At 43.2% G+C, this 243793-nt stretch overlaps 2 protein-coding genes across 2 annotated transcripts in view; one reads left to right on the plus strand and one right to left on the minus strand.

Annotated features, from left to right (window-relative positions):
• Positions 1-100542, plus strand: part of brsk2a (BR serine/threonine kinase 2a) — a 454159-nt gene extending 353617 nt beyond the window's left edge. Inside the window, exons 8-19 of the mRNA XM_039017967.1 lie at positions 534-680; positions 16713-16744; positions 44969-45133; positions 48752-48849; positions 49210-49360; positions 65192-65252; positions 75909-76116; positions 76707-76755; positions 83129-83252; positions 85669-85849; positions 86611-86700; positions 100340-100542. Of these exons, the coding sequence (XP_038873895.1) occupies positions 534-680; positions 16713-16744; positions 44969-45133; positions 48752-48849; positions 49210-49360; positions 65192-65252; positions 75909-76116; positions 76707-76755; positions 83129-83252; positions 85669-85849; positions 86611-86700; positions 100340-100542 (1509 nt within the window). The remainder of the gene's footprint in view (positions 1-533; positions 681-16712; positions 16745-44968; positions 45134-48751; positions 48850-49209; positions 49361-65191; positions 65253-75908; positions 76117-76706; positions 76756-83128; positions 83253-85668; positions 85850-86610; positions 86701-100339) is intronic.
• Positions 100543-108968: 8426 nt separating this feature from the next.
• abtb2b (ankyrin repeat and BTB (POZ) domain containing 2b) lies at positions 108969-241937 on the minus strand. Its single transcript, XM_039017057.1, has 17 exons — positions 240539-241937; positions 169759-169926; positions 147589-147799; positions 128994-129146; positions 122621-122786; positions 122178-122267; positions 121306-121407; positions 120480-120576; positions 117109-117244; positions 115934-116190; positions 113552-113730; positions 113056-113161; positions 112522-112624; positions 112152-112233; positions 111721-111789; positions 111178-111291; positions 108969-110391 (listed from the first exon to the last, which is right to left on the minus strand). Exons 1-17 carry the CDS (start codon positions 241431-241433, stop codon positions 110152-110154), a joined length of 3168 nt encoding a protein of 1055 aa, XP_038872985.1. The 5' UTR covers positions 241434-241937; the 3' UTR covers positions 108969-110151.
• Between the last annotated feature and the right edge of the window lie 1856 nt (positions 241938-243793).

The raw sequence follows: 243793 nt of genomic DNA on the forward strand, positions 1-243793 counted from the left end.
CATTTGTTGGATTGGATGAGACACTCTCATTCCCCTGCTGCAGTTAGGCTCTATTCAGATATTGTGTTACACAAGTCTTCCCCATCTCTGTCTTTCTCTCTCTCCGTCCTTCCTTCTCTCGCTCGTATTCTTGATGTTCCTGTTGTTTATCAAACAACCACATCTGCAGGGTGTCGGTCCGTCTTGATAAACGACTGTGAGTGTTAAAGTAGGGAGGAGGAAAGAGAGAGAAGGCAGAGTCATTATTAACACTGCAGCCCTCTTCTCTGTTTATTATTTATTTAGCATCACGTTGGAGGGCAAATCTCACTAATTGGAGTGTTGCTGCATCGTGTCAGAAACTCAAGTTGTTTTTGTTTTGGGGAGTCTTGTTATTTTATTGCCTTGCAATCGCTTGATCTTTTTGATGAACTCTCAGCCGTTGTGTTCGAAGTTAACACGTGTTTGGTCTGATGGCAACTTTGCCTCCCTCTACTTCTCTCTTCCCCCTGTCTCTCCCCCTACCCCCTTTCTGGTCCCTTCCACCCTTCCAGGGTGCCCTTCCATTTGATGATGACAATCTGAGGAACCTGCTGGAGAAGGTGAAGCTGGGAGTGTTCCACATGCCCCACTTCATACCCCCAGACTGTCAGAACCTCCTCCGGGGCATGATCGAGGTAGACGCCACCAAACGGCTAACGGTCAGTTAAATGCTTGGTTGTTTAGACACGCGCTGAGAGAGATTTTTTTGCTTTGGCCTAATGATTTTTCTGTCACAATAGATCAGCAACCTTACACAACGAACATGGGATTAGCACAGCATCAGCTGCAGAGCAATTTCAGGGGTTATAGGCATTACTAACCAAGGTCTTCATCTCAAGGCCCCCACACCGGCCCATTTTTCTCCCTTAAAACCCCCACTATTAAATAATGGCCATTCTGGGCCAAAAAAGCGAACAAACTATTATAACAGCCCACTTGGCTAAAGAGGGACCATCCCATCTGGCATTTGCCAGAACTAACCTTTGGCCAGTTTGTACCTGAGGGGTTAGCTGCCTTGATTAAGGGCACAGTGACATTGAATGGTACCTGGGAACAGGGACCAGTAGCCCTCTGGTTGTCAGTTCAGTTCCCGCTGTTTTTCACTCAGCCCAGGGCTTGAAGCAGCAATCCCCCCCGGCTATTGTTCCACCTCTCTAACCTAAAGGCTACCCTACCACCCCACGCTTGGCTCGGAGGGAAACATGATGCCAGTAGTCGTTCACTAAATTTGGTAATACAACCTTCATTCTGCCAAGCACACCTTCTTTATATAATTCTACAGGTTAAAAAAAAAACTGGTTATTTTGGGGGGAAAAGGATTTGTATGGAAATCCAAGTTGAAGCCAACATGAGATGTTGTAGTCTTCATAATAACCACCCATGGTTTTACCGCAACAGAGTAGCTCAAGACTGAATTGAAGCGGTGGAAAACAACATCTATCACAAAAACAGATATAAAATGAAATCACAGATAATTAAAAGGTAGCAAGGGAACTTGTAAATTGGCTACAATAATTTAATATAAGGACTTTTCAAGCACCAAATTGAGGAAATGTCTGATTTTCAAGGTAGGCCTATTCCAGTGCTTGAATTTCTGAGCTCCAAATTCAAGTTTAATTAGGCTACTTGAAGCCCCTGGTATTGTTTACAATTGCTGCTGTAACATGGAAAACAAAATGCATTTGTCATGTTATTTCATTGCCAGGTCATATTTTAAATAAGTCCACTGCGCTATGTCATTTGTTGTCATTGTATGCAGAATAATTTATAGGAATAGCGTTGAGTGTTGCACAATAGTCTACCCTACACAATTGTACACAGTAGACTCGATGTCCAATCCCAGGCACAAAAACATATGAAAACATGAACCCATTACCTTGTAGCTTTATCTGTTAAATCTAACTAGACCCTGCTGTAAATCAAGCAGACGCCAACAGATGATCAACATCAATTCACACTGAGTGTACAAAACATTAAGGATACCTTCCTACTATTGAGTTGCCCCCCCACCCCTTTCCCTCAGAACAGCCTCAATTCGTTGGGGCATGGACTCTACAAGGTGTTGAAAGTGTTCCATAGGAATGCTGGCCAGTGTTGACTCTAGTGCTTCCCACAGTTGTGTCAAGTTGGCTGGATGTCCTTTGGGTGGTGAACCATTCTTGATACACAAGAGAAACTATTGAGTGTGAAAAACCCACTAGCATAGCAGTTCTTGACACAAACTGGTGTGCCTGGCACCTGCTACTGTCATTGCACAAGGCGAGACCCAAATGCAGACACAGGAGGCAGATGGTTGGAGTCTTACAATGATTATTAATCCAAAGGGGTAGGCAAGAGAATGGTCGTGGACAGGCAAAAGGTCAAAACCAGATCAGAGTCCAGGAGGTACAGAGTGGCAGACAGGCTCGTGGTCAAGGCAGGCAGAATGGTCAGGCAGGCGGGAACAAAGTCCAGAAACAGGCAAGCGTCAAAACCGGGAGGACTAGAAAAAGGAGAATGCAAAAAGTAGGAGAACGGGAAAACGTCTGGTTGACTTGGAAACACACAAGATGAACTGGGACAGAAAGACAGGACACACAGATCCCTGTGTGTCCTGTTTTTCTGTCCCAGAATGACACCAGGGAAAATAAGCGACACCTGGAGGGGTGGAGACAATCACAAGGACAGCTGTAACAGATCAGGGCGTGGCAGCTACCACACCCCGTTCAAAGGCAGTTAAATATTTTATGTTGCCCATTCACCCTCTGAATGGCACACATACACAGTCATTATCTCAATTGTCTCAAGGCTTAAAAATCATTCCTTAACCTGTCTTTTAGCCTTCGTCTACTCTGATTGAAGTGGATTTAACAATTGACATCATTAAGGGATCGTAGCTTTCACCTGGATTCACCTGGTCAGTCTATGTAATGGAAAGAGCTGGTGTCCTTAAGGTTTTGTACACTCAGTGCAGGTTTTGAATCTCCCCTTATATCTTAATATAATGACATTACATTTTTTGGGAGATTACTATCAATAACTCATCAACAGCTGTAACAAGTTGTCCAGCGTAGGAAATCCTCACTGGCACCCTAGTTTATATAAGACCCATGAGCCCTTTTTTCTCACCCTTGGTTGTCACGTTCAGCCTGCTCACAGAGATGCAGATGACGCCAAGAAAGAGTCACCCGGCTCCCAGTGTTTTAGTGTGAGGATTGGGGAGGTGTGTATGTGCGTGCACGTGTGTGTTTGTATGTACAGTGCGTTCGGAAAGTATTCAGACCCTTTGACTTTTTCCACATTTTGTAACTTTACAGCCTTATTCTAAAACTTTTTTTTATTTTTTATTATCTCATCAATCTATACACTATACAATCTATACACAAAGCAAAAACAGGTTTTTATAAATGTTTGCTAATATACAGTACCAGTCAAATATTTTTTACTATTTTCTACATTGTAGAATATTAGTGAAGACATCAAAACAATGAAATAACACATGGAATCATGGTGGAATCACCAAAAAAGTGTCAAACAAATACAAATATATTTGATATTCTTCAAAGTTGCCACCCTTTGCCTAAAAGACTTTAGGGGCCTGTTTGGCAAACTCCAAGCGGTCTGTCATGTGCCTTTTACTGAGGAGTGTCTTCCATCTGGCCCGCTCTACCATAAAGGCCTGATTGGTGGAATGCTGCAGAGATGGTTGTCCTTCTGGAAGGTTCTCCCATCTCCACAGAGGAACTCTAGAGCTCTGTCAGAGTGATAACATACACTGTCAACTGCACTGTCCAATCAATTGAATTTACCACAGGTGGACTCCAATCAAGTTATAGAAACATCTCAAGGATGATCAATGGAAACAGGAAACCTGAGCTCATTTTCGAATCTTATAGCAAGGGTCTGAATACTTATGTAAATAAGGTGGGGGGGGGGGGGTGGCTAAAATTTCTACAAACCTGTTTTCGCTTTGTCATTATGGGGTATTGTGTATAGATTGCTGAGGATTTTTCTTTATTCAATGCATTTTAGAATAAGGCTGTAAAGTAACAAAATGTGGAAAAAGTCAAGGGGGCTGAATTCTTTCTGAAGGGACTGTACATACGGTATGCCACAATAGAAACCACAAGAAAATAGAAATGAAGGCAATGCGAGCACCAGCCAGAAAATGTGCCATGGGGAAAAATATCTGCATACTTGATCTAAGGAAACACTGCTGAAGTGTTTGGGCTCTCATCAAAGTGAGAATTTTGTCCTGCTCAGTAAAGCCTCAAACATAAATTGTCCTCAACAGTAAAATGGGCTACTTCTATGTCAATTAATGAGGCGGAACACACCTCAAGTCAAACTGTTGTTAGAAAATAAAAGACATTGTAGAACTTGTTAGAGAAAAAATGTGTTGAAACATAGCCCATAGACATTTAGCAGGCAGTGTGTCTTGGTTTGAGGGTGGATCGGGTTAACTGTCCTGTTGCGTAAAAATCACATTTTGGAACAGTGAGTGCAATCTGTCATCACGCGCATAACAAAACGTGCACTGGGAGCGACAGTTAGAGATACTTGGAACTCACACGTGAACAAGTTAAATATACAAAAGAATGCAAATAATATACTTCAAATATGACTCTTCTAGTATGTCTTAAGTATACTATAAATATACTATCATTACACTTCAACACACTTATTAAAACTGTACTTTATATGAATTATTTTTTCTTTTAGTATACTATAAATATTCTATCATCAGCCTTCAATACACTTATTTACAGTCTTTTAGTAGTATAGTCATTGATTGAAGCTCCGTGTTAAATTCAAATCCCCCTATCATCATATCTAGGTCAATATGACACCAATCTCTAGGTAAATTCTTAAATCATCTTGATTGGAGGTACACAACACACTCCCCTCCCTTCTTGAGCAGTCTGGCTGTTACCGAGAACCACATACCGGATTTTTGAACAGGGTTGTTAGCAATTGATTTTTAAGAGTATTTCTTGCTTATTTCTACCTACCTTATTTCTACCTAGCTCAATTCTAGACATTGGATTAAAACTAGTTCATAAAGTGACCGTTGCCGGATTGACTACATTTATAGGTGCAACAGTTTTTATTAAATGTATAATTTATCGCTCCCACATGCACATTCCTGTCAGTTAAGAAACAACAATGTGCTACCTTTTGGTTGCAGTTATGACAATGCTAACATATTTTTTTCAGCATAATCTCAGAGTTCTAATCCCAGGTTGGTTGCTCAGCAACAACACAGCTGCTTGCACCATGCTGCCAGTCATAAGAAGTTGTAACAGGTTGTTCTCCTCCTCTTCAACCGAAAAGGAGGAGTAGTGATGGAACCAAGGCGCAGCGGGTTGTGAACACATAATTTATTTAAAGACAAGACGAAAAAACACGAACTTCACTATAACTAACAAAACAACAAACGGAGTAGACAGACCTGGACGACGAACTTACATTAAACACGAAGAACGCACGAACAGGGAAAAATAGACTACACAAAATGACGATGTACAAAACAAACCGAACAGTCCCGTATGGTGCGACAAACACTGACACAGGAGACAACCACCCACAACGAACACTGTGAAACAACCTACCTAAATATGACTCTCAATTAGAGGAAACGCCAAACACCTGCCTCTAATTGAGAGCCATACCAGGCAACCCTTAAACCAACATAGAAACAGAAAACATAGAATGCCCACCCAAACTCACGTCCTGACCAACTAACACATACAACAAACTAACAGAAATAGGTCAGGAACGTGACATAACCCCCCCCTTAAGGTGCGAACTCCGGGCGCACCAGCACAAAGTTTAGGGGAGGGTCTGGGTGGGCATCTGACCACGGTGGTGGCTCAGGCTCAGGACGAGGTCCCCACCCCACCATAGTCAATCCCAATTTGCTAATCCCCCTCAGAATGACCACCCCTCTCTTCCACCCACCTAATATAGGCAACACAAAATAAAGGGACAGCTCCGGGACAAGGTAGCTCAGGACATAGAGGTAGGTGAGAATAGAGAGGTAGATAGAGAGGTAGCTCAGGATAGAGAGGTAGCTCAGGATAGAGGGGCAACTCCGGACTGAAAGGCAGCTCCGGACAGAGAGACAGCTCTGGACTGAGGGGCAGTTCTGGATTAATGGCCGCTCTGGGCTGAGGGGCAGCTCATGACTGGCTGACGGCTCTGGACGCTCATGGCTGGCTGACGGCTCTGGACGCTCATGGCTGGCTGACGGCTCTGGACGCTCATGGCTGGCTGGCGGCTCTGGCAGATCCTGTCTGGTTGGCGGCTCTGGCAGATCCTGTCTGGTTGGCGGCTCTGGCAGATCCTGTCTGGTTGGCGGCTCTGGCAGATCCTGACTGACGAATGGCTCTAGCGGCTCCTGACTGACTAACGGCTCTGACGGCTCGGGACAGACGGGCGGCTCTAATGGCTCGGGACAGACGGATGGCTCAGACGGCGCTGGGGAGACGGATGGCTCAGACGGCGCTGGGGAGACGGATGGCTCAGATGGCGCTGAGGAGACGGATGGCTCAGACTGATCCTGTCTAGCGGAAGGCTTTGGCTGCTCCTGTCTGGTGGAAGGCTCTAGCGGCTCCTGTCTGGCGGAAGGCTCTAGCGGCTCCAGTCTGGCGGAAGGCTCTGTAGGCTCATGGCAGACGGGCGGCTTTGCAGGCTCATGGCAGACGGGCGGCTTTGAAGGCTCAATACAGACGAGCAGTTCATGCGGCGCTTGGCAGACGGACAGTTCAGGCGCCGTTGGGCAGACGGCAGACTCTGGCCGGCTGAGACGCACTGTAGGCCTGGTGCGTGGTGCCGGAACTGGAGGCACCGGACTGGAGACACGCACTTCAAGCCTAGTGCGGGGAGCAGGGACAGGGCACACTGGACTCTCAAAGCGTACTATTTGCCTGGTGCGTGGTACCGGCACTGGTGGCACCGGGCTGAGTGCACGCACATCAGGACGAGTACGGGGAGAAGGAACAGTGTGTACAGGGCTCTGGAGACGCACAGGTGGCTTAGTGCGTGGTGCCGGAACTGGAGGCACTGGGCTGGAGACACGCACCATAGAGAGAGTGCGTGGAGGAGGAACAGGGCTCTGGAAACGCACTGGAAGCCTGGTGCGTGGTGTAGGCACTGGTGGTACTGGGCTGGGGCGGGGAGGTAGTGCCGGAAATACCGGACCGTGCAAGCGTACTGGCTCCCTTGAGCATTGAGCCTGCCCAACCTTACCTGGTTGAATGCTCCCCGTCGCCCGTCGCCCGACCAGTGCGGGGAGGTGGAATAACCCGCACCGGGCTATGTAGGCGAACCGGGGACACCATGCGTAAGGCTGGTGCCATGTAAGCCGGCCCGAGGAGACGTACTGGTGGCCAGATATGAAGGGCCGGCTTCATGACATTTGGCTCAATGCCCAATCTAGCCCTACCAGTGCGGGGAGGTGGAATAACCCGCACTGGGCTATGCACACGTACAGGAGACACCGTGCGCTCTACTGCGTAACACGGTGTCTGCCCGTACTCCCGCTCTCCACGGTTAGCCTGGGAAGTGGGCGCAGGTCTCCTACCTGCCCTTGGCCCACTACCTCTTAGCCCCCCCCCAAGAAATTTTTGGGTAGTACTCACGGGCTTTTCGGGCTTCCGTGCCAGACGCGTCCCCTCATAATGCCGGTTCCTCTCTCCCGTTTCCTCCGCTCTCCGAGCTGCCTCCAGCTGTTCCCATGGGCGGCGATTCACCTCCACTTTAGCCCATGGTCCTTTTCCTTCCATGATCTCCTCCCAAGACCATAAATCCTGCTTCGTGCGCTGTCCGTTCCTCCCGTTACACCGCTGCTTGGTTCTGGTTATTTGGTGGGTGGTTCTGTAACGGTATTCCTCCTCCTCTTCAACCGAAGAGGAGGAGTAGTGATTGAACCAAGGCGCAGCGGGTTGTGAACACATAATTTATTTAAAGACAAGACGAAAAAACACGAACTTCACTATAACTAACAAAACAACAAACGGAGTAGACAGACCTGGACGACGAACTTACATTAAACACGAAGAACACACGAACAGGGAAAAATAGACTACACAAAATGACGATGTACAAAACAAACCGAACAGTCCCGTATGGTGCGACAAACACTGACACAGGAGACAACCACCCACAACGAACACTGTGAAACAACCTACCTAAATATGACTCTCAATTAGAGGAAACGCCAAACACCTGCCTCTAATTGAGAGCCATACCAGGCAACCCTTAAACCAACATAGAAACAGAAAACATAGAATGCCCACCCAAACTCACGTCCTGACCAACTAACACATACAACAAACTAACAGAAATAGGTCAGGAACGTGACAGAAGTTAATCAATAAATGGAAACAAATATTTTGATTAGCTAAGTAGCTAACTAGCTAACATTACATAGCTAACATTAGCTTGCTTCTACAGGCCATCAGGCGGAAGTCATCATGTGTAAACTGTTGATCTAAACACTTGCGTGTAATCGGAGCACAAACAAGTTTTCACAAATAAACTATCAATCGTCCTTGGCTGCTATGATAACCAATTAACTTTAGCTAGCTAAGTAATCTTAGCCAAAGTATGATTCTAATGTTAGCTAACATGTACTGTATGGCAAGTTGATGTGCCACAAAAGAGCATACATTCTTACACACAACGTATCTAGTTAGTTATGTTAGGTTAAAACAACCTAACTTTGGGAAACTTCCATGCTACTCATGTTCATTTGTATTCCCCCTGCCAAGCTACGGTAAGATGAGGTAGTTAGAAATCAGACAGTTAGGATAAACACTGCGCTACATTTCCTCAAAGAACAACCAAGACCACATAAACCATAGCAGAGAAAACCAATTGTTTTGGTAAATGGTTGAATCCCAAACACACATGTAAACAGAACTACAGTTGTGCATGCTAGCTAGCATCAATTTACCAGACTCGACTGACAGGATAAAAACTTTTTTTTTTTAAATCACCTTTATTTAACCAGGTAAGCTAGTTGAGAACAAGTTCTCATTTACCACTGCAACCTGGCCAAGATAAAGCAAAGCAGTGCGACAGAAACAACAACACAGAGTTACACATGGAATAAACAAGCGTACAGCCAATAACACAATAGAAAAAAAGAAAGTCTATATACTGTGTGTGCAAATGGCAGGAGGAGGTAAGGCAGTAAATAGGCCATAGTAGCAAAGTAATTACAATTTAGCAGATCAACACTGGAGTGATAGATGAGCAGATGATGATGAGCAGATGTTGGTGTGTAAGTAGTGATACTGGTGTGCAAAAGAGCAGCAAAGTAAATAAAAACAATATGGGGATGAGGTAGGTAGATTGGGTGGGCTATTTACATATGGACTATGTACAGCTGCAGCGATTGGTTAGCTGCTCTGATAATTGATGTTTAAAGTTAGTGAGGGAAATGTAAGTCACCAGCTTCAGTGATTTTTACAATTTGTTCCAGTCACTAGTAGCAGAGAACTGGAAGGAAAGGCGGCCAAAAGAGGTGTTGGCTTTGGGGATGACCAGTGAGATATACCTGCTGGAGCGCGCGCTATGGGTGGATGTTGTTATCGTGACCAGTGAGCTGAGATAAGGCAGAGCTTTACCTAGCATAGACTTATAGATGACCTGGAGCCAGTGGGTCTTGCGATGAATATGTCAGCCGACTAGAGCATACAGGTCGCAGTGGTGGGTGGTATAAGGCGCTTTGGTAACTTAACGGATGGCACTGTGATAGACTACATCCAATTTGCTGAGTAGAGTATTGGAAGCTATTTTGTAGATGACATTGCCGAAGTCGAGGATCGGTAGGATAGTCAGTTTTACTAGGGTAAGTTTGGCGGCGTGAGTGAAGGAGGCTTTGCTGCGAAATAGAAAGCCGATTCTCGATTACATTTTGGATTAGAGATGTTTATATGAGTCTGGAAGGAGAGTTTACAGTCTAGCTAGACACCTAGGTATTTGTAGTTGTATTTTAAGTCAGAACCGTCCAGAGTAGTGATGCTAGTCGGGCGGGCGGGCGAGTGCGGGCAGCGAACGGTTGAAAAGCATGCATTTGGTTTTGCTAGCGTTTAAGAGCAGTTGGAGGCCACAGAAGGAGTGTTGTATGGCATTGAACCTCGTTTGGAGGTTAGTTAACACAGTGTCCAAAGAAGGGCCAGAAGTATACAGAATGGTGTCGTCTGCGTAGAGGTTGCTCAGGTAATCACCCGCAGCAAGAGCGACATCGTTGATATATACAGAGAAAAGAGTCGGCACGAGAATTGAACCCTGTGGTACCCCCAGAGACTGTCAGAGGTCCGGACAACAGGCCCTCCGATTTTACACACTGAACTCTGTCTACGAAGTAGTTGGTGAACCAGGCGAGGCAGTCATTTGAGAAAGCAAGGCTATTGAGTCTGCCGATAAGAATACGGTGATTGACAGAGTCAAAAGCCTTGGCCAGGTCGATGAAGACAGCTGCACAGTACTGTATTTTATCAATGGCGGTTATGATATCGTTTAGTACCTTGAGCGTGGTTGAGGTGCACCCGTGACCAGCTCGGAAACCGGATTGCACAGTGGAGAAGGTACGGTGGGATTCGAAATGGTCAGTGATCTGTTTATTAACTTGGCTTTCAAAGACTTTAGAAAGGCAGGGCAGGATGGATATAGGTCTGTAACAGTTTGGGTCCAGAGTGTCACCCCCTTTGAAGAGGGGGATGACCGCGGCAGCTTTCCCATCTTAAGGGTTCTCGGACGACACGAAAGAGAGGTTGAACAGACTGGTAATAGGGGTTGCAACAGTGGCGACGGAAAATTTAAAAAAGAGCGATCAAACGTGTGGAATAGATTCCAGCTCCAGCAAAAACTCTTTCTCTCCTGTCTTGTCATTTTTATAATCCAATGTTGTGCTGACTGATCAACACATTGTCAAGTTATGTTCATTGTGTTCACAGAGTCGCCATGCAAAAGTGAAAAGTATTCAGGGGGCTGCACATGGTACAACAACAATTTCACTCAGAACCACTGCTTGCAAGACATTCTGTGTGCCAGTCAGGTCTCATAGACTCGACGTAACATTGTAAACATAAAGCTGGGACACTGATTTTAGTATAATATGTTAGGTTTGGTATGGTATGTTTACAGTAAGACAAAAGGTTACTTAAAACACCTTCCTGCAGTCAAGTGACCAAATCACCCTCTAGTGTCCTCAAGACAATAATCCAAAACACACAATCACGTCTACATGAAAATGTCTAAAAAGCAACAAATTTGAAGTTTTGGAATGACTAGTCAAAGTCCAGACCTAATCCCAATTGAGATGTTGTGGCAGGACTTGAAATGAGCAGCTCATGCTTGAAAACCCACAAATGTCGCTGAGTTAAAGCAGTTATGCATGCAAGAGTGGGCCAGAATTCCTCCACAGCGATGTGACAGACTGATCAACAACTACAAGAAGCATTTGGTTGCAGTCATTGCAGCTAAAGGTGGCACAACCAGTTATTGGGTATAACGGGGAAATTACTGTAATTTTTCACACAGGGAATTGGGTGTTGCATAACTTTCTTAATTACATAAATAAAATATGTATCAATTTCTTTTGTTATTTGTAAACGCAGGTTCCCTTTATCTATTATTATGTTTTGGTTGAAGAGCCGATAACATTCAAATATATGCAAAAATAGAGAATATCAGGGGGCAAATACATTTTCACAGCACTGTATGTCAAGGTATGCATGAAGGGCTGTAGGAAGCCAGGTGCAGGAGAGCAGATATTTGGTACAAAACTGGAGCCTTTTATTTGGCGAACCAAAAGCTCACGGCACAAACGAACACAAAATACAAATACGGATGTTCAATCCGTATTTGTATTTTGTGTTTGTTTGTGCCGTGAGCTTTTGGTTTGCAGCCAGCCTAACGTGCGCATACATGAAAACAGATAAACAATACCACACACAGACATGGGGGAAACAGAGGGTTAAATACACAACACATAATGAGGGAAATGAGAACCAGGTGTGTGGGAAAACGAGACAAAACAAATGGAAAATGAAAAATGGATCGGCGATGGCGAGAAGAACGTTGACGTCGACCGCCGAACACCGCCCAAACAAGGAGAGGCATCGACTTCGGTAGAAGTCGTGACACTGTATATAATTTGACTGTATATATTTTTTAGATACAGGCCTATTGTAAATGTGTATTATTGTTGCGTTGCCATCTTTATTTCAAAAATAACATACAAGTGCTAAGATTACTTTAATCTACATACTATTTTGACCGAGGCAATGAACTGTCCAATCATATTTGAGCTTAATTCAAAATTATACAGGTAAGCTAACAGTTACAGAAATCAGGGATGCAGACAGGCTCTCTCTATCTGAGCTACTGTGTCCAACACACCACCACCAATTTTTATGCTGGGCACCTTCTTACCAAAAAAGGATGTTATTATGATATAGTTTTTTCTATTAAATACTTTGCTAAAATAAAGGTTTAAGGAAATACGGGCATGCACCACATTACTACAAGACAAACCAGCAAAACTTGTGTTCATTTCATTTCAAAAAGCATGAATAGGTAGCATAATGGGATAATGTCTTATTATGGAGTGTGAAGCGTATATGCGGTACAAATCACGTTATTGTGGAAGCACCTCCTCTAAGAGTATGAACTAGGCTGTTTGAGAAGGTTTGAATCCTAAGCAAACTGCTTACACATCGTTTGAAGTACAATACCAACATAGCTCCTGTAGTAGGTCAAGCTGTGTGCTGGAAAACCTTGGTAGAGCATTGGTAGAATAAGCATTGCGGTGCTCATGTGAATTTCCTTTATTTTTCGGCATCAGACCAATGCCTATTCTCACTTAAAACATAGTTTTTAAAACTATATACTATCATCAACCTTCAATATACTTATTACAAGTGTACTTCAAATTCATTGTTTTTCAGTGTTTAAGTATACGATATGTTCACTATCATTAAACTTAAACACACTCATTAAAAATGTACTTCAATTTAAAACACTTTACTTGTAATTTTGTATATTCATTCGAGATACACCTGGAGTTGTTTTTAAGTTGACACATTGATTTCTCTTCATAAAACTCTGCTTGTGAGTGATCAATTACACTATAAGTATACAGTGCCTTGCAAAAGTATTCATACCCCTTGTATTTCTTCAAATGTTACTGTGTTACAAAGTGGGATAACTTTATTTAATTGTCATTTGTTGTCAACAATGAACTCGAAATACTTTAATGTCAAAGTGAAAAAAATATATAATAATAGTAATGATTATGATTAATACAATTTGATAATTAAAATGCAGTCGTTGCATAAGTATTCAGCCCCTTTGTTTAGGCAAGCCTAAATTAGTTCAGGAGTAAAATCTGGCTTAACAAATCACATAATATGTTACATGGACTCTGAGTGAAATAATAAGGGTTGACATGATTTTTGAAATAATAAGGGTTGACATGATTTTTCCTCTGTCCCCCATACGTAAAACATCTGTAAGGGAGCCTTTTGAAAGCTATATAAAGAAGGGCAGTGATTGGTAGATGGGCAACAATATCAAATCAGACATTGAATATATCTTTAAGCATGTCTAGTTAATAATTATGCTGTGGATTATGTATTAAACCACCAAGACACATCACAGACACAGTCATCCTTCTGAACTGAGCTGCAGGACAGGAATGAAACTGCTCAGGGAGGTCACCATGAGGCCATTGGTGATTTTAAAACAGCTACAGAGTTCAATGGCTGTGATGGGAGAAAACTGAGGATGAATCAACAACATTGTAGTGACTACACAATAAGGACTTAAATGACAGAGTGGAACGAAAAATTGAAATATACAAAACATGCATCTTGTATGCAACAAGGCACTCCCGAGTGGCGCAGCAGTCTAAGGCACTGCATTTCCGTGCTAGAGGCATCACTACAGACCCTGGTTTGATTCCAGGCTGTATCACAACCGGCCGTGATTGGGAGTCCATTAGGGCGGCGCACATTTTGACTTGCCTAGTTTAATAAAGGTTAAATTAAAAAAATCAACAAAATGAAGTAATACTGCAACAAAAAAAACATGGCAAAGGAATATACCTTGTGGCCTAAATGCAAAGCCTTATGTTTGGGGCAAATCCAACACAACACATCACTGAGTAACTGCCGCCTTATTTTCAAGCATGGTGGTGGCTGCATCATGGTATGGGTATGCTTGACATTGGCAAATACTGGGGAGTTTTTCAGGATAGATATAAATGGGATGGAGCTAATCACAGGCAAAATCCTAGTGGAAAACCTGCTTCAGTCTGCTTTACAATAGACACTGGGAGAGGAATTCACCTTTCAGCAAGACATTAACCTACATCTCAAATCTCCACTAGAGTTTGCTTACCAAGAAGACAATGAATGTTCCTAAATGGCCAAGTTACAGTTTTGACTTAAGTCTTTAAATTGGCTTGAAAATCTATGGCAAGACTTCAAAATGGCTGTCTAACCATGATCCCCAACATCTTGACAGTGCTTGAAGAATTATGAAAATAATAAATGGCTAATATTGCACAATCCAGGTGTGTACAGCTCTTAAAGACTTACCCAAGAAGACTCATTGCTGTAATTGCTGCCAAAGGTGTTTCTACCATTTATTGAATCAGGGAGCTGAATACTTATTTAACAATTTTATTTTTTTAATTGAATTTAAATCAATCTTTCATATTTTTTATTTTATTGGATTGTTGCCAAGAACATTGTAACAATACAAGGGGTATGAATACTTTGCCAGGTACTGTACTTTCTGTGCCAATAATGTGTTTTGAAGTTCAGAGAAAGTTGACATTGATAACTCTTGTTTAGTCCTTACTGCTAACAGCCCATACAACTGCATTGAGTAACGTATTCACTACATGGAACAACAGATAGTCCATCCCCAAAATCTAAAGGAAGTTTGTTCTGAAGTGTCTGTCCTATATCTAAGACATACAGTACTTAAATATATACAAAATATACGAATGAAGTTCGATTTAAGTATATTTAAAATGATCTAAATTGGCCCTGAAGCAAACATCCTAGCGTCTCTACCAATCATCTCATCCTGTCCGTCTGTACACCCAAATTAAGTGTGTGTGTATGACTTCCAGACTTATTAGACTATCATATCATAGAGTGGTTCATCATGGGTGGAATAATACCCTCATCAAGACGACAGGAGAATTAGCAGACACACACACACACAATATCTCCCCGATTTTACAATATTTCAGTTTGAAATGCAGGGTCAAATCAATCCTTTAACCCAATGAACCCAGGTGCTCTTAGTCAATCACGTACTCAACGTACAGTATGTGTATGTTCATGTGTATGTTGGTCTGTCACCTCCAGCCCTTTAATAACCCAGTGAGAGAGAGAGTTGTCTTAACAGCAACCGGTCAGTCAGTCAGTCAGTTAGAGTGCCTGTGTCAATAATATTCGTGGGAAGCTATCACCTCTCTCTCTCTGAAGAAGCTGTGATACTTACTGACTTTCTCTGTGTCCCACTGTCCCTATTTATGTTTCAACATTCAATTCGATTCATTTCAATTCAATTCAAGAAGACTACACTTCCAGAGGGGCAATACAAAAGGACGTGTCAAATTCAACTCTCCGGGGATTGTCTTTGTGCTTCAACATTGAGACTCTCTCTCGTTCGCTCTCACACACGCACGCACACACACAAATCTTGGATTCGATCACTTTGTGAGGGAAAGCGACACGTTCCCTGAGAGATTACTTCATAGGTTCCTTGATCTGAAACGTTAGAATAGCAAGTTGCTAAATTGAACTATGTCCTCTTTAATAAAGTCTATGGCAGCAGCAGTTGCTGTAAGGGTACAGAGAATCAGACGAAAAAGCAATTCATATCGACAATGACATTCATAGTCCACTGCCCCGGTCACACCTTGGGTTCGTTCTATGGGTTGTCTTCTTTTCTTTTCATTGTTTTCTTCTGTGTTTATCTCTTTCTCGTGGTCCTCTCAGACAATGAGCTGGAGTCTTTCTGCCCACGGGGTACTGGGCAGAGGCCAACTCACGGCACTGCTCACCAGCGCAGAGAGAGAGAGAAATAGAGAGAGAAATAGAGACCACCTTTGAGCCAGAGGACTTGGCAGGGTTAGAGCAGTGTGTATGACTATGTATAATGCTCTCTCTCTCTCTCTCTCTCTCTCTCTCTCTCTGACTATTGTCCTATCGAGTTCTTATGTACTGGAGGAAGCAATTTAATATCGATTTAATATTCATATTGTATTGTCTTTGAAAATCAATAATTTTGCAATAATTTTGTGTTATTGATTATGACTCAAGAAATGGGTAGTGTTTTTTAGGCAACACCAGTGCAATAACTACAAAGTAGGAAAACTGAAGAAGTGTAATATTCTAAACTTGTATATTATTTCTAAAATATTGTAGACTGAATATTCACAGTTAAAATGAAGACTTGTTCCATTTTAAAAATGTGTTAAGCTTTTTATTTTCCATTTTCAGAAACAGGGTCCAATAAGAAATGCACATTTTAGTTTTCCATTGCAAAACTTTTTAAAGCATTTTGCTACCGGGTGCCCTAATCAAAATGACCAGACTTGTGTATGTGTAAATGGCTTGAAGCAGGTGTTTTTGTGTCTTGTGTGTTTACATTTCTCCTTTCTTTCTCTCCTACAGTTAGAACAGATTCAGAGGCACAACTGGTACATGTGAGTGTACTTTTCTTTTCTCTCTTTTCATCCTAATGTTCTCTCTGTGATTCGGTATTTCAAAGGGACAAAGGAAGAGTTAGGATAAATTGGATGAAAGTAGTCAAAGGTGGGGAGACAAGGGTGATGGGAGGGAGGGATGTCTCAGTTGGTCTGGGTTAAGAGGAGGAGGCAAGGGAGCGGGAAGCGCGCATTAGAGAAAAGTTTGTTTTTGTGTGAGTGCGCGTGCGTCTTTTCTGATGAATGGCCTCACCATATCAGCAGCAAGGACAGAGATCCAACACATCTTCTGGCTTGAGAGAGAGAGAGAGAGAGAGAGATCCGTCCAGTATGACATAGCACTGTGTTACAGTCGCTCTCACTACTGTCACGCCCTGGCCATAGAGAGGCTTTTATTCTCTATTTTGGTTAGGCCAGGGTGTGACTAGGGTGGGCATTCTAGTTTTTGTATTTCTATGTTTTGGCCGGGTATGGTTCTCAATCAGGGACAGCTGTCTATCGTTGTCTCTGATTGGGAATCATACTTATGCAGCCTTTTTTCCTTTGGTGTTTGTGGGGAATTATCTTTGTTAGTGGCACTATAGCCCTGTTAAGCGTCTTATTTGTTTCTTGTTTTGTTGGCGACATTGACAATAATAAAAGAAAAATGAACGCTAACCACGCTGCACCTTCCGACGACGGCCGTGACAACATTTACATTTTACATTTAAGTCATTTAGCAGACGCTCTTATCCAGAGCGACTTACAAATTGGTGCATTCACCTTATGATATCCAGTGGAACAACCACTTTACAATAGTGCATCTAAATCTTTTAAGGGGGGTGGTTAGAAGGATTACTTTATCCTATCCTAGGTATTCCTTAAAGAGGTGGGGTTTCAGGTGTCTCCGGAAGGTGGTGATTGACTCCGCTGACCTGGCGTCGTGAGGGAGTTTGTTCTACCATTGGGGTGCCAGAGCAGCGAACAGTTTTGACTGGGCTGAGCGGGAACTGTACTTCCTCAGAGGTAGGGAGGCGAGCAGGCCAGAGGTGGATGAACGCAGTGCCCTTGTTTGGGTGTAGGGCCTGATCAGAGCCTGAAGGTACGGAGGTGCCGTTCCCCTCACAGCTCCGTAGGCAAGCACCATGGTCTTGTAGCGGATGCGAGCTTCAACTGGAAGCCAGTGGAGAGAGCGGAGGAGCTGGGTGACGTGAGAGAACTTGGGAAGGTTGAACACCAGACGGGCTGCGGCGTTCTGGATGAGTTGTAGGGGTTTAATGGCACAGGCAGGGAGCCCAGCCAACAGCGAGTTGCAGTAATCCAGACGGGAGATGACAAGTGCCTGGATTAGGACCTGCGCCGCTTCCTGTGTGAGGCAGGGTCGTACTCTGCGAATGTTGTAGAGCATGAACCTACAGGAACGGGTCACCGCCTTGATGTTAGTTGAGAACGACAGGGTGTTGTCCAGGATCACGCCAAGGTTCTTAGCACTCTGGGAGGAGGACACAATGGAGTTGTCAACCGTGATGGCGAGATCATGGAACGGGCAGTCATTCCCCGGGAGGAAGAGCAGCTCCGTCTTGCCGAGGTTCAGCTTGAGGTGGTGATCCGTCATCCACACTGATATGTCTGCCAGACATGCAGAGATGCGATTCGCCACCTGGTTATCAGAAGGGGGAAAGGAGAAGATTAATTGTGTGTCGTCTGCATAGCAATGATAGGAGAGACCATGTGAGGATATGACAGAGCCAAGTGACTTGGTGTATAGCGAGAATAGGAGAGGGCCTAGAACAGAGCCCTGGGGGACACCAGTGGTGAGAGCACGTGGTGCGGAGACAGATTCTCGCCACGCCACCTGGTAGGAGCGACCTGTCAGGTAGGACGCAATCCAAGCGTGGGCCGCGCCGGAGATGCCCAACTCGGAGAGGGTGGAGAGGAGGATCTGATGGTTCACAGTATCAAAGGCAGCCGATAGGTCTAGAAGGATGAGAGCAGAGGAGAGAGAGTTAGCTTTAGCAGTGCGGAGCACCTCCGTGACACAGAGAAGAGCAGTCTCAGTTGAATGACTAGTCTTGAAACCTGACTGATTTGGATCAAGAAGGTCATTCTGAGAGAGATAGCAGGAGAGCTGGTCAAGGACGGCACGTTCAAGAGTTTTGGAGAGAAAAGAAAGAAGGGATACTGGTCTGTAGTTGTTGACATCGGAGGGATCGAGTGTAGGTTTTTTCAGAAGGGGTGCAACTCTCGCTCTCTTGAAGACGGAAGGGACGTAGCCTGCGGTCAAGGATGAGTTGATGAGCGAGGTGAGGTAAGGGAGAAGGTCTCCGGAAATGGTCTGGAGAAGAGAGGAGGGGATAGGGTCAAGCGGGCAGGTTGTTGGGCGGCCGGCCGTCACAAGACGCGAGATTTCATCTGGAGAGAGAGGGGAGAAAGAGGTCAAAGCACAGGGTAGGGCAGTGTGAGCAGAACCAGCGGTGTCGTTTGACTTAGCAAACGAGGATCGGATGTCGTCAACCTTCTTTTCAAAATGGTTGACGAAGTCATCCGCAGAGAGGGAGGAGGGGGAGGAGGATTCAGGAGGGAGGAGAAGGTGGCAAAGAGCTTCCTAGGGTTAGAGGCAGATGCTTGGAATTTAGAGTGGTAGAAAGTGGCTTTAGCAGCAGAGACAGAAGAGGAAAATGTAGAGAGGAGGGAGTGAAAGGATGCCAGGTCCGCAGGGAGGCGAGTTTTCCTCCATTTCCGCTCGGCTGCCCGGAGCCCTGTTCTGTGAGCTCGCAATGAGTCGTCGAGCCACGGAGCAGGAGGGGAGGACCGAGCCGGCCTGGAGGATAGGGCACATAGAGAGTCAAAGCATGCAGAAAGGGAGGAGAGGAGGGTTGAGGAGGCAGAATCAGGAGATAGGTTGGAGAAGGTTTGAGCAGAGGGAAGAAATGATAGGATGGAAGAGGAGAGAGTAGCGGGGGAGAGAGAGCGAAGGTTGGGACAGCGTGATACCATCCGAGTAGGGGCAGAGTGGGAAGTGTTGGATGAGAGCGAGAGGGAAAAGGATACAAGGTAGTGGTCGGAGACTTGGAGGGGAGTTGCAATGAGATTAGTGGAAGAACAGCATCTAGTAAAGATGAGGTCAAGCGTATTGCCTGCCTTGTGAGTAGGGGGGGAAGGTGAGAGGGTGAGGTCAAAAGAGGAGAGGAGTGGAAAGAAGGAGGCAGAGAGGAATGAGTCAAAGGTAGACGTGGGGAGGTTAAAGTCACCCAGAACTGTGAGAGGTGAGCCATCCTCAGGAAAGGAACTTATCAAGGCGTCAAGCTCATTGATGAACTCTCCAAGGGAACCTGGAGGGCGATAAATGATAAGGATGTTAAGCTTGAAAGGGCTGGTAACTGTGACAGCATGGAATTCAAAGGAGGCGATAGACAGATGGGTCAGGGGAGAAAGAGAGAATGTCCACTTGGGAGAGATGAGGATCCCAGTGCCACCACCTCGCTGACCAGAAGCTCTCGGGGTGTGCGAGAACACGTGGGCAGACGAGGAGAGAGCAGTAGGAGTAGCAGTGTTATCTGTGGTAATCCATGTTTCCGTCAGTGCCAAGAAGTCGAGGGACTGGAGGGAAGCATAGGCTGAGATGAACTCTGTCTTGTTGGCCGCAGATCGGCAGTTCCAGAGGCTGCCGGAGACCTGGAACTCCACGTGGGTCGTGTGCGCTGGGACCACCAGGTTAGAGTGGCAGCGGCCACGCGGTGTGAAGCGTTTGTATGGTCTGTGCAGAGAGGAGAGAACAGGGATAGACAGACACATAGTTGACAGGCTACAGAAGAGGCTACGCTAATGCAAAGGAGATTGGAATGACAAGTGGATTACACGTCTCGAATGTTCAGAAAGTTAAGCTTACGTTGCAAAAATCTTATTGACTAAAATGATTAAAATGATACAGTACTGCTGGCTGGTGAAGTAGGCTAGCTAGCAGTGGCTGCGTTGTTGACTTTGTTTGAAAGTGTAGCTGGCTAGGTAACCTCGATAACTGGCTAGGTAACCTCGATAACCTCGATAATTACTCTAAACTACACAATTATCTTAGATACAAAGACAGCAAAGACAACTATGTATCTAGCTAACACTACACTAATCAAATCGTTCCGTTGTAATGTATTATTAGTTTCTACAGTGCTGCTAGTCGGTAGAAGTTGACTAGCTAGCTAGCAGTTGTTGACTAGGTAGGAGAACGGTGGCGCGGCGACGAAAATAGCTGGCTAGCTAACCTCGATAATTACTCTAAACTACACAATTATCTTAGATACAAAGACAGCAAAGACAACTATGTAGCTAGCTAACACTACACTAATCAAATCGTTCCGTTGTAATGTATTATTAGTTTCTACAGTGCTGCTAGTCGGTAGAAGTTGACTAGCTGGCTAGCAGTTGTTGACTTAGTAGGAGAACGGTGGCGCGGCGCGGCGGGCGAAAATAGCTGGCTAGCTAACCTCGATAATTACTCTAAACTACACAATTATCTTAGATACAAAGACAGCAAAGACAACTATGTAGCTAGCTAACACTACACTAATCAAATCGTTCCGTTGTAATGTATTAGTTTCTACAGTGCTGCTAGTCGGTAGAAGTTGACTAGCTAGCTAGCAGTTGTTGACTAGGTAGGAGAACGGTGGCGCGGCGCGGTGAACGAAAATAGCTGGCTAGCTAACCTCGATAATTACTCTAAACTACACAATTATCTTAGATACAAAGACAGCAAAGACAACTATGTAGCTAGCTAACACTACACTAATCAAGTCGTTCCGTTGTAATGTAATAGTTTCTACAGTGCTGCTATTCGGTAGAAGTTGGCTAGCTGGCTAGCTAGCAGTGTTGACTACGTTAGAAGGACGAAAATAGCTGGCTAGCTAACCTCGATAATTACTCTAAACTACACAATTATCTTTGATACAAAGACGGCTATGTAGCTACCTAAGAAAAATTGCTCAGATCAAACAAATCAAACCGTTGTACTGTAATGAAATGTAATATTACCTGTGGAGCGAAGCGAAGTGCGACTAGTAACAGCAGGTGGAGAACTACACTGGAAGTTAATAGGATTATGACTTTTAGATAGCGAAAATGTCTATCATACATGTCAGATTTCAATACCGGCATATGCCGTAACGGGAGAATGTTTTTTTTCTTCGAATGAGCCATGGATCATATTTTTGCAATATTCCTACCTCGAGAAATGTGTCATTTAACGGAGAGTCTAGCACATTTTTCCTATTTGTCTGCCTCTTCAGTCCAGGGTGCATTGCATGGTGCAGTTGCCAGAGATGTTATGCCAAGGAGATAGGAATCCACTGAATGAAGGAACGTATAACCACCCAGCAGACTGTCGACCAATAGCGTTAACGTTGTCATGCTGCGTCACGCGGTTGCTCAAATAAAATAAAATGTTATTGGTCACATACACACGGTTAGCAGAGGTTATTGCGAGTGTAGTGAAATGCTTGTGCTTCTAGTTCCGACAGTGCAGCAATATCTAAAAAGTAATATCTAACAATTCCACAACAAATACCTAATACACACAGATCTAAGTAAAGGAATGGAATATGGATGAGCAATGACAGAGCGGCGTAGGCTAAGATGCAATAGATATTAGTGAATAGAGTATATACATATCAGATGAGTAATGCAAGATATGTAAACATTATTAAAGTGGCATTATTAAAGTGACTAGTGTTCCAATTATTAAAGTGGCCAATGATTTCAAGTATGTATGTAGGCAGCAGCCTCTCTGTGCTAGTGATGGCTATTCAACAGTCTGATGGCCTTGAGATAGAAGCTGTTTTTCAGTCTCTCGGTCCCTGCTTTGATGCACCTGTACTGACCTCACCTTCTGGATGGTAGCGGGGTTAACAGGCAGTGACTCGGGTGGTTGTTGTCCTTGATTATCTTTTTGGCCTTCCTGTGACATCGGGTACTGTAGGTGTCCTGGAGGGCAGGTAGTTTGCCCCCGGTGATGCGTTGTGTAGACCGCACCACCCTCTGGAGAGCCCTGCGGTTGTGGGTTGTACAGTTGCCGTGCCAGGCGGTAATACAGCCCGACAGGTTGCTCTCAATTGTGCATCTGTAAAAATTTCTTTCTTCAGCCTCCTGAGGTTTAAGAGGCGCTGTTGTGCCTTCGTCACCACACTGTCTGTGTGGGTGGACCATTTCAGTTTGTCAGTGATGTGTACGCCGAGGAACTTAAAACGTTCCACCTTCTCCACTGCTGTCCCGTCGACTTGGATAGGGGGCTGCTCCCTCTGCTGTTTCCTGAAGTCCATGATCATTGAGTGAGAGGTTATTTTCCTGACACCAACTCCGAGAGCCCTCACCTGTCTCGTCATTGTTGGTAATCAAGTTTAATACTGTTGTGTCGTCTGCAAACTTGATTGAGTTGGAGGCGTGCATGGCCACACAGTCATGGGTGAACAGGGAGTACGGGAGGGGGCTGAGCACGCAACATTGTGGGGCCCCAATTTTGAGGATCAGCGAAGTGGAGATGTTGTTTCCTACCTTCACCACCTGGGGGCGGCACGTCAGGAAGTCCAGGACCCAATTGCGCAGGAGACCCAGGGCCTCAAGTTTAATGATGAGCTTCGAGGGTACTATGATGTTGAATGCTGAGCTATAGTCAATGAACAGCATTCTTGCATAGGAATTCTTCTTGTCCAGATGGGATAGGGCAGTGTGATGGCGATTGCGTCATCTGTGGACCTATTGGGGCAGTAAGCAGGTGGAGGTGATATGATCCTTGACTTGTCTCTGAATGTTCTTCATGATGACAGAAGTTCAGTTACCTTTGCATTCTTGGGTACAGGAACAATGGTGGCCATCTTGAAGCATGTGGGGACAGCAGGCTGGGATAGGGAGAGTTTGAATATATCCATAAACACACCAGCCAGCTGGTCTGCACATGCTCTGAGGATGCGGCTAGGGATGGCGTTTGGGCCGGCAGCCTTGCGAGGGTTAACACATTTACATGTCTTACTCACTTCGGCCATGGAGGAGAGCCCACAGTCCTTTTTAGCGGGTCGTGTCGGTGGCACTGTATTATCCTCAAAGTTTGTCTGGAAGCAAGACGTCGGTGTCCTTGGCTGGTTTTTCTTTTGTAGTCCGTGATTGTCTGTAGATCCTGCCACATATGTCTCGTGTCTGAGCCGTTGAATTGCGAATCCACTTTGTCTCTATACTGGCATTTCACTTGTTTGATTGCCTTGCGGAGAGAATAACTACACTGTTTGTATTCGGCCATATTCCTAGTCACCTTTCCATGGTTAAATTCACTGGTTTGCACTTTCAGTTTTGCGCGAATGCCGCCATCTGTCCACGATTTCTGGTTAGGGTTTTAATAGTCACAGTGGGTACAACATCTCCTATACACTTCCTTATAAACTCACTCACCTAATCAGAGGAAACATCGATATTATTCTCTGAGGCTACCCGGAACATTTCCCAGTCTGCGTGATCAAAACAATCTTGAAGTGTGGATTCCGATTGGTCAGACCAGAATAGTCCTTAGCACAGGTACTTCCTATTTGAGTTTCTGCCTATAGGAAGGGAGGAGCAAAATGGAGTAATGGTCAGATTTGCAGAAAGAAGGGCGGGGGAGGGCCTTATATGCGTTGCGGAAGTTAGAGTAACAGTGGTCCAGTGTTTCTCCAGAGCGAGTGTTACAGTCGATGTGCTGATAGAATTAAGGTAGCCTTGTTCTCAAATTTGCTTTGTTAAAATCCCCAGCTACAATAAATGCAGCCTCAGGATATATGGTTTCCAGTTTGCAAAATGTCCAGTGAAGTTCCTTGAGGGCCGACGTGGTATCGGCTTGAGGGGGATATACACGGCTGTGACAATAAGCGAAGAGAATTCTCTTGGGAGATAATATGGTCGGCATTTGATTGTGAGGAATTCTAGGTAAGGTGAACAAAAATACTTGAGTTCCTGTATGTTGTTACAATTACACCATGAGCGTTTAATCATGAAACATACACCCTTCTTGTCACGTTCCTGACCTGTTTTCTGTTGTTTTGTATGTGTTTAGTTGGTCAGGACGTGAGCTGGGTGGGAATTCTATGTTGTGTGTCTAGTTTGTCTGTTTCTATGTAAGCCTGGTGTGGGTTCTCAATCAGAGACAGATGGTAATCGTTGTCTCTGATTGAGACTCATATATAGGAGGCTTGTTTTGTGTTGGGATTTTGTGGGTGTTTGTTACCTGTCTATGTGTTTGTGTTCTGCACCAGATAGGTCTGTATCGGTTTTGCACATTTGTTATTTTGTATGTTGTTTGTAGTGTTTCACTTGTTCTTGTATTAAACATGTTGAACACTAGCCGCGCTGCACTTTGGTCCTCTCCTTCACCCCTGGAAGAGAACCTTTACAGAAACACCCACCAATCCCGGACCAAGCAGCGTGGCAACGGGCAGCAGCAACAGCAGCAGCGGTGCCAGGAGGAATGGTCATGGGAGGAAATCATAAACGGAAAAGGACCCTGGGCAAAGGTGGGAGAGAATCGCCACTCTTGGGAGGAGAAGGAGGCAGCCACAGCCCAGGAGCGCTGGATTGAGGAGGCAGCACGAAAGAGAGGCTGGAAGCCCGAGAGGCTCACCCAAAAATTTCTTGGGGGGGGGCTAAAGGGGCGTTTGGCGAAGCCGGGTTGGATACCTGAGCCAACTCCCCGGGCTTACCGTGGAGTGAGAGGGCGTCGTACTGGTCAGACACCGTGTTATGCGGTAAAGCGCACGGTGTCCCCAGTACGCGTGCTTAGCCAAGTGCGGGCTATTCCACCTTGCCGCACTGGGAGGGCTAGGTTGGGCATCGAGCCGGATGTCATGAAGCCGGCCCAACATATCTGGCCTCCAGTACGTCTCCTCGGGCCGGCGTACATGGCACCAGCCTTACAGGTGGTGTCCCCGGTTCGCCTGCATAGCCCAGTGCGGGTTGTTCCACCTCGCCGCACTGGCAGGGCTATGGGGACCATTCAACCTGGTAAGGTTGGAGAGGCTCGGTGCTCAAGAGCGCGTGTCCTCCTTCACGGTCCGGTATATCCGGCGCCACCTTCCCGCCCCAGCCCAGTACCACCAGTGCCTACACCACGCACCAGGCTTCCAGTGCATCGCCAGAGCCCTGTTCCTCCTCCCCGCACTCGCCCTGAGGTGCGTGCCCTCAGCCCGGTACCTCCAGTTCCGGCACCACGCATCAGGCCTATAGTGCGTCTCAGCCGGCCAGAGTCTGCCGTCTGCCCAGCGGTGCCTGAACTGCCCGTCTGCCCAGCGGCGCCTGAACTGTCCGTCTGCCCAACGCCGTCTGAACTGTCCGTCTGCCCAACGCCGTCTGAACTGTCCGTCTGCCCAGCGCCGTCTGAGCCGTCCGTCTGCCCAGCGCCGTCTGAGCCATCCGTCTGCCCAGCGCCGTCTGAGCCATCCGTCTGCCCAGCGCCATCTGAGCCATCCGTCTGCCCAGCGCCGTCTGAGCCATCTGTCTGCCCAGCGCCATCTGAGTCATCCGTCTGCCACGAGCCATTAGAGCCGCCCGTCTGTCCCGAGCCATTAGAGCCGTCCGTCAGTCAGGAGCTGCCAGAGCCGCCAGCCAGTCAGGAGCTGCCAGAGACGCCAGCCAGTCAGGAGCTGCCAGAGACGCCAGCCAGTCAGGAGCTGCCAGAGACGCCAGCCAGTCAGGAGCTGCCAGAGACGCCAGCCAGTCAGGAGCTGCCAGAGACGCCAGCCAGTCAGGAGCTGCCAGAGACGCCAGCCAGTCAGGAGCTGCCAGAGCTGCCCTCCAGTCATGAGCTGCCCTCCAGTCATGAGCTGCCCTCCAGTCATGAGCTGCCCTCCAGTCATGAGCTGCCCTCCAGTCATGAGCTGCCCTTCAGTCATGAGCTGCCCTTCAGTCATGAGCTGTCCTTCAGTCATGAGCTGCCCTTCAGTCATGAGCTGCCCTCCAGTCATGAGCTGCCCTCCAGTCATGAGCTGCCCTCCAGTCATGAGCTGCCCTCCAGTCATGAGCTGCCCTCCAGTCATGAGCTGCCACTCAGTCCGGAGCTGCCACTCAGTCCGGAGCTGCCACTAGTCCGGAGTTGTCCCTCTGGCCTGAGCTACCTCTCTGTCCTGGGCTACCTCTCTGTCCTGAGCTACCTCTTTGTCCTGAACTACCTCTCTGTCCTGAGTTGTCTCCTCTATTGTAGAGGGGAGTTGGTGAAGGTTCCTGGACCATGGTCGGGGGCGAGGGTCGCCACTCAAGGGACGCTAAGGAGGTGGACAAAGACAATGGTGGAGTGGTGCCCTCGTCCACCGCCGGAGCCGCCACCGCGGACAGATGCCCACCCAGACCCTCCCCTTGAGTTTTAGGGGTGCGCCCGGAGTTCGCACCTTGAGGGGGGGGTTCTGTCACGTTCCTGACCTGTTTTCTGTTGTTTTGTATGTGTTTAGTTGGTCAGGACGTGAGCTGGGTGGGAATTCTATGTTGTGTGTCTAGTTTGTCTGTTTCTATGTAAGCCTGGTGTGGGTTCTCAATCAGAGACAGATGGTAGTCGTTGTCTCTGATTGAGACTCATATATAGGAGGCTTGTTTTGTGTTGGGATTTTGTGGGTGTTTGTTACCTGTCTATGTGTTTGTGTTCTGCACCAGATAGGTCTGTATCGGTTTTGCACATTTGTTATTTTGTATGTTGTTTGTAGTGTTTCACTTGTTCTTGTATTAAACATGTTGAACACTAGCCGCGCTGCACTTTGGTCCTCTCCTTCACCTATGGAAGAAAGCCGTTACACTTCTTCTTCTCGGAGAGATGCTTATTCCTGTCGGTGCGACGCACTGAGAATCCAGGTGGCTGTACCGACTCCGACAGCATATCAAATAAAATAAAATCAAAATCAAATCAAATTTTATTTGTCACATACACATGGTTAGCAGATGTTAATGCGAGTGTAGCGAAATGCTTGTGCTTCTAGTTCCGACAATGCAGTAATAACCAACAAGTAATCTAACCTAACAATTCCACAACTACTACCTTATACACACAAGTGTAAAGGGATAAAGAATATGTACATAAAGATATATGAATGAGTGATGGTACAGAACGGCATAGGCAAGATGCAGTAGATGGTATAGAGTACAGTATATACATATGAGATGAGTAATGTAGGGTATGTAAACATAAAGTGGCATAGTTTAAAGTGGCTAGTGATACATGTATTACATAAAGATGGCAAGATGCAGTAGATGATATAGAGTACAGTATATACATATACATATGAGATGAGTAATGTAGGGTATGTAAACATTATATTAAGTGGCATTGTTTAAAGTGGCTAGTGGTACATTTTTACATAATTTCCATCAATTCCCATTATTAAAGTGGCTGGAGTTGAGTCAGTATGTTGGCAGCGGCCGCTAAATGTTAGTGGTGCCTGTTTAACAGTCTGATGGCCTTGAGATAGAAGCTGTTTTTCAGTCTCTCGGTCTCTGCTTTGATGCACCTGTACTGACCTCGCCTTCTTGATGATAGCGGGGTGAACAGGCAGTGGCTTGGGTGGTTGTTGTCCTTGATGATCTTTATGGCCTTCCTGTGACATCGGGTGGTGCAGGTGTCCTGGAGGGCAGGTAGTTTGCCCCCGGTGATGCGTTGTGCAGACCTCACTACCCTCTGGAGAGCCTTACGGTTGTGGGCGGAGCAGTTGCCGTACCAGGCGGTGATACAGCCCGACAGGATGCTCTCGATTGTGCATCTGTAGAAGTTTGTGAGTGCTTTTGGTAACAAGCCGAATTTCTTCAGCCTCCTGAGGTTGAAGAGGCGCTGCTGCGCCTTCTTCACAACGCTGTCTGTGTGGACCAATTCAGTTTGTCCGTGATGTGTACACCGAGGAACTTAAAACTTTCCACCTTCTCCACTACTGACCCGTCGATGTGGATAGGGGGGTGCTCCCTCTGCTGTTTCCTGAAGTCCACAATCATCTCCTTTGTTTTGTTGACGTTGAGTGTGAGGTTATTTTCCTGACACCACACTCCGAGGGCCCTCACCTCCTCCCTGTAGGCCGTCTCGTCGTTGTTGGTAATCAAGCCTACCACTGTAGTGTCATCCGCAAACTTGATGAATGAGTTGGAGGCGTGCATGGCCACGCAGTCGTGGGTGAACAGGGAGTACAGGAGAGGGCTCAGAACGCACCCTTGTGGGGCCCCAGTGTTGAGGATCAGCGGGGTGGAGATGTTGTTACCTACCCTCACCACCTGGGGGCGGCCCGTCAGGAAGTCCAGGACCCAGTTGCACAGGGTGGGGTCGAGACCCAGGGTCTCGAGCTTGATGACGAGTTTGGAGGGTACTATGGTGTTAAATGCTGAGCTGTAGTCGATGAACAGCATTCTCACATAGGTATTCCTCTTGTCCAGATGGGTTAGGGCAGTGTGCAGTGTGGTTGCGATTGCGTCGTCTGTGGACCTATTGGGTCGGTAAGCAAATTGGAGTGGGTCTAGGGTGTCCGGTAGGGTGGAGGTGATATGGTCCTTGACTAGTCTCTCAAAGCACTTCATGACCTCCCGGGTGGCGCAGTGGTCTAGGGCACTGCATCGCAGTGCTAGCTGCGCCACCAGAGTCTCTGGGTTCGCGCCCAGGCTGGGCTGGGTTTGCGCCCAGGCTCTGTCGCAGCCGGCCGCAACCGGGAGGTCCGTGGGGCGACGCACAATTGGCATAGCGTCGTCCGGGTTAGGGAGGGTTTGGCCGGTAGGGATATCCTTGTCTCAGTATGTAAAAATTTAATAAAATGTATGCACTCTACTGTAAGTCGCTCTGGATAAGAGCGTCTGCTAAATGACTAAAATGTAAATGTAAATGATGACGGAAGTGAGTGCTACGGGGCGGTAGTCGTTTAGCTCAGTTACCTTAGCTTTCTTGGGAACAGGAACAATGGTTGCCCTCTTGAAGCATGTGGGAACAGCAGACTGGGATAAGGATTGATTGAATATGTCCGTAAACACACCAGCCAGCTGGTCTGCGCATGCTCTGAGGACGCGGCTGGGAATGCCGTCTGGGCCTGCAGCCTTGCGAGGGTTAACACGTTTAAATGTTTTACTCACCTCGGCTGCAGTGAAGGAGAGCCCGCAGGTTTTGGTAGCGGGCCGTGTCAGTGGCACTGTATTGTCCTCAAAGCGAGCAAAAAAGTTATTACGCCTGTCTGGGAACAAGACATCCTGGTCCGCGACGGGGCTGGTTTTCTTTTTGTAATCCGTGATTGACTGTAGACCCTGCCACATACCTCTTGTGTCTGAGCTGTTGAATTGCGACTCAATTTTGTCTCTGTACTGGGACTTAGCTAGTTTGATTGCCTTGCGGAGAGAATAGCTACACTGTTTGTATTCGGTCATGTTTCCGGTCACCTTGCTCTGGTTAAAAGCAGTGGTTCGCGCTTTCAGTTTTACGCGAATGCTGCCGTCAATCCACGGTTTCTGGTTTGGGAATGTTTTAATCGTTGCTGTGGGTACGACATCGTCAATGCACTTTCTAATGAACTCGCTCACCGAATCAGCATATTCGTCAATGTTGTTGTTGGACGCAATGCGGAACATATTCCAATCCGCGTGATCGAAGCAGTCTTGAAGCGTGGAATCAGATTGGTCGGACCAGCGTTGAACAGACCTGAGCGAGGGAGCTTGTTGTTTTAGTTTCTGATTGTAGGCTGGAAGCAACAAAATGGAGTCGTGGTCAGCTTTTCCGAAAGGAGGGCGGGGGAGGGCCTTATATGCGTCGCGGAAATTAGTGTAACAATGATCCAAGGTTTTACCAGCCCTGGTAGCACAATCGATATGCTGATAGAATTTAGGGAGTTTTGTTTTCAGATTGGCCTTGTTAAAATCCCCAGCTACGATGAATGCAGCCTCAGGGTGTGTGGTTTCCAGTTTACAAAGAGTCAGATAAAGTTCGTTCAGGGCCATCGTTGTGTCTGCTTGGGGGGAATATATACGGCTGTGATTATAATCGAAGAGAATTCCCTTGGTAGATAATGCGGTCGACATTTGATTGTGAGGAGTTCTAGATCAGGTGAACAGAATGATCCCATATCCCGAGAGAGCCATGTTTCCGTGAAACAGAGTATGTTACAATCCCTGATGTCTCTATGGAAAGCAACCCTTGCCCTAATTTCGTCTACCTTGTTGTCTAGAGACTGGACATTAGCGAGTAATATACTCGGAAGCGGTGGGTGGTGTGCGCGCCTACAAAGTCTGACCAGAAGATCGTTCTGTCTCCCTCTTCTATGGCGGTGTTGTTTTTGGTAGGCCACTGGAATCAGTTCAAATGCCCTGGGTGGTGCGGCCAAAAACCCGCTTCGGGAAAGTTGTAGTGCTTGTAAGTTGACATCGCTCTGATATCCAATAGTTCTTCCAGGCTGTATGTAATAACACTTAAGATTTTCTGGGCTAACAATGTAAGAAATAATACATAAAAAACGAAATACTGCAAAGTTTCCTCAGGACTAGAAGCGAGACAGCCCTCTCTGTCGGCACCATCTTTAAGGGGAAAATAGGCATGTTTCCCAACATATACACTGACTATGAGAAGAGATTGCGTGACTATTAGCTTAGCAGCCCTATCCCCCAGATAGATCTTCTCATAGTCAGTGTATATGTTGTGAAACATGCCTATTTTCCTTGGAAGTACATACTGTCACTTTTCCAAAGCTATACAATATTACAGATAGCAAGTTAATTATGTCAGATCTCTGAAAAGATTTGTAATGTTGTACTTCTTGTTGATGAAATCTGTGCTAATGTTGGGTTTTTGAGCTAGCACCCAATAAATTACCATTCACTCCTTGAAGAAGAGCTCTCCTTGTCCCAGAATCACTCAGTATGCACAGTGCGGCCCATTGGCGTAGCATGGGCAACGTTTCCCATCTCCTCAAAAGTATATCTGCCGATGCGAATATCAGACTCCACTCTGTGAGGCACATCAATCTGTCAATTGAACATGGTGAGATTGTTTAGGCGATTTTACAGTCAACTAGCTACTTTACATGCTGATATTGTCTTTGGTATTATTGTGTGTAGCTACGTTTGCTTGCTAGCTAGCTAGCCAGCCAGTCCGTAGAAAGAGCATTGCATTGTGGATTTTGTGGTCGTCTTGAGCTGCAACAGATTTCCACAACAATTTTTCATATTGCTACCAACCTTATTGTAATGCTAAAATGAAATATTTGTTCACAAACAATATTTTTCTCACATATTAGTGTTACTTGGCACTGTAAATTAAAGGAATGAGTGGTTTTGGGTGGATTTGTCCTTTAAGCATGCCCTGCTAGACATCGATCACATGTTTGCACAACTTCAAAAAATTCACCAGGATTAGCAGAGCCCAGACGCGATTCTTTGGAGCTTTACTCTCAATAGGGGCAGCGGTAGGGACACTACTCTTTTTAGGTACCACTGCCGTCAACACAGTCAGTCTGGCCACTGTCAAAAAGAATGTTAGAGAACTAACAGATGAGCTGGCCCTAATCCAACAACAGATGAAGGCCCAGGCACTTGGGTTGCAACATGTGGGAAAGAATTTCCAAGACACTATTCTTAAACCCTTAGCCAGTGATGAGCGCTGCCGTGCAAGACTGACAACCAGGGATGATGTGACCACCATGCAGGTGGAAATGGTAAGGACATGTGGCTTGTTAACACACCATGCACCTCCCCACATAAGGTTGTTTGCTCCTTAACTGGGGAGTACGGGCTCGTGGTAATGGCTGGACTGGAATAGGTGGAAGGGTATCAAATACATGGTCTCCATCTGTTTGATGCCATTCCATTTGTTCCGTTCCAGGCATTATAATGAGCCCTCCTCTCCTCAGTAGCCTTCACTGCACCTCCACTACCATGACCTTCTGTAGGACCGTCATGACTCAATCAACCAACATGCCATTTCAAACCAGACAGTCTTTGTTAATGAGCCAGAGGCACTAATTGTCCACATATAATAATGTATATTAATGCCTGAAGGCCAGGCACAACAGGCTGAAATGACATTTTTGCATCTACCTATCAATTTTGAGATTTGTTGGTGTTTTGGTCCATTATTTTCAAAAATTCTATTTTCTTTATTTTATCACACTACTGTCATCAACATTTTTATGAATTTTAACCACTTTAAAATGGACATTCATCAATCATTTTAAAGCTCACTGCATTCAATTACACATAATTTAAAAGCCCATTTCATAGAGAGTGTTACAAACTGAACTATATTTAGTAATTTACTTTAAAGAGATGGTGATTGGGTCTAATTAGGCGTTTGGCACTATGAATTCAGTGTACTTGTCTTTAATTGTCATTTCCCAACAGTCAGACTCTTCCCACACTGTAATGGTCCTGTGTGTGTAGCTGGTGTAGCGAGTCAGGCGCAGGCCAGCAGAATTGAGTAATCAACATATTTTACTCAAAATACAAAAAATACACAGCAACATAACGAGCCCACAAAAAGGACCGATGTACAAAGAACAATCACTCACAAACCAAACATGGGGAACAGAGGGTTAAATAATAAACAAGTAATTGGTTGAGTGAAGCCAGGTGTGAAAGACAAAGCCAGAACAAATGGAAAATTAAAAATGGATCGGCGGTAGCTAGAAAGCCGGTGACGTCGACCGCCGAATGCCGCCCAAACAAGGAGAGGGACCGACTTCGGCGGATTTCTCTCAGCCTCAGAAGCATCTGCATTCAACAAATATTGTGTGGTTATCCTTAGATACATTTATGTTATAATTTTTTATTCTAGATAACATTTTATTTGAAAAAATGCTCAAACAATGCATTTTACGTACATGTCTTTAGTATTTAACAGATAGAAATATATTTTTTTAAGTATTAATCCACAATCTGCGCTGGACAAGTCCGGTCCTGGAGTGTCTTCATTGAAACTCAAAAATTTAGGCTGATTTCATCCAGTTGCCAGAAAAATATATTTGCACGATATGCAAATATGCACATATTTAATGGAATAGTGGCTCGTTTGCATATTTTAATACAATATTTCAGAAAAGTTGTAATACAAACAAGTATTATATTTGAGTTTACGTTCAACTGGTAAAAGTTGTTTGTGATATGAATAACGGAAAAAATGTACCTTATGAGAGTGTGGTGCCTGGATTTAAGCAACACACCATTGAAGTAGGATCGCCCTAGAAACATTAGACAAATGTCCTAATAGAGTCCTTTAGCCAAATGTATGGATGATGTAAAAATGAATGAGACAAATGAGACAAAACAATATGAGAATATTGTCCCTACTGGAAGACGAGGAAAAGGAGACCTTTCCCAGCTACGTGATCAAGCTGATATCGGAGGAGCTTAGCATGGATGTATCACTTGAGGATCTGGAGCAACGCCATCGGGCCGGTGTGAAACAGAAGAACACTAAGTACTGTATCCTCGCATGGTAGTCTTTAAGCTGTGGAACTATCAGACCAAAGTCAATATTCTGAAGGCACTGTGGGAAAGGAGATTCAAATCCATGGCCAGGCCATTCAAGTTGTCCAGGGTCTGTCTGCTAAACTGAGGAAAAAACGTAAGAGTTTAATTCTGATCAGGCAGTCACTTGAGGTCTCAACTCCGATTCCCTGCAGTGCTATGGGTATGGAAGGGAACACAGAGGATGGAGTTCACAAGCGCTGATGAAGCCCTGAACAATGCCCTCAGGAGAGGAAGAAGCGGAAGAAAGTGATAAGCACACAAGGCTACATACAGTTGAGACAATATTCTTTCCCCCTTCTCCCAATACAATCTAGATTCTATTGTCCCCAAATACACTGAAAAAAATATATATACGCAACATGCAACAATTTCAAAGATCTGACTGACTTACAGTTCACAGAAGGAAATCAGTCATTTGTAAGAAATTCATTAGGCCCTAATCTATGGATTTCACATGACTGGGAATACGGATATGCATCTGTTAGTCACAGATACCTTTAAAAAATGCATGGATCAGAAAACCAGTCAGTATCTGGTGTGACCACCATTTGCCTCAGGCAACGCGACACATCTCCTTCACATAGTTGATCAGTCTTTTGACTGTGGCTGTGCGAAGTTGCTGGATATTAGCGGGAACTGGAAAACGCTGTCGTACACGTCAATCCAGAGCATCCCAAACATGCTCAATGGGTGACATGTCTGGTGAGTATGCAGGCCATGGAAGAACTGGGACATTTTCAGCTTCCAGGAATTGTGTACAGATCCTTGTGACATGGGCCGTGCATTGAAACACAAGGTGATGGCGGAGGATGAATGGCACGACAATGGGCCTCAGGATCTCGTCACAGTATCGCTGTGCATTCAAATTGCTATCTATGAAATGCAGTTGTGTTCGTTGTCCATAGCTTATGCCTTCCCATACCATAAAACCCCGCAACCATGGGACACTCTGTTCACAACGTTGACATCAGCGAACCGCTCGCCCACGCGACGCCATGCGCTGTCGGCCATCTGCCTGGTACAGTTGAAACCGGGATTCATCCGTGAAGAGCACACAAATATGTAGTCTATCACCTTCTATGCCAGTGGCCATAGAAGGAGAGCATTTGCCCACTGAAGTCAGTTACAATGCCAAACTGCAGTCAGGACAAGACCCTGTTGAGGACGACGAGCACACAGATGAGCGTGCCAGACTGACCGTTTCTTTATTTTTTTTGTGATCAACATTTTATTTTATTTCATATTACACAAAATATACAAGGCAGGATTACATTACAAGTATTAGCTGACATGACAACACTAATATACAATACAACTATTTACATAATGTCAGGAGTCCATTAAGTGAGTACACATATGACAGGAAGGAAGTAGGGTTTACAAAAAAAAATATTCTATATTATTCTCAGAAAAGAAAATGTCATCCCCCAGTCCCTTACCATGTACTGTAGGTCCATAGATATCAACAACTCTTGACCAAGATAGATAGAGATTTAGATTATTATACATCCCCATGCATCAACTGTATTTGCCCAAGCTCTGTTTATCACGGCCACTGATCTCTCTATACGAACAATACAATATCTTGAAAATATGATAAACATGTTTGAGGCAAGAGGATTGGAGGGGTAATCCAAGCACTAATCATAACCTTTTTAACCACGCATAAATTATTTTTTTCTGAACCAGTTGCAGTACAAAATGAAGAGTCATCATTCACCAAAAATAAAGGTGCATCTTTGTTCACAGGGAAACCCATCATTTTTGTAAGGAACTCTGGAACATGTTACCAGAACTGGGACACCACAGGACATTCCCAAAACATGTGCATTAGTGTTCCAACTGTCACGTTCTGACCATAGTTCTTGTGTGTTTTACTTGTTTTAGTGTTGGTCAGGACGTGAGCTGGGTGGGCATTCTATGTTGTGTGTCTAGTTTGTCCATTTCTATGTATGCCTGATATGGTTCTCAATCAGAGGCAGGTGTTTGTCATTGTCTCTGATTGGGAACCATATTTAGGTGGCTTGTTTTGTGTTGGGGTTTGTGGGTGGTTGTTTGCTGTCTTTGTGTTCTGCACCAGATAGGACTGTTTTCGGTTTTCACATTTATTGTTTTGTAGTTTGTTGTGTTCACGTTACTCTCTTTATTAAACATGTTGAACACTAGCCGCGCTGCGTTTTGGTCCTCTCCTTCATCCCAGGAAGAAAGCCGTTACACCAACGGCATTCATACGGCATCTATCATGTAACTTCTATGTATAAGCTTATAATGTATAAGCTGGTGTGCTGGGTTTTCAGAGGTAACAAATACATTTTCCCAAATGATATCTCAGATATCCCAATCCCTGCATTTCGCAGTTCCATACTAGAGTGACACCCAATGTAGAGCATTTAACAGACAGCAGGCAATCATAAGTGGCAGAGACCATTTTAGACGTTAATGAAGGGTCTATCCATGTAAGCATTATGTGGGATTTTTTAACCTCCCTGGTACCAGTGGGACGGTAGCGTCCCACCTCGACAACAGCCAGTGAAAACAACAGAAATCCCATAATTTAAATTCCTCAAACATACAAGTATTATACACCATTTTAAAGATAATCTTCTTGTAAATCCGACCACAGTGTCCGATTTCAAAAAGGCTTTACGGCAAAAGCACACCATGTGATTATTTTAGGTCAGCCCCTAGTCACAGAAAACCATACAGCCATTTTCCAGCCAAGGAGAGGGCTCACAAAAGTCAGAAATATCGATTAAATTAATCACTAATCTCTGATGATCTTCATCAAATGGCACTCACAGGACTTCATGTTACACAATAAATGTGTGTTTTGTTCGATAAAGTGAATCTTTGTCCAAAAACCTCAGTTGAAATTGGCGTGTTATGTTATGTACAGTAATCATTGTCTCAAACAAACATCCGGTGAAATTTCAGAGAGCCACATCAAATTACAGAAATACTCATCATAAACATTGATGAAAAATACAAGTTTTATACATAGGATTAAAGATAAACGTCTTGTTAATCCAGCCGTTGTGTCAGATTTCAAAAAGGCTTTACCGCGAAAGTACACCATGCAATTATTTTAGGTCAGCGCCTAGCCACAGAAAACCAAACAGACATTTTCCAACCAAGGAGAGGTGTCACAAAAGTCAGAAATAGCGTTAAAATTAATCACTAACCTTTGATGATCTTCATCTGGTGGCACTCCCAGGTCTCCATGTTAGACAATAAACGTTTGTTTTGTTCGATAATGTCCCTCTTTATGTTCAAAAACCTCAGTTTTGTTGGTGCGTTTAGTTCAGTAATCCAAAGGGACAAAGCGCGCTCTCAACATCCAGACGAAAAGTCAAAAAAGTACAATAAAAGTTCGTAGAAACATGTCAAACGATGTTTAAAATCAATTCTCAGGTTGTTTTTGTCATAAATAATCAATAATATTTCAACTGTACAAAAGCTTCGTCAATCTAAAAGGAGAAACAAGAAATGCACGCTCCCAATCACGCGCTGGACTCATGTCCACTCATTGAAAGTGTTGTATCTCCCTAATTTGTCAGAGTAAATGCCTGAAACAATGCCTAAAGACTGGCCACATGTAGAAGAAGCCATAGAGATCATGAACTGGGTCCTAAGTCTTTGTATGGTGTATGGATGGATAGGCTTTCAATGGAAAAACAGCCTTTCAAAATAATAGTACTTCCTGGATGGATTTTCCTCAGGTTTTCGCCTGCCATATCAGTTCTGTTATACTCACAGGCATTATGTTAACAGTTTTGGAAATTTTAGAGTGTTTTCTATCCAAATCTACCAATTATATGCATATCCTAGCTTCTGGGCCTGTGTAGCAGGCAGTTTAATTTGGGCACGCTTTTCATCCAAAATTCCGAATGCTGCCCCCTACCCTAGTGAAGTTAACAAAACTATAATCATTTAGGTGTTTTGGTCTCTATGGAATTCTCCATGTTTTAATGCATGATTGATAGAACCAAGAATTAGTGGCCCCACAATATCCCATATTTCAAGAAACAGCTCAAGAGGGAAACCATCAAGTCATGGTGATTGGCCTCTTTTCTTAGATGTTGATACACTCTTGAGTTCTTCAAGAGGAAGTGGGGAGTCAAGGAATCCAGATTTCTCTCTGTAGAGTTTGGGAAGGTCCAATGATGATAAGAAGTGTGTCATCTTACTATGTTCAGGGTCCGCCTCTGACCTATATATTTGGGAATAAAAATGCCTAAACGTATCATTAATTTCTGCCTGGTCATGTGATATTAATGTTTGTCTATGCTCATTTTCAACAAGCGCAATCGGTTTTTCCAGGTCTAGTACTTTTATACTGTGAGTTGAATTAAGATGTGAGGCAAACGAGGTACAGTTTCCCCTCAAAAAACATTTTGACACCTCCCAAAGTGACTGAGGGGATGTGGCTGTATCTGTATTTTAAACAATAAAAATTATTTCAACTTTGCTGAAAGTTGTGGCAAAAAATAGGGATATGTATGTTATCCTGTTATTATTTAGTTACCTAGTAAATCAATTTGTGTTGTACTGAGTCATGAGTAAGGCTGGGGTTTTTGCAAGGGATGAGGTTATGACTGTTCAGAATGATGATATGATAAGAAGTAATGATTAATAAGATGACTGTTTAGCGATGAAATAGATATGCCTTATAGAGTTTAATTCGGGAGATGGTAGCTCTTTAAACAACCTCTTCCGTGGTGCCACAAATCATAATAAGTTAATTGTTACATGATTAATTTAATCGGGTAACAATTAAACGTAGTTAGTTGATTAAATAAATAACAGTCATCAGATTAATGAAAGTCACGACACACATCTTAGAGTGATTTATAACCATAGTTACAAATACAAAACGTCCTGCATCATCATTATCAGAAGCCACAACCTGAACACATAGTTTTCTATCAAATAATATTAAAACACCATTAGTTTTGTTAGTGGCTAAGGAGTGAGCAACACATTTAAAGTATCTGTTTTGGATTCTATAGACATCAGAATGTTTTAGGTGGGTTTCTTGTATTAGGGCGATATCAACGTTTTTACGTCTGATGTATTCTAAGCATTTGGTACGCTTGATAGCGGAATTTAAACCATGGGAATTTAACAACATTAAGATGAGCTCACGGTTCATTAAAAACCTTTGTCATATACAATGTATGGATAAGTGTATGGCAAAAACAAACAAGAAATTAAATTAAAAAACACCTACTTCAATATAAACAGGAGAAAATATTTGTGCACCGTTATACATATTTGTGAACAAACTCTGACAGCTGGGGTTTAACAATAAAATTAACAAAAAGAGTAACCACCCACAAGACAGGAAGTCTATAGCTTCAACCGCTTGCTTTGGCTGGTAGGAACTCAAATTCTCAAAAATCAGGAGGATCCAAAACAGCGATGCATGTCCCAAGTCCTGTCCCATTATGTCAGCCTCTTGTTTTTATCCAACATGACATGAATATGTGGCAAAATTACTTTTCACAGAACACGTTCGTACCAAGCTGAGCACTCTGTATGTTAATCCCCATAAAGTTTACCCTACGCCAGGACTGCTTTACTGACGGGTAAATATTTTAGCCAGGTAACGTCTGTAGCCTGAACCAAATAATTATCCAGCCAGCTAACCTAGCCAGCTAGCCAACTCAGCTAGCGAGCCACATGCCAGCAAGCTTGTGCATATAACCAGACTGCTAGCAGCCATGTTTACAAATCCACCAGGCCCCTCATACCAAATTAACTAAATTATGTCGCTGTAACGTCTACTTCCCCTCCCCCTCTCTGGCGCTCATTTTGGCCAGTTTACTTATTATTACGTACACCTGCCACCATCGTTACGCACACCTGCGCCTCATGAGCCTCACCTGGACTCCATCACTTCTATGATTACCTCCCCTATATCTGTCACTCCCTTTGGTTCTTTCCCCAGGCAGTATTAGTTATGTTTCTCATGTCCAGACGCTACTCTTGTTTTGTATTGTTCTATTTAGTATTAGATTCACCCCCTGTACTTACTTCCTGACTCCCAGCGTCTGCGTTACAGTCGCTGAATAACAAATAAACATTAGCTAGTTAGCTTAGCATTTGTTGTATCCATCTTACGAGTTAAATTGGGCCTTCATGCGAAAGAGGTATCCAAGTAAAGAGGGGGGCTGTAGTTGTCGGTTTCTTCCGTCTACAGTGGGGAGAATCTGGAGTAATGACTGGGCTCCTTCTCTTGTAGTTGTCCTCAGCTGCAAGGCATGCCTCTGCTTCTTCCACAGTATGGAATTCTTGGAGTGTTCCATTTTTCCTGATCTTCAGGATGGCTGGATATATCAGGAACCGGTGAAGTCCTCTTGCTGTAATCTATCGTTTGATGTGGTTGAAGGACTTCCTCTTCAGTGTGGTTTCGTTGCTGTAGTCTGGGTAGAATGCCAGATTGGATCTCCCATGTCTTGGTGGGTTCTCGAGGGCTCTGGTTCCCCGCAGAATATCCTCGGTCCTCAGGGATGGCTACTGTTATTGCCATTTTAGATTCGGTGAGCCCGTTGAATTTCAATCTTCCTCCCTTTTAGCAATGGTATCCATTTTTGCAGATTCACCTGAAGAAAACATTTTCGGTCAGAACCCTCTGCGGTTTCTTCCAGGCCCACCAGACGTATGTGCAGTGTCCTCTTTCTGTCTTCAAGCAACGTCATTTTCTCCCCCAGTTGCTTCACTGCATCTGGCTATGTTGGTGGCTGTTTTCTGTAGCAGTCCTGGCGCTAACCTGCGTTCCCCTGCTCCTCTCTGTTTCTTGCTCCTGTTGTTTTCTAGTCCTTCCCGGTTTTAGCCGTTTTGCCTGCCCTGACCCTGAGCCTGCCTGCTGTTCTGTACCCTTTGCTCCCTCTCTGGATTACTGACCCCTGCCTGCCTTTGACCTGTCATTTGCCTGCCCCTGTATTATAAATAAACTTGTTTCTTCGATACTGTCTGCATCTTGGTCATACCTGAAACATGGTAGTTTGAGAGTATTAAGATAGATGTGTTGGAAACTTCCACCATATCCTTAAGTGATTTAATTTCTCCCGAAAGCAGTTCCTCCAGTGATTCCTTAACCTTTTATGGCGGCAGCCCGGCACCGGTACACTTATGACAACAGCCAGCTCAAAGTGCAGGGCGCGAAATTCAAAAGATATTTTTTTTAAATATTTAACTTTCACACATTAACAAGTCCAAGACACCAGATGAAAGATACACTTCTTGTGAATCAAGCCAACATGTCCGATTTTTTTAAATGTTTTACAGGGAAGACAAAATATGTAAATCTATTAGCTAACCACGTTAGCAAAAGACACCACTTTTCTAACTCCATCAGTTTCTTACTCCATCAGGTGCTATCACAAATTCGACCAAATAAAGATATAAATAGCCACTAACCAAGAAACAAATTCATCAGATGACAGTCTGATAACATATTTATTGTATAGCATATGTTTTGTTCGAAAAATTTGCATATTTCATGTATAAACCATAGTTTACATTTCAGCTACAATCAGAAATTGCACCGAAAGCAGCCATAATATTTACAGACACCAACGTCAAATAGCTAATTACTCATCATAAAACATTTCTGAAAAATACATAGTCTGCAGCAATTGAAAGACAGGCATCTTGTGATTCCAAACAATATTTCCGATTTATTAAATGTTTTACAGCGAAAACAAAATGTATCGCTATATTAGCGTAGCCACAATAGACAGAAACAATTGGGCGCCCACGGCCAGTTCACATGCACGACAGATATATGAAATAACATCATAAAATGGGTCTTACTTTTGCTGATCTTTCATCAAAATGTTGAACAAGGTGTCCTCTGTCCAGATGAGTCGTTGTTTGGATTCAGAATGGCAAATGTCCCTCTTCAATTAGCATTGGCACTAGCCGAGTGGCACAATTCTCTCCAACGTAATCAAAGTCAGAGGACGGAACACGGCAAAACTCCCGAAAAAATGTCAATAATCTGATTAAACTATATTGAAAAAACATACATTACGATGATATGGTCACATGTATCAAAAAAAATCAGAGCCGGAGATGTTAGTCATCCATTACGGCAGCAAAACAGAAGGCAATCGCACTTCCAAGTCGCGCGCTTCAGATTACCGGAAGTGGACGGTCACGTCATACAAAGAGCTTGTATTCCACCCCAGATCAAGATATACACAAAATTTCTTCTCTCACATCATCTTGACACCCAGAGGAAGGCGTATAGAGTGTAAGTAGACTCCTAAGTGTCAAGACCATGTATAGGCATCAAGTTGAAAAGAGCATCGATTTCTGGCATTTCACTTCCTGGTCAGGAAAAGTGCTGCAGAAGGACTTCTGTTTCACTCAGAGAAATAATTCCAACTGTTTTAGAAACTAGAGAGTGTTTTCTATCCAAAAAGAATAATAATATCCATATTGTACGAGCAAGATTTGAGTAGGAGGCCGTTTGAAATGGGCACGATTTCACTGGTTATTCAACACTTTGCCTTGCAGCCATAAGAAGTTAACTGCTTGTTTGACCATTGCCTGCATCAACGTTTGTTGATTTAGAGCCTTCAATGTGGCAGAGTTGGATGTCTCCTCAATGGTCTTAGTTGGCTCAGTGTCTTTGTTTGGGATGCATTTAGGCTTCCCTGTGCCTCAGTTGAGTGTCCTCGGTTGCGTAGGTCCACGTTATTAAGCATTTTGAAGGTTCAGAGGCCAGTTGTCAGGAATTTATTATGGATTTTGGTCTTTTGAGACAGTACTCAGAACTACACAAATCTCTGCCAAAAGGCCATTTGACAGTTTGTACAGAAATGATTCGGTTGTGCAAACCTACAGTTTCATCAGCTGTCCAGGTGAATGATCTCAGACGAGCACGCAGGTGAAGCTGGAAGTGGAGGTCCTGGGCTTGTGTGGTTACACGTGGTTTGTAGTTGTGAGGCCGGTTTTACATATTGCAAAAAATCTTTAAAACGACATTGGAGACATAGCTAATGGTAGAGACATTTTAATTGATTTATCTAGAATTGGGATGGTGTGACTGGGAGGGCATCAGACACTTTTCTGGGGTGTGCGTGGGACCTCCACTCATCCCATTTCACCCCAAGTACACCCCCACCAGCCACTATACTTTGATTTATAAGGTAAAACAAACCAACTTAAGTGGTCTTTCTTCAAATGTATGTACAATGTATGTTTCCACATATCTATTTTTGTTACATCAGGTGAGGAGTTGGCGCTAAAAATCCATAGTACAAAGACGTACTTTGCTTTATTTCGTTTTTCTGTGCATTTTTTTGTGTTTTGATACACGTCTGCTCAGCCCACATACCCACACACTCTATATATGTAATGTTTACAATAACTATGAATTTATACTATGATGATCCCATTCTAAGGAATGCCCACCACTCTCATATACCATATCCGCTAAAAATGTTTGACATAGTTCTTCAATGATAGATGGAACAGATAAGGTTAACTTTGATTCTATACAAGTAAAGAACAAGAAAATCCAACTTATCACATGGATTGTGCATGGGCTCCATGATGGGGTAAAAAAGCATATGGTTCTCGAACACTTAAAGTCAACAGATGTTGTTAGCAGATGTGGTTTTCTTGCAAGAGTCAATGTACATAAACAAATGATAATTCTTGAACATTTAAAGAGGAGTTGGCCAAAAGGCACCTCAAGGATTCTCAGACCATGAGAAACAAGATTCTCTGGTCATGTTGTAAGTGTACAACTAACAATGACTCAATAACCCATGCCTTCTGAGAATGCTATGAAGTCCAAATGTTGTGGGCGGAGCTAGAAAGTTGGCTGTCAGAAGTATTACAATGTAAACGTACTTTTAATCCATCTGTCTGCATATTTTAAGACATAGCATATGGGGGTGTAGTGAGATACCCAATGGACTGGACGATTCTCTTCTCATCACTCATCTTGAGAAAACGTATACTAAAAACTTGGAAATCATTTAATCCACCATCATTAACACAATGGAAAAAACATATGATTTATTATTGAAATATTGAAATAGCATGGGTGACCTGCGAGACTGAGAAAAATAAATTGGTAAAATTTAAGGCCATTTTAAGGCAAACAATAATGCAGGCAATAGGAATGGGGGTGTGAGCATGCGGATCTGGGCAGATGAGATGTAGTCATTGTTTGTGTGCGTCTGTAAATTGATGTTCGTATATGTATGTTTGTATTTGGTGTAAAAAAAAATCATTCCGTTTTTTTGTAAATTATATTATCAAAAAAATAAATTTTTAAAAGATTCACGCTTGGGGACCATTAGAGATATTTGAAACTCACGTGTGAAAAGGTTAAAGGATTCCGGATTCTCATCTGATTCTTGGATCCAACTGGGATTTCTGGGAAACCTGGGAATTTTGGGAAAGTTACTGAAATTTTGCGACCGTAGTCCTCCAATATTTTCCTAATCTTAATTTTGCACATGACCTTTGTATTCGGGTAAACCACTTATTGATGTAAATTTGTTTGCTTTGCATCCCAAATGGCACCATATTCCCTATATAGTACTCTACTTTGACCCGCTCTTGTCAAAGGCGGTGCACCATAAAGGAGCAGGGAATTGCACCATAGAGGAGCAGGGAATTATGCACCATAAAGGAGCTTTATGCACTTTTATGCACCTTTATGCACCATAAAGGAGCAGGGAATTGAACTCTGGACTCCCGTGTACCAAGTGGCAACACTCACCACTATACTAAAACTACCCACTGCTGTTTCCTCAGAGGGGGTAAGAATGAACCCGAACCAGAGCAGCCTGTTCCCAGGAAGGTGGCTATACGGAGACTGCCCTCTACAGACGACATAGATCCGGATGTACTGGACAGCATGCATTCTCTGGGCTGCTTCAGAGACAAGAACAAACTGATGAAGGACCTGCTCTCGGACGAGTGAGTAGTGAACGAGGGATGGATGGAGGGGTGAGGAGGGAGGAAGGGGGGGGCAAGGAGGGTGGAACAAAGGGGGGCGGGAGAGAGTGAGGAAAGACGGATGGAAGGGATGGGGAAGAGGGAGTGAGAAAGGATGGAGGTGGGAGAAGTGAGGGAGGGAGGGAGGACAAATTAGGATATGGTGGGAGAACAGCGGGGGAAAGAAGATCAGAGAAAGGTGGATGGAGGAAGGAGACAAGATTAGATGAGATGATAGGGTGGTGGATGGTACAAAATGAGAAGGGACATAAGAGCGAGAAAGGACAGAAGAAGAGAGGAGAGGACCAGAAGGACGCAAGGACATGAGCATAGAAGGCAGGGAGAGTCGAAAGAGGGAAGGTTGGTGAATGGAGGTGTGAACATTGTGGAAGGTGAGCGGAGGAGAGGGAGAAAGGGAAGGGGGAGAGGAGGATTGTCTCTAAGCTCCAGAGGCCTTGGGTTCTTATGAAATCCTTTGAACCTGTTGCTTTGGATGTCAGCAGACATACATCACTTTGCTGTTATCACATGACTTTGGCAGCAGTGCTTATACCACCTGCTGCACACCTCCGCGTAACAAGCTCCTGGGTCACACTGTTTCTGCACTGCAGGGTTTGTGTGTGTGTGTGTGAGTGCACGCGGGAGGTAGAGAGATAGTGTGAATGTGTGTGTTTGTGCTCATGCGAATACCTTTAAGCATTTGTGATAGAGTGTAGTGTGTGTGTGCTTGTTTCACTGTTGGAGCATTTTAGAGCATCACAAATAAAGCAAAGTGGCGATGCCTTTAGGGAAGGGGTTGTGTGTTGAGATTGTGTTACCTACGACCTTCCTAAGGGTCTGTGAAGGTTTCAGTATGGTTCTCTGAAGGTTCAGTTATGATTCGCTGTGAAGGGCCCATTCAGCATCCCTAAAGTGACTTATTTCACATTTGAAGTGCTCTTCAGTTTTCTGTTATCTCTCCTCTTCATTTTCCTTTCTCTCCCATTTTCTTATTTGCCCTCTCTCATTCGTTTCTCACCCTTTCCTCCGTCCTCTCCTCTCTTTCCTTTCTTTTATTTCCCTTCTCTCCTCTCTGCTATTCTTATCATCTCGCCGCTCTATCTCTCCTCCTCTGGGTCTGAAAGCAAAAGAAAGTCAGAAGCGTTAATTGCATTTATTCTTCTTTTCTTTTTTTAGCTGAAGTTGCAGTTCTTCAATCTATTGCCGCATTCCCCAGACCCTTCCGTTTATATACAACTGGGGCTCTGAGTTTCACAGCCAGAGGAAATCGATCCTTCGTCTGGATAGGCCAGAAAATGTGACTTGTCGCTTCCTATGCAAATGAGGAGTCAGATTTCACATACTCCAATTCAGCTACGAGCGTAGAGTGGCATCTGAAACAGGACACTGAGCTCTTTCGCCGAGTGTACAGCATTTGATGTTGCACCGTTCACAGAGCATTCTGTACATGGAAATGTCAGAACAGGTCCAGAATATAAGGGCACAGGGCGAGACCCAGATGCAGACACAGGAGGCAGATGGTTCAAGTCCAAGATGTTTATTAACAATCCAAAAGGGGTAGGCAAGAGAATGATCGTAGACAGGCAAAAGGTCAAAACCAGTTCAGCGTTCCAGAGGTACAGAATGGCAGGCAGGCTCGAGGTCAGTGCAGGCAGAATGGTCAGGCAGGCAGGAATGAAGTCCAGAAAAACAGTCAAAGGTCAAAACCGGGAGGACTAGTAAAAGAAAATAGAAAAGCAGGAGCTCGGGAAAAACACGCTGGTTGACTTGAACATACAAGACAGGAAACACAGGGATAAATGCACCAGGGAAAATAAGCGACACCAGGAGGGGGTGGAGACAATCACAAGGACATGTGAAACAGATCAGGGCGTGACACAGAATCGCTCAAAGTCCCCTAAATCAATACATTTTCAGATTATTTTTATTTAACCGTTATATGGTCATTGCTGGAGCTGTTTCAATGTGCCAATTGTGTTTCAAAAAGACATGCGTGAAATTGATAGATTAATTAACTCAATGTGCATTGAAGACTTTGTACGGAATGAGCTTGGAGTGGCTGAATTAAAAAAAAAATATATATATATAGTGCATTCAGAAAGTATTCAGACCCCTTGACTTTTTCCACATTTTGTTACATCACAGACTTATTCTAAAATGTATTAAATTCCCTCATCAATCTACACACAATACCCCATAATGACAAAGCGAAAACAGGGTTTTAGACATTTTTAGTATTCAGACCCTTTGCTTTGAGACTTGAAATTGAGCTCAGGTGAATCCTGTTTCCATTGATCAACCTTGAGATGTTTCTACAACTTGATTGGAGTCTACCTGTGGAAAATTCAATTGATTGGACATGATTCGGAAAGGCACACACCTGTCTATATAAGGTCCCACAGTTGACAGTGCTTGTCAGAGCAAAAACCAAGACATGAGGTCAAAGGATAGGTTTTAAAAAAGATATATAAAATGTATTTTGATTTGTTCAACACTTTTTTGTTTACTACATGATTCCATACGTGTTATTTCATAGGTTTGATGTCTTCACTATTATTATACAATGTAGAAAATAGTAAAAATAAAGAAAAACCCTTGAATGACTAGGTGTGTCCAAACTCTTGACTGGTACTATATATTATTTTCTTTTCTTTACTTTGATTTATACAGGGTGTCATTTGCAAGGGAGCCCTGTGAAACATGGACATACAATAAATAATATTAACACAATAAACACAACACGATTAAATAAAACATACATAACATACACAACTATCACATCTCACCGTCATTAAACTCGATCTAAACTGTCCAATGGAGACATTCCATGAGCTGGGGACATAAAAACTAAAATAATTTCCCCCCAGGTCAGTGGGACCTCCAAAACCAGCCAGTCCAGAGAACAGGTCTGAAAATTGCTAAATCTCCAGTTAATACACAAGCTGAGGTAGTGGGGGAGTCTCTGAAGAACCACTGTATATACAAAAAGTAGCCAGTGCTGGGCCCTTCTGGTAGTCAGAGACTCCCAGTCAACAGAGCTATAGAAAATGCAGTGATGTGTACGAAAAATGTCCCCAGTGATAAAACGCAGTGCTGAATGATAGACTGAACCTAAAGGTTTTAAAGCAGAGGCTGCCGCATGCAAGTACTGTAGATTGTATCACCATAATCATGTACTGGGAGAAGAGTTGCTTGAACAAACGTCCTTCTACTTCCAAAGAGATGCAGGATTTATTTCTATGTATAAAAGAAACCAATCTTAATTTTTGTTTTTTATTTAAATTTATATTTGCTTAAGGTTTGGTTGTTGTTGTTGTTGCTGAACGGTGTTCCAACCCAGTTCTTCTCAAAAGAGAAGGTACGACTTTTGCTTGTTTGAACATTCATAATTTTATCGGTGTCTAGTGAGGTAATATAAAGTATGTTTTCGGCTGTCATGGAGCATGAAGTCTTTAAAGGAGTGACAGTTGCTCCATTGAGATTATTGGCTGCTATTAGCTATAAACGATTCGCTTTGGTTTATGTAGTATCAACCAACCTGATCCCCCACTTTTTTGCTCAGATCAATCCCCCTTTTGTCGTCTTTCTTCTGCTCTGCAGAGATAACCAGGAGAAGATGATCTACTTCCTGCTGTTGGACCGTAAGGAGAGGTACCCCAGCCACGAGGACCAGAACCTGCCCCCACGCAACGAGATTGGTAAAATAAAATGACCAAGCCCCAGTCACAAGCAGTTGTAAAATCTATGTTGACGGTGAATCGTCTATGTCAACTCACGGAAATATATTAAATCAAGCACTATGAGAAGAAGCCCTCCCCACCTGATTCAGCTCATCAAGGGCTTGATTAGTTAAGTTAAATCAGGTGTGCTAGATCTGGAATATATCAAATACATGGAATGACTGGGGAGCCAGGGAGAGGTTTGAGTGTGCGCTAACACACGTGCTTGACTGTCAAACTGCACTGTAGCTAGTGTGTGATCTTCTCTCTCTCCATCTCTCTCTATATATATATCCTTTCTCCCCTCTCTCTGTCTCGCCCCTCCCTTCCTCTCCTCAGACCCCCCCAGGAAGCGTGTGGACTCCCCCATGCTGAACCGCCATGGCAAAAAGAGACCGGAGAGGAAGTCTATGGAGGTGCTGAGTGTCACAGACGGAGGCTCCCCCGTACCCGCCAGGAGGGCCATCGACATGACACAGCACGGACAGAGGTACACAAACACACAGGAACAGAGGTACACACACAACCACACCCACGCACAGACACACACATACAGCACACACACCATTTGAATGTGTTTGACCATGTTTCCCTATCCCATCACAACCAGCACCCATCAACTCTGCACGGCATCATCGAGACACCATTAGTCTCTTACCATCTCCACTCTTCTATATTTTGGATATTGTACAAGTGCAATCCATTCACCATTTGTTTTATGCTCTGGATTGACCAGATAACGCAGTGTTCAGAGTGTAGCGAGGTTAGTGGTAAGATAGCAGACAGTAGGGCTAGTTCTGTCAGAGGGCAGTGTTGTGGTCTGACACAAACATGCACACAAGCGCGCCACGTGCACACGCACCCACACACCCATAGACAAACTGAAAGATGGACGGACCAAGGTCCGTCCGTCCATCCGTTTGTCTATGGGTTTGTATGTCATCAAGGCAAAGGGTGGCTATTTTGAAGAATCTCAAATATAAATAATATTTTGATTTGTTTAACACTTTTTTTGGTTACTACATGATTCTATGTGTGTTATTTCATAGTTTTGATGTGTTCACTATTATTCTACAATGTAGAAAATAGTCAAAATAAAGAAAAACCCTGGAATGAGTAGGTGTGTCCAAACTTTTGACTGGTGCAGTATGTGAATTTTACATTGGAAAAACCTGCACATTATTAAGGGGAAAAAATACATTTTAGTTTTACAGAAATTATAATTAACTGTAATTTGGATAACATCTGTTTTGGTCTTTTTTTTTTCAGATAGTATTATATACACACTGCCTTCTGAAAGAATTTAGACCCCTTGACTTTTTCCACATTTTGTTAGGTTACAGCCTTGTTCAAATATGTATTCAATAATTTTTTTCCACTCATCAATCTACACACAATACCCCATAATGACAGAGCAAAAACAGGTTTTTAGAATTATTATTGAAATATCACATTTACATAAGTATTTAGACCCTTTACTCAGTACTTTGTTGAAGCATCTTTGGCAGCGATTACAGCGATTGCACACCTGTATTTGGGGAGTTTTTCCCCATTCATCTCTGTAGATCCTCTCAAGCTCTGTCAGGTTGGATGGGGTGTGTTACTGCACAGCTATTTTCAGGTCTCTCCAGAGATGTTTGATCGGGTTAAAGTCCGGGCTCTTACTGGGCCACTCAAGAACATTCAGAGACATGTCCAGAAGTCACACCTGCGTTGTCTTGGCTGTGAGCTTAGTGTCGTTGTTCTGTTGGAAGGTGGACCTTTGCCCCAGTCTGAGGTCCTGAGCGCTCTGGAGCAGGTTTTCATCAAGGATCTCTCTGTACTTTGCTCCGCTCATCTTTACCTCGATCCTGACTAGTTTCCCAGTCCCTGCCGCTGAAACACATCCCTGCAGCATGATGCTGCTACCACCATGCTTCACCGTTGGGATGGTGCCAGGTTTCCTCCATGCGTGACACTTGACATTCAGGCCAAAGAGTTTAATCTTGGTTTCATCAGACCAGAGAATCTTGTTTCTCATGGTCTGAGAGTCTTTAGGTGCCTTTTGGCAAACTCCAAGCGGGCTGTCATGTGCCTTTTACTGAGGAGTGGCTTCCGTCTGGCCACTCTACCATAAAGGCCTGATTGGTGGAGTGCTGCAGAGATGTTTGCCCTTCTGGACGGTTCTCCCATCTCCACAAAAGATCTCTAGAGCCCTGTCAGAGTGACCATCGGGTTCTTGGTCACCTTCCTCACCAAGGCTCTTCTCCCCGATTGCTCAGTTTGGCCCGGGCGTCGAGCTCTAGGAAGAACATTTTTAGAAAAAAAACGAGTGACTAGCACTGAGATTGAACCCGCTATCCTCGCGGGTGTAACAAAAAACTGTCTTAAATGGTATCAAATCTGCCCAATTAGCTGTTCGCTTTCCATACACCCATTTATGTTGACACGCATGTTCCGGCGGCTATGTTGAGTTTCAGTTACCCCTGACTCCTCTCTTGATTGATTTGCGCTCCTGACTGGTGCAGCAGTCTAAGGCCAACTGCATCTCTGTGCTAGAGGCGTCACTACAGACCCTGGTTCAATTCCAGGCTGTATCACAACCAGCTGTGATTAGGAGTCCCATAGGGCGGCGCACAATTGGCCCAGTGTCGTCTGAGTTAGGGTTTGGCCGGGGTAGGCCGTCATTGTAAATAAGAATTTGTTCTTAACTGACTGACTAGTAAAATAGAAAATAAATAAAACATTTGATTTCAAAACCAGCCCCAAAGCTGATTTGTTTTTAGATGTAACCCCTCTCCCTAGCTGTACATCTTTCTCCCCTTATGACACGCATTACAGGGCTGAAGCTAAGATGAGCTGTGTATGGGGATAAGGATGTTGGTGAGAAAAGTCAGTGTGGGTTTCTGGTTTATCTATGTGTTGTGCTTTTTGTCATATCCTTGATTGAACAGTATTCTCTGCTGGGGGAGGTGTGTGGTTGTTAGTTTGTTAGTTTGTGCACAAACGTGTGCGTGCGTGCGCGTGTGTGAACGTAACTTTATCTCTCCCCGGCAGCAAACTTTTATCGACAGTTTTGAGAATCAGGAGTAACTTTACATCAGAGTGTGTCAGAAAGAAGACTGGCTTTGAAACATATGTTATGACAAGCCAATCTCGGCGTGTACACTGACGGAAGGGAAAGATAAGTATTTTGGAATGGAATGCATTTTAACTCAAGCTACATAGAAAATGTAAACCCCAGTCACTGTCCAGTATTATGTCATTATGTCTAGTTTGGTTCCCCAAAATTGTGAAACTTTTTTTCTTTCTTTCTTTTTTATTGACAAATATTGTAACACACATAGGGGTCAAATGTTATCATACAACGTAATAAAATGTATTATTTCCACAACAGAATGATGGCAAAACTGTATCTTCACAGCTATGGGAATCATAATTTTTCAGCTTTTGTGAATTATGTTTGAGTAGATTTGGAATACATGATTTGCAGTAGCTGTACCATGCAGATAATATGGTACATATTATAGTATGATCTGGATATATTTTTCTTACATGAATGACCAATTCATCTTGTATATAATAAAGGAGAATGGGCTGAAAAATCTCAGAAGAAAAACACAGCTTTGTCTTATTAATCCTGAAGGTGTGCGAGGAGAAATTGAGGAGAGGTTGATTGATTGAATTTATGAGACCATTTTTTTTTAAATACATAAGGGCGCTTCAGCCGGTGATGCCTCCACATACAATTTTTTTAAATCATCAAGGATAACACAATATAGCTTAAAAGTTTATTTCCATTGTGGTCCTTTTGAAAAGGGAAGGGGATGCAGCAAGGTTAGGAGGAAATTGAAGCGACAAGAAACAATGACAGACAAAATTGTTGTTTGTTATTTAACATGAGATTATAAGTACAATTCCCTTTCCTAATAAACCACTATGGACAGGTACATCTCCCTTGTTAATAATATGGGGATAAATATATCCCTGTAATATATAAATGTATGTTTTTTTTTGTTTCGTTGTCACGATCGTTAGAATAACTAGACCAAAGCGCAGCGGGATCTGGGTTCCGCATCTTTTTATTTCTAGGTGAAACTCACAGCAAAACAAAAAACAATACATCTCAAAACGAAACGTGAAGCTAACAATAGTGCTAACAGGAAACTATACATAGACAAGATCCCACAAAGCACAAAGGGGAAATGGCTGCCTAAATATGATCCCCAATCAGAGACAACGACAAACAGGTGCCTCTGATTGGGAACCATACATGGCCAACATAGAAACATAATCACCTAGATGGCCCACCCTAGTCACACCCCGACCTAACCAACATAGAGATTAAAAAGCTCTCTATGGTCAGGGCGTGACATTCGTTCCGCCATTTCTTATGTATAACATTGCTCTGGGGAGGCGATTGAGTGTGTTGGACTGATGTTAAAGTTCCCTTAATGAATATACACACAAGTAACCACAATTTTTTTTTAAACTGTGTCATCAAGCACAAATAGACCTGGGTCTTGTTCATTAGGGCACACAATGTTTTAAATGCTTAGCAATATTTTGCAGAGGTGAATGAAAACGTACTTTTCTTATTGGTTGGACAAATCTACCAAGTCCCTCAGTGTTTCTGTCAGTTTTCTTCCACTTGGTGCCGAATGAACATGACCCATGTCTTGGTTCATTTGGAGGTTTGTTGGGGTGAATAGTGAATATTAGCATTCACTCCGTGTCAGAGTCATGGAGAAAAAGAGCTAGATAAGGAGAGAATGAGACAGAGAAAGGGTAGCTAGAATACTCTTTTCCCATTTTCCTTGAGTTCCCAAGTCCCCTCAACTCGAACTCTCACTCACACATGCACACGTACACAGACAGACAGACACAAACAAACACAGCCCTCAATATTTCGGACCCCCTTGTCTCAGACCTTCTTTGGTCCTATTACCACTGGCCATTTACTTTGGTTCCGTTGTGTTTTTGAAGACTCCATGCCCCCTTCCCAGAACCTCTTGTACTCATTCCATCCCCCACAGTGCACCACTGCACCCCTGTGGATGTGTTGGATGGACCTCAGATGCATCGATTTGTCACATAGATATATACACACACACCTCCACAAAGAGTGTATGGGAAAAGTTTGGACTTGAGGAGTTTCCCAGACAAGGCATCAGTACAAACTCCAGCCACACACACACACACACATTCTTTCTCCAGTATGAGCCCTAGCTCTCCATACAGGGGCCCTTTGTTTCCATTTGGGAAATGACAGATGATTGGTTCTGTCATTGGGTTTTTTTCACCAAAAATATTTTGCATCTTCAAAGTGCATGTTGTGTAAATCAAATAATACAAACCCCCACAAAAAAATATATTTTAATTCCAGGTTGTAAGGCAACAAAATAAGAAACATGCCAAGGGGGTGAATACTTTCGCAAGCCACTGTATATGGTTATAGTTGATTAAAGGGTTGCAGAATGTGAACATAGGCTATAATGAACATGTGAAATTTGGTTTGGTGTCTCTAGCTTGAATGGGTCAAGAGTTACTGTTGATGAGTTATTTTATGCAAATTTATATAGTTGAAGTTAATTTTTTTTAAATGGAAAAGAATTTGAAGTTAGGATAGCCTGAAAATGTGAAAGTTGGTTTTATCTGAGCTTGAACGTTTTCAAGAGTTAATGTTGGTGAGTTATGTTATGCTAATTTATGCAGCTGTATATAATTATAGTTGATCAAAGTTTTTAAGAATTTGAAGTTGCTAGACTGAACAAGAGAAAGTTGGTGTCTCTAGCTTGAACGGTTCAAGAGTTACTGTTGGTGAGTTATTTTATGCAATTGTAATACTTATATATGATCAATGTTTTTAAGAGTTGGAAGTTAAGATAACCTGAACATGTGGCAGTTGGTTTGGTGTCTCTAGCTTGAATAGTTCAAGCGTTACTGGTTGTGAGTCATTTTATGCTAATTTATACTAATTATAGTTGATTAAAGTGTTCACGAATTTGAAGTTAGGATAGACTGAAAATTAGGACGTTGGTTTAGTAACTTTAGCTTGAAGGGTTTAAGAGTTACTGTTGGTGATTTACTTTATGCAGAGTTGTGCACATTTTTATAAGTATAGTTAATAAACAAATTTAGGATAGCCTGAACATGAGAACGTTGGTTTGGAGTCTCTTGCTTGAATGGTTCAAGAGTTACTGTTGGAGGGTTATTTTATGCATATGTGTGCAATGTAATATGGTTATAGTAAATGAAAGGTTTTCAGAATTTGAACATAGGATAGCATGAACATGAAAATGTTGGTTTGGTGTCTCTATCTTGAATGGGTCAAGAGTTACTGTGGGTTGGTTATTTTATGCAAATGTATATTATTATAATTAATTTATAGAATTATAGTTGGTAAACATTTTTAAGAATTAAAGTTATGATAGCCTAAACATGAGGAAATTGCTTTAATATCTCTAGCTTGAACAGTTGATACACATTTTAGCCTTAGCCTAAACATGTGAAATTTGGTTTGGTGTCTCTAGCTCCATGAGGTAGTCACCTGGAATGCATTTCAATTAACAGATGTGCCTGTTAATTTGTGGAATTTCTTTCCTTTTAACGCGTTTGAGCTAATCAGCTGTGTTGTGACAATCTAGGGGTGGTATACAGATGACAGTCCTATTTGGTCAAAGACCAAGTCCATATTATGGCAAGAAACACTAAAATAAGCAAAGAGAAATGACAGTCATTACTTTAAGACATTGAAGGTCAGTAAATCTGGAAAATTTCAAGAAGTTTGTAAGTTTCTTCAAGTGCAGTCGCAAAAACCATCATGCGCTAAGATGAAACTGGCTCTCATGAGGACCGCCACAGGAAAGGAAGACCCAGAGTTACCTCTGCTGTAGAGGATACATTCATTAGAGTTAACTGCACCTCAGTTTCCAGACCCCAAAAATGCTTCACAGAGTTCAAGAAACAGACACATCTCAACATCAACTGTTCAGAGAAGACTACATGAATCAGGCCTTCATGGTCAAATTGCTGCAAAGAAACCACTACTAAAGGACACCAATAATAAGAAGAGACTAGCTTGGGCCAAGAAACACAAGCAGTGGAAATCTGTCCTTTGGTCTGATGAGTCCAAATTTGAGATTTTTGGTTTCGGATGATCTCTGCATGTGTGGTTCCCACTGTGAAGCATGGAGGAGGAGGTGTGATGGTGTGGGGGTGCTTTGCTGGTGACACTGTCTGTGATTTATTTAGAATTCAAGGCACATTTAAGAGGGATATGCTATCCCATCTGGTTTGTGCTTAGTGGGACTATCATTTGTTTTTCAACAGGACAATGAACCAACACATCTTCAGACTATTCCAGTGCTCCAGTTGTCTAGATAGATGTGTAAGGGTTAGCACCTTTTTTTTAATCTCTCCATATTTTTCTTTCTAGACAAACAATCCTTTATCTGATTTCCCTGATTTTGTTTTGCTACACATTCTTAGTTTGCTATCTGTCTTTAAGTTTGGTGTGGGTTTTGTTCATAGTGAACTTTCTTTGGAAATCCCCAAAGTGTCTTTCAGAACCCCTCCTAAAACCTCACTTGTTTAGTTTTGGTTGTTGATCAGGGTCTCTTTTAGTTCCCGCTTCTGTTTGAGCGACATTTTGGGTTTTGAGGAACAAAACAAACATTTATGAATTTGAAGTTAGAATTGCCTGGACATGAAAAAGTTGGTTTGGTCTGTCTAGCTTGACTGGTTCAAGAGTTAATGTTGGTTGGTTATTTTATGATCATTTTTATACAGTACACTCGGAAAGTACTCAGACCCCTTGACTTTTTCCACATTTTGTTACATTACAGCCTTATTCTAAAATGTATTAAATAAAACATTTTCCTCATCAATCTACACACATTACCCCATAATGACAAAGTGCAAACTGTTTTTTAGAAATGTTTGAAAATGTATAGAAAAAAAATTGAGCACAGGTGCATCCTGTTTCCAATGGTAATCCTTGAGATGTTTTTACAACTTGATTGGAGTCCACCTGTGGTAAATTCAATTTATTTGACATGATTTGGAAAGGCTGACACCTGTCCATATAAGGTCCCACAGTTGACATTGCATGTCAGAGGAAAAACCAAGCCATAAGGTCGAAGGAATTGTCCGCAGAGCTCTGAAACAGGATTGTGTCGAGGCACAGATCTGGGGAAGGGTACCAACATATTTCTGCTCTATTGAAGGTCCCCAAGAACACAGTGGCCTCCATCATTCTTAACTTCTTATGGCTGCAGCCCGACACCGGTACACTTATGACAACAGCCAGCTCAAAGTGCAGGGCGCGAAATTCAAAAGATATTTTTTTTAAATATTTAACTTTCACACATTAACAAGTCCAAGACACCAGATGAAAGGTACACATCTTGTGAATCAAGCCAACATGTCCGATTTTTAAAATGTTTTACAGGGAAGACACAATATGTAAATCTATTAGCTAACCACGTTAGCAAAAGACAACACTTTTTTTACTCCATCAGTTTTTTACTCCATCAGTAGCTATCACAAATTCGACCAAATAAAGATATAAATAGCCACTAACCAAGAAACAACTTCATCAGATGACAGTCTGATAACATATTTATTGTATAGCATATGTTTTGTTAGAAAAATTTGCATATTTCAGGTATAAATCATAGTTTACATTGCAGCTACAGTCAGAAATTGCACCGAAAGCAGCCATAAAACTTACAGACACCAACGTCAAATACCTAATTACTCATCATAAAACATTTCTGAAAAATACATAGTGTACAGCAATTGAAAGACAGGCATCTTGTGATTCCAGACAATATTTCCGATTTATCAAGTGTTTTACAGCGAAAACAAAATGTAGCGTTATATTAGCTTAGCACAATAGCCAGAAACACTTGGGCGCCGGCGACTACGGCAGATATATGAAATAACATCATAAAATGGGTCTTACTTTTGCTGATCTTTCATCAGAATGTTGGACAAGGTGTCCTTTGTCCAGAACAGTCGTTGTTTGGATTCAGAACGGCAACTTTCCCTCTTCATTTAGCAAGCGCGCTAGCCGGGTGCCACGACACTCTCCATGTCAACAAACGGAAGAGAACGGAACACGGCAAAACTCCCGAAAAAATTTCAATAATCTGATGAAACCATATTGAAAAAACATACTTTACGATGATATGGTGACATGTATCAAATAAATTCAAAGCCGGAGATTGTATGCGCCCATAACGGCAGCTAAACAAAAGGCAATCCCACTGTCCAGCTCGCGCCCTTCAGAGTACCGAAAATGGTGGACACGTCATTCCAAGATGATGTGTTCAATCTCAGACCAAGATAATCAACTAATTTCTTCTCTCACAGCATCTTGACACCCAGAGGAAGGCGTATGACGTGCATGTATACTAATAAGTCTTGTGCCCATTTATAGGCAGGAAGAAGAACAGAGCATCGATTTCAGACATTCCACTTCCTGGTCAGGAAATGTGCTGCAGAATGAGTTCTGTTTCACTCAGATAAATAATTCAAACGGTTTTAGAAACTAGAGAGTGTTTTCTATCCAATAGTAATAATAATATGCATATTGTACGAGCAAGAATTGAGTACGAGGCCGTTTGAAATGGGCACATTTTATCTGGCTACTCAATACTGCCCCTTGCAGCCCAAACAGGTTAAATAGAAGAAGTTTGGAATCCCCAAGACTTCCTAGAGCTGGCTGCCAGCCAAACTGAGCAATCGAGGAGAAGGGCCTTGGTCAGGAAGGTGACGAAGAACCCAAATGGTCACTCTGACAGAGCTCCAGAGGTCCTCTTTGGAGATGGGAGAACCTTCCAAAAGGAGAGCACTCCACCATTCAGGCCTTATGGTAGAGTGGCCAGACAGAAGCCACTCCTCAATAAAAGACACATGATATCCCGCTTGGATTTTACCAGAAGGCATCCAAAGGACAGACCACAAGAAACAAGATTCTCTGGTCTGATAAAACCAAGATTGAACTCTTTGGCCTGAAAGCAAAGAGTCATGTCTGGAGGAAACCTGGAACCATCCCTATGGTGAATCATGGTGATGGCAGCATCAGGGACTAGGAGACTAGTCAGGATCGAGGGAAAGAAGAACAGAGCAAAGTACAGAGAGATCCTTGATGACAACCTGGTTCAGAGAGCTCAGGACCTCAGAATGGGGCAAAGGTTCACCTTCCAACAGAACAACGACCCTAAGCACACAGCCAAAATAACACAGGAGTGGCTTCGGGACAAGTCTCTGAATGTCCTTAAGTGGCCCAGCCAGAGCCCGGAATTGGACGCAATCGAACATCTCTGGAGAGACATGAAAATAGCTTTGCAGCGGCACTCCCCAGCCAACCTGACAGAGCTTGAGAAGATCTGCAGAGAAGAATGGGAGAAACTCCCCAAATACAGGTGTGCCAAGCTAGTATCATCATACCCCCAAAAACTCAAGGCTGTAATCGCTGCCGAAGGAGCTTCAACAAAGTACTGAGCAAAGGGTCTGTTTACTTATGTAAATGTGATATTTCAGGGTTTTTTTTATTATAAATTAGCAAACATATCTAAAAAACTGTTATTGCTTTGTCATTATGGGCTGTTGTGTGTAGATTGAGGAGGGAAAAGTGAAGGGGTCTGAATACTTTCCGCATGCGCTGTAGATGGGAAAGAGAGAAAATTGACATGGTATTATCAGTAAGTAACCAGTATAAATACAGGTATTCTGGTTGGTAATGGTGTACTTGTCGAGGAAAATACTGCATAAGACATTGAGGAGACATTGAAGAGCCGAGTGGAGGATACTCACATGTACATGGAGAGGAAACCATAGGTGGAGTTGACTCCTTACATCTCGTAGTTGAACATCTCACTGGCATCCCAGACATTAGACTAATGGAGAGCGATACAAAGGAATGGGGGTTGGTGTGTGTGTGTCACAGTGTGTGACTCAATGTGTGTCACCAGAGTGGTATACTATGAAGCAAGCTCGATCTAGTCAGGCTTTTATAAAAGCTAGCCAACTTTAGTTAGCTTCCCATTCCAGGTCAGGCGTCATCCATACTACAATGTTATCACTCGCATATTATGAAAAACGGCTCCTGGTCTTCTTCTTCTATGATATCATGGTGGTCCGTAAAGAAACGTTAGAGGTGCATGCCAACACCTACTGTACTGGAGTGTGTAGTCTATCACAGCTTACAGACTAACTAAATGAATAAAAAAACAAACATTAAGAAAAACTAAACCTAATCATGTACTACTAAGAAGAAAAAAAAGAGTCCTACTAACGACAAAGAGCTGTACCATTTTGAAAACCAACCACTTTAGGCTGCCATTGACCACCATGTTGTTCCATTCCATTTCAAATTGTTATAGTCCACAGTAATACTTCTGGTGGCAGGTTATGTGCTATTATCAGACCTTCCAGGAAAAAAACATGGAAATGAACAGAAAACTATGTTTTAAGTGAAATATTAGCGTTTGTCTGAAGCCAAAAAAGACAGGAAATTCTAAGCTAATTTGAGCTTAGCACTAACAAGGCATTTTAGCATAAGCAACTTGACTACTACTAGAGTACTGTAGCTTTGTTGATCTACTGTACCTCAACAACAGATGTACTCACATTGGATGGGTTGATTAGGATTCAAACCTCTCAAACAGCCTAATGCATACTCTTAGAGTACATTTACCCAATTAATGTACTTGTTAATGTAAACTTCTTTTTTTCATGTAAGATGCATATCTGCCATTAGGGAATCTGTGCAATGATCCTAATCTTAATATATACAAATTGGTTCTTAAAGGGGCAATCTGCAGTTCAAACAACAAAGCCACACCCACCACTGTTTTGGTAAAAATCTGAAGAATTGGGGGTGGAGAAATGTTACCACTCTCACATTCATAAGCCCTCTGGAAACAAAATAAAAATTTGGACCATGTTCAGAGGCTAACTTTTTTTTCTTAAAAATGACATTGTTTACAAACAATTGAGTTGATCAAGTACATTTTGGGGGTTCTGATTGGGTATGACAATTGGACTAAGCTCATGAGGCATTTATCATAGAAGTTATAACTTCAAGAATCAATGGGTGTGTGTAAATAATTGAAAAGTAAAAAAATGTATGAAGCAATCACAGATTGACCCTTTAAATACTATACCTTATAAATGTTTCGAGCATAGCGTAACTTTCTTACCCTATCATAACCCAAAATATAAGGTTGCATTACTCCATTGTTTATAACAGGAAAATAATCGAAATATGTTCAAAAGCTGTCAACTACACTACTGTTCAAAAGTTTGGGGTCACTTGAAATGTCCTTGTTTTTGAAAGTTAAGCAAATTTTTTTGTCCATTAAAATAACATCAAATTGATCAGAAATACAGTGTAGACATTGTTCATGTTGTAAATGACTATTGTAGCTGGAAACGGCTGATTTTTATGGAATATCTACATCAGCAACCATCACTCCTGTGTTCCAATGGCACGTTGTGTTAGAATCCAAGTTTATCATTTTAAAAGGCGAATTGATCATTAGAAAACTATTTTGCAATTATGTTATCACAGCTGAAAACTGTTGAGCTGATTAAATAAGCAATACAATTGGCCTTCTTTAGACTAGAGTGAAGAGGCGACTCCGGGATGCTGGCCCTCAAGGCAGAGTTGAAAAAAAAACATATTTCAAACTGACCAATACAAGGAAAAGATGAAGATGGGCAAAAGAACACAGACACTGGACAGAGGAACTCTGCCTAGAAGGCCAGCATCCCGGAGTCTGCTCCTCACTGTTGACTTTGAGACTCATGTTTTGCGGGTACTATTTAATGAAGGTGCCAGTTGAGGACTTGTGACACTCTAATGTACTTGTCCTCTTGCTCAGTTGTGCACCGGAGCCTCCCACTCCTCTTTCTATTCTGGTTAGAGCCAGTTTGCACTGTTCTGTGAAGGGAGTAGTACACAGCGTTGTACGAGATCTTCAGTTGCTAAGCAAATTTCCCGCATGGAATAGCCTTCATTTCTCAGAACAAGAATAGACTGACGAGTTTCAGAAGAAAGTTCCTTTGTTTCTGGCCATTTTGAGCCTGTAATCGAACCCACAAATGCTGATGCTCCAGATACTCAACTAGTCTAAAGAAGGCCAGTTTATTGCTTCTTTAATCAGAACAACAGTTTCAGCTGTGCTAACATAATGGCAAAAGGGTTTTCTAATGATCAGTTCGCCTTTTAAAATTATAAACTTGGATTAGCTAACACAACGTGCCATTGGAACACAAAGAGGGATGGTTGCTGATAATGGGCCTCTGTACGCCTATGTAGATTTTCCATCAAAAAGCAGCCATTTCCAGCTACGATAGTCATTTACAACATAAACATGTCTACACTGTATTTCTGATCAATTTTATGTTATTTTAATGGACAAAAAAAAAAAAAAAAAGGACATTTCTAAGTGTCCCTAAACTTTTGAATGGTAGTGTCCCTTGTCCATTTCCCATCTGAAAAAGCTTATGTATAAAGCTAGGACAAAATGTAGCGTTAAGCTGTGGTTAACGCTACATCGGTTTCCCCCGACACACATTACACCTAGTCCACGACCAGAAGTAATTTTGGGCTTAATCTGTGTCCGGGATAACCTCTCAATAACGTTTTAAATACATTTGTGGAATGGGATGATGTCTTACATGAAAAAGCACATTTACATTCAAGTACATTAATTGGGTAAACGTACTCTAAGAGTATGGATTAGGCTGTTTGAGAGGTTTGAATCCTAATCAACCCATCCGATGTGAGTACATCTGTTGTTGAGGAACAGTAGATCAATAAAGCTGCAGTACTCGAGCAGTAGTCAAGCTGCTGATGATGAAAATCCGTGTTGGTGAATAGGTCAAATTAGATTTTGAATGTCCTGTCTTTATTGGATTTAGACAAGCTAATATGTCAGTAAACTGTTTTGTGTTAATATGATGATTGGAACTGTCAGGTTTAGCCGTTCGAATAAAGCAGAAAAGGGCATCTTAACTGACAAGGTCTCATCCCCACCCACTCATACACAGAAATACACTCAGATACACACAAATGTTTGTGTTAACAATAGCGAGGCTATGTACAGGGGGTACCGGTACAGAGTCAATGTGCGGGGCACCGGTTAGTCAAGGTAATTGAGGTAATATATACATGTGGGTAGAGTTATTAAAGTGACGTATGCATAGATAATAACAGAGAGTAGCATCAGTGTAAAAAGAAGGGGGTGTGGGGGGGGCAATGCAAATAGTCTGAGTAACCATTTGATTAGATGTTCAGTAGTCTTATGGCTTGGGGGGTAGAAGCTGTTTAGAAGCCTCTTGAGCCTAGACTTGACGTTCCGGTATCGCTTGCCGTGCGGTAGCAGAGAGAACCAAACAATTGATTCCCATTCAAAATCCTATTTTCTTTAACTCCTAACCTTCAACATAACCGTAACCGGAACACTAACCCAAACCTTAATCCTAACCCTAACTCCTAACCTTAATTCTATTAGGTTTAAAGGTTTAGGGTTAAGGTTAGGGTTAGGTTTAACAGTTCAGAAAAATTTGATTTTGAATGGGAATACATTTTTACTCCCCAAAAAGTCCTGACAAGTAACAAAAACATGGCTGTGTGTGTGTGTGTGTGCGCGTGTGTAGTGGTGAGCTGGCGGGACTACGGTCAGAAGAACCCTACCTCCCCCTCATATTGGTTTGGGTGCCTGATGGTGTAGTAAAGTAGAGAGAAAAGCCAGAGAACACCCACACATAAACATGATGAACTTTGGTGAATAATACTAAACACCGTTGACTAAAATAAAACAGAGAAAAATGAAAGGTATCCGAAGAGCAGGTACAGAGTCAATGTGCGGGGCACCGGTTAATCGAGGTAATTGAGGTAATATATACATGTAGGTAGAGTTATTAAAGTGAATTATGCATAGATAATAACTTAGAGTAGCAGCAGTGTAAAAAGAGGGGGGGGGGGGGGGGGGGGCAATGGAAATAGTCTGGGTAGCCATTTGATTAGATGTTCAGTAGTCTTATAGCTTGGGGGTAAAAGCTGTTTAGAAGCCTCTTGGACCTTAATTTGGTGCTCTGGTACCGCTTGTCGTGCTGTAGCAGAGAGAACAGTCTATGACTAGGGTGGCTGGAGTCTTTGACAAGTTTTATAGACTTACTCTGACACCGCCTGGTATAGAGGTCCTGGATGGCAAGAAGTTTGGCCCCTGTGATGTACTGGGCCGTACGCACTACTCTTTGTAGTGCCTTGCGGTCAGAGGCCGAGCAGTTGCCATACCAGGCAAGTGATGCAACCAGTCAGGATGCTCTCGATGGTGCAGCTGCAGAACCTTTTGAGGATCTGAGGACCCAGCAGTCTCCCTTTCCTCCATTTCTTTGGTTCAGCTCCAGTCTCCGGTTCAGCTCCATGTCAAAAAGTTCCATTGGAAATGTCTTCTCCCCTCCACAACCCTTGATCCTACCTGTGCTGTGTAGATTTCTGTCTAAAATAACTGATGAAGCTGAAAAGGAGGGAAGGTGAGGAAAAAGGGAGAGGGCGGAAAGGAATAGAGCGAGATAGATAGTGGGAGAAAAACAAACGAGTGAGATATCAAATCAAAAGAGCGAAAAAGAGGGAGGAGAGCAAAATAAAGGAGACAGACATTCTTCTGACAGATCATGAACGTGCTGTCTGGGAGTTGATATAGTTGTGTGTGATGGAGACAGATTGTCCTGTGATTGTTCATTTTGGAGCACAGGTTGTTGATGTCATCTGCTGGAATTTTTTGAATAACAAAAACAAGACACATAGAAACCAAATGAATAGATGAGCTTTACTTCATGTGTGCCCCTGGAACCTTTTCACTGCCACAGAGAGAACAAATATTAAAAACAGCTTTGATTTGTTTGATTGGTCAAACGGCAAACACATCCGGGGATACAATCAGATAAATGTCACATTTCTAGAGTGTTTTTGTTTTCAGAAAGCATACTAATAATAAAACTCAAGATATGTGGGGAATGTTTTTCTGCAAATGTCTAATTAATGTCAAAAGTTGAATTTTAGATTTGAGTGAAGTTCACATTCAATGTAACCTTCTGTGAATGTCCTGGTGTGAACCTGTTTGAATAGCTCAATGCTTCTAGAGGGCTTTGTAGCATCCTAGCTGTAGTGGTTAGTCTCATGTAACGCTTTTGCCAACTCCTTACCCTCTCACCTCAAACGCTGTCGTTTTCCATGTTTCTTTCTCTCTTAACACTGAGAATTTGATGTGTGTGTGTGTGTCTGTGTCTGTGTGTTCGTGCATGTGTGTGTCTTCCACAGGTCAAGGTCCATAAGTGGAGCATCTTCCGGTCTCTCCACTAGCCCTCTCAGCAGCCCACGGGTAAGTACCTCTCCCTAATCCCCTCGTCTCACCCCCTTTATCAGGACCCCTGTGTTTTCCCTCAGGCATCACACAATCCACCCATAAACCTGCTGCCTGTCTACGCCTTGATTGGTATTTGTTTTTATGTCATCACATGAGACCAACACAGTCAGCGTAGCTAGATGCTCCTGACCAGGATAACTGAGGATTGGCTTGGCCTGAAACAAATACAGGATCTACACTGGAATTACTTAAGCATTAGTCATACAACATAGAAGAAACATGATAGTGCCCCTACTAATGCATGTGCCAGAGGCTGGCCTAGTGGTAGTGCTGCTGCCCCTGGACCACATTATGTCTCAGGTGGCAGGGGTTCGATTTATCAACGTTCCCGAGATCTTATGGCAATCTACGGTAACTTTGGTAATTTACACAAATAACTTTAAAGGATGTATTCCTATATAGTATAAATATGCTCAAAAAAATAAAGGGAACACTAAAATAACACATCCTAGATCTGAATGAATGAAATATTCTTATTAAATACTTTTTTCTTTACATAGTTGAATGTGCTGACAACAAAATCACACAAAAATTATCAATGGAAATCAAATTTATCAACCCATGGAGGTCTGGATCTGGAGTCACACTCAAAATTAAAGTGGAAAACCACACTACAGGCTGATCCAACTTTGATGTAATGTCCTTAAAACAAGTCAAAATGAGGCTCAGTAGTGTGTGTGGCCTCCACGTGCCTGTATGACCTCCCTACAACGCCTGGGCATGCTCCTGATGAGGTGGCGGATGGTCTCCTGAGGGATCTCCTCCCAGACCTGGACTAAAGCATCCGCCAACTCCTGGACAGTCTGTGGTGCAACGTGGCGTTGGTGGATGGAGCGAGACATGATGTCCCAGATGTGCTCAATTGGATTCAGGTCTGGGGAACGGGCGAGCCAGTCCATAGCATCAATGCCTTCCTCTTGCAGGAACTGCTGACACACTCCAGCCACATGAGGTCTAGCATTGTCTTGCATTAGGAGGAACCCAGGGCCAACCGCACCAGCATATGGTCTCACAAGGGGTCTGAGGATCTCATCTCGGTACCTAATGGCAGTCAGGCTACCTCTGGCGAGCACATGGAGGGCTGTGCGGCCCCCCAAAGAAATACCACCCTCATGGAGTCTGTTTCTGACCGTTTGAGCAGACACATGCACATTTGTGGCCTGCTGGAGGTCATTTTGCAGGGCTCTGGCAGTGCTCCTCCTTGCACAAAGGCGGAGGTAGCGGTCCTGCTGCTGGGTTGTTGCCCTCCTACGGCCTCCTCCACGTCTCCTGATGTACTGGCCTGTCTCCTGGTAGCGCCTCCATGCTCTGGTCACTACGCTGACAGACACAGCAAACCTTCTTGCCACAGCTCGCATTGATGTGCCATCCTGGATGAGCTGCACTACCTGAGCCACTTGTGTGGGTTGTAGACTCCGTCTCATGCTACCACTAGAGTGAAAGCACCGCCAGCATTCAAAAGTGACCAAAACATCAGCCAGGAAGCATAGGAACTGAGAAGTGGTCTGTGGTCACCACCTGCAGAACCACTCCTTTATTGGGGGTGTCTTGCTAAAGGCCTATAATTTCCACCTGTTGTCTATTCCATTTGCACAACAGCATGTGAAATTTATTGTCAATCAGTGTTGCTTCCTAAGTGGACAGTTTGATTTCACAGAAGTGTGATTGACTTGGAGTTACATTGTGTTGTTTAAGTGTTCCCTTTATTTTTTTGAGCAGTGTATATATATCTGTGTATAAATTGTCCATGAAGTTCTAGTGGATACCCCATATGGTTCTATAAAAAATTGCCATTATTTTTCAATTAACTCTGCAACTCTTCCAACTATTGACTTTTTTCACAACTGCCACCAATTTGGCAGCAAAACATTTACAATAAAGACATAATTGACATCGTAAAATGAAAAAAAGTGTGTACATTATCTTTATTGAGGATATTTAATGCTGAAATGCTCATTAAACACCAATGGTATTCATAAAACCTATTAATTTTATTTAGGATAATGTTTTACAACTTCATCATTCTATTTTATTATTTAATATATTATATATATATAAAACATAATAAATATATCATAAATTAAAAAATATATATATTATATATAACAAATATATAATAATAAATATGTATTATGTATATATTATTTTAATATGTTTGTGTTATTATATGTGATAAGGCCACACAGAGGGCCAGAGATAATTACAGACACCTGTGATAATCTGAAGTCCCCAAAAAAGCCACTTGATGTCATCTGATAAAAATATTTTAAAAAGTTTAAAAAACTACCAGTAAACCTGGTAGTTTACTGGTAAAGTTTCCAGCTCCCATTGCAACCCTATGCCACTCACTTCCTGTACTAGTTCCCTCTCACCTACAGTGCCTTGCAAAAGTATTCATCCCCCTTGCCGTTTTTCCTATTTTGTTGCATTACAACCTGTAATTTAAATTGATTTTTATTTGGATTTCATGTCATGGACATACACAAAATAGTCCAAATTGGTGAAGTGAAATTAAAAAAATAACTTGTTTAAAAAACGTATAAAAAATAAAAAGCGGAAAAGTTTTCACCCCTTTGTTATGAAGCCCCTAAATAAGACCTGGTGCAAACAATTACCTTCAGAAGTCACATAATTAGTTAGATTGCACACAGGTGGACTTTATTTAACTGTCACATTATCTGTCACATGATCTCAGCATATACCTGTTCTGAAAGGCCCCAGAGTCTGCAACACCACTAAGCAAGCGGCACCATGAAGACCAAGGAGCTCTCCAAAGAGGTCAGGGACATAGTTGTGGAGAAGTACAGATCAGGGTTGGGTTATAAAAAAAAATATCCAAAACTTTGAACATCCCACGGAGCACCATTAAATCCATTATAAAAAAATTGAAAGAATATGGCACCACAACAAACTTGCCAAGACTCACAGACCAGGCATTAATCAGAGAAGCAACCAAAGATAACCCTGAAGGAGTTGCAAAGCTCCACAGCAGAGATTGGAGTATCTGTCGATAGGACCAATTTAAGTCGTACACTCCACAGAGCTGGGTTTTACGGAAGAGTGGCCAGAAAAAAAGCCATTGCTTAAAGAAAAAAATTATCAGTCACGTTTTGTGTTCGCCAAAAGGCATGTGGGAGACCTCCCCAAACATATGGAAGAAGGTACTCTGGTCAGATGAGACTAAAATTGAGCTTTTTGGTCATCAAGGAAAGTGCTATGTCTGGTGCAAACCCAACAACTCTCATCACCCTGAGAAAACTATCCCCACAGTGAAGCATGGTGTTGGCAGCATCATGCTGTGGGGATGTTTTTCATTGGCAGGGACTGAGAAACTGGTCAGAATTGAAGCAATGATGGATGGCGCTAAATACAGGAAAATTCTTGAGGGAAACCTGTTTCAGTCTTCCACAGATTTGAGACTGGGACGGAGGTTCACCTTCCAGCAGGACAATGACCCTAAGCATACTGCTAAAGCAACACTCGAGTGGTTTAAGGGGACACATTTAAATGTATTGGAATGGCCTAATCAAAGCCCAGACCTCAATCCATTTGAGAATCTGTGGTATGACTTAAAGATTGCTGTACACCAGCGGAACCCATCCAACTTGAAGTAGCAGTTTTGCCTTGAAGAATGGACAAAAATCCCAGTGGCTAGATGTGCCAAGCTTATAGAGACATACCCTAAGAGACTTGCAGCTGTAATTGCTGCAAAAGGTGGTTCTACAAGGTATTGACTTTGGGGGGTTGAATAGTTATGCATGCTCAAGTTTTCTGTTTTTTGTCTTATTTCTTGTTTGTTTCACAATAAAAAATATTTTGCATCTTCAAAGTGGTAGGCATGTTGTGTAAATCAAATGATACAAACCCCCCAAAAAATCTATTTTAATTCCAGGTTGTAAGGCAACAAAATAGGAAAAATGCCAAGGGGGTGAATACTTTCGCAAGCCACTGTATCTCCCGATTGAAAATAAATAAACGATGTCATTGGGCAATAGCTAAGAAAAAATAGTTATGTTTCTTTTTGAATATACATAGATATTTACATAACGTTTTAGATTATTTTGACGTAACGTGTTTGCAGTATTAGCACATGACGTGAAGTCTTTTCACACATTGGTAAATGTAATTTCATAATCAAGATGGACATTTAGGTTAACAGAGAGCTGTGTCACAGAGTTTAGCTCTATGGCTTACCATTCACTCCATTAGGCTTTGTGTGAGGCCTGCTCTCTCCCACCAAGTTGAGATAAATCCCATAGGGCACCCTGCATGGAGCCACACACACACGCACACTTGAACGCTTGCATGCACACACACACACACTTGTATGCATACACACCCACACACTAAAGATAACCAAACATTACTATTTTCTTCTTAAAGCTCCTCTCTCTTTTCTGTCAAGATTATTCTGTTATTATCCTGTCTTCTGTTCTCCATGGAACTGAGACACGTAGAAATCCAGCTCAGGGAATTCTGAAAAATACAAAATCCCAGTTTTTCCTGATTAGCACAAGGGGAAGGTTTGTAGCCTTTTTCGTCCAACTAGACTGAGGCTAGAAGGTTAGCCAGACTACCAGGATGAGCTGCTTGCGCCACACACACACACACACACACACACACACACATGCACATGTGCACACACACACACACACACAAACATGTTAGCAAACACACACGCAGCCTCTCAGGGTGATCTGAAAGGAAAATTGATTCCTGAAATCCAGCCTTAAACTGGGATGCTGGTTTCATGAAGTGATTCCATGTAAAAGATGTTCAAGGCATTTGCTCAAGTTCCTGTTGGGCTGTAAGGCAAGGGTTTCCCTGGACACAGGGAGTGAGTGAAGATATAGTTGTTCAATATTGACCCACACCAATGGAAATAGATTAGCATGAGAAGGCTTACACACACACGCGCACACACACACACACACACACACACACACACACACACACACACACACACACACACACTGACACATACCAAATTAAATGTAACCATTGATGCTGTTGCAACAATCAAATAAAAAAAATACTACTTTTACTAAGGAAGTCATTGAGCTGTTTAGGGGGAGTTTAGAAATTGGTCTATAATTGCTGAGGGCTGAAGGATGTGCTTTTCTTAAGAAGTTGTTTCATTATCAACCGTGACAAAATAGTCCATATTGACTCTGGATGTTGGGGGAGGGACTAGCAGTATAGACTCAGATCTGTCAGATCGTCTGCCTAAGCTGATACCCAACCTAATTGACAATATCTTGTCTCTGAAGTACACTGCAAACTTTTCACATTTAGACGTTGACAACAGATCGTAAGGGGTAGAGGGAGCAGAATGAATATGGCTTTCAATAGTTGAGAAGAGCACCCTAGGATTATTCTGATTGTCAGTGATCAATTTAGAGAAATTAGCTCGTCTAGCATTTGGGAATTCCCAAATGGAAATTTCTCTTTGACACTGTCATGAAGCATTATGACCATCTTGTGTCACTTGGACTAAGAAAATGCACTTTATGACACTGTCAAGAAGCATTATGACCATCCTGTGCCATTTTACTTGGACTAAGAAAGTATACTTTAGGACAGCATTGGGAAGGTGCATGTCTGACATCAATGTGTGCGTAATTACAATGATAATTTAACATGGTCAATTTCAGAAAGTGTTATATGTCATAAACATACCGTTAACAAGTAGGCTATGGTGTAATGGAATGTTTTGCTGTGTGTGATAGGTTTTGTGGCATTTGACACTCTTATGTAGGTGTCATAACCAGCCATAAAATAACGCAATATCACAACATATCTAAATATTTGTGTCATAACAGTATTATGACCATATTATGACAGGTTATGACAGGTTATGACAAGTTATGACAAGTTATGTCAGCTGTTATGACACATTTTGACATGGTTATGACTGTGTCATAAAGTGTTATGACACTTAGTGTCAAGTAAAGTGTTTACCAATTTTTTTAAATATTCTTCTTCTTCTGAGTGGCAGCCCACAGGTACAATGTGTGAAGTCATTAATAGAAAATATTAAACAGAATATGAATTAAATACACATTGTCACCAAATAAATGTAATTACTTAAAAGACACCTTTTTAGCTGACCTTTTACTTAAGGGTGCTTTTAGTCATTCTATCTATTTTATCCCATTCTCTATATCTTATTTACTTGTATTTATTTTATTTTATTCTCTCTGTTTTATAATTGTTTTACTATTTTGATTCACCTCATTTAGAAAACTATTTCGTTTGTTTATCTTTCTCAACTTTTATTATTCTATTTTGTTAAGCACTTTAAAATTACATCCAGCGTAAGCAATGTACTCTATAAATAAACCGTTTTTTTGATTAAGAGAGACATTTAGAAGCCATTTCTCCATGAGTTTTCACCTCTGTAGCTAGGTTTCCACCCAATTGGCGACATTTTCATGAGAATATTTGAAAAATGTTCAAAAATAAAATATGCACATTTTCCCACCAGTGGTATGTTTCCACCAAACTGACTTGTTGCAGATTAAAATCAGTGCCTGATGATGTGGTGCACAAAAATCTAAATCAATGTGTTTCCATTGCACTTTCAACTCTACTGATAGTTTTGTCACAAAAACTGTGTTAAATAGCAAATGTGCCTACTCTGGTCATGGCACATGTGCTCTAGGCAACAACTTGCAGATACAGGCTTGTCTACCTGATGAGATTTTATGGATAAGAGTGAGAATATTTGAATTTACAGTGTATTCAGACCCCTTCACTTTTTCCACATTTTGTTACTTTATAGCCTTATTTCCAAAATGGGTTAAAAAAAAAACGTAATACAAATAAAAAACAGAAATACCTTATTTATGTATTTACGTATTCAGACCTTTTGCCATGTGACACGAAAATTAGTTCAGGTCCATCCTGTTTCCATTGGAGTCCACCTGTGGTAAATTCAACTGATTGGACATGATTTGGAAAGGCACACACCTGTCTATATAAGGTCCCAGAGTTGACAGTGCATGTCAGAGCAAAAACCAAGCCATGAGGTCGAAGGACTTATCCGTAGAGCTCAGAGACAGGATTGTGTCGACGCACAGATCTTGGGAATGGTCCCAAAACATTTCTGCAGCATTGAATGCCCCAAGAACACAGTGGCCTCCATCATTCTTAGACAGAAGAAGTTTGGAACCACCAAGACTCTTCTAGAGCTGGCCTCCCAGCCAAACTGAATAATCAGGGGAGAAGGGCTTTTGTCAGGAAGGTGACCAAGATCCCGATGATCACTCTGACAGAGCTCCAGAGTTCCTATGTGGCGATGGGAGAACCTTCCAGAAGGACAATCATCTCTGCCGCACTCCACCAATCAGGCCTTATGGTACAGTGGCCAAGCGTAAGCCACTTCACAGTGAAAGGCACATGAGAGCACGCTTGGAGTTTGCCAAAAGGCACCTAAAGACTCTCGGACCATGAGAAACAATATTCTCCGGTCTGATGAAACCAAGAACTCTTTGGCCTGAATGCCTAGCGTCACGTCTGTAGGAAACTTGGCACCATCCCTATGGTGAAACAGGCACTGGGAGACTAGTCAGGATCGAAGGAAAGATGAATGAAGCCAAGTACAGAGAGATCATTGATGAAAACCTGCTCCAGAGCGCTCAGGACCTCCAGACTGGGGCGAAGGTTCACCTTCCAACAGGACAACGACCCTAATCATACAGCCAAGAGAACCCAGCGGTGGCTTCGGGATGAGTCTCTGAATATCTTTGAGTGGCCCAGCAAGAGCCCGGACTTGAACCCGATCGAACATCTCTGGAGAGACCTGAAAATAGCTGTGCAGCAACACTCCCCATCCAACCTGACAGAGCTTGAGAGGATCTGCAGAGAAAAATGGGAGAAACTCCCCAAATACAGGTGTGCCAAGCTTGTAGTGTCATACACCAGCACACTCGATGCTGTAATCGCTGCCAAAAATGCTTCAACAAAGTACTGAGTAAAGGGTGTAAATACTTATGTAAATGTTATATTTCAGTTTCTTTTTCATAAATTAGCAAAAATTTCTAAAAACCTGTTTTTGCTTTGTCATTAGGGGGTATTGTGTGTAGATTGATGGAGGGAAAAAAATATTTAATACATTTTACAATTAAGACTGTAACGTAACAAAACGTGGAAAAAGTCAAGGGGTCTGAACACTTTCCGAAAGCACTGTATTTAATACGTACCCTAATAAACTGCATGATTTCCCGAGTCGTAGTGGGAGGACCACAAACCATATCATTGTGTGACTCCAAGTTTACTTTAACATGATGGTTATTATATCAATATTTGGCCATAAAGGCGTTTCCATTGCCATTTCTCGCATAATGCTTTTTACAGACACAAAAAGAGATCCCACCACGTCGAACAAACAAAGGATTTGTCTAACATTTTACCGAAACTTCCTGTTTCCATCATAGCTGTCATGATTCTATTCACTTTATTCACATTAAAACTGTGGATGGAAACGTGGTTTGTGTCTCACTTGAGAGTGTTTGTCACAACAATATCAGAAGAAGTGGTGCACTCATAATAACTATGAAGTATTTTAAAAAGTAGAAAATGCGGCAACCGGCAACGCGGCAACCGGCAGTTGAAACAATAGCAAAACGTTTCCCCCGCCCGTTTCAGTAAAAAGCTGAGGGACTGGGCTGGAGAAATGTAACCACTCTTAAATTCATAGTCAGAGCTATGGATGCAAGGACTGACCATCCATCATATAAAAAATAATAGTTCGAACTGCATTTTAAAGCTTTATAGTATTTGTTTACATTTACTTTGTTTACAAACATTGGAGTTAAACAAGCTCAGGCCTAGATTCAATCAAATCAAGCATTAACCTGTGATAGCTGACATAGCTGTTTTGGCAGTGTCGGAGATGTAACTGCGTCGGAGCTGTCATTTCGTTGTGCAGCTGCTCTTGGTCATTGTTACAATCCACACCCATCCCACTCCCATCCCACTCGTGTTAGAAGTTCAGAACGAGAAAGTGTAGGCTATATAGAAATAATGACGCTCAAATTGACCACCATTCAACGAAATAGTGAGGATTTCTATCAGCCTAATCGAGGTGTAGATTACATCTTTTACGTTCCAGTGTTCGCTTGAAAACAAGGCTGCGTTGGATTTGTCTTCTCGCGACTCCGTGCTGCCAATGTCAATGTCAGCTTTAGATATAATGCCGTGAGCTGCTTGTGGATTTGACCCATCTAAGTAAGTTCCAACTCGGACACCGTCAAAACATCAGCTATGCGGATATAGGCTAAAACGGATCTGATTGAATTAGGCCCTTATAGTTTGGGTTCTGATGGGGTACAACGGTTGAGCTTAGCGCACGAGGCACTAATAAGTTATATTCTTCAAGAATCAATGGTTACATATCATTCATTTATAAGTCCCAAAATGGATGTGGCAACTGCAGATTGCCCCATTTTAAAGAATCAGAAGGTTTACCAGGCCAAGTGTCCATGGTGTTCATGTCTCAGCAAAGCCTTGCTCACACAGCTAGCCTGCCTCGTCTTTCACCTTTCTGTGTGTGTTTGCTTGCTTTGGGCACTGACAGCACATCACCTTATGTCACATGCCAATATTAAAGTCATACTTTTGCACTTTTTTTAACATCTGTCTGTTTTGAATGCTTGCGATGTTGTTGTTTTTGTTTTTTTGTTTACATTGTTTGTCCCATGGTCTTGTTGCCTTTCTACTTGGCCGATTGGCTGAATGAGCTAACCGACTCCATGTTTGTTCTTCTTTTGTCTTTTTCTTTATATTCCCCTCCCTCCATCCATCCATCATTACTGTATCACACCTCGCCTGCCTATCTGTGCCTGGCTGTCTTTCTCGCTGCTGGCTTTGTGGCTGTTTGCTATGTGTTGCATCTGCATGTGTGGGCGGGCATCATGCGTGTATTCGTCTGTGTGTGTTGTGTGTATCTGTGTGTCTTTGTGCGCCCCCTGCTTTTGGTACTGTTCATATTATGTGTATGCTCCCTTCTTTCTACCCAAAATGTAGCCTCTCAGAAAGTTCTGTGTCCCCCCCCGGTCTCCAGACTTCTCCCAGTCGCCCAACTCCAGCCCCTGCCCCTCGCCCGAGCACCTTGCCCCCCACACCAACTGGACAGTTGCCCACCGCGCCCCCACCCCCAACTCCCTGGCCCCGGACAGCGGGCAGCTGCTACCACCCGACCCCAGAAACCAAACCCTCCCGGCCAAGCCCAAACTGCTGCCCAAGCCCATTGCGTCCACCCACTCCAACCCCCTTCCGGAGACCCCCTCCCTCGGCCCAGCGATGGCGCCCCCCAAGTCGGAGACCTCTACCCCCTGCCAGCCCCCATCCCCCTCCTCCTCTGCCACCTCTGTCACATCTCTCAGAGCACCCCCGAGCAGCCCCATGGGGCAGCGGTGCCCTGCTCTTACCACGCCCTCCCCCACAACCCCCCAGCTCTCTGTCACCCATGCCCCCGACGCAGTGCCCCTCTCGCCCATTCGATGGCACCCCTTCCATCCAGTGGCGCCCTCGCCCACCCCCTCGCCCACACCCTCTCCCTCTCACTCGGGCACTGACTACGGTCCCAAATCTATCCCCCTCATACAGGTTACCCCTCACCCATCCCCCCGGGGCAGCCCCCTCCCCACCCCCAAGGGCACCCCTGTGCACACACCCAAGGAGAGCCCGGCGGGCACGCCAAACCCCACGCCGCCCCCCAGCCCATCTATCGGCGGCATGCCCTGGAGGACACGCCTCAACTCCATCAAGAACAGCTTCCTGGGCTCGCCGCGCTTTCACCGCAGGAAACTGCAAGGTACTGAGGGAGGAAAAAGCACAGAAATGGGTTTCCTAAAGCCTTCAAAGTTAAAATGGTAATTCCTTTTTGTTCAGAACTCAGCTGCACAGCTGCGAGAAAACAATTATAAAATCAATGTTTGACAGTCAATCTTTTGTGAGTGAATGAACAACATTCGTTGCATTAAGAACTTTGTTGTTCTGAGTATAGATCTGCAAGAGAAATGAAGAACTACTTTAGCTATGAAGTCTTTGGGAAACCTAGCTCTGATTGTTACTTTATGAGAGCAGGCTGCATGCATTTGGGCTCCCGGGTGGAGCAGCGGTCTAAGGCACTGCATCTCCGTGTTAGAGGCGTCACTACAGACCCTTGTTCGATTCGAGGCTGTATCACAACCGGGTGTGATTGGGCGTCCCACAGGACGGCGCACAATTGGCCCAGCGTTGTCTGGATTAGGGTTTGGCCGGGGTAGGCCGTCATTGTAAATGAGAATTTGTTCTTAACTGACTTGCCTAGTTAAATAAAGGTTGAATAAAATGCAACAAGCTTTTGATCCCCTCTCTAATCTTTGCGCTTTCTCTAACCTGTGACCTTGCTTCTCTACCCAGTTCCCACACAAGAGGAGATGTCCAGCCTCACACCAGAGTCTTCCCCAGAGTAAGTACCTTTTACCTGTCTTCTCCATCTCAACACAACACAGTCCTTACATACGACACACTGACTAACGTAACACGCATACAAACACAGCATCACCCCAGAGTAAGTACCTTTACCTGTCTTATCCAATTCCACACAACACAACACAGTACACACACACCAACAAAGTAGTATTAATAGAGCCCTTAGGAGTAATAGTAGAGCCCTTACGACAGGGATCATCAACTAGGTTCAGCCGTGGGCCAATTTTTTCTTGAGCGGACGGTCGGGTGGCCGGCACATAATTACAAATCATGTCTAGACTGCAAATTGACCGCAATAAGCCCAAACAGATACAATATTTGATTAAAACGCCATCATTTCAAACCTTGCTTACGTTTATATACAATCACGTGTTTCTCTATTATGTGTTGGAATACTTGGGAACAGATTTCCAAAATGAAATCACTTGGAGCTGATATCCTGGTGTCTTTTCTGTCCAACAATGAAAATAAAATAAAAAGTTGTGTATATATATATATATATATATATAAATATTTACATTTAAATTAAATAAAACTAGTTGGGGAACCCGACTTAAGAGCAATAGAAGACAGAACTTAGGACCAATAGATTACCCCTTAAAATACTTTAGGAACAATAGAAAATGCCTTAGGAGTGATAGTAGCGCTCTTAGGAGCAATGTAAGAGTAAATAAAATATAAAAATGCTGTTGTATATCCTACCCTAGGAAATACAAAGGCAGCATCTCACCAGACTCATCCCCAGAGTAAGTATTCAGATTCATCCCCACTTCATCTCTCTCTCTCTCTCGCTTTCTCTCTCGCACTCTCTCTCGCACTCGCTCTCGCACTCTCTCTCGCACTCTCTCTCGCTCTCTCTCTTAAAATGAGAATCAAAATTGTCAACGGGACAACAGTAACCAAGTGTCAAAATAACCATACATTCAACAATAAGCATACAGTAGAGTACATGTGCAGGTTGGTCTGTCAGACACTGTCCCTCAACTTATGGCAGCCAGCCCACAGCTCTCTGCGTCCTCGAAAAAATAAGGATGGGTAGCCTACTCTCATCAGAGAGGTCTTTGAAACCTTGAATAAGGGTTTCAAATTTTGGGAAATGACACTCTCTAATTGTTTTATATTTTTGACATTTTGTCAGGAAATGCAGCTCCGTCTCAGGTTCTCAGGGAAATATGTGTCTCTAATACGGTAATACATCTGGCAGGAGGTTAGGAAGTGTAGCTCAGTGTCCACCTCATTTTGTGGGCAGTGTGCACATAGCCAATCTTGTCTTGAGAGCCAGGTCTGCCTACGACGGCCTTTCTCAATGAGCCTGTAATCAAACCCACAAATGCTGACTGTCACGCCCTTTGGTTTGGTCAGGGTGTGATTTGGGGTGGGCATTCTATGTTTTGTTTTCTATGTTTCTGTATTTCTATGTTTGGGCAGCTGTCTATCGTTGTCTATCGTTGTCTCTGATTGGGAATCATACTTAGGCAGCCTTTTTTCCCACCTATGTGTGGGTAATTATTATTTTCCGTGTGTGTTTGTGTGCGCCTCGGTTGCGTCACGTTCATTGCTGTTTACCTGTTTGTTTTGTTGGTTAAGTTTTTCACTCCGATTAAAAGATGTGGAACTACATGCACGCTGCGCCTTGGTTGATTTATGACAGGGGGTTTGAGGATAGCGAGCGTGACAGAGACGCTCCAGATACTCAACTAGTCTAAAGAATGCCAGTTTAATTGCTTCTTTAATCAGAACAGCAGTTTTCAGCTGCGCTAACATAATTGCAAAAGGGTTTTCTAATGATCAATTGGCCTTTTAAAATGATAAACTTGGATTAGCTAACAACGTGCCATTGGAACACAGGAATGATGGTTGCTGATAATGGGCCTCTGTACGCCTATGTAGATATTCCATAAAAATCTGTCGTTTCCAGCTGCAATAGTCATTTACAACATTAACAATGTCTACACTGTATTTCTGATCAATTTGATGTTGTTTTAATGGACAAAAAAAATTGTTTTTCTTTAAAAAAACAAGGACATTTGGCCCCAAACTTTTGAACGATAGTGTCTATATTCCTATTTATTGAACAAGTAAACTTAAACTCACTCAATTCTACAGTGTTCTCCTGTCCTCTGATGACCTCTGCTTAGCTGCGCTGGTCCTGCTGTTGGACCTATTGGAATGGAGCAGGGCCAAGTCTAGGCCGGGGGGCTTCCTCTCTGGTCTGGTAGAGGTGGTGGTCTGGTTGAGGATAATAGGCTGGGCCCGGTCTAGTCTGGCTAATCCGATGGAAGTGGTGATGCTCTGGTGGTGTGTGGGGCATGTGGGGTGCGCTGGGTGTGGTGGGGCGTTGAGGGGGCCTGGGGCTCCTTGATGGGGCTCCTTCTCTCGCGCTCTTTCTCTCACGCTCTTTCTCTCTCTCTCGTAGCTAAGGGTGGCGTAAGCAATGCTCGATCATGAGATTTGATACGTCATAATGAAGGTTGCTAGGCAGCCCCTGTTACTAGGCTTTTACCATCCTCGTGGCAGTTCTAAAGTTTGCGAGACATGTCACTTTGCCTAGCGCCAGTTGTTTAATCAACTGAAGCAAATAAACGCCTGGCTATTAGTAGGTTTATGCCATTTGAAGGCATGTATCAAATTGTTACTTATTAATGTAATCCAATGATTTTAAATAATATAAGCAATAGCCGTGTGTGGTCAGCGATAATTTAAGCAGCTTTTTGATTGGGACAGCGCAATGGCCGCTGCTTAAAGACAAATCAAATCAAATGTATTTATATAGCCTTTCTTACATCAGCTGATATCTCAAAGTGCTGTACAGAAACCCAGCCTAAAACCCCAAACGGCAAGCAATGCAGGTGTAGAAGCACGGTTACGGACAAGCTTACGGACTCTTGATAAATCAATCAATGGCAGATATTTGTTTTCACTTAATATCCTTTTTGATATTTGGTTACAATGAGGCTGGGAAAGTGTTTGCTAAATTGTGGCGGGTGCTCATGATGATAATCTGTAGTCTAGTTTGCTCATCTATTAGCACTGATCGGAACATTTTGCTAGCATGTTTAGGCTATGTAGCCTAGCATAAAAAAAGGGGATTCTTTTTGCTCTTCACTCGTGTACAGCCTATATTCCTACCAAAAGCCCTTGACTTGTCTGATAATCAATCAATGTGATTTTGTTTCACTGAATCTCAGTCTGTAGACTATTTGGTTACTTGATCTCTGGCTGGGCAAATACGTTTAGGTGGTAGCTCATCTATTTGTGTGCTCATCTATCACTGATCAGACACATTTAGCACGCTGTAATGTAGCATAAATTAAGTGTATTATTTTGCTGTCGACTCGTGCATAGGCGACTCCAAAAGCCCGCAGAGGTTGTGAAATATGAACACGACTTACATACTTTTGAAAACATTCATTGTTACTTTTTTCTATGGGTATCATGTTAATAAAGATAGCCACAATTTAACACCCTACACCTGCTTCCTACTAGGACTAGAATCTACAAACAGTCTTAGATTAAAGAAGGGTTTACGGACAGGTGGTGCAACAGGTATAATTTTTAGGTTTGGCGTAGAGCACATTTTTCGCCAGACGTAGAGTTACGGCCCACTTACGACCAACTGGTGCAACTGGTCCTTGGAGTGAGAGAGAGCCAGGAGGGAGGGAGGGAGGGAGGGACAGTTTGGGGAGAGGGGAGGGATGGAGAGAGTGAGAATGAGGGCGAGAGAGAAGCAGGGAGAGGGGGTAGATAGGGAGGGAGAGTTGGGAAAGAGTGTGAGAGAGGGAGGGAGGAAGTTGGGATGTAGAGAGAGGGGGAGGAAGAGAGCGGTGGGCGGGACCGAGGGAGAGCGAGGGTGTGAGGAAAAGAGAAAGAGGAAGAGGGAGATAAACGGAGTAAGGGAGAGTTGGCAGACAAAGATAGGAAGAGAGAACGAGCGAATTACTCAGACTGTGTTTGGGATTCAGAGTGTGCTCCCTGAGCTTCACAAGTCCAGAGAGCTGTTCACTTCCAGTAGAGTAACACAGTGGCAAGACTGTAATGTGGGAGGACAGAGTGAAGCTGACTTACACCATGCCCAAACCGGACACGCGTGTGTGTCCACGTGCGCAAATTGATTTTGTCCCCCCACACCAAACGCAGGTTGACACGCAGGTTGAAATATCAAAACAAACTCTAAACCAATTATATTAATTTGGTGACAGGTTGAAAAGCATTAAACAATTTATGGCAATTTAGCTAGCTAGCGTGCAGTTGCTAGCTAATTTAAAAGCTGGTGTCTCCAAGTGGCCACCCACCTTTCTAAAGTGTGCGCACTTCCTAAGTCATTTTAATACACTTTTATGATTCAACTATATAAGATGCTTTTTCTGAGCACTCCTAGCTGTGCCGTTGAGCAACTAGAACAAGCACACTTGTAGTTGTTTTGTTTGGAACACAGCCCTGCATCCCCACCATCACACAATTACTGTTGTTGTTTATGTAATCCAAAAACTGCCATTATAAATCACAATCTGGATCAAGCGGGCATAATTTGAAAGCGTGTTCTATTGCCAACATGACTAGCTACACTGAACAAAAAATATAAACGCAACATGTAAAGTTTTGGTCCCATGTTTCATGACATGAAATAAAAGATCCCAGCATTTTCCTCAGAAAGCTTATTTCTCTAAAATGCTGTGGACACATTTGTTTACATCCCTGTTGGTGAGCATTTCTCCTTTGCCAAGATAATCCATCCACCTGACAGGTGTGGCATATCAAGAAGCTGATTAAGCGGCATGATCATTACACAGGTGCACCTTGTGCTGGGGACAATAAAGGGCCACCCTAAAATGTGAAGTTTTGTCACACAACACAATGCCACAGGTGTCTCAAATTTGGAGGGTGCGTGCAATTGGCATGCTGACTGCAGGAGTCCAACAGAGCTGTTGCCAGAGAATTGAATGTTAATTTCTCTACCGTAAGCCAACTCAAATGTAATTTTAGAGAATTTGGCAGCACGTCCTGCAGACCAGGTGTATTGCGTTGTGTGGGCGAGCAGCTTGCTGATGTCATCATTGTGAACAGAGTGCCTCATGGTGTCGGTGGGGTTATGGTATGGGCACGCATGAGCTACAATGAGTACAATTGTATTTTATTGATGGCAATTTGATTGCACAGAAATGCGTTGACGAGATCCTGAGGCCTATTGTGAGGCCCATTTTTTTTAAGGTATCTGTGACCAACAGATGCATATCTGTATTCCCAGTCATGTGAAATCCATAGATTAGGGCGTAATGAATTTATTTCAATTCCAAATCAAATCAAAGTTATTTGTCACGTGCGCCGAATACAACAGGCGTAGACCTGACAGTGAAATGCTTACTTACAGGCTCTAACCAATAGCGCAAAAAAAGGTGTTAGGTGAACAATAGGTAAGTAAAGAAATAAAACAACAGTTAAAAGACAGGCTATATACAGTAGTGAGGCTAATAAAGTAGCGAGGCTACATAAAGTCACCGGTTAGTCAGGCTGATTGAGGTAGTATGTACATGTAGACATGGTTAAAGTGACTGAATGACTGAGTCCCTCTGTATGAACTGGAACTCAGTCAAATTTTTGAAATTGTTGCATGTCGGGTTCATATTTTGCTCACTATAAATTACGCAAGAAAGATCGTAATTTTGGTGCGCATAGAATGGAGTCATGAGTGCATTTAGGTGCGTGTTCTGCGTCAAATTCTCTTCACAATAGACGGCCATAGGCTCATTCTGTTCAGAACATCCCAGGGTATGACACCATGTCATCGTGTAACTGTACATTAAACAATGTGATCATAAACATTGACATGAGTTTTATGGCATGGAAATGTGAAGTGCACATTTGAACTCATGGGTATTTGGCTTGCTTGTGTGACATCAAAGCAGTGTTTATGATTATTCTCCTCAACATCTCATCTTTCGAAACACATCAATTCCTCTTCATTTACAGCATTTCACTCAATGAGACAACAAAACAAAAGTTGCCCGACTAGCGGGAGGGACGGGGGCGACTTATTTTTGCGTGAGGTGCTCAAGTTCAGAACGGCTGCCAGTCAAAACTCATAGAGCGTTGTGAAGCGCAGAGCCTGAGCTCTGACGTCATGTCTAGCATGTAACTGTACAGCCCAGCGTTCCAATTTAGTTGCTTATCAGTGCCAAATCTGCCACTTTCAACCGATATTGAGGTACGAGTGTAAAGGGTTAAATGTATGTCAAACATGCAAGCAGTCCACATGTGAGGTGATGAATCTTCAGCCCATAGTGATTTGTTTCAATAAAACATGTACTTTGATCAACCGTTGTCAATCTGCCCGTTTTCTCCCCTCCTCGCAGACTTGCCAAGAAATCCTGGTTTGGTAACTTCATCAACCTGGATAAAGAAGAGCAGATCTTTATCTTGATCAAAGACAAGCCTCTGAGCTCCATCAAGGCTGACATCGTCCATGCCTTTCTCTCGGTACGTAAACCCTCTCTCTAACCCTTTCTCTCACTCCGTCTTTTCGCTCTCCTCCCTCTTTAGTTCATCTCTCTCTAGTTACTCCTCCCTCTCGCCTTCCTCAAACCTTCCTCTCCTTGTGCCCTCTTCCTCTACCTCTCCATATTCTCTTTCCTTCTCCTTCGCTCCTTCGCTGATCTTATTTTATTTTCTTCTCATTCAGTCACTCATTCACCACATTTTCTCACATTCACCACATTTTCTCACATTCACCACATTTTCTCTGCCTCCTTCCTTCTCTCCGGCCTCCCTACATCTCTTATTTTCCTCACTCTCACTCTCACTCCACTCTGCTCTCCCTCTCCTATCATTCTCTCCTCCTCGCCTCTTAACTTCTCCTCCTTTCTACAGAATGTGTTCCCTATATCATTACGGATCTGCTCTTTCCATGACAGAGACTGACCAGGTGAATCCAAGTGAAAGCGATGACCCCTTATTGATTGCACTTGTTAAATCCACTTCAATCGGTGTAGATGAAGGGGAGGAGACGGGTTAAAGGGTTTTTTAAACCTTGAGACAATTGAGACATGGATTGTGCCATTCAGAGGGTGAATGAACAAGACAAATGATTTAAGTGCCTTTGAACGGGGTAGGGGCCAGGCACACCGGTTTGAGTGTGTCAAGAACTGCAACGCTGCTGGGTTTTTTCCACGCACAACAGTGTCCCGTGTGTATCAATAATGGTTCACCACTCAAAGGACACCCTGCCAACTTGACACAACATCGAGAAGCATTGGAGTCAACATGGGCCACCATCCCTGTGGAACGCTTTCGACACCTTGTAGAGTCCATACCCCCAACAAATTGAGGATGCTCTGAGGGCAAAAGGGGTGCAACTCAATATCAGGAAGGTGTTCCTAATGTATTGTACACTCAGTGTACATGCAGATGTTGCAGGTATGTTGCAGTATAGCCCCAATACCTGCTATCAGCCTAAGAGGGTATTTTACCATTATAACACCAATGTTGATTGGTTTATCTTAGAGGCTCGTGAGTGCGCAGATCGGTGAATGTGTGCGTGCATATGTGTGTGAACATGTGAGAGTGTGTTTGTGTATGCTTACATGTTTCTGATTTATCTAGCCATTCCGTAAACTGATTGTGTTGCTATCCCTCCCATTTTCCTTTTTGAATGGCACTCTGTACTCCAGGGCTTACATCCCAAACGGCACCCTTTTCCCTACATAGTGCACTACTTTTGACCAGAGCGCTGTGGGTCCTGGTCAAAAGTAGTGCACTGTGTAGGGAATGGGGTGGCATTTGGGACGCAAACCAGGTCAATGGAATATCAACACGGACCACTGATCATTAGCATATAGATGCTTTGCCCTGAGTGGTGTGTGTGTGTGTGTGTGTGTGTGTGTGTGTGTGTGTGTGTGTGTGTGTGTGTGTGTGTGTGTGTGTGTGTGTGTGTGTGTGTGTGTGTGTGTGTGTGTGTGAGAGAGAGAGTGACTACAGGCAACATTGAAGTCTCTCTCTCTCTCTCTGTGCTTCGCTGCATCTCCAAAGCCAGTGAATGAATAGTGAAAGCCGGTTTCCAGTGCAAGCCAACAGAGAAGCACATCTAACATTTTACTCACAGCTTTAACAAAGTCTTATAGCAAATGGAAACTCTTGCTTCACTCTAGGTCAATGGCAAACCAATCTTCTACTCCTATGAGGTAGCTATTTTGTCCCCGAGTGTATGCCTGGCGTCCCAGAGATGGACACCTGAATAGTTGGAACTATACTCCTCAGCACTCTATGATTAATCAAACTCTTGGCAGCAGTTTGGTGAAACATGACAAATTGGGTGTTGGCAGTGTTGACATTGCATTAGCCTGAAATTGCGTTCCAAATGACATCCTATTCCCTATGGTGCACTACTTTCGACAAGAGCCCAATGGGCCCTAAAGTCTCTGTGCCGCGTGATGTCTCAGATGTACTGACGTTGTAATCTGGTTAGAGTTGAATCTGTGCTTGGTTGCATCAGGGTAATTTTAATGACGTTTTATTCAACCTGTCATTTATATAAGAGGTATGTGGCAAAAAGCTGAAAGTCACTCTCAATTTGTCACCTCTTTACTCACTTGAGCGAGTGAGTCTTTCTCTGTGACACTTTGTCTCCCTCTCTCTGTATACTCCTCGCTCTCTTTTCCCTCTCTATGATCCTCTATCCCTACCTCTTTCCTCAGGAGCCACACAATCAGTCGCTCCACCTCTTCTCTCTCCCCCATTTTTCTCTCTCTCTCACCCTCCCTCACTCTCTCTCCTTTTCTTCAGTCTCTCTTTCCTCTCGCTCTTCTTGATTACCCCTTATATTTCCTATCTCTTGATTCAGAATGTCGACTTCGTAACTATAAAATAAAACTAAAAAAAGATTGAATCGCTCTTCCAGATCCCTAGTCTCAGCCACAGTGTGATCAGCCAGACGAGTTTCCGGGCAGAGTACAAGTCCACAGCCGGCCCCACGGTCTTCCAGAAGCCAGTCAAGTTCCAGGTGGACATCACCTACACAGAGAGCACGGCCGCCCCCAAGGAGAACGGCATCTACTCTGTCACCTTTACCCTGCTCTCAGGTACACATACACGCATTCATGCATGCACACACACGCGCACACGAACACGCACACACAGGGAGGTATGTAGACACACTTGCAGGCAAGTAACACACACACACACACACGGACAGATAACAAAGACAGCCTACAGGTACACACACCCACACACACACACACACACACACAGGCAGACAAGCACAAACACATGCAGGCACACTGCTCCTAGGTGTTTGTGTGTGCATGTATGTGTGTGTGTTTGTGTCTTTCACAGTGTGTGTGTGCTCCATGGGACCAGATTGGAGGGAGAGGACACTTTCCCTGGTACTAATCGTAGGCCATTTGGATCCCGCTGCTTCTCTGATGTCAGTGGTTACAGGAGACCGCACGCAGTCACACTCTCTTTTTCATCTCCACGATCTATCCTAACACGCTTCCCTCCTCCCCCACTCTAACCCCCTTGTTTTCTTATTTTCTCTCCACCCTTCTCCTTTCCCGTCCTCTCCTCTCTTGACCCCTCCTTTGTTTTTCCTTTCCCATTCCATTTATTCCTTACTTTTCCTCTTCATTTCTTTACCCTTTTTCCTCCCCTTTCTGTCTTTCTCTTAATTTGTCTCCTCCCCTGTTTTGCCTTTTTCATGTTCCTGTGTACAGTACCTTTGTGTGTGAGTACAGAATGACTAACCTTGTTCTCCCCTTGTCTCTTGCAATCGTGTGTGTGTGTGCCTGCGTGTGCGTATGTGTGTGTTTGCCTGTTTGTGTGTGTGTGTGTGTGTGTATAGGACCCAGCCGGCGCTTCAAGCGGGTGGTAGAGACAATTCAGGGCCAGTTGCTAAGCACACATGACCAGCCGGGAGTTCAGCAGCTTTCTGGTGAGTTGAACACGCCCCCTTCCCCCCCACCAATACCCCCATCACCCTCTCTCCTACAACCCCTCACTGCTAAAGCTAAGCTAGCACTCCTCCCCTACTCTCAGCCCCTTTCTTTCCCTTTCACCCCCTCTCTGCTACAGCCTCCATATATTGCATGGCCCTCACTCCACCAAGTATGGGTAGAGTTTCCTCCATAACTACTGATCTCAAGTCAGATGTTTTTTTATGGTCCCTTAATGGTTATAAAGGATCAGGGGTAGGATAATCTGATCTTGAGCCCTAACTGCCATTGCTCCATGGCTCCTCGCCATGGTAACGTCAAAGCAACCACAATGCACCTCAATAAATTGCACTGCCACTACATTGAGATGTAGAGGGATCACACTCTCTAGCTAGCTCTATCTCTTTTAAACCCTTGTCACTCAAAATCCCCACCTCTTGTAACCCTTTTTGCTGCCCATACCTGCCATTGACTAGACCACAGCTATCTGGTTAGATAGTGAACTTAGAGGACAGGTCAATGTAATCCTGGTGCTAGGATCTCCTCCTCTATCTCCTCCTCCCTCATCCAGAGAGGTTTTACTCTGCCCAATGAAAACAAGCCCACGAAGTGAGGATTTTTTTTGTATGGAGGTCAATGAGAGAGTGTCAAATTTGGTCAACAAAAAAATGTAATTGCTAATTGCTACATGAGGCTTATTTGATTGAACTGAAGTTTAGTAATGGTTAGGTTGTTACGAATACACGGATATAGTAAGTGGACGCACGTGACATTTCAGCAACAAAGTTGTCATAGAGATAGATAGAGGACTCATCATGGATATAACCCATTTTAGCATGGACATTGCCATGGAGGGCTTCCACCATTTTAAAGCTGTCAACTGGGTGGGGGTTCCTATGAGTTGGGAGCAATCAGCCAAAGAAAAAAAAAAAAAAATCACCTGCTTAAAAATGGAGATGGCACTGCCCATGCTGTCACATATGCTAAAATGGCACAGATGAGTCCTCTATCTATCTCTATGGCCTGTTGTTCTAACGCGTATCTGCCCTCTTATCGGCTAGAATGGCCCCACCTGATCTCGCCTCCCCCCTGTTTTTCCATTGTTAGAGCGGTCACTTGAATATCTTGTCAATATAATAGACAATCTTCGCCCATCTCTTGTTTTATCCATGAGCCATTTGGCCAATAATAAGTCATCCTGTCCCGAAGTGCCTACCACATAGATCTCTTATAGACAATACATTTACATTTAAGTCATTTAGCAGACGCTCTTATCCAGAGCGACTTACAAATTGGTGCATTCACCTTATGATATCCAGTGGAACAACCACTTTACAATAGTGCATCTAACTCTTTTAAGGGGGGGGAGGGGGGGGTTAGAAGGATTACTTTATCCTATCCTAGGTATTCCTTAAAGAGGTGGGGTTTCAGGTGTCTCCGGAAGGTGGTGATTGACTCCGCTGACCTGGCGTCGTGAGGGAGTTTGTTCCACCATTGGGGTGCCAGAGCAGCGAACAGTTTTGACTGGGCTGAGCGGGAACTGTACTTCCTCAGAGGTAGGGAGGCGAGCAGGCCAGAGGTGGATGAACGCAGTGCCCTTGTTTGGGTGTAGGGCCTGATCAGAGCCTGAAGGTACGGAGGTGCCGTTCCCCTCACAGCTCCGTAGGCAAGCACCATGGTCTTGTAGCGGATGCGAACTTCAACTGGAAGCCAGTGGAGAGAGCGGAGGAGCGGGGTGACGTGAGAGAACTTGGGAAAGTTGAACACCAGACGGGCTGCGGCGTTCTGGATGAGTTGTAGGGGTTTAATGGCACAGGCAGGGAGCCCAGCCAACAGCGAGTTGCAGTAATCCAGACGGGAGATGACAAGTGCCTGGATTAGGACCTGCGCCGCTTCCTGCGTGAGGCAGGGTCGTACTCTGCGAATGTTGTAGAGCATGAACCTACAGGAACGGGTCACCGCCTTGATGTTAGTTGAGAACGACAGGGTGTTGTCCAGGATCACGCCAAGGTTCTTAGCACTCTGGGAGGAGGACACAATGGAGTTGTCAACCGTGATGGCGAGATCATGGAACGGGCAGTCCTTCCCCGGGAGGAAGAGCAGCTCCGTCTTGCCGAGGTTCAGCTTGAGGTGGTGATCCGTCATCCACACTGATATGTCTGCCAGACATGCAGAGATGCGATTCACCACCTGGTTATCAGAGGGGGGAAAGGAGAAGATTAATTGTGTGTCGTCTGCATAGCAATGATAGGAGAGACCATGTGAGGATATGACAGAGCCAAGTGACTTGGTGTATAGCGAGAATAGGAGAGGGCCTAGAACAGAGCCCTGGGGGACACCAGTGGTGAGAGCACGTGGTGCGGAGACAGATTCTCGCCACGCCACCTGGTAGGAGCGACCTGTCAGGTAGGACGCAATCCAAGCGTGGACCTTGCCGGAGATGCCCAGCTCGGAGAGGGTGGAGAGGAGGATCTGATGGTTCACAGTATCAAAGGCAGCCGATAGGTCTAGAAGGATGAGAGCAGAGGAGAGAGAGTTAGCTTTAGCAGTGCGGAGCGCCTCCGTGACACAGAGAAGAGCAGTCTCAGTTGAATGACTAGTCTTGAAACCTGACTGATTTGGATCAAGAAGGTCATTCTGAGAGAGATAGCAGGAGAGCTGGCCAAGGACGGCACGTTCAAGAGTTTTGGAGAGAAAAGAAAGAAGGGATACTGGTCTGTAGTTATTGACATCAGAGGGATCGAGTGTAGGTTTTTTCAGAAGGGGTGCAACTCTCGCTCTCTTGAAGACGGAAGGGACGTAGCCAGCGGTCAAGGATGAGTTGATGAGCGAGGTGAGGTAAGGGAGAAGGTCTCCGGAAATGGTCTGGAGAAGAGAGGAGGGGATAGGGTCAAGCGGGCAGGTTGTTGGGCGGCCGGCCGTCACAAGACGCGAGATTTCATCTGGAGAGAGAGGGGAGAAAGAGGTCAAAGCACAGGGTAGGGCAGTGTGAGCAGAACCAGCGGTGTCGTTTGACTTAGCAAACGAGGATCGGATGTCGTCGACCTTCTTTTCAAAATGGTTGACGAAGTCATCCGCAGAGAGGGAGGAGGGGGGAGGAGGGGGAGGAGGATTCAGGAGGGAGGAGAAGGTGGCAAAGAGCTTCCTAGGGTTAGAGGCAGATGCTTGGAATTTAGAGTGGTAGAAATTGGCTTTAGCAGCAGAGACAGAAGAGGAGAATGTAGAGAGGAGGGAGTGAAAGGATGCCAGGTCCGCAGGGAGGCGAGTTTTCCTCCATTTCCGCTCGGCTGCCCGGAGCCCTGTTCTGTGAGCTCGCAATGAGTCGTCGAGCCACGGAGCAGGAGGGGAGGACCGAGCCGGCCTGGAGGATAGGGGACATAGAGAGTCAAAGGATGCAGAAAGGGAGGAGAGGAGGGTTGAGGAGGCAGAATCAGGAGATAGGTTGGAGAAGGTTTGAGCAGAGGGAAGAGATGATAGGATGGAAGAGGAGAGAGTAGCGGGGGAGAGAGAGCGAAGGTTGGGACGGCGCGATACCATCCGAGTAGGGGCAGTGTGGGAAGTGTTGGATGAGAGCGAGAGGGAAAAGGATACAAGGTAGTGGTCGGAGACTTGGAGGGGAGTTGCAATGAGATTAGTGGAAGAACAGCATCTAGTAAAGATGAGGTCAAGCGTATTGCCTGCCTTGTGAGTAGGGGGGGAAGGTGAGAGGGTGAGGTCAAAAGAGGAGAGGAGTGGAAAGAAGGAGGCAGAGAGGAATGAGTCAAAGGTAGACGTGGGGAGATTAAAGTCACCCAGAACTGTGAGAGGTGAGCCATCCTCAGGAAAGGAACTTATCAGGGCGTCAAGCTCATTGATGAACTCTCCAAGGGAACCTGGAGGGCGATAAATGATAAGGATGTTAAGCTTGAAAGGGCTGGTAACTGTGACAGCATGGAATTCAAAGGAGGCGATAGACAGATGGGTCAGGGGAGAAAGAGAAAATGTCCACTTGGGAGAGATGAGGATCCCAGTGCCACCACCCCGCTGACCAGAAGCTCTCGGGGTGTGCGAGAACACGTGGGCAGACGAGGAGAGAGCAGTAGGAGTAGCAGTGTTATCATTGGTAATCCATGTTTCCGTCAGTGCCAAGAAGTCGAGGGACTGGAGGGAAGCATAGGCTGAGATGAACTCTGCCTTGTTGGCCGCAGATCGGCAGTTCCAGAGGCTGCCTGAGACCTGGAACTCCACGTGGGTCGTGCGCGCTGGTACCACCAGGTTAGAGTAGCAGCGGCCACGCGGTGTGAAGCGTTTGTATGGTCTATGCAGAGAGGAGAGAACAGGGATAGACAGACACATAGTTGACAGGCTACAGAAGAGGCTACGCTAATGCAAAGGAGATTGGAATGACAAGTGGACTACACGTCTCGAATGTTCAGAAAGTTTAAGCTTACGTTGCAAAAAATCTTATTGACTAAAATGATATAGTACTGCTGGCTGGTGAAATAGGCTAGCTAGCAGTGGCTGCGTTGTTGACTTTGTTTGAAAGTGTAGCTGGCTAGGTAACCTCGACAATTACTCTAGACTACACAATTATCTTGGATACAAAGACGGCTATGTAGCCAGCTAAGATCAAACAAATCAAACTGTTGTACTGTAATGAAATGAAATGTAATACTACCTGTGGAGCGAAGCGGAATGCAACTACTCGCTCCAACCCGGAAGTGCGTATCATAGAGGGAGAGGCAATAGAAGTGTTGTTTCTTGTATTATTGTCTTTTGTGTCTTTAGAGGACTGCTTCACCTTAATGTCCCCTTTCCCTTTTCTTCTGTCCTTATTTTGTCCCACTTTGTCCCTTCTTTGTCCCTTCTTCTCTTCTGCCAACTAGACACTCCTTGTTAGCTAGCTAGCTTCTTCCAGGAATGTCCCTAGCAACTGCCTAGCAACAGGTAAACAACTTAGCTAGCTAAGAAAACGGTATAATTTTATGAAAAATTGTTACTTTTTCAAAAGCCTTTCTTCTTTGTTAGCTGCTTGTTTGGTCTCCTATTCAGTTTGCAGTTTTCTTTTGATTTTTTTCGATGTACTTTACTCTAAAAAAACATTTAAATTTCAATATTTGTAGGAGCTCATCTTTTCAGCTGCTGCTGCTTAATTTGGAACTCCGGATAATAGAGACAATAGAGATGTCTATAAAGATTGAGAGAAGAAAATAAAAGACACTCCTCTGTCCTCCTACTCATCCTCCTCATGGCCTTCCTCATGTCTTATCCATCCATCGCTATCTCTCGTGTGTGTGTGTGTGTGTGTGTGTGTGTGTGTGTGTGTGTGTGTGTGTGTGTGTGTGTGTGTGTGTGTGTGTGTGTGTGTGTGTGTGTGTGTGTGTAAATATATATATATATATCCTCACCATCCCAAACAGATGTGCCCGAAGGCAAGCACTCTGGTGCTACCAACTCTCTCAAGTAAATGACTTCTCTAGTCATCACACACACTTATAAAACTCTTGGAAGAACTGATTTGATTTAACATTAAGCACAGTTCGTGAAATACTTCAAATTGTACAGGGTGGGAACAGATGACTGACATTTCGACTCTCAGGAAGACGTCAGTAATCTGTTCACATCCTGTACAATGGATTAAAGTGAGCAAAAAGAATGTGGAATTCTCCAACTCCTTTTTACCTCGAATTAGTCATTTTTTAAAGTTTTTCTTGGTAAGCCATTCTCAGAGAAATAGTACAATTAAAATCAACTATTCATCTCGAATAAAGACTAATAAAGATTTTTGCCAGCACTTTACTAGCAGCATCCCATAGCAGGGTTTTTTACTGGGCTTAGGACCAAATGGCACCCTATTTCCTAGTTACTGCACTACTTTTGACCAGGCTCCATAGAGTGCACTATATGGGGAATATGGTGCTATTTGGGACTCAACTAAGGTGTAGTAGAGCCACTGGGTCAGTGGCACTATCTGAAGTGGCAGGGGCCAGTAATTAGCAGAGAACTTGGCTTTGCATAATAGCTGGCGGACAAAATACTTAACCAAGGCAGCTCGTTATGTCTATTAATCACCAATAAGAGCAGTCTCGAGGAGTGTGTGTGTTTGTGTGCGTGCGTGCATGTGTTTGCATACTTGTGTGTGTGTGTGTGTGTGTGCAGCATACCTGGCAGGGATTTAATGTGTTTCTCAGAACAGATAAAAGGGGGAAAAGATGGGGATGGAAGGATGAGGGATGGTGTTGAAACAATGAACCGGCCTGTCTGTCTGATGTAAGCCTCTCTCCTTTCATGATTTAGATTGGCATGAGCGAGAGAGAGGAAGAGAAAGAGAGAGATGAAGGTTGAGCAGACAGAACACGGCACAAGTTCTATGCTCAAATCAAGTCAAATTGTATTTGTTGCATACACAAATGTAGCAGATGTTATTGCGGGTGGTAGCGAAATGCTTGTGTTCCTTGCTCCAACAGTCCAGTAGTATCTAACAATTCACAACAATACACACAAATCTAAAAGTAAAAGGATGGAGTTAAGAAATATATAAATATTAGGACGAGCAATGTCCGAGTGGCATTGACTAGCATACAGTAGAATACAGTATATACAGTGGGGCAAAAAAGTATTTAGTCAGCCACCAATTGTGCAAGTTCTCCCACTTAAAAAGATGAGAGAGGCCTGTAATTTTCATCATAGGTACACTTCAACTATGACAGACAAAATGAGAAAAAGAAATCCAGAAAATCACATTGTAGGATTTTTAATGAATTTATTTGCAAATTATGGTGGAAAATAAGTATTTGGTCACCTACAAACAAGCAAGATTTCTGGCTCTCACAGACCTGTAACTTCTTCTTTAAGAGGCTCCTCTGTCCTCCACTCGTTACCTGTATTAATGGCACCTGTTTGAACTTGTTATCAGTATAAAAGACACCTGTCCACAACCTCAAACAGTCACACTCCAAACTCCACTATGGCCAAGACCAAAGAGCTGTCAAAGGACACCAGAAACAAAATTGTAGACCTGCACCAGGCTGGGAAGACTGAATCTGCAATAGGTAAGCAGCTTGGTTTGAAGAAATCAACTGTGGGAGCAATTATTAGGAAATGGAAGACATACAAGACCACTGATAATCTCCCTCGATCTGGGGCTCCACGCAAGATCTCACCCCGTGGGGTCAAAATGATCACAAGAACGGTGAGCAAAAATCCCAGAACCACACGGGGGGACCTAGTGAATGACCTGCAGAGAACTGGGACCAAAGTAACAAAGCCTACCATCAGTAACACACTACGCCGCCAGGGACTCAAATCCTGCAGTGCCAGACGTGTCCCCCTGCTTAAGCCAGTACATGTCCAGGCCCGTCTGAAGTTTGCTAGAGAGCATTTGGATGATCCAGAAGAAGATTGGGAGAATGTCATATGGTCAGATGAAACCAAAATAGAACTTTTTGGTAAAAACTCAACTCGTCGTGTTTGGAGGACAAAGAATGCTGAGTTGCATCCAAAGAACACCATACCTACTGTGAAGCATGGGGGTGGAAACATCATGCGTTGGGGCTGTTTTTCTGCAAAGGGACCAGGACGACTGATCCGTGTAAAGGAAAGAATGAATGGGGCCATGTATTTCGTGAGATTTTGAGTGAAAACCTCCTTCCATCAGCAAGGGTATTGAAGATGAAACGTGGCTGGGTCTTTCAGCATGACAATGATCCCAAACACACCGCCCGGGCAACGAAGGAGTGGCTTCGTAAGAAGCATTTCAAGGTCCTGGAGTGGCCTAGCTAGTCTCCAGATCTCAACCCCATAGAAAATCTTTGGAGGGAGTTGAAAGTCCGTGTTGCCCAGCAACAGCCCCAAAACATCACTGCTCTAGAGGAGATCTGCATGGAGGAATGGGCCAAAATACAAGCAACAGTGTGTGAAAACCTTGTGAAGACTTACAGAAAACATTTGACCTCTGTCATTGCCAACAAAGGGTATATAACAAAGTATTGAGATAAACTTTTGTTATTGACCAAATACCTATTTTCCACCATAATTTGCAAATAAATTCATTAAAAATCCTACAATGTGATTTTCTGGATTTTTTTTCCTCATTTTGTCTGTCATAGTTGAAGTGTACCTATGATGAAAATTACAGGCCTCTCTCATCTTTTTAAGTGGGAGAACTTGCACAATTGGTGGCTGACTAAATACTTTTTTGCCCCACTGTACATATGAAATGAGTAAAACAGTATGTAAGCATTGTTAAAGTGACCAGTGTTCCATTATTAAAGTGACCAGTGATTCCATGTTTATGTACTGTACATAGGGCAGCAGCCTCTAAGGTGCAGCGTTGAGTAACCGGGTGCTAGCCGACTAGTGACAGTGACTAAGTTCAGGGCAGGGTTCTGGGTGGAGGCTGTCTCGTCGATGTGGATGGGGGAGTGCTCGCTCTGTTGTCTCCTGAAGTCCACAATCAGCTCCTTAGTTTGGTTGACGTTGAGGGAGAGGTTATTTTCCTGGCACCACTCCACCAGGGCCCTCACCTCCTCCTTGTAGGCTGTTTCGTCATTGTTGATAATCAGGCCTACTACTGTTGGGTCATCTGCAAACTTGATGATTAAGTTGGAGGCGTGCGTGGCCATGCAATCAAGGGAGAAATGGAGTACAGGGTGGGGGTGAGCATGCACCCATGTGGGGCCCCTGTGTTGAGGATCAGCTTAGTGGTGTTGTTGCCTACCTTCACCACCTGGAGGTGGCCCGTGAGGAAGTCCAGAACCCAGTTGCACAGGGTGGGGTTCAGACCCAGGCTTAATGATGAACTTGGAGGGTACCATGGTGTTGAAGGCTGAGCTGTAGTCAATGAACAGCATTCTTACCTAGGTATTCCTCTTGTCCAGATGGGATAGGGCAGTGTGATGGTGATTGCATCATCTGTGGATATATTGGGGCGGTATGCAAATTGAAGTGGGTCTAGGGTGTGCGTCATTTAGTTAAATTACCCTTGCTTTCTTGGTTACAGAAACAATGGTGGTGCAGGGCTCTCTAACCCTGTTACTGGAAAGCTATCTTCTTGTCAGTTTTCACTCAAATCCCATTTGTAACAAACCTGATTTAGCTTATCAACCAGCTAATTATTAGAATCAGGTGCATATATTTGGGTTGGAGCAAAAACCTACCGGACGGTGTCTCTCCAGGACCAGGGTCGAAGAGCCCTGCTCTAGTGTACTGTACATCCACTCAGTGAACTGTTCCAAGTTGTGAAATGTTCAACCTAGAGATTTCTCTTCGCAACTTTGCTGAATAACTTTATGATCCTAAGGGTTTCGAACTATTGCCTTGATATTTTGGAGTGCCTCGGGATTTCTGTCATAGGGGTTTGAAGATGTTTCTCGTCAGTCTGAAACTGTGTTACTGAAGTCATAGAAGGCTAGTGAAAGTTAGTGTCCTCCCAGGTTTTAGAGCCCAGTATAGTAGCTCTGTGTGTGTGTGTGTGTGTGTGTGTGTGTGTGTGTGTGTGTGTGTGTGTGTGTGTGTGTGTGTGTGTGTGTGTGTGTGTGTGTGTGTGTGTGTGTGTGTGTGTGTGTGTGTGTGTATGTGTGTGTGTGTGTGTGTGTGTGTGTGTGTGTGTGTGTGTGTGTGTGTGTGTGTGTGTGTGTGTGTGTGTCCTTCAGCCTGCTTCACAGTTGTGTCCGGCTCTAAAAGGTTAGTGGTTCAGGGTTTTAGAGAACTACATAAAAAGGCCCGCAAACACCAGCCTGAATTGCCAACTTTTAAGTCGTTTTGAAGATCATTCCACAACATTGGATCCCTGTGGGAAACCCCTAAATAATGTTCAAACCAGCTACACGCAGCCTGGTCCGCGCCAATTGATTAAAGCAGGGTGCTCCAACCCTGCTACTGGAGAGCCAACGTTCTGTAGGTTTTCCCTAACCCTAATCTAGCACACTTAATTCAAATAATTTGCTGGTTAATAAGCTGAATTAGGTTAGTTAGTTGAAACAAAAACCAGGAAGTTACCTCTCCAAAAACAGGGTCGGAGGGCCCTGGATTAAAGCCTCTGAATAAGCAATGAGTGATCCACAGTGTCGAAGGCTTTAGAGAGGTCAATAAAAAGGGCCACACAGTGTTTATTCTTATCCAAACAATTATGAACATAATTTAAAACCAGAGGAGAAGCAGAGATGGTGCTATGACCTTCTCTGAAACCTTACTGGTGTACAATTGGAACACATTTCTTAGTTAAAAAGGATCTGAATGAAGTATTTACCAAGGATCCTGCTATTTTTGCTCGGCAAGAGAGTTTGGAAATGGGGCGATAAGTATTTAGGTCACATGGGCCACCACCTTTGTGAAGGGGGAAGTATATGGGCCATCTTCCAGACCCTGGGGATGGTACCAGAAATAATTGTAAAGTAAAAAAAAAACATATACAAAAGTACTGTATATAGCCACACCCGTTGCTGACAGGTGTATAAAATTGAGCACACAGACATTCAACCTCCATAGACAAACATTGGCAGTAGAATGGCCTTGCTGAAGAGTCAGTGGCTTTCAATGTGGCACCGTCATAGGACGCCACCTTTCCAACAAGTCAGTTCGTAAAATTTCTACCCTGCTAGAGCTGCCCCGGTCAACTGTAAGTGCTGTTATTGTGACGTGGAAACGTCTAGGAGCCACAACAGCTCAGCCACGAAGTGGTAGGCCACACAAGCTCACAGAAAGGAACCGCCGAGTGCTGAAGCACAAGACGTGTGAAAGTAATCTGTCCTCTGTTGCAACACACACTACCGAGTTCCAAACTGTCTCTGGAAGCAACGTCAGCACAAGAACTGTTCGCCGGGAGCTTCATGACATGGTTTCCATGGCCGATCAGCCACACACAAGTCTAAGATCACCATGTGCAATGCCAAGCGTCGGCTGGAGTGGTGTAAAGCTCCCATTGGACTCTGGAGCAGTGTGAATGGAGTGATGGCAGTCTGACGGACGAATCTGGGTTTGGCAGATGTCAGGAGAACGCTACCTGCTTGAATGCATAGTTCCAACTGTAAAGTTTGGTGGAGGAATAATGGTCTGGGGCAGTTTGGGGAAGGCCCTTTTGTGTTTCAGCATGACAATGCCCCTGTGCACAAAGCGAGATCCATACAGAAATGGTTTATTGAGATATGTGTGTAAAAACTTGACTGGCCTGCACAGAGCCCTGACCTCAACCCCATCGAACACCTTTGGGATGAATTGGAACGCCTACTGCGAGCCAGGCCTAAGCCCAACCTCACTAATGCTCGTGGCTGAATGGAAGCAAGTCCCCGCAGCAATGTTCCAACATCTAGTGAAAAGCCTTCCCAGAAGAGTGAAGGCTGGTTATAGCGGCAAAGTCAGGACCAACTCCATATTAATGCAGAGAGGAGCAGAAATCTGGAGCCAGAAAGGATCAAGCAAAGGTGTCTTGAAAGGTGTCTAGCACATCAGAAGAAGAAATTTGTTGAATTGAAAATAAAGATTAACTAGAAGTTGACAGAACTTTCATCAAGCCAACTAGAGGCTGATTCAACTTGCTTAAAAAGAGAAAGAGAGGAATTTCCATATTTTGGTGCGTTAACTGTTTTCCAAAATTTAGATGGATCACCGGCAGTCTGAGATAGAACTTAAAAAGTAGAAGTTGACACAACTTTTATTGAGGCAACTGAAGCCTGGGAGAGGGGCATGCAGTCAACTGGCTAACCAGGCTCAATTAAACCACAATTGATTTCAAGTAAAAAGCCCGCCGACATAAAATGCTGATTAAAATCATCACTTATCTAATTTTTCTCAGCAATGGTGCCAGAGTCTTAAACAACTTTCTTAGGCAGGGGAAAGAGAGGAATTTCTACGCTTCAGTGTATTAACTGTTTTCCAAAATTTAGATGGATCACCAGCAGAGTCATAGATAGAAAAAAGTATCTAGATTTACCTTTATTGATTGAGGTAGCGCGTCTACAGAGTCCGTTTTTCTAGCCTTGGACCAGGCGTGATTTCTCATCAGAAGATCTGAAAGTTCTATAGAGAACCAAGGATTTGTTTCATTTTTTTACTCTAAGGCGTTGGAAGTGTTTGTTTGCCAGAGGGATAAAAATAGATGAGAACAATTATAGAGCTAAGTTTAGGGTCAAGCATTCAGCTGCCAGAGTAAAACATATCATGAGGAAAAATGTGTGGGGAAAATGTTTAAAATGACTTTTCATAATTATATGAGGATCAGTGTTAATGTGTTTGGTATCTCTAATACATGCAATAGGACAGTGATCACTGAGATCATTAGCAAAGACTCCACTACTTGTGGGTGATATTTGTCAGAATCAGGTCAATCAGCGATACGTTTGCTGGATATTTTTACATTAATCTGTGTGGGTTTTGCAATCAGTTGAGTCAGGTTAACGTCATGACAAATATTGTTAAAATGGTCTGAGCCCGGGGTAAGCTAATCTAAGTTAAAATCCATAGAGCCAACTAATTCAGATGACAGAAAGGGGGGGGGAGTTAGCTAGCTACACTGGATGAAGCCAGTCATGAGAATATGCTGATCATATTTTGGTTATAATAGTTAAATGTATCATTGGTCTGCTTTTTTAAAATTGTAACTTTTACCCCTAATTGGAAGTTAGTCTTATCCCATTACTGGAACTCCCGCACGGACTCGGGAGAGGCAAAGGTCGAGAGTCATGCGTCCTCTGAAATAGGGCCCTGCCAAGCCGCACTGCTTCTTGACTCACTGCTCGCTAAACCCGGAAGCCAGCCGCACCAATGTGTCGGAGGAAACACTGTACAACTGGCGACATAAGTCAGCGTGCATCTGCCTGGCCCGCCACGAGGAGTCGCTAGAGTGCAATGGGACAAGGACATCCCGACCAATTGTGCGGCGCCTTATGGGTCTCCCGGTTGCAGCAACACAGCCCAGGATCGAACCCGGGTCTGTAGTGACGCCTCTAGCACTGCGATGCAGTGCCTTAGACCGCTGCGCCACTCGGGAGGCCTCAGGTTGAAATTTTACTGATGATAATACCCACGTCCAATTTCTAATCACTCTTGAGCGATCTGGCTAAGGATAGCACTCAGTATAGCCTAAAGAGCTGGATTTGCTAATACGTTATAAAAAATTATATATTTAAAAATACAGTGCAGTCGTTCAGTCATGTACAGACAGCGTTTGTGTTTTATTTGAAATTATATTTTTCAAATAAATTATTGATTCAGGCTGTCATTCGCTGGCATGCTTCGGGAATGTTGATCACATGATCACCTATTTTGTTAAACAACTGCTAAAATATTAAATATTGTATTTATAATTACCATTGTACTGTATATGGTAAAGAGCAGTCCAAAATGTTGCTTTTTCCTATAAAGCTCCAAGCTTTACCACTGACCTAAATTGACCTACTTCCCGCTTCTCATTGGCTAGACCTGACAGTGATATCATATTGTGGTGTCTTTTATATGTTGAACACACACACATTCACCCGACGTGGCTGTCACAGTGGCCCTCACCCTCCCTCCATCTCTCTCCCTCGTTCTCTTCCCCACCTTCTGTCAGTCTCTCTAGCCTCCCCTTCTCGCATAAACCCTAATGTTCATTGTTTGTTCTCTCTCTCTCTCTCTTCCTCTCCCTCTCTCCCCGTTTTCTTTGCTTCCCGTTTGTGTACCTAGGTAGCCCCTTGAATAACTTCTTTGACGTAATTGAAAAACTTTTTTCAGAGGAGAAGAACGGCCAGGTGCCTCACCACCAAACCCCCGCTACCCCAACCACCCGACATTGCTCCTCTTCCATGCGAGAAGATACAAAATGTCCGCCCGCCACGGGCCGAGACAGAGTCAGGATGGCGTCCATTGGGACACCGGAGGAATCCTAGACCAGGAAACTGTAGTAGCAGTAGAGCCAAAATGTTAGTTAGAGCTAAGATGAAGCATTAAAGATCCAAACCCGAGTAATCACTTTACCCATTCTTATCAGGGGTTTTGGAAAAGTGGTCAGAGACTTGACAATGACAAAGCTAGCAGTACTGTAACTGGACTCAATATACTTTTTGTATGAAGGAATGACTGTGTACATATAGAGAATTTGAATCAAACAGATATTTTACCAAACCCACACACACACAATCTCCCCTCATCTTAACACAACCCCCCCCCCCCCCCACCCACACACACACACCTCACATCACCCCATCTAAGCGTCCGTGCCATTTTGTGTGCTCCCCCTCCCCCACTCTTTCGATCACATAATGGCACTGTTCGAATACTTCATAAATACATCCTTGAAGTAATCACAGACCTGAATTGGTTAGATTGGTGAAAGTAGTAGGGTGGTAACCCCCTGCTTACATCTATCCAATCACTGTGCTTATCTCAAGGAAACGAGGAAGGAAGGATCCATTTCTGTATTCGTACAGGGCCATTGTGTTCTCGCTCTTCTGCTCACCTGTGTGATGACTTGACTTGTTTCTACTACCAGGAGTTATCCAGAAAACCTATTAGATCCTCCTCCTGCCTCCCTGCTCCACTCCGCCTATCCTCTTCCTCCTTGGCCATCACTTCAACCCCCCCCCCCCCCCCCCCCCCGTCTGGACACCAAGAGATGGACATTTGTTGGCTGAGCTGGGGGACCGCTTTTCAAGGGGCTTCCTTCGCTACCCCGAGCAGCAGTCCCTGAGGGAGAAAACAGCAATCCATATCCCTCTGATACACAAGCATGTTATACACATACAAATGCACACACACACTTTTATTCCTTCACAGGTATACACACACACACACACACACACACACACACACACACACACCTACCTTCCACCCACCTACTAACCTCTCCTATCCCCTCATATAAATGGAGATTATTAAGCATTTAACACCCAAACACACAATCTCATTACACAAATAAATACACGCTCCCCTTCTCACACACTATCGCACAGTATGCATAGACAAACTCTGGGATGTAATAACAAAATTGACAGAACAATGAAGTGACCAAGAGGAGAAGCGAAGGAGGATGAGTTTGTTGATATACTGTAGTATCAACAGCCGACGCGGACGCTTGCTGGATTGTATTGTTTCTCTTTTTAAATGTACTTCCTCTTTCTTTGTGAAGAAACTGGATTTAAAAAATACTAAATGGATGTTTATTAGACTCAATACCATTGCTGCAAATTGACTGGAATTTCTATTTCAGAAAGCAAGGGGTGTATGCAGTATGGGTTGGAGGGGGGGGGGGGGGGGGGGGGGGGGGTACAACTTGATCTGGGATTGTGGGGAGGGGTGGAGGGATTCAGGGTGGAGGTGGGTATTGGGGGTTATCTAAATGAATGATCTATTCTGTTGTACAGACTGAATTCATTTCTTATGTAAAAAGGAAATGTCTAGTTGTGACACAGTGTTTAGATGTACCGGTAGGACCAGGTTTTACAAACTTGCGTTGCCACTCTTCCGTTTTTCCCCCCCCCCTTTTTTCCGCCCTGTATTTCTGTTTATATGGTCATTTAGGATTATGAATTTGTTTGATTTGATCTGAGCAAGGTGTACATGACTGTATTCACCAAGTTTCTACCCTTTTCCCCAGAGCACTTTGTGTCATTTGTCATGTACAGTATACCTATTTTAGTCTTTAACTACCAGCAGTAGGAGTTTGAGGAGATGAAAAAAAAAGTTAAATGCAATTGTGGCTATTGTTGTATTTTTCCTTATTTATTCATATTTGTTCATTTTCTCTGTTCCGTTTCCTCTTTTGTTGTTGTAACCTCACTATTTATATGAAAGAAAAGCTGTTCGATCAGTTGAATGTGATTTATTTATTTACCTGCTTGTATGTTTGCAAACGAGGCAACACGCTTTTGTTCGGTCAAATATTGCATTTTTTTCTTTCCTTTGTCTGACTTATAACAGAATTATGTGAACATTGATGAACAACAAGTTGCAATGTATTTCTGTCCTAGTGTTCAAGAGGGAGGGGGGAATACTTTTGTTGTATATGTTTAAAGGTCCAATGCAGCTGTATTTTTTTTCTCAACATCAAAATATTTCTGGGTAACAACCTTAATGTGATTGTTTTCAATTAAAATGATCAAAAAGAAACAAAAAATAGCTTCTTAGCAAAGATACATTTCTCAAGCAACAATTTTACGAGGACTGTCTGGGAGTGGTCTGAGTGGGGAGGGAAAACTGAAAACTAGCTGTTATTGGCAGGGAAGTTTGGGACACTTTCTTATGGGTCTATTAACTAATTTACCGCCTGGTGATGTCACCAGACAGGCCAATACTCCATCCCACTCAAACAGGCTGAAATTTCAGGCAGTCTTTTCAAACAGCTCTTACACTAAAAGGGCTTTATCATGATTTTCACAATTTCACAGTATTATTCTAACCTCATAGTGTGGAAATATATATAACATACAGTAAATCTAGATTTTGACTGCACTGGGCCTTTAAGAAAAATTATTTTACCAGTCATTTAAGAATGTAGAATTTAGCCACTTTTGGGGAGAAATATTGCTTCTATTGATATTTGTCCATTTCATCTAATCATCATGTGTGTAGACCAGTTAGAGGTGTCAAACAACTTCCTCATCCACTCTTCTTCTCTTGTACAGTACATAGACAAACATGGGGGTTGAAATGCTTCGTCTTCTTCTTCTACACTGGAGATATTCCTGCTCTTATGCTTTTATCTTGTATTGCTGTGTGCATGTAAACATGAGCTTTTCTTTGCATGGCTTTAGTGTTAATGCCCCCATAGAACTCTCTCACTTTCTTTCCCTCTGCCCTTAGCCTAACAATTATCTCTCTTTCTCTCCTCATGTTCAGCCTCCGCCACCTCTTCTTCTCCCCTCCATCTTTCCTTGCCCCCTCCTCTCTCTCTCTTCTTCTCCCCCCTTCTCTTCTATCTTGTGCACAGCATTGAGTGATGCTTCCTCTTGCTCTGTCCGTCACTCTGTAAGGCTGTAAGGGAGGAAGCGCTGAGGGCACCGGGTGCTAGGGGGAATCACACAGTCCTGGGAGGAGTCCCAAATGGCACCCTATTCGCTACGTAGTGCATTATTTTTGACCAGAGACCTATGGGTCTTGGTCAAAAGTAGTGCCCTATATAGGGAATAGGGTGCCATCTGGGACATACTCAAAGCGTTAACCTGTGAAAAGGGGCACCCGCATTGCTGATGCTTTGGCGGTGTCGGAGGTGTAACTTTGTTGGAGCTGTCAAATCAATGAGCAGTAACTCTTGATCATTGTCACGAAGCCACACCCATCAAATTCGCGTTAGAAGTTCAGAACAACAGTGAATATTTGTATAAACCTTGCTGTCTATCTCTCCGACATTTGCAACTTTGTTTCAATATTCTAATTCGATCTCCAGCTGTCCCATAGTATTGAATGTGTCAGGAGTCGGGACGAGACAGACAGGCAGGTAGCTTTCCTCAGCCAGTCGAAATCATGAACCAGCATAGTATAAGAACGTTGCCAGCCAGTATGGCAATGGAACATTTAGAACGAACGGCTGGGTCGCGTCCATAGATACAGAACAAAAAGACTGAACGACTGGGTCGCATCTCTGGCCAGCGAACCGATAGAACGAACGACCAGCTGTCTTGGGTATCAACCCTAGATTTGTTTAGGAACTATATCTTGTGGAAGGATAAAATAGTACGAAAAGAATTCATCAAAATAAAGATAATGAAATATGTCAATCATTATTTGAATAGGTTGGTAATAAGGAACAGTCACTATTCATCTTGTGTACAGTAGTTACAAATCTCTGAACTCATTGCTATGCAATTCAAATGCAATTACCGAAGTATTATGTAACACAATGCTAATAAAATGTTGCTCCAAAATGTAACCAAAAGGTTTTACACAGGTACAAGAACAGTTTCATGTTAAGTGTTACTGAGAGCGCTAACGCTAACATAACCATTTCTATTAAGTGTCGAAAGGAAACTAAACAGTACAAAACTGCCTTCTTAAATCAACTACAGCCGAGTTAGGTTGAAAATGATGTTAGTTTGCATTCTGTATTCTGTTAGTTTGTGTTCTAAACTACCCGTTTAAAGATGGTGCATTGTGTGTTTGAAACAAGAACACTTACCCTCAGGAGGACAAAGAGGTTCGAAGTTGTTTTTTGCTAAGCATCCAACTTGCTGTTTGCAATGTTTGCAAATGGCTTTGAATTCTCTGCAGTATTTTCAGGTGTGCTAATGTAGCGGATGTGAAATGGCTAGCTAGTTAGCGGTGGTGTGCGCTAATAGCCTTTCAATCGGTGACGTCACTTGCTCTGAGACCTTGAAGTAGTGGTTCCCCTTGCTCTGCAAGGGCCGCGGCTTTTGTGGAGCGATGGGTAACGATGCTTCGTGGGTGACTGTTGTTGATGTGTGCAGAGGGTCCCTGGTTCGCGCCCGGGGACGGACTAAAGTTGAACTGTTACACTAACATTTATTGCCGTTTTCAAGCTTTTCAGTGGCATGTTGTGAACGAGGCCTACTTGAGTTGAAAGTCACAACTTATTTATACTTATCTGTGCAATTAATTAGCTGGTTAATTGGTTTGACTTGACACCTGGGGCAATGGACATTTAGGATAATGGACATTTACAGAATGTTCAGATAGAAATGTATTGTGTAGATCAAATAGGACTGTTAGATAGATTGAAATAGTATAGGAGATTGTGTGTGCTCTATTCATTTTATTTCCATCTTCAACATGCAGCTACAAATTCATCCCTGACCATAGTTGAAGGTAGCCAATCCAATAGTTCCTGAGGTCTGTATTCAAATATTTGTTTAAAGTTGTTACTTTCTCAGATTTGTAATCAAATAGTGTAAAACAGTAGTTACTTTCGGAGATCTGTATTCAAATATTTGTAAAACGTAGTACTTTTTTGGGGATCTGTATTCAAATAGTTTTATTCACCTACAAAGGAACTAGTTATTCCAGGTTTGCAAGGCTGCATGGGATTTCTGCACGCAGAGACATACAAATAGTATCCACGAGTTCATCTGACTTGTTAAGGTTTAGGTATAATGCCAAGAGCCACTTGTGGATTTGACAGCTCTAACGCAGTTCCACCTGTGACACCGCCAAAACAACCTCTATGCTAAAGACACTAAGCAATACCCTACTGTTAGTTACTTCCTCACCCTCCCTATTTTCTACAGTGGAAAAACTAGCGACTAAGGTCATCCGATGATACCAGTTATGGTTACAGAGCATTTTGGGTATTGTAGTTCTCATGCTACACCGGGGCCGCAAGCACTCCTTTTATTACAAACAAATAAACAGTGTCATCCTTCTTGTAACACAACTGTGAGCAACTTCAGTATGGAAAACTACAATGAACTCAGTTAAGAGGTTTGTGTTGCCGTGTGTGTGTGTGTGTGTGTGTGTGTGTGTGTGTGTGTGTGTGTGTGTGTGTGTGTGTGTGTGTGTGTGTGTGTGTTAATGCAGTACCTTTCCTCACCAGCAGAGAGAACCAGATCGCTTCAATAACATGTACTGGACCTTTTCTCAGGTAAGCTATCTCCTATGGTGTCGTTGGGTGTCAAACATGTCGTCCTAAAGCTTACATACATCATAAAACACACACTCCAATCTACTAAAACTCTTATTCTCACCAGCTCTGTGAACATTCCACATAGTTTTCTGCATTGCTTACATCCTGTTGGAATTCCAAGCTACATAACAGGGGACACTCGGGGATAATCCCAATTGCATACTCCTTGCGTCCTCTCTCTTCTCTCATCTGCTTCTCAAAACCATTGGATGAGAAAGCCAGAGGTCCCTCCAATCTGACCTTCTCCTCCAATGGGTATGTCATTCAAAGGAGAGAGGACACAAGGACTATGCAATTGAGATATTCCCATTTTAACGAGGGGTGACTATCAAAAGGGGCATAAGTGACACTGGGTCAAATGTAGTACTTTTTAGTTGAATGTCATATCATTTTCTGTTATTATATGAGTATTATATTTAAATAGTCATCTAAAATAGGGGCTCAATTGAATCCATAACGCTGAGGTTCAGCGCAATTGAAATTTAAAGGCAATGCTCCCACGTTTGCGGAGACTGCGTTCACCATAAACGCTGTATATGTCAACTCAATCGGAAATTGGCTTCAAATTTCAAGCGCTCTGCAGCGCTGAACTTCGGCGATAAGGAATGAATCGAGCCCTAGATCTATCCAGTGGCAAAAGAACCTACTCAAATCTACCCTGGTCCCAGATCTGTTTGTGCTCTTGCGACATTGCTGTCAACGGCATGGCAATTCCATAAGGAGTTGGCAACAGAGAAGAAACAGATAGGCACCCAGGCTAACAAATACTTACCTGCGTTGAAATAAAAGGTAAAAACATAAAGACCTATTAAAACCAATTGCTTGCCAGGCTTGATGCTTTATTACAGTATTTATTACAGTATTGAGCAGTAAAGCAGAGTTTGGGTAGGAGGTTGCAGTTCCAAATCCCATGTTGGCTACTGTTATATCCTATTCATACTACTGTGCCTAACCAAGCCAAGCTGCACTGCACTGGCCTGGTTCCTCATCCACCATAGTTTCTGGAACCGTGCTGAAAATGAGAATTATAACATATCCTGGGCCAGCACAGTGTGGTTCAGGTCAGCACAATAGTGTGAAATGATATTATTGTACCTTGCCAGGGTTTTATCCATTAGCAATGTAAAACAAAACATTTGCATTTCTTAGGTCCCTACCTGTTTCAGTCTGGTTTCTTCCATTTGTTACCTAATGAACATGACCCAGTTTACTTACAGTTGAAGTCGGAAGTTTACATACACCTTAGCCAAATACATTTAAACTCAGTTTTTCACAATTCCTGACATTCAATCCTAGTAAAAAATTCCCTGTTTTAGGTGAGTTAGGATCACCACTTTATTTTAAGAATGTGAAAAGTCAGAATAATAGTAGAGAGAATGATTTATTTCAACTTTTATTTCTTTCATCACATTCCCAGTGGGTCAGAAGTTTACATACACTCAATTAGTATTTGGTGGCATTGCCTTTATATTGTTTAACTTGGGTCAAACGTTTTGGGTAGCCTTCCACAAGCTTCCCACAATAAGTTGGGTGAATTTTGGCCCATTCCTCCTGACAGAGCTGGTGTAACTGAGTCAGGTTTGTTGGCCTCCTTGCTCGCACACGCTTTTTCAGTTCTGCCCACAAATTTTCCATAGGATTGAGGTCAGGGCCTTGTGATGGCCACTCCAATACCTTGATTTTGTTGTCCTTAAGCCATTTTGCCACAACTTTGGAAGTATTCTTGGGGTCATTGTCCATTTGAAAGACCCATTTGCGACTAAGCTTTAACTTCCTGAGTGATGTGTAGAGATGTTACTTCAATATATCCACATAATTTTCCTTTCCTCATGATGCCATCTATTTTGTGAAGTGCACCAGTCCCTCCTGCAGCAAAGCACCCCCACAACATGATGCTGCCACCCCCGTGCTTCACGGTTGGGATGGTGTTCTTTGGCTTGCAAGCCTTCCCCTTCTTCCTCCAAACATAATGATGGTCATTATGGCGAAACAATTCTATTTTTGTTTTATCAGACCAGAGGACATTTCTCCAAAAAGTACGATCTTTGTCCCCATGTGCAGTTTCAAACCGTAGCCTGTTTTTTTATGGCGGTTTTGGAGCAGTGGCTTCTTCCTTGCTGAGCGGCCTTTCAGATTATGTCAATATAGGACACATTTTACTGTGGATATAGATACTTTTGTACCTGTTTCCTCCAGCATCTTCACAAGGTCCTTTGCTGTTGTTCTGGGATTGATCTGCACTTTTCGCACCAAAGTATGTTCATCTCTAGGAGACAGAACGCGTCTCCTTCCTGAGCGTTATGACGGCTGCGTGGTCCCATGGTGTTTATATTTGCGTACTATTGTTTGTACAGATGAACAAGGTACCTACAGGCGTTTGGAAATTGCTCCCTAAGATGAACCAGACTTGTGGAGGTCTACAATTTATTTTCTGAGGTTTTGGCTGATTTCTTTTGATTTTCCCATGATGTCAAGCAAAGAGGCACTGAGTTTGAAGCTAGGCCTTGAAATACATCCACAGGTACACCTCCAATTGACTCGAATGATGTCAAATAGCCTTTCAGAAGCTTCTAAAGCCATGACATCATTTTCTGGAATTTTCCAAGCTGTTTAAAGGCACAGTCAACTTAGGGTATATAAACTTCTGACCCACTGGAATTGTGATACAGTGAATTATAAGTGAAATAATCTGTCTGTAAACAATTGTTCTACAAAAGTAGATATCCTAACCAACTTGCTAAAACTATAGTTTGTTAACAAGAAATGTGTGGCGTGGTTGAAAAACAAGTTTTAATGACTCCAACATTAGTGTATGTAAACGTCCGACTTCAACTGTAATGGTTAGTGTGTACTAGGCCTGGAATTGTCCAGCTACGCAAAGCTTTATCTTACATTAATAATAATAATTTGCCTACAATTATTAAAACACAATAAAAAAGGGAACTCCCTGTTAAATACTCTCATCTTTTTTTCTTTAAATAGAAAATGTCCATTCCATTCTTTAGTAAGTTTTTTCTTTCCTCTTCACTCTGTCAAAAAAGAAAGAAAAAAAATAGGACGACTATGTATAAAGAAAATACACTTAGTAAAACCAACTTCTTTCAATCCACTGAGGGGGCTCTCAAATCCACCTCTTCTCTCACAGTCTTCACCACTCTGAAGGGGGCTGAAGGAAAAGAGAAAACTCCAGCCCCTTCATATCAGTGGTCCATGAAAATAACGTTCCAGACTTTCTATATTCCATCAGAACCTTTTAACCTTTATTTGAGGCATAGAAACATAATCTAGTCACTCTATTTCTATAATCTGAGGCCTTTACGGGCTTTGTCCACTGGGCGGCAGCAGTGTTCTAGAAATCCTAAATGTTAAAAGTTCTCACTGCCTCATTCCGCTGTCTTGTCCGTCTCTGTACACAAGCTTCCAGAGCCTTGGTGACAAACAGAAAGACAGACGGATAGACCATTCTGTCCACTCTTCCACTGCGTATATATAGCTACTGTAATAGACAGCTAGAGGTGAGTACTTCAGGTCAAAAACTGAATAGTCCGTGTAGCAAAATAAATTGTCCAAGAGTCAAATTTGGGAACAGGCCGTCACGGTATCCATCCTGTACCCATCACACCCACTCTCTATCCAGCCTCATCTCTTTCATCCTCGTCTTACCCTCCATCGAGAAATAATGATTAAGGATGACGATGCCCTTAAGATGCTGAGCTAAGGTCAGTTTCAGTGGTTTTCCACTCTAATGGTTCAGGTTAGGATCGCGGGATGGCAATCTGATCCTAAATCTGTATCTAAGGGCACTCGTGACGTCCTCGGACACTTGAGACGTCCTCCTCCCAGGAGGAAGAGAGTGTGCACCGGTCGCATACTCTCTTCCTCCTTTTCCTCTCCTCCTCTGCATTCCATCCTTCTCCTTTCTTCGTCAGACACGGGAGGTGATGTAGAGAGAGCGTAGCCGGCGAGCCAGGGTCGTCTCGAGTTCCTCCAGTGGCGAGTCTCCCCTAGGAGGCACCATTTTAGGCCCCGAGCCCATCTCCGTCACCCAGCGGGCCCCCAGAGGCCCCAGGAGCAGGGACCGGAAGGCCTCTCTCTCCAGGAGCCCTGCCATGTGCTGCAGGAAGAAGCCCTCGCAGAACGAACTCAGCACTGACGCACCGTGGGCCTGGGGTGGAGAGAGAGACACACACACTTATGGCTCAATTCGCTACAAAACCATACTGCAGTATTTACGCAGTAGCTATTTTTCCCATGGTACTGTTTAACAAACTACTACCAGATAGACCCCAGTCACAGCTATTCTTTACCTTTTCAGAATAACACGGAACCCAAAGCGCATCGTGCGCATAGCGCCATCGTGCGCTATCGTGCATAAATGTATTTTGTCCCCCTACACCAAACGTGATCACGACACGCAGGTTAAAATATCAAAACAAGCTCTGAACCAATCACATTAATTTGGGAACAGGTCGAAAAGCATTAAACATGTATGGCAATTTAGCTAGTTACCTTGCACTTGCTAGCTAATTTGTCCTATTTCGCTAGCTTGCTGTTGCTAGCTAATTTGTCCTGGGATATAAACATTGAGTTGTTATTTTACCTGAAATGCACAAGGTCCTCTACTCCGACAATTAATCCACACATAAAACGGTCAACCGAATCGTTTCTAGTCATCTCTCCTCCTTCCAGGCTTTTTCATCTTTGAACTTATATGGTGATTGGCATCTACACTTTCATAGTATTACCACGACAACCGGCAAAACAGTTTGTCTTTCAATCACCCACGTGGGTATAACCAATATATCTAGATGGCACGTGGGTACCTGCTTCTATAAACCAATGAGGAGATGGGAGAGGCAGGACTTGCTGAGACTCTTATTAATACATGACGATATCCAACAAACGACTGAGATCCAGAATAAGCAGTGAGAGTCTATATCTAGGGCCTTACCTTGGCCGTCCTGTAGATGCTGACAGCATTTTCAAGATCGATGCTCTGGGAACAGATGATCTCACAGTGTCTCTGTAGGGCCCCCAACTGGAAGACGCTGGCCGCTGAGAGCAGCTGGGGAACACCAACCACATAACAAAATACAGCAGATTAGATAATGCTACAAGTTCTCAGGCCTGTGATCCATTCAAAGCCTTTTTTTGCCCAACAAATCAAGCGATTTCAGTATGAATATGTGAAGAAAAAAAACAACATCATTACAATGAGTGAGTGATTGACTGCTCTGGTGAATTTGGTTGTAGATTTAGTACAAGGACCTCTGAATGACATACAGTATGGCTCTATTTCAATGTCTCATAAATCTGTCCTCCTCACCTACTCGCCTTCATCTGCACTGATTGGAAAATGCTCGACGGGATTTAACCTGATCAGTGCCTTCAGATCAGTGCAATGAATGAGTAGGCGAGGAGAGGATGCATAATTGGGAAGGACTCTATGTGTCTTTCTATGAGCATTTCAGAAACAAAATGGCTGAATTCCCACCTCCAACAAGTCAGACACGTTGGTCTTCAGTGACTCTGTCCCTCCGCAGTACAGGTATGACATCATCATCTGGACAGAGGTCAAATAAATTGTCAGATTTACCATCATCCAATATTCCATCAACTCATTGGTCATACTCTTGGTATATTCCAATATGATTTCAGATCATTGGTGAAAGGAAAGGGAAGGTAACAAGGATAGGAAACACATAGAGATAACTGTTATACTGCCTATGAGGAAACAGTTTGGAGTAAAAGGACATGGTACCTTCAATTGTTTTGGAGTCTAAAGCCCCGCCAAGCTAATGACATAAATTCTGGGATTCTCTTGTCAATATGGGGCTATGTAGACACACATAACTAAATATCTACATGATACTCAACAGTGAGAACTAAGATTCAAGTTGAGAGCTCATTATCTGATTCAGTTACCTGGAAGACGTTGTACTTGACGTCACTGATCTCAATATCTTTAGTTCCGTCTGGTCCTGATGAGGCCAGCAGAGACTTGAACCTGCGCACCCCAGAGAAAAGTTCAGGTTAGACAATGGTCATCAATTGTCAACTCCATGGTTGTAATTCTTTCACAAACACATATTCAACAACATTTCCGTAATCCCTCCTCTTGCCAATTCTAAACAATATCCTCCTCTCTCCCCTACCCTCCAACATGAACAGTATCTGCCTGAACATCACCTCTACCCCTCTGCCCACCCCTCTCACCCTTCTGCGAACCCCACTCACCTTTCCTCACCCATCCTCACCCATTCTCCCCCATTCCCTCCCCCCTTACTCTTCTCACCTGTCTGAAGCAGTGATCAGCAGGACTTTGTGGGCGTAGAAAGGTTTCCCCTCCACCAAAAACGTCACATCTGACATCTCCGTGTTATTCAGAAAATGGGGGTCTGGAGGAGCAGGAAAAAACTTTGATTTCAACAAATGTCCACTCCCTTGCAAATAAAAACTAAAACAATGAAAAACTAACACAGGAGTCGTTGGCCGGTTTCCGTTATGTTTGCTTGCACAAGAAGAACATTTTTATACAAATGTTTCATAAAATGTCATGACATTTTCTGTTCATTTATTACATCTATTTGACAGGAACAATGTGTCGATCAACATTTCTATAAATGCCCCAAAAGTCAGCCAGCTATAGTCCCAGTTAGATACAAACATTTAAAACAGTACACCGTTTAAAAAGTTTAGACATTAGAAATTACATTTCTTAATACAAATTCGAAATGATGACATTCAAATTCAATGTCTGGTTGAGATAATACCACTCCATAGTAATGTCTGTTTGCACAAACATAATTCAAAAGGAGATGCCCATTACCCAGCTGCGCTGAGAGGGTGGCCTTCATCTCCGGAATGGCCGGTAGTGGAGCCGGGCCGAAGCAGTGGCTAAAGATGGCTGCAAGCTGCTGGGTGATGGCATCGTTCTGAGGGAGAGAGGAAACGGGATAGACTAGATCCAATAGCCTACGCATACCCTTGTTGAGTTGTTCGCTCATTTGTTTGTTATTTCACTTTGTCTTTACTATGAAATCTGAGCCGTGTGAAAGCACATCGATGCCACCAGAGAAAACAGACTTGGGACCAGGCTAGAGAGTAGAGAATAAATTAAAAAAGCAGTGACCAGACCCAGATTCAAATACTATTCGAAATCTTTGCTCTAGTCTGCCTGGAGTACCAGATGGGCAGATTTTGCAGTTTTGGGACTATTCCATTGGTCCATCAAGCCAGGCCTGCTCAATCAAGCACAGATAACGTATTTGAACCCAAGTCTAAGAGTGACATAAAGTTGAAAAAGTGAAGTAAGGTGGCCCTACCTTGGTGGTTCGTAGGATGGTGAACATGAGGGGTAGGCCCAGAGAGACTAGCTCGTGGCAGTAGTCTTCCTCCCTGATGGAGGTGAACTCTCGAAGGAGGGACAGAGTGACCGAGGCCCTAGACTGCTGCTGGGCCACTCGCAGAGACTCCAGCCACACGTGCAGCTTCCATGGGACACCTGGACAAGTCACATTACACATGATGATAAAATAAGTAGAAAGGACATTTCCACATACTGTACAGTACCAGTCAAAGGTTTGGACACACGTACTCATTCAAGGGTTTTTCTTTATTTTTTACTATTTTCTACATTGTAGAATAATAGTTAAGACATCAAACCTATGAAATAACACACATGGAATCATGTAGTAACCAAAAAAGTGTTAAACAAATCAAAATATATTTTATATTTGAGATTCTTCAAAGTAGCCACCCTTTGCATTGATGACAGCTTTGCATACTCTTGGCATTCTCTCAACCAGCTTCATGACGTAGTCACTTGGAATGCATTTCAATTAACAGCTGTGCCTTGTTAAAAGTTAATTTGTGGAATTTCCTTCCTTCTTAATGCGTTTAAATCAGTTTTGTTGCGACAAGGTAGGGGCGGTTTACAGAAGTTTGCCCTATTTGGTAAAAGACCAAATCCATATTATGGCAAGTACAGCTCAAATAAGCAAAGAGAAACGACAGTCCATCATTGCTTTAATTTTTACTTAGTATTTTAATTTAACCTTTATTTAACTAGGCAAGCCAGTTAAGAACAAATTATTATTTACAATGACGGCCTACCCCGGTCTAACCCGGACGATGTTGGGTCAATTGTGCGCCGCTCTATGGGACTCCCAATCACAGCCGGTTGTGATACAGCCTGAAATCAAACCAGGGTCTGTAGTGACGCCTCTAGCACTGAGATGCAGTGCCTTAGACTGCTGCGCCACTCGGGAGCTCTAAGACATGAAGGTCAGTCAACACGGAAAATTTCAAGAATTTCAAGTGCAGTCGCAAAAATCAAGCGCTATGATGAAACTGAGGACCGCCACAGGAAAGGACGACCCAGAGTTACCTCTGCTGCAGACGATTTCATTAGAGTTACCAGCCTCATAAATTGCAGCCCAACTTCATGGTCGAATTGCTGAAAAGAAACCACTACTAAAGGACACTAATATGAAGAAGATACTTGCTTGGGCCAAGAAACACAGGCAATGGACATTAGACCAGTGGAAATCTGTCCTTTGGTCTGATAAGCTCAAATGTTAGATTTTTGGTTCCAATGCAGAGTAGGTGAACGATTGATCTCCGCATGTGTGGTTCCCACCGTCAAGCATAGAGTATGAACTGTGATGGTGTGGGGGTGCTTTGCTGGTAACACTGTCAGTGATATATTTAGAATCCAAGGCACACTTAACTAGCATGGCTACCACAGCATTCTGCAGCAATACATCCCATCTTGTTTGCGCTTAGTTGGACTATCACTTGTTTTTCAACAGGACAATGACACATCACACCTCCAGGCTGTGTAAGGGCTATTTGACCAAGAAGGAGAGTGATGGAGTGCTGCATCAGATGACCTGGCCTCCACAATCACCCGGCCTCAACCCAACTGAGATGGTTTGGGATGAGTTGGACCGCAGAGTGAAGTAAAAGCAGCCAACAAGAGCTCAGCATATGTGGAAACTCCTTTAATACTGTTGGAAAAGCATTCCAGGTGAAGCTGGTTGAGAGAATGCCAAGAGTGTGCAAAGCTGTCATCAAGGCAAAGGGTTTGCTGATTTGTTTAACACTTTTTTGGTTACTATATGATTCCATATGTGTTATTTCATAGTTTTGATGTCTTCACTATTAGAAAATAGTAAAAATAAAGAAAAACCCTTGAATGAGTAGGTGTGTCCAAACTTTTGACTGGTACTGCATGTTCTATCCATCTTGTAAAAAGAACCAAAATGCCAGCCAGCACACTATGGTCCTGTCTGACTTGAAGAAGATCCAATGCGAATCAGAAAATCCTCACAATTAAAAGGCGATAGGAGCCTAATAGGTTGTGTTCCTCTTAGTCTTTATCATGTACAGTATATTCATTTGCCCAGTATCTAAGGGCTCTACTCAATCCGCATTGTGGAAAATTCAGCTTTACAGCGTGATTCAAATGTAAAGGCAATGTTCCCACTTTAGCGGAGATGGTAAACGTTTGTTATGTCGGGCTCAATCAAAAATGACCTTGAAATGTATATAGCGGAATCTGTAATGGTTCAGGGTTATGAGATTTCCATCCATAATGTGACTATTCGGATTGATGATGAATGGATGCTTAACACAGCCTCTTTTATGTCACCATATTGAGGCGTTTTACACATTTTCTATCTGTGGTCCCATTCCCCACTTACCCAGTGCCCGTAGCTCCATGGTGACATCCAGGTAGCCGTGCTCGGCGCTGTAGTAGCTAGCCTCCTGAAGGGCCTTCATCCTGGCCTTGCACAGCCGCGGGATGCCCCCCTCAGACGGGCACCCAGGGGATGGAGGAGGCAGGCTGGGGAGAGGGCAGGCGTCCTCCCCTTCCACCCCTTCGGCTAGGATCTCTTCGAGGGAGAGGACGTCCTCTTTGACCTGCTGGGGCTGGGTGAGCAGTTTGCGCAACACGTTCCTGTTGGAGAGAGGGGGAGGGAGGGAGAACGAGAAAGGGAGAGAGGGACGGAGGGAGGGAGAGGGAGGGAGCAGCAGGGGGAGTAGATGATAGAGAGGGCGAGGGAGAGAGAAAGAGAGAGTGAATCAGTGGAGGTTGTTTAAGGTTTACTTGGGAAAAAGCTATCATGCACATATAGCTACATTCATGGAGTCCGCTACACATAGCCACAATTTCCACTCAAAGTTCCATGAAATGCGAAGGTATAGCTTCTCTTAAATGATATAATCTGTCACAAGTATACAGGCATCCACACGTTGAGTCTACATCCTGATCCCCTAACACACACACACACACACACACACACACACACACACACACACACACACACACACACACACACACACACACACACACACACACACACACACACACACACACACACACACACACACACACACACACACACTGAACAGGTGGAGCGCTCTACACTCTTCAACAGTTGGTTTCTGACAGATGGGCTATGAATGGAATGAAGCCCCTGATCCCACCCCTACACCCCCTTAAACACACACACACCCTTCCTCTAACCCCCTTATCCCATATGCCAGGGGTAGTAAGTATATGACAAATAACATGGCTAGTACGGTTAACATAGGCTACATCTGACTACTCTCAAGTGTTTCCTTCCTACCCTTACTTAGAATGACAACACATTATAGGGAATTCCAATTCCATAGTGTTGCTTTCACTTTTTCAAACAATGACTTTTTACACTACTGAGCCGAACCAAGCCGAACCGAGCTGTAAAGCAGTACTGAGCTGGCCTGGTTACGCATTCACTATAGTTGCTGTGAAAAGAACATATCTGAGCCAGCGTAGTTTGGTTGGGTTGGTACAGTAGTGTGATACGGGTTCTTCAGACGGTCCTCCCCGTACCTGTGTCCGTGCGCTGCGGCGTGACTGAAGCAGTTCATGTCCTCATAGAGTGATGATGTCAAAGCGTTGCCGTCACGGGTCTTGGACAGAGGGTCTGCCCCCCTGGTGAGGAGCAGGCTCACCATCTCATAGTTCCCTGGCGACAAGGAAATCAAAGGGTTTAATGGCGCAAAACGCATTTGTGCAACTCCGATCTGACAAACACAGTGAAACGCTTTTGAATTAGAGTCAAGGATGATAAAATATCACACTTACAATATCTGACTTACAGACTCGCTCGTGTAGATACACAAACACAAACACTCACGCACGTACTTGTTGGGAGCCTACAGACTGTCACAAGCTGTGTGTGGTTTGTGTGTGTGTGTGTGTGTCCCTCTCTGCAACTTCTCAGATATCTGTGTGGCTTCTCAGATATGTAACACAGGAATGTGTTGCCCAGAGGCTTCTAAACACCCAACCAACCAACCAACCAACCCCCCCCCCCCCCCCCCCCCCACACACACACACACCTGTCGACAGACATGTTCATTCGCTCCTAAACACGTATTCCCTCCCTACCTAATTCCTTCCATCCCTTATTCATTCTCTGAATTCATTCCTCACTATCCCTCCTTCAGTCAATCTCACACTCCTTCCCTCGTATTCCTCACCTCGCACTAGTAACTGACCTTAGTAAGTCAGAGCCAGGTGAACTTCTGTTGCTGTACAGAGTTACTGTACTGAGCAGAGCCCTATTCTACGAATGAGGTTTGAGGAGTTAGCAGGAAACTTTTTTTCAACTGAGTTCAACTCAGGATAAGTAGTCGCATGAAAGTGATTCACCTTTTAGCAAGGAAACGAATCCTTCAGAACTAATCTGCTCCGGGGCAGACTAACTCAGGGCTTACTCTATTTATCCTGAGTGAAGTGTCGGAGCCGTGAGTTGAGGACCAATGAAATCAGATCCCCTCCCTCTCGCAAAGATGGTGTCATCATCGCCTTCTTTTTAATGTAATTTGAGGAAGATGGCAGATTAAATATTTTATTAATCAAATGTGGTTGTTTTTCTGTGTTAAAAATAGTCATGTTAAATCACATTACACATTTAGAAATGACAGAATGCATTTGAAACTTCAGCACAGTAAAACGTTTGCATGACTTAATACAATTATTTTATCGATAGGAGTGAGAAAAAAGGTGTTTGTGCTGTCGTGACTTTACTTTCATTAATCTGATGACTGTTATTTATTTAATCCACTAACTATGTTTAATTGTGACCCGATTTAAATTAATCAATTAACAATTAGCTCATTAAGAATTTGGGGCACCACTGAAGAGGTTGCTCAAAGAGTTACCATCTACGAAATTAAACTCTACAAGTTATTTACCTATAACATCCATAAAAGAGTCAACATATTAAAAATAAACTCTTATCAAGTCAACCTCCGGCATCTGCAAAAATAAACATCCTTACTCGTGATTCAGTACTACACTAATTGGTTTAATTATTTATTTACTAGCGAACTAAATAATAACAGGATAACATACATACTTAATACATGAGACCCTAGTGGACTTTTACAATATGGTGGCTTCTACACAATGCCATGGAGAGAGAGAGAGAAAAAGGCACTTATTGTCGATACAGTAGTATTCTCACTGTAATCATATAATTTGCACACGAATCGCCGCCCGTTTGGAATAAGAAATCATTCATGTATTTACGTGTGAGTGCCTTTGTTCGGTCAGAACCAGCCCTCCTTAGGAAGGTTGTTGGCCTTTCAGCGGCAAGCTGTATGGCTCTGATTGTCCGAAAGTGGTCTCCCCTTTCCCGTCTTCTACTGTTGTTCACTCTGGAAGATAGCTAGCCAGCCGTGTCGACTGGTGATGAGCGTAGTAGGATAGTCTCACTTAGATTCACTTTTCTAGATATTTGACTCAAGACAGCTAATCAGCTGTCTCAGTGATTGTCTGAGAGGAGAGTTAGTTTTCCCCCTCGTGTTGGTATTCAGGATTTGGACCACGATGGACATGAGCTGCAGCTCGCCATCTCTCTGGTCTAAAGGAAGGTGAGTTTATTTCTTCACCTCGTGTTGAGGTTCAAAGATCAAACCATTTCAAACATGTAGCTCCCGCCTCACATTTCCTGGTCTGAGATTCAGAGTTTAAACCACTTTAGACGTGGGCTGCAACTCCCCATCTTTCCTGGTCTAATCTTAATCTCTGTGGGCAATCCTTGTATGCACTCTGGCTGAAGGGCACGGTTCCATCAGGCTGACACGCTCTTCTGACCTCACTCATGGTATGGCTACTTACTGTGCAAAGTTTATAGGAGATAGAATCTCTTATACCTCCTATAATCGCATTCATATCTTAACAAAAATAATTTTATCCTTTTTCATATTATATGCACAACGTATTGGATGAAAACTTTACAGATAAAAGGGATATATTTTCCAAGTTATAGTATTTCGTCCATACAATTTTTTATGACATCACAAAATAAAAACCAATATGAAATTAGTTTTCTATAGCTCACCACTTACCCTTCCCCACATTCTTATGTTAGAATTATTGTTCCAGTATCCACTTTTGACTGTGTTCGAGTTTCGGAGGGAAAAACCTGTTGACAAAGATATTTTACTGGAGGGGGAGAACGAGCCCCGCTTCTCCTGTCATTTACAACAGGGTGTGAACTGTCATACCAGCCCAGTTCCCTCTTGCCTCTTCTGTGGGTGAGAAAAGGTCCGGATATTGTCAACCATTGCCAAGCTGATCTGATCCATGGTGATCCTCGCAGTACAGTCATGACAGTGCATTGATAAGCACACCAAAGCACACCAAAGACGGTATTAACGATACGTAATAAAAGAAAGACGGCAGCTCTAACAGCCTATTTCACACCATAGCCTACTGAATTTTGTAAGGTAACGTCTTTCATTTAGATTTCGACACCAATAAAAATGTAGCACTGACTCGCCCATGGATTGATGTTTCAGCATCGTCTCAATGAAGAGTTCGGCGTTTCGACTAGCCAAATGTGACATGAACGCGCAGTTACAAGCCCAACTCGAGCAGGCTTGAGTAAATGGCGGGTGCACGATCAATATCCACCTTTGTAACATGGATGAAGCCTGAGCTGGAATGTAGAGCTGACTGAAGCTGGCTAGCTTTAGAAAACACTGAGTAGGTCTAGCCTCCATCGTAGTATACCTCTCAGGTCTGACATATATTTCCATCACACACTTTTGAACGGATGCTTGTGTGTAAGAGTGTATGTGTGAGTGTTGAGTGAGATCTATATCGTGGTTTGTGTGTATGTGTGTGCGTGCTTGTGAGTGTGTGTGTGCACGTGTGTATGCCATGTGGCTGTGCCCGCCCGTGCCCACCTGCTGCAGATGCCAGCTGGAGAGGGGTGTCTGCTGTGCTCTCCTGCCCGTTTCGGACGGCTGCCCCTTCCACGTTAGCCCCTGCATCCAACAGGAGCTGCCAACACACACACACACACACACACACACACACACACACACACACACACACACACACACACACACACACACACACACACACACACACACACACACACACACACACACACACACACACACACACAGGGTAAGGGTTAGGCACAACATATTCTAATCTACAGTATATACCCTGTCTGTTGAGGTGGAAGAAGGTGAAGCAAACCACAGCAAAATGATAGGTGTTTCTGTGAAAAAGACATAGGGCCGGGATGCCAAAAAATGCAGATTATAAAGCGGTAGTTTGGGTGGTGATTGGCTGAAATGTGTATATTAGACAATATACCACGGGTATGACACAAAAACATTTGTTCACTGTCTCATTGATGCTTGTAACCCGTTTATAATAGCAATAAGGCACCTCTAGGGCTTGTGGTATATGGCCAATATACCACACGCCCTTAGGCCTTATTGCTTAATTTAAAAACCTGTGTACTGAGATTGACTTTTAAAGGTGATTTCTGCTTGTGCCAATATCTGTAGCGTTTAGAGCGAACATGATCTCCATGAACATTGAAAATTGTACATTCGAAATTGTCTTTAAAAGTATATCATTGTGTGCAGGTTGCTAATCTGCATTGGATTGAATCCTGGCCTTTGAATTTTATTTTATTTTTTAGGTTTTTCCCTTTCTTCATCTGGAACTACATAAGGTGTGCCAATTAACAACTGTCTTTTCAGTCATTCCTACCTGCACCACAGAGATGTGACCGTGCAGCACAGCGAAGGTAAGAGCCGCCCAGTGGCGACTGTCTGGGTGGACAGAGGGTTGCTTGGAAGAACAGGCAGGCACCTGGGAAGAAGAGAGAGGGAGAAGAGGTTAGGTATCAATGTCATGATAGATGTTTACTGTAATGCATTGTTCACAGCTGCACATTTACATTTTCTCATTTAGGGCTCAATTCAATATATAGTGTTGAAGATCTGCATTGTAGCGAGATTGACCGTCAGCGATACGGATTGAATCGAGCCTTTAGTCTTATAGTCCTTTTCAGAGTGACTTCCAACCAGTACCTTCTACTGAGGTACACCAGGGCCAGCCGGTCATGACCAGCCCTTGTCAAATTAACACCAGATTTGACTTTTCATAGCAGGTTAGGAGAATTTACGCAGCAGGTTAGAAGAATTAACGTAGCAGGTTAAAAGTCACGACTCCAACTATCATTTGGGTCGTCATCCGTGTCTTGTGTGATATACGTGGTTTATTGATAACAACTCTGTTCCCTACTATAGGCAGTTGGCTGCCTAGTGATTGCAACATTGTAACTCTCCGACGTGACGAGCAGGCAACGATGTTGAGTTTCCAATTGCTACACAATAAGCTCAACTGAAATGCAACAATTGCGCATGATACACAGCCTTGTTTCTTTGTCCTCAAGAAGGCGTGATCTTGAGGCCGTCTTTACTCTGCCTTGGAGAAAGAATTCCCTCTCAGAGAAACGGGGATAATCAATAAAATCTTTCCTAATTTTTGCCAAGTTCCGGTACACTTTGCTGGCATTTACCGGCTAACAGAAACCCTGATCAAGAGTAACCAATCAGAGCAGGGGGAAAAAGCCTTACCGCCACGTCTAGGTTGGCCCCGGCATCAATCAACATCTGGACCAGAGCTTCATCTCCCGCTGAGCACGCATACATTAGAGGGGTCATACCCTGCACAGAGAGAGAGACAGAGTGGTTGAGAGAGACAAAGAGGTTGAGAGAGACAGAGAGGTTGAGAGAGACAGAGAGGTTGAGAGAGAGACAGAGAGAGACAGAGGTTGAGCGAGAGACAGAGAGAGACAGAGAGAAAGAGAGAGAGAGACACAGAGACAGAGACACAGAGAGAGACAGAGACAGAGAGAGAGAGTAATGCTTTGTTTAGAATATGATTTACCAACTGCAGCACGTTAGACCTCAACTCAGCAGTTGAGTTCACACAAAATGAGCACATCCACACACCTACCTTCAGCACCACACACACACCTCAAACACACCCTGCTCAACCCCTCACGCTCTCTCAATACCTGGTCATCCATGCTGTTTACTCCGTCAGGCCCCAGCAGGTCGATGGCCTGGCCAATCAGGTCGGTGCGTCCACAGTTGAGCATGCGGAAGCCCAGGTCCAAGTGAAACTTATCAGTGGCTGCCTTGGAGTCCAGACGCCTGAAAGAACTAAAACAACACTCAGGCCTGGGGGAGAAACAGCGGGAAGGGGGAAAGACAGAAGAAGATGAGGAAAAAGAAGAAGAAGGACAACAGAAAGAGAGGAAGGGAGAGACAAGTGGAGGGGAAAAAGGTTAGCGTTAGGTTTGTCAGTGTTCATCAACCACATAATGGGTGGAGCAGTTTAATACCTTAACCTGTTGAGGACAGAGGGCGCTGTTTTCACTTTGGGGGAAAATCGTGCCCAATTTAAACGGCCTCGTACTCAATTCTTGCTCGTACAATATGCATATTATTATTACTATTGGATAGAAAACACTCTCTAGTTTCTAAAACTGTTTGAATTATATCTGTGAGTAAAACAGAACTCAAGTTGGAGCAAACTTCCTGACAGGAAGTGGAAAATCTGAAATCGATGCTCTGTTCTAGGGCCTGCCTATAAATGTCCTTGATATATATCAGTATACATGCACTTCATACGTCTTCCACTAGATGTCGACAGGCAGTGAGAGAAGAAATGGAGTGTATAACTTGATCTGGGATCGAATAAAAGCTCTCGGCATGACGTGTCACCAGTTTCCTGTTTTCTGGAGAGCGCGTGAAGGGACCTGGTTTTGCCTTCTGAAAAGCTGCCGTTATAGACGACTAATATCTCCGGCTTTGATTTTATTTGATACATGTGACAATATCATCGTAAAGTATGTTTTTTCAATATAGTTTTATTAGATTATTGAAATTTATTCGGGACGTTAGGCGTGTTGCGTTGTGTGCCTTTGTTCAGGAAGGAGAGCTTCGCGCTACTTTGCTAGCTTTCCGTGCTAATTGACTGGAGAAGAGGACATTCTAAATCCAAACAACGATTGTTCTGGACAAAGGACCCCTTGTACAACATTCTGATGAAAGATCATCAAAAGTAGGACCCATTTTATGATGCTATTTCATATATCTGTCGAACATGTGAAATAGTCGTTTGCGCCCAGATTTTGGGTACTCTCTCGCTATAACTAAGCTGTATGTCGTAATGAAGTTATTTTTAGAATTCTAACACGGCGATTGCATTAAGAACTAGTGTATCTATCATTTCCTATACAACATGTATTTTCTAGTAACGTTTATGAATAGTTATTTGGTCAGAATAGTTGAGTGTCGTAAAAATATCCGCACATTCTGGGAAAAAGATGCTACGTTAGCACAATGTATAACCACTGATTTCAGCTCTAAATATGCACATTTTCGAACAAAACATAAGTGTATGTATAACCTGATGTTATAGGACTGTCATCTGATGAAGGTTTATGAAGGTTAGTGAAAATTAATATCTTTTGCTGGTTTATTCCCTATCGCTAACGTGCCTATTGCTATCGCTAACGTGCCTTGATGAATGAATGCGGTAGTGTGGTAGGCTATTGTAGTAAGCTAATATAATGCTATATTGTGTTTTCGCTGTAAAACACTTAACAATGTTTCTTTGAGTAGGATGATGTCTAGACTAGACATATGGTGTTAATCTAACTAGGCTAAGACCTTTTAAAGGGGACAGAAGTTCAGTTTTGATGATTGGTAAAGTCATGTGTTGATGATTTAACTAGCTCATTTGACAGGAGCAAAATATAAGTGAGAGACATATCTTTAAGCCTTTCCTCCATCAGCTGATCTACTGTAGGATCAGGTCCCCTCTGTCAATGTAATATTAATCATCGTGATCAAAAAGGCAAAACTGATCCAAAAGCAGATGTATGGTGCAGCTAGCAGTATCAGTGTTGACTGCCACGACCAATCAGATTACAGGGTCAGGAGGAAATGAACATTCAAAACTTGACAACTTAATTTGAGGCAAAGGTCATTTCAATAGACTTTTTTTATTTTTATTACCTACTACATTGTCCAGGACATAGAATAAAACAAGTAGTTGCACCGGAAAAACTGGGATAACGTGGAAAAGTAGAATAAGTGTGGAGAATAACAGTAGTGTTCTTGCTGACACAAGCACACGAATTACCCTATATTTTAGCATATTGTAAGGAATGAGAAAACTTACAATAGCTATGGTGAAAGACCAAATAAGTTCTATAGATATACAGGAAATGTTAGTTGGTCAAAGTAAAAAATGTTTACCGGAGCCTGCATTTGGGCTTATTTGAATTATTGTCCATCGAGATACAGTTGAAGTCGGAAGTTTACATACACTAATGTTGGAGATATTTTAATACTCATCTTTCAACCATTCCACAATTTCTTGTTAACAAACTATAGTTTTGGCAAGTTGGTTAGGACATCTACTTTGTGCACGACACAAGTAATTTTTCCAACTATTGTTTACAGACAGATTATTTCATTTATAATTCACTGTATCAGATTTCCTGTGGGTCAGAAGTTTACTAAGTTTACTAAGTTGACTGTGCCTTTAAACAGCTTGGAAAATTCCAGAAAATTATGTCATGGCTTTAGAAGCTTCTGATAGCCTATTTGACATCATTTGGAGGTGCACCTGTGGATGTATTTCAAGGCCTACCTTCAAACTCAGTGCCTCTTTGCTTGACATCATGGGAAAATCAAAAGAAATCAGCAAAGACCTCAGAAAAAAATTGTACACCACAAGTCTGGTTCATCCTTGGGAGCAATTTCCAAACGCCTGAAGGTACCACGTTCATCTGTACAAACAATAGCAAGTATAAACACCACGGGACCACTCAGCCATCATACCGCTCAGGAAGGAGACGCGTTCTGTCTCCTAGAGATGCTTTAAAAAGTTGTGCTATAAATTCTCAGACAGCTCAAAGATTCCGTGATGCCTTTCCAGACTCCCTCTTCCTACCCAAGGACGTCAGAGGACAAAAATCAGTTAACCACTTAACCGACAAACTCAATTTAACCTTGCACAATACCCTAGATGCAGTTGCCTTCCTGCCTTCCTGAAGACAAACAATGTATACAAAATGCTTCAGTCTGGTTTTAGACCCCATCATAGCACTGAGACTGCACTTGTGAAGGTGGTAAATGACCTTTTAATGGCGTCAGACCGAGGCTCTGCATCTGTCCTCGTGCTCCTAGACCTTAGTGCTGCTTTGATACCATCGATCACCACATTCTTTTGCAGAGATTGGAAACCCAAATTGACCTACACGGACAAGTTCTGGCCTGGTTTAGATCTTATCTGTCGGAAAGATATCAGTTTGTCTCTGTGAATGGTTTGTCCTCTGACAAATCAACTGTACATTTTGGTGTTCCTCAAGGTTCCATTTTAGGACCACTATTGTTTTCACTATATATTTTACGTCTTGGTGATGTCATTCGGAAACATAATGTTAACTTTCACTGCTATGCGGATGACACACAGCTGTACATTTCAATGAAACATGGCGAAGCCGCAAAATTGCCCTCGCTGGAAGCCTGTGTTTCAGACATAAGGAAATGGATGGCTGCCAACTTTCTACTTTTAAACTCGGACAAAACAGAGATGCTTGTTCTAGGTCCAAGAAACAAAGAGATCTTCTGTTGAATCTGACAATTAATCTTGATGGTTGTACAGTCGTCTCAAATAAAACTGTGAAGGACCTCGGCGTTACTCTGGACCCTGATCTCTCTTTTGACGAACATATCAAGACTGTTTCAAGGACAGCTTTTTTCCATTTACGTAACATTGCAAAAATCAGACATTTTCTGTCCAAAAATGATGCAGACAAATTAATCCATGCTTTTGTTACTTCTAGGTTAGACTACTGCAATGCTCTACTTTCCGGCTAGCCAGATAAAGCACTAAATAAACTTCAGTTATGTAATAAAATGTATGCACTCTACTGTAAGTCGCTCTGGATAAGAGCATCTGCTAAATGACTAAAAAAACACACAAAAAAAAAAATGCTAAATACGGCTGCTAGAATCCTGACTAGAACCAACATTTTTTATCATATTACTCCAGTGCTAGCCTCCTGGCTTCCTGTTAAGGAAATGGCTGATTTCAAGGTTCTACTGCTAACCTACAAAGCATTACATGGGCTTGCTCCTACCTATCTTTCCGATTTGGTCCTGCCGTACATACCTACACGTACGCTACGGTCACAAGAATTTCTAAGGAAACAGCTGGAGGCAGGGCTTTCTCCTATAGAGCTCAATTTTTATGGAATGGTCTGCCTACCCATGTGAGAGACGCAGACTCGGTCTCAAACTTTAAGTCTTTATTGAAGACTCATCTCTTCAGTAGGTCCTATGATTGAGTGTAGTCTGGCCCAGGAGTGTGAAGGTGAACGGAAAGGCACTGGAGCAACAAACCGCCCTTGCTGTCTCTGCCTGGCCGGTTCCCCTCTCTCCAGCTTTAATTTCTTTCATCACATTCCAAGTGGGTCAGAAGTTTACATACACTCAATTAGTATTTGGTAGCAATGCCTTTAAATTGTTTAACTTAGGTCAAACATTTTGGGTAGCCTTCCACAAGCTAACCACAATAAGTTGGGTGAATTTTGGTCCATTCCTCCTGATAGAGCTGGTGTAACGGAGTCAGGTTTGTAGGCCTCCTTGCTCACACACGCTTTTTCAGTTCTGCCCACAAATTGTCTATAGGATTGAGGTCAGGGCTTTGTGATGGCCACTCCAATACCTTGACTTTGTTGTCCTTAAGCCATTTTGCCACCACTTTGGAAGTATGCTTGGGGTCATTGTCCATTTGGAAGACACATTTGCGACCAAGCTTTAACTTCCTGACTGATGTCTTGAGATGTTACCTCAATATATCAACATCATTTTCCTACCTCATGATGCCATTTATTTTGTGAAGTGCACCAGTCCCTACTGCAGCAAAGCACCCCCACGGTTGGGATGGTGTTCTTCGGCTTGCAAGCATCCCCCTTTTTAAATGTTTTATTATTATTTATTGAATATTCGAAACATACATTACACTTGCAGTGAAGCCGCTCAATAACTACATCATACCAGTCATCCAACAGATTCCCATTCAGAGCAACACACAGAAGCATCCAGGGACAATGCCCTGCTCAAGGGCATGTTGACCGATCTACCACCAGGCCAAAAAACGTGAACCCGAACCCAAAATCCCCTCACAGTTCCCCAAAAGGTGCCCCTCAACCATTCGAGACCCCTCACACAGCCCCCCATCATATATATATATATGATTTATAAATAAATCAATAATGACTAGCTCAAGAAATAGTGAAAATTGTCATCTTATCCAATGGATTCTGTACATTTTCTGGTCAAAAATGGAAGTTGCAAAAACATAAGTTTGCACCGCTTATTTTAATTTGCTCTATGGCTCAGGTGGCCAAGTGTAGGCTATGGCGAAAAGCTGTTTGGCTCAGTTTGTGACTCACGAAGAGGTAGATATTTGCAGCTGTTTCTGATTAATAAACATGCTGATGGGTGATAACATTCAAAGAAAACCCAGCCCTGAAAAGAAATGTAGACCACAAAGTATTAGCACGTCATTTCAGAGGGAAACAAGGCATTGACATAAAAAAAATCTAAAATCTAAATGCAACATGTAAAGTGTTGATCCCATGTTTTATGAGCTGAAATAAAATATCCCAGAAATGTTCCATATGCACAAAAAGCTGATTTCTCTGAAATTTTGTGTACGAATTTGTTTAGATCCCTGTTAGTGAGCATTTCTCCTATGCCAAGATAATCCATCGACCTGACAGGTGTGGCATATGAAGAAGCTGATGAAAAGCCATGATCATTACACAGGTGAACCTTGTACTGGGGACAATAAAAGGCCACCTTAAAATGTGCAGTTTTGTCACAGATGTCACAGGTTTTGAGAGAGCGTGCAGTATGCAGTGCCTTAGACCGCTGTGCCACTAGGGACATAGTAAGGTGTATGTTGATCGGCTACTGCTGCCACAACTGCCCCTTTTCTCCCTCCCTCCTCTCCATCTCTGCTAGGGATTTCTGAGATTTTTGATATGTAAAAAAATCTTAAGCTAACAAGTGGTACGCTTTTTGCCTTTTTTCTAACAAGGGGCACGGCCTACCCCCACGCACCCTCTCAATTAGAGACCTGCATGTAGGAGTGTGTTTCAAAGAGCACTCTTTTTGGACAAGTCTGAGAGTGAGCTACCTGCATCTCTGCTATGTATTTAACTGTGTGTGTGTGTGTGTGTGTGTGTGTGTGTGTGTGTGTGTGTGTGTGTGTGTGTGTGTGTGTGTGTGTGTGTGTGTGTGTGTGTGTGTGTGTGTGTGTGTGTGTGTGTGTGTACATGTTTTTGCTCTCTCTCTTACTTCAGCTGTCTGGGTTCACAGTCCAGGCCTGGGAGGAGCTGTCTGGCGGTCTGTCTGACATCATCGCTGTCCACCAATAGGCTGCGGCGGTGCTCAGCGTGCACAATAGCCACTCGCATCCACTCCATCAGGGGCGGCAGCAGCAGGAAGGGCCTATGGAAGACACAGAATGGTGTTACAGAAAAATTCACACCCCATCAATACCTGTTTCCTTCAGAAAGGGGCTATGGAGAGAGAATTCCCTATTCCCTATTTAGTGCAGTAATTTTGACCAGGGCCCATCGTGCTCAGTGATAGGGTGCAATTTGGGGCACTTGTTATAATATAGCTCCCTTATAATGCAATATCTTCTATTTTGCCCCAAATATGAGCTCCAGGAAGAACCAGTTAAGGAAAGAAGGGCTTGTGTCCCAAATGTGTAAAACAGGGCTTGTGTCCCAAATACCACTAATAGGACTCTGGTCAAAAGTAGTGCAATATTTAGGAAATAAGGTGAGTTTTGGGACACAACCAATCTGTCCTAAATAACATCCTGTTATGAAAGAGGAATGCCAACTTTCCAGTCTAAATATGCACTTACTAAATGTAGCAAGTGATTTAGCTACCCAGGAGAGTTCAGTGAGAGAGAAAAAGAGAGAGAGAGAGAGAGAGTCTGTTCTTTCCTGTTTGAGTATCTCTGGCTCAGACCTGAAGACCAGCATTCAGCAGGATGACATCTCCTGACCCTGAACACCACTTGTGTGTGTCTGTGTGTACATCCTTGTGTATCTTGACTGGAACGAATTGCAAAAATTGCTGAAGTTGGAGACTTATATCTCATCACTTTAAGCATCAGCGATCTGAGCAGCTCACCGACCGCTGCAGCTATACATAGCCCATCTGTAAATAGCCCATCCAACTACCTACCTCATCCCCATATTGTTTTTATTTACATTTGTTTTGCTCTTTTGCACACCCGTATTTCTACTTGCACATCATCATCTGCACATCTATCACTCCAGTGTTAATTTGCTAAATTGTAATTACTATGGCCTATTTGTTGCCTTACCTCCTTACTCCATTTGCACACACTGTATATATATGTTTCTATTGTTATTGACTGTACTTTTGTTTATCCCATGTGTAACTCTGTTGTTGTTTTTTGTCGCACTGCTTTGCTTTATCTTGGTCAGGTCGCAGTTGTAAATGAGAACTTGTTCTCAACTGGCCTACCTGGATAAATAAAGGTGAAAAAAAAAATATATATATATATTTCTTCTGCCTGCTAGCCATGTAATAGAGATGGAAGAGGTCAAGGGTGTGAGACCAGTATAGAACCAGAGTGTCATTGATTCCCGCCCCCTTTCTTCGCCCCACCACTTAACCCCCCCTAAACCGGAGCCTGTTAGCAACTACCAATTCCCCCTCAACCTTTTAAAATCCCCCCGACGCCCTACCCCCTATTTCCTAATCACCTGCCCATCAATTGCCTACACACACTCACAGAACTTCCATCCCCCACCCTCAGCTCCCACCTACCAAGCCAACCCATAGCTGCAACCCCCAACTTCAATTATTCAAACCCCCCAGTCCCCATCGGGCCCCTGGCTGCCTCTCAACTGTCAGCCCTGGTGACAGCAACAGAGACTTCCATGTTCTGTCACTCTATGTGAATGCACTGGAGCTTTATCTAATTTCCCCCCCCTCTTTCCGTCTCTGTCACTAGAGGTTGATAAGACAACTGAATGACAGTATCAATGCTAGCCAACAATGCTAATGACGTTTAAGAGTGCTAACAATGAGGACAATGTGAATGAGACCACCTTGGAGTTGCCTGCTGTGCCTCTCAGTCTCATACACAGAGTGTAGATGCATGAATGACACCACAGGTGTCCGGGTGCTCATTATCCACAGTCAACATACACTACGGAGACGGTGTGTGTGTTTGTGTGTCTCCAGGGCGTTGCTCAGAATGACATCACAGCAGGAGTGTGTGTGATTACACAATCTTTAGAGATGAGGGAGACAGTGTTCAAAACACTCATTACTATCACTGTTGCCGCTTCACACGATCAAAGACTGCAATAAAACAACACAACTCCTCCTATGTTGATGTTTTATTGTCCCATACACCAGATACATGCAGTGAAATGTGTTGTTTTACAGGGTCAGCCATAGTAGTACGACGCCCCCGGAGCAAATTAGGGTTAAGTGTCCTTTCTCAAGGGCACTTTGAAAATATTTTTCACCTTTAAGGCTTTTCGAACCCTCTAACCGCTAAGCTACGTGCCACACATACTCTTATTGTTTACTACTGGCTCTGTAATCCCATCCATATTTAAATATAACAGCAAACACTTAGACAATACTATACAATAATCCAGATACAGCAAGTAGTGATATTGTTGATGTGTTTGTGAGTGAGGGAGGGAGGGAGGAAGGAAGGAGGGAATTAGGGAGGGAGAGAGAGATATTACCATAAGACAGACCACATATTCACCCTGCACACCATAATTGACAAACAAACCAAAATAAAAGCATAAAAGTCTTCTCATGCTTTGTTGATTTCAAAAAAGCTTTTGACTCAACTTGGCATGAGGGTCTGCAATATAAATTGATGGAAAGCGGTGTTGGGGGAAAAACCTACAAATTATAAAATGAATGTACACAAATAACAAGTGTGCAGTTAAAGTTGACAAAAACAACACCGATTTCGTTCCACAGGGCCGTGGGATAAGACAGGGATGCAGCTTGAGCCTAAACCTCTTCAACATATATATCAACAAATTAGCGAGTGCACTAGAACAGTATGCAACACCCGGCCTCACCCTACTAGAATCTGAAGTCAAATTGTTTGCTAATGATCTGGTGCTTCTGTCACCAACCGAGGAGAGCCTACAACAGCACCAAGATCTTCTGCACAGACACGGTCAGACCGGGGCCCTGACAGTGAATCTCAGTAAGACAAAAATAATGGTTTTCCAAAAAAGGTCCAGTTGCCAGGACCACAAATACAAATTCCATCTAGACACTGTTGCCCTGGATCACACAAAAAAACTAGACCTATCTCGGCCTAAACATCAGCACCACAGGTAACTTCCACAAAGCTGTGAACGGACTGAGAGACAAGACTAAAAGGGCCTTCCACGCCATCAAAAGGAACAAAATTCAACATTCCAATTAGGATCTGGCTAAAAAATACTTGAATCAGTTATAGAATCCATTCCCGTTTATGGTTGTGAGGTCTGGGGTCCACTCACCAACAAAAATTCACAATATGGGACAAACATCAAATTGAGACTCTGCATACAGTATTCTGCAAAAACATCCTCAGTGTACAATGTAGAACACCAAATAATGCATGCAGAGCAGAATTAAGACGATACCCGCTAATTATCAAAATCTAGAAAAGAGACGTTAAATTCTAAAACCACCGAAAAGGAAGTGATTCCCAAACCTTCCATACCAAAGCAATTACCTACAGAGAGATACACTTAGAGAAGAGATCCCTCAGCAAGCTGATGCTGGGGCTCTGTTCACAAACAAACCACACAGAGCCCCAGGACAGCAACACAATTAGACCCAACTAAATCATGAGAAAACAAAAAGATAATTACTTGACACATTGAAAATAATTAACCAAGGAAACTGTGCAAACTGGAATGCTATTTGGCCCTAAACAGATACTACACAGTGGCAGAATACTTGATCACTGTGACTGACCCATAAATTAAGGAAAGCTTTGACTATGTACAGACTCAGTGAGCATAGCCTTGCTATTGAGAGGACACCATAGGCAGATCTGGCTCTCGAGAGATGACAGGCTATGTGCACACTGCCCACAAAATTGTGGAAAATTAGCTGCACTTCCTAACCAAATGTATGACCATATTAGAGATACATTTTTCCCTCAGATTACACAGACCAACAAATAATTTGAAAAATCGAATCCAATTTTGATAAAGTCAGATCTATTATGTGAAATAGCACAGTGTGCAATCATAGCAGCAATATGTATGACCTGTTGCCACAAGAAAAGGGCAACCAGTGAACATCATTTTCCCCTTTGTACTTTAACTACTTGGACATTGTTACAATATAATATAACAATATGCCATAAAATAACATTAGAAAGGTCTCTATTCTTCAGAAACCTTTGGAGTGCAATCTTTACAGTTCATTTCTGATTGTTTATTTCACTTCTGTTTATTATCCATTTACATTTACATTTACATTTAAGTCATTTAGCAGACGCTCTTATTCACTTTCTTTGGCAATGTAAACATGTTTCCCATGCTAAAATACCTTTACATTGAATTGAATTGAAAGAGAGAGAGAGAGATGCAAATAGACACAGATAGAATGTGATGACATCGTGAGGGAAGAGTACAGGGGGAGATAAAGGAGTGTGTGTGTGTCTGTGCGTCTGCTGTAGATCATTTCCCCCCAGTAATCCCAGTGACTTTTAGAGGACCATACACACAGGTAAACACTCCTGCTACCAGACCACGCACGTGGTGCTCTCTCTTTTGCTCCCTTTACTGCCTGTCTCTGGCCCCTGCCATGACAACACAATTAAATCAGAATGCAAGCAACAACATTTGTTATAGCACTCGGGCTACAGTCAGCAAACATGGGGAGTCGAGACGATAGTTCCAATCTATGTATGTTGTAAATTGCTGTGCAATGTGCTTTGCCTTATAACGCAAATTCCAAATTCTCACCTGTTAGTCCTCCCCCTGCTTAAACATGGGCGGTGCTCTCTCTCTCTCTCGCTTTCTCTATTGCCTGTCTCTGACACCTGCCATGACAACGAAATGAAATCCGAATGTAGGAAATACATTTTTTGTTATAGCACTTGGGCTACAGTCATCAAAGGTGAGTAGTTAAACAGATAGAGAGTTATAACTAAAATGCTCAATTGATGACCTGTTCGTCCTCTCCTTGCCTTAACATGGGTGTTGCTCTCTCTCTCACTACCGCCATAATCATATGACCAAATACCACTATTATATGACAAAAATGGCTGGCCTTATCCATGATGGGTTAGCTTATTAATATGAATTAGATTCTGCTTTTATTAGCTAAATCATTTATTTACTGGCTGGCAATATGTATAGCTAACTAAATTACATAAACTCAGCAGAAAAAGAAAATGTCCCTTTTTCAGGACCCTGTCTTTCAAAGATAATTCGTAAAAATCCAAATAACTTCACAGATCTTCATTGTAAAGGGTTTAAACACTGTTTCCCATGCTTGTTCAATGAACCATAAACAATTAATGAACATGCACCTGTGGAACGGTCGTTAAGACACTAACAGCTTACAGACGGTAGGCAAATAAGGTCACAGTTATGAAAACTTAGGACATTAAAGAGGCCTTTCTACTGACTCTGAAAAACACAAAGAAAGATGCCCAGGGTCCCAACTCATCTGTGTGAACGTGCCTTAGGCATGCTGCAAGGAGGTATGAGGACTGCAGATGTGGCCAGGGCAATAAATTGCAATGTCCGTACTGTGAGAAGCCTAAGACAGCGCTACAGGGAGACAGGACGGACAGCTTGATCGTCCTCGCAGTGGCAGACCACGTGTAACAACACCTGCACAGGATTGGTACATCCGAACATCACACCTGAGGGACAGGTACAGGATGGCAATAACAACTGCCTGAGTTACACCAGGAATGCACAATCCCTTCATCAGTGCTCAGACTGTCCGCAATAGGCTGAGAGAGGCTGGACTGAGAGCTTGTAGGCCTGTTGTAAGGCACGTCCTCACCAGACATCACCGGCAACAACGTCGCCTCTGGGCACAAACCCACAGTTGTTGGACCAGACAGGACTGGCAAAAAGTGCTCTTCACTGACGAGTCACGGTTTTGTCTCACCAGGGGTGATGGTCAGATTCGCGTTTATCGTCAAAGGAATGAGCGTTACACCGAGGCCTGTACTCGGGAGCGGGATCGATTTGGAGGTGGAGGGTCCGTCATGGTCTGGGGCGGTGTGTCACAGCATCATCGGACTGAGCTTGTTGTCATTGCAGGCAATCTCAACGCTGTGCGTTACAGGGAAGACATCCTCCTCCCTCATGTGGTACCCTTCCTGCAGGCTGGATCAACGTGTACGACAGCGTGTTCCAGTTCCCGCCAATATACAGCAACTTCGCACAGACATTGAAGAGGAGTTGGACAACATTCCACAGGCCACAATCAACAGTAGGGTAAACTCAATGCGAAGGAAATCTGTAGCGCTGCATGAGGCAAATGGTGGTCACCCCAGATACTAACTGGTTTTCTGATGTACTCCCATACCTTTTCTAAAGGTATCTGTAGTGCCAGTCATGTGAAATCCATAGATTAGGGCCTAATGCATTTATTTCAATTGACTGATTTCCTTAACTGTAACTCAGTAAAATCTTTTAAATTGTTACGTTTACTATTTTTGTTCAGTATACTGCAGCTACCTCTCTTTAGCAAACACCACAAAGAGAAAGTGAGTGAGAGCGGGTAGTGTGCACTGCTGAACTGTTCCTGCAGACCAAAGCAATACACTGCAGATCGATGAAAAGGGAAAGAGGAGAGGAGAATTTGCGCGTTTCTCCAGTTCTCCTTACAAGCTGGGCTAAACTCTTTTTCCCTTTACCGTGAACGGGTGGGGGATCCAATCATGAAATGAGGAGCACTGTGGTGCAAAGCCACACAAAGCCAGTAGCTCCCTGGCGCTTTACAATGGGGATTATTTTCCCAATCAATCAAACTCATCATGGTATATTATGGGGGGGGGGGGTTCAAATTGACTGTTTTTTGTTCTTGTCTATCACTTGTTTTCTTTGGTGCAAATAAATAAACTGTGCATGTGTCTGCATCCAGAATTGTCCCCAGGATCACTCTACTCTGTGTCACTTGACTGCATATTAGTTATGACAACACTCTGGCTCTCAGCCCAGAGCCGTTTCAAATAAAGCATTTTCATCTCCAATACTAAACACTCTTATTGATTAACCGAAAAGCTGCTCACTAGATTAAACCAATCAGAAACCAGTACCACATTCCCAGAGGTGTTGTATATAAGGAAAATAATCCCCCTACCCTGGTTTATTGAATGGTCTACTTAATTTATGGCCCTCTCGTATCTGAACAAGAGGCCTGGAATGGGACACTCTCAGCAGCTTTAAGACAAGAATGGTGTGTGTGTGTGTGTGTGTGTGCACATGTTTGTCCTTGTATGCATGAGTGAGTGTGTGTGTGCGTGCATCGGTGTGTATACACACCGCTGCCAGTGACCCACACAGGAAAGTAGACGGAGCGTGTCTGTCTGTATGTACCCCACCCATCATGTACCCCACCCATCATCACCCTCGCAATCTGTCCCCATCACCATGTTACTCCACAACAACAACAACAAACAAACACACACACACACACACACACACACACACACACACACACACACACACACACACACACACACACACACACACACACACACACACACACACACACACACACAAGCCCCCAACCTTTCACAGTAACCGGTGTCCCCTCTGTCCATCAAAACCAGATGCCCGCTTTGGACTTTAACTAAATAACATGAAGGCCACTCCACTCGATACCAGAATTTCGACGTTGATACCGATACCAGGTTTAGTATCACAGTACTCAATACCATCACGATACCTGATTCCGAAACGAAACCACAACAACAAAATAAAAAGGCATGTTAGCCAAAAGTCACAGAATGGGATAAACTCAGTTACGGCTCTGTTCAATTATTGGGAATCTTTTGAGTTGAATATATTTACATTTGACCATTTTCACGTGTCTTTTTTTTTTTGAGACAGCCATGTATGCATTAATGAATAGATTATACAATCATGCAATCAATTTGTCTTTGTTTTTACCAATCTAGCCACAAAACAACATAATGGTAATCATTTATTTGAATGGTAAGTCTCTATTAATTAACTGGGTAAATCGAGATGTAGCCTAGGTCTATTCAAAATGTAGGTGAATGCATATTATTCAAAAGGACTGTGTGAATGCATTGAGTTATTTGAGCTTGTTTTAGCTGATTTCGTGGGGCTACAAAATCCCTTCTATTTAGGACACGTTTTATTGGCAACTGCGAGAACAATATTATTTTATTGAAGTGATCAACAACATGTGCATAGAATAAGCAATCTCTTCTTATTTAAAAGTGTGCACTGTCTCTTTAAGAAAGAAATTACGTAATTTGCGAGGCAGAACGTGACTGTGGAATCGGACTTTGTGGCTATGGAATTTTGTGGAAACTAGACGGGAGGCGAGGGAGACTAAAAAGTTAATGAGTTTTTGGTGGCGAGGGAGACTAAGTGACGTTTTTGTTGACAAAACGGCAAATTTTGCGTTACGGGTAGCATATTATCACAAGCAAAGTACTAGGGTACTGAATTGGTGTTTGCTTCAGTTGTAAGCAAGCAAGGAAAGGTAGCCTACAATTAAAACTGAAAACTACCGGTATCGTCTTGCATTGTAAAGTGTTCTAGGCTGGTCGGCCATTGTTTTGCGAACAGTAATGAACCGTTTCAACATTTTTACATGCCGTGTTGCATTATTCAAGTGTGTTAACTTCTGTGCAGAATGAGAGGGGAGCTAACACAGACTCTGGGCTCAGTTAAAACAGGCCTAAAGACCATTCGCTTTCTGTGGATAGATGTCCTCCTTGGTTTCCTAGTCCCTTGTAGCGTCACCTGTGTTCTTTGTGTCAGTTGGCCATTTTTTCCCATTTGGTTTTAATTTCAAAATGTTATGCAGCCTTGTTCTAAAATGGATTAAATAAAACATTTTCCTCATCAATCTACACACAATAACCGATAATGACAAAGCAAAAACAGGTTTTTAGAATATTTTTTGCAAATGTGTTAAAAATAAAAAACTGAAATATCTTCACATACGTATTCAGACCCTTTGCTATGAGACTCGAAATTGAGTTCAGGTGCATCCTGTTTCCATTGATCAGCCTTGAGATGTTTCTACAACTTGATTGGTGTCCACCTGTGGTAAATTCAATGGATTGGACATCATTTGGAAAGGCACACACCTGTCTATATAAGGTCCCACAGTTGACAGTGCATGCCAGAGCAAAAACCAAGCCATAAGGTCGAAGGAATTGTCCATAGAGCTCCGAGACAGGATTGTGTAGAGGCACAGATCTGGAGAAGGATTCCAAAACACTTCTGCAGCATTGAAGGTCCCCAAGAACACAGTGGCCTCCATCATTCTTAAATTGAAGAAGTTTGGAACCACCAAGACTCTTCCTAGAGCTGGCCGCCCGGCCGAACTAAACAATCGGGGGAGAAGGGCCTTGGTCAGGGAGGTGATCAAGAACCTGATGGTCACTTTGACAGAGCTCCAAAATTCCTCTGTAGCGATGGGAGAACCATCTAGAAGGACAACCATCTCTGCAGCTCTCCACTAATCAGGCCTTTGCGGTAGAGTGGCCAGACGGAAGCCACTCCTCAGTAAAAGGCACATGACAGCCCACTTGGGGTTTCCAAAGGCACCTAAAGGACTCTCAGACCATGAGAAACAAGATTCTCTGGTCTGATGAAACCAAGATTGAACTCTTTGGCCTGAATGCCAAGTGTCACGTCTAGTGGAAACCTGGCACCATCCCTACGGTGAAGCATGGCGGTGGCAGCATCATGCTGTGGGGATGTTTGGAGACTAGTCAGGATTGAGGGAAAGATGAATGAAGCCAAGTACAGAGAGATCATTGATAAAAACCTGCTCCCGAGCGCTCAGGACCTCAGACTGGGGCGAAGATTCACCTTCCAACAGGACAACGACCATAAGCACACAGCCAAGACAACGCAGAAGTGGCTTCGGGACAAGTCTCTGTATGTCCTTGTGTGGCACAGCCAGAACCTGGACTTGAACCCGATCAAACATCTCTGGAGAGGTCTGAAAATAGCTGTGCAGCGATGCTCCCCATACAACCTGACAGAGCTTGAGAGGATCTGCAGAGAAGAATGGGAGAAACTCCCCAAATACAGGTGCGCCAAGCATGTAGCGTCATACCCAAGAAGACTCGAGGCTGTAATCACTGCCAAAGGTGTTTCAATAAAGTACTGAGTAAAGGGTCTGAATACTTATGTAAATGTGATGTTTCAGTTTTTTTTTTTTTATTACATTTGCAGAAATGTATAAAAACCTGTTTTCGCTTTGTCATTATGGGATAGATTAATGAAGGGAAAAAAATATTGAATACATTTTAGAATTAGGCTGTATTGTAACAAAATGTGGAAAACCTCAAGAGGTCTGAATACTTTCCGAATGCACTGTATATCCATTAGCAGTGTTTTACATTGTAATAAAGCCAATGCAGGCTTATCACAGTAAGGTGTGTGCACCCTAACCCCTGACTCCTCATCCTACCCCTCAACGGCTGATTTTAGATCAGAGATCCTAGATTTGGAGCCAATGAGATGTAAATACAAACAGGCCAGCCAGAGTTTAACTGACCTCTGATTTGTACACAGCACGTGTCTGGACTCATGTAGATCCGGGTCCATTACAACTACAACAAATCTGATAGCAATCTAATAACGAGACAGAGTCAGACCTTGGGGTTAACCATATTAAATTGCCCTCAATCACAGATTTAGGATCAGATTATCTTGCTTCCACACATAAATGTACACATTACAAAATGGAATATATCTGACCCTGTATCAGTGTTTAGAGGCAACTTTATCTCCCCACTTTTTATCATCACTACACATTGTCCAATTAGACACAGCCACTTTTTACAGCTAGAGCCTGTGTGTGCGTGTGTGTCTGCATGTGTGTGTCTGGGTGTGTGTGTGTGTGTGTGTGTGTGTGTGTGTGTGTGTGTGTGTGTGTGTGTGTGTGTGTGTGTGTGTGTGTGTCTGTGTGTCTGTGTGTCTGTGTGTCTGTGTGTATGTGTGTATGTGTTTAGGGTGGTCTGGGGAGTCGAATTACTCATGCTTTGGAAGCAGAAATTATTGGTTTGGGAAGGGAGAGGAGAGGTAAAGAAAGGGTCAAGTAAATTGGTCATTAACATCTCACACTGATGAAAGTTGTTATTTATTAGTTATTTATTTGTTATAAAAATATTTAGCATGATGACTCAGTGGCATTAAAATATACCACACATGTACAAAAGAATGCACACACATGCCCGCACACACACTTGTAACAGACGCACGCAAACACACACACATATTAACACAATGCTTTCACGGCATTGTCTGTTGAATGTTGAATTAATTCTGTTCCTGTGATAAGACGTGTTGAGTAGCGTTGGGGTCTGCTCAAATGTCTGATGTCTCGGGCCACACAGAGTCGTGGTTAGAGTTCACAACAAAATGTTAATGGGGGTTTCTGGAGAGAGAGTGAGGGGGAGGGAGAGAGAGAGAGAGAGAGAGAGAGAGAGAGAGAGAGAGAGAGAGAGAGAGAGAGAGAGAGAGAGCAAGAGAGAGAGAAAGAATGAAAGCAAGAAAGAGTGAGAGAAAGAGAGCGAGGGAACATTATGGTGGCATCAAACTATAATTATTGTCAGATACTAATTGTAACTCCCATCTCGCGCGCGCGCGCGCACACACACACACACACACACACACACACACACACACACACACACACACACACACACACACACACACACACACACACACACACACACACACACACACACACACACACACACACACACACACACACACACACACACACACACACACACACACACACGTAGAGGTCTGGTGGAATGGAGAGTTGTGTGTGGTGTCCTTTTCTCTTTGATAATAATGAGGAGAGCATATTTGCTCTTTCATCTCTTCAGTAGGTCCTATGATTGAGTGTAGTCTGGCCCAGGGGTGTGAAGGTGAACGGAAAGGCACTGGAGCGACGAACCGCCCTTGCTGTCTTCTGCTTGGCCGGTTCCCCTCTCTCCACTGGGATTCTCTGCCTCTAACCCTTTTACGGGGGCTGAGTCACTGGATTACTGGTGCTCTTTCATCCCGTTCCTAGGAAGGGTGTGTCACTCGAGTGGGTTGAGTCACTGACGTGATCTTCCTGTCCGGGTTTGGCGCCCCCCTCGGGTTCGTGCCGTGGGGAAGATCTTCGTGGGCTATACTCGGCCTTGTCTCAGGGTAGTAAGTTGGTGGTTGAAGATATCCCTCTAGTGGTGTGGGGGCTGTGCTTTGGCAAAGTGGGTGGGGTTATATCCTTCCTGGTTGGCCCTGTCTGGTGATATCGTCGGACGGGGACACAGTGTCTCCCGACCCCTCCTCTCTCAGTCTCCAGTATTTATGCTGCAATAGTTCATGTGTCGGGGGGTTAGGGTCAGTCTGTTATATCTGGAGTATTTCTCCTGTCTTATCCGGTGTTCTGTGTGAATTTAAGTATGCTCCCTCTAATTCTCTCCCTCCCCTCCCGGGGACCTGGGCCCTGGGACCATGCCTCAGGACTAGCTGGCCTGATTACTCCTTACTGTCCCCAGTCCACCTGGTCGTGCTGCTGATTCAGTTTCAACTGGTCTGCCTGCGGCTATGGAACCCTGACCTGTTCACCGGACGTGCTACCTTGTCCCGGACCTGCTGTTTTTGACTCTCTCTCTCTACCACACCTGCTGTCTCTAACTCTGAATGCTCGGCTATGAAAAGCCAACTGACATTTACTCATGAGGTGCTGACCTGTTACACCCTCTACAATCACTGTGATTATTATTATTATTATTTGACCCTGCTGGTCATCTATGAATGTTTGAACATCTTGGCCATGAACTGTTATAATCTCAACCCAGCACAGCAGAAGAGGACTGGTCACCCCTCAGAGCCTAGTTCCTCTCTAGGCTTCTTCCTAGGTTCCTGCCTTTCTAGGGAGTTTTTCCTAGCCACCGTGCTTCTACATCTGCATTGCTTGCTGTTTGGGGTTTTAGGCTGGGTTTCTGTATAGCACATTGTGACATCGGCTGATGTAAAAAGGGCTTTATAAATACATTTGATTGATTGATTGAGGTATGGTATGGGAGCCAGCTGGAGCAGATGTGTGTGTGTGTGTCTCAGGATTAGGGTTGCAAAGCTACTGGTAATTTACCAAAGTTACCAGAATCTACAGTAATTTTGGTAATTAACAGAAAATATATGGCAATCTATCGTGACTTTGGTAATTTATACTTGAATAACTTTGTAAAAAATATATTCATATATAGGGTTAATTTATTATATCTGTGTCCATATTGTCCATGACTTTCTAGTAGATAGAACATATGGTTCAAGAGAAAATAGCATAATTAATCAAAAAAGCATCTAATCAACAATGGCATAATATTCAATTAATTCCGCAACTCTTCCAACTATTGACTTTTCACAACTGCCACCAGTTTGATGCCAAAACATTCACAACAAATACATATTGACATAGTAAAATAAATAAAAGTTTATAACCTTAAAAGGAGATTTCATGCTGACACCCTCATACTAAAAACCAATGGTATTCACCAAGTTGATGGTTTATATTTAGGATAATGTTTTACAGCTTTACAGACACCTGTGATAATCTGAAGTACCCAAAAGAGCCACTCGATGTCTTGTGATATATTACATAAAATCCTTGAGATACCAAAATTCTGATAGTTTCCTGGTAAATGTAGAAAGTTTCCAGTAATATACTCTCCCTTTGCAACCCTACTCAGGAAGCGCACACACAAACACGCGCCGCTCCTACCATAACCAAACACAAACATTCCCTTGGATGCATATACAATTATAAACTCAAATGAAAAACACACACAGCCCACTGGGCACAGACATCAAGTCAACATCTATTCCACGTTTGTTCAGCAAAATTGTATTGAAATGATGTCACAACAACATTGATTCAACCAGTGTGAGCCACTCGGAGATTGACATGCATAAAAACACTAGACTAGTGAGTGAGAGCAGCATCCACTTTGTATGCAAGAGTGCATAGATACCTTTATACAGCCTACCATACCTCACTCTTAAGTGTGTCATTCGCCCTTGAACATACAGGAGACATTTCTCCTGAACTTTTTACACACACACACACACACACACACACACACACACACACACACACACACACACACACACACACACACACACACACACACACACACACACACACACACACACACACACACACACACACACACACACACACACACACACACACACACACACCTCCATAGCACAGGAAGACCTAGGAAGGAAACTTGTACGTACAGTCCCAGTCAAAAGTTGACACACCTACTCATTCAAGGGTTTTTCTTTAATTTTACTATTTTCTACATTGTAGAATAATAGTGAAGACATCAAAACTATGAAATAACACATATGGAATCATGTAGTAACCAAAAAAAGTGTTAAACAAATCCAAATATAATATATATTTGAGATTCTTCAAAGTAGCCACCCTTTGCCTTGATGACAGCTTTGCACACTCTTGGCATTCTCGCAATCAGCTTCACGTGGAATGCTTTTCCAACAGTCTTGAAGAAGTTCCCACATTTGCTGAACACATGTTGGCTGCTTTTCCTTCACTCTGCGGTCCAACTAATCCCAAACCATCTCAATTGGGTTGAGGATGGGTGATTGTGGAGGCCAGGTCATCTGATGCAGCACTCCATCACTCTCCTTCTTGGTCAAATTGCCCTTAAATAGCCTAGAGGTGTGTTTTGGGTCATTGTCCTGTTGAAAAACAAATGATAGACCCACTAGGCGCAAACCAGATGGGATGGCATATCAATGCAGAATGCTGTGGTAGCCATGCTGGTTAAGTTTCCCTTGAATTGAATAAATCACTGACAGTGTCACCAGCAAAGCACCCCCACACCATCACACCTCCTCCTCCATGCTTCACGGTGGGAACCACACATGCGGAGATCATCCGTTGACCTACTCTGCATCTCACAAAGACACAGCGGTTGGAACCAAAACGTTCCAATTTGGACTCATCAGACCAAAAAGACAGATTTCCACCGGTCTAATGTTCATTGTTCGTGTTTCTTGGCCCAAGGAAGTCTCTTCTTATTATTGGTGTCATTTAGTAGTGGTTTCTTTGCAGAAATTTGACCATGAAGGCCTGATTCATGTAGTCTCATCTGAACAGTTGATGTTGAGATGTGTCTAGGGTTGCAAACTTTCCGGGAAAATTCCGAAATTCTTCCGGAAATTTCTCCATGGGATGTTAAGCCCGGGATTTTGGGGAATTTTGCTTAAAGTCATCAAAAAAGTTAGCTTATAACAGTGAACCTTTTTAGTGGGATACACATAAGGCAATTCTCGGTCTTGTGGCATATTTTGGCTAAACTATCCCCAATTCAATGGATGCTATTGAGCCCACACTACTATACTGTCTGAGCCAAGGACTACATGCTTTCTGGTAAGTTTTGATTACAATACTGGGTGGAGTGAATATATTTAATATGACATACATGCCTTTTTGTTAATTAGTAAATAGTAGCCTACACACTAGCAAAGTGTGTTTAAATCATTTCTAACTTGTTAACAATTTTAGTTTTTGCTACCATGTGGGTTTAGCTTGCTTGAGTCTGCTAACTGAGGAGTGTTCATTTACCTGTTTCCATACATGTTTCAATATAAAACATTTATTTTACTAAGGAATTGTTTAATCTAACTGCTTAACTATTTATCTGCACATTGAATGGTATTTTTACTATTTTTTTTCTAATCTTTACAGGAGAAAATGCCACACACACACACACACACACACACACACACACACACACACACACACACACACACACACACACACACACACACACACACACACACACACACACACACACACACACACACACACACACACACACCCCCCTCCCTAAAATATATCAGGTTCAAAACATTGTCTTTCTAATTTCACCAATGACTTCCATAACATATCCATGAACCCTGGAGAACCAACCTAAGGGAACCGACGTGTAGTTTCATAATGACCACATGAGCTACGTCAGCTGATATTTATACAGCCTTTTATCACATCTTACTGGAGGACAGGAAATAGTGGAATCAGGAGTGAGTCAGTCCTAGTCCACGCCCTGTTTTCAGTGGCATACGTACAACACAAGCAGTAACTTGCAGAGCGAACCACTGCTCTACAGGGGTTATTGGAGCAGGGATTCTCTTATTTTTATTTATTTAGTCTGAAGCTAAATGACTAAAACCAGGTAGAAAGTGTGTAGAAAATGCCTACATTTACTTATTTCATCTCTGAAAACTATCTTTCTTCAATCACAGTATTTATTCAGCACATTTTGGTTGATTTTGTGGTCTTAAACCAGTGAGCTTACTAGCAATCTTAATTAAAAAAAAAAAGTGTTCTCTTGTCATATACTTGCTACATTTACAATCAATATAGCATTAAAAATAGTTACCCAGATTGCATTTTGGCTGGGTTTTTTCCCCGCAGTGTGATATTGGGTCGTGACTGAGACAACCAGGTTTAAATTTGAGTCCTGAGGCAAAACCAGATGAGTAATGTCTAATGAGCACACACCATTCAGTTCATTAACATTGTCATGGAACCTCTAATCTCTCACAAATCAGCTATAGGCCTACAACTGTTCAGACACTACCAATAAACTAAGACACTACCAATGAGATAACTATGTCTAAAAACATACAATTACCTTGACCTCAACTTCAAAGCCGGGAAGCCAGCCATAAGAGATGAAAAGAGCCACTGACATGGTTAAAACCCATTAGTACCTCTTAAAATACACTAACACTTTCTCCTATTCACATCTTTCAAATAGTCCACAGTTCTCCAAGACTAACATTTACACCTGTAACAACTACCTGCCCCCCCCCCACCTAGCATTAGCACCCGAATAAGAACCTTGTAGACTCCGTTGTGAACGGTTGGTGGGAAGAGGAGGGGTTCACAGGAAGTTCGTGACAAGTTGATAAGAGCTCTTTAAAAAAGTGCTGTACTTTGCGAATGTGAGCTGTGTAAGAAAGATCCGTGGTTAGCCAACTTCGCATATTCTCAGTTCTTAATTAAACAGTGTCAGTCACAGTCACATGTTTATTTGTGTATTTCTGCATCTACAGTTGAAGTCGGAAGTTGACATACACCATAGCCAAATACAATTAAACTCAGCTTTTCACAATTCCTAATATTTAATCTTAGCAAGAAATCCCTGTTTTAGGTCAGTTAGGATCGCCACTTTATTTTAAGAATGTGAAATGTCAGAATAATAGCAGAGAGCATTATTTATTTCAGCTTTTATTTCATTCATTACATTCTCAGTGGGTCAGAAGTTTACAAACACTCAATTAGTATTTGGTAGCATTGCCTTTAAATTGTTTAACTTGTTTAACAAGCTTCCCACAATAAGTTGGGTGAATTTTGGCGCATTCCTCCTGACAGAGCTGGTGTAACGGAGTAACGGTTTGTAGGCCTCCTTGCTAGCACAAGCTTTTTCAGTTCTGCCCACAAATTGTCTATCGGATTGAGGTCAGGGCTTTGTGATGGCCACTCTAATACCTTGACTGTGTTGTCTTTAAGCCATTTTTCACAACTTTGGAAGTATGCTTGGGGGTCATTGTACATTTTGAAGACCCATTTGTGACCAAGCTTTAACTTCCTGACTGATGTCTTGAGATGTTGCTTCAATATATCCACATAATTTTCCTTCCCTCATGATGCCATCTATTTTGTGAAGTGCACCAGTCCCTCCTGCAGCAAAGCACCCCCACAACATGATGCTGCCACCACTGCGCTTCATGGTTGGGATGGTGTTCTTCGGCTTGCAAGCCTCCCCCTTCTTCCTCCAAACATAACGATGGTCATTATGGCCAAACAGTTCTATTTTTGTTTCATCAGACCAGAGGACATTTCTCCAAAAAGTATGATCTTTGTCCCCATGTGCAGTTGCAAACATAGTCTGTCTTTTTTATGGCGGTTTTGGAGCAGTGGCTTCTTCCTTTCTGAGCGGCCTTTCAGATTATGTCGATTTAGGACTCTTTTACTGTTTGATATAGATACTTTTGTACCTGTTTCCTCCAGCATCTTCACAAGGTCCTTTGCTGCTGTTCTGGGATTGATTTGCACTTTTCGCACCAAAGTACGTTTATCTCTAGGAGACAGAACGCGTCTCCTTCCTGAGTGGTATGATGGCTGCGTGGTCCCATGGTGTTTATACTTGCGTACCATTGTTTGTACAGATGAACATGGTACTTTCATGCGTTTGGAAATTGCTCCCAAGGATGAACCAGACTTGTGGAGGTCTACAATTCAAGGTAGGCCTTGAAATACATCCACAGGTACACCTCCAAATGATGTCAATTAGCCTAACAGAAGCTTCTAAAGCCATAACATCATTAACAAGAAATTTGTGGAGTGGTTGAAAAACAAGTTTTAATGACTCCAACCTAAGTGTATGTACACTTTCGACTTCAACTGTAGATAGATCTGTTTTGAAATGTCCCTAACTTTTTGATAGTGTTTATCTGAGAGAGAGAGAGAGAGAGAGAGAGAGAGAGAGAGTGTGTGTATGAACTGTCTGTCTCTGTGTGTGTGCGTGTGTGTGTGTATAAACATCCATTCTCCATATTCTAACTCTTACCTCTCCTTGCTGAGGGCCATCCTGGGTGGGTCTAAGTTGGGGTTCTCCATGGACTCCATCTGTGGGCAGCGGAGGAAGTAGTAGAGGGTGTGTAGGGCGTCGGGCAACCAGGAGACAATCTGTTGGGGCCGGGTGTGGCGGGCCGGGCTGAGCCCCGGGCGTACGGAGCTCAACCGCTGCATGTGGTGCATGGCTCTGGACACCAGGTCACCTAGGAGAGAGACATAGGGAGGGAGATGGTGAGGGTGAAGGTGAGATTAGGGCTGTTGCGGTGACCATTTAACCTCCACACCGGCGGACACGAGTCATGAAGGCAGTCAAATTCCATGTGAAAGTTTAGTCAAGGTAACTAGGCTTCTCCAAGCTCTGATGCTGCTGATGGTCATTAGCAGCCTACAAAACTTGCTAACTGCCTGGTTTTCAGCAATATATTGTCCCTCTAATTACTATGACATCAATGCAAATGTAATCGAAAATCTAATCGAACACTTCATGAGAGCCCATAAGCTCATGTTGCGCAACATTTCTATAGGTTATGCAATTGCGCGAGGAAACAGAGCGACGGCCTCTACTAAAAAGAGGAGGATCCCATCAGCTTTCTATCGACTAGGCCTACGATATTTATTTCTCAACTTTCCTAATATTAAGCACATTGTTTATCTTTACAACAGAAGTATAGCATACCTGGCTGGCATGAAAATTGTGGCGCAGCAGTCTATGGCACTGCATCTGAGTGCTAGAGGCATCACAACAAACCCTGGTTCGATCCCGGGCTGTATCACACCCGGCCGTGATCAGGAGTCCCATAGGGCGGCGCACAATTGGGAAGAGTTTGGCCGGGGGGGTAGGCCGTCATTGTAAAATAATATGTTTTTTTCTTAACTGAAATGCCTAGTTAAAAGGTTAAATAAAAAATGTTTCAAAAAATTAACAACAGGAAAAGCATTCTGCATTCGCGATTCAATCATTTTTTCCCACAGCCCCTGTCTCGAGACAGGTGTGTAATAACGGTCCATTCTAAATCAAAATTTTTTTTGCACATATATTATTTAGTATAGGTAAAGACAAGATTAAATCAAGAATAGTGTGATGAGTGACAATATTAGCCATTCGGTGAAATTATACAGTGCATTTGGAAAGTATTCAGATCACATGACTTTTCCCACATTTTGTTATGTTACTGCCTTAGTCTAAAATGTATTAAGTTATGTTTTTTCCTCGTCAGTCTACTCACAATACCACATAATGAGAAAGAAAAAACAGTTTTTTATACATTTTTGAATTTTGGCCCATTTCTCCTAACAGAGCTGGTGTAACTGTGTCAGGTTTGTAGGCCTCCTTGCTTGCACACGCTTTTTCAGTTCAGCCCACAAATTTTCTATAGGGTTGAGGTCAGGGCTTTGTGATGGCCACTCCAATACCTTGACCTAAGACATTTTGCCACAACTTTGGAAGTATGCTTGGTGTCATTGTCCATTTGGAAGACCCATTTGCGACCAAGCTTAAACTTCCTGACTGATGTCTTGAGATGTTGCTTCAATATATCCACATCATTTTCCTACCTCCTGATGCCATCTATTTTGTGAAGTGCACCAGTCCCTCCTGCAGCAAAGCACCCCCACAACATGAAAAAGCTGCCACCCCCATGCTTCACGGTTGGGATGGTGTTCTTCGGCTTGCAAGCCTCCCCCTTTCATCGGACCAGAGGACATTTCTGCAAAAAGTACGATCTTTGTCCCCATGTGCAGTTGCAAACCGTAGTCAGGCTTTTTTATGGTGGTTTTGGAGCAGTGGCTTCTTCCTTGCTGAGCGGCCTTTCAGGTTATGTTGATATAGGACTCATTTTACTGTGGTTATACATACTTTTGTACCCATTTCCTCCAGCATCTTCACAAGGTCCTTTGCTGTTGTTCTGGGATTGATCTGCACTTTTCGCACCAAAGTACATTCATCTCTAGGAGGCAGAACGCATCTGCTTCCTGAGCGGTATGACGGCTGCGTGGTCCCATGGTGTTTATACTTGCGTACCCTTGTTTGTACAGATGAACGTGGTACCTTCAGGTGTTTGGAAATTACTCCCAAGGATGAACCAGACTTGTGGAGGTCTACAATTATTTGGCTGATTTCTTTTGATTTTCACCATGATGTCAAGCAAAGAGTGAAGCTTAGCCTTGAAATACATCCACAGGTACACCTCTAATTGACTCAAATGATGTCAATTAGACTATCTAAAGCTTCTAAAGCCAAGACATAATTTTCTGGAATTTTCCAAGCTGTTTAAAGGCACAGTCAACTTAGTGCATGTAAACTTCTGACCCACCGGAATTGTGATACAGTGAATCATAAGTGAAATAATCTGTCTGTAAACAATTGTTGGAAAAATTACTTGTGTCATGCACACAGTATATGTCCTAACCAACTTGCCAAAACTATAGTTTGTTAACAAGAAATTTTTGAAGTAGTTGAAAAACGAGTTAATGACTCCAACCTAAGTGTATGTAAACTTCCGACTTCAACTCTACATATAGTTTGATGTGTGTGAGCAGTAGATACATAAATAACACACACGCACACAGCTAAATGTCCACACACACACGTTCATAAAACACACACACACGCACATAAAACAAACAAACAAACACACCACACAGTATCGGGTGAACCATCTACCACCACAGCAATACTCAGCATTGGCCCCCTAGGCTACGTCATCCAGCAAAGGATTTCCCCCTTTCTTTCCTTAACCCATGACATTATTTTCTTTTCTTAACCGATTAGTAGTGCCATTACCAGTAAGCACAGCCAGACCAACCCAGTCTAAACAATCATTAATCACTAATGACGTTTGCACTTAATGGACTCGTCAGACAATGACTGGAGGGCTTTTCACACTACTGAGCTGAACTGAGTGGTGCCAAACTAAGCTGTACTGAGTTGGCCTGTTTACACACATCCGTCATATAGTTGCTAGAACTATGCTGAATAGGACAAAGTGAAAAGAAAATATGAGCCAGCACAGTTTGGTTTGGGTCAGCGTGATAGCCAGGGAATGGGAGTACTAAGTGCAGTGAGGCTACACCAATCACCAGGGTCAATGTAGCCACTGGGCTGCTTCATGGTTATTGAGATAATTCAACCAACAAATGGTAGGTGAGGAGTCAGGTCTCACTGGTGGGTTCCAACTTCCCACTATTCCTTTGATTCCATCTTGAGAGTGTTGGCTAGAGAGACAACGTTTAAACGTTATTAATATGGATTTAGGTGGGTTACAGGTGGGTACAGCATGTTACAGTGCATGATATCATACTATTTTACTCTCAGCCATTGTTGCCGTTAATGCTCGTTGAAACCACCAGAAGGCATCTTTGAGGGTGTCTTTATGAAGCTTGTTGGCACTTGCTTACTCTCCAAAATAATCCCACAGAGGCCCATGCAGGCCAGACATTTTGATTGCTATAACCTATCTGAAAGAGCATAACAAGTTAATTCATTTCATTGACATGGAGCAACCATAGCCTCAGCTACTATAGCACAGAGATATGCATGACCTTCCTAAATAAAATATGAATGTATTTCTTTGTGATTGTGTATATTACATTGATTTATTAGACTGGCGGTTATTGGTAGGCTACTCGTTGAGTCCCGGCTTCTACTGTTAATATGCATACTGCGCAGCAGACCTTCACGGCGCTTTGAGGATGAAATGATCAGTAAGTTTTTGTCTTTTAAGATATTTATCTTAATGTAGGCCTACTGCTAAAATACACATATTTCGGTAAATTCAGGGACATGTGGGTTCAAGGTTCTTATTGAAATGAAGTTATTGAAATGACATGGAGCTGTTGGCCTAAGAGTCCTATTTACTGTAGCTGTTTAAGTGTAACTTACTTATTGGCATGAAGGCCTACTTCAATATACAGTATGTCAATCAATAATTCATTCATTTGTACATGTCGTCACACAACATACAAGTCATCCATGTCTTTAAATACAGTCAAGCATTTTAGATATAAAACGAAATAACAAAAGGGAGCCTTGAATAATTAAACAATGAGTAAACCACAACATGTCGGCTAAAGCGATTGAATTCACGAATGCATTTAATGCATCTTAACTCTTTCTTGACCTCCATTGTTGGTTAAGGGCTTGTAAGTAAGCATTTCACGGTAAGGTCAACACCTGTTGTATTCGGCTCATGTGACAACGAAAATGCATATGCGGCTCATGTGACGACGAAAATGCATTTTACATTAGCCTAGGTAGGCCTCAGGGTTTTCTTTAGGAAAATATGGCACTGTACAACGTGCCTGATCGGGAGTAGGCCCAATACTACCAAGCGACTGCGAATGAAGAGCAAAATAATCATAACATTTCCACAGCCTAATTGTAGGCTAACCAGGATCCAAACAGAGATTCAGCGAAAATAAAAATTCTGATTGATTTATCAAGACCAGTCCCCAAGCTTGTCTCAAAGCAGCGCAAAACGGTGCTGAAATAGTTGACCAGATGTGGGTAGGCTATTGCTAAAAATCCTATTATAACAAATTGGATGACTTTGGGTGTTTCAGTAAGAAACAGTTACTTTACTTAAATTGCATTAGCCTACTTTATTGCTATATTTCTATCATTCAGGGACATGTATTCCCATAGTAATTTGTTACAGATCCATCCAGATGTGGTTAGAAAACAGTTCATATGGTGGGCTATGCAAAGAGATGAGGAAAGTGACATGCCTCGCAAATTAATATTTTAAAGTCGCTAAACTCGAGTCTATTGTCATGCTGATAGCCCATTCCAATTTATTGGAAAGACTGCTGAACCATTTACCCGCAGCATTGTTATTCGGTAACATTCCACAAGTAAATGGTTAAGCAGCCCCCCCCCCGTTTAAGCCAACTGTGCTTTTTTTTTTTCTCACATTGTTTGTAACTTATTTTTTACATAATGTTGCTGCTACTGTCTCTCATGACCAAAAATAGCTTCTGGATATCAGAACAGCGATTACTCACCTCAAACTGGACGTAAAACCTCTCTCATCGTCACTCAATGCCTATGTACGTTTGTTTATGTGTAACTCTGTGTTGTTGTTTGTGTCACACTGCTTTGCTTTATCTTGGCCAAGTCGCAGTTGTAAATGAGAACTTGTTCTCAACTGGCCAACCTGGTTAAATAAAATAAAAAATAAAATTTAAATAAGTGCATCGACGACGTCATCCCCACAGTGACCGTGCGTACATATCTCAACCAGAGGTCTGTTTTGCTAGCACAGACTGGAATATGTTCCGGGATTCATCCAATGGCATTGAGGAGTATACCACCTCAGTCACCGGCTTCATCAATAAGTGTATCAACAACGTCGTCCCCACAGTGACCGTACGTACATACCCTAACCAGAAGCCATTACAGGCAACATCCGCACCGAGCTAAAGGCTAGAGCTGCCGCTTTCAAGCAGCGGGACACTAATCCGGACACCTATAAGAAATCCCACTATGCCCTCAGACGAACCATAAAACAACCAAAGCATCAATACAGGACTAAGATTGAATCCTACTACACCAGCTCTGACGTTCGTCGGAAATGGCATGGTTTGGAAAATATTAAGGACTACAAAGGGAAACCCAGCTGAGAGCTGCCCAGTGACGCTAGCCTACCAGACAAGCCTTTTATGCTCGCTTCGAGGCAACACTGAAGCGTACATGAGAGCACCAGCTGTTCCGGATGACTATGTGATCACACTCTCCATAGCCGATGTGAGCAAGACATTTAAACAGGTCAACATTCACAAGGCCGCAGGGCCAGACGGATTACCAGGACGTGTACTAAGAGCATACGCGGACCAACTGGCAAGTGTCTTCACTGACATATTCCATCTCTCCCTGTCCGAGTCTGTAATACCAACGTTTCAAGCGGACCACCATAGTCCCTGTGCCCAAGAAAGTGAAGGTAACCTGCCTAAATGACTGCCGTCCCGTAGCACTCACATCGGTAGCCATGAAGAGCTTTGAAAGGCTGGTCATGACTCACATCAACACCTTCATCCCGGAAACCCTAGATCTACTCCAATTCACATACCGCCCCAACAGATCCACAGATGACGCAATCTCAATCGCACTCCACACTGCCCTTTCCCACCTGGACAAAAGGAACATGTGAAAATGCTGTTGATTGACTACAGCTTAGTGTTCAACACCATAGTGCCCAAAAAGCTCATCACAAAGCTACGGACCCTGGGACTAAACACCTCCCTCTGCAACTGGATCCTGGACTTCCTGACCGGCTGCCCCCAGGTGGTAAGGGTAAGCAACAACACTGGGACCAACACTGGGACCCTCAGGTGTGCGTGCTTAGTCCCCTCCTGTACTCCCTTTCCACCCACAACTGCGTAGCCAAACACAACTCAAACACCATCATTACGTTTGCTGACGTCACAACAAAGGTTGGCCTGATTACCGACAACGATGATACAGCCTATAGGGAGGTCAGAGACCTGTGGTGTGGTGCCAGGACAACAACCAATGTGAACAAGACAAAGGAGCTGATCGTGGACTACAGCAAAAGGTGAGCCGAACAGGCCCCCATTGACATTGGCAGGGCTGTAGTGGAGCGGGTCGAAAGGTTCATGTTCCTTGGTGTCCACATCACCAACAAATGATAATGGTATCTGTAAAAGGTATTTGTCAGCCCACGTTCGGAGCTGAGTAGGCCTAAACGCCCACATGGAGACTGTTCATTCAGTAGCTGATGACTTTTCCCTATGTGTGTACACTATGAAACTCACAGAGACACACACACATACACAGGGATACACAGGTATCAGTGGCGGTCGGTGCCGTTAAAGATGAGCTATAATTAATTTTCCATTCACCCAGTTCAATGTAACATTGATAGATTTAGGCTACTACATGATAATACAATTTCCCCTATACCCAGTCATGAGGTTGCTACATCTAAAAAATATATTGTAATCCACACAGTGACCCATTCAATACCGTCTTATACACTCTTGCCTGCATCTAGCTGATCTAAGGCATAATCATTAGTTCAACAGTTGCAACCGAGAGTTTCTTTTGGACAAATTCAGGTATGTTAATCCCTGTTTCGTTACGTTTGCCTTCGTTTAAGAATCGGCAGAATTAATACACCCCTGAACACAGCAAACACAGTTGACTTCCATCACAGCCACATACAAATCAGCATGATTATTTGCTAGTTGAATAATTCCTTCTCGAATCTACGTGTTCTCCTCCTCTCACATTTTTCCTTCGCTTGTGGACTTCAGTGCACCATACAACAGCTGTCTCTGACCAGGCGAAGACAGAGAAAGACAATAGTTGAACAGTTTTAAACAAATACATTTCTTCAAAACTGAAGGAGAGGAGAGAGACAGAGCTAGCTATATTTTGTTGTATTTTTTTACTTTCACTTACCTAGCTAGCTGATGCAGTTAACAAATTTAGCCTACTCAAACACCTGGCTCAAACAGAGAGGGATGCTATGTTAGCTGGCTATGGCTATCCAACACTGGAACTCTTCCATGGTAAACTTTAGTTTTTTAAATGTATTGCCACCGGGGCGTGATTGTAGCGGGTTTATTAACACGTTAGTTCTAGTAGCTAGCTATGTTGTCTATGACGTTAGGTGGCAACTCTAACCACTACACACAGCCTACATTGTTGCCACCTAACGTCATAGACAACATAGCTAGCTACTAGAACTAACGTGTTAATAAACCCGCTACAATCACGCAGTACAGTGTACAGCAAGCAGTTTAGCAGTTACATCTGCGGGCCCCGGTGGCAATACATTTAAAAAACAAAAGTTTACCATGGAAGAGTTCCAGTGTTGGATAGCCATAGCCAGCTAACATAGCATCCCTCTCTGTTTGAGTAGGCTAAATTTGTTAGCTGCTTCAGCTAGCTAGGTAAGTGAAAGTTAAAAAAATACAACAAAATATAGCTAGCTCTGTCTCTCTCCTCTCCTTCAGTTTTGAAGAAATGTATTTGTTTAAAACTGTTCAACTATTGTCTTTCTCTGTCTTTGATTCAACTACTCACCACATGTTATGCACTGCAGTGCTAGCTAGCTGTAGCTTATGCTTTCAGTACTAGATTCATTCTCTGATACTTTGATTGGGTCAACAACATGTCAGTTCATACTGCAAAAGCTCTGATAGGTTAATGTGTCCTCCGGCTAACACCATAGTGTTACCCCAGAGAGTGCTGTTGAGGTAATGTAGACCTTCATTGCAAAACAGTGTGTTTTAATCAATTATTTGGTGACATTAATATATTTAGTGTAGTTTTATCTAAAAAGAAAAAATTGTATTCACTGAGGAGGATAGTCATCCCCTTCCTCCTCTGAGGAGCATCCACTGACAGGCATCCACACACACACACACACACACACACACACACACACACACACACACACACACACACACACACACACACACACACACACACACACACACACACACACACACACACACACACACACACACACACCAGATAACCCCCCCGGTAGTACCCAGAGTAGGGGAACGAGAAAACATCCTAGTGCGTGACCATGGAGGGGGGTGTCTATGAGAAGAGGGGACTGGCCTCAGTAGGCCAGGCACCGTGAGGGGGAAAGGGAAGGGGAGAGAGTCATGGGGGGTGAGAGGCAGGGTCATGTTTAGGATCATGTAGCACACATTTAACATAATTACCCTTATAGGTTAATCTCTAACCTGATCACCGTTGAGTGGGAGGATGCCTGGAGGCCAGGACTGGGGGTAGGAGGAGAGACGGGCTGGTGAAGGGGTACCATAGGGAGTCAAGTCCTCCAAAAAAAGCCAGAGCCTACTTGTAGCTGAAGGGCTCAATTGTGTTCCCACCAACCGGCCCCCTCCATGGGGGCTCAGAGGAATTCTACCCCAGGACGGAGAGCCTCTCCCTGGCATCCCAGCCCTGATATATCCCCTGGGGATTCAGGGCTTAGCTCCACAGGTCTTGAGGATATGAAATAAAGCATTATTGGATTCCATGTAATATTGGATGGATTCCTGCCTCAGAACGTGGGAGCCAATGAGGCTGTTTCTGTTCAAAACATGTCAACAACCCAACCCACCCAGTGACAGTAGGGTAAAGAAGCATAGAGTGTTAGAATCTTATGTTTTACGGCTACAAGGATACTAGTTCACAATGTTGTGGCTGTACTAGATATGATGGGGAGAAAATAATAACATAAAGGTATTTGTTGATGTGAATTTTCAATTAAAGACACGTATAGCCTAAATCTCTGTGATCCTATGCTTTACATGTAGTGCAAAAGCATTGTGCAATGTCCCAAAAATATCATAAACGTCATTATAACCTGAGACCTCATTTGAAACTTCTCTTCAATAATGTGCATTATAAGGAGGCTTTTGTCTGACTAAATTTTAGTCAACTATGTTAAAAAATAAGTAAAACAATAACAAGTTGCCTCTTTATATTGTACATTGTTGAATAAAAGTTTGTAATTAAATCACTCAGATTATATTGAGGTTAATGGTCATTTCTGTAGTATGAAAATATATCCCATTGTCTCTTCTTATCTTACTATCCCTTTAGCGTCAGCCTGTTTCAAGCACGCCATGTTCCACTAAGAATTCTCATTCTCTTATTCTAACACCAGTGTTTACCAAATGTTGGATTGGAGAACCAGTGGTGGGCCGCAGCTAAATCCCTTTGGGTTGCCGCTGGTTTACAGCTGGGATTCTGGCTACAACAATTACTTCTGTTTGTTTACTCAGTGGCTTAAAAGAACATTCTAGAAGATTGAGTGGGATTATTTGCTACTACCCCAACCTACCTCATTATGTTATTCACTTTACCTCTCTGTCTCTCTCTCCGTTTCTGCCTCTCTCGCTCTCATGTCCCTGTCTCACCCTCTGCTTCTGTCATGTTAAACGTACTACAAGCTCTATGCAGACACACGATTAGGAGTGTTGCAGAATCCACCCAAAAATGTATTTTGTTTAGAAGTAATAACTAGTGATTACAGGCTATTGTGAAATGGTAGAACCTGCTGTAGCCAGCTAGCTAGCCATGTGTTTTTTCTTCTCCATGACCAAAACAAGATTACGTTCTATTTTTAGCTGATATGGGAATGAATACACAAGCAGCATATCAAACTGGGATAACGTTTTAGGTTACACCGGCAGTATAAATCTGATATTTCACATGGGAAGCTAAAAAGGCTAGCTATCGTGCTAGCTTTTTAGACAGGCTGCCAGCTAGCTACTACTCGCAAAGGGACTCTTCCTTGCTTTCACAAAATCTAAAGACACACGTTTCTTTTTGCTTTATCATGTTACCAAAAGGTGTCCACTACTCCAAAAAAATCCATCCCACTCCACCCACATAGATCAACTGAGTGAAGCTTGTAGTAACCTTAGGATCATGCTTTAACTTATGTTTGCCATTGTACTAGTATACTGGTATACGCTAATATACCATGAGTTATTAACCTTTTTTGAATTGTGGCATACCCTTAAATACAATATAAAAACCAACTATTTCCACTATCCACCAGCTTTTTTAATTTTATTTCTCACTGGTTGAGAAAAAAATCAACTCTACCCTCCACAAGGCCCCATGTTTAGTTTGTGTGTGCGCCCGCTCGGTCAACTAAGTCCAGTTCAGTCCAGCCCAGGGCTCCAGCAGGACTGGCTGCTTCCATACAGATGCCCCAGTGTCTGCCCTGTCTCCTGGGCAAGGCGTGCCAACCCCATGTGTGTGTGGAGGTCTGGAGTGTGCCTGCCCGCTGAGAGCTCAGACCAGCGCCATAGCACAGGAGACACATTACACAAAGAGTGCACTCAGAGAGGGAAAGAGTGTGTGTGTTTTTCTTAAAACACCCGACAACCGGCCAGTGTGTGTGTGTGTGTGTGTGTGTGTGTGTGTGTGTGTGTGTGTGTGTGTGTGTGTGTGTGTTTCAAGTTGTATTGTCACATGCACAGGATACAGTACAGTGACATGCTTAACTTGCGAGCTCTTTCCCAGAAATGCACAATAAAGGAAGTAATATAGATAAGAAATAAAACAAATGTGAACTGCGAGAGAAGAAAAAAAGAAAAGAAACACGAGAATGCAGTTACAGGTCTTATAGTATACACAGCTCAGTGCAGTGCCAGTACCGTTACTACAATGTGCAGGGGTAGGGTTGCAAAGGGAAGTTATATTAATTGAAACTTTTGAAGTTTACCAGTAAACTACCAGGATTTTGGTATATTTCAAGGATTTTATGTAATCTATCACATGACAACAAGTGGCCCTTTTAGGTACTTCAGATTATCACAGGTGTCTGCAATAATCTCTGGCCCTCTGTGTGCCTTTATCAAATGTAAAATATTTGAAATAATTATTATAATAATAATAATAAGGACAAAGCTGTAAAACATTATCCTAAATATCAACCATCAATTTAATGAATACCATTGGTGTTTAATATGACGATTTCAGCACGAAATAGGCTTTTATTTACAATTGCATGAAGTTGATGTAAAGAGTCAATATTTGCAGTGTTGACCCTTCTTTTTCAAGATCTCTGAAATCCGCCCTGGCATGCTGTCAATTAACTTCTGGGCCACATCCTGACTGATGGCAGCCCATTCTTGCATAATCAATGCTTGGAGTTTGTCAGAATTTGTGGGTTTTTGTTTGTCCACCTGCCTCTTGAGGATTGACCACAAGTTCTCAATGGGATTAAGGTCTGGGGAGTTTCCTGGACATAGACCCAAAATATCAATGTTTTGTTCCCCGAGCCACTTAGTTATCACTTTTGCCTTATGGCAAGGTGCTCCATCATGCTGGAAAAGGCATTGTTCGTCACCAAACTGATCCTGGATGGTTGGGAGAAGTTGCTCTCGGAGGATGTGTTGGTGCCATTCTTTATTCATGGCTGTGTTCTTAGGCAAAATTGTGAGTGAGCCCACTCCCTTGGCTGAGAAGCAACCCCACACTTGAATGGTCTCAGGATGCTTTACTGTTGGCATGACACAGCACTGATGGTAGCGCTCACCTTGTCTTCTCCGGACAAGCTTTTTTCCAGATGCCCCAAACAATCGGAAAGGGGATTCATCAGAGAAAATGACTTTACCCCAGTCCTCAGCAGTCCAATCCCTGTACATTTTTCAGAATATCAGTCTGTCCCTGATGTTTTTCCTTGAGAGAAGAGTCTTCTTTGCTGTCCTTCTTGACACCAGGCCATCCTCCAAACGTTTTAGTGAAACAGATGATATTGCAATTACGAATGTCTATTTGTCGGCAAATACGTGACCGAATGTCATCCATCTTGTTATTAGGTGACTGAACATTGGCCTTTAAAATGGACTGATGTGGTGGCCGGTTTTCCCTTCACCTCGGTCTCACCAGTACGCTCGCTCTCCTGCCTCTTTCACGGTCGGAGCCTGCAAGACTGTAACCATACGATACAGCGCCATCTTATCTTGTGTGTGTGTGAGCATCATTTTTTTTCTCTAAATGCCTTACTAACCGTCAGTGTGTGTATGAACGTAGCCTTGTCTTGTAGGGACAAACAGCAGAGTGTTCAGTCAGTTTCGAAGAGGAAACCTACCCCTCCCTCACCCGCAGCCCCCAAAAACACTCTCAATCCTCCCCCCTCCACCTTTCCATCACTTCCCCCCCTCACTCTGTCCTTCCTTTCCTCCACACCCCCATCCTCTACCTTTCCATTGCCACCCCTCCCTCACTCTAATCTTCCCTTTACACACACACGCCCTACTCCATCTTCTACCTTTACGCCTCAGCCTTCTATCCCCCCTCCCCTCCATCATTATCCCTCTACTTCTCTTCCACCTCTCCATTCCCGTCCGTCCCTATGGACTCTTTTCAACCCTGCCAGCCCTGACTCTAAACAAACCTCCACAGGTACAGTAGAGTACAGTATGTGTGTGTGACGTTTACCGCCAACAGAGAGAGCCCTTCACACACTGTATCACATTTCCTGGCTTTCCTCACGACAAGAGCGCCTTGAAATTGCCAATGCCTGGAAAAAAATCACAACTCAAATGTCCTCAGTTTATATCTCAACAGTACTCAACAGTTCTTCGAGATTTCCCTCACAGCTCACACTGGTTCCACAGATTCAGCTGGTTTTCTGCTGACACCAGCTATATGAGAAAAGGGATGTTCCAAATTGGCACTTTATTCCCTATGTAGTGCACTAGTTTTGACCAGAGCCTGTAGTGTACTATACAGTGAATTCTGAAAGTATTCAGACCCCTTTCCTTTTTCCACATTTTATTATGTTACAGCCTTATTCTAAAATGGATTATAAAAAATACTCAATCTACACACAATTCCCCATAATGACGAAGTGAAAACAGGTTTTTAGACATTTTTATTGAAAACAAAAATAGCTTATTTTCATAAGTATTCAGACCCTTTGCTATGAGACTAGAAATTGAGCTCAGGTGCATCCTGTTTCCATTGATCATCCTTGATTGGAGTCCACCTGTGGTAAATTCAATTGATTGGACATGATTTGGAAAGGTGCACACCTGTCTATACAAGGTCCCACAGTTGACAGTGCATGTCAGAGCAAAAACCAAGCCATGTGGTCGAAGGAATTGTCCGTAGAGCTCCGAGACAGGAGGCATAGATCTTCCCCAGATCTGTCGAAGGCACAGATCTGGGGAAGGGTACCAAGACATTTCTGCAGCATTGCAGGTCCCCAGGAACACAGTGGCCTCCATAATTCTTAAATGGAAGAAGTTTGGAAACAACAAAACTCTTCCTAGATCTGGCCGCACGGCCAAACTGAGCAATCGGGGGAGAAGGACCTTGGTCAGGGAGGTGACCAAGAATCCGATGGTCACTCTAACAGAGCTCCAGACTTCCTCTGTGGAGATGGGAGAACCTTCCAGAAGGACAAGCATCTCTACAGCACTCCAGCTATTAGGCCTTTATGTTAGAGTGGCCAGACAAAAAGGCACACCTCCGTAAAAGGCACATGACAACCTGCTTGAAGTTTGCCAAAAGTCATCTAAAGGACTCCCAGACCATAAAAAACAACATTCTCTGGTCTGACGAAATCAAGACTGAACTCTTTTGGCCGGAATGCAAAGTGTCATGTCTGGAGAAAACCTGGCACCATCCCTACAGTGAAGCGTGGTGGAGGCAGCATCATGCTGTGGGGATTTTTTTCAGCAGCAGGGACCGGGAGACTAGTCAGGATCAAACTAAAGATGAACGGAACAGAACACAGAGAGATCCTTGATGAAAACCTCCTCCAGAGCACTCAGGACCTCAGACTGGGGCAAAGGTTCACATTTCAACAGGACAACGACCCTAAGCATGCAGCCAAGACAACGCAGGAGTGGCTTTGGGACAAAAACCTGTTTTTGCTTGGTCATTATGGGGTATTGTGTGTAAATTGATGAGGGGAAAAAAAACTATTTATTCCATTTTAGAATAAGGCTGTAACGGCTGTAACTTAACAAAAGGTCTACAATTCAAGATTCTCTCTCTCTCTATATATATATATATATGAATGAGAGAGAAAGAGAGAGATTCACTCATTTTATCAAGCTAAATCAACAACATTTGTTGTAGATTTTTTTAAAAAGTTGAGTTGATGTATTAAATCAAATTGAGTTAGCAAATAACTGCAAATAACTGTGTTTACCCAACTTACAGGCTGACCTACACAGCTCGTGTCGCGTGCGCGAGTGTTACAAAATAAATTGAGAAATCTATATTATTCAATTATTGCACCCACACTGCTCGCGCGCCTCCGCGTTGCCCAGGGCTAAAATAGAAGTCAGTTCTATTTGTGACGCAGATCGCGCCGCAAGTCCTGCCTCTCCCATCTCCTCATTGGTTTATAGAAGCAGGTCCCCAAGTGCCATCTCCTCATTGGTTATACCCACGTGGGTGACTGAAAGATGAACGAGGTCAGTGGCGGTACTGCACCTAATAGATGAAAGTTGCCAATCGTAATATAAAGTCAAGAGAAGAAAAACCCTGGAAGGAGGAGAGATGACTAGATACGATTCGGTTGACCGTTTTATGTGTGGATTAATAGGCAAAGTAGAGGACCTTGTGCATTTCAGGTAAAATAACAACTCAATGTTTATATCCCAGGACAAATAAGCTAGCAACATCAAGCTAGCTAAATAGGACAAGTTAGCTAGCAACTGAAAGCTAGCTAGCTAAATTGCCATACATGTTTAATGCTTTTCGACCTGCCCCCAAATTAATCTAATTGGTTCAGAGTTTGTTTTGATATTTTAACCTGCGTGTCATGATCGCGTTTGGTGTAGGGGGACAAAATACATCTATGCACGATGGCGCACGCGCAAAGCCGGTTTGGGTTTCGTGTTAGAAGTTCACGACCAAGATGTCAAATCAACTGAAGCAACATAACAGTAGTGTTGACTGAAAATGTCAAGTTCAGATGACAACTTTAGGGGGGAGGATCTTATTAGAATTAGCACCCCCACAACATGATGCTGCCTCCTCCGTGCTTCACGGTTGGGATGGTGTTCTTCGGCTTGCAAGCTTCCCCCTTTTTCCTCCAAACATAACGATGGTCATTATGGCCAAACAGTTCCATTTTTGTTTCATCAGACCAGAGGACATTTCTGCAAAAAGTACAATCTTTGTCCCCATATGCAGTTGCAAACCGTAGTCTGGCTTTTTTATGGCAGTTTTGGAGCATTGGCTTCTTCCTTGCTGAGCGGCCTTTCAGGTTATGTCGATATAGGACTCATTTTACTGTGGATATAGCTACTTTTGTACCTGTTTCCTCCAGCATCTTCACAAGGTCCTTTGCTGTTGTTCTGGGATTGATTTGTACTTTTCGACCCAAAGTACGTTAATCTCTAGGAGACAGAAAGCGTCTCCTTCCTGAGCGGTATGACGGCTGCGTGGTCCCATGGTGTTTATACTTGCGTATTATTGTTTGTACAGATGAGCGTGGTACCTTCAGGAGTTTGGAAATTGCTCTCAAGGATGAACCAGACTTGAGATCTTGGCTGCTATCTTTTGATTTTCTCATAATGTCAAGCAACGACGAACTGAGTTTGAAGGTAGGCCTTGAAATACATCCGCAGGTGCACCTCCAAATGACTCAAATGATGTCAATTAGCCTAGCAGAAGCTTCTAAAACCATGACATCATTTTCTGGAATTTTCCAAGCTGTTTAAAGGCACAGTCAACTTAGTGTATGTAAACTTCAGACCCACTGGAATTGTGATACAGTGAATTATAAGTGAAATAATCTGTCTGTAAACAATAGTTATAAAAATTACTTGCGTCATGGACAAAGTAGATGTCCTAACCGATTTGCAAAAACGATAGTTTGTTAACAAGAAATGTGTGGAGTGGTTGAAAAACGAGTTTTAATGACTCCAACCTAAGTGCATGTAAACTTCCAACTTCAACTGTAGGTACGTGGTTGCAAAGGGCATCAGTGTCTTAACAGCGCGATTTGCCAATGCAGGATACTCTGAGCGCAGCCCAATCCAGAAATCTGGCAGTGGCTTCTGATTAAATTCAATTTTTACAGAACCGCTTGTTGCAATTTCGATGAGGCTCTCTTGTTCAGATATCGGTAAGTGGACTGGAGGCAGGGCATGAAAGGGATAACGAATCCAGTTGTTTGTGTCATCCATTTCGGGAAAGTACCTGCGTAATTACGCACCCAACTCACTCAGGTGCTTCGCTATATCACATTTGACATTGTCCGTAAGCTTGAGTTCATTTGCACACAAAAAAATCATACACAGATAGTCCAGTCGTGTGAGAAACTCGTCATCATGCAAGAGGTCAGACAAGTGAAAATGATGGTCAGTAAAGAAAACTTTAAGCTTGTCTATCAATTCAAAAAAAGTATCAATATTTTGCCATTTGATAACCTTGTTGTAAAGGTGTTACTTGGTCGCTGCCCAGGTCATTGCATAGTGCAGAAAATACACGAGAGTTCAGGGGCTTTGCTTTAACAAAGTTAACAATTTTCACTGTAGTGTCAAATACATCTTTCAAGCTGTCAGGCATTCCCTTGGCAGCAAAGATACTCTCGGTGGATGCTGCAGCAGCTACTCTTCCTGGGGTCCAGCAAAATTAAGGTAGTTTATACAATTTTAAAACATTACAATACATTCAACACACTGTGTGCCCTCAGGCCCCCACTACCACATATCTACAGTACTAAATCCATGTGTATGTATAGCGCGTGTGTTATCGTGTGTGTGTGTGTGTGTGTGTGTGTGTGTGTGTGTGTGTGTGTGTGTGTGTGTGTGTGTGTGTGTGTGTGTGTGTGTGTGTGTGTGTGTGTGTGTGTGTGTGTGTGTGTGTGTGGCTGTACCAATGTTTGTGTTGCTTCACAGTCCCCGCTGTTCATTAAGGTGTTTTTTAATCTGTTTTTTAAAATCAAATTTTACTGCTTGCGTCAGTTACTTGATGTGGAATAGTGGAATAGAGTTCCATGTAGTCACGGCTCTATGTAGTATTGTGTGCCTCCCATAGTCTGGTCTGGACTTGGGGACTGTGACGAGACCTCTTGTGGCATGTCTTGTGGGGTATGCATGGGTGTCCGAGCTGTGTGTCAGTAGTTTAGACAGACAGCTCGGTGTATTCAACATTATTTGACTACACCTCTCATAAATAAAAGTAGTGATGAAGTCAATCTCTCCTCCACTTTCAGCCAGGAGAGATTGACATGCATATTATTAATATTAGCTCTCTGTGTACATCCAAGGGCCAGCCGTGTTGCCCTGTTCTGAGCCAATTGCAATTTTCCAAAGTCCTTTTTTGTGGCACCTGACCACACGACTGATCAATAGTCAAGGTGCGACCAAAACAAGGGCCTGTAGGACCTGACTTGTTGATAGTGTTGTTAAGAAGGCAGAGCATCACTTTATTATGACAGACTTCTCCCCATTTTAGCTACTACTGCATAAATATGTTTTGACCATGACAGTTTACAATCTAGTGTTACTCCAAGCAGTTTAGTCATCTGAACTTGCTCAATTTGCACATTATTTATTACAAGATGTAGTTAAGGTTAGGGTTTAGAAATATTTTTTAGAAATATTTAGGGCTAACTTATTGCTTGCCACCCACTCTGAAACTAACTGCAGCTCTTTGTTGAGTGTTGCAGTCATTTCAGTCACTGTAGTAGCTGACGTGTATAGTGTTGAGTCATCCGCATACATAGAAACTCTGGCTTTACTCAAAGTCAGTGGCATGTCGTTAGTAAAAATGCAAAAAAGTAAGGGGCCTAAACAGCTACCCTGGGGAATTCCTGATTCTAACTGGATTATATATGCTAGGCTTCCATTAAAGAACACCCTGTGTTCTGTTAGACAAGTAACTCTTTATCCACATTAAAGCAGGGGGTGTAAAGCCATAACACATCAGTTTTCACAGCAGCAGACTAGAATCAATTATGTCAAATGCTGCACTGAAGTCTAACAACACAGCCCCCACAATCATGTTATCATCAATTTCTCTCAGCCAATCATCAGTGACCAGTGACCACCAAAGTCCATTTGATGTCACAAAGCTGTCCAGTACTTTAAAAAATATCCTCTCCTGGTGTCCTGGTTTCTAGTGGTTTGCAGAAGAGGATATTCCTTAATTGACCCCCAATAAACGTAACGGACATATACCAGGAGCTGTGCCAGGCCCACACGTCTGTTGACTCATCCAGCTGGAACACATAGAATTCACTGGCTTTTATGCGAAGCAGTAATTGTTTCAAAACATCTCCTGCCATGTCACTGACGTGTCGTGAAACAGTGTTGTTTGATGAAGGCATTGTCTGTATAGATTTTAGGGCCTTTTCCCCCAGCATTGTCCCAGCCATATCCGCGGCAGCAGGAAGAATGAAGTCCTCCACAATAGTATGGGGCTTGCCTGTCCTAGCCACTCGGTAGCTCACCATATAAGACGCTTCTAGCCCCTTCTTATTAATGGTATCGGTTGCTTTTATGCACTTCTAACTACTCGAAAGTTGTCTTAATTCTCGCTCAAAAAACTCCCGTGGCTTATTTTTCAAATTGGCATGTTTTGTTTCTAAATGTCTGCGCAAGAGTGAAGGTTTCATCGAGTTGTGAGATGGTACTTTTGCACATATAACACATATAACACACTGTGGCTGAGGAAAGGCACTACTCCCAGTATAAGTGAACCCCAAATCAATGTAGTTCTCATCATATTTGCGCCTCTTTGATGGTCCAACGTCCCTGTCTGTTGTTCGGTGCTTTCCCAGGTAAGGGAAAGCACCGAGCAGAATCACAACTGTCAGTGTTCATGCTAGCTGGGCTAACAACAAATACAGAATTACTGATGCTAGCATTGGATGTGCTCGTGGAAGCAGAACAACTTGTGTCATCGACAGGTGCAGGTGTAGTACTGCTGGTAGTAGCAGTACTACCAGTAGAGCTGGTAGTGTCTGTATGTGTCTAAGACCTTACTTTTTTTAACCATTTATCAATTTTCGAGCAAACGGAATGAGCAGCAGCTATGTTTGGTTACATACAGACCGTTAGTGGAATTCCCGCGAGAGGGTAACGGTTAATGTGATTGGATGTTAATTATTTGACTAGGCTACCTGTATTTGACATTTCACTGAACACTAGATGGTTTTATTTTATTTTTGGCAGTGAAATGAGGCTACTCTGGCGAGAAAAAAACCTCCCCCAAATGTATAGCCCCGTTGGAAAATATAAATGAACTGTTTGAAGAAAAAAAATACTTTTTTTTATACGAATCACTTTTTTATTTGGCGTACCCCCGACGGTATTGCGTGTACCCCGTATTGGACTTGACAGCAGCCTGCTAACAAACTATTGTAAGTTGAAGCAAAAAAATAATTCTTACAGTGTCGGGCACTGTTTCCTAACCCTGGTCCTAGAGTACTGGTGTAGGGAATAGCGTGCCATCTGGGATGCAGCCAAGGTTTCATTATTGGGGCCCATCCCAGTCTGAGCATTTTCTATGTGGTTTGATGGGTTGGGATGTGGGACAACCAGGAGACAAACTCCAGACGTCTTTTGTTATCAAGGAAAACGCGGTTGTCATCACAATGGAGTAGACATAGACTCCTTCCTCTATGTAGACTGAATACTATGTCACTGAGGTCCTGTGCTTCCTGTGCTTCCTTCCATCTCTGACAAGAGGGATGCAAAGAGCAGGGTTCAATTCCATTTCATTCCAGAAATGTCCATTGAAATTCTGAATGAAAAGCGTCACTCATTTTCAACAAGGAACTTTAATTCCATGACATTTAATTGAATTTACTCAGACAAACCAAATGTTTAGAGAGATAGAAAAACAGAGAGACAGAGAGAGCGGGACAGAGAGAGACAGAGAAGGAGAGAGAAAAAGAGAGAGAAAGAAAGAAAAGATGGACAGAAAGACAAGAGCAGGGTTCAATTCCATTTCATTCCAGAAATGTCCATTGAAATTCGGAATGAAAAGTGTTACTCATTTTCAACAAGGAACTTTAATTCCTTTAAATGTAATTGAATTTACTCAGACAAACCAAAGGTTTAGAGAGATAGAAAAACAGAGAGACAGAGAGAGAGGGACAGAGAGAGACAGAGAAGGAGAGAGAAAGAAAGAAAGAAGAGATGGACAGAAAGACAAAGACAAGACAGACCCCTTTTACAGTATGTGGGAAGGTTAGCAACATCCAAACACTGTATCCTAGGCGTGGGCGGGATCCAGACTTTCATATCGCCATACCGTCGTTCTCTCATCCCGGGATTTACGGTATTATCCTTACACCACACACGGAGGTGCTAAAAATGCAAAAAAATCACATTGGGTCTATTACCAAAATGCTAACAAAATTAGCACAAACTAATGCGAAATCACAGCTAAATGCTAACAACCGAAAACATAAAACTAATTGCAAAGACAGGATAATCCAGCTCATAAAGTTATACAAGCATAACTAGTAGCTACCGAATGTCATTCTCGGTGAGCGTAGACATTTACAAGTGAAACTGAACGAGACAAATTGTGCAAATGAACAAAGTTGTGATGCATGCTTTTCTGAAGGAACAACAGCACGGGTACCCGGAGCAGAGGGGAGAAGGAAAACAATGCTAGTAGGAAGCACCGGGAAGAAATTGCAAATGTACAGATAACTCATCCAAGGCTCTTTGACTTCTGGCGGAAAGCCATTGTAAGATATCTGACGGCAAACATTTAGTAGTGAATTGCATACGAGCGTAACTTCATTACCTCATGTGTACCGCACAAACAGAAACTCGCCGATAGATACAGTATAGAACGCTATGGACTCACCTGCTCCCACTTTCCCACCGTTGTGCTATTTAACAAATAAACACGTTACCGTTCTGGGGAACTATTGAATGCTGAAATGAAGAACGCAATCTGCTTCATCTCGTAACGTATTGCACAAGTTGACTGCAGGTATTAACTGAAAAAGTAGCTACAAATATTCACATTTATTGAAAAACTTAAAAGAAACCATCCCGTGGCTTTTTTCAAATATCCCGGTATACGGTATATACGGTACACCGCCCAAGCCTACTGTATCCCATTTCATTCCACATGACAAGAAAGCCTTTAAACTACACCATCCTTGGAGACTAACCATGTACAGTAGACCGCTTATTCTGTACAGAGATATGATGGGCCTAATCTAGAGTCCGTGATAAATGTGTCTATATTATCACTGTTCTCCATTTCCCACGCGTTGACTGGCTAAAATAACAGTTAATCTGGCACAAGGAATGCCCATATCTGGTTATTGTCCTCCCGAGTTAGAGCTAACAGGCAGGCAGAGGGAATGTTAAGCACATGTTAGAAATGTTAAGGATTTATCCAAATAAATGTGTGATTTATATTATTCCTTTTTTTGATCTACTTGATGTTTGAGTGTTTCTTATTAAGTGACCAAATAACTGAATAAAGCATTTTTTTTTTGCTTTGGAGAGAACTATATTCCCTGAGAGATCATTTTTCTGAAAAAAAGAAAGTACTTTCACAAAGAGTTTTAACATTGTGTAAAACTTCAAAGAAATCTCATCGCGTGAATAGAAGGAAATTAAAACACACACACACATGTAAATGACACACAAACACAAACACACACAACCCCCTGCGCCCACCCCACACACACCCTTCTTTCCCCGCACTTACTGAGCTCGGAGATGCTGCCAACGCAGGTGGCCAGGAGGGACTGTTCCAGGGTGCGGAGCTCCAGTTGGGCGTAGGCGTCCTCTCTGCTCTCCACCCCAGCCTGGCCCTGTCCCTGCTGAACCTGGCCCTCTGTGTAAGGACTGAAGTGGGCCGGGAGGGACAGCACCCCTATGGAGTAAGAGAAAGAGGGAGAGAGGGAGGAGGAGAGATGTGTTTAAAATCCCTAATGGATCACAAATCAATGAAGTGTCATCTGCTGAAACTGGGCGATATACGAGGTCCTGTAACGCTGCTGTATAACCCATACAGCTGAAGATAAATAAACATGCGCGCGCACACACACCAATGTGAGGCCTGCCCTGGCTGGACACATCCAGAAATAAGAAGCAGAGCTAACTACAAAAATCAGGTGAACAATTAAATACACTAACACAGGCATACACACACAAAGTCAGTCATATTTTTCAATTGAATCCCACTCTCAACTACTGCCATGCACAGAGCAGGTTTGAATTACACATAGGCATTGGCAAATCAGTTCTGACAAAACTTGCTCCAAGTCCTTTGGCAGATTCATGGGCCCTGGTCAAAAGTAGTGCACAACATAGGAAATAGGGTGCCATTATGGATGCATGCCATGTGAAATACTGAACTTTAGAGGAAAGATGAGGCAATGGGTATACAGGGGAATACCAGCAGTAAAACACGCGTTGGTAGTTGTGTTAGTGCCTGTCAAGGGAAGTTTATCTGGAAAAAAGTTTTTTAAATGGAAAGCTTGGACATAAGAGGGTAGTTTAAGACAGTTTTCTATTTATTCATTAGCATCTTAGGCCCAAAGACGTAATTCTACAGAACATTGACTTGAATGGAGATTCCGTAGTAATTATATTTCTATGGTTAGGCCTAGCTAGCTACCGTTGGTAACAGGTGGAGCAGTGCACTCTGGGTCTGGTTTCAGTCATAAATACCAAGATGTTGCCCTGCTGTCACCACTCACTGTCAGCTACCCACAGTCGAGGTTACACTGTGGTAGGGTGCGGGGTTAGAGACCACCTGACCTAAATTTTAACCCTAACAACCCCTATCCTGCCATTATGTTCCTAGTGCTCACACATGCAATGTACACACTCTCATGCAAACACACGCACATAGGCGCACACACCGCCTTCACTGCCTGAGATAGACGGGGTCTTCAAGGGACATGCCTGGCATTTCCTCCTAAAGAATGGCCCTCACGGAACCACGTCCACTCTTGTGTGTGTGTGAGAAACAGAGTGTGTGCATCAGCACAATTAGTGAGGGGAGGCAAGCATAGTTGTCATGGAAATGCAACACTTCCTGAGTGTGTAACCACTTGTTTGGTCAAAAGCAGGGTGGGCAGCTGTTACTCAAACCTAGCCACATCCACTAAGAGTTTAATGACTGACTGGGTAAGAGAGAGACGGAGACAGGAAAAAGAGAAAGAACATTCCTTGTCCCCTCCTTCAATTCAATTTCCTCACCACATGTCAATGAAGTTATTATGATCGAGTGAAGTCATTACATAACCCTTACCGCATAGAATTCATTGTATTCTACATGACAGTAAAAGACATCAAGCCTTTTTTTTTTTATATTGTAATTTTTGATTTAACCTTATTTAACTAGGCAAGTCAGTTTAGAACAAATTCTTATTTACATTGACAGCCTACCGGGGAACAGTGGGTTAACTGCCTTGTTCAGGGGCAGAACGACAGATTTGTACCTTGTCAGCTTGGGGATTCGATCCAGCAACCTTTCGGTTACTGGCCCAACGCTCTAAACACTAGGCTACCTGCCGCTCCTAATCTTGGTTGAAAAGATAATATCCTGGTATAATATAATATTGAAATGTCACCCAAGGCTTTTCCCCAAATGGTACCCTTTACTCCATATTCGCCCTGGTAAAAAGTAGTGAATTACATAGGGAATGGAGTGCCATTTGGGATGCAGACCTAGTCTTTCAATGCCTGGCTCCCACTGGCAGATTGCAAAGTTGAGGAGTGACAAAGAGGGTAAATGGGTCAAATTTAATACATTGTCCTCCTGCCTACAAAGATCCACTGTCTTTAAAAGTGTTTAAGTAACTGCTTTTTCAGGTTCATCAGTTTGGGTTAGATCCAGGGATATGTTCCAGGACCTGTAATTGTTTAGGCAATTGATATAAGGGCTGCTAGCTCTACCTGCTCATTGCCAGAGCAAAAGCATTCATGATGCGATTAGACTCTTCTGCAGTGGTACTCAAATCGAATGAATGACACTGATTGGCCAGAGGTTCCACTGACTTGGGTCGTGTTCATTAGACACTAAATGAAACAAAATGGACTGAAACATGGAGAGACTACCTGGACTTTACTCATAAGAAACAATCATTTTTGTTTTCAGTTTCCGTTGCCGGCCCTAATGAACACAACCTAAAAGTTCTGCAGACCTCAATGTCCAGTTTGAGAAAGGGGCTGGCTCTATTATCCATGGCTGTGAGTTTGGTCAACTCTGTATCTATGGCTCTGGGGCCTGTCTCTGTGTGTGTTGGACCTCTTTTCTCAGAGCCCCAGGGAAAAACCTTTATTTTGGCACCAGAGCAAGCCCAGAAGAATCGAGAAGAGTGAGGGATGGCTAACGAAGGAAAAGAGAAGGACCGAACGAAAAGATGATCAGTGCAGGTTTGTGATTTATGAACGCAGGCCCGAGCAGAAATAAAGGGGATAATTTCCTCCTCTATTATTTTCTCCAGATGCCTATCTCTTTCTCAGGAGTTGCAGGGTGACTGGCCAGCATGCGGAATTCTGGCCAGTGACCCTGCATGCGGAACACTGGCCAGTCAAACTGGAACCTTGGAAGGCACGTCGGTGAAGGATCTGAAAAGATCTGCTGATCATTATAAAAACAACTCCTGAATACTTCTAAAGCTGATGTCCTTTCTCTTTTTCTTTTCTGCAGCTTCTCCAAGGATGTGTCCCAAAAGACACATATATAGAACAATCATTTTCTAGTCTATTTTTAACATTTTATTTCACAACAAGTTCTCATTTACAACTGCGACTTGGCCAAGATAAAGCAAAGCAGTGCGACACAAACAACAACACAGAGTTACACATGGAATAAACAAACATACTGTCAATAACACAATAGAGAACAAAACAAGTCAATATACAGTGTGCGAAATGAGGTAAGATAAGGGAGGTAAGGCAATAAATAGGCCATAGTGGCAAAATAATTACAATTTAGCAATAAAACACTGGAGTGAAAGATGTGCAGAAGATGAATGTGCAAGTAGAGATACTGGGGTGCAAAGGAGCAAAAAAATAAATAACAGTATGGGGATGAGGTAGTTGGATGGGCTATTTACAGATGGGGTATGTACAGGTGCAGTGATCTGTGAGTGGCTCTGACAGCTGGTGCTTAAAGTTAGTGAGGGAGATATGAGTCTCCAGCTTCAGTGATTTTTGCAACTCGTTCCAGTCATTGGCAGCAGAGAAATGGAAGGAAAGGCGGCCAAAAGAGGAATTGGCTTTGGGGGTGACCAGTGAGATATACCTGCTGGAGCGCGTGCTGCGGGTGGGTGCTGCTATGGTGACCAGTGAGCTGAGATAAGGCAGGGCCTTACCTAGCAAAGACTTATAGATGACCTGGAGCCAGTGGGTTTTGCGACGAATATGAAGCGAGGGCCAGCCAACGAGAGCATACAGGTCGCAGTGGTGGGTAGTATATGGGGCTTTGGTGACAAAATGGATAGCACTGTGATAAACTGCATCCAATGAGTAGAGTGTCTGAGGCTATTTTGTAAATGGCATCGCCGAAGTCAAGGATCGGCAGGATAGTCAGTTTTACGAGGGTATGTTTGGCAGCACGAGTGAAGGATGCTTTGCAGCGAAACAGGAAGCCGATTCGAGATTTAATTTTGGATTGGAGATGCTTTATGCGAGTCTGGAAGGAGAGTTTACAGTCTAACCAGACACCTAAGTATTTGTAGTTGTCCACATATTCTAAGTCAGAACCGTCCAGAGTAGTGACGCTGGACGGGCGGGCAGGTGCAGGCAGTGATCGGTTGAAGAGCATGCATTTAGTTTTACTTGCATTTAAGAGCAGTTGGAGGCCACGGAAGGAGTGTTGTATGGCATTGAAGCTCGTCTGGAGACGTGAACGAAATCCTGATAGAGATGGTATCAGCAGAGCTTCAGCTGGATAAACTAGATGCTTCCTCAAGGTAAGTGGACATATTGTGAGAGCGAGGGGGCCCACAAGCTACACCGGAAAGAAACACACTGTCTAAAAGAAAGCACATTCAGGAAGGCAGACATTAGGTTCTCTCTCATTATTATTAGGATCTATCCATGTCTCTCACACACACACACACACACACACACACACACACAAGAAACTGCTGCCTCTAGCAGTGTTCTAGGCTGTTCAGACACTGGGCAGTGTGTTCTCTACAACACACACACACACACGCAGGCTCACACACACAGACACACAAAGCTCAGCTCACTTCAACCTGTCAATCCAGGCAGTTTAATTAACCCCAGATAACGAGCGTTAATCAGCCGAGCCCAGAGCTCAGAGACTCGTCCGTTACAATGCCTGTTAACGTTAGCATGGCTGAACCCTATAGAGCTGTAATTACTTTAATAGACCTGTATGTGTGTGTGTGTGTGTGTGTGTGTGTGTGTGTGTGTGTGTGTGTGTGTGTGTGTGTGTGTGTGTGTGTGTGTGTGTATATAGCTATACTTCCTCTAATAGACCCCTCTATCTCCCTCACGTGGCTTGACTTCTCATGCAGCTCTCAGAGAGATAGTGAGGGTAGAAACTCATTAAATGGATGAATAGTATACAGCCACACTACTGTCTCAAGACCTTTCAGTTATTAAGTTTTGATCTGTCCTGTGGGTGTCTGCAGAGATGGTGTTCTGCGGTGGCCTCAGAAACAGAGGAGGAGAGGTGATAGACAGTGTTAAATACTTATAGGATTCTGTCATTGGCTTCATTTTACGATAGCTTCAAGATAAGGATGACATTAGCCTGCCTGGACATAGATTGATCGGTGCTGTTTAGCCAACTACTATGGTATCGGTGATATAAGGTCAATTTTGTGTCTAAAGGTTAGGATTGTGGCATTGAAGCTCGTTAGGATGGTAAAGGTTAGGATTGTGAGAGTTTGTGAGAGTGTAAGCTGATCCTGGATCTGTGCCTACGTGGCAACTTCTACTGCTTAGCTTTCTCTGGTCTTCTTCACTTGGGAGTGACAGACACATCTGATGAGATGTGACATCCATTCATAAAGGAGACATCTCGCTCGAGAAGGTTAGTCAGTCTCACTCTTCACACTATACGACTCATATTGAAGTCACTCAGGTCTCAGAACAGATCTTACAGTGCATGCCATCAATTGTCATTGTATCAATCCCGGGGAGGGGTTAGGAGGCATATTTGAGATCCTATTCACAAACCGTGAGATTGCTGCCCATGATGGAACAGTGATAGTGTCACTTAATGTTTACACAACATTCACTTTCGACAGTTGTAATTTTTTAAAGTATTGTTATTTTAAAAACTTGACACTTTGGGACTGTTCTGAACGGCTTCAAAGCTCACTGTGATGTCTTCGGCTCAAACAAAACGTTGCGTTCTTAAAATACAGAACCATATCTGTCCAGATAAATCCTCTCGAGGGGGAATAACATTGTGGACGTTTCCTTTCTTTGGCTCGCTGAAAATATCCGAAATAATCACAATGTAGACGTGCCCTATTTTTAACAATCTTAATATAGACACTGGAATAATACTTCTCTCCGGCTCAGGGACGTTCTTATGTTTGCCTTCCTCTCTCTTTCTTTCTTAAACTCTCTCGCTTTCTTCGCAAACATATGTTGAAATACCGAAGTAATGTGAGTCAACACATGGGACTGGACTGCAGTGATGCACACTTGACCTGTAGTGTGACCTCTCTGTGTTTTGGTCCATTTCGGAAAAAGGAGGAGTGTGTGTGTGCACAGGGAGAGGGCCCACACACTTACATGCATACAAACCTATGCGCACACTCATATGTGCACTGCACACACACACACACGCCACACTCCTGGCCTTTCCCACATCCCACCCCTGGTCGCCTTCACCACTGAACCCCAACCTGCGTCATCCCTGCCGAGCCAGGCCATATCCCCGATACCGCCACTACCATCATCATCACGACATGGACCATTTCACACTGGGACCGAGAGAGGGTGGGGAAGAAATAGAGATTCTGTGTGTGTGTGTGTGTGTGTGTGTGTGTGTGTGTGTGTGTGTGTGCGTGTGTGTGTGTGTGTGTGTGTGTGTGTGTGTGTGTGTGTGTGTGTGTGTGTGTGTGTGTGTGTGTTTGCACATCAGGCTGCATGCATAGCAATGATTACTGGATGAAGAATATGTGGAATATGCTGGGGTACTATGGAAGACAGGGGGGAGGAGAGGGGGGCGCGGTTGTGGCCACACATTGAGGTTACCCTGCAAACGTCATGTGGGGATCACAGCTACAAATCACAGCTAAACATCACCGCAGTGCCTGAGACAACTCCACAAATCCAGTCCCCAAAACTTCTGCAACTCTGTACAAAGCTGGGAGGGGAGCTTGGCTAGAGGGTAAGGTTTAGAGTGCAGCGGTATTCTTTGGAGGCTGGATGAGTTGCAGAGATGATGTCATAAAAGAGACCAGGAAATATGGATGGTGGACAAGTGTCCCAATTATAAGAAATGTCTTATCCTTTTTTATCTCAGTCTATACTGAACAAAAATATAAACAAAACATAAAATGTAGGTTGCATGTTTTATGAGCTGAAATAAAACGATCCCAGAAATGATCCATACGCACAAAAATCATATAGTCTCTCAAATGTTGTGCACACATTTGTTTACATCCCTGTTAGTGAGCATTTCTCTTTTGCCAAGATAATCCATCCACCTGACAGGTGTGGCATATCAAGAAACTGATTAAGCAGCATGATCATTACACAGGTAAACCTTGTGCTTGGGACAATCAAAGGCCACTCTAAAATGTGCAGTTTTGTCACACAATGCCACAGATGTCTTGGGGCGGCAGGTAGCCTAGTGGTTAGAGCGTTGGGCCAGTAAATAAAGATTACATTAAAACATTTTTTTTTTTAAATGTCCTAAGTTTTGAGGGTGCGTGCAATTGGCATGCTGACTGCAGGAATTTCCACCAGAGCTGTTGCCAGAGAATGTAATGTTAATTTCTATACCGTAAGCCGCCTCCAATGTTATTTTAGAGAATTTGGCATTATGTCCAACCGACCTCACAACCACAGAACACATGTAATCAGCCCAGGACCTCCACATCCGGCTTCTTCACCTGTAGGATCATCTGAGACCAGCCACCCGGACAGCTGATGAAACTGTGGGTTTGTACAACCGAAGAATTTCTGCACAAACTGTCAGAAACCATCTCAGGAAACCTCATCTGATCTGCGTGCTCGCTGTCCTCACCAGGGTCTTGACCTGTCTGCAGTCCTACGTTGTAACCGACTTCAGTGGGCAAATACTCACCTTCGATGGCCACTGGCATACAGGACAAGTGTGCTCTTCATGGATTAATCCTGGTTTGAACTGTACCGGGCAGGCGGTAGACAGCATGTGAATTTTATTTGATTTAACCTTTATTTAACTAGGCAAGTCAGTTAATGCACCACCACTAATGAGCTGTGGAGCTTCTCAAAGTAATGTTTTCTTCACCTCAAAACAGCAAGCAAACAAAGACTGTTTTTACATCCATTGAGAATGACAATAGTTCCTCAATGTATTTGAAAAACATTCCAGCTCTCTCCCTTTCGATAAAAATGTAATCCTCTGATCCAATGAAAACATCATAAAATAGGCCTACCGGGTTGCTTCTTATCAGTGCTGGACTTGGACTGAAATAGGTTCTGGTACTTATTTTGGGTGCTGGTACTGTTTTATATGTAGGTGCAGGAGCTCCACAGAACTTTTGAGCTAATATTCTATAAGAGGAACAGGAGCTAAAGTAGCAGAAAATATTAGGTGCTGGTACTCAGCTTGGTAAGTTCCTGCCCAAGTCAAATACGGCTTCTTATCCCTTGCGCAAATAGCCTACAGCTGTGTCTGTCCGGAACTCACTGGCACAGGAAACTCCGAGGGCCCAGAATATTTTATACAATGTTGGCAACTTCTCCTTAGGGGGTGGATCAGCTTTAATATTGCAGATAGATTGTTGCTTTCATCAATGTAATTGTCTACATAATTTCCAATCCCCCATTGAACAAGCATGGGAAATAGTGTTTAAACCCTTCACAATGAAGATTTGTGAAGTTACTTGGATTTTTCGAAGTATCTTTGAAAAACAGTTTCTATTTTTGCTGAGAATACATACACGTACGTATGTAAGTATGTACAGTTGAAGTCGGAAGTTTACATACACTTAGGTTGGAGTCAATAAAACTAGTTTTTCAACAACTCCACAAATTTCTTGTTAACAAACTATAGTTCTGGCAAGTCGGTTAGGACATCTACTTTGTGCATGACAAAAGTCATTTTTCCAACTATTGTTTACAGACAGATTATTTCACTTATAATTCACTGTATCACAATTCCAGTGGTCAGAAGTTTACATACACTAAGTTGACTGTGCCTTTAAACAGCTTGGAAAGTTCCCGAAAATGATGTCATGGCTTTAGAAGCTTCTGATAGGCTAATTGACATCATTTGAGTCAATTGGAGGTGTACCTGTGAATGTATTTCAAGGCCTACCTTCAAACTCTGTGCCTCTTTGCTTGACATCATGGGAAAATCAAAAGAAATCAGCCAAGACCTCAGAAGAAAATGTGTAGACCTCCACAAGTATGGTTGATCCTTGGGAGCAATTTCCAAACGCCTGAAGGTACCACATTCATCTGTACAAACAATAAAGCAAGTATAAACACCATGGGACCACGCAGCCGTCATACCGCTCAGGAAGGAGACGCGTTCTGTCTCCTAGAGATGAACGTACTTTGGTGTGAAAAGTACAAATCAATCCCAGAACAACAGCAAAGGACCTTGTGAAGATGCTGGAGGAAACGGGTACAAACGTATCTATATCCACAGTAAAACGAGTCCTAAATCGACATAACCTGAAAGGCCGCTCAGCAAGGAAGAAGCTACTGCTCCAAAACCACCATGAAAAAAGCCAGACTACGGTTTGCAACAGCACATGGGAACAAAGATCGTACTTTTTGAAAAATGTCCTCTGGTCTGATGAAACAAAAATAGAACTGTTTGGCTATAATGACCATCGTTATGTTTGGAGGAAAAAGGGGGAGGCTTGCAAGTCGAAGAACATCATCCCATCCATGAAGCACAGGGGTGGCAGTATCATGTTGTGTGCTTTGCTGCAGGAAGGACTGGTGCACTTCACAAAATAGATGGCATCATGAGGCAGTAAAATGATGTGGATATATTGAAGCAACATCTCAAGACATCAGTCAGAAAGTAAAAGTTTGGTCGCAAATGGGTCTTCCAAATGGACAATGACCCCAAGCATACTTCCAAAGTTGTGGCAAAATGGCTTAAGGACAACAAAGTCAAGGTATTGGAGTGGCCATCACAAATCCCTGGCCTCAATCCTATGGAAAATTTGTGTGCAGAACTGAAAAAGCGTGTGCGAGCAAGGAGGCCTACAAGCCTGACTCAGTTACACCAGCTCTGTCAGGAGGAATGGGCCAAAATTCACCGAACTTATTGTGGGAAGCTTGTGGAAGGCTACCCAAAACCTTTGACCCAAGTTAAACAATTTAAAGGCAATGCTACCAAATACTAATTGAGTGTATGTCAACTTCTGACCCACTGGGAATGTGGTGAAAAAAATAAAAGCTGAAATAACTCATTCTCTCTACTATTATTCTGACATTTCACACTTAAAATAAAGTGGTGGTCCTAACTGACCTAAGACAGGGAATTTTTACTGGGATTATATTTCAGCAATTGTGAAAAACTGAGTTTAAATGTATTTGGCTAAGGTGTATGTAAACTTCCGACGTGTACTCCAAGCATGCGCAGACCAACTGGCAAGGGTCTTCACTGACATTTTCAACCTCTCTGTAATACCAACATGTTTCAAGCAGACCCCCATAGTCCCTGTTCCAAATAACACTAAGGTAACCTGCCTAAATGACTACTGACATGAAGCACTCACGTCTGTATCCATGAAATGCTTTTAAAAGCTGGTCATGGCTCACATCAATACCATTATCCCAGAAACCCTAGACCCAATCCAATTTACATACCGCCCCAACAGATCCACAGATGATGCAATCTCTATTGCACTCCACACTGCACTTTGACACCTGGACAATAGGAACAGCTATGTGAGAATGCTATTCATTGACTACAACTCAGCGTTCAACACCATAGTGCCCTCAAAGCTCATCACTAAGTTAAGGACCCTCAGGGGTGCGTGCTCAGTCCCTTCCTGTACTCCATGTTCACTCATGACTGCCAGGCACGACTCCAACACCGTCATTAAGTTTGCCGATGACACAACAGTGGTAGACCTGATCACCGACAACGATGAGTTGTCATATAGGGAAGAGGTCAGAGACATGACCGTGTGGTGCAAGAAAAATATCCTCTCCCTCAATGTGATCAACACTAAGGAGATGGTTGTGGACTACAGGAAAAGGAGGACCGAGCACGCCCCCATTCTCATCGATGGGGCGGTAGTGGAGAAGGTTGATAGCTTCAAGTTCCTTGGCGTCCACATCACCAACAAACGTACATGGTCCAAGCACACCAATACAGTCATGAAGAGGTTACAACAAAACCTATTCCCCGTCAGGAGACTGAAAAGATTTGGCATGGTTCCTCAGATCCTCAAAAAGGTTCTACAGCTGCACCATCGAGAGCATCTTGCATCACTGCCTGGTAATGCAATTGCTCGGCCTCTGACCGCAAGGCACTACAGAGGGTAGTGTGTACGGCCCAGTACATCACTGGGGCCAAACTTCCTGCCATCCAGAACCTTAATACCAGGCGGTGTCAGAAGAAGGCCCTAAAAATTGTCAAAGGCTCCTGCCACCCTAGTCATAGACTGTTCTCTCTGCTACTGCACAGAAAGTGGTACCGGAGCTCCAAGTCTAGGTCCAAGAGGCTTCTAAACATCTTCTATCTCCAATCCATAAAACTCCTGAACATCTAATCAAATGGCTACCCAGACTATTTGCATTGCCCCCCCCTTTCTATGCTGCTGCTACTGTTATTATCTATGCATAGTCACTTTAATAACTCTACTTACATGTACATATTACCTCAATTACTCAACACCATTGCCCCCGCACATTGACTCTGTACCGGTACCCCCTGTATATAGCCCCGCTATTGTTATTTACTGCTGCTTTTTAATTATTTGTTATTCTTATCTCTTACTTTTCGGGGGGCATTTTCTTAAAACTGCATTGTTGGTTAAGGGCTTGTAAGTAAGCATTTCACTGTAAGATCTACACCTGTTTTATTCGGTGCATGTGACAAATAAAATTAGATTCATATATTGAAAAATACATGTTTTAAAAATTTGACCAATCGACTGGTTGAAATAGCAGATGACTTTCGGTCGACAAAGATTTTTTTGGGGTCGGGGACAGCCCTTCGCCTACTAGCAAGAACAATGTACAGGTTTATTTTTTCTTTCAACTTCAAATTTTTACCATGCACCTGCAACAAGATACTGTAGCTCAGATGTTCGCGATTCTTTGAATGTCGAAATTTTGAAAGTAAAACACATTATTACAAACAAACACTTTTTAAATGCGAAAACAGAAATCCACTTTTTTTTTTTTTTTAAAGGACTTCATCAAAAATAGTAGAATAGCATGCAAAATACATAAAACAACTTAATATTGGCCTCTAAAATGGCCAGAAGGCATGCTTCCCTGGCAGTCACCTTCTCTCGCCTCCACCTCTGGACCCTTCTGGGAGGAGATGATGACCGTTGGGGTGATGGAGTGGCAGCCCCTGCAGCACCTAATCCATCACCGCTTACCACTTCAAGTACAGCACAGTAATAAATGTCAAGACAACATACAGTAGCGTACTGTGTATTTTTGCTCGTGGTTCTTCCACTTGTTTTTCACCCATGCATGTACCAGCTGCACCTCCATGTAGATCTTGCAAATACGTAAGATGAAGTACAACATTAACCAAAACATGAGCAAAGTAGAGCTGTGTGAACTGTCTGTAGATCGCTCGACTGCCACATACTTTAACAAGTCGGAATGCCAAGGTGAAACCGTAATGAGGGCAGCTTACCAGCACCTTCACCATAACAGGTTATGTGCAATGAAACTAGCCAGACCCAGTCAGGTTGTAACCATTCAGGTAGCATAAACTCTACAATCAGTTCAATTAAGATAAACTGATGTGACAAATCAGGAGAACTAGAACAAAAGAGATGTGTTGGGACCAAGAAAATAGGGAATGTAGGCTACCGGGTTAGTAACGTTAGCTGAAACTAGTGGCAGTGTATAGTGCGGTGGCAAGAGAGCTAACTATAACCACATGGCTTACTGAAAACCTTTTTTTTTGCGTCATTTCTTCTGCCATGTTTGCCACTGAATTAAATGCCTGGTGTTGTCATCAGACCCTGTAACACTTTGAACACATGCCTTGGTATTTACAACAAGTACCTAGCTAGCTAACTAGGCTAATGTTTAAGTGTGAAGTCACTCAACAACAAGCAAGTAACCATGTAGCTGACGTGACTGTTCGAAACAGTTCTAACTTCTAGTGCTACTGAAGGATGTAGCTGGTTAAAGGCACGGCAGGCAGAAGGCTGCAGATCAGTTTTCTAAGACGTAACATTCCGATGAAATAGCGGCGATTATTTTAAGAACAAAAACTAGCTAGCCACTTTGAACACCACCGCAGAAGCTTCTCTCTTTGCCATCTTCCAAGTTGTTTTGTTGTTTATTTGAAGAGGCTCTAGCTATCAAAACTCGCACCCCCCCCCTCCCCTTCCAGTATATTGTGACTGTTACATACACTTACGGTATACACTTCCTCTCAAAATATAAAACAGAATTTGGGAGAACAAAATCTAATTGACAGAACATAGTAAACTACTTTCTATTATACATTAAGACCTGGGGAAGAGTTGCAGGGGAGAGGAGAATTTGAAAGCTAAAAAAAAAGTTAGTAGCTCTCATGCTCGAAAAGTTTGGAGACCCACACGTTAAATGGTCCTTTGTCCCTCTGGACCTTTCTAAATGCCCTTCTGTAGAGATCTTAGGCAGGGACAGGGTGTGTGTGCACATTCTTTAGTGAATACATGTGTGTGTGTGTGTGTGTGTGTGTGTGTGTGTGTGTGTGTGTGTGTGTGTGTGTGTGTGTGTGTGTGTGTGTGTGTGTGTGTGTGTGTGTGTGTGTGTGTGTGTGTGGGATCCAAAGGAATGGGTAATAGACTCGCAATATCAGTCCAATCAAACACTGTGTTATTGTGTGGTTCTCCAGCTTCTGCAGGAGGAGAGACCCAGCCTCATGGCCCAGAATCGGAGCTCTTTCTGGAGAGTGGAAGTGGCTTTGAAGCCTACGCTCCCTGTTTTATCTATTCCCTCTGCACTGTGATGAATGAAGAGGTTGTTAGGTTGTTATGGGGGCGAGGCAGGTGTCCACTCCAGTGTGTGTGTGTGTTTGAAAACCCCTGTTAGGAATTTGTCCTTAGGGGTTGTGATACTCACGCCTACGGACATAGGTGGGAACAAACCACACACACACATACATTCATACACGCTCTCTACTGTAGACACAACAGTTCAGCAAACACAGACCAATTAGTCTCCAGGAATGTGTTTTTATCAGGGCTGGTGTTGAGAGGTGATGGGAACAGAGATCCAGTCTGTTTCCAGCTCACTTTAAAACATCTCCCCTCACCCTCAAACAATGGTAAGACAGATAAAACCGGAGGGACTTTTTGACCTCTTTTCTGACCTATTGTGATGTCATCGGTTAGAGTTTTCTGACCCGTTTTTATGGAAATGATAATGGTTAGAAAGAAGAACAGGAGATTATAATGTTGTTCTGCCCCCTCAAACTACACTGAACAAAAATATAAATGCAACATTTTCAAAGATTTTACTGAGTTACAGCTCATAGAAGGAAATCGGTCAATTTAAATAAATAAATTAGGCCCTAATCTATGGATTTCACATGAATGGGAATACAGATATGCATCTCTTGGTAACTTTTTTTTAAAGTAGGGGCGTGAATCAGAAAACCAGTCAGTATCTGGTGTGACCACCATTTGCCTCATGCAGCGCGACACATCTCGTTCGAATAGAGTTGCTCAGGCTGTTGATTGTGGCTAGTGGAATGTTGTCTCACTCCTCTTCAATGGCTGTGCAAAGTTTCTGGATATTGTTGGGAACTGGAACACGATGTTGTACACGTCGATCCAGAGCATCCCAAACAGCTCAATGGGTGAATATGCAGGCCATGGAAGAACTGGGACATTTTCAGCTTCCAGGAATTGTGTACAGATCCTTGCGACATGGGGCTGTGCGTTATCATGCTGAAACATTAGGTGATGGCGGTGGATGAATGGCACGACAATGGGCCTCAGGATCTCGTCACGGTAACTCTGTGCATTCAAATTGCCATCTATAAGATGTTTATGCCTGCCCATACCATAACTCGGGGCTCCTGAGTGGCACAGCGGTCTAAGGCATTGCATCACAGTGCTAGAGGCGTCACTACAGACACCCTGGTTTGAATCCAGGCTGTATCACAACCGGCCGTGATTGGGAGTCCCATAGGGCGGCGCACAATTGGCCCAGCGTCGTCCGGGTTTGGCTGGTGTAGGCCGTCATTGTAAATACTAATTTGTTCTTAAGTCATTCAGAAATACTATCAGATGCCCAAATGGGCACATTTAAATGCCGACATTTGCGCGCAGGCCAGGTAGCATATAGGCCTACTTCTAAGCATAATTAGGTGTGCATCCTTACTCAACATTGACAGGAACGCTCCAAACAAAAGACAATAACTAAATTGAATTGACAAAACCTCGTAAATGGAATGAAATAAACCAACACTTGTTTCTCACAAGTATTGCATAGGTTGTGTGCTCTTCAAACAATGTGTCCACTCCGACAATGAGCACGGTAAAAGACTGGAATAACAATATATTGAATGCATTAACAGAAATTAACGTGACCAAACAAACACAGTAGATTAGAAATTATAGGAATGAACAGTAAATGTACTACTGCTGATATATGGGGAATTGATATACACTAACAATCAAAAGCAAACAATTCAAACAATGAAGATATGAAACAATGAATGTGGACACATTTGTATTTATATATATACAGTGGGGAGAACAAGTATTTGACACACTGCCGATTTTGCAGGTTTTCCTACTTACAAAGCATGTAGAGGTCTGTAATCTTTATCATAGGTACACTTCAACTGTGAGAGACGGAATCTAAATATTAAGTTCTGCTTTTCTGATGTATCAATTACTTATGTCATGCAATAAAATGCAAATTAAGCCGTAACTGATGGTGCGTTCAAGACGACAGGGAATTCTGAAAAATATTTTTGAACAGTCATCCAACTCGGAATTACAAGTCAGAAACTCGGGCAGCATCCTAGAGCTCTGACTTCTCCGACCTGAAGATCACCATTTTTTCCCAGTCTAAATTTCACCTAATTCCCAGTTGTCTTGAAAAAGTAGTATGTTTTGGCCGTGGCATACTTTTTACTCAACGTAGTATGATTAGCACACAGTATGCAGTTGAAGAAAGTAGTAGGCACCCCAGATTTTGGACACGGCCTCTCTCTCTCGTCTCTTGTTTTCTCCCCTGACTTCCCCCCACTCCCTCTTTATGTTTTACATTCCAGCCCTCACTGTCGAGCCTGGGGTCTTCTCAATCTCCTTCGACGTTCCTTGTTTTGAAACGTAACACCACTTCACATTACACACACATGCACTGAAGTCAGGCCTGGGAGACAGGGGTGGATAGTAACACAGGCCGCTATTGGATAGGAGGCTTTTATATGTGTCCTTGACGTTGCACTGGAGACTGGAGTTGGCGTGGAGACACGCCAGGCTGTTTTTGTTTTCCCTAATGATATACAGATACACTGACACGCATGTGCTCACACACAGTACCCACCGCCCCACACACATACACATTTTAACGCAACAAACAAACCCAGTCCGCCTAGTCGTAATTAAATCAACTTTTTATTATTGGAACGATGTCGTCACTGAAAAATGTTGCCAAGAGAGTGTTTGACAAATAAAAATATCAAAATGTCCCTCAGGGTGGAAAAACAAGAAAAAGTGATTCCGTTTCGTTCAAAAGTGCTGACCTAGGATCAGGTAACCCCTGTCCAGGCGATCCTATTCATTGTGATCGAAAAGGCAAAACTGATCCTAAAATCAGCACTCCTACTCTGAGATGCTTGACACATAAGACCTAAGCTCTTTATTTTTCATTGTGAGAAGAACAATTCCCTTTAGTGGCATCTCCTCCTCTGTGACCCTCAGGACCCCTGGCCTCTCTCTGGCCATTGTAAAAGGATGTAGCTCATTGGCTGGAACATATCAAGGGGTGACTGCTTTATTTGCCTGTTTGAAAAGGAACAGTGACCCCTCCTCTCCCCTGAGAACAAGTGTCTCTCTATTCAGTCATAACGAGTGACACTGAGGAGTGCCCTGGACAAAGCACAACTAAGAACTACAGAGGTTGTTTTATTTAGTCACCCATGTGTGTGTGCGGGTGATAATTTCACTTAATCTGTGTGATCAGATCATTCTCCCTCAGCTGGAATGTGCCCTGTAGAACAACGGGGCAAACAACACCCCATTTGAATCAATTGACCCCCTTCCATCTCTCCCTTCCTCTCTCTCCCCCTCTTCTCACCCCCATTCTAATACCCTGTCAAGGTCCCCCTCACCCCCTCATCACCCGTCCTTACTCTTCCCCTTTCTCCACTCCCACTCTCCAGGATTGAAACCCCTTTCTCTCACCCTTTATTGGCGCATTTGATGTATAGGTCTGGAGTGAATGAATACATGCATTATTAGACGAACAAACTAACAATTGAACAAACAAGCATGTGTGCAGGTCTGTTCTCTATGGATGACCCACCACAGCTGAGATGGATAATAGGTACACAGACCTGTGGTACACAGCCAGAGGACTCCAGGCCTGGCAAAGCCTTCACTGAGTCAGATTCTCTCCAACACATTTGACACCTTTTTAGATCTCGGGATGAGGAGGCTGAGAAAGATGGAAATAACTCTGAGAAAAGACAACTCTGTCTGTCTACTGGCTGGAAGTGTGTGTGTGTGTGTGTGTGTGTGTGTTCCATTATCACTTCAACTATGTGACTTCCTTCCACTGGTGCAGTTTGTGACTCAGAATTTACTGCCACACACACACACACACACACAACTAGGGACCAAGGGAATAACACCAATTACCAGTCTTCAAACAGCGTCATCCTACCCATGAGACATTGTGAACTGACATCAATAGACATCACAGGTACTTTTATCAATTAAGGCAGCCCCCCGCACCTCTGATTCAGAGGGGCTGGGTTAATGCATTTAACATTTCAGTTGAATGTATTCATTTGTACAACTAACTAGGTATCCCCCCTTCCCTTTCCATTTACAGAGCAAAACTATGAGGATACAAGATTAAACAAACACACACAACTCCCTCTGTTGTTAGGCAAGACTCTTTTTTTCTCACGGGGTAAATAAAGTGTTGTGGATGACTTGGACTTAGTCTAGCTAGGCTGCTCGAGCACACGATGAACAAGATGTCGCTCATAGACACCGTTTCTAACTCCTAGCCAGCTTTGCAGAATTTCATTTTTTTGGTGTTATTTCTTACAATATTTGCTCAGAACATTTAGTGTATTACAACCTACAGCCGGAATTAAACTTTTGGGATATTAGATTGGCGTCAATCACCAGATATTGAAGCAGAAATGTGTTTTCCCTGACCCGGATCCTTTGTTTGAACTTCCCGAGGCAGCTCTATACATCCCGGGGGCTGCACAAAACGACGACGTAGGAGAAGAGGAAGAAGTGGGGCACTAGTCAGACTCAGGCAACGTGCACACTATACACTGCTTCAGAGTATATTACTCGTTAACGTTCAGTCCATGGACAATAAAGTAGATGAGCTCAGGGCGAGGATCTCCTTCCAGAGAGACATCAGGGACTGTAATATATTCTGTTTAAAGGAATCATGTCTCTCTATGGATATATTGCACCTGTCAATTCAGCCAGCGGGTTTCTCAGTCCATTGCGCAGACAGGAAGAAAGAACTCTCAGGGAAAAAGAAAGGCGGAGGGGATTGCTTCATCATTAACCATTCATGATGTGATTGTTATAACATACAGGAACTCAACTCAAGTCCTTTTGTTCTCCCAATCTGGAATACCTCACCATCAAATGCCGACCACATCACTGATAAATCCACGATAATCAAGAATTTCAATAAGCATTTCTCTACGGCTGACCATGCTTTCCTCCTGGCTACCCCAACCCCGACCAACAGCTCCACACCCCCTGCAGCTACTTGCCCAAGCCTCCCCAGCTTCTCCTTCACCCAAATCCAAATAGCAGATGTTCTGAAAGAGCTGCAAAACCTGGACACCTACAAATCAGCTGGGCTAGAAAATCTGAACCCTCTCTTTGTAAAATTATCCGCCGCCATTGTTGGATCAACTATTACCAGTATGTTCAACCTCTCTCTCGTATCGTCCGAGATTCTAAAAGATTGGAAAGCTGCTGCGGTCATCCCCATCTTCAAAGGGGTTGACACTCTGGTAGACCCAAACTGTTATAGACCTATATCCATCCTGCCCTGCCTTTCTAAAGTCTTCGAAAGCCAAGTTAATAAACAGATCACCGACCATCTCGAATCTTACCGTACCTTCTCTGCTGTGCAATCCGGTTTCCGAGCTGGTCACGGGTGCACCTCAGCCACACTCAAGGTCCTAAACGATATCATAACTGCCATCGACAAAAGACAGCACTGTGCAGCCGTCTTCATTGACCTGGCCAAGGCTTTCGACTCTGTCAATCACCGCAATCTTATTGGCAGACAAAAGCCTTGGTTTCTCAAATGACTGCCTCACCTGGTTCACCAACTACTTCTCAGATAGGGTTCAGTGTGTGAAATCGGAGGGCCTGTTGTCCGGACCTCTGGCAGTCTCTATGGGGGTGCCACAGGGTTCAATTCTCGGGCCGAGTCTTTTCTCTGTATATATCAATGATGTCGCTCTTACTGCGGGTGATTCCCTTATCCACCTCTACGCAGATGACACCATTCTGTATACATCTGGCCCTTCTTTGGACACTGTGTTAACTAACCTCCAAACGAGCTTCAATGCCATACAACACTCCTTCCGATGCCTCCAACTGCTCTTAACGCTAGTAAATCTAAATGCATGCTTTTCAACCGTTCGCTGCCCGCACCCGCCAGCCCGACTAGCATCACTACTCTGGACGGTTCTGACTTAGAATATGTGGACAACTACAAATACCTAGGTGTCTGGCTAGACTGTAAACTCTCCTTCCAGACTCACATTAAACATCTCCAATCCAAAATTAAATCTAGTCGGCTTCCTATTTTGCAACAAAGCCTCCTTCACTCACGCCGCCTAACATATCCTCATAAAACTGACTATCCTACCGATCCTTGACGATGTCATTTACAAAATAGCTTCCAATCTCTTGGGTTATTAAACGACAGTAAGTGAAGTGGATTAGCACCCAGGAACAGAATAACATCATGGGTCCCTGATCTAGAAAAGCATAATTCTGAATGTCATTCTCTTCATGGTGATGTTTTCGTGAATATATGGATTATCCTCCTTTGCATGTATTGGGTATTATTCTACAGACTGGCTATTATTCGAATGAGCCCCGACCCCAAACAAGACCACATTTGGTTCGTCTGGACCAGACCAAATCTGTACCAATCATAGACATATATGGTTCACAAGTTTGGACATCACAGTAGAGTACAGTACAGTAGAGTTCAGTTCAGTACAGTGCAGTTTATAGTGATACAGCTACCCCCCTATATACACACACACACAGTCACACCCCCCCCCGTGTTTGCATTGTTGGCACACTTGGGCTCAGGAATGTCTGAACAGGTGCCCCTCGGAGAGAAAGACACACACACACACACACACACACACACACACACACACACACACACACACACACACACACACACACACACACACACACACACACACACACACACACACGTGTGCACATGTTTAGACTTCCTGTCAGAAGCCCAGGTGCCTCTCATTCTGACTGGTAGTGGTAAAGTGAGACATCTCAACCATGTTTCCCTTGGAGCCCATGGTAAATATCTGTCCTTAGCAGATGATTTCAGATGAAATTCAGTTGAGAGTCAGGGCTTCAAAAAGGCTCACGGTTTAACATAAGGGACACTACTGCTCTATCTGTCAATAGATTGAAAGAGGGAGTGGGAACTCAGATCAATGTCTCAGTCTGTCTGTTGGCCAGTGCCTTTACTGTAGACAGCGGCCAGTTTACTCTTCATTCACATGCTGACTCGAAACACAAAAACGCACCCACATCCATGCACACATGCACACACCCACGCATACAGACCACATCCTGAAACAGCCAACTTTCCAAAATGAAGTAGAGGGATGGGTGATAATTGTATCCGTGTATTATCAGAATGACATAATAAAGACAACACAGATGGCTGTGTTATCCAGAGCCGGACATCCCACAGAGGGACTGGCCATGTCCAAATACCGATACTTGAGTCCTAAATATTAGGCAGTTGGAGTAAACCAAAAAATTAAGTTCATCAGTATGTGGATTTTTTGGAATTCTAGTATAATTTAAATGCCGGGAGGTCATAATTATTTTCGACGAGAGCTGATCAATTAGACATGGGGATACACAACCGAAATCAACGAATGGTGGGAGACAACGCAATCACGCATGACACATTCTCAGTATGTGAAAATAGAAAGTGTTATACAAAAATATAAAACGCAACATGTAAAGTGTTGGTCCCATGTTTCATGATCTGAAATAAAAGATCCCAGAAATGTTCCAGCTGTGTGGGCGAATGGTAAAGGGTCTGAATACTTAAGTCAATGTGATATTTCAGTTGTCATTTTCTTAATACATTTGCAAACATTTCTAAAAACCTGTTTTCGCTTTGTCACTATGGGGTATTGTGTATAGATTGATGAGAAAAACATAATCATTTATTTCAATTTTAGAATAAGGCTGTAACATATCAAAATGGGTAAAAAGTCAAGGGGTCTGAAAACTTTCTGAATGCATGTATGTATGTATGTATGCATGCATGTACAGTTGAAGTCAGAAGTTCACATACACCTTAGCCAAATACATTTGCAATCAGTTTTTTCAAAATTCCTGACATTTAATCCTAGTAAAAATCCCCTGTTTTAGGTCAGTTAGGATCACCACTTTATTTTAAGACTGTGAAATGTCCGAATAATAGTAGAGAGAGTGATTTATTTCAGCTTTTATTTCATTCATCACATTCCCAGTGTGTTCAGAAGTTTACATACACCCAATTAGTATTTGGTAGCATTGCCTTTAAAACTGTTTAACTTGGGTCAAATGTTTTGGGTAGCCTTCCACAATAAGTTGGGTGAATTTTGGCCCATTCCTCCTGACAGAGCTGGTGTAACTGAGTCAGGTTTGTTGGCCTCCTTGCTCGCACACGCTTTTTCAGTTCTGCCCACAAATTGTCTATAGGATTAAGGTCAGGGCTTTGTGATGGTCACTCCAATACCTTGACTTTGTTGTCCTTAAGCCATCTTCCACAACGTTGGAAGGATGCTTGGGGTCATTGTCCATTTGGAAGACCCATTTGCGACCAAGCTTTAACTTCCTGACTGATGTCTTGAGATGTTGCTACAATATATCCACAGAATTTTACTGCCTCATGATGCCATCTATTTTGTGAAGTGCACCAGTCCCTCCTGCAGCAAAGCACCCCCACAACATGATGCTGCCACCCCCGTGCTTCACGGTTGGGATGGTGTTCTTTGGCTTGCAAGCCTCCCCCATCTTGATCAAAACATAACGATGGTCATTATGGCCAAAGTTTTATTTTTGTTTCATCAGACCAGAGGACATTTCTCAAAAAAATACCATCTTTGTCCCCATGTGCAGTTGAAAACCGTAGTCTGGCTTTTTTATGGCGGTTTTGGAGCAGTGGCTTCTTCCTTGCAGAGCGGCCTTTCAGGTTGTGTCGTTATAGGACTCGTTTTACTGTGGATATAGATACTTTTTTACCTGTTTCCTCCAGCATCTTCACAAGGTTGTTTACTGTTGTTCTGTGATTGATTTGCACTTTTCGCACCAAAGTACGTTCATCTCTAGGAGACAGAACGCGTCTCCTTCCTGAGCGGTGTGACGGCTGCGTGGTCCCCTGGTGTTTATACTTGCGTACTATTGTTTGTACACATGAACGTGGCACCTTCAGGGGTTTGGAAATTGCTCCCAAGGATGAACCAGAATTGTGTAGGTCTGCAATATTTTTTCTGAGGTCTTGGCTGATTTCTTTTGATTTTCCCAAGATATCAAGCAAAGAGGCACTGAGTTTGAAGGTAGGCCTTGAAATACATCCACAGGTACACATGCAATTGACTCAAATGATGTCACATAGCCTATCAGAAGCTTCTAATTCCATGACAAATTTTCTGGAATTTTCCAAGCTGTTTAAAGGCACAGTCAACTTACTGTATGTAAACTTCTCACCCACTGGAATTGTGATACAGTGAATTAAAAGTTAAATAATCTGTCTGTAAACAAAAATTGGAAAAATGACTTGTCATGCACAAAGTAGATGTCCTAACCGACTTGCCTGAACTATAGTTTGTTAACAATACATTTGTGGAGTGGTTGAAAAATTTGTTTTAATGACTCCAACCTAAGAATGTAAACTTCCAACTTCAACTGTATGTATGTATGTATGTATGTATGTAAGTATATACAGTTGAAGTCGGAAGTTTACATACACTCAGACCTAAGTGTATGCATGCTCTAAAGAGGGCGAGGGACAGTTCATGGCTTGATCAGAGGAAGGTGGTCAGTGAGATGGTTGATGAAGATGGAGTCTGGTGATGATCTTGTAGAGGGCTAGCTTCTCTGGGAACCAGCCTGAGTCGTGTAGCCACTGGACTTCTCCTTCACAATGTATGGCACACAGTTGGGTGATGCCTCCGCAGCTCTGGGCGCCAGAAAGCTCACTACACACAGTTCAGACTATTAGCCAGTCGTCCTTATTACGAGCCCTCTGCCTCAACACTGCGTTCCTCTGGTGCATCTCCTATTCCTCTCATGCTTCATTCAGGTGACTCTTCAATTGACACATGCGTAGGACTACGGTACACTTACGTTCACTCCAAATATGTTGCTCCAAATGCTTCCTAGAGCTCTGACTTCTCTGACCTTAAGATCCCCAACATCATGATTTGTCCCAGTCTGAGCTCATTTTGTTTTCCAATTGCCAGTTGTCTAGAACGCACCAAAAGTAGTACGTTTTGGCCGTGGCATACTGCATACTTTTTTACTAAACAGTACGTGCTAAATAGTACGTAGTACGATTAGTACACAGTATGCAGTTTAAGTAAGTAGTAGGAAAGACAGATTTTGGACACGGCCAGTGAATGTCTGTGTGTGTCTGAAATCAGCTGCTGAAACAGATATTTACCACACAGGCCAGTGAATGTCTGTGTGCGTGTGCATTTAATCTGAAATCATCTGCTAAGGACAGATATTTACCACGTGGTCCAAGGTAAACATAGTTAAGTTGTCTCACTTTACCACTACCAGTCAGAATGACATGCACCTGGGCTTCTGACAGGAAGTCTAAACATGTGCACACACAGCATGTGTGTGTGTGTGTGTGTGTGTGTGTGTGTGTGTGTGTGTGTGTGTGTGTGTGTGTGTGTGTGTGTGTGTGTTTATCTCCAGGGGGCACCTGTTCAGGCATTCCTGAGCCCAATTGTGCCAACAATTCAAACACAGGGGGAGATGTGTGTGTGTGTGTGTGTGTGTGTGTGTGTGTGTGTGTGTGTGTGTGTGTGTGTGTGTAGAGGGGGGTACCTGCATCACTATGACTATAGCCACTGTGGACACAGCTGTTACAGTGCAGGTGCCGAGTAGTGTGACTCACTACATATATTGTGTTTAGTTACCCGAAGGCAACAATGTAACTCCTCACGTCTCACAATACCTCTACACCAACTCTAAGGGTTGCAATATTTAGCACTGTAGGCCATATAGGGCTACTATTCATGTTCATATGACTTCAGTCCCTTCCCCTCCCTGCCCTCACCTCCCCTCTCCTCTCCCTTCCTAACTAGAAAACCAGAGAACTTGAACAAAACAGCACTCTCAGTATCACTAGTGATGTACCTGCCAAAGTCCATTTGCCTTTTTACTATTTCCCAACGAGGGCCATGTGTGTGTGTGTGTGTGTGTGTGTGCGTGCGTGCGTGCATATGTGTGTGCATTTCCTTCTGTTTAAAGGCTATAAAGGCTAAAGCCAAGTCAGCCCACTTGATCTGACTGACAACCTCTCAGCTCTTCCCAGAGCCATAATGGCTAAATAATAGCTGACAGACTGCTTTCTTTAACACACACGAACAGTGTTTTAACAAGCTGTGATGCCTGTCAGAGAAGGCTTGCCCAGAGCGTAACCAAATAAGTCAGTTTTCAGAAATGAATCCAAAGTCCTGCGGTGGACAGCATCTAATAAATAACAGAGACAGAGTCTTCCATCCCTTATCCTTCCAGCCTAAACTTCAGTCAGAGTCTGAAGAGCGATTCAACATGACTTCTACGTCATGTCCCTGTCAAATCTATGATTCCATTATGGATTATCTTGCTAAGTGCAATAGCACGGTAACAGAAGTATGATGAAACTGATTTTTCACTCTAAAATGTATGCCAAACAAAAACTATTGATTGCAAAGTTAAACAAACCATACAACTCTATGCACAAGGAGTACTTAAAAAAAATTCCACCAATATTTTACAAAACATATACTTGAAGAACAGTGCAGATGTAAAGTTCCGTAACAGAATTACAGTAAATTATCCCTCAATTTTTTATGTCACCAAGTTTTCCAAAAACTATTATTAAATACCTACTCTGAATTAAGATTCAAAGTTGTCTGCAGAAAGAATGGGTTGTCAGCTATGATATGACACCCTGACTTTGAAAAATAATCTATTATTTCGGGTATTGAACTACAGTAAGTGAAGTGGATTAACACCGGTTATACCACAGCATTGTTGAATACTCCTGTCTAATTGGCTAGAAGGGCATTCTAGAATGGACATTAAAACCAGATAACGGGACAGCTGGAAAAGCCATCGGGACACCTTGCAATCATGACGCAATATGCACCTACACATGCTACTTCCTACAAAGTTACAGAAAGCTAAACCAGCAACTACACAAACTGAAATTGGAAACATTGTAAACACAGGTTCAACGAGGAAACATATTTTTTTTGGGGGGGGGGGGGCATCTGATGACCAACGTGGCGAGTGATGAAGATGAATTTCTCCGGTTGCCTCTGTAACAGTATAACTTTAGACCGTCCCCTCGCCCCGACCCGGGCGCGAACCAGGGACCCTCTGCACACATCAACAACTGACACCCACGAAGCGTCGGTACCCATCGCTCCACAAAGGCTGCGGCCCTTGCAGAGCAAGGGGAACCACTACTTCAAGTCTCAGAGCAAGTGACGTCACCGACTGAAAGGCTGCTAGCGCGCACCACCGCTACCTAGCTAGCCCTTTCACATCGGTTACACCTCCACCGCTAAAACTGTCAAATCCTCCCACGTGTTTATGTTTCTAGTTTGACCAGCTGTTTTCAGCAACTGATATTTTTCAATTCGGTTGTCATATTCTAGCCTAGTGTTTGATATCCAATGCAATCTCCTCCTAATTAACAATCAGTGTTGACGAAAGTCCTGACGAGAAGGCAAACTTTTCTCTCTATGCCAGGCAAAAATTGGGCATTATCAGCTCATCGTTATGGATGTATCCAAATGAAATGTCCATAGAAAACAGTACTTTGCTGTTATTTTGGTTGCAGACGTCATAATTGTGTTAACCGTGGCTAGCTGGCTAGCAAGCAAGGGATAAGAGCATTGCCAGCGAGAATTGCACGGAACATAAAAAATGTATAAAAACTGGTTCGCATCCATAAATATCAAACTGATCCTCCGTTCTGTATATAACCGTGGAAAAAATGAACTACGCTGCGTCACCCATTATGGTAATCAAATTGTATTTGTACATTATTTGGTCATGTACAGAACATCACCGTTTATCCCTTACATAACAGAATGACGCTAACAGAATGACATCATGGGTCCCTGATCTGTACTAACAGAAATGCATAATTATGGGTGTGATGTATTCATTGTGATTTATCCTAAGTACACAAAGGTAGAAGAATGCAATATCCTCCTCTGCATGTGTGGGTATTGTTCCATACATTGGCTAGTATTCTAATGCTCAATGGGTGAGGACGGTGGTTACAAAAAATGAAACGAGAGGGCTCATGGGTAGGGGTCCGTAAGAGCCGGGAGAGGTGACATTAACTGGAGAGAAAAACTCTAATCAAATGTTATTTATCACATGCTTCGTAAACAACATGTGTAGACTAACAGTGAAATCCTTACGTATGGGCCCTTCCCAACAATGCAGAGAGGAAAATAGAAAAACAATAGAAAGATAATGACATGAGGAAAAAAACACAATGAGTAAATATAACTTGGCTATACACTGTACACAGGGTACCTCTACCGAGTAGATGTGCAGGAGTACGAGGTAATTGAGGTAGATATGTACATATGGCTAGAGATAAAGTGACTAGGCAACAAGATGGACAATAAGCAGTAGCAGCAACATATGTGATGAGCAATGTTCCCTCTAAACTGCGGCCTGCGCAGGCCCACAGCTCCCCTCGGACTGCTGCACAGATGAAATATCAGCACGGGCAGAGAAGCACGAGGTTGAACTTCACTCAACTTTCTAGTTTTCCCTTTAGTTAACACTATCAACGTTTCGCTTCGCTGTGGGAATTGTGCTCAAATCAACGCATTATTATCCCCTTTCAATGTAGCATACCGAAACAAAATGAACTACGCAAGCCTCGTCTTGCAGGCAGCACGCATTGGAGTATGATTCTATTGCATTGACATGCATGACTCAGCACACAGACCTGTGCGCCAAAACCAATCAGAGCTGCAGTAGGCCTATATGCAAATAGTTATTACCAAATATGGATCTGTGCCATTCACTTTGAGTCGTGAGTAGATGCGCTTGTGCACATTTGTTCATAATACTTGCTAGTTAGTGAGTTATTAGCCTAGTTATAGCTCAGGTAAAGAGATTTTTTTATCTCTTAAAAGGGACAGTGTTGTATTTTGAGACGGTCTTGAATAACCTAAGTAGCCAACAGGCAAAGAGTAGCATAATTTGTCTGATTCTTTGTAATAATGGAATGGGAATAATAATTAATTTTATTTTGTAAAGTGGTTTCTTGCATCAAACAACAACATGTTCAGTCACCTCCTTGTCTGAAGGATAAGTGGATAAACAGGTTAATGTCAAGCCCTGCATGTTTTTTTTCAAAAGTCTCATGGAATGTAGGCCTACATTGAACACCACACATTTGCTGCTACTGTAGGCTGAATGATGAAACAGCAAAATGTTATGGGATGCATTTTTCTCCATTGTTTTTGATGGTAGGCCACTCTGGTAGGCTTACGATATGATCAAATAGCCACAGTAGCCTACTTTGTCACTTAAAACTGTAGCTTAAAGCAGGTACAGCCTTAATTTTCACAGTAAACACGCGCCGGAAACATTTTCACAATATTCAAGTTTCTCATACTTGATGAGTCAAAAGAGTCCGTGCAAAGGAGGGCCAATGCAGATAGTCCAGGTAGCTATTTGGTTAACTATTTAGCAGTCGTATGCCTTTGGGGTAGAAGCTGTTCAGATTCCTGTTAGTTCCAGACTTGGTGCATTGGTACCGCTTGCTATGTGGTAGAAGAGAGAACAGTCTATGATTTGGGTGGCTGGAGTCTGACAATTTTAGGGCCTACCTATGGTATAGAGGTCCTGGATGGAAAGGAGCTCGGCCCCCGTTTTATGTGTGGATTAATTGTCGGAGTAGAGGACCTTGTGCATTTCAGGTAAAATAACAACTACATTTTTATATCCCAGGACAAATTAGCTAGCAACAGCAAGCTAGCTAAATAGGACAAATTAGCTAGCAAGTGCAAGCTAACTAGCTAAATTGCCATAAATGTTTAATGCTTTTAATGTTTAATGTCCCCAAATTTAATGTCATTGGTTCAGAGTTTGTTTTGATATTTTAACCTGCGAGTCGTGATCACCTTTGGTGTAAGGGGATAAAATACATTTATGCATGATGGCAGGCGGTTTGGGTTCCGTGATAGGGTTGCCACACTTTCGACAAAATATGGATGGTTCCGTATTTCACTGAAAGAATAAACGTTTTGTTTTCGAAAAGATTGTTTCCGGATTTGACCATATTAATGACCAAAGGCTCGTATTTCTCTGTGTTTATTATAATTAAGCCTATGATTTGATATTTGATAGAGCAGTCTGACTGAGCAGTGGTAGGAAGCAGCAGGCTCGTAAGCATTCATTCAAACAGCACTTTCCTGCGTTTGCAAGCAGCTCTTAGCAATGATTGAAGCACAGCGCTGTTTATGACTTCAAGCCTATCAACTCCCGAGATTAGGCTGGCAATTCTATAGTGCCTATGAGAACATCCAATAGTCAAAGGTATATGAAATACAAATGGCATAGAGAGAAAAAGTTTACGCGTCATAATTCCTATAATAACTACAACCTAAAACTTCTTAACAAGAAATGTGTGGAGTGGTTGAAAAACGAGTTTTAATGACTCCAACCTACGTGTATGTAAACTTCCGACTTCAACTGTATATACACACACAGACACTTTTTTACATCAGTGAGTCAATGCGAAACAGTCCTGTAGCTTAGCATCCACTTCATCGGACCACTTCTGTATTGAGCACGTTACTGGTACTTCCTGTTAGATTGTTTGCCTGTAAGCAGGAATCAGGAGGATAGAGTTTTTCATTTCTGTGTGTGTCGAGTAAAGGTGATCTAGGGTTTTGTCGCCTCTAGTTGCACAGGTAACATGTTGAGACACAGGAAGACGTTGTCCAGACTGTTTTCACAGTAGCAGATGACCCAACTGTGGTTTGTGACTACTATAATTTCCCATTATAGCCAATTCAATTGCAATTATTCTGTTACAGATTTTTTCGGCCATTCTGTTACAGATTTCGTAACAGAATTACATGTATTAATCACTTAATAAATCATAAAACAACATTGTTATCAGTAAAAATTATAACTAATTGGTAGGTCTACCGTTGTTACTTCTGTGATTTTTCATTATTCTCCCTCCTCACGAAGGAGAGACATTAGAAAATATCTTAAAGATAAAGGTTTTTGTAACAGAATGACAAGACAATATTTCTTAAACTTACAGAACGCAAATAATTTATGCAATATTCAAAATAAATGTTGATAGTAGTTGGCAAGGGTATTCAACATTATTGTGCTTTGAAGTATTTCTAAGAGGAGAGAAGAGGGGGTTGACCAACATTGTAACAGCTCTCACACATCCCTCTTTAGGGAGTAGTAGAATGAAAACAAGCTGCCAAACAGATTTGTCACCCCTAAGTCAGCATCCCAAATGGCACCCATAGGGCTCCAGTCAAAAGTAGTGCACTATATAGGGAATACAGTGCCATTTGGGATGCAGTTCAAATCTGCTGTTTACACAGGGTCTGTGTGTGTGTAAAAATAGCCACCTAGCCCCCAGACCCTCTCCCACCCACCCCACTTTCCCCCCCTCTCCTCCCCCACCCTCGGGTATCCTTTTAGGGCTTTGTTGGGTAGAGGGCATGGATGACTGTTCTGGAAACACCACTTGTGTGGTCAGGATGTGGCTAGCACCTCTCAGAAGGCTTTCAAGTCATGATTTACTAAGTAGATCCACAGTGGACCTATAGCACATAGTTCTCAGATTATTCACCAGTGTCGTGTTACCAGTTACCTGGAATTGGCAATTAAGAAACTTACATTTTCAAGTTCTGTTGCAAACCATTTAGATATTTTCTTCTCCATTATGTGCCCAAATGAACACAACTCATGTTACTCGCTTGTTACTGTTGAAGTTCTATTCTCACACTTTCTCACCAAACGAAAGATGGTACTGTTACCAATCTCCCTGCGCTGCCAATCTCCCTGCTCTCTCTCTTCTCCCATTTGCCTTTCACCTCACCCCGCGTCTGGTCACTCCCAACGCCAGCCCCTGCTCCCCATTTGGGGAATTCCCACATCCGCTGAGGGCTAGGCAGAAGCTGAGGCTCATGGGACAGCTCTCTCAGCTCCAGACCAAGTGGTCAGGGTTAAGGTTTGGGCTGCCCAGAGTCTCCCCTAACGTGCAGACACAGACACGCGCACACAGGTAGGCACACGCACAGACAGACAGGCACCCACGCAGACACAGGCACACATGCTTTGGGCTGAACAGGCTAGGGCCAACACCCATTCCTATTTCCACCCTCAATTTCAAAAATAATTCTACCAGAGGCCTGGTTTAACCAAGGCATAGGATAAAGTGATCATGAAGGAATGGAGCATGTGTGTGTGTGTGTGTGTGGTTTGGTGGGCAATGTAGTTCTGTAAAATTAAAGGTGACAATTGGCTACTATTCACTCCAAGGAGATTGAGAAAGAAAGGAGATATTTAAAAAAAAAGAAAAATGAAATCAATCATGCCAATAAAGCACCTTGAGAAAAGGAGAGAATACTGTACCATGTGATACCCAAAGATTCGTTTCCCATTCTACACAGTTCCTATCCATCTTTAATAACGTCTTCCCCCATACTAGTCCTGTGAAAGCCTTAATCTCCACTCTCGCCTCTGTATTTTCCCACGAGTTGGAGAGCAGCACTCTGGGCCCGTGTGGTTAGATGTGGGCCAGGAGAGAGAGGGTGGAGAAGAAAGAAGGAAAGAAAGAGGGGTGTAAGAGAAGTAGAGCAAGAGAGAGAGAGAGATAAAGAGAGAGATACACACACACACACACTCACGAGCACACACGCACACTGATTAGTTTTTCAGACCAGCGCTGCCTGCTGCCCACACATGCTAGCCAGGTCATACATATTACTTGACCTCACTGTAGCTAACTACACATCTCCATGGCGGTCATGGGGTAATTATGGGATGTGGCGTACAGACAGCAGGTTGAGTTGGAGTTTTGCTTGATCTCTCTCTGCCTCTCTCACTTTCTCTTCTCAAATTCAAATGACTTTATTGGCATGGCTTACATTTCATCCAAAATCCCCCCTCCCCCTGCCACTTCCCTCGACAGTCAGCAAGATGGATGTTCTTTGACAAATCTGCACACCTGGTAGCAGTAAGCAGTGATCAACGTGTTGCCAAGAGTCCAACCCCATGCAAATTGCATTAGCACTAACATATACTGTCTACCCCCGAGTGGTGCAGCAGTCTAAGGCACTGCATCTCAGTGCTAGAGGTGTCACCACAGAGTCTGGTTCAATCCCGGGCTGTATCACAACCGGTCATGATTGGGAGTCCCATAGAGCGGCGCAGAATTGGACCAGCGTCGTACAGGTTAGGGTTTGGCCGGGGAAGGCATTCATTGTAAAAATAAGAATTTGTTCTCAACTGACTTGCCTAGATAAAAAAAATATATATATTATAATAATTCTCCCAACTGGTAAAGTAGATAGCTTAACCTCTCACTTAGCAGACTTTGTAAAAGGCCTGTTGGATGCTTGTAAACATTTGGAAAACGTTTGCAGTTTGGAGAACCTTGGTCGGATTGGGACGTTACAGAGCCTTGATCTATTCTAAACCCTGAGGGGGGAGAATCTATGCTAGAAATGGCATGCTGTCCATCTGTTATTATGATAAACACACACACACAGCAATTGGCCTGCTCCACTCCGGGAAATGATGATGGCATTTCAAGACTGGCGTGCGGAACCAAAGTAGTAGCATAGAGAGGGATTCAGGGACGGTGGAACAAGGGATGTGAGGGAATGACGGAACTCCAGGGAGGAATTCTAAATTCCATAGGGTCGGGATAAGAAGAGGCCTCCTCAAAGTTTGTCTCCGGCAGCAGGAGACTGGACGTGATAGCTATGCATGAGGGAGCCCCCCCCCCCCCCCCACCCCCACACACATATACGTGCAAACACACACACACACACCATAAGGTGATAAATATCACCTCTCACACTTAGTGCTAATCAAAGCACTATAGGCACCATGCAGAGGGTGAGAACAAATTCCTCGCCACCTCTCTGTCTGTCTCTCTGTCTGCTAGATATCCGTCTGAGCTTCTACCCCGTGTGTGTGTGTGTGTGTGTGTGTGTGTGTGTGTGTGTGTGTGTGTGTGTGTGTGTGTGTGTGTGTGTGTGTGTGTGTGTGTGTGTGTGTGTGTGTGTGTGTGTGTCAGACCTAGGATAACTATAGTTAACTATGCAGTGTGGAAAGTAACCATTTTTCCAAGGGGAACTATTTGAATACAGATCTGAGACAGCAACTACTTAAAAAGATATATTTTAAGACAGATATCGGGAAGTGACTATTTTTCGGAAACTATTGGATTGGCTGTCTTCAACGAATGGCAGGACTGTATCTGGAACTGCATGTTGAAGATAGAATGAATAGTATAGGAGATTGTGTGTGCTCTATTCATTCTCCCTGACAGAAATGTATTGTGTAGAATAAATGACTATCTGAACATTCTGTAAATGTCCATTCTCCTAAATCTCCATAGCCCCAGGTTTACATTATCAAGTCAAACCAATGAACCAATGATATTTTGTACAGATAATTATAAGTAAGTTGTGACGCTCAACTACTGCATGGCTCTTTTAACATGCCAGTGAAAAGGTCGAAAGCTGCAATAAATGTTATGATACCTGATAAATACTGCAGAGTACAGCAGAGTAATTCAAAGCCATTAGAAAACACTGCAAACAGCAAGTTGGATGCTTTGTCCTCCTGAGGGTAAGTGTTCTTGTTTCAAAAACACACTATACCATCTTAAAGGGATAGTTTACACAGAATACAAACTGACATGATTTTCCACTAACTTGGCAGTAGTTGTTTCAAGTTTTGGAATATTTAGTTGTTTTCTTTTGACAACTAATAGCCATATTTTGTTACTTTTAGCGTTCTCAGTAACACTTAACATGAAACTGTTTTTGTGCCTGTGTACTAAAACTGTAAACACGTTTGGAGCAACATTTTATTAGCATGTTGATACATAATACTTTGGTAATTGCATTTTAATTGCATAGCAATGAGATGAGAGTTTTAGTAAGTACTGTACACAAGAGAAATTTGTCAATGTTCCTTATTCCACTTAAGTCACAACTTTATTATTATGCAATTTCTGAAGTCCTGTGTAACAACGTTGCTATTGTAATTATCACAGTTACTAAACGAGTATCAAGAACTGGATGTCAAGTTACACTTTATTACCATATGTCTCACTCATTATGAAAATATATGTGTTAGTCATTTTGAAGCTACAAAAGTGGTCTACGTCTATGTCCCTCGTGTATTTAATTCCACACTACATAAAGATTGACGTCTAAGACCCCTCCAAACCATGTGCTTATGATCATATATTTAGACTAATTCAACTAAATGTTGTCGTTTTTGGGTCTTCAAATATTTGGCAGCCGTCAAATGAATATTTTTTGTTTTGTTTTCAAATAACTTGCATATATTCAAATACCTTTGGTTTTCTGAGAGTTATTCTAAATTTGTTTTTCCAGAAACCTGTATTTGAATATCAAAGAAAATATAATTTTTGTTGAAACTCGATATAAACTTTATTTGACTACTTTGAGTATTTGAAAAGTTGGTATTGTCAAATAAACTACAAAATAAAACTATTGTCTGCCTAGGTCTGGTATGTGTTGACTTGAAGTGTGTGTGTGTGTGTGTGTGTGTGTGTGTGTGTGTGTGTGTGTGTGTGTGTGTGTGTGTGTGTGTGTGTGTGTGTGTGTGTGTGTGTGTGTGTGTGTGTGTGTGTGTGTGTGTGTGTGTGTGTGTGTGTGTGTGTATGTGTGTGTGTGTGTGTTCTTCACTACAAGCAGTGAAGAAGACATCCTCAACCATGAGGATATGGCTTGACTTAACTGTTTGTCTCTAATAACTTGGCACTCACTCACTGTCTGACATAGATACACATCGACACTACGATAACACATGCATAGACAGACAGACCACACACACGCACACACACAGCAATTGTTCTCAGGGGCAGATGCTCTATGGGAGGGATGGGCAACTTTGATAGGGGTAGGGACCACAAGAAATCTCAACTCATCATGAGGGGTGGCAGTGGCACGCGGGCCTGCGTACCCACATCCATACACACAGTCAAAGCCAGCCCAAGCCTTTGAGGCCCGGAGCAAAACATTTCTTGACAGCAGAGAACTTTGCTTTTGTTTTAGAGTTTCCTGAAATTATACACATTTTGAAATGAGCAGTTTTACAGCCAATTTCCTGCAAAAACACAACTAAGCAATTTGTGCAGGTTGCAACTCTGCTCCTTCTGTGTCCGTGTGTCCGTGTGTGTGCGTGTTGTTTTGGCAGTAGCTAAATGGGTTTTAAGGTTTCCAAATGCTTGGTTTGGCTGGCACCTAGCCGAACTCGGCTAGGCGAACTGAAAGAGTGTACTCCCATACTCCCTTAAAAGACATTCGATTGAAACATTTTTGAGAAAAGCGGCAATAATACTGTTTGCCCATCTTGAGACGCTGTAGCCACTATACACTTCCTCAAAAGAGTCTAGAGTAATCTAAGATAACTCAATAAATCTGTCATTCATTTTGACAATTTGCAGAGAAGATCTTGGTAGCGCAATTTCACATCTAACTAAGATGTTTGGCGCAGTATTCCTCAGGTGAAAGAAAGTGCATGAAAGTGAGTGGTCTATAATCGAATGACAACAAACACTTCATTGAAGAATCCCCACTATTGACCAATCACCGACGAAGGAACGTAGTTTTCGATTCCCTCAAGAAAATATTTCGTGGCATGGACAGCCGGGGGGAAAAAAAACTTGCCGAAGACCAAAACGAACAAAAAGTCAATGTCTTCTTAATATATGCACAAACTGTTCCGGATGGGAACTAGGCTATTTACGATCCGCTAGTCTTGAAGCCTCCAGTCGTAGTGTGCATTCCCTCCACCCCTCCATCGCTCCAAACACACCCCTAAACCGTTACAAGGCTGCTGAAAGGATCCCTCTGTAGGCTACTTCACTAGGAAAAGTTTCCCCCTGGTAAACCAGGCCACTAAATGCGTCACAGACAAAGCGAGACTTGTTGGGCTACTCAGTTAACGGTCAAAAGGCATGGCAACCCCTCCACCACCACTACTTCCTCTTCAGTGACCTCTCTCTTTCTGTTTGTGGCGGGGCTTATAATATACATTTAACTATTGCACCCTATTCCCTATGTAGTGCAATACTTTTCACCAGGTCCCATAGGGCTCCAATCAAAATGTGTGCACTATATAGGTACAGTAATAGGGTCTAATTTGGGACACAACCTATATTTATCAAGTGTGAAGCTGCCTTTGAGGCTCATTTTAAAGCACCATAACAGAAGGATATAGCATAAGCATAGGCTTAATACTTACACAGATGTGCATCGGCCGTAAACTGTGTTGCCTAACATAAAACAACGCGAGCAAAAATGAAAACATATGTTGAAAACGTATGTTACATGCTTCTGTTATGGTGCTTTAAAATCTACCACATGCAGTATGTGTGCATCATATATATCACCCTATTCCCTTTGGGCCCTGGTCAAAAGTAGTGCACTAATATATAATTTTTTTATTTTACCTTTATTTAACTAAGCAAGTCAGTTAAGAACAAATTCTTATTTACAATTGCGGCCTACCCCGGCCAAACCCTAACCCGGACGACGCTGGGCCAATTGTGCACCACCCTATGGGACTCCCAATCACAGTTGGTTGTGATACAGCCTGGAATCGAACCAGGGTCTGTAGTGAAGCCTCTAGCACTGAGATGCAGTGCCTTAGACCACTGCGCCAACTCGGGAGCCCCATATAGGGGATAGGGTGCCATTTGGGACAGACACATACTGTACATGGTACTGTGAAACAGCCAGTGTGGAACGTACATGGTGAATAAAGAACTGCAACTGTTCCACTTGGACATGCTTCCTATACAGACTTTATGAGTACAAACACTTACTTTTAGTAAGGTGTTACAGGAGAAGGCCTGTTTGTCACATTTGTAGGTCAGGGGCTTAACTTTTATTTGAAATGTGGGGGGGGGGGGGCAACATTATGGTTGGGCGGTATCCAGATTTCCATGCCGTGCCTGTGCCATCAAGGGATTTACGGTATTACTTGTAGTGCACACAAGAGGCAGCATATATTTTTTCAAACGTGAAAAAAATCTCCAAAATCATCACTAACAAGTACTATGGAATTCTCGTAGCGGATGATAGGTAAATGCTAACGAGCGCATGCAAACATTTACAACTAGGAAAGACGACCCGGAAGCCAGCTGCACCAATGTGTCGGAGGAAACACTGTTCAACTGGAAACCGAGGTCAGCTTGAAGTCGCACGGCCCGCCACAAGGAGTCGCTAGAGCGCGATGAGCCAAGTAAAGCCTCCCCGGCCAAACCCTCCCCTAACGCGGACGACGCTGGGCCAATTGTGCGCCACCCTATGGGACTCCCGGTCACGGTCAGTAATGACACAACCTGGGATCGAACCCCAGGCTGTAGTGACGCCGCAACACTGCGATGCAGTGCCTTAGACCGCTGCGCCAGTCGGGAGGCCAAAACCGACATTATCTTAATCGAGGAGGAGATTGTCTCTGCTGCTGTTACCAAGAAGCTTGATCCTGCAAGCTAACATTAACCACTTAGCTAACATTAGCAAGTTCGCAAAACCCAGCTGGAGAGAATTGATTTGGCACATCCTAGATAGTTAACTTAATAGTTCTAAGATATATAGCTGGCAAATATTAGTAGTGAATTTCATACAAGTGTAACTTAAGTTGCGCTGCAGAGATGACTCACCTTACGAAGCTCTGATTTTGCTCGTTGTGCTTCTTTGTAAACAAACACATGTGACTGGCTCAAACTGCTGTTTTGGGAAACTAGTATCAGTAAGCTTCATAATGAAAAATGATCTAACGGGCGAAATTATGAATGTGATATGCTTTATTTATTACCTAGTGTACAAGTTGACTGCAGGTATTTATGTGAAAAGTACTAATATTCAAAGTCCAAAAAAACGTACCAGAATGTGAACAAAATGCTAACAAGTACTAAGGAATCCTTATCGAAAATGCTAACTAAATGCTAACGAGCGCATTGCGAACATTTTGTACAGTTTCTGACCTAAACTATACAAGTATAAAAATAACTAAAAAATGCTACTCACAGTTTGCTGCACACACAAAACGAATATTAGCTAGCAAGGATCTTGATACAGAAGGCGATTCTTTGCTGTTACCAAGCAAAATGCTTGATTTTGGAAGAAGCTAACCACTTAGCTAGATCGTAAACTAGCTACTAAATCAGCAAACCAAATGCACAACTGCAGAGGAATTAGCAGATTTTAGACAGTTAACTTAATAGTTATAAGATCTCTAGCTGGCAAACATTTAGTTGTGAATTCCATACTGTAATTAGATCACCTGACGCATGCTGCATCCCAGTAATTGGCTAACAAGGCTCCGGTCTCTCATCGTTGTGTGCTTGTAAACAAACACCACATGTGACTGGGGACTACCGTAAGATACATAATAAATGGGACAGGTGAAATGAAGAACGAAATGTTCTTTATCTCCAATAATATTGCACAAGTTGACTACAGATATTTACTTAAAAAGGAGCAATAACATTTTTACAAAAATTAAGCAGTATTGGCGATATTCAAAAACCATCCTGTGGCTTTTTCCAAATACCCCGGTATTCCACACTCTTATTGCATATGGCGTCTACGAATAAAATGTTTTTCTTTAATATGATGATATAGCAATAGACAAAATTGAAGAGGACAACATTTTTATTTTTAAATGTGTTTGAGGGGACATGTCCCCCCCAGTCCCTATTGGAAGTTACGCCCATGCTTAGTGATGCTTAGTGATAGGAGCAGAAAGTAAAGTTGTGTTTCAGAGGCTGTGACAGAGTGGAGGGCTACACACTTTTTAGGAACTGCTTTGTTTAACTACTGTCTGAGTGACTTCCTCTGCTGTCTCCCCCCTCTTCTACCACACACACACATATTCCGAGTCGAGTTTCACCATCCGCAAAGTCCCTAGTTAACCCCTATGCACATTCTGCACGTGACAGAAATAGTGCAACATTTTTAATTCAATTACCGTAATAAAACAAAAGTCTTTATTCATCCGTCTCGGGATGATGATGTCAGATTCACCGTGCGTCATCCTCTTCTTTCACTCAATGGTCATCTCTTTCTATATGAGACTAAAGGAAACTTGGCCTGCTCCATTGGCATTGGCTCTCTTTCTAACTGGACCACAGCACAGACACACAGATGGCCCACACAACACACACACACACAGACGGAGAGAGGAATGGGGTAGACAGAGAGGGATACAGCAGATGTGCAAGAAAAGGAGGAACACACAAGGCCACAAACGCATTCCAATAGGCCTACTAAGACACTTGCATAAACACACACACAGTCACATGGAAATTCTGAAGAAGACACAGGGAAAACGCGGACTGACAAATTTAGAGACACTTGGGGATCTGTCTCTCTTTCACTCTCTCACACACACAAGTGCCTTGTCCTTATCACCAAAGCCTGAAGTGTGTGTAGTCAAGCAACACGTGTGACAACCGACAACCCCAGCCACCCCTCTACACACACACACACAAACCTCAGTGTTTTGGCAAGAAAATGAGACTAATCGGGGCTCAGTGAAGTATTCACAGGATACAGTGGGGGACTGTTGGTGGCCAATGGCCATGCTAGCTGTCGATATTCCTGTCCCCAAACTATTAACAACTAAAACACTCATTATACACATCTAAATGTGGAATAGGAACCAGGCTAAGGACATCTCTGACCTGAATGAAGGATGTGACTGATCGATGCAACAAATGCTTTTGATTTATATGGATGTAGCGCACAGGTGTAACAAAATATCCAGCATTATTAAATTGGTCAATTTGAGCATTTTTTAAAATTAAAGCAATAAGCCACGCGAGTCCGAGCTATATCAAGCCTTCATGCTTAATTAACTGCAATGCCGCATGCAAGCCTGGACTAGCAGTTTCATTGACTAGGGGACAACCCTGTACTGTCCTGTCCTCTGTCCATTGTATGCGGATGAGGCTGCGCTGGCGTTTCAAGTGACAACACATTGGCATGTGGGAAAAAACGACTGACAAACAAAAGCTAACACACACACGCCCCATGAAAACCCAATGTGCTGACGAGATAAAAAAATGCAACCATAGTCATTCCACCCTAACAAAGTCTATAGCGCTACATGTGCGTTCCATATGCCCTGGGATCCAAAACGTTTCACTCTAACCACTGGGGAATTCCAGCTATATGTGCTGCCCCGTGGTGCTAGACTAGCTCGGTACGCTGTGGTTATTTCTGTCCCTCGAACCAGACAACCACCACAAAGAAGGTGCTGTTTTGACGTAGACAAGGGTCATGTTCAATGGGATTCAAACAGATGAAAATGGACTGAAAACAGGGAGTGACTACCTGTACTTCTCCAAAAAGAAACAAATATTTTTTTAAATATTTTTTTTGCAAAACATTGAAATGTTTTCTGTTGCGTGCCCTGATGACCACGGCCCTTGCGATTCAGCAATCGGCGTGTTACTGGTTAGAAAGACAAGAATCGACATAATAGAAGCAAGGAAGAAAGACATGGGCCGATGGAAATAAAAAGGAGGAAAGGGCGTGGGGTTTTATGGGAGAAAAATATAAGACAGGATAGGAAGAGAAGAGACTCCTCGAGGTAGAGGTTGAAGAGAGAAGAGGGTGTGCTGAAAATAGGGATGAACACACGCCTGTTGTCAGATCTGGCATGGAGGAATGGAGGTTAGGAGGATGAAAGGTGTTTCGGAGGCAGAACGAGAAAGCGACAGAGAGGAGAGAGAGAGAGAGAGAGAGAGAGAGACGCTAAATCCAGGTCAGCGACCTAATTGACCACACTTACACAGACAGACACTTTCAAACATGCCCCAGACAGAGAGATAGAAAGAGAAGAGGGAGAGAGGAAAAGCAGAGGAATTCAGAGAGAAGCAGACCTCCATGCCCTACATACGGTAATGATAGTCAGGACATATTTTCACGATTTCACTCATATCAAAATCAATAACTCATAGCACGTGCTTGTGCTCATTCAGTAGTTTTTACCTGATAAAGTAGAATACATACAAGTTATACATACAAGTTACATACAAGTTACTCCCTACACATGTCACACTTGTATTCAGATGACTTGTCCAGTATGTTGCTCCACTGAACAGAACATATAAATACAACATGTAAAGGGTTGGTACCGTGTTTCATGTACTGAAATAAAGAGATCCCAGAAATGTTCCATACGCACAAAAAGCTTATTTCTCTGTGAGTGAACATTTCTCCTTTGCCAAGACAAACCATCTACCTGACGGGTGTAGCATATCAAGAAGCTAATTAAACAGCATGATCATTACACAAGTGCACCTTGTGCTGGGGGCAATAAAAGGCCACTAAAATGTGCAGTTTTGTCACATAACACAATGCCACCGATGTCTTAAGTTTTGAGGGAGCGTGCAAATTGGCATGCTGTTTGCAGGAATGTCCACCAGAGCTGTTGCCAGATAATGTTAATTTCTCTACCATAAGCTGCCTCCAACATCGTTTTAGACAATTTGGCAGTACGTCCAACCAGCCTCACAATCGCAGACCATGCGTATGGCGTCGTGTGGACGAGCGGTTTGCTGATGTCCACGTTGTGAACAGAGTGCCCCATGATGGCAGTAGGGTTATGGTATGGGCAGGAATACGCTACAAACAACCAACACAATTGCATTTTATCGACGGCAATTTTAATGCACAAAAATACAGTGACGAGATCCTGAGGCCCATTTTTTTAACGTCTCTGTTGACCATCAGATGCATATCTGTATTTCTGGTCATGTTAAAATCGATAGATTAGGGCCTAATGAATTTATTTTAATTGAATGATTTCCGCACAACTGTAACTCAGTAAAATCAATTAAATTGTTGCATGTTTCGTTTATATTTTTGTTCAGTAGAAATTAGTAGCTTATAAACTGCACAAGCACCAACATCTATCAAGCGGTCACTCAAGACCGGAATTGATTAGCTTGTTCTACTGTAATCAATAGTGCGTGCAAATGAATCACTCACATCGATATTTTATTGAAATCAATGGAACTGGAATAATAACAGTGGCGACATGTACCATTTGCGCTCTTCTAACAGACAAACCTCAATGAATTTGGGATTACTACATTTATATCTGTAGATAGATGACAACCTGTCCGAGTCATTTGTGACCGACAGCCTTGATTTGGTCTTATGTAGCAAAATTTGAAATAGTGTTTTTTTTACATTGGATGAAAGCAGAGACACAGAGCTACAAAAGGGTATATCATACACTGCATTTGAGGGAACAATGGGAAAGTAATTCTGCTTAGAAAGTTGATCAACTTGTAACCTCACTTTTGAGAAAATGGCCTTTAAATATTTTGGTACCTACTGGAGAGCTTCTTTGTCTACACCCATTCAGTATTGTTCACACACACTTTAGCCCCAACCATCTCTTTAAGGGTTGATCCGAGCGTTCTGTCCTAACAACAACAGTCATGCACCCAAGCTAACTGGCTAAAGTTGGCTAGCTTGCTAGCTACTTCCCGACACAAATGAGAGCTCACTCAAACAGCTCACTCCGACCATTTTACTCGCCCTAGCAGAGCTGGTTAGGCTGTTTTTATGTTATCCAGAGCGTTGGTGACTGCAACTGTGCTGCTGGCAACAATTTACGTTTTTTTTGTCAACGTTTACTGACACCGGCCATATTCAACAGGTGTTGAGCGTTCGTAAATTTGTCAGTTATTCTGACAGTTATTCAGTTCAGTTATTCTGCAGAGTGAATTTACTAGCTACGTCTATTGACAGTTGTCGCAGTGACATTCTATTGAAATGGTTACTTGCATAGTGGAGTATTTAGTTAAGAAATAATCTTAACAAACATAATCCCAACTCGTGTCTTTACTACCCTGCATGAAGCTGCAGGTAGCTAACCAACCAGTTGCAATGTTAGCTAGCATTAGGTAAAGCAAATGGCTCTGAGATACAAATAATGACATACACGTAATGTTAGCTAGCGAGCCAGCCAGCTAATGTTAGCTAGCTAGCTAACAGTACACTTTATCTTGAAATGAAAACTATTTTCTGTTAAAATTATAAATGTGTAATATCGGAAAATGTAGCTAGCTAGTCTATCTTAACCGTATACATCATGGATGGACCATTCTCCCTGTCACGGATGCCATGGTTGTCCTTAGTTTGAAGATGTAATCCGGAGACATGTGTTTTCTCCATCTCCTTAACTATCATACTCTAATTCCACTGATTTCAAAAGTCGGTCCTCCATAAAGTGGAGAGCAACACTTATGCAGTTCTACTACGCGATACTATAAAAAAGACAGGATTACCTACACATACTGACCAGCTCAAATCGACAGAAGCTTGCTATATGACAGACCAATCCAAACTCATCTCTCGGCATCTCTCATCTCTCGGCCCACTCATTATCTCAGCCAATCATGGCTAGCGGGAAGGTTGCTGACTTTTTCTGTGGCTTAACCAAATAGGCTCGTAATTAAACAATTTTATTCGTATTTACAGATGGCATACAAGTCTGTTATTAAGGCACATCAAAGTTTACATGTTCCAGAAGGCATTTCTGCCCAAAAATGCATTTTGAAAAAAAAATGAAAAAGAAAGTTTACGTTCAAATGGCTCTCGTGAAGTAGTGACCTGCAACATATGCCTAGTTTACTGAAACGAGTCACATTTAGCAACTTTTTTCCCCGGTAGATGGCCAACACGGAAAAGAAAACAAAACTTTTTTGACTGGATCATTTCAACAAATCACCACCTCACATCTGTTTCTAAATAGTGACAGGGGTTGGCTTTCATTTGAATGGTAGCTTAACCCTAAAATCCACTAATTCATACGAGGACTGCCCAATTTTTTTCTAGCCACCATGGTCTGAAAAAGACCGATGTGCTCTAAGACCCAATACAGACTGGCAAGTATGACAAAAACACTAGTACTAAACCAAAGATATTGATTTGTTTTAAGCAATCGATTTTGTGAGCTTGTGATGACTATGTACTTTAATACTAACATCTTATGTATTTCCTGTAATTCATGTGTGGTGAAAACATTAGTCTGTGTAATGTATTAACACGTTATGTCCACCACAGGGGAATTAGCATAATATAACATCATTAAATATGTCACCGCTGTTCCCATAGACTTCCAGTCATTGCGCTAACGCTAGTTTAGCAACTTCATTGAAACTGCACAGAGATACATACAAATGGTATCCATGGGCTTGAATATCCCTTTAAAAGCTTGTCTCGGCAGAAATCCTATTTTTTGGAGTGGCACTAAATGACTGCAGGTGTGTGTGTGTGTGTGTGGCCGGCACACGTTTGACAGGGATCACGTGGGGGCAGAGTCTAAATCCATCAAGGCCAAGCTCTGTTATTCAGATTTTCCTGCCAATAGACTAATAATGTCCTGCCGAGAACTTGCTTACTTGTACTATTTGCACATGCGCAGTCTCACACAAAAAAACGTACACACTCCAGCAACACTATGCCTTGTACACTCGCATGTATTCCCGTCATGGAGGAAAGAACGTTGGCTTTTGCTGATGCTATTTGTTCAGGGGGATGCTATTTGCTCACTCCTCCCTAGGTCTCCAATTATAACCATTCAAGTCACTAACTTTTCATGTGGCCCTTTAGTAAATTTAACGTGACAAAATGACTCATTCTCATCGTTCTGTGGAATTCTGAGAGCAGTGTGAATAGCTAACAGAGAGGCTACAAATGAGTGTGTATTTGCTTTTCCAGCGTGTGTGTGCATGTGTTAGCATTTCCAGTGTAGTATGTCTAGGCTCGGGCATTGAGCTCCACACACGTCTGCTCTGACCAGACAAAGAGGTCACTGATACTAATCACAAAAGCCCACTCATTCTGACCATTTACAAAAAAAGACTTGAGGCTTGAAAGAAGAGAGAGAAAGACATCACTCTCCCCATCCAAAAGAAACCAGGGTGCTGTTTGGTTTTCTCCAGCACCGGTTGGTGAGAAAAATTGTAGTCTGTCATTACACACCCACAAATAAATACACCCAGGCTAGCATGCACGAGCACACACACAAGAATACACACACACAAGCGTGCGCACACACACAAGAATACACACACACACACACAAAATAATACACACACACACACAGTATTCAAAAAAGCATTGTGGTTGTTGCTTGCTCCACATCCCAGTCAGTGAAGGCTACCTAATAGACAGGGTTGAAGTAGCGGGTGGGGTGATTGTGATCCCTCTCTCCTGCCAAACCTCTCGTTCTACTATCTCTCCATCCATCCCTGTGTCCCCGCTCTGTCCGAACAGACTCTGAGATTTCATCAGAGAGCACAGCGAGGAGCAATTAGTGTAAATCCCCTAGACACGCAGATCTGTTTCCACTTATACAGCACACTCCCCTCTCGCTCGCCCCTCCTCTCTCCCTCTCACTTATACAGCACACTCCCCTCTCGCTCGCCCCTCCTCTCTCCCTCTCACTCATACAGCACACTCCCCTCTCGCTCGCCCCTCCTCTCTCCCTCTCACTTATACAGCACACTCCCCTCTCGCTCGCCCCTCCTCTCTCCCTCTCACTCATACAGCACACTCCCCTCTCGCTCGCCCCTCCTCTCTCCCTCTCACTCATACAGCACACTCCCCTCTCGCTCGCCCCTCCTCTCTCCCTCTCACTCATACAGCACACTCCCCTCTCGCTCGCCCCTCCTCTCTCCCTCTCACTTATACAGCACACTCCCCTCTCGCTCACCCCTCCTCTCTCCCTCTCACTTATACAGCACACTCCCCTCTCGCTCGCCCCTCCTCTCTCCCTCTCACTTATATAGCACACTCCCCTCTCGCTCGCCCCTCCTCTCTCCCTCTCACTCATACAGCACACTCCCCTCTCGCTCGCCCCTCCTCTCTCCCTCTCACTCATACAGCACACTCCCCTCTCGCTCGCCCCTCCTCTCTCCCTCTCACTCATACAGCACACTCCCCTCTCGCTCGCCCCTCCTCTCTCCCTCTCACTCATACAGCACACTCCCCTCTCGCTCGCCCCTCCTCTCTCCCTCTCACTTATACAGCACACTCCCCTCTCGCTCGCCCCTCCTCGCTCCCTCTCACTTATACAGCACACTCCCCTCTCGCTCGCCCCTCCTCTCTCCCTCTCACTTATACAGCACACTCCCCTCTCGCTCGCCCCTCCTCTCTCCCTCTCACTCATACAGCACACTCCCCTCTCGCTCGCCCCTCCTCTCTCCCTCTCACTTATACAGCACACTCCCCTCTCGCTCGCCCCTCCTCTCTCCCTCTCACTCATACAGCACACTCCCCTCTCGCTCGCCCCTCCTCTCTCCCTCTCACTCATACAGCACACTCCCCTCTCGCTCGCCCCTCCTCTCTCCCTCTCACTTATACAGCACACTCCCCTCTCGCTCACCCCTCCTCTCTCCCTCTCACTTATACAGCACACTCCCCTCTCGCTCGCCCCTCCTCTCTCCCTCTCACTTATACAGCACACTCCCCTCTCGCTCGCCCCTCCTCTCTCCCTCTCACTTATACAGCACACTCCCCTCTCGCTCGCCCCTCCTCTCTCCCTCTCACTCATACAGCACACTCCCCTCTCGCTCGCCCCTCCACTCTCCCTCTCACTTATACAGCACACTCCCCTCTCGCTCGCCCCTCCTCTCTCCCTCTCACTTATACAGCACACTCCCCTCTCGCTCGCCCCTCCTCTCTCCCTCTCACTCATACAGCACACTCCCCTCTCGCTCGCCCCTCCTCTCTCCCTCTCACTCATACAGCACACTCCCCTCTCGCTCGCCCCTCCTCGCTCCCTCTCACTTATACAGCACACTCCCCTCTCGCTCGCCCCTCCTCGCTCCCTCTCACTCATACAGCACACTCTTTTCTCCCTCTCTCATACAGCACACTGTCCTCACTCTTTCTTTTACAGCACATTCCCCTCTCTCCACCTCTCTCCTACTCTCCCACAGCACATTACCTTCCATCACCCTCTCCCTTCCCCTTTCACTCTCTCGCTCTGCCTCGCTTATTGAACTATTACAAAAAGGTTGAATAGTGCCAATAAATAGTTGAAAAATTGTAATTCCCTTATACGGCACACAGCTCTCTCTACATTCAATTCAATTCAAGGGCTTTATTGGCATATGTTAACATTGCCAAAGCAAGTGAAGTAGATAACATACAAAAGTGGAGAAAAAAATAATATATATATATATATATATTTCACCTTTATTTAACCAGGTAGACTAGTTGAGAACAAGTTCTCATTTACAACTGCGAACAAGTTCTCATTTACAACTACGACCTGGCCAAGATAAAGCAAAGCAGTGCGACACAAACAACAACACAGAGTTACACATGGAATAATCAAACATACAGTCAATAACACAATAGAAAAAGCCTATATACAGTGTGTCCAAATGAGGTAGGATAAGGGGGGTGAGGCAATAAATAGGCCATAGTGGCGAAATTATTACAGTATGGCAAACTAAACACTGGGGTGATAGATGTGCAGAAGATGAGTGTGCAAGTAGCGGTGCTGGGGTGCAAAGGAGCAAAATAAATCAAATAAATAACAATATGGTGATGAGGTAGTTGGATGGGCTATTTACAGATTGGCTGTGTACAGGTGCAGTGATCTGTGAGCTGCTCTGACAGCTGGTGCTTAAATCTAGTGAGGGAGATATGAGTCTCCAGCTTCAGTGATTTTTGCAGTTCGTTCCAGTCATTGGCAGCAGAGAACTGGAAGGAAAGGCAGGCGAAGGAGGAATTGGCTTTGGGAGTGACCAGTGAAATATACCTGCTGGAGCGCGTGCTGTGGGTGGGTGCTGCTATGGTGACCAGTGAGCTGAGATAAGGCGGGGCTTTACCTAGCAGAGACTTGTAGATGACCTGGAGCCAGTGGGTTTGGCGACGGATATGAAGCGAGGGCCAGCCAACGAGAGCATACAGGTCGCAGTGGTGGGTAGTATATGGGGCTTTGGTGACAAAACGGATGGCACTGTGATAGACTGCATCCAATTTGCTGAGTAAAGTGTTGGAGGCTATTTTGTAAATGACATCGCCGAAGTCATGGATTGGTAGGATAGTCAGTTTTACGAGGGTATGTTTGGCAGCCTGAGTGAAGGATGTTTTGTTGCGAAATAGGAAGCCAATTCTAGATTTAATTTTGGATTGGAGATGCTTAATGTGAGTCTGGAAGGAGAGTTTACAGTCTAACCAGACACCTAGGTATTTGTAGTTGTCCACATATTCTAAGTCAGAACCGTCCAGAGTAGTGATGCTGGACAAGTGGGTAGGTGTGGGCAGCGATCGGTTCAAGAGCATGCATTTCGTTTTGCTTGCATTTAAGAGCAGTTGGAGGCCACGGAAGGAGAGTTGTATGGCATTGAAGGTCGTCTGGAGGTTAGTTAACAGTGTCCAAAGAAGGGCCAGAAGTATACAGAATGGTGTTGTCGGCGTAGAGGTGGATCAGAGAATAACCAGCAGCAAGAGCAACATCATTGATGTATACAGAGAAAAGAGTCGGCCTGAGGATTGAACCCTGTGGCACCCCCATAGAGACTGCCAGAGGTCCGGACAACAGGCCCTCCGATTTGACACACTGAACTCTGTCTGAGAAGTAGTTGGTGAACCAGGCGAGGAAGTCATTTGAGAAACCAAGGCTGTTGAGTCTGCCGATAAGAATGTGGTGATTGACTCCCCCTTTGAAGAGGGGGATGACCGCGGCAGCTTTCCAATCTTTGGGGATCTCAGACGATACGAAAGAGAGGTTGAACAAGCTAGTAACAGGGGTTGCAACAATTTTGGCGGATCATTTTAGGAAGAGCGGGACCAGATTGTCTAGCCCGGCTGATTTGTAGGGGTCCAGATTTTGCAACTGTTTCAGAACATCCGCTATCTGGATTTGGGTGAAGGAGAAAATGGGGGAGGCTTGGGCAAGTTGCAGCGAGGGGTGCAGGGCTGTTGACCGGGGTAGGGGTCGCCAGGTGGAAAGCATGGCCAGCCGTAGAAAAATGCTTATTGAAATTCTCAATTATCGCGGATTTATTGGTGGTGACAGTGTTTCCTAGCCTCAGTCCAGTGGGCAGCTGGGAGGAGGTGCTCTTATTCTCCATGGACTTTACAGTGTCCCAGAACGTTTTGGAGTTAGTGCTACAGGATGCAAATTTCTGTTTGAAAAAGCTAGCCTTTGCTTTCCTAACTGCCTGTGTATATTTGTCCTAACTTCCCTGAAAAGTTGCATATCGCGGGGGCTATTCGATGCTAATGCAGTACGCCACAGGATGTTTTTGTGCAGGTCAAGGGCAGTCAGGTCTGGAGGGAACCAAGGGCTATATCTGTACCAGGTACTACATTTTTTGAATGGGGCATGCTTATTTAAGATGGTGAGGAAAGCACTTTTAAAGAATAACCAGGCATCCTCTACTGACGGAATGAGGTCAATATCATTCAAGGATACCCGGGCCAGGTTGATTAGAAAGGCCTGCTCGCTGAAGAGTTTTAGGGAGCGTTTGACAGTGATGAGGGGTGGTCGCTTGACCGCAGACCCATTTCGGACACAGGCAATGAGGCAGTGATCGCTGAGATCCTGGTTGAAGACAGCAGAGGTGTATTTAGAGGGCAGGTTGGTTAGGATGATATCTATGAGGGTGCCCTTGTCTATGGATTTTGGGTTGTACCTGGTAGGTTCATTGATAATTTGTGTGAGATTGAGGGCATCAAGTTTAGATTGTAGGATGGCCGGGGTGTTAAGCATGTCCCAGTTTAGGTCACCTAACAGCACGAGCTCTGAAGATAGACGGGGGGGAAACAATTCGCATATGGTGTCCAGGGTACAGCTGGGGGAAGGTGGTGGTCTATAGCAAGCGGCAACGGTAAGAGACTTGTTTCTGGAGAGGTGGATTTTTAAAAGTAGAAGCTCAAATTGTTTGGGCACAGACCTGGATAGTAAGACAAAACTCTGCAGGCTATCCCTGCATGATACAATACAAAATTAACAGTAAACATTACACTCACAGAAGTTCCAAAATAATAAAGACTTTTCAAATGTCATATTATGTATATATACAGTGTTGTAATGATGTACAAATAGTTAAAGTACAAAAGGGAAAATAAATAAACATAAATATGAGTTGTATTTACAATGTTGTTTGTTCTTCACTGGTTGTCCTGTTCTTGTAGCAACAGGTCACACATCTTGCTGCTGTAATGGCACACTGTGGTATTTCACCCAGTAGACATGGGAGTTTATCCAAATTGAGTTTGTTTTCAAATTCTTTGTGGATCTGTGTAATCTGAGGGAAATATGTGTCTCTAATATGGTAATATATTTGGCAGGAGGTTAGGAAGTGCAGCTCAGTTTCCACCTCATTTTGTGGGCAGTGTGCAACATAGCCTGTCTTCTCTTGAGAGCCAGGTCTGCCCACGACGGCCTCTCTCAATAGCAAGGCTATGCTCACTGAGTCAGTACATAGTCAAAGCTTTCCTTGAGTTTGGGTCAGTCACAGTGGTAAGGTATTCTGCTACTGTGTACTCTCAGTTTAGAGCCAAATATCATTCTAGTTTGCTCAGTTTCTTTGTTAATTCTTTCCAATGTGTCAAGTAATTATCTTTTTGTTTTCTCATGCTTTGACTGGGTCCAATTGTGTTGCTGTCCTGGGGCTCTGTGGGGTCTGTTTGTGTTTGTGAACGGAGCCCCAGGACCAGCTTGCTTAGGGGACTCTTCTCCAGGTTCATCTCTGTAGAGGATGGCTTTGCCTTATATAGCACACAGCCCTCTTTCCTCCTATCGCACTCTCTCCACTACTCTCCCTTTCTCCTCTTTCCCACTCTGTGGTCTGAGGTGTAATAAAATATTACAGCCATGCCATCCACAAAATGGGCCTCTATTGGCAGTAGTAACTGGCTGGGGTTTGGTTTAGGCACACACACACACTGACACGCAAACACACACTGACACACACACACACACACACACAAGATCATGTCCATCAGCAATTAGAACTGTGATGGTTGGCATTCGTTGTTCATAATGCAGCAAATGGGGAAGGTCAACATGGGGTGTAAAGAAAGACTTGTATGGATATGTATTAAATCAAATAAATGTGTTACTTTTGTAGAAGATCATGAAGACATGCGCGGGACACTGCCGTAAGGGTACAAATGCTCGAGTTACCTTGAATTGAATAATCTACGTCAGTCCAACTCGGATCTGGACCTCGAGTCCAGCTACACATTGGATTGCAATTTGTTTCTGGTGGTCCGCTTGCACACATCCAGTGGCCAAGGTTTTAAATCAGTCCCTGATTAGAGGGCAATAAAACATCAACAGTGGAGCTGGAGTGGAGCTCCAGATTTGAGTACGCCTCATCTAGGCGGTTCCATTAGAAAGAGCTAACAGCCTTTTAGGTGCTATCCGGTTCACATTCAAGTGTCCACCCTCCATCTAAAGCTAGTGCTAAAAAAGAAGAATGTGATGAGGCACTTTAAAAACAGAAATACAATTCTCGGAATTCTCAAAAAAAGATCTCATTAAATGGTTTCAATCCGTTACATAACGGGAAAGCTGTGTGTGCTTATAGGGGGGAAAGCGGGGCTCTCTTAGAACAACAGTAATCATACAGGGGAGACGTGGGAAGGGGTGGATGAGGTTCCGCCTGGTTTATGTAAAGAACTGAACCCATATTTCTCTTTCGCCCTGGAAGCACAAAATGAATGGCGCGCGAGCATGAGGAACAAACGGCTAAAGTTATACAAAAAGCAGCATGATTATGCTTTAATCCTCTCTCTGTCTTTCTTTTCCCCCCTTTACGTCCCTCTTTCCATCCCCTCTAAGCAGTGAGGACAGAGCCTTTTCTCTCTCGTGCTCCCTCTGTTTAGAACTCGCTCAAACTTCCAACCTAGGGTTGTGTAAATCATTGTTGGCGTTCTTCCCATGCTGCCCCTGATTTCCTGTCTGGCTGGCGTTGCCATGGTGACCGGCGGCATGCGAGAGGGGGCGGGGGACAAAGAGGTCTCTGGTAGTTGTGGGTAAGGAGGGCCAAGACCGTGCCGACTGGCTCGTGACACTACCAGTTCCAAGATGACACCTAACCCTGTGACCCCTGAGAGGAAATGTATACAATTACTTACTCCATCACATCCTACAGATGGACTATGGAGTGGGCTTCATCTGGGAGTGAGGGGGCTGATGGGGAAACGGATAGAGACAAATGTGGAAAAATGTGAGTTGTGCGTTTTGTTTTTGGTGAGTATGGTCCTCCCATTGCAGGAGCTGTCTCTTGGCAAGCATATACAGGCACATCTGTCTCTCTCTTCTGTCTCTCTTCTCCCTTCCTCCCTACACAGGTGTCTCGGTGGCAGCCCTGTCTCCCATCCAGCCTCTACACGGAGGTTATGGGATACCCAGTACTAAATTCTCAGTTGAACCATACCGACATCCAGGAAAAATCCAACCAGCCAGCCAGATTCTAATCCAGACCCTCTGCTTCTCACATTAGCCATTAGCATTGGATCCTGAACGTGTGTGTGCGCGTCCGTGCGTGTCTGTGTTGAACCGGTCTTAAACTGTTGCCGCAGAGAACTCTCTAGAAATGGGACACTATGCCTTCCAGTTTTCCATTCACATAAAGTAAGCAAAACAGCATGCAATTGCTATTATCTCTGTCTTGGATCTCTCTCTCTCTCTCTACTTCTCTATATTTTAAGGAGGGGGGATGTTTCACGGGGAGTGTTGTGTTTTTAAGTAAGTGAGAATGTCTCAATAGAAAGCATCAAAAGTATTTATCTCACTGTGTCTCTGCCCAACACCCTCCGTCTTTTCTCTCTCCCCCTCTGGCCTATCGCTCACTCTCTCTCTACCCCCTCTCTTTCCCTACATCCCTCTCGCTCTCCCTAGTTCATCAGCGTTAGTTGTCCTGTAGTGTAAGCCGTGTTCAGAGTGAGTCATGGAGTCGTTATTTAATGGGGAGGAAGAGACTGGCGTGAGGATGAGATTAAACTAAACTGCTGGATAGCATCAGAGGAAACGAAGAGTAAGACCACGTCTGCGTCCCAAATGATCCCTCTGTCTATGGGCCCTCGTCAAACATTCTTCACTAGAGAATACGGTGCCATTTGGCACACATCCCAAATAACATCAGAGGGCAATGGGAGGGTTCAGCTAGAGAGTGGAATATGAGAGAGTTTACGAGTGAAGGTTTATTTTGTGAAGTCTACAACAACGGGCTGCTTCGACAAATAATGAACATTTTAGACAAGTAGAGGGAATAGGTTCTACACTGATAGACTGGGTTAAATAATGGTTGACTTTGTCGTTGAATCAAAATCCCCTGTTCACTGACTGCTTGTGGCTCTCAAAAAACAGTGATTACACACACACACACACACACACACACACACACGACTCCCTGAACCTTTGTGCCAGCATTTCACAACTGAGATCGGACAGGAAGCGAGTATAAACAGCGATATCGACTATGTGTACATTTGTATGTGCTTCTATTTGGAAATACCGACAGTATCATTTTCAATACCGTAAAAAAAATAAGATCTGTTATTTCCAGCTTAGGGCTAAGTTTGCTAACTTGCTCGTGTCTAGATCTAGATCAAGCTTCTTGGTTAAAGCAGAGACACTCAACCCCCTCCTGGAACAAGATCCCTGTTGCCTAAATTGTTTTGTGGGTCAAAAATAAAGAAATAATCCTATTTATTATAATATTTTTTATAAATAGCGCCCCTTGTGTGCACATTCGGTAATACCGTCCGTATACCCTGGTATGATACAGAAAAGGTATGATGGTATAAAAATCTGGATATTGCCCAACCCTACCATAGAAGGACACGCACAGGCAGAGAAAGAGCGAGAACAGCAGGTATAACCTTTATAACCCACTAAAGCTAGATCACTTACAATTTTAACTCTGTACACACTGGGTTGGTGACACCGTTCATAAAGTTAGCCTAAATTCATCTGCACAAATGTTGACTCCGAGGGAGAAATTGTCCCATAGTAACAGACCCCAGATCAGCTTCCCCTCAATCTTAACCTTAACCGTTAGCAGGGGAAATGCAAAACTGACCCAAGAGGGCCAAACTAAAAGCCATGTTAATGCCTGGTGTGCAATAAACTGTATGTATTCACTAGGCACAAACATATGCCTCCAACATAATGTTTACAGTGCCTTCAGAAAGTAGTCACACCTCACATTTTGTTGGGTTACAGACAATTTCAAATGGATACAATTTGGATTTTGTGTCACTGGCCTACACACAATACCCCATTATGTCAAAGTGGAATTATGTTTTTCATTCTTACAAATGAAAATGTCTTGAGTCAATAATTATTCAACCCCTTTGTTATGGCTAGCCTAAATAAGTTCAGGAGTAAAAATGTGATTAAAATAAGTCACATAATAAGTTGCATGGACTCACTCTGTGTGCAATAATAGTGTTGAACATGATTTTTGAATGACTACCTCATCTCTGTACCCCACACATACAGATAATTGCAAGGTCCCTCAGTCGAGCAGTGAATTTCAAACAGATTCAACCGCAAAGTAGAGGTCGACCGATTAATCGGAATGGCCGATTTCAAGTTTTCATAACAATCGGAAATCGGTATTTTTGGACACCGATTTGGACGAATATTTTTTTTTTTACACCTTTATTTAACTAGGCAAGTCAGTTAAGAACACATTCTTATTTTCAATGACGGCCTAGGAACGGTGGGTTAACTGCCTTGTTCAGGGGCAGAACGACAGATTTTTACCTTGTCAGCTCGGGGATTCGTTTTTGCAACCTTCCGGTTACTAGTCCAACACTCTAACCACCTGCCTTACATTGCACTCCACGAGGAGCCTGCGTGGCAGGCTGACTACCTGTTACACGAGGGCAGCAAGAAGCCAAGGTAAGTTGCTAGCTAGCATTAAACTTATAAAAAACAATCAATCTTCACATAATCACTAGTTAACTACATATGGTTGATGATATTACTAGTTCATCTAGCGTGTCCTGCGTTGCATATAATTGATGCGGTGCCTGTTACTTTCTCATTGTATCACAGCCTACTGTCATTGCACCAATGTACCTAACCATAAACATCAATGCCTTTAAAATCAATACACAAGTATATATTTTTAAACCTGCATATTTAGTTAATATTGCCTGCTAACATGAATTTCTTATAATTAGGGAAATTGTGTCACTTCTCTTGCGTTCCGTGCAAGCAGTCAGGGTATATGCAGCAGTTTGGGCCGCCTGGCTCGTTGCAAACTGTGTGAAGTCCATTTATTCCTAACAAAGACCGTAATTAAATTTGCCAGAATTGTACATAATTATGACATAACATTGAAGGTTGTACAATGTAACAGCAATATTTAGACTTATGGATGCCACCCGTTAGATAAAATACAGAACGGTTCCGTATTTCACTGAAAGAATAAACATTTTGTTTTCGAAGTTTCCGGATTCGACCATATTAATGACCAAAGGCTCGTATTTCTGTGTGTTATTATGTTATAATTAAGTCTATGATTTGATATTTGATAGAGCAGTCTGACTGAGCGATGGTAGGCAGCAGCAGGCTCGTAAGCATTCATTCAAACAGCACTTTCGTGTGTTTTGCCAGCAGCTCTTCGCAATGCTTCAAGCATTGAGCTGTTTATGACTTCAAGCCTATCAACTACCGAGATTAGGCTGGTGTAACCGATTGTCACGAATCCCGCTTCCTGAGTCTGTTTTTGCCTGTGTTCTGTCCTGGAGTGTTTTTTCCGGTGTCCTGGAACGCACCCTGTCTGGTTGCCGGGCGACGTAGCTAGTTGGAAGATCTCTGAGTACCCGCACCTGTATCCCATCAGCTATCTGCACACCTGGTCCTGATCATCACCCCTCCACTTCATAAGCGCTGACCTGACATCCATTCCCTGCCGGATCGTTAGCCATGAACAGTATGTTGTGCCAGCGTATCAGCCTCCAGTTTGATAGAGTTTGTTTTGTTGTTTTGTACGTCTTGCTTGCCTTGAACTTACCTCCGTTTGTTCTGTCTACTGTAATTCACCCGGAACACTCACCCCATTCCTGCCTGGTCGTCGGTGGCTTCTGTTACTCCCTTGGATCTGCCTATTCATTCCCATCAACTCACCTCCGCTGCCCGCTCCGCCACCTGGATCTTTCTACCTCTACATTTAAACTTGTAAATAAATACTCACCTTCGTCCTACTCTCCTTGTCCTGGTCTGCTTCTGGGTTCTACTTTAGAAAAAGCGTGACACCGATGTGAAATGGCTAGCTAGTTAGCGGGGTGCGACTTTTGTGGAGAGATGGGTAACGATGCTTCGAGGGTGGCTCGTGTCGATGTGTTCCTGGTTCGAGCCCATGTAGGGGCAAGGAGAGGGACGGAAGCTATACTGTTACACTGGCAATACTAAAATGCCTATAAGAACATCCAATAGTCAAAGGTATATGAAATACAAATGGTATAGAGATAAATAGTCCTATAATTCCTAAAATAACTACAACCTAAAACTTCTTACCTGGGAATATTGAAGAGTCATGTTAAAAGCAACCACCAGCTTTCATATGTTCTCATGTTCTGAGCAAGGAACTTAAACGTTAGCTTTCTTACATGGCACATATTGCACTTTTACTTTCTTCTCCAACACTTTGTTTTTGCATTATTTAAACCAAATTGAACATGTTTCATAATTTATTTGAGGCTAAATCGATTTTATAGATGTATTATATTAAGTTAAAATTAGTGTTCATTCAGTATTGTTGTAATTGTCATTATTACAAATAAATAAATAAATAAATATATTTATTTATTTTATTTATTTATTTTTTTAAATCGGCCGATTAATCAGTATTGGATTTTTTTGGTCCTCCAATAATCGGTATCGGTATCGGCGTTGAAAAATCATAATCGGTCGACCTCTACCGCAAAGACCAGGGTGGTTTTCCAATGCCTCGCAAAGAAGGGCACCTATTGTTTGTTTTTTATCTACCAGTCATTTAATATCCCTTAGAGCATGGTGAAGTTATTTATCACACTTTGGATGGTGTATCAATACACCCAGTCATTACAGAGATACAGGCGTCCTTAACTCAGTTGCCAGACAGGAAGAAAATGGTGTCTTTAAAACAGTTACAGAATTTAATGGCTGTGACAGGAGAAAACTGAGGACGGATCAACAACATTGTAGTTACTCCACAATACTAACCTAAATGACAGAGTGAAAAGAAGAAAGCCTGTACAGAAAAAAATTCTTCAAAAAAATTCATAATGTTTACAATAAGGCACTAAAGTAAAACTGCAAAAAATGTGGCAAAGAAATTAACTTTATGTCCTGAACAAAAAGCGTTATGTTTGGAGAAAATCCAACACAAAACATCACTGAGTACCACTCTTCATATTTTCAAGCATGTTAGTGGCTGCATTATGTTATAGGTATGCTTGTCCTCGGAAAGAACTAGGGAGTTTTTTAGGATAAACAGAAACAGAACAGCGCTAAGCACAGGCAAAATCGTAGAGGAAAACCTGTTTCATTCTTCTTTCCAACAGACACTGGGAGACAAATTCACCTTTCAGCAGGACAGTAACCTAAAACAGGAGGCCAAATATACACTGGAGTTGCTTACCAAGACGACATTGAATGTTCCTCAGTGGCCGAGTTACAATTTTTACTAAAACATAAATCTATGGCAAGACTTGAAAATAGCTGTGCAGCAATGATCAACTTCACAGAGCTTGAAGAACATTAAAAATGATGTGCAAATATTATACAATCAAGGAGTGCAAAGTTCTTAGAGACTTACCTAGAAAGACTGACAGCTGTAATTGCTGCCAAAGGTTATTCTAACATGTATTGACTCAGGGTTGTGAATGCTTACGTAAATTCAATATTTCTGTATTTCAAATTCAAAAAAAGTCAACAAACATGTTTCCAATGTCATTATGGGGGTATTGTGTGTTAATGGGTGAGAAAAAAAATATTTTTTATCCATTTTGAATTCAGGCTGTAACACAACAATATGTGAAATCAGTCAAGGGTTGTATTGTACCTACTGCAAATTTACAGTGCCTTCGGAGAGTATTCAGACCCCATGACTTTTTCCACATTTTGTTACGTTACAGCCTTACTCTCAAATGGATTAAATAGTCCCCCCCCCCTAATCAATCTACACACTATAACCAATAATGAAAAAACAAAAACCGGTTCTTATATATTTTTTTATATTTGCAAAAATTTCTAAACGGAAATATCCATTTACATAAGTATTCAGACCCTTTACTTAGTACTCTTTTGAAACACCTTTGGCAGTGATTACAGCCTCGAGTCTTCTTGGGTATGATGCTGCAAGCTTGGCACACCTGTATTTGGGGAGTTTCTCCCATTCTTCTCTGCAGATCCTTTCAAGCTCTGTCAGGTTAGATGGGAAGTGTCACTGCACAGCTATTTTCAGGTCTCTCCAGAGATGTTCGATCTGGTTCAAGTCCGGGCTCTGGCGGGACCACTCAAGGACATTCAGAGACTTGTCCCGAAGCCACTCCTGTGTTGTCTTGGCTGTGTGCTTAGGGTCATTGTCCTGTTGGAAGGCGAACCTTCGCCCCAGTCTGAGTCCACCACCATGCTTCACCGTGCCAGGTTTCCTCCAGACATCACGCTTGGCATTCAGGCCAAAGAGTTCAATCTTGGTTTGATCAAACGAGAGAATCTTGTTTCTCACAGTCTGAGAGTCTTTAGGTGCCTTTTGGCAAACTCGAAGGGAGGAATCATGCGTCTTTAACTGAGGAGTGGCTTCCGTCTCGCGACTCCTCAGGTGGTATGCTGCAGAGATGGTTGTCCTTCGGGTTCTTGGTCACCTTCCTGACCAAGGCCCTTCTCCCCGATTGCTCAGTTTGGCCCGGGGGCCAGCTCGAGGAAGAGTCTTGGTGCTTCCAAACGTCTTCCATTTAAAAATGACGGAGGCCACTGTGTTCTTTGGGTCCTTCAAGCTGCAGGGATTTTTTGGTACCCTTCCCCTGATTTGTGCCTCGACATAATCCTGTTTCGGAGCTCAAAATGACAATTCCTTCGACCTCATGGCTTGGTTTTTGCTCTAGAGGCGAAAGAAACGCACACCTATTTAGGCGAGGTGCTGGCTAGCGGAGTAGAACACTTAAAAAATAAAGGAGAGCCGCACACTCTAGGAGAGTGGTTGGTTTTTGTCAACTGTGGGACCTTATATAGACAGGTGTGTGCCTTTCCAATCATGTCAAATCAATTGAATCTACCACAGGTGGACTCCAATCAAGTTGTAAAAACATCTCAAGGATGATCAATGGAAACAGGATGCACCTGAGCTAAAACTCAAGTCTCATAGCAAAAGGTCTGAATACTTATGTAAATAAGGTATCGGTTTTTGATTTGTAATAGATTTGCAAAATTGTCTACAAACCTGTTTTTCGCTTTGTCATGATGGGGTATTGTGTGTAGATTGATGAGGAAAATTGTTTATTTAATCCATTTTAGAAATAAGGCTGTAACTTAACAAAATGTGGGAAAAGTCAAGGGATCTGAATATTTTCCGAATGCACTCGCAATTGTTATTTATTGTGTTAATTGTTTACATTTTTTGTGATAATTTTCTTACTTTTTACCTCTGCATTGTTTGTAAATGGTGCTCATAAGTAAGCATTTCACAGTAAAGCCTCCACCTGTTGTATTTGGCCCATAAAATTTGATTTCATTTGAAAACAGTCCATCCAACAATGCAATCGACCTCGCCACTCATCTAGATCAATGTTCCATTTTCCATCAATCAATACTCCTATGCACACACACACACACTAAAATGTACCAGACACATCGATACCAATTATAATGGGAGGAAAGGCTTACTCATCCCATTTTGCTTGTGATAATAGCAATAAAATTGATCACATTGGGATGCCATAACATCTAGCAGTGGTGTCAAATAGTGCAAATGTCCAACTATTACAGAGCAGTCAAGCCAGCAATCTATGGCAGAACACGTGTGTGTGTGTGTGTGTGTGTGTGTGTGTGTGTGTGTGTGTGTGTGTGTGTGTGTGTGTGTGTGTGTGTGTGTGTGTGTGTGTGTGTGTGTGTGTGTGTGTGTGTGTGTGTGTGTGTGTGTGTGTGTGTGTGTGTGTGTGTATACCTGTCTGGGCAGTATATTTTAATGCCACATTAGGCTGCTGCATGACACAGGAAAATAATAAATAAATCAAATCAAGGAGCCTGCCTGAAAGTGAGGAGAATGGAGAGAGCGAGAGAAAAGAGAAAGGGAGAGGTTTTTCAGGATTGCTATTGGAGACGTATAACTCATTTCTGCCTTAAAGAGTTCCAGATGTGGGACGAGAGAGAAAGAGCGAGAGGTGGGGGGGAAGACGGGCAGAGAAGGTGTGATGAGATGGGGGATCCCTGAGATTGTCACCATTGATGTTCTGACAAACGTTTAACACTTGCTGAGGTAACTGGAGCAGACATGACAGACATTGATTAAACCACTGACTGTGGTTCCTGCTGTGTGTGGTGTGTGTGTCTGTAAGATATACATTGACCGTGCTGTGTTAAGTGCTGTTCGATCCTGACTGAGTCTCTTAACTGCCTAGCCTGTCAATGCAGTGTCACAATGGAGTCGACAAATACCACCTCAATCATCATCATCCTCAGGGTCAGGGTCATTGATCCTGACCCTTTCAATGGCAAAGACTACAATCATCATTGTAATAATACATACCGTTTATCTGAATGTTATCCAAAGCCCCTAACATTAGTATTAATCAAACCCACAATCCTAACGTTGCAAGCTCCATGGTCTACCAACAGCCACACAGGACCATATCAGGAGCACAGGACCATATCAGGAGCACAGGACCATCATCCTAATGATCACTGCTTGAACCACAATGGCTGTTGGCTCCAGTCCCAGCTAGGCGTAACACTGCCACTGTGCTGCTGAGTGTGGCGTCTAACCCCTGACCTGCTTTCATCAATAGGCTCAGTCAAACGGATCCCTATTCACTACAAACAGAAAAAACTATACTAGTAGTTGTATTGGCAGCTGTTTGGTCCAGCACTGCTGTGGTTGTGTGGTTGTGTGTGTGTGTGTGTGTGTGTGTGTGTGTGTGTGTGTGTGTGTGTGTGTGTGTGTGTGTGTGTGTGTGTGTGTGTGTGTGTGTGTGTACACCCATTTCCTCATGCCTACGTCTGCGCGTGTGTGTTCATGCCTACGTCAGTGTGTGTGTGTGTGTGTGTGTCTGTGATAGTGTTTGTTTTCTCTGCGGAGGCTCACAGAAACAAAGGGCCATTGTGTGGCTGTGAAAGAGCCCTGCTCTGGAGAACGGCCGACTGCCACAAACAAAACCTCATTACAACGTCCCAACACTGGTCCAACATTGGTGGTCAAACACTGGTGACCAAACACCAGACCGGCCTTAGATCAATGAGTTTACTGGCGGTACGGGACAGGGGTGAGCGAGGAGACGGCAGAGAGAGGGATGAGAGACGGATAAGAGAGGAGAGAAGAGGGTAGGAAGGGAGCGAGAGAGAAGGGGATGGGTGAGATAAAGGAGATGGGGGGTGAGAGTAGAGCAGAGCAGACAGCTGGAGAGGAGGAAGTTGACTTAGTAGCACAAACAGAGCTGTTTTTCAAACGACTGTCTGCTTCCTGCTCTAACACTGATCTCCAATAAGGCCTAATAATAAACAGCCCAACAGGGATAACATGATTTTCACACACGAACACTGATCACCAATCAGATCTTATAAAAGGTCCAATGCAGACGTTTTTATCTCAATATCAAATCATTTTAAAATCACCTTACTGTGATTGCTTTCAATTAAAATGGTCAAAAGAAACAAAAATAGCTTCTCGGCAAAGAGCAATTTCTCAAGCAAGAATTTCACTCGGACTGTCTGGGAGTGGTCAGTGTGGGGAGGAGAAACTGCAAACAAGCTGTTATTAGCAGAGAATTTTTCTTATTGGTCTATTAGGGTAAATCCATTTCAATTCAATCGTGTTTTGACAGCATTCCTTTTGATTTAAACAAAAGGGATGCTGTCCATGGAAGAGGTGGCAAGAAAGTTACTTTTTGAACGTGAATGCCAAAACATTCAGCAGATTGACCCAAGTTGACCCATTTTGCATTCCCTACCATACCATGAGACATCCATGTCTTCATCACTAGAAAAAATAAATGGTTGAGTTTGATATAATTGAAAAGCTTACAAAACGAGGGTCAAAATATTTTATATTTTTTTTATAAAAAATATTTTAAAAATGCAGATTTTTTTTACCTTTAATGTCAATTATCTATTTGTATATGTTGTATGTTGGTTTTTGTGTTGTGCGCGCCATCGATTGAGACACAGCACGCTCTTAAAAACAGGGTGAGTGTCATCTCAATAGAATGGACCTATCCCTTCAGATCACTGCAATTTAGCTTGTACACCATCGAAATTGAATTAAAATATTTACATCTAATTGCTTAGAAAGCCAGTATGCGGGTTTGCACTCGGGCTTAAATGAAAGGCGGGTGGTGCGTTCTCAAGCCGCAGATGCAGCAATACCAATGAGCGTCTTCTCCAATGCGAAGTTCGAAGTCTTCTACTTAAAAACTCTACACCCCCAAAGGCTTAATGAGGAATTGGACCTTGTATGTTTCCCCTCTAGTGTTGTCTACATGCACCAGCAGTATTACAAATGTTTTACAAATTAAAAAACAGAAATCATTTATTTACATAAGTATTCAGACCCTTTGCTATGAGACTCAAAATTGAGTTCAGGTGCATCCTGTTTCCATTGATCATCCTTAAGATGTTTCTACAACTTGATTGGAAACCACCTGTGGTAAATTCAATTGATTGGACATGATTTGGAAAGGCACACACCTGTCTATATAAGGTCCCACAGTTGACAGTGCATGTCAGAGCAAAAACCAAGCCATGAGGTCGAAGGAATTGTCCCTTGAGCACCGAGACAGGATTATGTCGAGGCACAGATCTGGGGAAGGGTACCAAAACATTTCTGCAGCATTGAAGGTCCCCAAGAACACAGTGGCCTCCATCATTCTTAAATGGAATAAGTTAGGAACCACCAAGACTTTTCTTGGAGCTGGTCGCCCAGGCCAAACTGAGCAATCGGGGAGAAGGGCCTTGGTCAGGGAGGTGACCAAGAACCTGATGGTCACTCTGACAGAGCTCCAGAGTTCCTCTGTGGAGATGGGAGAACCTTCCAGAAGGACAACCATCTCTGCAGTACTCCACCAAGCAGGCCTTTATGGTAGAGTGGCCAGACAGAAGCCACTTCTCAGTAAAAAGCACGACAGCCCGCTTGGAGTTTTCCAAAAGGCACCTAAAGGACACAATACTCTGGTCTGATGAAACCAAGATTGAACTCTTCGGCCTGAATGCCAAACATCACGTCTGGAGGAAACCTGGCACCATCCCTACGGTGAAGCATGGTGGTGGCAGCATCATGCCGTGGGGATGTTTTTCCAACACCTTCCAACAGGACAACGACCATAAGCACACAGCCAAAACAACGCAGGAGTGGTTTTGGACAAGTCCTTGAGTGGCCCAGTCAGAGCCCGGACTTGAACACGATCAAACATCTCTGGAGAGACCTGAAAATAGCTGTGTAGCGACGCTCCCCATCAAACCTTACAGAGCTTGAGAGGATCTGCAGAGAAGCATGGGAGAAACTCCCCAAATACAGGTCTGCCTAGCTTGTAGCATCATACCCAAGAAGATTTGAGGCTGTAATCGCTGCCAAACCTGTTTCAACAATGTACTGAGTAAAGGGTCTCAATACTTAAAATGTGATATTTCAGTTTGTATTTTTAATACATTTGCAAAAATGTCTAAACCTGTTTTTGCTTTGTCATCATGGGTTATTGATGAGGGAAAAACAATGTAATACATTTTAGAATAAGGCTGTAACGTAACAAAATGTGAAAAAAGTCATGTGATCTGAATACTTGAATTTGTCCATTTTTGATACTCTTCTATATATTCCTTGTTAATATGCATTGACTCCCGATTTGCCCGTTTCTAATCAACTATCTGCCTGCACCTGTTGCGCCCGCTATGCACAGCAGGTGTGTCTTAAGTATGTGTCTTCTTAAATTTGTTAGTACAGCACTGATGAAGATATAAGAACCGAACGTATGCTCTGTTCCTTTTTATATAGCACTTTAGACTTTCTGTATTCTTTCGAGCATGGATTAAATTCATTATATTATTTTTACATCTTGGCCTTCTTGGGTTATTCCTTTTCATGGTTGAGTGTGAGTACTTTAACTCTATTAACTTGCAATTACTAGCACAAGATGGCCGCCAGGCCACCCACCCACTATTCTATTATCTATATTTCTATGACTTTAATAGGTTTATTTATGATGGATTGACAGTATAATTTAAAACAACAGATATTCCCTGATGTGGACCTCAAACCATCTTTGCGATACCACTTGAAAGTTGAAATTTCAATTGTATTCCCATTTTAGTACATTTATCAGCCAAAACATGACACCCACCCTGTATATTCGAGAGCGTGTTCGGTCTCAACCGATGGTGGGCACAACACAAAAACCTCTGATTACGTAAAATAGGGTCTGGGCTACAATAAATTGGAATATGAAAAAAAAAAAAAAAAAAAAATTATTGACGTTTCAAATGTAAAAAAAAAAAAATGTTTTAATAGTTTGACAACCCTGTTTGTAAACTTTTAAATTATTTCAAATCTCAAATATTTTCCAGTGATGAAGACATGGATGTCTCATGGTAGGCTTGGGTGGTATAGTGTATAACGGGGTATTTGGAAAAAGCCACGGGATGGTTTACAATACCGTTGAAACAATTTCTTAGATTTTTAAATCAACTTGAATATTTGTAGCAAATTGATAAGTAAATACCTGCAGTCAACTTGAGCAATATGTTAGGAGATAAAGAACATGATGGTCTTCATTTCATCTGTCACATTATTATGTAGCTCACGACAGTCCCCAGTCACATGGTGTTTGTTTTAAAGCACATAATGACGAGAGAGCGAAACCTTGAGAGTCACTCACTGTTGTGGAGCATGCGTCAGGTGATCTAATTACAGTATGGAATTCACAACTAAATGTTTGCCAGCTAGATATCTTACAACTATTAAGTTAAGTGTCTAAAATATGCTAAATGCTCTGCAGTTGTGCATTTTGGTTTGCTAATTTAGTAGCTCGTTCGCGATATAGCTAACTTCTTCCAAAATCAAGCATTCGCTGGGTAATAGCAGAGAATCCCCATCTGGAACAACAGCCTTGCTAGCTAATATTTGTTTTGTGTGTTCAGCAAACTGAGTAGCATTTTTGAGTTACTTGTTTAGGTCAGAAATTTTACAGAATGTTCGCAATGCACCCGTTAGCATTTAGTTGGCATTCTACGGGATTTTACATGTACATGTTAGCACTGCTAAGCTACGGGTTAAAGACTATCAGTGCGGTTGGAAAACAGCGCCCCCTGTGCTCACTTCCAGTATTACCGAATATCCAAGTATCGCACAAGGTCGGTATGAAGGTATTACAATCTGGACACCGTCCAAGCCTATCTCATGGTATGATAGGCAATGCAAAATAGGTCAACTTTTGAGCACTATTATCTCTTGAATGATTTGGCATTCAGGTCCAAAAAGTCACTTTATGAGCACTTATGCAATGGGCAAATACTGCATGTATGGAACATTTCGTTCACATCAAAAGGAAGTCAAAAGTGGTGCTGTCAAAAAGCTATTGAATTCAAATGGATTTAACCATTAACTAATTAACCGCCTGGTGATGTCGCTAGGCAGGCCAAAACTCCATCCCACCAAAACAGGAGGCCTTTTCAAACTGCTCTTACCCTAATATGGCATTAGTATCATTTTCAGAATGTCAGTATTATTCCAACCAGTATGGAAATATATATAAAACACAGGATAATCAAGTTTCACTGCACTCTGCCTTTAAAACATTAATACAAAAAAACTGTCCATAAATGATTCAATGATTTGCTTGAACACTGATCTCTAATCAGATCTAATAAACAGTCCTACAGGGGACAACATTTGTGCTTCCTGTTACACTGATCAAAAATCAGTTCTAGAAAAAAGGATGAACGTAAACTGAAATACAAGTCTGATGGAGACAAATTGGTGAGGTGGGTATGGTACTTGCAGAATGGAGTCTGATTAAGTCACTCTGGATGAGTGTCTACTAAATGACCAAAATGTAAAATGCAAAAGGAAACAGTCACTTTGACAGTGACTATTCTATTCCCATACTTCAATTCATTTTACCTCATAAAAAACATGACCTGTTCAGTGAGAAAAAAAAACATTCCTTCTTTGTTAAGATTTCAAATGCAAATTGGACTGCTTTTTCCCCATCCTGACAAGTGAAATCGCTTTGGACACATCTAAAGCCTTCTCACACATCTCAAGCTTTCTCAAACAAAGCAGACCCATTGTATCCTACCACAGGTTTGAGTATGACACATTACACCTTTTCCATCACATGTAGACATGAGTGAGTGGGAAGGGGAAAGGGGCATGTAAGTGTTGCTCACTGGTGCTCTTAACTGAGCTGAGAGTTTGACTGCACTTTCAATCAGAGTGAATGAATGTTCTCCTGTCCAGATTCATGCACACATGTTTGTGCACACACACACACACACAAACCAACTCCAATTGCAGCAGCCAGGGCCGGCTCCAGGCATAAGCAACATAAGTGGTCGCGTACGGACCAATTTATATATACTGCACCAGTCAAAAGTTTGGACACACCTACTCCTTCAACGTTTTTTATTTATTTGTGCTATTTTCTACATTGTAGAATAAGAGTGAAGACATCAAAACTATGAAATAACACATTATGGAATCATGTTGTAACCAAAAAATATTAATTATATTTGAGACTCTTCAAAGTAGCCGCCTTGATGACAGCTTTGCACACTCTTGGCATTCTATCAACCAGCTTCATGAGGTAGTCACCTGGAATGCATTTCAATTAACAGGTGTGCCTTGTTAAAAGTAAATTTGTGGAATTTCTTTCCTTTTTAATGTGGTTGAGCCAATCAGTTCTACCGTGACAAGGTACGGGTGTTATACAGAAGATAGCCCTATTTGGTAAAAGACAAAGTCAATATTATGCCAAGAACAGCTCAAATAAGCAAAGAGAAACGACAGTATATCATTACTTTAAGACATGAAGGTCAGTCAATCTGGAAAATTTCAAGAACTTTGAAAGATTCTTCAAGTACAGACACAAAAACCATCAAGCACTATGATGAAACTGGCTCTCATGAGGACCACCACAGGAAAGGAAGACCCAGATTTACCTCTGCTGCAGAAGATAAGTTCATTAGAATTAACTACACCTCATATTGCAGCCCAAATAAAAGTAACAGACACATCTCAACATCAACTGTTCAGAGGAGACTTAGTAACTCAGGCCTTCATGGTCGAATTGCTGCAAAGAAACCACTACTAAACGGACACCAATAAGAAGAAGAAGAGGCCAAGAAACAAGAGCAATGGACATTAGACCAGTGGAAATCTATCCTTTGGTCTGAGGAGTCCAAATTAGAGATTTTTGGTTCCAACCGCTGTGTCTTTGTGAGACAGAGTAGGTAAACGGATTATCTCCGCATGTGTGGTTCCCCCTGTGAAGCATAGAGGAGGAGGTATGGGGGTGCTTTGCTGGTGACACTGTCGGTGACAGCATTCTGCAGCGATATGCCATCCCATCTGGTTTGCGCGAAGTGGGATTATCATTTGTTTTTCAACAGGACAATGACCCAACACACCTCCAGACTGTGTAAGGGCTATTCGACCAAGAAGGAGAGTGATGGACTGTTACTTTAGATGACCTGGCCTCCACAATCACCCAACCTCAACCCAATTGAGATGGTTTGGGATGAGTTGGAACGCAAAGTGAAGGAAAAGCAGACAAATGCTCAGCATATGTAGGAACTCCTTCAAGACTGTTGGAAAAGCATTCCAGGTGAAACTGGTTGAGAGAATGCCAAGAGTGTGCAAAGCTGTCAAGGCAAAGGGTGGCTACTTTGAAGAATCTAAAATGTAAAATATATTTTTATTTGTTTAACACTTTTTTGTTTACTACATGATTCCATATGTGTTATTTCATAGTTTTGATGTCTTCATTATTATTTTACAATATAGAAAATAGTAAAAATAAAGAAAAAACAATGAATGAGTAGGTGTGTCCAAACTTTTGACTGGTACTACATACATACCGAACAAAAATATAAATGGAACAATTTCAAAGATTTTACTGAGTTACAGTTTATATAAGGAAATCAGTCAATTTAAATAAATTAATTAGGCCCTAATCTATGGATTTCACATGACTGGAAACACAGATATGCATCTGTTGTTAACATGCTACCTTGTAAAAAAAGGTAGTGGTGTGGATCAGAAAACCAGTCAGTATCTGGTGTGACCACCATTTTCCTCATGCAGCGCAACACATCTCCTTCACAGAATTGATCAGGCTGTTGATTGTGGCCTGTTGAATGTTGTCCCACTCCTCTTCAATGGCTGTGCAAAGTGGCTGGATATTGGCAGGATCTGGAACACGATGTCGTAGACGTCGATCCAAGGCATCCCAAACAGCTCAATGGGTGACATGTCTGGTGACTATGCAGGCCATGGAAGAACTGGGACATTTTCAGCTTCCAGGAATTGTGTACAGATCCTTGCGACATGGGGCCGTGCATTATCATGCTGAAACATGAGGGGTTGGCGGTAGATGAATGACACGACAATGGGCCTCAAGATCTCGTCACGGTATCTCTGTGCATTTAAATTGCCATAGATAAAATGCAATTGTGTTCATTGTCCATAGCTTATGCCTGCCCATGTCATAACCCCACCGACACAATGGGTCACTCTGTTCACAACGTTGACATCAGCAAACCGCTCCCCCATACACGCTGTCTGCCATCTGCCCGGTACAGTTGAAGCCAGGATTCATCCGTGAAAAGCACACTTCTCCAGCGTGCCAGTGGCCATCGAAGGTGAGCATTTGCCCACTGAAGTCGGTTACGACGCCAAACTGCAATCAGGTCAAGACCCTGGTGAGGATGACAGGCACGCAGATGAGCTTCCCGGGGATGGTTTCTGAAAGTTTGTTTAGAAATTATTTGGTTGTGCAAACCCACAGTTTGTCTGGGTGGCTGGTCTCAGACGATCCCGCAGGTGAAGAAGCCGGATGTGGAGGTCCTGGGCTGGCGTGGTTACACGTTGTCTGAGGATGTGAGGCCGGTTGGACATTCTGCCAAATTCTCTAAAACTTTGTTAGAGAAGGCTTATGGTAGAGAAATGAACATTCAATTCTCCGGCAAGAGCTCTAGAGGACATTCCTGCATTCAGCATGCCAATTGCACGCTTCCTTGAGACATCTGTGGCATTGTGTTGTGGCAAAACTGCACATTTTAGAGTGGCCTTTTATTATCCCCAGCACAAGGTGCACCTGTGTAATGATCATGTTGTTTAATAAGCTTCTTGATATGCCACACCATTCAGGTGGATGGATTATCTTGGCAAAGGAAAAATGCTCACTAACAGGGATGTAAACAAATGTGTGCACAAAATATGTAAAATGTCTGTATTTTTTTTAACCTTTATTTAACTAGGCAAGTCAATTTAGAACAAACTCTTATTTTCAATGACGGCCTTGGAACAGTGGGTTAACTTCCTTGTTCAGGGTCAGAACGACAGATTTTTACCTTGTCAGCTCGGGGATTCGATCTGCAACCTTTCGGTTACAAGTTCAACACTCTAACCACTAGGCTACCTGCCGCCCCACTTCAGCTCACGAAACATTTGCATATATATTTTTTTCAGTTTATTTTTTTTAAAGAAACTCGGGTCGTTTGCATTTAACTATCATCTCGATAAAAACAGCTGGACGTAATGACGTCACAAGCAAAAACCTACGGTGTCGAATAAAAATTAAGTACCTGAAGTGTTTCCATGACCAATTTAAACAAATTGAGCATTAATAAATAGCTGACATCCTGTATGCCTTCCCATCTATCTGTTTCATGTCTCTGATAGCCAGCATTGATAGAATGCAATAATTTACTAATGTTTGCCATATTCTAATAATTCTCATGTGCCAACCACAATCCGTGCCATGGTTAAACCTGCACTGCTGTATATCTGAAATAGTTGAATGGTGAAACTTGCCAGCCAACCAGAAACGCAAGGCAACGCAATTCAGGTATTATTGAAAGTCAAGACAATCCTTGTCCTGTAATGACACATTGTTTTTCATAGTTGATCAAATAGATTTTTGCAAGCAGTAGGCGTTTAGAATTAAATGTGGAGTGGCGCTTATTAGTTACGCGAAGACATCCCGTGCCCTGCTTACCTTCAAAAGTATTGAGCAATCATCATTCATTCGAAAAACACCAGTTGTCGCTATAAAGAAAGTTTGACAAAAGAAAATCCACCCCTGTCGAACAGATTCAAATGTTGTCAATCTTCAGAGCATTTCTCCTATATCTGCCGTTTCCATTAAAACACACGGCATTGCTTCTGTCTCATAAAACTGAGTCAATGGAAACCTGCCTAGTGACAGTCACTCAATTAGCCATATCAGCTAACAATTTTTGGTAAATTAGTCGAGCCAGTTATCATCCCCAAATACTGACCGGCCATACAGGGCACGTGCCTGACCTCCTCGGGCCCCCAATGATTTTGTTAGTCACTCTCACTCAGATATAATTGACATGGCATAAGTCATGAGTAGAATTACATGAAATGTGTTATAAAATTGCTAAATGTCCTCTCCATCCCATGGCAAAATGTGTAGAACTGCATTTCACAATAATTGCTACTCACCACACTCAAAGTGTAGATTTGCAGGAAATTTACTTTTTCGTACATGACTCTCTCCACCGTCAAGAGCAGTGCTTGGTGGTGGGGAAACAGAGAGCCGGCCCTGGCAGCAACAACTTAATTTATAAGTCTATAATTTTGAGCCCACTTGTATGCATTTTACAGTCACCTTCCAACATTCATTCCACATTAGCTGGTCTACCTTTTGGGTACTTTGACAAACCCCTCTTGCCTTGAAGTGATAGAAATGTACTTACCATTGGCGTTCTTGCCGCAGATGAGATGCTCATAGTGCTGCAGGACCCCCCACAGCTCCGCGTCATTGTTCACCACCCCCTCCAGAGCTTCGACCGACACCGGGGCACAGCCTGACACCGTGTCCACCCTGGAGTGCCCTCGCTCGGCCATCATTACCCGGGAGCCGGCCTCCTCCACCAGCGCCTCCATGCAGGCGGTAAGACAGATAGCCGCATACTCGTGGATGCGCACCGAGATGCGGGTGTCCACCATCCATCGAAAGAACCTTCCCACGGAGAAGGTGAGGCCGCAACGGGCAGATTTGCCCTTCCTCAGGAGCTCCCCGGCGCTCATACTGTACATGGAGATGGCCTTGACCGTGGCCGATATGCAGTGTTCGGCCAGAGCCCAGCTCAGCACCAGCCTCATGGCGCTCTGCACCTCGAAGCGAGTGCAACGGCAGTGCATGACGCTTAGCCGCTGAGCCTCTCTCGAAATGCGGATGAGGGCTCGGCGAAGGAGCGTGGACAGCCTCCGGACTGCCTCATTGGATAATGTCGGCACCGGAAACGCTTTGGCACCGGTAACGTTCCCGGCTACTTTACGCAGTATCTTTCCCACCTCGTCTTCGGTCCAAGGGAACTCCTCGAGCTCCGGTAAACGGGGACACTTGGAGAAGATGTCCTCGGGATCCTCGGGCAGCACCGTGTTGACCGTGTCCCAGCTGTTGTTGCGACTGTTCATGGAGCCGGAGTAGTACCACCAGTTGCCCCGATGCGGAGCCGTCATGAACGGCTGTGAGTTGGACTTGGAGGACGAGAGGCTCAGGGACTTGCAGGAGTCCCCTGCCCCGTAGCCCGAGTCTAGAGTCAGGTCCTCCAGGGTCTTCATGTGGGCATTGCTCATCCCCGCCATAGTTAGATATGTATTTTATTTAACAAGGATGTGAAGAAACGTTGGGGAATTTAATGGTTTACCTGGAAGTGACTGTAGTATACGACTCCAGTCGAAACTCACACGCAATCTGGTTCTACTGGTTTACGCAAAACTCTTTTCATGCGTGTCCATACATGTTAATTTGATCGTAACGCTAAAAATGGCATTTATCAGAAGTATATTCTGTAATTTCTATGTTTTAAAGATATCTAAATCCTTTCATAAATCATAGATGGTATGGAGAATGAAACCATACTGTACGCTCTCCCCATATAGTGCCTGTCGCGCAGTGATATAAACTTTTCTCTCGGACTCCCCTCTCCCCGGGACTCCCAAACTTGTAGTCGAATTATTCCAATCCCTGGAAAAATCTGTTAATTCGGTAGTCCATCAACGGAAACCAGAAACTTGAGAGAAAGGAAAGGGTTTTGGAAGGTTTTAAAATAAGGAAATAGTCTATCATCGCTTGCAGCGAGCCTAGTGCCCCACCAGAAACAGACGACTGCCGCACAGACGTAAACGAGGGGCTGGGATACACGCCTGGAAATTCCCAACCACCAATCAGCAGCCGACAGAATTCTGAGATCCAATCAGCGATTTGTTATACAGTACATTTACCTTTGGGTAAATACAGTATGAACGTTGTTTTTGCAACACATCACAATATATGAGCCAGGGGTAAAACTAACATAAAATAGCAGGCGTAAAGGAGGTATCATTCCTAGGTATTAGCCGCTCTAGCATGGTGGTGGAAAATGGTGTTTCATAAATAAATAAAATAAATATATTTTCCCATTTTTTTCAGCCATTTTTCTAGCCATTAAATCGAGGTAAGGAGGAAATCGAAACCTTTGCAGCTTGACGAGAATGTTTTATGTATGAACCGGTCCCCGCGGGACATGAGCTGTCCAAAGGCTGATAGTGGAGATCACAGGTTGATGGCACCTTACAGTTTATCTCAATTGCTAAAACACTAAAACCCATTGGCTGAACAAAGTTCTCAGTTGCCTGGACTCATTTAGCTAATTATGCAGTCTGTTGTCAATACCTTAAACCATTTCACATGGTAAAACACAATTTGCAGATCTCACTTAGACTTTTCAGCAAAACTCTAAACACATTCTCATTCTCAAAACACATTCTGCACTCTAATGCACATGTCATCCATACTGGTAAACACAAGTGGCAACAATCAAATACAAATAGAGAACACATGTCATTGATTGAACACAACCACTCAAAATTGATTTAACCTGTTTCAAATGATGCGACACAACCAATATAAGCCAGTTCAGAGAGCAAACAGGTTGTTGAAGGTGGGAAGGAGAAAGTCTGAGAATGGATAGAAGAAACAATGTGAGAGGACGAGTGCGCATGCGAGGTGGGCGAAGAGGAGGAGGATGGCAAGGAAGAGGAGGACGAAGAGGAAGAGAAAGACAAAGAGTGGAAATATCTGATGAAATTCAAGCAACAGTTATAGACCATGTTCTTGTCCATGGACTGACAATGAGGGAAGCAGGACTTAGAGTGCAACCCAATTTGAGCCGATTTTCTGTGTTCACCATAGTAAGGACATTCAGAGAAGAGAACAGGTACTACTGTATTTTTGTAATTGCACATTTACTGTACTACACTATATGCAGCTGTTTCAATAGACATTTGTAAAGTTAATCACTGTATGTATTGTACTGCATGAATATGTTTTGTAACTGTACAACTACTTTTTGTAGAATTGCAAGGCTGCCACATGCAGGTCGAAGGACAGCTATATTCACTCGGGAGCAAGAGGCCGTTATAGTTGGCATGGTCCTTCAAGATAATGCAATACGACTCAGAGAAATCCAGGAACGAGTGATACAAGACAACACACACTTCCAGGGAATCGACAGTGTGAGCATTTCCACAATTGACCGTGTCCTCCATCATAACAGGATGCGAATGAAACAAGTATACAGAGTATCTTTTGAGCGCAACTCACCAAGGGTGAAAGAACTGCGAGCTCAGTATGTGCAAGTAAGTGTACATTCGGAAACATTTACTGTAATCCAGATTGTCTACAGTACTAACACATACTATGTGAATGACATTACTCTTCAGTACATACATTGTATGTGAATCAGAAGCCTAATTGTACTCTACAGTATAGCACTGTCTGTGTACGACTTACAAAATCCTACATACAGTATATTGTATTTCTACACAGACAATATTTGACTTGGAATCCTTGGACAGACCCCATGAGTTCATCTTTGTCGATGACGCAGGCTTCAATCTAACAAAGAGGAGAAGGAGAGGCCGAAACATGATTGGACAGCGGGCCATTGTTGAAGTCCCTGGTC

The sequence above is a fragment of the Salvelinus namaycush genome, chromosome 21 (assembly GCF_016432855.1).
Source record: "Salvelinus namaycush isolate Seneca chromosome 21, SaNama_1.0, whole genome shotgun sequence".
NCBI lineage: Eukaryota > Metazoa > Chordata > Actinopteri > Salmoniformes > Salmonidae > Salvelinus > Salvelinus namaycush.

Excerpts from the sequence above, each read along its gene's own strand:
- abtb2b (XM_039017057.1), bottom strand. The coding sequence starts at position 241,433 with ATGGCGGGGATGAGCAATGCCCACATGAAGACCCTGGAGGACCTGACT. Across the intron at positions 122,268-122,620 it reads TAAACAGCATGGATGACCAG|GGTATGACCCCTCTAATGTA; the intron begins GTATTGAGAGAG and ends CTCTCTGTGCAG. Across the intron at positions 116,191-117,108 it reads GCCGCAGCGCACGGACACAG|GAACGTGTTGCGCAAACTGC; the intron begins GTACGGGGAGGA and ends TCTCTCCAACAG.